At 34.6% G+C, this 238,333-nt stretch overlaps 1 protein-coding gene across 1 annotated transcript; it reads left to right on the forward strand.

Moving 5' to 3' along the window:
* The first annotated feature begins 10,683 nt into the window (after positions 1-10,683).
* On the forward strand, positions 10,684-231,652 carry LOC142233848 (uncharacterized). The gene is made up of 4 exons (XM_075304915.1): positions 10,684-12,110; positions 190,387-190,689; positions 229,848-230,278; positions 230,342-231,652. Exons 1-4 carry the CDS (start codon positions 11,226-11,228, stop codon positions 231,264-231,266), a joined length of 2,544 nt encoding a protein of 847 aa, XP_075161030.1. The 5' UTR covers positions 10,684-11,225; the 3' UTR covers positions 231,267-231,652.
* Positions 231,653-238,333: the final 6,681 nt, after the last annotated feature.

Consider the following 238,333-nt stretch of genomic DNA (forward strand, 5'->3'; position numbering starts at 1 on the left):
ATAAAAATTATTTATTTGGGAAAATATCACACAATTTTTTAATTCACATTCAAAACTCTGAATTCGGATCACACCGTAAGAAGTGATGCAAATTTATTGCAACGGCTGTTGAAACGGTGGACATTCGTTCTATGACGAGTTCCTATTACATTCATCGCTTCTCCGCCAATTTGCACCACTTCCGGACCCAAAAAGAACATTTTCACTTCTTTTTTGGCGACGCTTTTTTGCAGCATTATTAAGATATGAATTTATGAAAGAATAGTTTTAATACCAATTACTATTTTTTAATTAAGATGACTAAACCAGACTAAACAATATAATAAAGGAGCTTTACAGCCTGTTTCTGTATGTCGATCGACTAAAATGGAAACAAACAGCTGAATTTATAACCAAAAAACAGCTGTTTCTATGCATTTCAGTCGATCGATTGAACTCGTTCGACATACAGAAACATGCTGTTAGTTATTCAACTAAAGTTCAATCACAGCTCTATTTCATAAATATCAGACTTCAAACATTGTCATCGGCAACTGCTACCACAACCCAAGTAATTCGATTGTGCATGAAAGTCTTTAGCGGAACTTTGTGCGGTTGTATATACTTTATTTTTATAAAAATGTAAAATCGTAAATAGGTTTTCAAATTCTGGGGGGGCTAAATTTTTTCTGGGGGGGCTAAATTTTTTCTGGGGGGTCTAAGCCCCCTTCCCAGAGGCCTTCCTACGCTTATGCTCAGGATGGAAATTAAAGTGACCATAACTTTCGAAACTTAGTTTTGCCTTCGAAGTTCGAACTGCCCGGCAATACTACCAACAATGGACTGGAATTTAACTCATACATAAAATATCTTTTAAGCAGTATTTTAAAAGAAATTTATGCAACCTTCTTGTAATCTTTTAAATTAATCTAATTTAATTATATAATTCTGTTTAATTACAAGATACAGCCACTACTGCATACTACACTTCCTTCTAATAACTTAACCACAGTCACAATTTTGCTGAAGACGATATTCAGTCAGTCTTGTTAAACCAAAATGTTGAAGTATATGTTTTACTAAATATTCATGTAAAGCCCCAACCAGCTAGATTTTGTTTGTACTCTAGTCCGGGGAATTCAGTAATCCGGATACAGGTCTGTGTGGATTAGGGTGGTTGTACTGTATAGAGAGAGATCTGATAGTGAGTTGATAGATTCAGAGTATGAGTAGATTTGTGCATTAACCCTGGAAAGTTATCCTTATTTTTTGTACACTAACGTCATCCTTCGTCATTTTGACTACAGCCTATTTTAAAACGCTATAATTTACATCATGAGCAAAAATGATAATGACAAATTGAATAAGAAAATAAATTGAGTTTATTTTCTTATTCAATTTGTTTTAATTAGTATAAAACAAAAATTCATAGAATGGTTGAATTAGTACACCTAGAGAAAAGTGTCTTCGAAACTAAAGGAAAAAATGTTCATCAATTTAGTTTAGCCATTTTATTTCCATTCAGTTAAATTTTTGTGTGAAATAATAAAATTTACTTGTTTCAGTAAAAAAAAATCCTAAACTGAAAGCAGTTAGGAATAGTTCATTAACTAGAATAAGGCATGACATTTTACTAATACTGTTTTCTTCGCTGGGTATAAGAATTTACTACTGAAAAAGAAAAATTTATTCACTAATAACAAAGCAAAGTTTTTGCTTCCACCGTATTTTTTCCCTTCAGAAAACAGTATTTTATCAAAACACGAAATTCCTTTTTTTCCATTTTTTTCACAATAACAAAAGGTGCTTCACAAAAGACGCTCTATCTCACAAACTAATTGACTTACAGACGTCAAATTTTGACACGAATCATTTGAAGGTTGGTACTATATAAAAATAATATGCATTTAATACTAGCGACGCCATCTATGTGTCAGACCGGGGACTTATCAGCCAACCTGTTATATTTACCAGAAATTTCTTCAGTAAGCCACTAGTATAAGTACAGATCGACTTAGAACCGCGGTTGACTCGTTCTAGAATTTTATGTGCTTAATACAATAAAAAAAAGCTCGCTTGCCGTAAAAAGTATTTGTGTTTTTTGGTGTATGAATCCTGCAAATTTTATGGAAACTTTTATAATATTATGTTTTCACTAAATCGGCACGATACTTACCTTAAGGTTGGTTTTAAGTTCGAGTTTAGCCGCTAAAATCGCTAAAGTGAAAACTAAATCAGTAAAAAAGGCATAAATTTATACATATTTGTTGCAAATTTTATTATAACTTGTTGGGGAATAGCTCAAAGCAAGTTTTCACAAAGTTTGTAGTCCTTAAAGTGGATTACTTAAGAAAAGTAATCGTGAAAAAATTGCGATTTTAGCGGCTAAACTCGAACTTAATACCTACCTTTAAGCCAAATTCTAGTTTACACTTGGTAACGCGAAAAATTTTATTCAATTTATTGCGGACTATTAGAAAGTGCATTTTAGTGACGCTGTTCCCCGCTTTGCAAAATTTTGTAGCGTCATACCATCGAAATTGTCAATGTTACTATTACTATTTACTTGTTGCAACAACTATCTTACGTGCGTCTTTTAGTATACTCCATTTTTGGTTGTACTAGCCATTTGTTGATTTCCATGCTATAGGTATCGGCATTGGTTATTGTAACCAATTGAATGGTTATGAGAATTCCTATTTGATTTTGTGAACTTTTTTACAGTTCTTGTAACAAAACAATAGGTTACTGTTATTATCTCCTTATTGGAATGATCGTGCAACCAACCATTTCTCTGGGTGTAGGTATTCAGTCCATTATGATACCACACGTGATTAACTTCTTGAATGCTGCCCGATTCTCTCTTTACCTTAATGACAAGGGATTTCCTTTTTATAGTACTTCCCTAGTGTGCGGCTTTAGTTGCATGCATGTGACTAAATTTGCACACTTTGGATATTTTAAACAAGTTGCATGGCGTCAAAAAGGTTCCAAAATACGACTAAAGTCGCACAGCGGTAACACTGAATGTGATGCCCAAATCACAGGGCGCTTCATATAATTTATTTAACAGAATTGAAGCAACTGAAAGTATGTTTTTGATTATCTTTTTATAATTCCTATCACTTCACACAGGGTGTTACGTTATATACAATGCAACTCCTAAATATATGCTTTATGATTAGTAAATAAATATTCCCAATATGTAAAAAACACAAGGTGTTTGAATAAACTCCGTGCCAGCTTTTACAACTTTATGGTATTTATAGTGGCATTGTTGTTTTAAATGTATAATTCAGATTATTTTAATTACTACGTAGTGATATATACTAGGTCTGTTTGCGCACTTGTCTAAAAAAACAGCGTAAAAATGGATTGTACAAGTACCAGAAATTGGCCTTCTGGTGCCAATTAAGCATGAACTAATTTACAGCTCTTTTAAACGACTTCTAGTAAAAATTTGTGATAATTATTAAAAAATATTGGATACTCGAACGGAGCTACTCTTGATAAATAGAACACGGATCACACTTGTATACGGGGTGACTGACACGAAGGTTTCCATAGCCATTCTTTTTATAAAGTGCATTGACAGAAATGTGTGGATGTAGTCTGAATGTCAGAATCTACCCAATAAACACAGGATGAGCATTTTTCAAATGCAACAACTTTTCAGTTTGAGGGTAAATGTAATTTTCAACATAAATTCAACTTGACTTGAAACAGCTCATCTTCAAATTGTTTGCGAATTACTTCCAAATGTTGACGAAATCTTTGAAAAGGTGTTGAAGATAATATGAGAAAACTTTGGCAAAACACTACCCTAAAATGCAACGAAAAAACCATGTGGTTTTTAATACTTCTTTGTGCAACGAAGTTCGTGGTCAATTAGAAGAAATAAAAAATTGGAAAATTTTAGACAAATAACGGAATTTACTCCAAATAGTTTCTAATAATAGGTAAGTGAAAATAAAAACTGAAATAAAATTTTAAGGAAGTCACTAAATGTATATCTCTTTGCCGAACACTAAAATTATGGATTCTGCTTTGGACAATTAACTGAAACTGCTATAATATAATAATTGGTAAATCAATATGAAAAAATAAATCAACATTTTAGAGAAGTCACTAAATTTAAATCTTTTTGCAGAAAACTAAAATCTTTGGATGCTACATTCTTGCAAACATTAAGAAGCTGACCGATGAAAAATGAGTGGCTTATCGAAAAGAAAAAGTTTCCAGAGAGTTTCCAAAGTGCAACCAATTAAAATTGTTAAAAACTTGATATTGATATTATTCCATATCATTAACTTCTGGATGAAATTATACAAATTTCATAGAATTCTGTTTTTGACTTTCAATTAGAAGTGGGTATATCATTTATACAAATTTTGGTTGAAAAGTATTTGCAACAATGTTAATTTTTAATTTGACTCGCATCGAAAATTGTTTGAGAAATTATTGAGTATCGATATATTTCAATTTGAGGATAACACTTGAGAAATTATTGCTAATGTGTTGAATTTTACTGTTGAGGGTAATGTCTGTTTTTTGTTGAGAACGCGATTTTCTCAACAATTTCTCAACTTGAATATTACCCTAATACTTTGAAAAAATGTTTGAAAAATTGTTGAAATTTAGCATTTTCCAAATGTTTGTGTTTATTGGGTATTCTTTTTTGCTCGATCTCACTTGGTCGAAAAGAATCTGTCGGAATTTTTTGCAGATGTTTTCGCATAATGTTTTTTTTTAATATATTTCCATATCTGCTCTCTAAAATGACAACACTGGAAAAGTCTATTGGATTGGTGGCATCTGACGAAATTGACAGCCACGAAAGGAAGGGGTGGAACATAATTTTGTAACCATTCTTGGTTTTTTAAAGTGGTCATCTTCGAAACTAACAACGAATACACCGGTAGCTACTCGCACTCTTGATCTTCTCAACTTTCTGTAGCATTAACTTCCCACCGGAAAAAGAACACATTGGGAGCCAGCACGAATGGATGCAAATGCATTTCATGAACCCACCCTGTTTTCAATAAGACGAACAACAAATGTTTACAAACACACAAACACGCACTCGTACATAAAACCGTGAGAAATGTATGTTTTGGTTGCGGGTCATATTCTGTTAAGAACTTATATGGTGGAAATGAGAAAAACGACACTCTCGCTCATGTAAATATGTTCAACAAAAAAATTATCAATTAAAATCTAAATTCGCCCATAAAAAGTGCGAAACTAGTTTGAACAATTTTTTACAAAAACATAAATAAACAAGTATATACAGCAGTAAGTTCGGCCGGGCCGAATCTTAAATACCCACCACCACTTCCACTTCCCGTAGATAAATTTAAAGATTTCACCTATGAGGACTATATCAGATTCTGGATTTATAAGAACCATTTTTGTTTGAGTTTTAGAGGAATCATTAACATCTCTTGTAAGTGTGCAAGAAAATTATAAAATAACGTCTTGATTTGAAAACTTAAATCTGTCGATTTTCACCCGAGAAGTAAAATCTGGAAATTTTACCTTGAGTTTCAAGCAATTTTCATGATAAGTGCGCCTTCTATACCCTCAAGAAGTGAAGTCGGTCTATACGGCGGCATTACCAAATGGACCGATAAAAACATAATCCGATACACGTTTTTGTGAGCCTAAAATACCAGAATCTTTACAATTTCAGGCAAATCGGATAAAAACTACGGTTTCTAGAAACCCAAGGAGTTAAATCGGGAGATCGTTCTTATGGGGGCTATACTAAAATATGGACCGATACTCACCGTTTTCGGAACACCTCTTTATGGCCCGAAAATACCTCTAGATTTCCAATTTCAGGCAAATTGGATAAAAACTTCGGATTCTAGAAGCCCAAGAAGTAGAGGTGTGCGCGTGAATGAAATTTCACTCACACTCACGCACATTCACGGAGTCAAATATTTATTCACGCACGCTCACGCACGATAAATGTCGTATCCACTCACACTCACGCACATTCACGAGATGAAAAGCAGTACTCACGCACGAACTACTTTCACAGACTCATGCTCACGCACGATTCATGACAATTCCAGTGACTCACGACAAATTCACAAGACTCACGACATTTTCCAACCGGGAATGAGCAAAGGTAACAAAATTTATAAATAAAATATAGTTCGACAGCTAAATCAAATTCATTTAACATAAGTAAGAATTAAATCTTTATTTTTTAAGAATTAAATCTTTATTTTTATCGTGAGCGTGATTTTGCAGAAATTGTATTCACGCACATTCACGAACCGATTTTATTACTCACGCACGACATATTTATTTCAGTCCCACTCACGCACATTCACGAGAGTTGGTTCTGATTTTATTCACGACTCACGTGATTCACGCGTGAATCACGCGTGTCACGACAATTTCGTGTCACGCGCACACCTCTACCAAGAAGTAAAATCGGGATATCGGTCTATATGGGGGCTATACCAAAACATGGACCGATACTCACCATTTGTGGCACACCTCTTTATGGTCCTAAAATATCTATAAATTTCCAATTTCAGGCAAATTGTATATAAACTACGGATTCTATAAAACCAAGATGTAAAATCGGGAGATCGGTCTCTATGGGGGCTATACCAAAACATGGAACGATACGGACCATTTTCGGCACACCTTTTGATGGTCCTCAAGTACCTCTAGATTTTCATTTTCAAGCAAATTGGATAAAAACTACGGTTTCTATAAGGCCAAGACCCGAAATCGGGAGGTCGGTTTATATGGGGACCTTACCAAAACTTGGACCGATGCTCACCATTTTTGGCACACCTCTTTACGGTTCTAAAGTACATCTCGATTTACAATTTCAGGTAAATTGGATAAAAACTGCGGTTTCTATAAGCCCAACAATAAAATTGGGAGATCGGTCTATATGGGGGCTATAACAAAACATGGACCGATACTCACAATTTTTGGTACACCTCTTCATGGTCATAAAATACCTCTAGATTTCAAATTTCAGGCAAATTGGATAAAAACTACGATTTCTATAAGCCCCAAATCGGGAGGTCAGTTTATATGGGGGCTATATCAAAACCTGGACCGATATAGCCCATCTTCGAACTTGACTTGCCTGCAGACAAAAGACGAGTTTGTGCAAAATTTCAACACGATTGCTTCATTATTAAAGACTGTAGCGTGATTACAACAGACAGACAGACAGACGGTCATGGTTATATCGTCGTAGAATTTCTCCCTGATCAAGAATATATATACTTTATATAGTAGGAAATCGATATTTCGATGTGTTACAAACAGAATGACAAACTTATTATACCCTCATCACCGTTCTATGCACCCTCAAAAAAAATCGCTTCTTTAACATATGTTCCAAACATATTTTGCAGGAAGCACATATATTATTGCATACTGCCGAAACATTAATATGTTTGTTTTATGTGAACATATTATATGTTTGGAAGCATTTTGAGCCAAAAATATTATATGCTTGGAAGAATTTTTCCCAAACACGATTGTGCTCATTCCCTAACATTCTCGTAATTTTCACTTCCACGAAATTTTTTAGTTATTGGCACCTTTTTCTGTAATACAAATAATGTTGAAGAAATTATTCACTTTTATAAATTTTTTAAATTTTACCTTTCGCCTGCACGGAGAATCGAACCGAGGACCATACAGTTTGTAAGCCAACACACTATCCACTGGGCTACGAAGCTGTTATAGTCACCAGTAGATAATTATCGTTTTAAGTTACATTTATATAGCATAGTTTGCAGCGCCCACGAGCCCATGCAAACATAACATTATTTACCAGAAACATACATTTGTTTGCCACGTGGAGCAGTGGTTAGCATGTCTGCCTTGCATACAAAGGGTCGTGGGTTCAATCCCTGCTCCGACCGAACATTTTTTTTTTTAATTAAAACATTTATATTTATACTATATTAAATTTTTTTAAATGAAACTTCGAAATGTGTGTTTTTAAAGATTTATAGTCAGTAACAGTGCTTGATATAAACGAAATTGACTGATTTTTGGATAAAATATTATTTTTTATTGCAAAAATAACAACTTAAAAAAAAAACTGTTTTTGTACAAAACTTTAAAATTTGGAAGGAAATCAAAAACTAACAAAAGAAGAACGTGGAGTCGAGTATAAACATACATACATAATTATATAATATAAACATAAATTTATTTAGGAGTGAACATTTTTTTACTAGCATTTAACACCATCGCTCTAAAATTCCTTTTATTTTTCTTTAATAATTCATTTTAAAGAAAATAAACTTTTTAAATTGTTTTAGCTGTAAAACTCGAACTTAATGCCCGCTTTTATATTTGATGGTGTCCGTCAACTCCTCGTGGACTAATTTTTAATAAAGAGGAACTAAAGTTTGTTTTTTACATTTTACTGTGTAATTTTTCACTATTTCCTCCTTATTTCATTTTACTGTCCCAACTCTAAAAAGAGTATAGTGCCCTTTCGTTATTTTTATGAAGATCCCTGATTTATTTTAACGAAAAATTGTGCCCATAATGCCAAAATGATAAACAAAACACATGTTCACACATGCATAAAATGCTGCTCTCAAGGCGAAAACATATGCAGTTTGTTTTTCAAATGTCTATTCTCTTGGTTCCGAATGTCTATTCTCTTTATTCAAATTAAATAATATTTAGACTTAAGCATATCAAATTTTTAGCCTTATCATAAAACAGTTTTCCGAAACAACATACAAGCGGTTTCACAGAAATTGTTCTTTTTTCATTCTCTCGCTTTGTTGTGTTGATATCTTTCGTCAACCCTCCCGGTTTCCATCTCTATTTCTTTCTCTATACTCTCTTTTTGTCGCTCTCTGAATAAAATATCACAACATGTATATGTTTACTCGAAATTTGTTAATTTATATATGTTTACATTCACACATATTATTTTTATGAAACATTCATGCCCCAAACATAATATATTCTAACATATTAACATAGATGTCCCAAACATTTAGTGTTAGTTTAGGAACATTACATGTTCGCACTTAAATATATTGTGGTTTAAAATCGTGCCCGAAACACATTTTGTTTATATCGGAACATATGAAAAACATATTTTTCTAACAGTGTGGTGGTGGGTATAATAATGTAAACAAAATGTATACACCCAGACTGTCATCCACAATCGAATTACTTGTGTGTGGTAACACTTGCCGATGTCAACACCGAAAAAAATTGAGTGTCTTCACATGAAAGAAAATTTTGTTTGAACAACTTCTCAGCAAAAAAAGCATCACCAAAAAAGTAATGAAAATGTTCTTTTTGGATCCGGAAGTGGTGCAAAATTGACGCAGAAGCGATGAATTTAACATGGGCTAATCATAGGACGGAAGTCTTCCATTTCAACAGCCGTTGCACTGAATTTGCATCACTTCTTTAGGTGTGATCCGAATTTAATGTTTTGGATGTGAATTAAGAAATTTTGTGATATTTTGAAAAATAAATAATTTTTTTATGAGTTTTAATGCATTCTTACGCTTGTGTGGAACGTTTGGCATCAAATATTTTCAAAAATGCGCAATTTTCTCAGATTGGATTTAGCATTTTTTTCGACAAAACTTAAATGATTTGTACCATTTTATGAATTCTTACTCTGTTTTTAACCTATTTGAAACAAAAAAAGTTAAAATTACCCATTAAAAGTATGAAAAAACCAAGTTATAAAAAATTTAATTAAAAGAACTTCCTGGGTAGTTAAAATAAAGAACATCATTGGGAGTGTATCTTCTGGAAGTGCCTTTAAAGTTGTGCCTTTGGAAGAACTTCCAATTTTTTTTGCTGGGTGGCTAATGAAAGTTTTCATAGTCTTTAGTGTAGATCTGGCAGGGTGAGAGATGATTTAATTTGGTCTTATATGCTAATTTTCTAAGGAAATTACATACGAGAATTATTCCGTTCAAATTGAACCATTTTTCACCACCACTGTGCATCATCTTCCCATATAGCTACAATTCCTTCATCTTATCTTTGGTTTGTTACTGCTTTTTGAGCCTTGACTATAAAAATGGTCCGATATAGGCCATTTGCAATAACATCGGACCTATATCACTAATAACTACTTATGCCAAGTTTCAAGTGGATAGTTTGATTCGTTCGGATGTTGGTTTGATTTCTACAGACGGACATCGCTAGATCTACTCAGAAATTCACCACGACCCAGAATGTATAAACTTTATGGGGTCAGAGACTGTAAACTAATTAATTTTCATGATCTAAAATCAGCTACAGAAGTTTTCGTAGACTTTTCTATGAGGGTATATGAATTGATCCTAATCAAATTACCAAGAATGTATCCATACCTGTTGATTACATTGCACATTCTGTTAGACACTCGAATTCCCTCCAAAACAAGGTGGTGAGTGAGTAGTTGATCAAAACAACAAAACATTTTCTCACGCTCTTTCCCATATATTATGGCTATCTGTTTTGGAGGTATAACAGAGAGATGGATCTTATTGGAAGTGGAGCCAGAGAGAGAGTACTGTTGTTAAGCTTTGGGTGAATATCTGCGGTTCTCTTGTTTGTTTGAGTTTATTGAGAGTTTATGGGGGGGTTTTCATAACAACAAACAAACAAAACAACTGTTGCCAAAGAACTTTATGCTGTTGGTACTGTTGCTATAATTTTCCAGTGTTTAGTTAGGAAAAAGCGTGCGTTTGGTATAGACGTATTTGAGAGAGAGTGAGAGAGGGTAATGCTTTTAACAGACGCGTCGGTAAAGAAACAACTGGTGATACAATAAAAAAGAAAGGCAAAAATTAAATAAAACCAAAATACTTAAATGTATGTTAAAAAAAAAAAAACAAAATCTGTCATATTATTGAGATTATCCCCTAAACAACAAAAATTTAGAAAAGTGTTTACAAAATAAAAATAAAATTGATATAAAATGCAAAACCTTAAACATAACGCCTAAAGCAAAGCAGTGTCAAATCAGAAAAAATTAGAGATTTTCATATTTGGAAATTAAGAAATCATAAAATATCCCCATATTAGAGTGTGAAACAAATATGCAAAAAATTTCTTGAATTATAGCCGACTTAAGAAACGTGTGTGGAATTGCAAAAAAAAAGGAAAAAAAAAACATAATAAAGAAAAATTGTCATAATTGTGTGTATTTATCTATTGATAACAAATAAATAATTTACCATATTGCTATTGACGACAACAAAGCTGCCACCATCATGGATTCTATGGATGTGACATCGCCAGCTAATGCCTCACCGCCGGATTTTGATTTTAATTTGCCATGTCGCTTTTTCAAAAGTTCATTTGCTCGATCACTTTCACTGAACAGTGGCAGTATGGCGGGCACGAGTAGCAATCAATGCAAATCATTGGATTATGATAGAAGCGGCAGCAGCAGCAGCAACAACAACAACAAACAAAACAATTCCTTGTTCAAGAATGAAAACAACAGCAGTGATGATATGCTAAACACAATCAAAACTACTGGCGGTATTTTAAAATGTGATGGGCATCAACCACCACCTCCTGTTCCCCAGAAACCTGGTGCATCGGCAGCATCTCCAAACGGAACTCTAACTTTTTCCACATCTACTAAGAGTGCCAAGAATGAGGCCACCAATGAACCGGTTGATGACCAACAAAATCAAGATCATATGGCCAAAAAAGATGGTCGTATTAAAGATAAGCCTCCAGCCTTGCCGGCTAGGAAGCCAACAACTTTAAGTATCCATTCACCGACTTCTATGGGTTCAATACAACAACAACAGCAACAACAAAAAATGCAAGCCTCGTTGACACATTTACGCCAACAAGCCTTCAATCAGGCTTTAAGTCAATCGGCTAATGCTAATACTGCAGTAATGCCGGTGAATGCTGTCGCTGCTGCTGCTGTTGCGGCCGGCTCTAAAGCTTCCAATCAACAGCAATTTAATCAAAATATCGTAAATCATCAGCCAGTCACCGCCTCCAGAAGTGGCAATAGTAACAGCAATGATAGCATCTCCAGCAGCAGCAGCGCTGGCAGTAATAACAACAATCCAAAGTTCAGAAGGAATGATATCGTCTGGCCGAATCAATCAACCAAACAAAATGTGGAACAGGTTAGTTATGCTTTTACTCAAAACGGGGCCTACGCCTTAGAGTTTTCTTTCATTTCTCCATTTCTATCGTAATCACCATTCCATATTCTTTCTTGGTTATTTCTCAAATCTTGTTTTCAATTTTTTTTTTTTGTGAATGCACTTTCATGTGCTTGTTTTCTGTTTTCCAACTCGACGCACTAGCAACGTAGATGAATTCAAATTCCAGAGGAAGTGCATGAAATGTATTGATTTCCATAACTTGTTTGCTAAGGGAAAATTATTAACAGAACGAAATCTATTTTTATTTGATAATGGATACGAAGATCCAAATGAAAAAAGAAATCAACGGCCAGAATTGTAGGTGTGTTATAAAATATCTTCGTTGGCCTAACTAAAAAAAAAAGACAAAAAAATCGGATTTATTTTTTCACTTACAAATCTATTAAGAAATCCACTTTCTAACTAAACATCAACAATTTGATAAAAAAAAATATATATTATAATTTTCCTCGACTTCAATCTACAAATGTGTGGTATTTTATCACAGTTGTATACCCTTCACCACTACTGCGTTACAGGGTATAATACGTCTGTGCAAAGACCTAAGAACGCTAAGAAAGGCCAGTCTGAGATCCATCGTTTAGTATACCGATCGTCTTAGAATTGAATTTTGAGTCGATTTATCAATGTCCTTCTGTCTGTCTGTCTGTTCATTTATTTTTGTGTTCAAAGTACAGTTCTCTGTTTAAAACCGATCCCCCTCAAATTTGGCACAGAGTCTTACATCGATACCTATTGAAACAATCGGTTCAGGTTTAGATATAGCTGCCATATACAGTGAAACATCTCAAACTTGGACACTCTGAAGCCCGGACACCTCCCAAAAGTGGACAGTTGCCTCTGGACGTTTGCTATACGAATAAGTTTCATGTCAATCGAAGAAGTTTAGTTTTTTCGCCGTACTTTAAAAAAATTCGGGCAAAGAAGAGGTTCATATCTCTGACTAAATATTGCAAAATAATGTTGCCGATCTTGGTCTAGACGCCATCTTCACCCTTTTCTGAAAATTTCAAGCGAATCGAAGAATTTTGGTCCATTTTTTTTTTCAAAAAGGCAGGCGAACGCGGATTGTATTTTTCAGTTAATCCAAAATCCGGGTTAAGCATTGATTAACCGGTTTTCTGTAATTAAATGACATTTCTATCTATTTGGCCATTTGTTTTCTCCGAAATTCGAAGTTTGTGTAGAGATGTATTGAAGAAGTCCATACAGCTGACTATTTACAACAAGTTGTCAGAAATTAGTTCTCTTTATACGATGATGATGAAGAAGTCAATGCACTCATGACTGAATCCGACATCCAGCTTTAGTGGGCCAGGATCTTCAGTGTAGAATGCCATAAAACATATACAAAATCTCATTTGTAAATGGTCCATATCGGTCCTTAATTATATATAGCCCCCATATAAACCGATCCCCCGATTTGGCTTGCGGAGCCTCTAAGAGAAGCAAATTTCATCCGATCCGGCTGAAATTTGGTACATGTGTTAGAATATGGTCTCTAACAGCCATGCAAAAATTGGTCCATATCAGTCCATAATTATATATAGCCCCCACACAGAAAAAAAATTCACGAACATTTTTCCAATTAAAATCTTAATTGAGTTTTAAAAAATATTCAATTAAAAATTTAATTGAATCAACAATTTTTTTAATTGAAATAAAAATCAATCACACAAATTAACAGTATCAATTAATTTTTTAATTGGAACAATTAATTTTTTAATTGACTGTCAATTAATTTTTTAATTGATACTATAATTTCTGTGATTGAAGACATTTCAATTAAAAAATTAATTGGATCAATTAATTTCGTGATTGAATCAGAAATTTTTTTTGTGTGCATATAAACCTATCACCAGATTTGACCTCCAGAGCCTCTTGGAAGACCAAAATTCGATTTGGCTTGCGGAGCCTCTAAGAGAAGCAAATTTCATCCGATCCGGCTGAAATTTGGTACATGGTGTTAGTATATGGTCTCTAACAACCATGCAAAAATTTGTCCATATCGATCCATAATTATATATAGCCCCCATATAAACATATCACCAGATATGATCTCCAGAGCCTCTTGGAAGACCAAAATTCATCTGATTCAGTTGAAATTTGGTACGTGATGTTAATATATGGCCTCAAACATCCATTAAAAAATTGGTCGATATCGGTCCATAATTATATATAGGCCCCATATAAACCGATCCCCAGATTTGACCTCCGGAGCACCTTGGAAGAGCAAAATTCTTCCCATTCGGTTGAAATTTGGTACGTGATGTTAGTATAGGGTATCCAACAACCATGGTTCCTATCAGTCCATAATAATATATAGCTCCCATATAAACCGATCTCCAGATTTGACCTCCGGTGCCATGTGGTGGAGCAAAATTCATCCGATCTGGTTGAAATTTGGTACCTGGTGGTAGTATATGATATTTAACAACCATGTGAGTTGAAATTTGTGGATGGCAGTCTTTCGTATAAGTTTCTACGCAGTCCATGGTGGAGGGTACATAAGATTCGGCCTGGCCGAACTTACGGCCGTATATACTTGTTAAATGTTCATTTCATTTTTTTCAGTTTTACAACAAAATAAGTGTTTAAAAATCATTTTCACTGATATTTTCCGTTGTAACCAGTTTTTGGCAAATTAAAAAACCGAGAACCGGTTTTCAAAAAATTTGGATTATCGGATAAACCGAAAACCACCTTTTCAATAACCAAATTGGTTATTTAGACATCCTACATGCCCCGGATGTTGAGCACGAAGTCTTAAATGCCACGACATTTCGTGAACGGAATTTGAAGGAAGTTAGTAAACTTTCTTCAAAATTGATGCTCACAAGTCAGGTTCTCGGAAAACTTCATTTCTTTGTGCGTGATTACGGGTTTTTACTTCGTGTGTGTGGTAGAGCGTGAATTCCCACCACCCATATCGTGCGTGAATAAGATTTTCCTTGGCGATTGTGCATGGGCTTGAATGAATTTTCCCACACGAGCCCACGTCTAATTGAACCATCCATATGGGACAGATATAATATGTTTGTCATTCCCTTTGAAGTGAATCGAAATATAATCATCTTTTTCATCCTTTGAAGTTCATATTTCCTTTGCCATAATTATGATAAAAAAAAACATTTTCTCATCAATTACTCTGGAAAAACCAGCGGATACCTTCAATTTTATTATTCACTTAGTTTTTCCAACTATTTTTCCTCATTCCAGTCTTCTATTGTCTTAAAAGCTTTGCAATTTCCTCGCCAAATGGTATTTTCTACTGACCTCTTTTTCTTCATCAATGGCCTTTATGAGTGCACTTTTCTGTTCATAATTGGATTCGACCTGTCTTACCTTGTGTGAAATCAGTTAATGGAAAGGACAGACGAATGCTGGTTACTTTTGTACGCGTAATGTTGTATAACCATGTTTGTCAACTAGCCTTACTTACTACCTCCCTCCTTGCAAATGTCCGTATACGAGTATATCTTTAATGGAGATGGATATTTGTAGCAATTGTTGAATTTCCTTTTTAACTGAATTTTTAATTCGCTTATATTTTTAAATGTGTGTTGTTTCTTTTGCTCCACTGATAAATATCGATTGATGTTCTTTTTTGAATTATCAGTGCTAAGTATTTCATATGACCTTGACCGCTTGTAGCACGTACAACAACATGGTTTTTATATTCTGCTGAGAAAAAACAAAACTACAATGGCCACCTTCATTTCAAGTGAAACCCATTCATGGCAAATGATCATGGAAAATGATCTTGAGAAAGTAGCAATCATACTAAGAGTAGTTAAAGTTAAGGTCATAGAATTATGGAGGACGTACAAAAAAAAAACAACAACTAAAATAGGAATTTGTACATACATTTGTATAGATTTTATAAATATGTGAATTTTTACATAGGTACCCCTTTACGTTCAGGGTGGCTGATATGTATTACAACCATGTGCAGACTGTTACCATTTCTAAAGGTTGAGTTACATACCATGCCTTGATCGAAGGGTTGATTTTTTCAGTTTGAAACACTCTAACCAAATTGTTGTCATCGAAGAGAAAATTCAACTCTTTAATCAACGGATGCATTAAGGCATGGCATGTAACTCAACCTTAAAATACTCGTCTGACATATTTGTTCAAGTGAAGCTTACAAAAGCATTTTGATCTATTGTATTCAGAAATAAAGTTATTTGAGATGAAATTCAATCGTTCTAATGTGATTGCTTTATATTTGGCTGGAAAACCAGAAATATATCAAGTAAATTTTAAAATGAAAAAGTTATCGTGTGATATGGAGGGCAATATAGTTTCCTTAACTAATAATGGGTCTTCATCGTGGAAAATAAGGAGTCAGTCTGTGGTCATTCGCGTCCATAAAAGATGAAATACTACTCCCAAAGAGCAAACCAGAGCCCGCCGAAAACTGTTGACCGAAGCGTACGCTAGTCTTATGATGGCAGAAATGAAGCAGAACAAGTCCGTAACGACGACAAATATTACTGTTGCCAAAATGGACCTGTAAAAAAAATAAACCTGTATTGTCCGAAAAGAATCAAAAGACGCGAATGAAGTTTGCAAGAGAGCATAAAAATTGGACGACAGATGACTGGAACGTTTGATGAATCAAAATTTTACCGTATCCAATAGGACGGTAAACAATATTGCTGGCGTCGTCCTGGTGATACCATTCAACGCAACCATGTTAAGCAAACTGTGAAGCATGGTGGTGGAAGCATCATGGTTTGGGGCTTGGTGGCACATTGGGCCATTCCAGAAAATTGATGGTATAATGAAGAAGGAATACTACCTTGCCATTTTTCAGACTCATCTTCCCGAGTTTGTTGACAAGAGTGCCTATCCTGAAGATGAAATCGTATTTCAACAAGATGGTGACCCGAAGCATAATGCAAAAATAGTGGAAAAATGGCTTAGTGAGAAAAATTTCGAGTGATGAAGTGGCCAGCGCAAAGCCTCGACTTCAACCCGATTGAGAATTTATGGTCAATCTTGGGAAGACGGCTGGGATTGTACAAATCAGCTCTATCAAAATTAGAGGACATGTGGGAAAGAGTACAGCTTGAGTGGCAGAATATACCAGATGAAATTATACAGGAATTGGTTGAAAGTACACACAAAAAAATTCTGATTCAATCACGAAATTAATTGATCCAATTAATTTTTCAATTGAAATGTCTTCAGTCACAGAATTGAATATTTTTTTAAAACTCAATTAAAATTTTTTCGTGAAATTTTTTTCTGTGTATGCCCAAACGTATAAAAATGGTATTAAAAAATAAAGGGTTATGGACCAAGTACTAGAAAATGTACCAACTGACACCGGTATAGAAAAGTGCAAAATTGAGTACATGCGAGTTTTTGTTTGTTATGTTTATTTATCTCTCTGAATTCTTTACTTTTTGTTTTGAGTTTTTTTGTTTTATTTACAATTGAAGAAGCAATAAAGGAAAAATAAACTTATTTTAAGTTTCTTTATTGCCGCTTTTTTATTCGTTTAAAATTAATTATGTACTCATTTCCGCACGCCACTGTATGTATGCCAAATTTGGTTCAGATTTAGATATAGCTCCCATATTTGGTCAGACTTAGATTCATATGACCAGGGCGACAAAAGTCTCACTTTGAAAATTTTAAAATGTTTCCCAAAGAGTAGAATTAACATTTTGGCAATGTGTGCCCAATTTGGCCAAAATTCAAATTGTAACCCCCATACACGGACGAATACCACTGTTTCTCATATGTTTCGATGTGTTCACGTGTTCACGGACAGACGGACATGGCTATATCGACTCAGGAGTAGAGGTGTGCACGTGAGTAATATTTTACGACGGAAAAATCTTACTCAAGCACACTCACTCACGATATTGTTTGGTAGGACTCACGCACACTCACGAAAAGAAAATTTGTACTCACGCACACTCACGAACGAAATGTCGTGACTCACGAAAAATGTCGTGACTCACGAATAATTTTATGACTAATTTACTTTAGCGACGTGTTTGAAAACATGAGCATGATTAAAATCGAGAGCGTTATTAAACTCTTAACATCCCAAGCGGGCATGGTTTTTTTCGTGAGCGTGTTTTTCCGAAATTCGTTACTCACGCACACTCACGAAAAAAATTATTTTCGTGACTCACGCTCACGCACGACTTTTGATTTGTTAATCACGCATACTCACGTTGTGCGTGAATAACAATCGGCGTTGCCATCAGCGAGACTCACGACGCACGCGTGAGTCACGAAATTTTTCGTGATTCACGACAATTTCGTGTCACGTGCACACCTCTACTCAGGAGCCCACCCTGAGCATTTTTGCCAAAGACACCATGTGTCTATCTCGTCTCCTTCTGGGTGTTGCAAACATATGCACTAACTTATAATGCACAGTGTGGCGCAGGGTATAATAAAAATATTTTTGAAAAACAAACTATTCTCTTTCATTGATAGGCTAAGAAGTTTCCGAGCCGCTCTCGTACATATGTATCGCCCGATAAATCAGAAATGCACTTTTGCCAAGTTGCTCCGCCCCAGGGTATTAGCCGGTTTAAATTTTAAATCTAGACAATTTGTACAAGTGTAACAATTTTTGGGTCGGTTCAGATTAAAATATATATGGAAATATAAACCTTTTATATATATCACCAAACACATTTCAAGGATTTGAGATACTCTCCACGAAACAAGCTATCGACCTGAAATTTGGCACAAGTAGTTGCTCTTGATTTAGGTCGGATGGTATTGCAATGAACTGCGGCGTACGAAAATTGAACTAAATTAGACTTCACATTTTTAAAATTCCACAAAGCGTTATTAAAACCAGGAAAATTTAGTAACCAGGTGTACTTTTTAACTACAGTTTACGAAACTACACCCTCTTGTAGAAGAAAAAAAAATGAACTAAAAGTAAAGAACAAAATCATTGGCGCCATGATGTTGGTACATGACCTCTAACAACGACGCAAGAATTGGTCCATATAGGTTCATAACTACACTCAAAAAAAAAGTTGAAATCTCTATTTCACTAAAGCCAATTTAACTTTATTTTAGTTTATGGAATTATTATGTTTGGAGAAAGCTGCCTTTACTCTAATAATTTTTTGCGTACGTTAGTTAAATTCAATAAAAAACGGGAAAAAATTATACATAAATTAAGCATAAGGATTTACTAAATTCGTATTTCTCACAACATAGTTCATTATTTCTTTAAATTTGTAAATTTTACTAGAAATGCGTTCATCATGAACTTCATATGCCACTAAAGACATTCTTGCAATTTTTAACTCCAATTTTTTTTTTCGTTCAAACTACAAAATTTTCTTTAACATGAGAAAAAACTTAATTATGTCTAATAAATTTTCTTGAATTTGTCGCAAAATATTTACTTATTTTTGTGATATCGGCGCGATGTCAGTGTTTGTAATACTGTTTAGTTAAAATTTTCTAAAAATATTAAAAATTTTCTAAAATTATCCACGAGTTTTCTTCCTGATGGTTTCACTGTTTTTTTTCAGTGTATATATAGACCCCATATAAACCGATTCCCAGATTTAATTTCCTGTGCCTTTTGCGGATGCAAATTTCATCCTATCCGATTGAAATTTGGCCTCTATATAAACCGATCAAGAACGTAATTGGCTTATATAGGTAATTAATCTGCCTCTACACCGAAAAAAATATTTACGTGATATCAAAGATTACGCAACCTAAATTTTAGGATGCACAATTTACAAAATATTAAGAGCTAATTTCATTAAAATAATGTAATTTTAATTAAAATAAAATTTATAATCTTCAACATTTTTTATTAAATTTAGGACAAAAGTTTTGGAAATTTGCGTCCCTCCGTTAAAGTCTAAGGCAAATTTTCCTTAAAGTAAAGTAACACATTTTTGATTATTTTATAATTTTGAGGAATTAGCATCTTTGGTTAAAATGTTTTTTTTAATTAACAAAACATTTTTTATTTTGAAAGATCCGTTATAATTTGATTTGTTTACTTGCATTTTTTTACATGAATAGCTTTAAGGCTAAAGTTAATAATATACCGCGAAAAGAGAATGACAATTTGATAAATGAGAACTGTATCCTAATTTTAATTTTATTGGTACTAGATTCAAAGCCAGATAGGTCACAAAAAATGCCTTTATTTTAAAACAAGTATATAAAGCAGTAAATTCGGCCGGGCCGAATTTTAAATACCCACCACCATGGATCAAATATGATAGTTTACTTTGAAAACTCTTCGTCGTAGTGGGTTACTTGATAATATATAGAATTGTAGGGGGTTTGATGACAAATCTTCTCCCAAGCAAGTCAGTTCCCGAAGACAAACTTTAAAGATTCTACCTATGAAGACCAGATCAGATTCTGGATTTATGAGAAACAATTTTGTTTGAGTTTTAGAGAAATTATAAACATATCGTGTATATGATGAAATTACGCCTTGATTTAAAATCTTAAATATGTAGATTTTTTCCGCCATTATTTAAATACGATGAGTAAAATCTGGAAATTTTACTTTCAGTTTGAAGCAATTTTCATGATCAGTGCGCATGCTATACCCTGAAAGAAGTGTTTTCTTTTTTGAGAAACGTAATTTTAGACAAGCAAAGTTTTCTTTTGACACAAATTTTAGAGACAATGAATAAACGAAAATACTTTATAAGAAAAGGATATTTCGTTTGTCTAAAATTTCATTATAGATTACTAATTTCCAGCAAATCGGATAAAAACTACGGATTCTAGAAGCCCAAGAAATAAAGCCGGGAGATCGGTGTATATCGGGGCTACACAAAACATGGACGGATAGGCACCATTTGCTACTCACATATTTGTGATCTTAAAATACCTTCAGATTTTCAATTTCAAACAAATCGGCTAGAAAATATAGTCTCTAGATGCCCAAGAAGTAAAAATCGATAGATCAGTCTATATGGGGGCTATACCAAAAAATGGGCACCATTTTCGGCACACCTTTTTATGGTCCCAAAAGAACTCTAGATTTTCAATTTCAGGAAAATCGGATAAAATATATAGTTTCTAGAAGCCCAAGAAGCAAAATCGGGAGATCAGTCTCTATGGGGGCTATATCAAAACATGGACCGATGAGCACCATTTTCGGCACACCTTTTTATGGTCCTCAAATACCTCTAGATTTCCAATTTCAGGCAAATCGGATGGTAAATATAGTTTCTAGAATCCCTAGAAGCAAAATCGGGATATCGGTCTATATGGGGGCTATACCAAAACATGGACCGATGGGCACCATTTTCGGCACACCTATCGTAATTAGTATCAAAATCCTTAAGGGAAGTTCAACATCTTTGAATCCAAGTAAACTTTGTTTTGAATGTACATGAACTAAGACAACCCAAGAAATTCTTTGGTAGAACTTTCTACACTGAAGAAACAGTGAACCCACCAGGAAGAAAACTTTCGGTTAATTTTAGAAAATTTTGAATATTTTTAGAAAATTTTAACTAAAGAGTATTACAAACGTTGGCATCACGCCGATGTCATAAAAACAAGTAAATATTTTTCAACAAATTCAAGAAAATTTATAAGCCATAATTAAGTTTTTTCACTTGTTAAAGAAAATTTTGTAGTTTGAAGGAAAAACTTGGAGTTCAAAATTGCAAGAATGTCTTTAGTGACATACGAAGTACATGATGGACGCGTTTCTGGTAAAATTTACAAATTTAAAGAAATTCTGAACTATTTTGTGGTAGACACGAATTTAGTTCATCTTTATGCTTCATTTGAGTATAGTTTTTTCCTCGGTTTTAGTTAATTTAACTTACGTGCACAAAAAATTATTAGAGTAAAGGAAACTTTCTCCAAACATAACAATTCCATGAACTAAAATAAAGTTAAATAGGCTTTAGTGAAATAGAGAGTTCACTTTTTTTTGAGTGTAGGCAAGCCATAGTGGAGGGTACATACGATTGGACCTGGACGTATATACTTGTTTTTAAAATATAATTTGTCTTTTGTTATATGTTCACCGTGTAAAATTGGGAAAATATACCAATTTTGCTCTTGAAATATGATTATGATAACTATTGGATTCTACGTCCTAAATGCGTATATATACAAATTCGATTATATACCACTGAACATTGTTGAACTCGTTCAAAAACGCTAATAACATACTTCAGGTATTTTTGATTTATTTGTGCTTTGCAATTCATTTCTTATATTAAATTCATTTACCAACAGAGAAAGCCTTTTTCAGATGAAATTTTTTTCACATGACTTCTACCAAATTGTTTCAAATCGTAATAATTTTTTTTTGTGGCATTTTGCGACCTTTTTCCAGTATTCAGTTACTCGTTGACCACATATATTTTGTTTTTATTTACCACGCATCAGCTTTTAGTTTGATTTGAACGAGGTGCTGAAATGTTTGGACGACCAGGTTTTGAGGAAAATCTGAAGAAAACAGAGAGTGAGAAATAAAAAGAAAATTTTGAAATGGGTGTTATTAAGTGGATATTTTTATAAATTTTTATTTGCACAAATTACCCGCATGACGTTGATGATATTTGCTTTTATATCATTCGTCGTTTCCATGGTTATTACCTGGCCATTTGCTTTAGCGCAATGAATAGATGGACAGATGGTTGGATATTTAGCAACACTTAGTCTAGCAAGGAAATTGAAATGCCTAACATTGAGCAAAATAATGATCATAAAAACATATTTCAAAAAAATCTGCCTTGCAAGCTTATGCTACGTTTCTATCATCGGCTATGTTCAAGTTTAAGTACTCATTAAAGTCTACTTTAAAACACTTGTGGCCGTTTTATTACCTACCATTTCAAAATCGCTTCGGGCTGCCTTTAACAATGAAATGTAGCTTTGATTTACTCTTTTGATGTTTAAGTTGTCTTCGGCCGTAATAAGAATTTGGTGCAAATCTAACTTCAGTTCTTCAGTCGAGATTAGTTGCATTTATTTCATGAAAATATGACAAACCATGTCAAGTCCTAACGATAGACGAAACATATTTCTTCCATACACTCAAAAAAATTTACTTTGATCCAAAGATGTTTACCTTCTCTTAAGCATTTTGGTATTGATTCCGACGCAAAGATGCGGCTTCTTTAATACATTAATAGATTTTTAGCGACCAATCAGGTTTTAAATTTAGGATATAGAAAATTAAAATTAGGATACAGATCTAATTTATTTTCATTCTCTTTTCGCGGTATATTAGCAAATCTATTCACGTACAAACAAATGCCGTAAGTTCGGCCAGGCCGAATCTTATGTACCCTCCACCATGGATTGCGTAGAAACTTCTACGAAAGACTGTCATCCACGATCGAATTAATTGGGTTGTGGTACGTTAAAACTTCTTAACATCGTTTTCTAAATTGTGAGTTAGTTCATACGTGGTATATATTAGACAAAAAAGGTATGTATAGGTAAGTCTACAAATAATTACGAATCGATATGGACTTTTGCACGGTACGTAGAGAGCCAGAATTGAAATATGGGGGTCGCTTATATGGAGGCTATATACAATTATGAACTTTTTTTTGTGTGATTGGGGATCGATTTATATGAGGGCTATATATAACTATAGACCGCTATGGACCTCGTTAGACATGGTTGTTAACGGCCATATACTAGCACAATGTACCAAATTTCAACTGACTCGGATGAATTTTGTTCCTCCAAGTGGCTCCAAAACCAAATCTCGGGATCGGTTTATATGGGGGCTATATATGATTATGGACTGATATGGACCACTCTTGGCATAGTTGTTAAATATCATATTCTACCACCACGTACCAAATTTAAACCAGATCCGATGAATTTTGCTTCTCCGAAAGGCACCGAGGGTCAAATCTGGGGATCGGTTTGTATGGGGGCTATATATAATTATGGACTGATATGAACCAATTCCTGCATGGTTGTTGGATACCATATACTAACATCACGTACCAAATTTCAAAGGAATCGGATGAATTTTGGTCTTCCAAGAGGCTCCGGAGTTCAAATATGGTGATCGGTTTATATGGGGGCTATATATAATTAAGGACCGATTTCGACCAATTTTTGCATGGGTGTTTGAGGCCATATATTAACACCACGTACCAAATTTCAACTGAATCAGATGAATTTTGGTCTTCCAAGAGGCTCCGGAAGTCAAATCTGGTGATCGTTTTATATGGGGGCTATATATAATTATGGACCGATGTGGACTAATTTTTGCACGGTCATTAGAGACCATATACTAACACCATGTACCAAATTTCAGCCGGTTCGGATGAAATTTGCTTCTCTTAGAGGCTCGGCAAGCCAAATCGGGGGATCGGTTTATATGGGGGCTATATATAATTATAGACCGATGTGGACCAATTTTTGCATGGTTGTTAGAGACCATATACTAACACCATGTACCAAATTTCAGCCGGATTGGATGAAATTTGCTTCTCTTAGAGGATCGGCAAGCCAAATTTGGGGGTCCGTTTATATGGGGGCTATACGTAAAAGTGGACCGATATGGCCCATTTGCAACACCATCTGACCAACATCAATAACAACTACTTGTGCCAAGTTTCAAGACGATAGCTTGTTTCGTTCGGAAGTTGGCGTGATTTCAACAGACGGACGGACGGACGGACATGCTCAGATCGACTCAGAATTTCACCACGACCCAGAATATATATACTTTATGGGGTCTTAGAGGAATATTTCGATGTGTTACAAAATGAATGACAAAGTTAATATACCCCCATCTTATGGTGGAGGGTATAAAAAGGTTTCCTTAATTCCGAAAAAAAAAACTTTTAACCAAACATGCTAAATCCTCAAAACAATTCTTAGCCTATATTTGAAGCGTTTTTATTTGTGTCTTAAATTTAATAAAAAAAAATTTTTGCAGCAAAGATTATAAACTATATTTTAATTAAAATTTCATTATTTTAAAGAAATTTGTCCTTAATATTTTGTAAATTACGCTTCCTAAAATTTAGTTTGCGTAACCTTTAATATCACGTAAATATTTTTTTTAAAGTAGCTGGCTACGTGATCGCTAACAATGTTCACTCTACCGATTTTGGTAAGGAAAGACTAAGACTACACTCAAAGAAAAAATACTCTGGTGCTGAAGAGAATTTAGACATATGAAATTCTTTAGTAATTGGAATACGTAAATTTCGATTATTGAAAAATCGACTTCTAACGATGCGACTTTCGACGTAAGTTCGGCAATGCCGAATCTTATGTACCCTCCACCATGGATTGCGCACAGAAAAAAAGTATGTTGTAAAATTGATGCTAAAATGAACTAATATTTATTGCAAAAAATTTATTTTGTTTTAGCTTATAAAGGGTGATTAGTTAAGAGCTTGATAACTTTTTTTTAAAAAAAAACGCATAAAATTTGCAAAATCTCATCGGTTCTTTATTTGAAACGTTAGATTGGTCCATGACATTTACTTTTTGAAGATAATTTCATTTAAATGTTGACCGCGGCTGCGTCTTAGGTGGTCCATTCGGAAAGTCCAATTTTGGGCAACTTGTTCGAGCATTTCGGCCGGAATAGCCCGAATTTCTTCGGAAATGTTGTCTTCCAAAGCTGGAATAGTTGCTGGCTTATTTCTGTAGACTTTAGACTTGACGTAGCCCCACAAAAAATAGTCTAAAGGCGTCAAATCGCATGATCTTGGTGGCCAACTTACCGGTCCATTTCTTGAGATGAATTGTTCTCCGAAGTTTTCCCTCAAAATGGCCATAGAATCGCGAGCTGTGTGGCATGTAGCGCCATCTTGTTGAAACCACATGTCAACCAAGTTCAGTTCTTCCATTTTTGGCAACAAAAAGTTTGTTAGCATCGAACGATAGCGATCGCCATTCACCGTAACGTTGCGTCCAACAGCATCTTTGAAAAAATACGGTCCAATGATTCCACCAGCGTACAAACCACACCAAACAGTGCATTTTTCGGGATGCATGGGCAGTTCTTGAACGGCTTCTGGTTGCTCTTCACTCCAAATGCGGCAATTTTGCTTATTTACGTAGCCATTCAACCAGAAATGAGCCTCATCGCTGAACAAAATTTGTCGATAAAAAAGCGGATTTTCTGCCAACTTTTCTTGGGCCCATTCACTGAAAATTCGACGTTGTGGCTCGTTAGTAAGTCTATTCATGATGAAATGTCAAAGCATACTGAGCATCTTTCTCTTTGACACCATGTCTGAAATCCCACGTGATCTGTCAAATACTAATGCATGAAAATCCTAACCTCAAAAGAATCACCCTTTATTTAAAATTTTGTAAACAATTTTCCCCAGCCCAAACGATTTTTTCTTTATTCCAAGTATGTCTCAAAAAATGTATGAACTAAATGGCAGTTAAATTTCAATGGCATACAAATTAGTTCAATTCTAACTAAAACAGAAGAAGTTTATCGTACACTTCTCAAAAATAGTAAAAATGAACTACAGCGTGGTTAAAATGGGAATGATCTGGTGCCTAAGATTTTTTCTTTATTTTTAGTTCATGTTTTCTTTTCGAGAAAGATGAATTTCAAATTTGACTTGCATACCCTCTAAGGGAAGCAATTTCATCCGATCCGGCTGAAATTTGGTACATGGTGTCAGCATATGATCTCTAACAACCATGCAAAAATTGGTCCACATCGGTCCATAATTATATATAGCCCCCATATAAACCGATCCCCAGATTTGGCTTGTGGAGACTCTAAGAGAAGCAAATTTCACCAGATTCGGCTGAAATTTGGTACATGGTGTTACTATATGGTCTCTAACAACCATGCAAAAATTGGTCCACATCGGTTCATAATTATATATAGCCCCCATATAAACCGATCCCCCAATGTGGCTTGCGGAGCCTCTAAGAGAAGCAAATTTCATCCGATCCGGTTGAAATTTGGTAAATGGTGTGAGTATATGGTTTCTAACAACCATGCAAAAATTGGTCCACATCGGTCCATAATTATATATAGCCCCCATATAAACCGATCCCCCGATTTGCCTTGTGGAGACTCTAAGAGAAGCAAATTTCATCCGATCTGGCTGAAATTTGGTACATGGTGTTACTATATGGTCTCTAACAACCATGTAAAAATTGGTCCACATCGGTCCATAATTATATATAGCCCCCATATAAACCGATCGCCAGATTTGACCTCCGGAGCATCTTGGAAGACCAAAATTCTTCTGATTCAGTTGAAATTTGGTACGTGGTGTTAGTATATGGTCTCAAATACCCATCCAAAAATTGGTCGAAATCGGTCCATAATTATATATAGCCCCCATATAAACCGATCCCCAGATTTGACCTCCGGTGCCTTTTGGAGAAGCTAAATTCATCCGATATGGTTGAAATTTGGTACGTGGTGGTAGTATATGATATTTAATAACCATGCCAAAAGTGGTCCATATCAGTCCATAATCATATATAGCCCCCATATAAACCGATCCCGAGATTTGGTTGTGGAGCCTCTTGGAGGAGCAAATTTCATCCGAGTGAGTTGAAATTTGGTACATTGTGCTAGTATATGGCCGTTAACAACCATGACTAACTAGGTCCATATCGGTCTATATTTATATGTTATATAGCCCTCAGATAAATCGATCCCCAATCACACAAAAATTGGTCCATATCAAGTTCATAATTGTATATAGCCCCCATATAAGCGACCCCCATATTTCAATTCTGGCTCTCTACGTACCGTGCAAAAAGTGCATATCGATTCGTAATTATTTGTAGACTTAACTATACATATCTTTTTTGTCTAATATATACCACGTATGGACTAACTCACAATTTAGAAAACGATGTTAAGAAGTTTTAAGATACCACAACCCAAGTAATTCGATTGTGAATGACAGTCTTTCGTAGAAGTTTCTACGCAGTCCATGGTGGAGGGCAGGGATCCGGAGCGGAGCGGAGCGTGGAGCGGAGCGGAGCAAGCCCTTTTTTTGCCGGAGCGGGAGCGGAGCGGGAGCGGCATTTCTATAATCCGGAGCGGAGCGGGAGCGGAGCGGTTTCCAAATGAAAAACCGCTCCGCTCCGAATAAAATATTACTTGAATGAAATGTGTAACTTTGAAATTACACTGTGTAGGTAATTTCAAATTTAGCTAGTACTTAGCGTAGTGTGAGTAAACGTTTAAAATGTACGATATGTATTTTTGTACGTACGTACATTGGGGAAAACACAACGTGTTTTTTAGTAATTGTTTTCAAAAACGGCAAATGTCAATATATATATCTAGTATGTGTTGTAAAAGTAACAACAGTACTTTCGATCAATTTCATCCCGTATTACTACAAAGATGTTTGTAATGAACGTCAAATAAATGCAATTAAACGATCTTATTTATATTTAATTTTTTAGTTTTCTACACTGAAAAAAATATTGTCGTGAAGTCAAAGATTCCATGTCCTTAGAATAAGAATGCAAATTTTGCTTAACATGGAAGACGCATTTCTCTAAAATAAAGTTTTTTTTCTTGTCCAAAAGGCAATAAACTTTTGAATGAAGTTGTAATGTCCTTATAATTAAGGGATTTTACTTAAAAATGTGTATCATAACATGAAAGATAAAATTTTTGAGGTAAGGTCAACGTGACTTTAATAATTAAGAAAAGTTCTTTAAAATTAATGAAATTGTCTTTAAATTTGTTTCCTTTTTGCATCTTGCCTACAAAGCAAAAAATCGTTAAAAAATAAGACATGTTTTTCAACACTTTATTTTAAAGACGCTTTTTACTTGAAACATAGCATAATTTCTACTGGAAGTCGAGTCTTAATATGAAAAAAATAACTCGTTAACTCGTTTTTAAAGGATTTTGATAACAACTGACGAAAAAAATCTAAAAAAATTAAAAATTAACATTTGCTTCCTAGAAGCAAGTACATAACCCCCAAATTTAAAAGAGAATTACGTCTTTAAAATATCCTTACTTGTATTCTCCGCTTCTTTGGCTCGGAATTAATACCCAAACTGTTAAAGTAAAGACAAAATCTTTGGAACCGGGCATGCTTTTTTTCATTCACATTTGCTTTACTATTGTACTATATCCTAGCATTCTCTTATTTCTGATATTAGTTCTCGAAAATTTAATTAAAATTATGGATAGTTTCAATTTTGGTTGAAAAATGTGCGCATATACATTTATTATACAATAAAGGGGAAAAAAGCGAAATTAGGTAACACTAGATCTGAGTAAGAATATTCGTAGGTATACCACGGACTGATGTCGATGGAGGTTGTTGCAAACATAAACATACACACACACATTACAAATATAACAAAACCTCTTCTCTACGTCTGTTGCAAAACAAAAAAAAAACTTTCGGAGAGTAGTTACTTATACTCTGTGTATAGACTTTCAATTCCAATCAGCGTTGCCGTTTTGGTCCGATCGGACCAAAATTGGTCCAAAAGGTTTCTAATTTTTAAATTTAGTCCGATGGTCAGACCAAACAGAATTTGGTCCATTTTGGTCCATTTTCATAAATTTGGTTTCTATCACATATTAAATAGTAGATGGTGCACCGCAAAGAATATTGTCGGGAGGCCAAATATTTCACATGCTTAAAATACGAATACGAATTTTGCTTAGAATAGAATACGTATTTCTCTGAAAAAAAGTTTTTCCTTGTCTAAAAGTTTCTAAACTTTTCAATGAAGTCTGTTTGTCCTTATAGCTAAGTGATTCGACATAAAAATGTGTATCCTAACATGAATGCAAATTTCGTTTTAATGAAGTCAAAATGGATTTAATATTTCTGAAAAAATCTTCAAAATTAATAAAATATTTCAACACATTGTTTTAAAGTCATTATACCCTAAACCACATAGTGGTTAGGGTATAATAAGTTTGATCTGCCAAAAAATGTGCCTACAAGAAATATTGATTTTAGACCCCATAAAATATATACCGATCGACTCAGAATCACCTCCTGAGTCGATCTAGCGCTTGGCGTCCGTCCGTCCATCCGTCCGTCTGTCCATGTATTTGTTGTTCACAGGATTTCGGTCGCAATTATTAACCGATTTTGATGAAATTTGGTACAGGGAGTTTTTTTTGGGCACAAGGACGAACGTTATTGAATTTGGAAGAAATCGGATCAAATTTAGATATATGTATTGCCCGATTTCGACAAATGGGGTCACGTTGCACTTTTTTTACTAACCGATCGTCGTCAAATTTAGCACAAAATAATCTTCTGTATCACCCTTTAAGTCTGAAAATTTCATCGAAATCGGTTCAGATTTAGATATAGGTCCCATATATATGTATCGCCCGATTTTGCCAAATTAGGTCATAAAACCCTTATTTATCAACCGATCTTACTCAAAGTTGGCGAAAGGTAATCTTCTATAGCACTAACTATATGTGCAAAAAATCATCGAAATCGGTTCAGATTTAGCTATAGCTCCCATATATGTACCGCCCGATTTTTCTAAATAAAATAAAACTTAATTGAACAAATAATACAATGTTTGTACTATAATTTTCTCGAAGAGGAGCGGAGCGATTTTTTTTTCTCGGAGCGGAGCGAGGAGCGGAGCGGTTTTTTTTTCTCCGGAGCGGGAGCGGAGCGGAGCGAAAAAAATGGACCGCTCCGGATCCCTGGTGGAGGGTACATAAGATTCGGCCTGACCGAACTTACGGCCGTATATACTTGTTTAATAATGGACTCAATATTAGTGGCATACTAACTCTGTAGGTTCAGAATCAACTATAGTTCCTAATATCGGACATTTCTGTTCAGATTGTGATAAAACTCCCATGTACCCCTTATTGTTCTTAAATATGGAAATGCGGTTTTCCCCAAACCTATACCATTGATACCCCACAAACAATGTGGTCTGAATTGTGACAAGACCAGTGGAATACACAAATTATGTATTCCGAAAATATGTGGGTAAATGTTTGCCTAGGTATGAACTGCAAAGGAATGGAGTTTACAACATACCCTACTTAAGCGTCTACACGGACGAAAAAGACTGTGTTTCATATGTTTGGGTGTAAAAATTATATGTTTGGAACTAAAATTTTTTAACACAATATTTTTAAGTACAAGAATATAATATTCATAAACTAGCATAACATGTTTGGGACATATATGTTAATATGTTAGAGCATATTTTGTTTGTGACATAAAATGTTTGTAGATATAATATGCTTGGATGCAAACACATATTAATTTACAAATAGCCTATAAACATATATGTGTTTACATAGAGAGTATGCTGCAAGTAAAAAAATGAAAGTAACCAATTGACGCCTTAAACATATGTATATACACAAAGAAACTTTCATTAAAGTTATTTTCTCCCAGTGTATGCCTAAGGTGAAACATAATATGTTTGAACAATACAAACAATATTTTGTTTGGACAAATCCTGAAAATAAATATGCTTGACGCAAAATGTGTTTGGGGTGTATGTTACAGAAGCGATTTTTTGAGGGTGTACATAAAAAATTTTTATAAATTCCAACTCGATGTTTTTCTTCTTAAAAATAGATTTTTTTCGTCTTCATCCTTTTGAGTGTATGAATTATTTGAACGAAGTTGAAAGAACCTTTTATTGTTGGAACAAAAACACACTTATTTTGTCAAAAATTTCGTTTGAGCGAAATAAATATGACTTTGCAAATGGATTTGAAAATTTATCTATGTCATATTTCAAAACAGGCCGTAACTATTTGGAGTTCCTATTATAAAACAATTCTAACAATATTGTTGAATGGTATTCAACTTCATAATTTTATGGCTACTATTGTGGTCCATAGTAAATTGTGGACATAAATTCCATTTGTCTTGTACACTCGATTTAATTGTTTTTGATATGCGGTGGCAGTAGCCATTGCAAATACTTGCTGATACTGTCATTGCCATGGCCATTAAAATAAAGATAGCAATGAAGACGAGATATCAGAGCAGACCAGAGTCTAACGATGTGTCTGCACAATAAAGTTACTAAATTTAACGACTCTCCTGACATTACGATTTAAATGGCATGGTTTACACTCAAAAAAAAAAAAGTGAACACCTTATTTCACTAAAGCCAATTTAACATTATTTTAGAATTATTATGTTTGGAGAAAGTTTCCTTTACTCTAATATATTTTTGCATACGTTAGTTAAACGAACTAAAAAACGGGAAATAATTAAACACAAATTAAGCATAAATATTTAATAAATTCGTATTTCCCACAAAATAGTTTATTGTATATTTAAATTTGTAAATTTTGCTTCAAATGCGTCCATCATGAACTTCGTATGTCACTAAAGACATTCTTGCAATTTTGAACTCCAATTTTTTCCTTTAAACTACAAAATATTCTTCAATAAGTAAAAAAAAAATTAATTATGTCTGATAAATTTTCTTGAATTTGTCGAAAAATATTTACTTATTTTTGTTATTTCGGCGTGATGCCTGCGTTTATAATACTATTTAGTTAAAATTTTCTAAAAATATTTAAAATTTTCTAAATTTAACCAAAAGTTTTCTTCACTGTTTTTTCAGTGTAGTGACAACATATTTTTCTGAATTTGAAAACGTTTTAAGACGAAAAGTGTTTGGAACAATGTAAACTCTTTTTTTCTGGTTAATCTTTGGTAAAATGGAAATTTTTGACACATATATCTGGAGTCACACACAGAAAAAAAAGTAGCTCGTAGTTTATGACAAATGTTGAACTCCAATGTAGTTAATTGCATTTCTAACCAGTTAGTTCAAATTTCAAGCATTTTATTACAATTTCATAATAATTCTTATTTTTAACTCTTTGCAGTTCGACTCCTTAAATTTAGTTAAACATTTTACTTAAAGTAGTGGTGTACTATGATATAGTTTGAAATTACAATGATTTGGTCAGCTTTTCGTGCCAGTCACGAAATTTTTACTTAAACATATTACAAAAGTTTTCCATAACAGTCAGTTCAATTTTGTAAAAATTAATGACTGGAGAGGTAGTAAAAATGACCATGATTTGGGCCGTAAGACAGCTTCGCTGTCAATAAGTTCAGTGTTTTACTATGGTGCACGAAATTTCTACCAATTTTAAAGAAATGTTTTACGGTTAAGTAAAATTATTAATTCTAATTACATTTTTACCTCAAGCGAGCTCATTGTTTATTACTGCACACGAGATTTTCACCAATTTTAAGGAAACTTTTATACGGGTATGTTAACTTGTTAGTATAGAAAATTGCTTCGTTCTTAATACATTTTTCAACGAATATAGTTAATTTTTATACCCTCCACCATAGGATGGGGGGTATATTAACTTTTGTCATTCCGTTTGTAACACATCGAAATATTGCTCTAAGACCCAATAAAGTGTATATATTCTGGGTCGTGTTTAATTTCTGAGTGGATCTAAGCATGTCCGTCCGTCTGTTGAAAACACGAACTTCCGAACGAAACAAGATATATACTTGAAACTTGGCACAAGTAGTTGTTATTGATGTAGGTCAGACGGTATTGAAAATGGGCCATATCGGACCACTTTTACGTATAGCCCCCATATAAACCGACGCTCAGATTGGGCTTGCGGAGGCTCTTGGAGATGTAAATTTTATCCAATCCGGCTGAAATTTGGTACATGGCGCTAGTATATGGTCTTTAACAAATATACAAAAATTGGACCACATCGGTTCATAATTATATATAGCCCATATATAGCCATAATGTCAAAATGATAAACAAAACACATGTCCACACATACATAAAATGCTGCTCTCAAGGCGAAAACATATGCTGTTTGTTTTTCAAATGTCTATTCTCTTGGTTCCAAATTATTCAAATTAAATAATATTTAATATCAAATTTTTGGCCTTATCATAAAACAGTTTTCCGAAATAACATACAAGCGATTTCACAGAAATTGTTCTCTTTTGATTCTTTCGCTGTGTTATGTTGATATCTTTCGTCAACTCTCCTGGTTTCCATCTCTATTTCTTTCTCTATACTCTCTCTGTCGCTTTGAATAAAATATCACAACATATGTATGTTTAGTCGAAATTTGTAAATATATATAAGTTTGCATTCACACATATGGTTTTTATGAAACATTCATGCCCCAAACATAATATATTCTAACATATTAACATATGTGTCCCAAACATTTAGTGTTAGTTTAGAAACATTACATGTTTGCACTTATATATATTGTGTTTAAAAGTTGTGCCCGAAACACATTTTGTTTATATCGGAACATATGAAAAACATATTTTTCTAACAGTATGGATGACAGTCTTTAGTACAAGTTTCTATGCAATCCATGGTGGATGGTACATAAGATTCGGCCTGGCCGAACTTACGGCCAAGACTCACTTAGACTGTTCAATTCATGGTGCCATAAAATATCAAGAGTCTAATATCTGCACCCTCAAAAAAAAATCGCTTCTGTAACATATGCCCCAAACACATTTTGCTTCAAGCAGATATATTTTCAGGATTGGTCCAAAGAAAATATTGTTTGTATTGTTCAAATATATTATGTTTCACCTTAGGGCATACACTGGTAGAAAAAAAATTTAATGAATTTTTCTTTGTGTATATATATTTTTAAGGCGTCAATTGGTTACTTCCATTATTTTACCTGCAGCATACTCTCTAGGTCTCTCTTTCTAAACACTTATATGTTTATAGGCTATTTCTAAATTAATATATATTTGCATCCAAGCATTTTATGTCCCAAACATAATATGTTATGCCATATATGTCCCAAACATGTTATGCTATTTTATGAACATTATATGCCTGCACTCAAGAATATTGTGTTAAAAAATTTCAGTTCCAAACATATAATTTTTACACCCAAACATATGAAAAACAGTATTTTTCGTCCATATGTAGGCGAGTAAAGAAAACTACTTAAAATTTGGAAAATTTCTAGTTGAAGTGCTCATCACTTAAGGCCAGCGTTACCGTTGGAAATTTTGAAAAAGTCGTAAAAAAGTACAAATTTGGAAAACAATTTGTTGATGTTTTAAACTTTCCACCCAAGAACCTAAATGCAATAAAATGAATGCTATTGTAAGCTATTATTCTTCGGCGAGGTCGATCCTCCAGCCAGCTTAGTTACTTGTATCCAATTAATCCTGATTAAAACGATTGAGTTTTTTTATTTTATGTTTTTACGGTCCCCTCCATCTCTGTTGTGTTGATATGTGGTTAGGAATTTTTGAACTGCCGCCGCCACATTCATTCGACAAATTAGAGATATGCTTTATTATTGACATAGCAATGTTGTTTTTTTTTTTTTGCATTAACAGCCATTTGGTATTTCACTATACATTTTCCATTTCTATCCATGACAAACAGCTCCAGTGTTGTCATTTCTTTGGCATTGAGGGTAGCTTTGGGTTTACCTGTCTGCACTGCATATCTACCTAACTGGTACTGGAAATAGTTTGGAAACTAGTTCTCTGGATCAACTAAAATCGCTTGAAGCACACAACTTACAAGTGGTTTGTTGGCAAACTATTAATTTGCAATGTTTTAAATATTTCTGGAAATTAGAGGGATATGAACAATTTCCTCATTTGGAAAATGCATTTAGACAATTAACAATTATTTTCATTCTCAATGAAATTTCAAAAAAAAAAAGACAAACTTAATACAATTTAATTTAATTTATTTATTTGTTTTTTAGCCAATCGTCCGGGCCTAATCTTCCCACCATCATGTAACATATCAAATGTAATAGCTTCGCTTGAAAATTTAAAGTTCATAAGAACTATTTTTGTTTGAGTGTTAGAGGAATCTTAAACATCTTGTCAAAGTGAGAAAGAAAATTATGAAATAACCCCTTAATTTGAATTCTCAATTCTATGTATGAGTACGAGAAGTAATGAGCATTTTAAAACTTTTGGCCTGAGAATTCAGTCAAATGTTAAAAAAGTTTTTACTTTTTTCTTTGACACATAATAGTTGTGTTCCTTTACGTACTACTAATTAGTTACATTTTTACTAGTTTGTACTACGCTCAAAAAAAGATTACTTGGTTGCAAAGATTTTGACCTACCCTTAAGGATTTTGGTATTGATTCCGAGCCAAAGATGCGGCGGCTTTAAAATAAAGACATTTTTCAGCGACCTATCTGGCTTTAAATCTAGGACCAATAAAATTAAAATCTAGGACCAATAAAATTAAAAAAAAATTTCTTAATTCCAAAAAAAAAACTTTAAAACAAAGACGCTAAATCATCAAAATAAGTCTTAGCCTATATTTGAAGCATTTTTATCTTAAATCTAAAGTTTCAATATTTCTTATTTTAATTAAAGGACAATTTCTTTAAATCAAAAATGTGTTTCTTTACTTTAAGGAAAATTAGCCTTAGTTCAAAGACATGCGACTTTAACGGAGGGACGCAAATTTACAAAATTTGTGCTAAGTTTATAATCTTCATTTTAATTAAAATTTCATTATTTTAAAGAAATTTGTCCTTAATATTTTGTAAATTTCGCATCCTAAAATTTAGGTTGCGTAATCTTTAATATCACGTAAATATTTTTTTTAGTGTAGAAATCGTTCCTCAACCCCAAAAAATTGTGAAAGTAGTAAACAATTTTAAGAGAACAATGTCAAAATGCATGTCTCTTTTAAATTTTTTTATACCCTCCACCATCCCAGCAAAATAAGTGTCGCCAAAAAAGTAGTGAAAATGTTCTTTTTGGATCCGGAAGTGGTGCAAAATTGGCGCAGAAGCGATGAATTTAACATGGGCTTGTCATAGGACGGAAGTTCTCCATTTCAACAGCCGTTGCACGGAATTTGCATCACTTTTTTAGGTGTGATCCGAATGCAATGTTTTGGATATGAATCAAAAAATTCTGCGATATTTTGTAAAATAAATATTTTTTATAATTTTTAATGGATTCTAACGATTGTCGGAAAGGTTTAACCTCAAATATTTTCAAAACATCACAATTTTTTCGGATTAGATTTAGCATTTTTTTTCGATAAAATTTAAAAGATTTGTACCATTTTATAAATTCTTACTCTGTTTTTAATCTATTTAAAACAAAAAAAAGTTAAAATTACCCATAAAAAGTAAGAAAAAACCAAGTTATAAAAAATTGAATTAAAAGAACTTCATGGGTAGTTAAAATAAAGAACATCATTGGGAGTGCATCTTCTAGAAGTGCTTTTAAAGTTGTGCCTTTGGAAGAACTTCAAATTTTTTTTGCTGGGATAGGATGGGGGTATATTAACTTTGTCATTCCGTTTGTAACACATCGAAATATTGCTCTAAGACCCCTTATATATATATTTTGGGTCGTGGTGAAATTTTGAGTCGATCTAAGCATGTCCGTCCGTCTGTTGAAATCACGCTAACTTCCGAACGAAACAAGCTATCGACTTGAATCTTGGCACAAGTAGTTGTTATTGATGTAGGTCGGATGGTATTGCACATGGGCCATATCGGATCACTTTTACGTATAGCCCCCAATATAAACGGACCCCCAGATTTGGCTTGTGGAGCTTCAAAAAGAAGCAAATTTCATCCGATCTGGCTGAAATTTGGTACATGGTGTTGGTATATGGTCTTTAATGACCATGCAAAAATTGGTTCACATAGGTCCATAATTATATATAGCCCCCATATAAATCGATCCCCATATTTGGCTTGCGGAGCCTCAAAGAGAAGCAAATTTCATCCGATCCGGCTGAAATTTGGTACATGGTGTTGGTATATGGTCTCTAACAACCATGCAAAAATTGGTTTACATCGGTCCATAATTATATGTACCCCCCATATAAACCGTTCTCCAGATTTGACCTCCGGAGCCTCTTGGAGGAGCAAAATTCATCCGATCCGGTTCAAATTTGGAACGTGGTGTTAGTATATGGCCGCTAACAACCATACCAAAATTGGTCCATATCGGTCTATAGTTATATATAGCCGATTTCCAATCACACAAAAAGTGGTCCATATCGGTTCATAATCACGGTTGCCACTCGAGCCAAAAATAATCTACCAAAATTTTATTTCTATAGAAAATGTTGTCAAAATGTTGTTTCTATAGAAAATTTTGTCAAAATTTTATTTCTGTAGAAAATTTTGTTAACATTTTATTCGGTTCATAATCATGGTTGTTACTCGAGCCAAAAAAATCTACCAAATTTCTACCATTTATATAGAAAATTTTGTCAAAATTTTATTTCTAAATAAAAATTTGTCAAAATTTTATTTTTATAGAAAATTTTGTTAAAATTTTATTTCTGTAGAAAATTTTGTCAAATTTTTATTTCTAAAGAAAATTTTGTCAAAATTTTATTTCTATAAAAATTTTTTTGAAAATTTTATTTCTATAGAAAATTTTATTAATATTTTATTTCTATAGAAAATTTTGTCAAAATTTTATGTCTATAGAAAATTTTGTCAAACTGAATTATATACGTATTTGATCGATCTTTTTTGATTTAATATATACCACCTATGGACTTACATACAATTTAGAAGACGGTGTTAGTAGGTTTTAAGATACCTTGCCATCGGCAAGCGTTACCGCAACTAAAGTAATTCGATTGTGGATGGCAGTGTTTCTACGCAATCCATGGTGGAGGGTACATAAGCTTCGGCCTGGCCGAACTTACGGCCGTATATACTTGTTTTTACTTCAAGTTACTCGACAAATTCTTTCGAGTAAAAGTAGTAGATACTCGTGTATCATGACAAAAATAATTATTTCTTTATAAATTTTACAAACCACAGCAGTTCCAAATCGGTTTTTTTTTAAAATAATTCTGTAATTTTTGAATGGATATCAACATAATTTTTTCTTTGTGTCAAAGCTGAAATGTTTTCCTCTATGTTACAGGTTTGTAGGTACCTAGTGGGTTCACGGGCTGGTTTAAAGACGTTGGACATCTCGGATGTATGAAATTTTGTTTTACTTGCCAAACGAGTAACCAGTCTTCATGATTTTTGCTTTGCTGGAAGGACTTATAAACCTCCATAAAGAGATTCCGTGTGTGTGCTAATATATCTAACATAAATTCTCCCTTATTAAAGAAGTAGTAACTTTCCCTTGTTGGTGCAAGCTAAAAGGGTAAAACAGAATTCGACGCATTTCCAATTTAAGGGATATATTGTTTACATACCCAAAAAGTTGTCCCTAATAGGAGAGATCACTGTTCTACAGTGTGGCACAGAGTATAAAAAAGCCGATATCTATAAAAACTACTAATAATTTGATTTTGTGAACCTACGACTCACATTTTAGTCAAATCGAATAAATGTGGAGGCTTCTATGCGTTCAAGAATAGGTTTATGTAAGGCTATATCAAAATCTGGATCGACAGGATTCAGGATTTCGAAAGGTATCCAAAATTCTGGGTAATGGAATGAAAATTTCAGACTGGCAAAAAATGTTAGAGCTTTTGGTACAACCAGTATAATCTTTTAGAAAACATTGAATATTCTTCATTATAAGAAGTTTCATCGCATTTACAGTCATTGATCGATTGAAGAACTCAATGAATTTAAATGTTCTTAAATATAAATTTTGTTACCAAAAAAATATAAAGTGTTTTAAAATTTTGGTTTGGCCGGAGTAGGAGACGGGCAAAATTTTTACGACTCCGACTCCAGCAAAATCTTCAGAATTCGACTCCACAGGCCTCTTAAAAAGCATCGAAACTAATTTCCTTTGAGAAATAAATTAATCAAAAATATTTCAGGTGATGGATGGAACAAGAAGATGGGTCCATAGACGGCAAGGTTAACGAATCTAAATTATAAATTATAAAAATCTTTTTAGTTTGAGTTTTGGAGAAATCTTGCAATTCTCTTCTTTTGAAATCTGAATTTTGTGGAATTTTGTGCCATAACTGGAATCAGCACTAGTTTTCGACAATTTGGATGGTAAGTGCCCCTTCTTTCTCCCCAAGAATTTAATGGGGAGACCGATATCTACCAATCCAATATCTTTAAATACCTCTAGATTTCCAATTTTAGGCAAATCCGATAAAAATTGTGGTGTTTAGATGGCAAAGAATCGCGAGAAGATCAGTCTATTCTTCAATGTACGTTTTCAGTGTTATTAACATATGGTTATTTTGATTTTAGCTTAAAACCATACATTGACTAAACTACAAGAGTAGCTTAACCCACAGAGGAAAAGTATGATTGTCGAATTTATTTGGGCAAAGCCCTGTAGACTGCAAGATGTTTGCATGAACAGCCGTTTCAGCAAAACTATCAACCAATTATCAAAATAAATTCGGATAATTCACTAAACCCAAAGTGAATTACACTTGAACTTCCCGTAAAAAAGTCGGCTTTGCCTAAACAAATTTACAAACACATCTCTTTACCTTTGCCAAAGTCAAATCATCGATTTGAGTGCAGTTGGCTGAGTTTCCCAGCAAAAAAATGTGGAAGCACAACTTTAGAAGCACTTCCAAAAATGTCCTCCCAAAGAGGTCTTTATTTTAAGTGCACAGGAAGTTCATTGGAGTCAATTTTTGTATAACTCGCTTTTTTCATATTTTTAATAGGAAATTTAAAATGTTATTTTTCAAATAGGTTAACAACAGATTAAGAATTAATAAAATAGTGCAAATTATTTAAATTTTACCGCAAAAATTTTAAATCCTTTCTAGAAAAATTGCGAATTTTTGAATATTATATTTCATGTTAGCCTGATACCGAAACAGGCAATTGACGTCCAAATGCATTATATCTAATTATACAATTATTTTTCGAGCTTTATGGACAGATATAGATTAAGGAACATGGTCAATAGAGCCATTGAAAAGAAAACGCCAGATACAAATCTATACACGCCTGGACTGTACATGTTTCGGTTCGGGCGAATGAACCTTTCCACAGCCTTTAGTATAGATCTGGCTGGGAGAGATGACTCAATTTTGGGCCCTTTATGCTAACTCCTTATGGAGAAAACATTTTGGAAATTTCCTCTTACAAATTGAATCATCTTTTCTCCCACTGTACATCATCTTTTCATATAACTTACAAGCTCCTTAATCTAATTTTTATTTCGTTTTGTTACATAGTAATGCAACAACACGAAATTTATTTTTAGAAAGCTAATTTGTTAGAATTCACCTAAGTGGTGAACAGTCGAACAATGCTTATTGTTTCTACATTATTGTTTCTTCAATATATTTCATGTCAATCGTTCCAGACAAGGTTTTTAATGCATTAAAAATCATAAAAAAAATTTAAAAATTATTTATTTGTCAAAATATCACAAAATTTTAAAAATTATAAAAATCATAAAAAATTTTAAAAATTATTTATTTGTCAAAATATCACAAAATTTTTAAAATTATTTATTTGTCAAAATATCAAAAAATTTCTTAATTCACATCCATAACACTGGATTCGCACCGCACCTTAAGAAGTGATGCAAATTCAGTGCAAAGGCTGTTGAAATGGTGGACATCCGTCCTATGACAAGCCCATGTTAAATTCATCGCTTCTGCGTCAATTTTGCACCACTTCCGGATCCAAAAAGAACACTTTCAATACTTTTTTGGCGATGCTTTTTTTGCTGGCTTGTTTTGAGCGTGCTTCCTCTATGTTCATTCGTTTTGTTTGTTATTGTTGGTTTGTTCTTCAATCATTATTGTTGTTTTGATTTCAGCTTGAAACCACGCATTGACTAACTGCCTGTTCATGAAACACAAAATCGACGAATCGTTCGTCTAGATTGAAACAAAAATAACTTTTGATATATTTGCTAGAAAATCCTGATATTTGTCATGAACTCATTATTTATGATTTACTATCGAACAATGAAACAATAGGGACTCTACAGACTACAGACTCTGATTTTCGAGATATCAATATGGGATTTTTGACGATTCGCTCGTTTCGAGGCAAACGAAAATTCCACGAACAGGCAGTAAACTACAAGAGTAGCTCAACCAACAGAAGCACGCTCAAAACAAACCCAGCCAACTGCACTCAATTCGATGATTTGACTTTGACAAAGGAAAAGAGATATGTTTGTAAATTTGTTTTTTATTTAATTGTAATTAAATTCAACTAAATTCTATGTAATCTCATTATCTGCTATATTTCGTAATTTTTTTCCGTATATATTAACTGCAAAATTTCCCCTAACTTGTTTAGGTCACGAAGCATTGGTTAAAAGTTGAAAAGTTAACTAGAGTGAAATCTAGATGAACTAGTCTTGTTGGAATGAGCAATAATGCAGAGAGAACTCCACCATCATATATACGATGACTACTGTGAGGTTGTTGGTCATTATTTAGTTTTCTTTCTGACCAGAAAATGCCGAATATATAATAAATTTAATTATTCCAACTTTTTTTTTGGTATCATTTTTATTAGAGCATTTTACAAACAATTTTACTGTCTGAATGAATGGTGGTGTGAAATCGTTAGTTTCGCATAATTGTCATAAAAGTAGCTAGTAGGTTTATGCGTGAGGTTCGTATGTGGATGGTGAGTGCATGCGGCTGGAATGAATGATGATGGCCTGTGGCTTTTTAACCGGAAACGTGATTTGTGTTCCGGTTTAGTTTTCGTTTGTCTTTTTATTTGTTTTTTTGTTTTTTTTGGGGGTTTTCGTCTAAGTCTTTTTTTTGTACCCACCACCATAGGATGATGATGGGGGTATAGTAAGTTTGCTACTCCGTTTGTATAACATCGACATATCAATTTCCGACTATATATAAAATATACAGTGTGACTGTTATGTATTGCAGCCTATTTCAGGTTGCTATAATTTCTAAACCGCTCGACTGACAGCTGACAGATTTATTCCAGGGATGGAAAATGCAGTACTATAGTACTTTTTCCAATACTTTTTTCACCCTGGTCAGTACGGTAGTACCCCAGCGAATGATTTAGTACCTTTTGTGCAATGCAGTTTTGAATCAATTTCACTTTTCATGGTACAATAATTTTGACAAAATATTTTAATATTTTGAGAAAGTCTTTAACAAATTTATTTACTAAAGGCTGCTTGCAGTACACTGAACCTACATCTTAACAAATTTGCCAAAACAGAAAAGTTCATGTGGGAACAAAGTCACCATTTTGTAACAGCCAGAGTCAAAATCACGATTTCCTTGAATTTCATGAATAGTTTAGGGTGGAGATGTATGTGATTCTATGTTACTCTTCTACACGAAAATTTTTAGGAAAGAAGTTCTAGATCACGTACTAGAACAATGGGGATCGTCACAATACTACGGTAATCTTTCTAAGCGAATTTATAATAAAATTAAATTTTCTATTTATTTTTACATGTCAAAACTTGTGACCAGTGGTAACATTGAATTGCAGTCTTAAGGAGGTAGAATATTTCAAGATTAGAACAGAAAATGGTACGCAATTTTATTCAAAAGGAAACTCTTGAAATATTATTACAATGGTATTTTCACTGAAAGTATGAAAGTATGGATAAATCCTTGAATGAATAGAAAATATAAAGTCAAACAAATTAATTCCTCTTTTAATTCAATTATTTTATATAGATGGGTATTAAGTTCGAGTTTAGCCGCTAAAATCGTCATTTTTTCATGATTACTTTTCTTTAATAATCCATTTTAAGGAATACAAACTTTGTGAAAATTTGCTTTGGGCTTTTCCCCATCAAGTTATAAAAAAAATTTGTAACAAATATGTATAATATTATGCCTTTTTCTTACTGATTTAGTTTTCACTTTAGCGATTTTAGCGGCTAATCTCGAACTTAGTACCCACCTTATGAGAGAAAAAAGATAAATATATTTTTCTTGATTTTAAAGTGTTAAACCAATAAAAGCATAATGGCGTTAGTAAGTTTTGAAGAATGCCAGCTTCATTAGAAATGAATTAAACGAACTCATGTTCGTAGTATGCTTTTGTTGAATAAAAACCGAAATTTAATGAAAATTAGTTTTTCATTGAAAAAAAAAAATACCTTTTTTGTACTTTCTCAATCATTTCATTTTCCATCCCTGATTTCTTCCAGCGACAGTTCATTTTATTATTTTCAAGCTTTCAAACGCATTTTTATCTATTCCATTCCAAAATGAACTTTTTCGTTATGGAAATTCGAGTGTGTTATTATGATAGCTTGACATTTGGCTGGAAAACTACATGTGGCTATCGTTAAAGCTCCTCCGGTTATATATATGTACAAATCTTTAATTTTTCTCATACCATCGTTCCTCATCGTGGTACTGGTAGTTTTGCCAAAGTGTCATCTCAAGACGGCATTGTACTGGGAGAGTGTACAGCAACTTTCGTGCAGCTTGTGATGATTTTGTCGGCCGTTTGAAGACCATTAAAAAGGTAGCCAATTCGAACAAATCTAAACTGAGTCTAAAATATGATTTTTATACCCTCCACCATAGGATGGGGGGTATATTAACTTTGTCATTCCGTTTGTAACACATCGAAATATTACTCTCAGACCCCATAAAGTATATATATTCTGGGTCGTGGTGAAATTCTGAGTCGATCTGAGCATGTCCGTCCGTCCGTCCGTCTGTTGAAATCACGCTAACTTCCGAACGAAACAAGCTATCGACTTGAAACTTGGCACAAGGTCGGATGGTATTGCAAATGGGCCATATCGGTCCACTTTTACGTATAGCCCCCATATAAACGGACCCCCAAATTTGGCTTGCGAGGCCTCTAAGAGAAACAAATTTCATCCGATCCGGCTGAAATTTGGTACATGGTGTTAGTACATGGTCTCTAACAACTATGCAAAAATTGGTTCACATCGGTCCATAATTATACATAGCCCCCATATAAACCGATCCCCCTATTTGGCTTGCGGAGCCTCTAAGAGAAGCAAATTTCATCCGATCCGGCTGAAATTTGGTACATGGTGTTAGTATATGGTCTCTAACAACTATGCAAAAATTGGTTCACATCGGTCCATAATTATATATAGCCCCCATATAAAACGATCCCCCGATTTGGCTTGCAGAGCCTCTAAGAGAAACAAATTTAATCCGATCCGGCTGAAATTTGGTACGTGATGTTAGTATATGGTCTCTAATGACCATGCAAAAATTGGTCCACATCGGTCCATAATTATATATAGCCCCCATATAAACCGATCACCAGATTTGACCTCCGGAGCCTCTTGGAAGAGCAAAATTCTTCCCATTCGGTTGAAATTTGGTACGTGATGTTAGTATATGGTATCCAACAACCATGCAGGAATTGGTTCCTATCAGTCCATAATTATATTTAGCTTCCACATAAACCGATCGCCAAATTTGCCCTCCGGTGCCTTTTGGAGAAGCAAAATTTATCCAATCCGGTTGAAATTTGGTACGTGGTGGTAGTATATGATATTTAGCAACCATGCCAAAAGTGGTCCATATCAGTCCATAATCATTATAAATATAGACCGATCCCGAGATTTGGTTTTGGAGCCTCTTGGAGAAGCAAATTTCATCCGAGTGAGTTGAAATTTCTGGATGACAGTCTTTCGTAGAAGTGTCTATGCAATCCATGGTGGAGAGTACATAAGATTCGGCCTGGCCGAACTTACGGCCGTATATACTTGTTTTTTTTTTTTCTGAATTTTCTGACTAATTGCATCATCCCTCATATATTAATCCCTTCCACCTTGGTTATTTCCTTCTAAGCATAATACAAACAATCTAGAAGAAATTTTCCGCTTTAATAAGTTTTCCAAATTTTACCTTTCGTCCAGACGGAGAATCGAACCGCGGACCATGCAGTTTTTACGCCACCACACTATCCACTGGGCCATGTAGCTCTTATTATCATCCCAGACAATTATTGCTAAAACCATAACGCACAAGCAACGCATCCAGTCGATGTAAAGAAACTTTATATAAAAGAAACAAGTTCAAAAGTTTTCCCAAGCTTTCACAACGAAGTTTGACATTACATAGTACATTTTTGCAGTACTTGAGGTAAACGAAATGCACTGTGATTTTCAAATAAAAAGTTTTGTCTTTTTATTGCAAAACTAAAAATTTTAAAACAAAAAAGTTTTTGGTGATTTTATTTTTTTTTTTGATTTTGAAATTAAACAAGTAAGAAAAGTCTAAAGTCGGGCGGGGCCGACTATATTATACCCTGCATCACTTTGTAGATGGACATTCTCGATAGCATATCCAATGTGTTGGGTGGTATATATGTTATAAAGGTTTATGTTCCCATACACATATATATTTAAATCTGACCAGATCTGGACAAAATTTGTCAGAGTTCTACAACATTTATAGACTTTAAATTTAAGTCGGCTAATGACCAGGGGTGGAACACAATGTTAGTAAAAAACAAGTAAGTAAAGTCTAAAGTCGGGCGGGGCCGACTATATTATACCCTTACCATCATGTAGACCAACATTTGTGTTACCATCTCAACTACTTCAAATTTGCTGGAAGGGCTATATAAAGGTTTGCATTTCCAGATAAAAATACTTATAATAGAGGTGTGCACGTGACACGAAATTGTCGTGACTCACGAAAATTTTCGTGATTCGTGCGTGAGTCGTGAGTCACGCTCATGACAACAGCGTGAGAGTGCGTGAGCGTGATTAACAAACCAAAATGTCGTGCGTGAGCGTGATTCACGGCAATAATATCTTCGTAAGTGTGCGTGAGTAACGAATTACACTCACGAAAATATTTCTGCTCACCAACATAAAATGTTTAAGAGTTAAATTCAATTACAATTCTAGTGACACCTGGGATGTTAAGAGTTTAATAACAGTCTCGATTTTAATAATGCTCATGTTTTCAGACACTTCGGTAAGGTACATTAATCATAAAATTATTCGTGAGTCACGATATTTTTCGTGAGTCACGATATTTTTCGTGAGTCACGGTATTTTTCCTGAGTCACAACGTTTTCGTGCGTGAGTGTGCGTGAGTACAAATTTTCTTTTCGTGAGTGTGCGTGAGCGTGAGTCCTATCAAAAAATATCGTGCGTGAGTATGATTTTTCAGTCGTGAGTGTGCGTGAGCGTGAGTAAACTATTACTCACGTGCACACCTCTAACATATAATGGAGACAATTTTTTGTGATATATTATTTGGTGAAGTCGGGCGACTTGGAGCCTTATTTAAAACTCAACCGTTCTGTGGAAATTCTGGCACTACAGTGTGTAGGATATGATTAAGATATGGGGAAATTATCACAGAATTTTGTGTAAAGAGTGTGAATTTTGGTCATATTTGTATAAAGCGGAAAAACGAATATATGGAGGCTTTATCTAAATCTGAACCAAATTAGATCAAACTTGACACACTTAAATATCATATTAAAAATACTCTCAGTGGAAGCTATCCAGTCAATTCGAGGAAAATCCCATTGAAAATGGGTCTAAAATATGAAACAGTCTACCATATTTCCCCAACTCTGGTGTACGTATATATAGGAGCTATATATGAACTGAACCGATTTTGACTAAATTTGACGTATATATATATATATATATATATATATATATATATATATATATATATATATATATATATATATATATATATATATATATATATATATATATATATATATATATATATATATATATATATATATATATATATATATATATATATATAAGGGTGATTTGTTAAGAGCTTGATAACTTTTTAAAAAAAAAAAACGCATAAAATTTGCAAAATCTCATCGGTTCTTTATTTGAAACGTTAGATTGGTCCATGACATTTACTTTTTGAAGATAATTTCATTTAAATGTTGACCGCGGCTGCGTCTTAGGTGGTCCATTCGGAAAGTCCAATTTTGGGCAACTTTTTCGAGCATTTCGGCCGGAATAGCCCGAATTTCTTCGGAAATGTTGTCTTCCAAAGCTGGAATAGTTGCTGGCTTATTTCTGTAGACTTTAGACTTGACGTAGCCCCACAAAAAATAGTCTAAAGGCGTCAAATCGCATGATCTTGGTGGCCAACTTACCGGTCCATTTCTTGAGATGAATTGTTCTCCGAAGTTTTCCCTCAAAATGGCCATAGAATCGCGAGCTGTGTGGCATGTAGCGCCATCTTGTTGAAACCACATGTCAACCAAGTTCAGTTCTTCCATTTTTGGCAACAAAAAGTTTGTTAGCATCGAACGATAGCGATCGCCATTCACCGTAACGTTGCGTCCAACAGCATCTTTGAAAAAATACGGTCCAATGATTCCACCAGCGTACAAACCACACCAAACAGTGCATTTTTCGGGATGCATGGGCAGTTCTTGAACGGCTTCTGGTTGCTCTTCACTCCAAATGCGGCAATTTTGCTTATTTACGTAGCCATTCAACCAGAAATGAGCCTCATCGCTGAACAAAATTTGTCGATAAAAAAGCGGATTTTCTGCCAACTTTTCTAGGGCCCATTCACTGAAAATTCGACGTTGTGGCAGATCGTAAGTCTATTCATGATGAAATGTCAAAGCATACTGAGCATCTTTCTCTTTGACACCATGTCTGAAATCCCACGTGATCTGTCAAATACTAATGCATGAAAATCCTAACCTCAAAAGAATCACCCTTTATATATATATATATATATATACATATATATATATATATATATATATATATATATATATATATATATATATATATATATATATATATATATATATATATATATATACCGATACTATTAAACGTACTACATGTGCAAAATTTGAAGTAAGACAGGGCAAAACTCTGGCTTTTGAGGCCATATAAGCCCAAATCGGACGAAATATATATATATGGGAGCTATATCTAAATCTGAACCGATTGTAACCAAATTTGGCACACATAACGACACCATCAAAGGTACCTCTCGTGCAAAATTCGAAGCAAGTCAGGGCAAAACTCTGACTTTTGAGGCCATGAAAGTGCAAATCGGACGAAAGTTATATATGGGAGCTATATCGAAATCTGAACCGATTTCAATCAAATTTACTAAGCATTGGTAGAATGTCAATTCTACTCTCTGTGCAAAATTTCACGAAAATCGGTAGTAAACTTTGGCCTCTGTTGCCATATGAGTTTAAATCGGACGAAAGATATATATGGGAGCTATATCTAAATCTGAACCGATTTGGCTGATATTTTGCAAATTTTTCGAGACTCATAAAATATTTGGATGGAAGTACATTGGAAGTACATGGGTTGATAAACACGCTAATTATGACCAGATCGACCATATGCCAAATTTGAGGACCATCGGACTTAAATGTATTTTGCTCACAAAAATACATGAACAGACAGACGGACGGACAGACAGACGGACATCGCTAAATCGACTCAGAATTTAATTCTAAGACGATCGGTATACTAAAGGATGGGTCTCAGACTTTTCCTTCTTGGCGTTACATAGAAATGCACAAACTTATTATACCCTGTACCACAGTAGTGGTGAAGGGTATAAATATGGGAAACATTTGAATCTGAACCAATTTGGAGGCAACTTCGCAAAACTGTATCGATATCGATCGATAGATAAATATTAGGAATAAGGGAAAATTTGAATCACTTTTACAAGTTTTCGACTAGCGACTTAGTTTTCGACTTGCCCAAGTCGGAAAAACATATATATGGAGGCTATATCGAAATCTGAACCGCTTTCAACCAAATTTGACATGCATACCTAGTATTTTAATGCCATTCCCTGTGCAAAATTTCACGTAAATTGGACTACAACACTTGACTATAGTACTAATTGTTCTCCTTGTGCAAAACTTCAAGCAAATTAGGGTAAAACTCTTGCTTATGGAGCCATATAAGTCCATATCGGGCGAAAGATATATATGGGAGCTATATCTAAATCTGAACCGATTTTAATCAAAATCAATAGGGTTCTATTCTGACCCAAAACAGAAACTTGTGCCAAGTTTGAAGTCGATTGGACTAAAACTTCCACCTAGACTTTGATCACAAAAATGTGTTCACAGACAGACGGACGGAAGGATGGACGAACGGACGGACATGGCTAGATCGACTCAGGGGCCAACCTTGAGCATTATTGCCAAAGGCACCATGTGTCTATCTCGTCTCCTTCTGGGTGTTGCAAACATATGCACTAACTTATAATACCCTGTTCCACAGTGTGGCGCAGGGTATAAAAAGCTGTAACAACAGAACAAAGTTTGCGATACCCGTTTTCCAAACGTTTTTGTTTCTTCACGTGTAGCTTTTTAACTAGGTTTAATTCGGTAGTGAAAAGGTTAAGAAATAATCTTTGGAACCAGGTATGTTGTTTTCGAGTGTATAAATTGATCCCTCGAAGGATGGCATTTTGTGTAATTGGTAGTCAATATTTTTACCCGATTTCCATAAAATTTGGAATTTTTGTTTTCAAAATAGATGTGCTGAAGGCAATTGATATCAATCCAACTTTTCCTGTGATGTCAACAACCAAGATATAAATATTGATGTCAACTTCATGTAGTTTTTTATGAAGGTCGGTTTTCTTCCGTACCTTTTGATAATAGCGGTGTCATACTGACTTGCCCTGGATTTCCCTCTTCACTATGACATTCTGCTTGAAAATTGCGGAAAATATGAAATTAATTTTTACCCTTCCGCTTACTTTCGATGATACGTTTAAAGTAATATGCTAGAGCAACTCTTTAGTCTGGGACTGGATGTAGTTTATCCACATGTGCCGTAGCACACACTGGTTGGTGTAAGAGTATCATCTCGGGTGACAACTGCACTCCGGTGTATGCTATCATCATGCAACCTGCATTAAAGCGAGACGAACAGCGACCAGGACTGTATATTTGATTTAATTAAAAAATCACTCCACTTGTAATTAGTCATTAATTATGTGAAGCCATAAATTGTGGAAATCAGATCCCAATGGTGAGGAAAAACAAAGCTGTTGGTTTCAATTTGCTAGTTTGCAGCAAATGTAATTGCTTGCTTGGTTTGGCCAATAAATAATTTGATAATTGGAATTTTTATTAATTCCAATAATGATGCTGGTTGTTAACAATTTGTTGGAAGGTCATTAAAATTTTTATCTGTTTTTTGCCTTCTTTTTTTTGGTTCATGGTATCGTATAAATAGCTTCCTGATCTCTCCGGAAAAAAATGAACATACGAAGTGCCAATGTGGGGGAGAAATGTTAATGAGACTTAATTAAACAAAGTATATACGGCCGATATAAATCCGTATATGAGCATTCGTTTCAGCGCCATCTTTACGAGAGTTTGTCTTTATATATTTCGGGATTAAAGAACAACAACAAATATTAATCATGGAAAATGGCTTCATTTTTTTTCAAAATATTCCTCATTAAGCTCTATACATTTTTGCATATGTTTGAACCAGTAGTCAAAGCACTTGTGCCACTCTCCAAAACATCCGGAACGGTGCCTATTCAGGTGTCGAATAGTCGACGGGATCATACGTGTAAATTCGCGATTCATCATCTCTCACGATGTCATTGGCATGTTTCGAACAGGGTTGATAAAGTTGACACTTTTTGTACATTTTTTGATACCATTTGAGTATATAAAGTACAGTTTACAGAATTACAACATTATTTCAGGAAGGACCATCATTTCATGACAATTTGTATGGCATGCTAACAATTTTATCCTGGCGGCTTTCTTTCATAAGCAACAGGGAAAAGGCCTTACCCAAAATGAAAAAAGTACTAGTTGGCCTAGAAAAGTACTTATTCAGTAAAATTTCAGATTGTATTTTAGGAGCGTTTCTTTCAACCAATCGACATGAGCACTTTTTTTTAGCGATATGCGACAAATTGCGTGGAATCCATTGTGAAAAAAATTTTGGCGGTCAAATGTTCATGTAATATTGAATGTTTGCTGGTCCCACTAATGCCTAAGGTTGTTTCAATCTCACGATAGGTCACATGCCGATCTTGCAATATTACTTGGCACACATCATCAATGGGTTCCGGAACAACAACTGATTTTGAACGACCTTTGCGAACATCGTTTTGGAGTGAACTACGACCTCGTATGAATACAGCCATACCATCGATAAAAACTGGTCCTTGAAAGAGCTTCATCGACAAAAATTTAACTAAGTTCATCGATATACTGTTGTTGAGTTAATCCAAGTCGAAAGTTTTAAAAAATAATCGCACGAAAATGTTTACGATTTAATACAATTTTTTGAGCAAAATTAATCTTTTGATTTGCTGTAAATAACGTTGTGAGTTCGTATGACCTTAATCATATCAAGCTTTACTATAAAGCTGTCACTTGGCAGAACTTGATTTTCCCAATTCCGAAATATAAAAGGCAACCCTTGTAGGTGAAAAAAAAAATTATTTTCGAACACAAAAAAAGCAATATAATCCAAACGAGAAGAGATAGAAAAGTAAAATTTTAACCAAAGATACACTGAAATGAAAGTATTTGATTGGTTTGCCAAATATCTTCTGAATCCCAGTAATGCAGCACATACGAATCAGAGAGAAATGTGATCAAATTGAAAGAGATGGGTATCCAGATTTATATGTGTAAAATAATCCCCTGTCTGATATACAAACGGATGTTGCAAAATGTGTTTGGGATTTCTAATTATGGCCTCCAAAAAAGTGGAAACATTGATCATCGAGAGAAATGTGACCGCTGTGGTCAAATGCAAAAAGAGTGGTATACAGATTTATATGTGACAAACAGATTTGTTAACACGGTTGCAACTCGTGACAGAAATAATCTACCAAAATTTGAAAAAAAAAGTTACCGCAAATCTACCAAATTCAAAAACAATCTTTGAAGTTGTCGATCCTATTTTTGTGGTTATTTTAAATATTTTTTTTTTTGTCAAAATGTTATTTCTTTCGAAAATTTTGTCAAAATTTTATTTCTATAGAAAATTTTGTCAAATTTTAGTTCTTTTAACAAATTTTGTCAAATTTTATTTCTAAGAACATTTTGTCGAAATTGTATTTCTAAGAATTTTTTTGTGAAAATTTTATTTTTATAAAAATGTTTTCAAAATTCTATTGCTGTAGAAGATTTTTTCATAATTTTATTTTTTTTATTTCTACGGAATTTAATTTTGTCAAAACATTATTTTTATTTAAAATTTTGTCAAAATTTTATTTCTAGTTGTTGTTTTTGATTTCAGCTTAAAACCATGCATTGACTAAACTACAAGTGTAGCTTAAGCAACAGAGGAAAAGAATGTTTGTCAAATATATTTGGGCAAAGCCCTATAGACTGCAAGATGGTTGGATGTACAGCTGTTTCGGAATTACCACATTCCTCATCAGCATCCTCTACTTGCAGCAAAACTATCAACCAATTATCAGAATAAATTCAGGCAGTCCACTAAACCCAAAAGTGAACCACACTTGAACTTTTCGAAAAAAGGTTTACACGATAGCCGGCTTATGCCGAAATAAATTCGTACAAACATGTCTCTTTTCCTTTGCCACCGTCAAATCATCCATTTGAGTGCAGCTTTCTTTTCCTCTGTTGGTTAAGCTACACTTGTAGTGTAGTCAATGCGTGGTTTAAAGCTGAAATCAAAAACAACAACAATGAAATTCAAAAATTTTAATAGAAGAACAACAATGTTGGGAAAACGTGTACCTCAAACGTTTTCCCATTTGATTATTTCTTTACGTATAATACTCTTCTACATAAGACCTCACTTTCCCTTCACCACAGTCTATTAGGCGTCCTTTAGTATAAGGTGTATATTAAGTTCGAATTTAGCCGCATAAATCGAAAAAAAAATTGTAAAAGCAGAATAGAAGCACAGTGAAACCTCTCAAACTTGGACATTCTGAAATCCGGACACCTCCCCAACATGGACAGTTGTCTGGGGACGTTTGGGAGCCACCGTGGTGCAATGGTTAGCATGCCCGCCTTGCATACACAAGGTCGTGGGTTCGATTCCTGCTTCGACCGAACACCAAAAAGTTTTTCAGCGGTGGATTATCCCACCTCAGTAATGCTGGTGACATTTCTGAGGGTCTCAAAACTTCTCTAAGTGGTTTCACTGCAATTTGGAACGCCGTTCGGACTCGGCTATAAAAAGGAGTTTCCTTGTCATAGAGCTTAACATGGAATCGGGCAGCACTCAGTGATAAGAGAGAAGTTCACCAATGTGGTATCACAATGGACTGAATAGTCTAAGTGAGCCTGATACATCGGGCTGCCACCTAACCTAACCTAACCTAACCTGGGGACATTTGCTATATTAACACATTAACATTAACCTCTCATATATGGACACCTCTCAAAGGTGGACAAAATTTAGGCGACCGCGGATGTCCACCTTTCAGAGGTTTCACTCTATATCTTTTTTGGCAAATTTTTTTATAACTTGATGGGAAATGATCCAAAGCTCATTTTCTTTAAAATGATATAGTAAAGGAAAGTAGTCGTTTGAGAAGTTTGAAAACTTCCTCTCGAATACAGTATTTGTTAAATTTCTGTTAATGCATTTATATTAATTTTTTTGCAATTCAATTGACACTTCAGCAAATTCCCAAAACCTCCCATCTATCAATCATCACGGGACAAATGTGTGTTTGGGAAGATGGAGTTAGGAGCATTCCTAAAACTCGTCCAATTGAATCCTCCATTAAAGGAATGACCATCACTCCAAAATGAAGTTGTAAAATAGCAATTCAAATACTGGAATTGTTGTCATTCATTGCTGTTTGGCTAGTTGTCTGTCCATCCGTCCGTCTGCCCGCATGTCTAGTTCAATGTTGTTGTCGTTTTGAAATAGTTGTGACATTTTTTGTTCAAATGGCCATCCAATACAATGTTGGTTGTTACACTACCCATTGTGGTTGTAATCTTAGGCCATTTTGAGAGCTACTTCCATAGATCCAAACTAATTGTCCATGGCAGGCATATTGAAAATAAAGCGAAACCTATTAGTGGTCATGCGGTTGCTACTTCAACATGGACAGGTTTTTTATGTCAAACTTGTCAGAGTTGTCAAAATATGGTCATATTTATTTGTGATTTATGTGTATACATCTCTCTAAATATGTCCACCCAGGGGAGTTTGGTGTGAAATTCATAGAAAATTTCGATTTTATTATGTTTTTTATGTTTTCGCTAAAATCAAAAGTGTAACTGGAGTATTTAGCGGTTTTGAAATGCCATTCAATAAAATTGTAGCGAAATCAATTCAAAGAAAATGTTACTAAATTATTGACATTTCAATAAAATTTTTCGGAAAAATTAAATACTAGCCGAACAAAAACTGAGAGACTATTTGTTAAAAATATCTGATGTTTAGGAATAACCATATCATTTACAGAATATTTCGAAGGAAAAGATAATAAAAAAATCCAAAGGATTTGATCCGCTCCCGCTCCGGAGAAAAAAATCGCTCCGCTCTCGCTATTATAGCACACACATGGTATCACAATGGACTGAATAGTCTAAGTGAGCCTGAATCTTAATCGGGCTGTCATTTTAACCTAACCTAACATATAGCACACACTGCATAAAATAAATATATGTACAAAAATTGTTTCATTTCTCTTTTGGACGAAAATAACGGTACTTAAATTTTTCTTTTTAACGATGTTTATCACCCTCTATGCTATGATTATCATAAGCGATTTTGTCCCTAGACACCAATTCGATGTACCGTTATATGAAATTGCACGCTCACAAAAAATCGCTTCTGTAACATATACTCCCAAACATATTTTGCTTCAAGCATATACATTTTTGGGTATTGCCCAAACATTTATATGTTTGATCTCTTTCAATATATAATATGTTTGAAAGCATATTGGTCTAAACAATATATGTTTGGGTAGTCTAAGTTCCAAACATTTTGTATTTTTGCATCCAAATTCAATAATGTTGTCTTCCAAAAAACAATATGTTATTATGTGAACATATAATATGTTTGGAAGCATTTTGCACCCAAAAATATTATATGCTTAAAAAAATTCTCCCAAACAATATTGTGCTCAAAATTTTATTTATTTATTTATATATTTACAATCATAATGAATTATGAAAATAAACAGGTAACATAGGTTTTCGACCTGAATGCTCAAAATTTTGTTTCTGCCCAATTGTATATTCCCCCACATCTTTCTCACTTCCACGAGATTTTTTAGTTCTTAGCACCTTTTTCTGTAATACAAACATTGTAGAAGAAATTATTCAATTGTATGATTTTTTTTTATTTTAATTTTACCTTTTGCCGGACGGGGATTCGAACAGCGGACCACACAGTTTGTAAGGATCAAAGAAGTAGCTGATCAATTGCCCAAGGGAAAATAAAATGTTAATTTTGTAATAACAAGCAACAACCACCAACTTAATTCAATATCGCTCCCTGTTAAATAGCGCTCCAAGCTACTAAACACATATATGTTTATAGGCTTTTTCTAAATTAATATATGTTTGCATCCAAGCATATTATATTTACAAACATTTTATGTCCCAAACATAATATGTTCTAACATATTAACATATATGTCCCAAACATGTTATGCTAGTTTATGAACATTATATGCTTGCACTCAAAAATATTGTGTTTAAAAATTTGTGATCCAAACATATAATGTTTATAGCCAAACATATGAAAAACAGTCTTTTTCATCCGTGTGGTAATGAAAGTTAGAAGTTCAATAACAAATAGTTATATGTGCATTGTACATCATTTACATTTTTATACCCTCCACCATAGGATGGGGGGTATATTAACTTTGTCATTCCGTTTGTAACACATCGAAATATTGCTCTAAGACCCCATAAAGTATATATATTCTGGGTCGTGGTGAAATTCTGAGTCGATCTGAGCATGTCCGTCCGTCCGTCCGTCTGTTGAAATCACGCTAACTTCCGAACGAAACAAGCTATCGACTTGAAACTTGGTACAAGTAGTTGTTATTGATGTAGGTCGGATGGTATTGCAAATGGGCCATATCGGTCTACTTTTACGTATAGCCCCCATATAAACGGACCCCCAAATTTGGCTTGCGAGGCCTCTAAGAGAAGCAAATTTCATCCGATCCAGCTGAAATTTGGTACATGGTGTTAGTATATGGTCTCTAACAACCATGCAAAAATTGGTCTACATCGGTCCATAATTATATATAGCCCCCATATAAACCGATCCCCCGATTTGGCTTGCGAGGCCTCTAAGAGAAGCAAATTTCATCCGATCCGGCTGAAATTTGGTATATGGTGTTAGTATATGGTCTCTAACAACCATGCAGAAATTGGTCCACATCGGTCCATAATTATATATAGCCCCCATATAAACCGATCCCCGATTTGGCTTGCGAGGCCTCTAAGAGAAGCAAATTTCATCCGATCCGGCTGAAATTTGGTACATGGTGTTAGTATATGATCTCTAACAACCATGCAAAAATTGGTTCACATCGGTCCATAATTATATATAGCCCCCATATAAACCGATCCCCCGATTTGGCTTGCGAGGCCTCTAAGAGAAGCAAATTTCATCCGATCCGGCTGAAATTTGGTACATGGTGTTAGTATATGGTCTCTAACAACCATGCAAAAGTTGGTCCACATCGGTCCATAATTATATATAGCCCCCATATAAACCGATCACCAGATTTGACCTCCGGAGCCTCTTGGAAGACCAAAATTCATCTGATTCAGTTGAAATTTGGTACGTGGTGTTAATATATGGCCTCAAACTGCCATGCAAAAATTGGTCGAAATCGGTCCATAGTTATATATAGCCTCCATATAAACCGATCCCCAGATTTGACCTCCGGAGACCCTTGGGAGAGCAAAATTCATCCGATTCGGTTGAAATTTGGTACGTGATGTTAGTATATGGTATCCAACAACCATGCAGGAATTGGTTCATATCAGTCCATAATTATATATAGCACCCATATAAACCGATCCCCAGAGTTGACCTCCGGTGCCTTTTGGAGAAGCAAAATTCATCCGATCTGGTTGAAATGTTGTACTTGGTTAGTATATTATATTTAACAACCATGCCAAAAGTGGTCCATATCAGTCCATAATCATATATAGCCCCCATATAAACCGATCCCGAGATTTGGTTTTGGAGCCTCTTGGAGGGGCAAATTTCGTCCGAGTCAGTTGAAATTTAGTACATTGTGCTAGTATATGGCCGTTAACAACCATGCCTAACTAGGTCCATATCGGTCTATAGTTATATATAGCCTTCAGATAAATCGATCCCCAATCACACAAAAATTGGTCCATATCAATATTTGTATATAACCCCCATATAAGCGACCCCGATATTTCAATTCTAGCTCCCTACGTACCGTGCAAAAGTCCATATCGATTCGTAATTATTTGTAGACTTACCTATACATACTTTTTTTTGCCTAATGTATACCACGTATGGACTAACACACAATTTAGAAACGATTTAAGATATCACAACCCAAGTAATTCGATTGTGGCTGACAGTCTTTCGTAGAAGTTTCTACGCAATCCATGGTGGAGGGTACATAAGATTCGGCCTGGCCGAACTTACGGCCGTTTATACTTGTTTTTCGCTGAAGAGTGCACAGGTTCATTACAGCTTCGTTGTGAATAATAAATATAGATTGTGGGTGAGTTACATTTATGTTCTTTTTATGTATTCAGAAGAAATTTTGTGAAAATTTTTAATCTTTAATGAAAAATGCCTCGAGGAAGAGAACTTTCAGAGGAAGAACTCGGAAAAATTATCGGAATGGACCTAGTTGGCAAAAAAATTGGGGAAATTACATTGACACCGCAATACGATTAGCAATTTTTTAAAAAATCCCACAAACTATGATTGTGCTAAACGCAGCGGGCGCATTCCAACCGTTGACCAAAGGACAAGAGCCAATAGAAATATGGATCTGAATGTGACTAGACAACGAATTCAGCAAATTATCAAGCACCCACCCCCGTGGGTGCTATAAATGCATCCACGGGAGTGGATCTCTTATGGTATGGGCAGCTTTTGGAGCACGAGGAAAATCTTAAATATGTTTTGTCCCCACTAAAATGAACGCAGAGATATATGTCGATTATGGGAGGACAATTTAATAGATTTTGCAGATGAGTTATATGGTGAAGTTTGGACTTTCCAAGGCTCCGATCCATGTTGCATGCCTCACAAAAAACTTGTTTAAGTCTCGTGACATACCTTTACTGGACTGGCCAGCGCTAAGTCCCGATCTAAATCATATAGCAGATCTCTAGGGCATATTATCTGCTAAGGTATTTGCGTAGTCCAAGCAATATAACAGGTTGGCTGATAAGTCCCCGGTCTAACAAAGAAAAACACATTTTTTGTCAAAATTCGTTTTTATTATTCAACATAGTTCCCTTCAAGAGCGATACAACGATTATAACGACCTTCCAATTTTTTGATACCATTTTGGTAGTACTCCTTCGGTTTTGCCTCAAAGTAGGCCTCAGTTTCGGCGATCACCTCTTCATTGCAGCCAAATTTTTTCCCTGCGAGCATCCTTTTGAGGTCTGAGAACAAGAAAAAGTCGCTGGGGGCCAGATCTGGAGAACACGGTGGGTGGGGAAGCAATTCGAAGCCCAATTCATGAATTTTTGCCATCGTTCTCAATGACTTGTGGCACGGTGCGTTGTCTTGGTGGAAAAACACTTTTTTCTTCTTCATATGGGGCCGTTTTGCTGCGATTTCGACCTTCAAACGCTCCAATAACGCCATATAATTGTCACTGTTGATGATTTTTCCCTTCTCAAGATAATCGATAAAAATTATACCATGCTCATCCCAAAAAACAGAGGCCATTACTTTGCCAGCGGACTTTTGAGTCTTTCCACGCTTCGGAGACGGTTCAACGGTCGCTGTCCACTCAGCCGACTGTCGATTGGACTCAGGAGTGTAGTGATGGAGCCATGTTTCAGCCATTGTCACATATCGACGGAAATACTCGGGTGTATTACGAGTTAACAGCTGCAAACACCGCTCAGAATCATCAACACGTTGTTGTTTTTGGTCAAATGTGAGCTCGCGCGGCACCCATTTTGCACAGAGCTTCCGCATATCCAAATATTGATGAATGATATGATCAACACGTTCCTTTGATATCTTTAAGGCCTCTGCTATCTCGATCAACTTCATTTTACGGTCATTCAAAATCATTTTGTGGATTTTTTTGATGTTTCCGTCGGTAACCACCTCTTTCGGGCGTCCACTGCGTTCACCGTCCTCCGTGCTCATTTCACCACGCTTGAATTTTGCGTACCAATCAATTATTGTTTATTTCCCTGGGGCAGAATCCGGAAACTCATTATCAAGCCAAGTTTTTGCTTCCACCGTATTTTTCCCCTTCAGAAAACAGTATTCTATCAAAACACGAAATTCCTTTTTTCCCATTTTTTTCACAATAACAAAAGTTGCTTCACAAAAGACGCTCTATCTCACAAACTAATTGACTTACAGACGTCAAATTTTGACACGAATCATTTGAAGGTTGGTACTATATAAAAATAATATGCATTTAATACTAGCGACGCCATCTATGTGTCAGGCCGGGGACTTATCAGCCTACCTGTTACAACACCCAAAGAACTGAAGTCTGCAATTACCACTTAGAGAAGCTCTGAAACCCTCAGAAATGTCACCAGCATTACTGAGGTGAAATAATCCACCGCTGAAAAACTTTTTGGTGTTCGTCGAAGCAGGTATCGAACCCACGACCTTGTGTATGCAAGGCGGGCATGTTAGCCATTGCACCACGGTGGCTGCCGTGGTGGTATATTGTATTAGTTAATCAAACTAACTATTTGACATATAGCGAAAATATAATTTTGCACATATAAATATTTTCTATGACTAAAAATTTAAGTATGTATTTTCTGTCAAAGCAAACGTTAAGTACAGATTTAGTTTATGTATTTTCGTAACGTACAAATGTGAAAATAAAATAATAAAAAAATGTTTTCAATAAAAGTCCTTTATAAGACTAGAACATAAATTTACACGTTGCACGTATACTTTTTTACGGGGGTATATATTTAAGAGCAGAAAAATTCCGCTCTACACTCACTTGTGTAGCTAGAACACTGAGAATTACACATGCCAGTTCATACAGAGGGTGTGCTCGACGTTCATCCCAAAATTGCAGAACAGTGCTCTGTGCCGTAATGCGAGCATGATAAAAGAACTCATTTATTTTATCTTTACAGCCTTTTTCTGTATGTCGAACGAGCTCTATCGATCGACTGAAATGCATACAAACAGCTGATTTTTATACCCTAAACCACATAGTGGTCAGGGTATAATACGTTTGATCGGCCAAAAAATGTGTCTACCAGAAATATTGATTTTAGACCCCATAAAATATATACCGATCGACTCAGAATCACCTCCTGAGTCGATCTAGCGCTTGGTGTCCGTCCGTCCGTCTGTCCATGTATTTGTTGTTCACAGGATTCCGGTCGCAATTATTAACCGATTTGGATGAAATTTGAAATTTGGATGAAATTTTGGGCACAAGGACGAACGCTATTGAATTTGGAAGAAATCGGATTAAATTTAGATATAGCTCCCATATATATGTATCGCCCGATTTCGACAAATGGAGTCACGTTGCGCTTTTTACAAACCGATCGTCATCAAATTTTTCACATAGTAAACTTTTTCATCACCCTTTAAGTCTGCAAAATTTCATCGAAATCGGTTCAGATGTATGTATCGCCCGATTTTCCCAAATTTGGCCATAAAAACCTTATTTATTAAGCGATCTTACTCAAACTTCGCTTACTCTAATCTTTTATGGTACTGACAATATGTGCCAAAAATAATCGAAGTCGGTTCAGATTTAGATATAGATCCCATATATATGTATCGCCCGATTTTGCCAAATTTGGCCGTAAAACCCTTATTTATCAACCGATAGTACTCAAAGTTGGCTAAATATAATCTTCTTTACCTCTAACTGTATGTGCGCAATTTCATCGAAATCGGTTCATATTTAGATATAGCTCCCATATATATGTATCGCCCGATTTTGAAAAATTTGCCCCTAATAACCTTATTTTTGACCATAGGGGCCTCATTTATTAAATGATCGTACTCAAATTGTACACAAAGTTACCTTCTGTGGTATCAATCATACGTGCAAAATATTATACAAATTGGTTCAGATTTAGATATAGGTCCCATATATATGCATCGCTCGATTTTGTCATATTTGGCCATAATACTCTTATTTATTAACCTATGTTCTTCAAATTTTGATGTACTAGCTGATCGTATTTTGACTTACATGTAGCTCTTACTACATGTCCTATTTGCAGAAATTTGGATTTATTACCCACAACTAATTGACCGATTTCCTCTTTTTTAATAATGGACTCAATATTAGTGGCATACTAACTCTTTTGGTGCAAAATAAACTAAAGGGTGATACGGTCAAAATTTGGTCAATATAAACTTGACGTATTTCTTTCAATTTTGCATTTAAAAAACCTGAACACCCCTCATTTTGAAGGTGTGTGTGTTGAATGTTGCTCCTATTTTGATTTTGGAATTCACTCTTCAGTTGTCAAAATGCCGTCCAAGCAAGAAGAGCAGCGTATCAAAATTTTGCTCGCGCATCGCGAAAATCCGAGCTACTCGCACGCAAAGCTGGCAAAATCGCTAAAAGTTGCCAAATCAACCTTTACAAATGTAATTAAAGTGTTTGGGGAACGTTTGTCGACAGCCAGGAAGTCTGGATCGGGGGGAAATCGAAAACCGGAAGCCGCTGAGACGACAAAGAGAGTTGCCGGTAGTTTCAAGCGAAACCCTAACCTCTCTCTCCGAGATGCCGCAAATAAACTGGGTGTATCGTCTACAACCGTGCATCGAGCCAAAAAACGAGCCGGACTATCGACTTACAGAAGGTAGTGACTCCAAATCGCGATGATAAACAAAATACGACAGCCAAAGCGCGATCCCGGAGGCTGTACACGACGATGCTGACGAAGTTTGACTACGTGGTAATGGACGACGAAACCTACGTCAAAGCCGACTACAAGCAGCTTCCGGGACAGGAGTTTTATACGGCAAAAGGAAGGGGAAAGGTAGCAGATATTTTCAAGCACATAAAACTGTCAAAGTTCGCAAAGAAATATCTGGTTTGGCAAGCCATCTGTACCTGTGGCTTGAAAAGCAGCATTTTCATAGCTTCCGGGACTGTCAACCAAGAAATTTACGTGTAAGAGTGTTTGAATAAACGTCTGCTGCCTTTCCTGAAGAAACACGGTTGTTCCGTACTGTTTTGGACGGATTTGGCATCTTGCCATTACGGTAAAAAGGCCATGGAGTGGTACGTCGCCAACAACGTGCAGGTGGTTCCCAAGGCAAGAACCCTCCCAACACGCCAGAGCTCCGCCCAATTGAGAAATACTGGACTATTGTCAAGCGGAACCTAAAGAAGACCAAAAAACTGCTAAGGACGAGCAGCAGTTCAAGGCAAACTGGCTTTCTGCGGCGAAGAAGGTGGACAAGGTGGCTGTACAAAATCTGATGGCAGGTGTCAAGCGTGAGGCCCGGCAATTCGGATTTGGAAAAGCGAAAGTCTAACTGAATATTTTTCCTGAATTGTATACTAATTGAACTTGAAAAAGAAATTTAGTTTGATTTTTTAAATAAACGATTTCACCGATTTACACGCGTTTTACCTTGACCAAATTTTGACCGTATCACCCTTTATAGCTCCTAATATTAGACATTTCTGCTCAGTTTGTGACAAGACACCCTTAAACATGTACCCCCTTTATGTTCTCCAAAACCTATACCAATGATACCCCAAAAATATTAGACATTTCTGCTCAGTTTGTGACAAGACACCCATAAACATGTACCCCCTTTATGTTCTCCAAAACCTATACCAATGATACCCCAAAAATGCTTATGTTTACTAATTCAGTAGGGGTGGTTTAGGGTATGATGTAGTCGGCCCCGCCCGACTTTCTACTTTACTCACTTGTTAGTTATAAATTCTGCTGTTTGTGTCCATTTCAGTCGATCGATAGAGCTCGTTCGACATACAGAAACAGGCTGTTAATGTAATCTTCTCTTACGAAATTATCCACCACACTCAAATCGCGATCCTAGAAGCATAACGTTGATGATCATTATATAAATTCTTCAATAATTACACCCAGAGAAGGAATATGATCACCTCAAACATGTTTTAAGAGCAAAATGTTATTTTTGTGTGGTGACCATGTAACATGGTTTTCGCAACCATGTTATTTTCTCGGAAATCATGTATTTGATTTCGCAAGCAGGTAATATTTGACGAGAAAATAATATTTTAGTGACAAACATGTTACATGGTCACCATACAAAAATAACATTTTGCCCTTGAAGCATGTTTGAGGTGATCATATTCCTTCTCTGCGTGTAGAAAAAAATATCTTAAAATTTTATTAGCTTATACACGCAAAGAAAAAAAAAACGTTTGGAAAACGTGTACCGAAAACGTTTTTCTTTTGTTAGAGTTTTTTGAATTGCTTCGAAAATTTTAAACTTTTATCGCCAAAAAAATTCGTTTGTTACAAAATTTTTATTTTTTCAATAAAAAAAGTTATTTTTGAAACAACAACACAGTCCATTTCGTTTATATCAAACACTCTTCTTTTCTGAATTTAGGTCTTTAATAAGACACATTTTACAGTTCAAAATTTAATATACTACAATGTAATGTTGAACAGCTTTTCGAAATCTTCCGAACATATCTGGAATATATGTTAAAAAAAAAAAAAAAAAAAACAAAAAAAAAACTTTGGTCGAAGCAGGGATCGAACCCACGACCCTTGGCATGCAAGTCGGACGTAGCAATCACTGCTCCACGGTGCCAAACTAAATGTTTGTTTCTGTTAAATAAACTTTGTTTATTCGGTTCGTGGGCGCCGCAAGCTATGCTATATAAATATAACTTATATGGATATTTATCTATTGATGACCATAACAGGTACATAGCTCAGTGGGTAGTGTTTTGGCTTACAAAGTGCATGGTCCGCGGTTCGATTCTCCGTCCAGGCGAAAGGTAAAAAAAATTTTAAAATTTATAAAATCGTATAATTTCTTCTACATTGTTGGTATTACAGGAAAAGGTGTTAAGAACTGAAAAACTTCGTGGATGTGAGAAAGATGTGAGGGAAAATGCAATTAGCAAGAAAACAATTTTTTTTGAGTTTGTCTTTATGAAATTGTTTTTACATCCTGGAAAAGAATAAACGTTTATCACAAAAAGTATATACTTTTCTTCCAAATACACTTCCTTACAGCGAAAAGCAAATGAGAAACGAACTTTGTTTGTCTAAAATTTCGTTTGGGAGGAAAGAATTATTTTTTTGCGTGTATATTATATATATTTTATATATTATATATATTTTTTAAAATTTTATTAGCTTCTATATTATATATATTTTATATATTACATATATTTTTCGGAGCGGTTTTTCATTTGGAAACTGCTCCCGCTCCGCTCCGGGTTTTAAAAATGCCTCTCCCGATCCGGTATTATAATGATGTTGCAGTGTACAAGTTTCATATCATCCCAACGCAGTTCCTATCATTTTTAATTATTCCTCTCCAATGCGCCATGTCATACCAATTGAGGAGGTTTAATTTATAGTATAAAATAGTCGTCTCTGTCCGACCTTAGCAATTCTCCGTTTGTTTCAATTGAATAACGAAACGATAAATATTTTATTCAAGTATCCAATTTCGTGGAGCTATAATTACATGACGTGCATTACGACCTTCATAACTCCATCCAAATGTAATGATAGTTTAGTAAACTCACAATTTCGTAGTCGTTCTTAAATTCTAAACCAAACTGATCTCATTTAAAATATCAAAATACTGTACAGGGGTATTGTGGATGTTTGTAACCACAGGTTGATGTTACCACGAAAACCACATCGCAATATTAACAACAAAGCCCATGAAAAACAATTGCTTTTCACAAAATTCATGAGATTCAGTAGCTAAGTAGATTTGGTTTTGGGTGTTAAACATTTGAAAATCAAAATTTTAATGGCAAATTCACAACGAACTCATTGCCTTCTTTGTGATGGCTGATATGTGATCATAAATCCGACACAATCTTGAAAACAAACGCAATCAAGACGAAAGGTCAACGTAATTGTATTCAAATTATTTTTATCTTGATTTACTTTTAATATCTTCTTGTGACGATTTCTTGTTACATCTTGGTTTGTCACTACAGCACCTCTGCTAGCCGTAGGATTTTTCGTATAAACTCCAATGTTGGTGATTTTGTTGGTGATAATGCCATTTTTATACCCTCCACCATAGGATGGGGGTATATTAACTTTGTCATTCCGTTTGTAACACATCAAAATATTGCTCTAAGACCCCATAAAGTATATATATTCTGGGTCGTGGTGAAATTCTGAGTCGATCTGAGCATGTCCGTCCGTCCGTCTGTTGAAATCACGCTAACTTTCGAACGAAACAAGATATCGACTTGAAACTTGGCACAAGTTGTTATTGATGTGGGTCGAATGGTATTACAAATGGGCCATTTCGGACCAATTTTACGTATATATAGTATATGGTCTTTAACAAACATGCTAAAATTGGTCCACATCGGACCATAATTAAATATAGCCCCCATATAAACCGATCCCCAGATTTGGCTTGCGGAGCCTCTAAGAGAAGCAAATTTCATCCGATCCGGCTGATATTTGGTACATGATGTTAGTATATGGTCTTTAATAAACATGCAAAAATTGGTCCACATCGGACCATAATCAAATATAGCCCCCATATAAACCGATCCCCAGATTTGGCTTGCGGAGCCTCTAAGAGAAGCAAATTTCATCCGATCCGGCTGATATTTGGTACATGGTGTTAGTATATGGTCTGTAACAAGCATGCAAACTTTGGTCCACATCGGTCCATAATTATATGTAGCCCCCATATAGACCGATCCCAGATTTGACCTCCGGAGCCTCTTGGAAGAGCAAAATTCACCCGATCCGGTTGAAATTTGGTACGTGGTGTTATTATATGGTCTCTAATAACCATGCAAAAATTGGTCCATATCGGTTTTAATTATATATAACCCCCATTTAAACCGATCCCCAGATTTGACCTCCGGAGCTATTGGAGGATCAAAATTCATCCGACCCGGTTGAAATTTGGTACGTAGTAAAATTTGGTACATTGCGCTAGTATATGGCCGCTAACAACCATGCCAAAATTGGTCCATATCGTTCTATAGTTATATATAACCGATCCCCAAAAATAATCGACCAAAATTTTATTTCTATAGAAAAATTTTTCAAATTTTATTGCTATAGAAAATTTTGTCAAATTTTATTGCTATAGAAAATTTGGTCAAAATTTTATTTCTATAGAAAATTTTGTCAAAATTTTATTTCAATAGAAAATTTTGTCAAAATTTTATTTCTATAGAAAATTTTGTCAAACTGAGTTATTTACGTATTTAATCGGCCTTTGTTTGTTCAATATATACCCCGTATGGACTAACTTACAATTGAGAACGCGGTGTTAAAAAGTTTTAAGATACCTTGCCATCGGCAAGTGTTACCGCATCCCAAGTAATTCTATTGTGGATAACAGTCTTTAGTACAAGTTTCTATGCAATCCATGGTGGAGGGTACATAAGATTCGGTCTGGCCGAACTTACGGCCGTATATACTTGTTACTTCTCCATAGGAGAGAGGGTACCCTAACTTTGTCGTTCCGTTTGTAACACGTCCAAAATATTGGTATGAGACCCACAATGAATAACCAACCTAACTTACGAACGAAACAAGACTAAAAGATGGCCCAACTAATGAGCTATATCGGACAACGGACCCCATATTTGACTACTGGAGGAGCTATTTGGTACATGATGTCAATATATGATAACCATGCAAAAATTGCCCTGATTAGCATCGATAGTATGGTCCATATAATTTAATATTTGAAGATTATTTCATGTAAATGTTGACTGCGACTGCGTTCAAATTGTCTTCGTCAAATGTGGGCATAATATTTCCAAAATTTCGGCCAGTACCTCACAAATAAATGTTCACGAATAAAAATTCAATGTTCAATTTTCTTCCAAAGCGTCAATAGACATGAGCTTTAACATAACCTCCATAAAAATGGTCTAAATACGTTAAATCGCACGATCTGGGCGGCGATCTTACGATAGCGCCCTCTATTCACATTTACGTTACGATTGACATCATAAAGAAGTACGGTCCAATGGTGACACTAGCTCATAAACCGCACCATATTCTGGCTTTTTCTGGCTGATATGCACTCCAAAATCTACAATTCTGATTATTTAGCCCATTGAGCCAAAAATGGGCTTCGCTCGTCCAGTATTGCCAAAAATATAATAGCTAAAAAATCACCCTTTATAAACGATAGTGACTCTGTGGTATATTGACCCATTTCCGACGTCTTAAGATGACCGACACATTGGTATTTTGTAGTACCAACATTACTCTCCACAATGCCCCAAGCGCAAAAGACCAACGGATTGAAATTCGAAGATTTTGGTGACCACTGTGTGGCCGAAATGAAGGGAGGAGCCTCCTTTTTAAATCATTTTTGGTTGACGCGTCCTGAAAGCGATGGTGCTGAGTCATGTTGGAATTCTCTGCGGCCGGAATCGTTATCTGCTCAGGGCTTCAATACTGTACCATATGAATACGAGCGGGGAGCGACCATCCACCGTTAAGGTGGTCCATACCATTACCATCGGCGCTTAAGTTTGGTGACCAATCGAAGGTGTACATTTGCAGTTGACCTCTTTGACAAGTAAACCCGGTCATTTTGTTTGATCACAAACTGCTCTATTTGGAATGGTTTCTCATAGGGGAAAACCAAATTCGGCAACTGTCTACTTTTGTGCAAGCGAAGTAATTCCTTGATTCATTCCAGTCTAACTTTTTTGTGCATCGGGGAGCTTAATTACGGGATTTTTCGCCAATTATCATTATAGCCGTCAACACACAAGCAACGCATAGATTTAAGGTAGAAATCAAAAGCTCGAATAGTCTGCCGCAAACAGAAAAAAATCAACCCTTCCATCAACGCACGGATTGACGCATGGTGTGTAATTCAACCTTTAAGCAGTTCTATTTATAGACCACATTATGGGCACTCACATGCCGATGTAAAAGAACTTTATGTAAAGAAAACAAACCTTTCTTACAAACCAAGTACGGAAATAATGTAATTTTACATATATTCCAAGGATGTTCGGTATTATATACAAATATATAAAATGTTTACTATGAAACGTCAAAATGTGAATTATTAAAGATATAAAGTCGGAAAAGAACATTGATTAATATAAACGAAATTGTGGAACAATTTTTTTTTTTAGTTTTTATACCCTCCACCATAGGATCGGGGTATATTAACTTTGTCATTCCGTTTGTAACACATCGAAATATTGCTCTAAGACCCCATAAAGTATATATATTCTGGGTCGTGGTGAAATTCTGAGTCGATCTGAGCATGTCCGTCCGTCCGTCTGTTGAAATCAAGCTAACTTCCGAACGAAACAAGCTATCGACTTGAAACTTGGCACAAGTAGTTGTTATTGAAGTAGGTCGGATGGTATTGCAAATGGGCCATATCGGTCCACTTTTACGCATAGCCCCCATATAAACGGACCCCCAAATGTGGCTTGCGATTGCTCTAAGAGAAGCAAATTTCATCCGATCCGGCTGAAATTTGGTACATGGTGTTAGTATATGGTATCTAACAACCATTCGAAAATTGGTCCATAAAGGTCTACTTTTTCGTATAGCCCCCATATAAACGGACCCCCAAATTTGGCTTGCGATCGCTCTAAGAGAAGCAAATTTCATCCGATCCGGCTGAAATTTGGTACATGGTGTTAGTATATGGTCTCTAACAACCATAAATAAATCGATTCCCAGATTTGTCCTCCGGAGCCTCTTGGAGGAGCAAAATTCATCCGATACGATTGAAATTTGGAACATGGTGTTAGAATGTGGTCTCTAACAAACACGCAAGAATTGGTCCATATCGGTCCATAATTATATATAGCCCCCATATAAACCATTCCCCAGATTTGATCTCCGGAGCCTCTTGGAGGAGCAAAATTCATCCGATCCGGTTGAAATTTGCAACGTGGTGTTAGTATAAGGCCGCTAATATCCGTGCCAAAATTGGTCCATATCGGTCTATAGTTATCCCCAATCACACAAAAATTGGTCCATATCGGTTCATATTCATGGTTGCCACTCGAGTTAAAAATAATCTACCAAAATTTTAGTTTTATGGAATACATTGTCAAAATGTTATTTCTATAGAAAATTTTGTCAAAATTTTATTTCTATAGAAAATTTTGTCAAAATTTTATTTCCATAGAAAATTTTGTAAAAATTTTATTTCTATAGAAAAATTTGTCAACATTTTATTTCTACAGAAAATGTTGTCAAAATTTTATTTCTATAGAAATTTGTTTCCAAATTTTATTTCTATAGAAATTTGTTTCCAAATTTTATTTCTATAGACAATTTTTTCCAAATTTTACTTCTATAGAAAATGTTGTAAAAATTTTATTTCTATAGAAACTTTAAACTTAATTATATACGTATGTAATCGGCCTTTTTTACTTTAATATATACTACGTATGGACTACCTTGTAATTTAGAAGACGGTGTTAGGAAGTTTTAAGATACCTTGTCATCGGCAAGTGTTACCGCAACCCAAGTAATTCGATTGTGGATGACTGTCTTCAGTAGAAGTTTCTACGCAATCCATGGTGGAGGGTACATAAGCTTCGGCCTGGCCGAACTTACGGCCGTATATACTTGTTTTTTTTTTTTTTGCATGTATGGTGAGGTGGTATTGCAAAGAATATGATAAGAAAGCAATAAGAAAGTCGTAGATACGTAGACTAATGAAAAAAGGTAATTACTAGTTGTTCATGCACTTAAAAAAAAGTTCACTTGGATCCAAAGATTTTGACCTTGCCTTAAGGATTTTGGTATTGATTCCGAGCCAATGATGCGGCTTCTTTAGAATAAGGAAATTTTTTAGCGACCTACACGCAGAGAAGAAACATGATTGTCACAATCATATTCGAAGAGCAAAATAATATGATAGGAGCTATTTTTGCGGCAACCATGTTGGCTCAGTGAACATGGTTCTAAGAAAAATAAAATTGTCCTCATCTAAAATGTTATTATATTGATAAAAAGAATTTTGTTTCCATTAAAAGACGATGGTCACGATCTAAAATGTTATGGTATTCGTCAAAAATGTTTTTTTTTTTAGTTAAAAGAACATGATCACAACCTAAAATGTTTTGATCTTTATGAAAAAACCTTTTTCGTCGTCGAAAAAAGGACGCCACTTAAAAAAGAAAACACAAAATTAACATTATTTATTTGTTTTTATTTATTTAAAAAAGGAATTCATTGTTTATTTGTATTTACTATGTCGTGCAAGCAAACATACCATATTTTTACACACTCTATATTGGTTCAATTCCAATAATAAGTAATCATTCCATATTTACTTCGTGCCCATCAAATGTACAAACTCAGACATCATGTAACTGTAAATAAAAATAAATGATAACATATAGCAAAATGCAGAACAAAAAACAGGTACATTTCATTACACTTTCCTTTTTTGTGTTCACATAAAACCACGTGCCACTTCTGAATAAATAAATTAACACAAAACTCAGTAAATCCGTATTTTCCGTCCATTCCAAGAAACAATCAACACACGACTGACGCGCAAATCGTGTGTACCTGCTCAATGATTTTATGAAATTATTTTCGCTGCAAAAAAGTTAAAAAATTAAATGGTCACGAAAAAAATGTACATGGTCTTTATGACCATGTAATAGTTCTAGACATGTCTATACGTAACCTAACAAAATACTTTTTTCCCTGAAAAAAAAGTAAAAAAATTGGATGGTCAGGTACAGGGTTTTCCCAACCATTTAATGGTCTCAAATTCTATCATTTAAATAATAGAACATGTTTGTGGCATTTGAGAACCATTTAAATGCTTATTGCCAGCATAATTTTTTCTCTGCTCGAAAATTATTTTTACAAAAACAAAATATATGGTTTTCGCGACAATTGCATACTCTAGATAAGCATTAAATGGGTGCGGCAACCATGCCCAAACATGTTTTTTCTGTGCGTGTATCTGGCTTTAAATCTAGAACCAATAAAATTAAAATTAGGATACAGATCTCATCAAATGTTCATTCCTTTTCGCGGTTTATTAATAAAGGTACTCACGTACAAACAAATGCCAGTTTAAAAATCCACATTATAACGGATACTTCAAAGTAAAAAATGTTTTTTTAATTCCAAAAACAAAAAAAACTTTAAACCAAAGATGCTAAATCCTCAATGTAAGTCTTATCCTATATTTGAAGCGTTTTTATCTTAAATCTAAAGTTTCAATATTTCAGTTAATTTAAGGACAATTTCTTTAAATCAAAAATATGTATCTTTACTTTAAGGAAAATTAGCCTTAGTTCAAGGACCATGGACTTTAACGCAGGGACGCAAATTTACAAAATTTGTGTCCTAAAATTAATAAAAAAAATTTTTGAAGCAAAGATTATAAACATTATTTTAATTAAAATTTCATTATTTTAAAGAAAATTGTCCTTAACATTTTGTAAATTTCGCATCCTAAAATTTAGGTTGCGTAATCTTTAATATCACGTAAATATTTTTTTCAATGTGGGTTGTCAAAAAATTACATAAAAATGCATCTTAGTATGCATCAATACGGTCACTATGTGTGGTATCAATATGTAAACAAAACCTGAGAAACACATCAAAACTATGGTGAAGGTTTGGGGCGTCTTTGTATATTCTCTGCGTACTTCATCGGTCATCAAAGGGTTAAAATATCTATTACTGGAAGATTTTCAATATTCAATTCAATTTATTTGTTTGTATTATGACATTGCGCTGAGTATTATGGAACGAATTCATTAATTTATTAGCAGCTAAGTGATAGCAATGAATGAACTGAAACCTAAAAACATCAACCAACTACTGAATACATCTGAAATATGATACGTATTACTTTTCATCGTTCATGGACCACAAATTATAAATAATCCATAATCTTAAACGAATATGAATAAACCCTAGCATGATAGTATACCAATATTATTGTGGTTAAAATATTATAAGGCACATAAATACACATTTTATTAACACTTAAAGAGACCTTTAGATATTTTCTACTCATTACAGTAAGCATCATTAAAAATCAGAAAAAAACATCTATTTCCAAAACTGTTTTTTTTTCATCGGGAAATAATTTAGTTAAAAGAGGAATTAAGTTGTTCGTCTTTCCTGATTATGAAATAAGATAATTTCCTGAAAATCATATTAATTTATCGATTGGTTTCAATTATGCATTTTTTTAATGAACTTTTGATTTTTCCGTACTTCCATAAATATTTCAAAAATATTTCGGTATGGCAAAAAAGAATCATTGAAAGATTATTGTCAAAAGCTTCCTAACAAAAAAACAGGTAAGGAAAGTCTAAAGTCTGGCGGGGTGACTATATAATACCCTGCACCACTTTGTAGATCTACATTTTCGATAACATATCAAATCCGCCAAATGTGTTGGGTGCTATATATAAAATGTATGTTCCCATATACATATATTTAAATATGACTCGATCTGGACAAAATTTGTTAGACTTCTGTAGACTTTAAGTCGGCTAATGCCCTGGGCTGGAACAAAATGTTACTAAACAAGTATATAAAGCAGTAAGTTCGGCCGGGCCGAATCTTAAATACCCACTACCATGGATAAAATATACTAGTTTCCTTTGATTCTGGATTTATAAGAACCATTTTTGTTTGAGTTTTAGAGGAATCATTAACATCTCCTGTAAGTGTACAAGAAAATTATAAAATAATAACATATTTTATATGAATTTTTATATGTTTTTTTTTCTGCCACATTTACTAAAACAAACGCCGTTTTTTAACCTTTTTAAGCCGCCAACATCAAAACTACTTACCCGATTTGAAAATTTTCTGAGAATGAGTTGTAGACGGCTTAATTTTCTTTAATTTGAGTAGGTCAAAGAAGACGAAAGATATGCTAAAAATTGTAAGTGTACCTCCAAAAATTTAAACAAAAGTTCAAAAATTTGTATCTCGAAAACCAATCGACAGAAAAATTTTTAAAACTCATTTTCGTGTTTAGTAGGTCAAAATCAATGAGCAAAATTATGTTAGAACCAGAATATTTACAATTTCAGGCAAATCAGATAAAAACTACGGTTTCTAGAAACCCAAGGAGTTAAATCGGTAGATCGTTCTTATGGGGGCTATACTAAAATATGGTCCGATACTCACCGTTTTCGGCACACCTCTTTATGACCCGAAAATACCTCTAGATTTCCAATTTCAGACAAATAGGATAAAAACTTCGGATTCTAGAAGCCCAAGAAGTAAAATCGGGAAATCGGTCTATATGGGGGCTATACCAAAATATGGACCGATACTCACAAATTTCGGCATACCTCTTTATGGTCCTAAAATAATTCTAGATTTCCAATTTCAGACAAATTGGATAAAAACTACGGTTTCTATAAGTCCAAGACCCCAAATCGGGAGGTCGTTTTATATGGGGACCATACAAAAACATGGACCGATACTCACAATTTTTGGCACACGTATTTGTGGTCCTACAATACCACTAGATTTCTAATTTCAGGTAAATTGAATAAAAACTGTGGTTTCTATAAGCCCAAGAAGTAAAATCGGGAAATCGGTCTATATGGGGCCTATACCAAAATATGGACCGATACTCACAATTTTTGGCACACGTATTTGTGGTCCTACAATACCTCTAGATTTCCAATTTCAGGCAAATTTGGTAAAAATTAACATACGGGTATTTTGGCTAATTTTGCCAATAATTTTTCCAAAATTATTTTCGCTGCAAAAAATTAAAAGGTCACGAAAATAATGTAAATGGTCTTTATGGCCATGTAAAGGTTCTAGACATGTCTATACTTAACCTATAAAAATACTTTTTTCCCTGTAAAAAAGTCAAAAAATTGAATGGTCAGGTACATGATTTAATGGTCTCAAATTCTATCATTTAAATGATAGAACATGTTTGTGGTATTTGAGAACCATTCAAATGCTTATTGCCACCATACATTTTTCTCCGCTCGAAAACTATTTTTACAAAGACAAAATACATGGTTTTTCGCGGCAATTACATGCTCTAGATAAGCATTAAATGAATGCGGCAACCATGTCCAAACATGGTTTTTCTGTGCTTGCAGGAAATTGGTGCAAGGCTGGTACAAATGCTCGGGAGATCGGTTTATATGGGGGCTATATTAAAACATGGTCCGATAATCACCATTTTCGGCACACATCTTTATTTTCCTAGAATACCTCTAGATTTCCAATTTCAGGCAAATTTGGTAAAAACTAACATACAGGTATTTTGGCTAATTTTGCCAATAATTTTTCCAAAATCTGAATAGATTTCAACCAAATTTGGCATGCATAACTACAATGTTAATTCTACTCCCTGTGCAAAATCTCACTTAAATCGGATTACAAATTTGACCTCTGGGGTCATATGAGTGTAAATCTGACGAGGTATATGTAAATCCGAACCCTGTACAAAATTTAAAGCATATCAGGGTAAAACTCTGGCTTCTGGGGCCATATAAGTGTATATCGAGTGAATGAGCTATATATAAATCTGCACCGATCAACGAAATTTGGCATGCATAGCTACAATGTTAATTCTACTCCCTGTGCAAAATTTCACTTAAATCGGATGGGGTCATATGAGTGTATATCGGACGAAAGATATATATGGGAGCTATATCTAAATCTGAACCGATTTCAACCAACATTGGCATGTATAGCGAGAACATTAATTCTACTCCCTGTCCTAAATTTAAAGCAAAGCAGGGCAAAACTATGGCTTCTGGGGCCATATAAGTCCATATCGGGAGAAAGATATATATGACAGCTATATCTAAATCTGAACCGATTTCAAAGAAATTTGGCATGCATTGCTATAATATTAATTATACTCCCTGTGCAAAATTTCTCTTAAAACGGATTGGAAATTTGACCTCTGGGGTTATATGAGTGTAAATCGGACCAAAGATATATATGGGAGCTATATCTAGCTATATCTAAATCTGAACCGATTTCAACCAACATTGGCATTTATAGCGAGGACATTAATTCTACTGCCTGTCCAAAATTTAAAGCAAATACACCATATGTCTACCTTGTCTCCTTCTGGGTGTTGCAAACATATGCACTAACTTACAATAGCCTGTTCCACAGTGTGGCGGAGGGTATAAAAAAATAATAGAGCTTCCAAACAAGTAGTTTTGATCCCCAATTTGTGATCCGATATATTCATCATCTCCAATAAATATTACATGGGCTTCACAGCAAAAAACGTCGCCAAAAAAAGCGAAGAACATTTTTTTGGATGCGGAAGTTGTTCAAAATTGGCAAAATTTTTGATCGCAAATTCCACGTCTATCGAGAAATGGATCGGTATACGTTTCAAATATGTTTTTTTTTTTTTAATTTCCATCAATTAAATTTATTTGGAAAACTGAGTAAAACAAAGGATTTTTATATAGCACCTCCAAAGAACTTCTTGTGAAGTGAAAATAAAGTTCATCCCTAGAAGAGCATTTTTCGATGTACATTAAAAGTAATGACATAGGAAGACAATCCCCTGCGGTGGGTTATTTACATCGGATTGACCCGATGGGCCCTGCTCATCTGCCAGAGGCTGCCACATCAGTGAACGTGTTGTTTCGTGCGACTTTTTGTGTTTGAAGGAGCAGCATCCCGGGGAGCCTTCTCCGTTTGCTTTTGGCCCGAGCCGGGATGGAGAAAAAACCCCGGACCATGGTATTGTACAGTCTTCCGAAACCAGATTCACCACTGTTTGGTTTCGGTGAGGTGTAACCGGCGTTTGGAAGGGGTGCATTTCCGGTACTGCTCCGGCTTAACATCGCTGAGGGAGTATAGACAGATCGACTACGTGGCAGGATGCTGCGCCAACGTTAGTAGCTTATGCGTTCCCTCAACATCATCCGCACAACAATATTCTCCGCCGCAACATCTAACAACCAATATTGTTGTGCCAGTTCCGGAAAGTGCATCATTTTTGCAATTTAATTGTAACGTGCTCTGAAGAAAGACTAGTGAGATTGTAGACTTTATGAATCGGAAGAGAATCAGCGTTGCGGCGATCCAAGAGACGAAGCTGAATGACACCTATAGCTTGCGCTATTGTGATGAATACAATGTGCTACGTAAGAATGGCACAAGAAGTGAAGGTGGTGGCCTGGCTTTCATATTACACCGTTCCGTGCAGTATAGACCTATCTCGCTTGTGCCAGGCACTAGTGACTCGTAAATGGAATGTATGGGAGTAGCAGTCTGGGGCTGCCTATACAGAACTATACAACGTGTATATACAGGCAGTTAGTAGCTGTTCTCGAGGTTATAGCCCAAATATTGAGTTGCTGTTTTGTGGACATAACCTTTTAAGGCCGGACGTTTATCAACCAAATGGAAGCCAACTGGGAAGGAAGGAGAGCCATTCGTCGTCAACAACCATCCACAGCGATGGGCCCCGACAGTATCTCTATGCTAATGCTGAAGCATCTATTCTCAGCTGAGTACTTGAAAATAAACTATGACTTCTAGATTCTTAGGACTGCATTTAAATATTAAGACTGTTCACAAGTTTTATCTTATGATAAAATCAGATTGTGTTTATGAATTCATCAACTCTTGACTTTTTAATTAAATCTTTTTTAAGTTTTCATTTTGCTTCCAAAGTTCTCTAGATTGTATTCCCATTGTCCCAGTATGTGATCGATACCCCACAGGAAATTGGTGCAAGGCTGGCACAAATGCTCCAGTTTTCCCAATTTTCAAATTTTAGTATGATTTTATAATTTGTAGATTATCTTTATATTAAAATTTTGTTGGATCTACATATTTACTGAAGTAAGGTACTAAATTACTCGCGATGGTACTACGATACTGACCAGGATGAAAAAAGTATTGAAAACAAGTACAATAGAACTGCATTGTCCCATCCCTGATTCCCACTTATTGTATTCGATTTCTCATCCATATTGATTTTTTCAATCGAATAAATCCTAAATTTTTTCAAGTGCATCTTTCGATTTTTCTTTTTGCAATGACATTTGAACTGCATTTCCATCAATGACCTTTAGCGTGTGTCGCATTATGTAATGGAAAACATTGTCATGCCTTCATGGTTGGCTGTGCTGTACATTAGTCTTTTGTTTCGGTATCCATTTGAGGTGGACGGACAACTATGGATTATCTTTATTCATGATAGAAAGCTGTGAAAGAGCAGCAGCAGCAGCTGATATCAGATGACTGGGCACAAGAAAAGCAATCACCCACGCAAAAATAGGCTCATTAACATTTGCGACAATCATGATGAGATGACGATGGTGACAGTGAATTTTCACATTCCTATATCATTTTATTGTTAACATTTTAATAGCCATAATTTTTATTAAAACAATATACATATAAATAATTGGCGAATTTTATATCCATTCATCCCATGCTGTTGGTGTATGAAAATTTTTGTGGTTTCTCTTAGTTGGATTGGCGGGTATAGTGAGTGCATTGTGTCCATCAAAAAATGTAATGAAGCACTTCATAATCAATAGGTTTTTTTCTATGAAAAGTATAGTTTTAACAGTTTCTGCTCTCGTGGAAATTTTCAGTGACATGCCATATATCATAAGTGATTTAATTCGGGTTAATTAAAAATTTTGATTTGAGTTTGATCTAGAAGCCCAAGAAGTCTAATAGGGAGATCGGTATGTATGGTAGGGCCTATACCAGAACCTACACAGCATATTCGGCTCGCATATTTTGGGATCTAAAATACCTCTAGATTTCCAATTTCAGCCAAATTCGATGTTAATTGCAGCTTTTAGAAGTCCAAACAGTCAGAACTTCAGCCAAATCAGATAGAAATTGCGGTTTCTAGAAGCCCAAGAAGTCTAATCGGAAAATCGGTCTATATGGGGGCTATACGAAAATACGGATCGATACACTTATTTGTGGATCTAAAATACTTTAACCAATTTAAGCCAAATTCGGTTTACAGAATCCCAAAATTCAAAAGCGGAGATCTGTCTATATGGGGGCTTTATCAAAATTTGGACCAATATAAACCAAATTCGACGTCTGTCTTTGTTGACCTAAAATATCTAGAAATTTAGTTTTTTTACACACTCCATACAGCGCACCTATTTATGGTTCTAAACAACTTCTAGATTTCCAATATCAACCAAATTCGATGAAAATTGCTGTTTCTAGAAGCCAAAGAAATTGGTGTGTCCAGACACCCAAGAAGTCAAATCGGGAGATCGGTCTATATGGGGCTATACCAAAAGCAAAAAAGCAATATCTCTAGATTTCGAATTTCAGGCAAATCTGCTAAAATTGCGGTTTCTAGACGCCGAAAAAGTCTATTCGGAGTATCGGTCCCATCATTGAACTTTAACTAAAAAAAAACAAAAACAAATCTGTGCTTAATTTCATCACGAATATGTCATTATTGAAGGCTGTAGCGTGATTACAACAGACAGGCAGACGGACATGGTTATATCGCCTTAGAATTTCTCCCTGATCATATATGCGTTATTGTCGGAAATCTATATTTCGATGTTACAAACTAAATTAACTTATTATTCCCCCAAATGGGTCATAACGGACCCCATATAAAACGATCCCAGATTTGTCTTCCGAAGCTTCTAAGAGGAGTAAAGTTTATCCGCTCCGGTTGAAATTTGGTATGTGAAGTAAGTGTGATTTGGTATGTGATGCCCTCTAACAACCGTGCAAATTTGTTCAAATCCGCCCAATATATAGCCCCACATAAATCGCTCTCCGGATTTGGCTCTTGGAAACGCAAATTTCATCCGATTTCGTACAGTTTCGTACATGTTGTATGCCCTCTAATAACCATACAAAAATTGGTCCCTAATTATATGTAGTCCGCATATCCGCAAAATAATCAACTATATAAACCGATCAAGAATTATAGTGGCAGGTACAGGTACAGGTACTCTAATCTTCCTTTTTATACCCTCCACCATAGGATGGAATATGGATATTAACTTTGTCATTCCGTTTGTAACACATCGAAATATTGCTCTAAGACCCCATAAAGTATATATATTCTGGGTCGTGGTGAAATTCCGAGTCGATCTGAGCATGTCCGTCCGTCCGTCTGTTGAAATCACGCTAACTTCCGAACGAAACAAGCCAGTAGTTGTTATTGATGTAGGTCGGATGGTATTGCAAATGGGCCATATCGGTCCACTTTTACGTATAGCCCCCAAATAAACGGACCCCCAAATTTGGCTTGCGAGGCCTCTAAGAGAAGCAAATTTCATCCGATGCGGCTGAAATTTGGTACATGGTGTTAGCATATGGTATCTAACCACCATGCAAAAATTGGTCCACATCGGTCAATAATTATATATAGCCCCCATATAAACCGATCCCCCGATTTGGCTTGCGTGGCCTCTAAGAGAAGCAAATTTCATCCGATCTGGCTGAAATTTGGTACATGGCGTTAGTCTCTAACAACCATGCAAAAATTGGTCCACATCGGTCCATAATTATATATAGCCCCCATATAAACCGATCCCCCGATTTGGCTTGCGAGGCCTCTAAGAGAAGCAAATTTCATCCGATCCGGCTGAAATTTTGTACATAGTGTTAGTATATGGTCTCTAACAACCATGCAAATTTCATCCGATCTGGCTGAAATTTGGTACATGGCGTTAGTCTCTAACAACCATGCAAAAATTGGTCCACATCGGTCCATAATTATATATAGCCCCCATATAAACCGATCCCCCGATTTGGCTTGCCAGGCCTCTAAGAGAAGCAAATTTCATCCGATCCGGCTGAAATTTTGTACATGGTGTTAGTATATGGTCTCTAACAACCATGCAAAAATTGGTCCACATCGGTCCATATTATATATAGCCCCCATATAAACCGATCACCAGATTTGACCTTCGGAACCTCTTGGAAGACCAAAATTCATCTGATTCAGTTGAAATTTGGTACGTGGTGTTAATATATGGCCTCAAACTCCCATGCAAAAATTGGTCGGTACCGGTCCATAATTATATATAGACCCCATATAAACCGATCGCCAGATTTGACCTCCAGAGCCCCTTGGAAGAGCAAAATTCTTCCCATTCGGCTGAAATTTGGTACGTGATGTTAGTATATGGTATCCAACAACCATGCAGGAATTGGTTCCTATCAGCCCATAATTATATATAGCTCACATATAAACGGATCCCTAGATTTGACCTCCGGTGCCTTTTGGAGAAGCAAAATTCATCCGATCTGCTTGAAATTTGGTACGTGCACGTACCATGATATTTAACATTCATGCCAAAAGTGGTCCAAATCAGTCCATAATCATATATAGCCCCATATAAACCGATCACGAGATTTGGTTTTGGAGCCTCTTGGAGGAACAAATTTCATCCGAGTGAGTTAAATTTGGTACATTGTGCTAGTATATGGTCGTTAACAACCATGCCTAACTAGGTCCATATCGGTCTATAGTTATATATATCCCTCAGATAAATCGATTTCCAATCACACAAAAATTGGTCCATATCAAGTTCATAATTGTATATAGCCCCCATATAAGCGACCCCCATATTTCAATTCTGGCTCTCTAAGTACCGTGCAAAAAGTCAATATCGATTCGTAATTATTTGTAGACTTAACTATACATAACTTTTTTGTCTAATATATACCACGTATGGACTAACTCACAATTTAGAAAACGATGTTAAGAAGTTTTAAGATACCACAACCCAATTAATTCGATTGTGGATGACAGTCTTTCGTAGAAGTTTCTACGCAATCCATGGTGGAGGGTACATAAGATTCGGCCTGGCCGAACGTACGGCCGTATATTCTTGTTTTATTTAACGAGAACTCCTTATGGACTAAGTTATAATTTAGTAGACCATTTAGGAAGGCTTAAGATACCTTGAAATCCATAATGAAGGGTACATAAGATTCGGACTGGCCGAGAAAGTACCTATTAAAAAAAGCATCTCCAAAAAAGTAGTGAAAATGTTCTTTTTTGATCCGGAAGTAGTGCCAAATTGGCGCAAAGGCGATGAATTTAACACGGGCTTGTCATAGGACGGATGTCCACCATTTCAATGGTCGTTGCACTTAATTTGAATCACTTTTTACTTTGTGATTCAAATTCAGATGTTAATTAAAAAATGTTGTCATATTGTACAAATAAATAATTTTTATGATTTTTACTGCATTCTAACGCTTGTCCGAAACGTTTGAATTAAAATTCGCAATATTTCTTCAATATTTCTTCGACAAAATTTCAATAATTTGTACCATTTTATTAAAGCTTACTCTGTTTTTAACCTTTTTGCAACAAAAAAAAAAATTAAATTTACCCATTAAAAATAAGAAAAAAGCGAATTGTAAATAATTGAATTAAAAGAACTGAAATAAAGAACACCTTTGGGAGTACATCTTTTGGAGGTGCTTTTAAAGTTGTGCCTTTGGAAGAACTTCCAAATTTTTTTTGCTGGGTACATTCAAACATATAATTTAATTCCCAAATATGTTATATTCTAAAACGTAAAGGACATTATAATCTGTGCCACATTTTCTGTGAAATGTAGTAAACGAAACAATATCTCCACAACTTAAAATTGAAATATTGGACATGCATTAACACAATACTTCATGGTTGATTTGTTGCATATGCGATAGTGCTACTTAACCATATGTACCACATCTTTTTGTCGGTTGCATTGGCGGCGTATTAAATTCTAAAATCGTGCTATATATGAAAATGGATTTGGAATTCGTTATTACTAATAAGTCATGGGTAATAGACACCATATGGTCAAAAAATATTGAGTTAAATTTAACAGTAGCCAAAAGATGGGTATTGCTATATCGTATAGCGGATTTTGAATTTAAAATTATTTGTAATGATGAAAATAGAAACTCCAAAAATATTAATTTAGTTAGAGAGAGTGGGCATTTCCTTCTAACTTACAGGAGGAAGTCAGTTAATACGATATTCTCTATAAATAGATTTATCCATCAAAAAATATTTACTTATTTAATTAAAAACTTTGCTTATTTGGTCTTAGTGTTTTTTGTTGAATCACACTTTTACCAGAATTTCATTGTGTTAATCTTAATTTTATGGTGCTGAATATTTCATAACTTGATTTTAGAACCAACGAGCTCATCAGGAACAAAAGTGCTTTGCAGTCAGTCAACCAAACAAAGCAACTTCAATTTAATGATATACTTTTCAGTGTTTGGTTTTTTCATGAAAAACGAAAACTAGTATTTACTGAAATGCAACAAGTGAATTCTCCTACAACCAATGCAGTGAGAGAAAAGTATATAAAAAGCCAAGAGCTAGAAATTCGTTGTGAGGACATTTTTGGAATGAACCAATAACGATTTTGATGGAGAATTTTTATCAGAAAATCTACAGAAAAGTCGTTTCTGTGAAATGCCCTAAAATAATTGTATTTGCCGTAGGAGAAATTTGTACAAATCACCACTAATGGACCTATACTTTATTGATATTAAAATCTTATTGAATCTTACCATTAACTGAAATACAATTATAAGAATAATCTACAGTTCAACATATTAGAAACAATTTTCCTCTCTTGTGCGATTCGGATGCTCAACATGAGACAGGTTCGTAAGAGTTTGTCCCACTGGGTCATGAAGAACTATATATAGGGTAATCCTACCAAGTTGTCCCGGAACATGTCAATGACAAACCCACGTTGCAGCGACCGTTCCCTTCCACACGTTTTGACCAGAACTGGGACAGATCCATATACACTAGGGACTGGTGTCATAACGGTCCGGACAGCTAAACTTTTCAAACACTTTTATGTTTTTATACCCTGCGCCACACTGTGGAACAGGGTATTATAAGTTAGTGCATATGTTTGTAACACCCAGAAGGAGACGAGATAGACACATGGTGTATTTGGCAATAATGCTCAGGGTGGGTCCCTGAGTCGATATAACCATGTCCGTCCGTCCGTCTGTCTGTGAACACATTTTTGTGATCAAAGTCTAGGTCGCAATTTAAGTCCAATCGCCTTCAAATTTGGCACATGTTCCTAATTTGGGTCAGAATATAACTCTATTGATTTTGGAAGAAATCGGTTCAGATTTAGATATAGCTCCCATATATATCTTTCGCCCGATATAGACTAATATGGACCCAGCAGCCAGAGTTTTATACCGATTTGCTTGAAATTGTACAAACATAACACTTAGTCGTATAGTCAAGTGTGCAAAATTTGATTGAAATCGGTTCAGATTTAGATATAGCTCCCATATATATATTTCGCCCGATATGGACTAATATGGTCCTCAAAGCCAGAGTTTTGGCCCGATTTGGTTGAAATTGTGCACAAGGAGTAGATTTAGCATTGTAGCTGTGCGTGCCAAATTTGGTTGAAATCGATTCAGATTTAGATATAGCCCCACATATATATTTCGCCCGATATGGACTTATATGGCCCAAGAAGCCAGAGTTTTACCCTAATTTGCTTAAAATTTTGCACTAGGAGTATAATTGGTAATGTAGTCAAGTGTGCCAAATTTTATTGAAATCGGTTCAGATTTAGATATAGCTCCCATACATATCTATCGCCCGATATGGACTAATACGGTCCCAGAAGCCAGAGTTTTAGCACAATTTGGTTGAAATTTTGCACTAGGAGTACAACTAGTAGTGTTGTCAAGTGTGCCAAATTTTATTGAAATCGGTTCAGATTTAGATATAGCTCCGATATATATCTTTCGCCTGATATGGACTAATACGGTCCCAGAAGCCAGAGTTTTACCCCAATTTGGTTGAAATTTTGCACTAGGAGTACAATTAGTAGTTTAGTCAAGTGTGCCAAATTTTATTTAAATCGGTTCAGATTTAGATATAGCTCCAATATATAGCTTTCGGCCGATTTACACTCAAATTTTTTTTACTAACATTGTGTTCCACCCTTGTGCATTAGCCGACTTAAATTTTGATTTTGTAGAAGTCTATCAAATTCTCTCCAGATCAACTGATATTTAAATGTATGTATTTGGGACAAACATTTATATATAGCCCCCAACATATTTGACGGATGTGATATGGTATCGAAAATTTAGATCTACAAAGTGGTGCAGGGTATAATATAGTCGGCCCCGCACGACTTTAGACTTTCCTTACTTGTTTATCAAGTATTTTTTTTTAAAGGGTGATACGTTCAAAATTTGGTCAATATAAACTTGACGTATTTCTTTCAATTTTGCATTTAAAAAACCTGAACACCCCTCATTTTGAAGGTGTGTGTGTGTAGAATGTTGCTCCTATTTTGATTTTGGAATTCACTCTTCAGTTGTCAAAATGCCGTCCAAGCAAGAAGAGCAGTGTATCAAAATTTCGCACGCAAAGCTGGCAAAATCGCTAAAAGTTGCCAAATCAACCGTTACAAATGTAATTAAAGTGTTTGGGGAACGTTTGTCGACAGCCAGGAAGTCTGGATCGGGGGGAAATCGAAAACCGGAAGCCGCTGAGACGACAGAGAGAGTTGCCGGTAGATTCAAGCGAAACCCTAACCTCTCTCTCCGAGATGCCGCAAATAAGCTGGGTGTATCGTCTACAACCGTGCATCGAGCCGAACTATCGACTTACAAGAAGGTAGTGACTCCAAATCGCGATGATAAACAAAATACGACGGCCAAAGCGCGATCCCGGAGGCTGTACACGACGATGCTGACGAAGTTTGACTGCGTACTGTACTGGTCGACGAAACCTACCTGTACTGGACGACGAAACCTACGTCAAAGCCGACTACAAGCAGCTTCCGGGACAGGAGTTTTATACGGCAAAAGGAAGGGGAAAGGTAGTAAGTAAATATTTATTTTCAAGCACATAAAACTGTCAAAGTTCGCAAAGAAATACCTGGTTTGGCAAGCCATCTGTACCTGTGGCTTGAAAAGCAGATTTTCATAGCTTTCGGGACTGTCAACCAAGAAATTTACGTGAAAGAGTGTTTGAATAAACGTCTGCTGCCTTTCCTGAAGAAACATGGTTGTTCCGTACTGTTTTGGCCGGATTTGGCATCTTGCCATTACGGTAAAAAGGCCATGGAGTGGTACGCCGCCAACAACGTACTGGTGGTTCCCAAGGACAAGAACCCTCCCAACACGCCAGAGCTCCGCCCAATTGAGAAATACTGGGCTATTGTCAAGCGGAACCTAAAGAAGACCAAAAAACTGCTAAGGACGAGCAGCAGTTCAAGGCAAACTGGCTTTCTGCGGCGAAGAAGTTGGACAAGGTGGCTGTACAAAATCTGATGGCAGGTGTCAAGCGTGAGGCCCGGCAATTCGGATTTGGAAAAGCGAAAGCCTAACTGAATATTTTCCTGAATTTTATACTAATTGAACTTGAAAAAGAAATTTAATTTGATTTTTTAAATAAACGATTTCACCGATTTACACACGTTTTCCCTTGACCAAATTTTGACCGTATCATCCTTTAAGAATTTGTTTCTTTATATTGTACTTATTTTCGGTAAAGTTTTTTTGTATAAATAATAATCGTATTTAATCTTTCTCTTTAAACGATCCAATATCATATGCGACATTTGCAAAAGATCTTCATCGGATGTGGAAAAATAGGTAGAGAAGCCAAAGATGCGCTTAAAATGGAATTAGTGGAATTTGGAACTCACGCACTTACCTCTATGTATTTCCAACTACTCAAATGCCGATCTATTAAAGAATGAGTGGATAAATTTTTAATAACAAAATATTCTTGGTACATGGACCTTGTAAAGACAAATTTGATCTATACATGCGCCAACAAAACTTCTTTTCTCCCAAACGAAATTTTTGCAAACATCCATCGTTCATCATTTGCTTTTCGCTATAAGGAAGTTTTTTTATACCCTCCACCATAGGATGGGCGGTATATTAACTTTGTCATTCCGTTTGTAACACATCGAAATATTGCTCTCAGACCCCATAAAATATATATATTCTGGGTCGTGGTGAAATTCTGAGTTGATCTAAGCATGCTCGTTCGTCCGTCCGTCCGACTGTTGAAATCACGCAAACTTCCGTATGAAACAAGCTATAGACTTGAAACTTGGCACAGGTAGTTGTTATTAATGTAGGTCGGATGGTATTGCAAGTGGGCCATATCGGATCACTTTTACGTATAGCCCCCATATAAACGGACCCCCAGATTTGGCTTACGGACCCTCTAAGAGAAGCATATTTCATCCAATATCGCTGAAATTTGGTACATGGTATTGGTATATGGTATCTAATAACCATGCAAAAATTGGTCCACATCGGTTCATAATTATATATAGCCCCCATATAAACCGATCCCCAGATTTGGCTTGCGGAGCCTCAAAGAGAAGCAAATTTCATCCGATCCGGTTGAAATTTGGCACATGTTGTTGGTATATGGTCATTAACACCCATGCAAAAATTGGTCCACATCGGACCATAATTATATACAGCCCCCATATAAACCGATCCCCAGATTTGGCTTGCGGAGCCTCAAAGAGCAGCAAATTTCATCCGATCCGGCTGAAATTTGGTACTTGATGTTCGTATATGGTCTCTAACAACCATGCAAAAATTGGTCCACATCGGTCCATAATTACATATAGCCCCCATATAAACCGAACCCCAGCTTTGGCTTGCGAAGCCTCAAAGAGAAGCAAATTTCATCCGATCTGGCTGAAATTTGGTACTTTATGTTGGTATATGGTCTCTAACAATAAAAATATTGTCTAAACATAATCTCTATAGAAAATTTTGTTAAAAATTTATTTGTATAGAAATTTTTGTCAAAATTGTATTTCTATAGAATTTTTTTTCAGAATTTTATTTCTGTAGAAAATTTTGTCAAAATATTATTTCTATAGAGAATTTATGAAGCACCTCTTACTTAGAGAGGAATATTTTGCAAAATCTTCAAAAACATCAAGAATTCTACCAATCTACCAAACAGAGTGTGAAGCTGTGCACATCAGAATAAATCCTTGAAAACGGTTTTGATGAAATCAACCGAAATATTCGAAATAAAATTTAAATAAAAACATCAATTTTATGTTTTTTAATCGACCTATAGCCGAAACTATGATAAGTATTGCCTAAAAATAAAATAAAAAGGTCAACGATAATCAATCATAAATAACATTTTATTTCTTTGGAAAATTTTTGCATGATTTTATTTCTATAAAAAATTTTCTCAAAATTTTATTTCTAAAGAAAATTAATTGAATCAATCCATATTCTGCCCAAAGAATATCTGTTTCATTCACAACTGTGTGTTCACAATCTTTTCCCATTTTAAAGTTTAGTACTTTGGAAAATTGCAATTTTTATTATGAAAGACATTATGTTCAGATTTCGCTTGCTTTTATAGTGTTTACTATGGTTTTATTTTATTACAACAGTTCTCTATATATAGCGATGCCTAGCTTGTAGTTATAGAAAAAATATGCTTATTTTTATTTATTTAATATGTTGCTTGCGGATCGTCTGGGAGGAGCAAAATTTATCCGATCCGGTTGAAATTTGGTACGTGATGCTAGTATATGGCTTTTACCAACCATGCAAAAATTAGTTCATATCGGCCCATAATTATATATAGCCCCTATATAAACCGATCCCCAGATTTGACCTCCGGAGGCTCTTGGAGGGGCAAATTTTATCCGATTCTGTTGAAATTTGGTATGGTGTGCTAGTATGTTATATGGCGGTTAACAACCATGGCAAAATTGTTCCATATCGGTCTATAGTTATATATAGCCCCCAGATAAACCGATCCCCAATCACATAAATGGGGGCTATATACATAATTGTATATAGTCCCCATATAAAACAACCCCCATATTTCATTACTGGCTCTCTAATTACCGCACAAAAGTTCATATCGGTTTGTAATGGTCAATTGTCCGTCTTTTACGATTTACTGGGATCATGTTTTTCGGTGTGTGTTCCGATGGTGCGGAGGGGTATAGTATTATCAGGGCCACCTTGGTTCACAAAGGATTTACGGCGCCTTAGAAATTGTAGGAATAGACTATTTAGGAAATACAAGAATTGTGCTTCTACTTTGAATTATGTTAGGTATGTAGATGCGAGGTACCGATTTAATCAGATGAATAATAGGTGTTATGCTGATTACTTGCAGCGAATGAGATATGATTTGAAGGCGAATCCTAGGGGGTTTTACAATTTTGTGAATTCTAAGCGTGGGACTGTAGGTTTTCCCGTCTTTATGAGGTTCAATGATGTTGAGGCTTCTGATTCTCGGACTATTTCGGATTTATTCGCGGATTTCTTTCAGGGAACATATGTTGATTCCCCAGCTGCTATGTTGGAATATCCCTTTTATATTCAGTCATACGATATTGTCTCTTCTATCAGACTTTCCTATGATGAAGTTCTCAAAGGTTTGAAGTCGTTGAAATCTAATTACTCTCCTGGACCTGATGGTGTGCCCTCTGCGGTGTTGAGGCATTGCGCATGTGCGTTATATATTCCTCTGACTGACCTCTTCAATTATTCTCTGGCTAGTGGTCATTTTCCTTCTGTTTGGAAGGAGAGTTTTATTGTCCCTCTTCATAAGAATGGTAGTAGATTCGACGTTCGGAACTACAGGTGCATAGCGAAGTTGAGTGCGATACCGAAGCTGTTTGAGAAACTGGTAACTGATAGGCTTGTTCGGCAACTTCAGTCAGTGGTCTCGGTTAGTCAACATGGTTTTACGAGGAATAGATCGACAGTGACTAATCTGTTGGAGTTCTCGACTCATGTGTTTAGGAACTTTTCTCTCGGGTGCCAAACGGATGTCATATTTACGGATTTCAGCAAGGCGTTTGACACGGTTAATCATTGGATCCTTACGTATAAACTTGACTTGATTGGCTTTCCGCCGGGGTTTTTGAGTTGGATATCTTCATATCTTTCTGGAAGGTCACAAAGGGTTTTATTTAGGGGTTGTGAGTCGAAGCGGATATATGTTAAATCTGGTGTTCCGCAGGGAAGTCATCTCGGTCCCATTCTTTTAGCTTTGTATTTGAATGATCTGCCACATGTTATTCGATTTTCAAGGATACTGATGTATGCTGACGATGTGAAACTTTTTGCATCTGTCTCTTCAGATATAGATTCTGCTGGGTTGCAAGGGGACTTTGATAGGTTGATTAATTGGTGCGTTGTGAATTGTATGACTCTTAATAGGGGGAAGTGTAAGAGTATGACTTTTTCGAGAAGGTGTGCTTTGTCTACTGATTATCATATCGATGACTATTATCTGGAGAAGGTATCTTGTTTTAAGGATTTGGGGGTATGGTTGGACACTAAATTGAATTTTAACTGCCACATTGATAGCTGTGTTGGGAAGGCTATGTCTGTTTTAGGTTTTATAAAGCGTTGGTCGAAGGAGTTTGATGACCCTTACCTAGGTAAGCGGTTATATACGTCTCTTGTGCGTCCGATTCTTGAATATGGTTCTATTATTTGGTCTCCTTTTTACAATTGTCATATTGATAGGATCGAGTCAGTGCAAAGGAATTTTCTGTTGTTTGCTTTACGAGGATTAGGATGGTGTGACGTGACGGAGTTACCTCCATACGTGAATAGATTGAGGCTGATAGATTTGCCAACCCTTGAGAGAAGACGGCGCATGCTGGATATTTTATTTATTGTGAAGTTGGTTAATGGTATGATTGACTCAGATTTCTTGATTGGACACCTGAACTTTGTTGTACCAAGTCGACCAATGAGACATTTTTTGCCCTTGAGACTACCATTATTCAAGTACAACTACGAGGCCAATAGCCCATTGAATCGTCTTATAATTGAGTTTAACCATTCTTTTAATTTATTTTCACTCACTGATTCCATATCTTGTATAAAACGCGCTATCCTTATGGATTAGTTTTGTGCTCTAATGGGTTGTCAACTATAACTATATCGTATTTCGTATTTTATTGTTCCTGTCTGTTCCTGCAATAACTCCCTATTATGCTCCTGTCCATTAACGTAATTTCCTGTATTCGTTCCTGCTATCCTTATTCATGCTATCACCGTGTTCCTGATTCCTGCTATCACCATGTTCCTGCAATAACTCCCGTTCAAGCGATATTATTCTCTCCGATTTTATTTTCCATTTCCTTATACTGCTGTGTTCCTGATTCTTCCTGGTTCCTGACTTGTAATTGCCTAAATTTCTTCCTTTCAACATACCTACTATGCTCCTACTATGCTTTGGCGTCATTTCCTGTATCCGTTCCTGCTGTCCTTATTCCTGCTATCACCATGTTCCTGATTCATCCTAGTTCCTGATTCTCTTAGTTCCTGACCCATAATTCGTCTAATACAAAACCCATTCTATCCCTGGTATCCCAGTTTTTCCGCAATGAATTTACTCCAGCTTTACACTATATTCCCAATTCTTGTTGTAAAATTGTTCCTTATCTTATCTTTTTTTCTCTCTTCTTTTTTCTCTTGTTTTTTTTGTTGTTTGTATCCAATTCTTAGTCCCAATCCTGCCTATAAATCTTGTATTGTCCCTACAATTTCTAAAATAGATTATATAGATATATTTTATTTTATTTTATTTTATTTTTAATGTATTATAAGCGTCATATGTAGTAAGCGTCATATGTACGTACTTTTAACGAAACTTTCTTTAAATTTCATGACTTTTGTGAAGAATTTGTTACGATTTAATGAATATTTTACGAAACATTCTGCGTTAAAATTTCTTCATAACAAATACGAAACATTTTCTTTGAAACAACGAAGAAGTTTCATTGAAGTTGTAAAATTGCCGTTCGTGATATAAAATTGTCTTTGATAATGTGCTTCAGTGTACTCCTGTATTCAATTTGTTAACGCCTGTCTATGTTACTTCTCATTTGGGTGACAGCATGCTATGAATAAAATTGAAGCAATGCTGGTGACATTTCTGAGTGTTTCAAAGCTTCTCTAAGTGATTTCACTGCAATGTGGAACGCCGTTCCGACTCGGCTATAAAAAGGAAGTCCCTTAACATGGAATCGGGCAGCACTCAGTGATAAGAGAGAAGTTCACCAATGTGGTATCACAATGGACTGAATAGTCTAAGTGAGCCTGATACATCGGGCTGCCTCCTCACCTAATCTAACTTAGCTGACATTCAAAATTGTTATAATTTTTTTCCTATTCAAGTAGGAATGCTGAAGCTTCAACAAGATTCTAATATAAGTTCTTATATTTTCAAATGCTTACGTCATTTTAGATGTAAAAGATCCATTTGAATGACAAATAAAAAAATGTTGCTATATTTTTGATGTGTACTTATGCTGTTATATATAAGCGGAATCGTTGTCGTTTTACAAACATGTATGTGTATTATCTCATGTATTCACAAAGGGTTCTATATATCTATGTACACAGGTAATCAACAGACCATTACATTTAATACCATTATAACGAAAAGAGCCTCCAATGTAAACTACGGTACCCTAAAGAGATAGATGGAGAAAAAACTCAACTCAGCTCAACTCACATGAAACTGTAACAAACTATTCCAGTAGAGAGACAATACAATTTGCACACAACCAACAAAACCATTAACAAAATAAAACAATACAATCGAAATAAAATAAAACACCATGTTTAGTTTGACGCAAACTTTAGTATGAGGGAAAACTCTAAAAATTCAACTTGCATTCGTATGACGTTCGTAATCAACACGTTCCCCTTCAATGACAACCCTCTTTGACTGAGAGCAATGGAAGTATAAAAGAACGCTTGATAAATTCAGCATGTTGCACATGCCTTCAGTTTTGAGTGTTGTTTTGTGGGAATAAGTGTTGCCAACTAATGAGAAGCATAAATAGCAAGATCAAAACAAAATTTATGGCAAAAATAGCTAAATGTTTAAACGAATAGCCAGAAACAATAGCCAATTGAAATTTACTTAATTTTCGAATTAAATTTTACTATTTTAAACAATTAGTAAGAAAGTCTTCATTGTTGGAATTTTTAGTTTAAATTTTTTGTCGGTATAATTTAACACTTTTCAGCAGAGAGGGTCTGTTGAAAACTAAGACCTATTTGACATACATTTTCGATATATTTTACTATATGTCAAAACGTCGAATAATTTCTGATTTAACTAAGTATTTTTGAAGATAAATACTAAGTTTTTTTATAAAATCATTTTTTTTGTTAATTTTCCAATAATTTATAGATCCCCAATAACGTTGTCTTTGTAAAAGTCCATTTCAAAATTGTTCGGACTTGACTATAAAAAAGAGGAGACCTCTTGTCAGTGCGCTGAAATTAGAATCGGGCAGTACTCATTGATAAGAAAGAAGTTTATTGTAGTATCACAAAGGACTGAGTTGTCTAAGTTAGCTTAACCCTTAAATGCGCACTGTATCTTTTAAGAAAATCTTACGTGTTAAAATGGTGACAGAATTCTACGAAATCAAGTTTGTTGCATTTAAAACATCATCGCATTTTCAAATAATATGTTTTCCGCAAAATCTATAGTACTTCTGTGTAAAATGAAACCAAAATTGAAAGAAAATAGAAATGAAATTTTTCCCAAAAATTAAAAAACCTACAAATTACGGAATAATTAATTTTTACCAGAAATAAAAGGAATGTTGGTAAAAATTGTATGTAGAGTATAAATATCTCTATGCTCTATAACAATCAATTCATATATACACACATGGAAAAGATTGGTTGCAATTCGATCATTACAGTATCAAAATAGTTCGTTCACCGCTTTGTATGTATAACATATTGGATATACTAATTGTGATACAGTTCGTACAACTGTTAAATTTTTGTATGTCCTAATGAAAGTCTACCCAATTATGGGTTGACATATTTTGTAATTTTTGTGAGAACATAATTTTTTATTGCTGTAATAATAGGGGGTCGCTACTACTTCACTGTAGTAGTAGCGACAACTAATCTAAGAGAAGCGATTGGTTGCAAGTACTATTCGGGGTAGTTGCCCGGACCGAATAACAACAGATTTGTTCTCTAGGTGCACCGATCTTCTAATTCTACTTCTTGACCCAGGGAAATTCGAATTTTGATTTGAATTGTGGATTACGTTTAAAGCACCATATAAGCACTATGTTGTTTTAGGTTACCTATAGTGCCAGCCCAAATTTGTTGTGTCAACCATGTTTTTGCCAACCGAATTATTGGGTCCCATCTACTATCGGAATTTAAACCTACATAAATTGTTGAAGGAACCAACTGTTGTCTGTGACAACTATATATAAAATTGTTTTGATAACTATAAGTTGGGCACATAAACAGTCAACTTGGCAATCACAACCAAAAAGATTTCATTCGTTTGTTAAAATAACTATTTTTGTCTGACAACCAAAGCCTGTGAAATTAAAGAAATCATCTGTTGAATTCTTTTTAGTTTTTATTTAATTATATATTTTATTATTTAAATGAAAACTAAATAGAATACAACAGATGGTTACACATTTTCCTGGTTGTGAATACCTTGAACTTTGGTAAACTTGATTTGGGAAAACTTGTTCGGGCTGTGAAATCTGCATTTGTGCTCCGACTCCTTTTCTAAATTTTGGAAGAAAAAAGAAAAGACACAATTTTATAATTTTTGTTTTAACGTCCAATTTGACTGGGATTTACCTGCGGAGTTGGTTAATGTAAAATCTTGAAATTGAGAATTGCCAAGAAAATATTCACTTGTATGCTTATTGGGCACTTTGATATTATTAAGAACCGTTGCTTCAAATATCAAACAAAGTTATTCATCCACTTCAATTATATTGCATATAAAACCAATTTGTTCATAAATAAAATATTCAGAAATTTCCAATAGACCAAATGCTGCACTTTTTTTAATGTGTCCGCCTTACATTAGATTGGAGTTGCAAAGTATCCAAAAGACCACACAGAAAAAACCAAAATATTTCCATTTAAAATTTTTATTAAATTTTCGAAAATATTCAATTAAAAATTTAATTGATTCAACAATTTTGTTAGTTAAAACAAAAATCGATCACAAAAAATATTATCAATTAATTTTTAATTGGATCAATTAATTTTTTAATTGACTTTGGTGATTGATACTACCATTTCTACGATTCAAGAAATTTCAATTAAAAATTAATTGCATCAATTAATTTCGTAGTTGAATTCACAAATTATTTTTTCTGTTCAACAAATTGCATGCAAATTAAGGAAAAAGGCAACGATCATTTGGTGTTTAACTTACCACTTGAGAATGCAAACACGTTTAATTATGTAAGGGTGGCCTATGGCTTTGACGATGCAACATTGATTATAGAAATACCGAAAATTGGATTGTCATTGAATAAATAAGGGAAATATGTATGTTGCAACCAGTTATCCCTGGTTGAATAATATGTATTCCAGTAATGTCCACAAACATGAAGTTGGCCACCATTATCTTCCATAATATGAAGTTAGTCATTTGCATTTGATTACATCTAAATAATAGGCTTCTTCCACAATGGGATGATAAATAACCAATGCACTGACCGGAACAACGACTCAATAGAATTCCGTGAGTTATTTCGAGCGCATCGGAATAAGTGAGTAATAAAACGTCAGCGCATGTTATGTTGTTACACTAGCAATTCATAAAGGTAGTATATTTATGGAAAGGTGTGAGGGTTTACAAACTCATTTTTGAATATAAATCAAGTGAATACGACAACAAATTTGGTCGCTGTGGATCGCATACAAGAGATTCCCCTTAATGCTATTACTTTGCATTGCATTACTTACTTGTGGTCCCATATTGAGTTTCGAAAGTGGTAGTTATATCGAATCATCTCTACTCCAACTGTGTATCATCAGTTGGAGTAGAGATGATTCGATTTGCAAGAGGATAATTCCTATGTTGTTCCTCCTCCAAATAGTTATCAATCCCAGACGTATCTATACTAAAGACTATGGAAAAATTCATTCCCCCGAACGGAAACATGTATAGTCAGGCGTGTATAGATTTTTATCTGTCGTTTTCATTTTAATGAATTAATTGATCAAATTCCTTAATCTTCTTTGTCCATGAAGCTCGAATAATGATTAATTATAAATAAAATCATGCATTTGGACATTTATCGCTTGTTTTGATATCAGGCTAACATGAAAAGGAAGTATATTTTTATTGTAGATCGATAATTGTAATTTGTGTTGAAAAGGGAACGTGACAATTTTATGCTTAAAATTCATTAAATAGTCCAAAGTTGACACGTCGATTTTTTAATAATTGCAAAAATTGAAAAACGATTTTTTCGAAATTTGGAAAGCTTACTTTTTAAATTTTGAAAAAAAAATTGAAAAGGATACAATAGTCGAAATTGACTTCACGTCTAATCGATTTTTTTTTTTCAAATAGAGTAAAATAGTCGACGTCGACTTTTCGGTTCTTCAAATTCGACTAATAATTCGACTTTTGATACTTTTTAAAATCGATATAGATTATAACCAAATTTGACCAGTTGACTGTTTACGAAATAGTCGTAAAGTTGACGTTTGGTGAACAGGGAATCTGATTTAAATATTTAAATGATAACTCTGACTTCTGACCGAACACCAAAAAGATTTTTCGGGGATGGATAACCCTGGCGACAAAGCTTCTCCAAATTTCACCGAAATATTAAAACCTGCTCGGACTCGGCAATAAAAATGAGGTTCCTTGTCATTAGATAAACTCAGAATCGGGCAGCACTCATTGATGAGAGAGATGTTCAGCAACTGTAGTACCACACACCCTCAAAAAAATCGCTTCTGTAACATACACTCCCAAACACATTCTGCTTCAAACATATATATTTTCAGGATTGGTCCTAACAAAATATTGTTTTTATTGTTCAACCATAATATGTTTCACCTTAGGTTAGGTTAGGTTAAAGTGGCAGCCCGATTAAGATTCAGGCTCACTTAGACTATTCAGTCCATTGTGATACCACATTAACTAAAATTACCTATTACATATGGGCACTTCTAGTTTTAACCGCTGAACCTTCTTGATTATTTTTCTTTGTTGAACCAACCAGATTGTTCCAAAAACATTAACAAACTGCTTAAGTTAACGTTTTCCAGATCCGCCAGTAATCTGAAGCTATATGCTCATAAAAGTTGCTTGCGCTTTACACAAAATGCAGGACACTCACACAAGAGGTGTTTAATTGATTCATTTTCCTCCGCATCATGACAGCTCATACAATAGTCATTATACTTCGCGCCAATAGTTTTTGCAAAATCGCCTATCAGGCAGCGACCCGTTATAGCAGATATCAGGAATGATATCTGACGTCTCGAGAACATTAGCATATCTAGTGTGCGGTTTAAGTTGAAATGGGGCCATATTTGCTTGGTGTCGTTACAACCCTTGCAATTCTCCCATCGAACATTTGCCATCATAACAGCCTTCTCACGCAGCATGAGCTTGCAGGTAGCTAGGGGCATACCAACAAATTCTAGTTCCCCTGGAATATGTAAGGTAGTCCCTAGCCTTGCCAACTCATCCGCTTCGCAGTTCCCCGGTATGTTCCTATGGCCAGGCACCCATATTAGGTGAATATGTTTCACCTTAGGCATACACTGGCAGAAACAGCTTTTAATGAAATGTTCTTTGTATATATATATATTTTTAAGACGCCAATTGGTTCCCTACGGGAAATTTGTGCAAGTTGCCACTGACGGACCTATCACAGAACTGGAACCTGTGCTCCAGTTAGTTGCAATTTTTAAATAGTTGTAATTTATCTATTTCCGTACTCGCTTGATATTAAAATTTTAGATTCATTAAGATTTTAATGTCAAGCATTTTCACATTTAGTGAAATAAAATTATCGGAATAACCTGATAATTTTATTTTATTCGGGTTCGTTTCGGATTCGATTGGAATGCCCAAATTGAAACAGATTTCTAAGAGTTTGTCCGATACTGGTTCCTGAGAAACTATCTATGGGGTGTTCCTGCTAAATTGTTCCAGGACGTCGTTGTCGTCGTTTGGGATGCGTCCTAAAATGTAAATTTATCCCGTCAATGACAAACCCATGTTATAGTGACTGGTCCCTTCCATACGTTTTGACCAGAACTGGGACTGGTACATACACACCAGGGACTAGTCCTGTACCTGTGCTGGGGTTGATCCATTTCCCGTAGGGTTACTTTCATTGTTTTGCTTGCAGCGTTCTCTCTCGGTCTCTCTTCCTAAACAAATATATGTTTATAGGCAATTTCTAAATTAATATATGTTTGAATTCACACATATTATATTTAAAAAATGTTATGTCCCAAACATAATATGTGCTAACATATATGTCGCAAACATTTTATGCTTGTACCTAAAAATAATGCTAACAAGTTCGGCCGGGCCGAATCTTAAATACCCACCACCATGAACCAAATATTAGGGTTTCCTTTGAAATTTCAGGAGGGCTTGAGGACACTTCCCGAAGATAAAGTTAAAGATTTAACCTATGAGGACTAGATCAGATTCTGGATTTATAAGAACCATTTTTGTTTGAGTTTTAGAGGAATCATTAACATCTCTTGTAAGTGTGCAAGAAAATTATAAAATAACGTCTTGATTTGAAATCTTAAATCTGTAGAAGTAAAATCTGGAAATTTTACATTGAGTTTCAAGCAATTTTCATGATCAGTGCGCCTTCTACACCCTCAAGAAGTGAAGTCGGTCTATATGGAGGCATTACCAAATGGACCGATAAAAACTTAATCCGATACACGTTTTTGTGAGACTAAAATACCAGAATATTTACAATTTCAGGCAAATCGGATAAAAACTACGGTTTCTAGAAACCCAAGGAGTTAAATCGGGAGATCGTTCTTATGTGGGCTATACTAAAATATGGACCGATACTCACCGTTTTCGGAACACCTCTTTATGGCCCGAAAATACCTCTAGATTTCCAATTTCAGGCAAATAGGATAAAAACTTCGGATTCTAGAAGCCCAAGAAGTAAAATGGGGAAATCGGTCTATATGGGGGCTGTACCAAAATATGGACTGATACTCACCATTTTCGGCACACCTCTTTATGGTCCTAAAATACCTCTAGATTTCCAATTTCAGAAAAATTGGATAAAAACTACGGTTTCTATAAGCCCAAGACCCCAAATCGGGAGGTCGTTTTATATGGGGACCATACCAAAAAATGGACCGATACTCACAATTTTTGGCACACGTATTTGTTGTCCTACAATACCTCTAGATTTCCAATTTCAGGTAAATTGAATAAAAACTGCGGTTTCTATAAGCCCAAGAAGAAAATCGGGGGATCGGTCTATATGGGGGCTATACCAAAACATGGACCGATAGTCACCATTTTTGGCACACCTCTTTATGGTCATAAAATACCACTAGATTTCAAATTTCAGGCAAATTGGATAAAAACTACGATTTCTATAAGCCCAAGACCCCAAATCGGGAGGTCGGTTTATATGGGGACTATATCAAAACCTGGACCGATATAGCCCATCTTCGAACTTGACCTGCTTGCAGACAAAAGACGAATTTATGCAAAATTTCAGCACGATTGCTTCATTATTGAAGACTGTAGCGTGATTACAACAGACAGACAGACGGACATCGTTATATCGTCTTAGAATTTCTCCCTGATCAAGAATATATATACTTTATATAGTCGGAAATCGATATTTCGATGTGTTACAAACGGAATGACAAACTTATTATACCCCCGTCACCATTCTATGGTGGTGGGTATAAAAATAAAAGTAATGTGTAAAATTTTGAGTTGCAAACATATAATGTTTACAACGAAACATATGAAAAACAGACTTTTTAGTCCGTATAGTGGACTGAATAGTGTATGTGAGCCTAAAATAAGGGGCTACCATACCTAACCTAACCATGTGTAGACAATATCGTTTATAATAATTTAAATTCTCCGATTTAACCACAGCTCAAAACATTTAAATTATCGGAAAGTCCATTTTCCAAATTTTCAAAAAGTGGAATACTCGAAAAGCCGACTTTTCCAAAGGCCGAGAAGTTAACTTTCTAAAGGTCAACATGTTGAATTTTTAAAATTTGGAATAATTCGAAAACTCGAAGTCGACTTTAGGTATAATTGTCCGACCTTCCGATCGTCTGCACATATCTTGTTGTTAGCAACAGAAATGTATCAATTTGTATTCCATCTTCACGAAATTTAGTTAAAGGACAACTTTTATTGCAGTTCAAAATAAAAAATTGATTAATAAAACCCATATACCCACGGCTCTTAAACCAAAATTGTTATGTTGTATAACCTTTGCCTCTGTTTTTTTCTTGTTTTGCATATTTTTATATGCGAATTGAATAATATCTAAACTTGAACATATCACATGTTTCGGAGAGTCTCAAAATAAATGCACAAGCACAGCTATTCACAACAAAATAGATCTCACAACCATTTGCTCTCACTTAATTCACCCACTGTGTCATGTTAGTGTTTTTCGTAAACTCTCTTAGTCTTCATCTTTATTTCTTTCTATATACTCTCTTTTCTCTGATCTCACAAGTGATTTCTAAACGAATATACTCGTACATACACGCTCACAAAAAATCGCTTCTGTAACATATACTCCCAAACATATTTTGCTTCAAGCATATACATTTTTGGGTATTGCCCAAACATTTATATGTTTGATCTCTACCAATATATAATATGTTTGAAAGCATATTGGTCTAAACAATATATGTTTGGGTAGTCTAAGTTCCAAACATTTTGTATTTTTGCATCCAAATTCAATAATGTTGTCTTCCAAAAAACAATATGTTATTATGTGAACATATAATATGTTTGGAAGCATTTTGCACCCAAAAATATTGTATGCTTAAAAAAAATTCTCCCAAACAATATTGTGCTCAAATTTTTATTTATTTATTTATATATTTACAATCATAATGAATTATGAAAATAAACAGGTAATATAGGTGCTAACAACATAGGTTTTCGACCTGAATGCTCAAAATTTTGTTTCTGCCCAATTGTATATTCCCCCACATCTTTCTCACTTCCACGAGATTTTTTAGTTCTTAGCACCTTTTTCTGTAATACAAACATTGTAGGAGAAATTATTCAATTTTATAATTTTTTTTATTTTAATTTTACCTTTTGCCGGACGGGGATTCGAACAGCGGACCACACAGTTTGCAAGGATCAAAGAAGTAGCTGATCAATTGCCCAAGGAAAAATAAAATGTTAATTTTTTAATAACAAGCAACAACCACCAACTTAATTCAATATCGCTCCCTGTTAAATAGCGCTCCAAGCTACTAAACACATATATGTTTATAGGCTATTTCTAAATTAATATATGTTTGCATCCAAGCATATTATATTTACAAACATTTTATGTCTCAAACATAATATGTTCTAACATATTAACATATATGTCCCAAACATGTTATGCTAGTTTATGAACATTATATGCTTGCACTCAAAAATATTGTGTTTAAAAATTTGTGTTCCAAACATATAATGTTTATATCCAAACATATGAAAAACAGTCTTTTTCATCCGTGTATGTTCACATCCACTTATGTTCTATTTATAAGCATTTAATGGTCCAAACGTAATATGATCAACCATAGTATATTAATTTATAAATCTTAAAACTATTATCATTAATCATTATTATTTTATATTTTCAGGTAATAATTGTAACTACTATATGTTAGTTTGAGTTAAGGTAAGGTAATTATTTGTACAGCATGGTTTTCCCACATAACGTTTATAATGATGCCCTTATTGATATTGAGGAATGCACATGATGCGAACAAAATATATATCACTTATATAGAATCTCTTTATTGTGATTCTACCAAATTAAGTGGATAATGACCCATTGTGAAATTTAAGCAAGACTAAACTTTGAATGTTGGTCAAATAGTCACGCTCTCCTTCTCTCAAGCGTTATACCAACCTCTACTCAAAAGAGCGAAGATGGAGAAATCGTAATTTTACAAAATGTATCATATTTACGGTAAATATGACAATTTTTGTAACATTTTGTTTAAATGAACGTTTGAACTTTTCGAAGAAGTATGAACAACTTTTACGATGCCAGTTTTATTTTCATGTCCGCATATGTTAATGATGATCTCGTTTCTTACCTGAGCGTTATTATGTTGATTTAACTTTGATCATTCGTGCCTGACAAAACAATTACCTCGAAGCAGTTCTAATTTTGAAGAAACTTTTTGTCCACACATTAGAAATGTTTTAGTTGTATGTTCACACCGAACTTATGTTCTCCAATTTTAAGGTTCCCTTATATTGTTCTTAGTTTAGTGCTATGTTGCGAGCACAATGTAAAAATGTAGTCATTCACAGGTGTCACAAATAAAATGATTTTCTGAAGTGAAGCGAATAAATATAAAAATGGAAAACAATCCTTTGGTCATATTTGTGATACTACAAATGTGTATCTAAATTTAGAAACACTAAATCCATCATCTAACATAGTGACCTACTTTAAATAAGGTGGTGCAACCATCCAAATCAGTTTTATTAGCTGAATGTGTTTAAATAATTTCATTGTCGCAGTGTACTTGAGGTGATCATGGGGATCAACCGCTAAATTGTTTTTCAGCGCTGTTTGTGATGCTGTTGATATCTAAGCAGTTTGAACTTCTTTTAATAGAGGGTCACCATGATCATCATCAATTGATTTTTTTGTTAAAAACAAGTGAGTAAAGAGAAGGTCATACGGGACCGACTATAACATACCCATAACCACCCCTACTGTAATAGTTATCGTAAATAAGCTGGGGAGATAAACCTAAATCTCATACGATGTGGTTGATGCTTCGCACTTCTATATATGCCCATATTTAGGAAAATTAAGCGGTACGTATTTATGGGAGTTTTATCTAAATCTAAACCGATATGCTTTATATTTTTCATTTTTGAAGATGGTTAATAAATAAGGATAGTATGGCCAAATTTCGGAATATCGAGTGATAAACTATATCTAAATCAGAACCGAAGTGAATGATTTTTTGCAGGTATAGTTAATACTATAGAAGATTATATTCTGCTAATTTGGAGTAAGATCGGTTAATAAATAAGGGTTTTATCAGAACGATTTCGATATATTGCATACTTTAAGGGTAATATAAAAAATACTATGCTTTAATTTTGAAGACAATTGGTTGGTAAATAAGCTCAATACGACTCCATTTGTTGAAATCGGGCTTTACATATATATTGCGCCTATATATAAATTTGATCCAAATTCAATATCTTTCATCCATATTTCAAAAAATATCCTGTACGAAATTTCATAAAAACGGTTAATAATTGCAACCGGGATACGAAAAATACATAGATAGACGGACGGACACCAAGGGCTAGATCGAATCAGGAGGTGATTCTGAGTCAATCGGTATATAGTGTATTATGGGGTCTAAAATCAATATTTCCGGTAGGCACACTTTTTTGCAGATCAAAGGTCTTAACCCAAGGCTTCCCAACCCAATATCAGATTCTGGATTTATAAGAACACTTTTTAGTTTGAGTTTTAGAGGAATCATTAACATCTCTTGTAAGTGTGCAAGAAAATGATGAAATAACGCCTTGATTTAAAATCTAAAATCTGTATATTTTAACCCCCATTATTTAAATGATTACGAGAAGTAAAATCTGAAAATTTTACCTTCAAGAAACCCAAGGAGTAAAATCTGGAGATCGGTTTATATGGGGGCTATATCAAAAGATGGACCGATACTCACCGTCTTCGGCAAATTGGATACAAATTACGGTTTCTAGAAGCCCAAGAAGTAAAATCGGGAGATCGGTCTATATGGTGGCTATACCAAAACATGGACCGATACTCACCTCTACCTTTCCAATTTCAGTCAAATTGGATAAAAAATACGGTTTCTATAAGCCCAAGACCTGGACCGATATAGCCCATCTTCGAACTTGACCTGCCTGCGGACAAAAGACTAGTTTGTGCAAAATTTCAGCACGATTGCTTCATTATTGAAGACTGTAGCGTGATTACAATAGACAGACAGACGGACACAGTGGTGATATCACAGTGGTGTATTTCTCTCTTATCACTGAGTGCTGCCCGATTCCATGTTAAGCTCAATGACAAGGGACTATAGGTGTGCACGTGAGTAATATTTTACTCACGCACACTCACGACGGAAAAATCTTACGCACGATATTGTTTGGTAGGACTCACGCACACTCACGAAAAGAAAATTTGTACTCACGCACGAAAATGTCGTGACTCACGAAAAATACCGTGACTCACGAAAAATATCGTGACTCACGAACAATTTTTTGAGTAATTTACACTAGCGACGTGTCCGAAAACATGAGCATTATTAAAATCGAGAGCGTTATTACACTCTTAACATCCCAGGTGTCACTATAATTGTAAATGAATTTAAGTCTTAAGCGTTTTATGTTGGTGAGCGGGATTATTTTCGTGAGCGTAAATCTTTACTCACGCACACTCACGAAGATACTATTTTCGTGACTCACGCTCACGCACTACATTTTGGTTTGTTAATCACGCACACTCACGCCGTTGCCATGAGAGTGACTCACGACAATTTCGTGTCACGTGCACACGTCTACAAGGGACCTCCTTTTTATAGCCAAGTCCGAACTGCGTTCCACATTGCAGTGAAACCACTTAGGGAAGCCACCACTGAAAAACTTTTCGGTGTTTGGTCGAAGCAGGAATCGAACCCACGACCTTGTGTATGCAAGGCGGGCATTCTAACCATTGCACCACGGTGGCTCCCGGACATGGTTATATCGTCTTAGAATTTCTCACTGATCACGAATATATATTTTTTATATAGTCGGAAATCGATATTTCGATGTGTTACAAAAGGAATGACAAACTTATTATTATACACCGTCACCATTCTATGGTAATGAGTATTAGATGTGTGCGCGTGACACGAAACAGTCGTGAATAAAATCTGAAGCAATTCTCGTGAATGTGCGTGAATGGGACTAAAATAAATATGTCGTGCGTGAGCGTGAGTCGTGAGTGACTTGAATTATCGTGAATCGTGCGAGTCTGTAAAAGTAGTTCGTGCGTGAGCGTGCGTGAGTACTGCTTTTCATTTCGTGAATGTGAGTAGCTACGACACTTATCGTGCGTGAATAAATATTTGACTTCGTGAATGTGCGTGAGTGAAATTTAACTCACGCGCACACCTCTAGTGGGTATAATAACAATGTTAATGAATAAAAAAAAATAAAAGAGGGATATTTGGCAATTATTCTGTTCATTAGTTAGTTTTTCTTAATATTTCAGTTTTAAATATTAAGGCAAGACAAATATTTTGACCTTTGTCCATATACAAAACAATTTATTGACAGTTTATCGAATGAATTTCTATGGTAAAACTAGGTTTTAAGTTGTTTTGTATTTGGGGGTTTATGTGTAAAAGTGAAGAAAATTGTATAAACATTTTTAAAATGTGTGAAGACAAAAGTGGATAATAGTTCTGATATTTTAGCACGAAATTTAGCCCTTGCATTCTTGTTATTTTAACAAATTGTGTTGTTTTAACTGTGTGAGGCTCACACAGTGTTTTTTTCTAGACATGTTTATTCCATCTTATTTTTAGCGTCAAGGTTCATTCCCAAATATTTTGCGGAATTTGCAAATGTTATCAAATTACCGTTCAAATACAATGGCGTATGTGAAATCCGTTTATTAGTAAATGTCATATGAATGGACTTGCTTTTATTTAAGTTCATCCTCCATTTATCAATCCAGCATTGAATGTGGGATAGAGCATTGCTAAGCTTTGAAGTGGCTTCAGTTTCACTATATGCAGTGGCAAGCACTGCAGTATCGTCGGCAAACGTAGCAATAGTTGCCCCCAGGTTATTTGGAATATCTCTGGTATAGAGAAGGTACAATATTGGTCCCAGGACACTTCCCTGTGGGACTCCAGCCTGAATCGGCTGTAGTTTAGAATAAGAATCTTCTATTTTTACTCTGAAATGTTTATTTGTAATGTATGACTCTAAAATTTCCTATAGTTCTGTTGGAAGATCGTTGTACAGTTTTGTTAAGAGACCTTGATGCCAAACTTTATCAAAGGCTTGACTTATATCTAAAAAAAACCGCGGAGCAGACCTGCTTGTTTTCCATCGATTTTTCTGCTACATCGATAACTCGATGAACTTGTTGGATAGTCGAATGTTGGTTTCTAATTTTTTGTGATTGATTTTCATTTAAAAAATTTGTTGAATCAATTAAATTTTTAATTGAATATTTTTTAAAATTAATTGTGAAATTAATTGTAAAAATTTTCGTGAAATTTTTTTGTTATACCCAAAGATGGGAATTTATTTTTATTTTTATACCCTCCACCATAGGATGGGGGGTATATTAACTTTGTCATTCCGTTTGTAACACGTCGAAATATTGCTCTAAGACCCCATAAAGTATATATATTCTGGGTCGTGGTGAAATTCTGAGTCGATCTGAGCATGTCCGTCCGTCCGTCCGTCTGTTGAAATCACGCTAACTTCCGAACGAAACAAGCTATCGACTTGAAACTTGGCACAAGTAGTTGTTATTGAAGTAGGTCGGATGGTATTGCAAATGGGTCATATCGGTCCACTTTTACGTATAGCCCCCATATAAACGGACCCCCAAATTTGGCTTGCGAGGCCTCTAAGAGAAGCAAATTTCATCCGAACCGGCTGAAATTTGGTACATGGTGTTAGCATATGGTCTCTAACAACCATGCAAAAATTGGTCCACATCGGTCCGTAATTATATATAGCCCCTATATAAACCGATCCCCCGATTTGGCTTGCGAGGCCTCTAAGAGAAGCAAATTTCATCCGATCCGGCTGAAATTTGGTACATGGTGTTAGTATATGGTCTCTAACAACCATGCAAAAATTGGTCCACATCGGTCCATAATCATCTGATTCAGTTGAAATTTGGTAAGTGGTGTTACTATATGGCCTCAAACTCCCATGCAAAAATTGGTCGGTACCGGTCCATAATTATATATAGGCCCCATATAAACCGATCCCCAGATTTGACCTCCAGAGCCCCTTGGAAGAACAAAATTCTTCCCATTCGGTTGAAATTTTGTACGTGATGTTAGTATATGGTATCCAACAACCATGCAGGAATTGGTTCCTATCATCCCATTATTATATATAGCTCACATATTAACCGATCCCCAGATTTGACCTCCGGTGCCTTTTGGAGAAGCAAAATTCATCCGATCTGCTTGAAATTTGGTACGTGGTGATCGTATATGATATTTAACATCATGCCAAAAGTGGTCCATATCAGTCCATAATCATATATAGCCCCATATAAACCGATCCCGAGATTTGGTTTTGGAGCCTCTTGGAGGAACAAATTTCATCCGAGTGAGTTTAAATTTGGTACATTGTGCTAGTATATGGTCGTTAACAACCATGCCTAACTATGTCCATATCGGTCTATAGTTATATATATCCCTCAGATAAATCGATTTCCAATCACACAAAAATTGGTCCATATCAAGTTCATAATTGTATATAGCCCCCATATAAGCGACCCCCATATTTCAATTCTGGCTCTCTACGTACCGTGCAAAAAGTCCATATCGATTCGTAATTATTTGTAGACTTAACTATACATAACTTTTTTGTCTAATATATACCGCGTATGGACTAACTCACAATTTAGAAAACGATGTTAAGAAGTTTTAAGATACCACAACCCAATTAATTCGATTGTGGATGACAGTCTTTCGTAGAAGTTTCTACGCAATCCATGGTGGAGGGTACATAAGATTCGGCCTGGCCGATCTTACGGCCGTATATACTTGTTCTACTGTTAAAAAGTTGTAAACGTCGATAATAGCATTAACCTCTATAAAACGTAGTAAATGTCAAAAATACATTAAAAAATATCACCTAAATTTTTTCAATTAAAAATTTAATTGTTTCAACAATTTTTTTAATTGAAATTTATTGTTTCAATTAATTTTTTAATTTGGGATTGATACTATCATTTCTACGATTGAAGACATTTCAATTAAAAATTAATTAATTAATTAATAATCAATTAATTTTGTGATTGAAGACAAACAACATTTTTTTCTTTGCACTTACATGATCCTTAGATTCGATTCGCTTTCATAATTTTTGACACTGTGAAAATTGTTGTGGTGTCAGATTAGGCCACGTCGATTAAGATTTATATAGAACCCGGATTTTCATGCGGTTATGTGAAATTTCACATTTGTAAGTAACCCTGTCATTGAACCTATCATAGAATTGGGCAGCACTCAGTGAGTGAAACGAGAGAAGTTCACCACTGTGGAATTACCAGAGATGGTCTGTCATAAACTGTCCACATACATTTACGACATATTTTACCATACATCGTAAACCTATGTTCTTAGTTTTGGACAATATATGAATTTGTACACTATACATATATTAAAACCATTGGTTAGCATCGTGGGTTCACTCCCAGTTTCGACCGAATACCAAAATATTCCCTCTCAGTAATGCTGGTTTCGGAAAATGAAAATCAATATACTATATTTCAGTTTCGTCATTCAGATATAGAAAATTGAATTTCCGCATGATCTCCCTCTTACCACTGAATATTCTAACCAAATGCTAGAATATATAAATATACCAAAAAAATCTGATTTCCCCTATTACTAGGGCACTCTTCGTATTTCAATTTCATCGGGAGATTATTAAGTATTATGTTGATATCATAGCATTTGATTTGGTTAATGATAATGTTATAGCTCTTTTACCATGTCTCTGTTTCTTTGGAAATTATTTAAAGTGGCTGTTTTCCTTAAAAAGGCATAAACACTTAAATGAGTCTTTGTTTGTTGCGACCACAAACAATTTTCTTCAAACGAACGGTTGGTTAAACGGATGAGACGTATCCCACCTCCATACAAAACAATTTGAAATGCTAATAGGTTTATTAACTCTTTCCGAGATGTAGAGGAAACGAAATGAATGAATATCAGTACTGCAGCACATTTTGAAGTTCTGTTTCTTCTTTGTGTTATTTTGTTAATCATAAAACCAAGCCATTTATTTTGGAAGACATATCATGACTAAAAATGTTATAATGGAATACAATGGTAGATGAAAATATGCACATGCGGGAATAGTTGCTCTGACAGTTGCTTTCAATGTCTATTTTTGATCTACATTTCAGGCAATTTTACGGCTTATAATTTCCATATATCATTTCGCCAATGTAAATTATTCAGTTTGTTCTTTATGGCTATTGTTGTTGTTTTTTGGGTTGTCATGGCAACATTTATATTTTCAAATTGGATTAAATTGTTATGACTCCATTTATTTTGTCCACATTCATAGAGGCATTATTATCTTGTGGAACAGTAGAATATTTTGTAAATTATAGAACAAACTTTAAATCAAAATGTTAACAACAGTGTGGCAGATATGTATTGAAACCAGCATAAGGTTGTTATCATTTTTAAACTACTCGTCTGACAGCTGAGAGATTTATTCCAATGACAAGTCATTTTATTGTTCGCAAGCTTACAATAACATTTTGATCTATTGCATTCAGAAAGAAAAGTTATTATAAGGCGCCGTTCATACTATCAGTTTTCTTTTATCGATTACACATTTATCAATTATGCACTTATCGTACTATTCGTACGGATAAACTGATAATGTGAACGGCGCAAAATGTAATTCAAGCGCGACATTGTGATTGTGGCTATACACGCAGAGAAGGAATACGATCACCTCAAACATGTTTCAAGAGCAAAATGTTATTTTTGGACGGTGAACATGGAACATTTTTGCCCCAAAAATGTCATTTTCTCGATAAACATATACATGCTTGCCGAAATCAGATACATAATTGCCGAGAAAATATTATGATTGCGACGGTGAACATGGAACATTTTTGCCCCAAAAATGTCATTTTCCCGATAAACATATACATGCTTGCCGAAATCAGATACATAATTGCCGAGAAAATAACATGATTGCGACAAGAATGTTATATGTTCACCGTCTAAAAATAACATTTTGCTCTTGAAACATGTTTGAGGTGATCATATTCCTTCTCTGGGTGTAGTCAGAGCCCTCCAGAGCACGGTTTCCACAGTAGAATTCTACTAAAAATGGTAGATTTTTTATACCCACCACCATAGGATGGGGGGTATATTAACTTTGTCATTCCGTTCGTAACACATCGAAATATTGCTCTAAGACCCCATAAAGTATATATATTCTGGGTCGTGGTGAAATTCTGAGTCGATCTGAGCATGTCCGTCCGTCCGTCCGTCCGTCCGTCCGTCCGTCCGTCCGTCCGTCTGTTGAAATCACGCTAACTTCCGAACGAAACAAGCTATCGACTTGAAACTTGGCACAAGTAGTTGTTATTGATGTAGGTTGGATGGTATTGCAAATGGGCCATATCGGTCCACTTTTACGTATAGCCCCCATATAAACGGACCCCAAAATTTGGCTTGCGAGGCCTCTAAGAGAAGCAAATTTCATCCGATCCGGCTGAAGTTTGGTACATGGTGTTAGTATATGGTCTCTAACAACCATGCAAAAATTGGTCCACATCGGTCCATAATTATATATAGTCCCCATATAAACCGATCCCCCGATTTGGCTTGCGAGGCCCCTAAGAGAAGCAAATTTCATCTGATCCGGCTGAAATTTGTTACATGGTGTCAGTATATGGTCTCTAACAACCATGCAAAAATTGGTCCACATGGGTCCATAATTATATATAGCCCCCATATAAACCGATCCCCCGATTTGGCTTTCGAGGCCGCTAAGAGAAGCAACTTTCATCCGATCCGGCTGAAATTTTGTACGTGATGTTAGTATATGGTCTATAACAACCATGCAAAAATTGGTCCACATCGGTTCATAATTATACATAGCCCCCATATAAACCGATCACCAGATTTGACCTCCGGAACCTCTTGGAAGACCAAAATTCATCTGATTCAGTTGAAATTTGGTACGTGGTGTTAATATATGGCCTCAAACTCCCATGCAAAAATTGGTCAATATCGGTCCATAATTATATATAGGCCCCATATAAACCGATCCCCAGATTTGACCTCCGGTGCCTTTTGGAGAAGCAAAATTCATCCGATCTGCTTGAAATTTGGTACGTGGTGGTAGTATATGATATTTAACAACCATGCCAAAAGTGGTCCGTATCAGTCCATAATCGTACAAAGCCCCATATAAACCGATCCCGAGATTTGGTTTTGGAACCTCTTGGAGGAGCAAATTTCATCCGAGTGAGTTGAAATTTGGTACATTGTACTAGTATATGGTCGTTAACAACCATGCCTAACTAGGTCCATATCGGTCTATAGTTATATATGGCCCTCAGATAAATCGATCCCCAATCACACAAAAATTGGTCCATATCAAGTTCATAATTGTATATAGCCCCCATATAAGCGACCCCCATATTTCAATTCTGGCTCTCTACGTACAAAAAGTCCATATCGATTCGTAATTATTTGTAGACTTAACTATACATAACTTTTTTGTCTAATATATACCATGTATGGACTAAATCACAGTCTTTCGTAGAAGTTTCTACGCAATCCATGGTGGTGGGTACATAAGATTCGGCCTGGCCGAACTAGCGGCCGTATGTACTTGTTTACAATTTGGAAGAATTCTTGACGTTTTGGTAGGTTTTGCAAAATGTACCTCTACAACTAAGAGGAACATCAATTTTCTATAGAAATAAAATTTTGACCAATTTTTCTACAGAAATAAAATTTTGCGAAAATTTTCTATAGAAATAAAATTTTGCCAAAATTTTCTATAGAAATAAAATGTTGACAAAATTTTCGATAGAATATATAAAATAAAAATTTGGCACAAGAAATAAAATGTTGGCAAAATTTTCTATAATTTCGTGTAAAATATTGAAAATATTTAAAATTCGACACATTTTCAATTCATGAGATATTTATACACCAAAAAATTGTCGCTTATAGGAGGGATCAGAATACATAATATTGCAAATACTGAAATAAATTTCCGAAATAAAATAATAAAAAATGTTGACCAAAAATTTCAAAAAAAAAAGTTTTTGTTAAATTTGGTGGATTTTTGATAAAATTATCATCACATTTTGTTAGATTTTTTTTTTGGCACAAGTAGAATAACAGCCTGTTTCTGTATGTCGAACGAGTTCTATCGATCGACTGAAATGGAGACAAACAGCTGAATTTATAATCAAAAATCAGCTGTTTCTGTGCATTTTAGTCGATCGATAGAGGTTGTTCGACATACAGAAACAGGCTGTAAATAATTTGTTTCTCGTAACATTGCTCGTTACAGTGATACTGGCAGTGTTGTATCGTGTCCAAAAATTGGATGAAAAAAAAAACGGTAACAACACCCGATATTACCCTTCATTTCCCGAAGCCAGCTTTGATCAAAATCCATATCTCAGTGGTAGACAACTTGCTCGTGAGCTGAATATATCTAGAAAACGAATGGAAAAGCTCACCGATGTGCAAAAAAGTTAGACTAGAAAGAGCAAGGGAGTTGCTACGCTTGCATGAAAGTAGCAAGTTACCGAATTTGAAAACCCATTCCAAGTTGAGCATTTTGTGAACAAACAAAATGATCGGGTTAAGTTGGCCAAGAGATCAGCTGCAAATTTTTACCTTCAATTTGGCACCAGAACGTAAGCGCCACAGATAGTGATGTTGTTGTTGTAACAGTTTTTAATTTAGTTTCATCCATTTTGTCCTTTGCTTAGGTAGTTCAATTAGTAGCCAGATCAAGGAACTCTGCGACAAGGATGGGGTGTCTCCAGAGTGATCTGGTGGTGAGACGGGTAGGCTTAGCTGGGCAAGCGAAAAGGTGACGAGTGTCATGTGGCCCTTGATTAGAGATGGGACACACGTCAGCTACGTTGCTATCAATTACTGATAAGTAGGAATTGAGGCGGCTGCACTTGCCTGATCTTAGCTGGGCCTTGGGAGGTCTCTATCCTCCAGTGCTATGGGCGGTGGTCGGACTCCGAGAACAGGATTAACCTTGTAGCTTTTCAGCGCTTCAGCTTCAGTATCTTTATGAATCCTGTTCAGACCTGTCTGGTATGCTGTCTGATCTAGAGGCTCTCTTTTATAACGCTGGATCTCGCGCTTTAGAAGGCGAAGATCAACCCTTGCATTCCTGGGTGGAGGTTGTCTATCCACAAGATGGTGATTTGGATGACTGCTTCGATAGCAACCCAAGAGGTACTGCTTTGACAACATGTAATTGTGTCGACGCACTGCGATGATCATGGTCTCCACATAAAGGTGATCCAGGGATGTACTGCGAAGACATCCTGTTGCGGTTCTAAGGGCGGCCTTCTGACAGGTCTGTATGTTATTATCAGATTAGGTTAAGTATAGTGGCAGCCCGACATTTAAATGAAATTTAAGTTCTTCCCAAGTGTGTTATGTCCTGTTATGATGCCTCTCCAATCCTCTCCATGCGTCGCCAAGAGAAATCCAGAATTTCTACTACTCTTCTTGTTCCATATCAATTTGGTATGCTCGCAGGCCGCAGAGGAAGCCTATTGTCCTTTCCATATCAATGTATTTGACATTCACTCTGTCCCCCCCGACTTTAGTTGGACGACCTTAAGACTGCAATACGGCTATAGACGTTCATTGAGCAATTTTCGCATTCTTCGCCAGCAGCAAAACTATCAATCCTACATATTTTCGCATAATTTGCATCAGATTTTCTAAACTCTCAGCCTTACTTCAATTAGACTTCTTGACTGAAGTAATGGCAAGGTCTTTATTCCAAACCTCCCATATTCTCACATATTTTGCATCACATTTTCTAAAGTCTCGTTTTTCCTTTACCTATAATCTCGTTTGGAAGGAAAGATTTTTTTTTCAATGTAGAAGTGTTCAATAGAAAAATGGTCTCAAGACAGTAATAGGGTTAGCTCTACTTGCAGCGAAGCTATGAACCTCCCAAATGCTAACTTATTTGGGATCACATTTTCTAAAGTCTAGTTCTCACTTTGGAAAAAATATTTTTTGCGTTTACAAATGTACTGTAGAAAAAGGGCCTCAAACTACAATATGATTAGATGGATCGCTTCGAAACTTCCACATTTTTCATCAGCATATTCTATATGCAGCAAAATTATCAACCTCCCATATTCTCACATATTTTACATCGCATTTCCTCGGTCTCACTTAAATTAGACTTCTTGACTGAAGTGATGGCATTAAAGAACCACAAAAGTGCCAAGTTCTTTATACCTTATAATTAATATGAAAATATGCAAAGAATAAAAGCTAAAAATCTCTTTACGCTCATGAACTTTGTATAATGTTCTATTCAGTAGTCTTCGTAAAAACTGCAATTAAAATTCTTCTTAGGCATTTTTACAATGGCTAAGAATGGCATTCAAACTTCACTTACATCATGGCCGGTTGGATGAGTAAGTGAGTGGCTGGTCGGTCGAGATTAAATGGTGATTTTCACGAATTATTCGTGTAATCAAAAAAGGCTTACATATGCATGTTGCAGTTAATCCCAGATTTAACCTTAACCCCAAACTTAAGAGCCATAATGGCTACGATGGAAATCTTTCGCCGGAAAAATACATACATGAATAAAACGCCAATTTTAGTTTAACAACCAAAGTAAAGTGAATTAAAATTTAATAACAGCATTTTGTAAAACTTTAAAGTAAATGTCGATTTGTGTTATTTGTTTTACACAAAAAATGCGAATAATCAGACAAAGTGTGTACTTGGTACGGAATTTTAAATAAACACTGCTAAAGATCTTCAAATAACAGACAATTATCTGTATTTAGCACAGAACGGTTCAAGGAAACAATTCAAGATTTCGGCACGTCATTACTTTTCACAAACAGAATATGTAGCATTTGTTGGATGGTGGTACGTTCATTTGTTTGTTTATTTATTTTTCAATACCTGGTCGAAGATCTCACTAAAATTGGCCATAATGAAATTGAATGAATTATTGTAACTAAACAATACTGGCCTACAAACAAAAAAATGAAAGCTTTATAAATCGTGCGAAATGATATTGTTCGGAATAATAAAATCTCTTGTACTGGTAGTAAATAAATTACTCTGACTATTCTAAACAAATCAATTACAATCGTTTCATTGGGTAAACAATGAAAGCAATGAAAAGTAGTTTGCCAAAATAGAAGATATGATTCCATTTTTTTTTTTTTGCCAAAGGCTTGATATTACTATGAGGTAATTATATATTACACTTGAAGAAACAGTTTTGCCATGGTCTCAGCGATTATTTTTGTTTTGAAAATATTATTATTAACCCTTTCACTACCGAAATAAACCTAATGTTAGAAAGCTTAATTTTTCTTTTGTTTTTACTAGTACCAACAGCATGTAAAACAAAAATTGTCATTTTGAGATCCTACCTCAATTACTTCACGAGCTATATGAGCTTGTTCTGAAAACTTGATTCTTGAATTGTGACCAAATGGCCCTACGAAAAGAAGCGCCATTTGGCCTATAATATCTTTCAAAGTGTGAGAAAAAACACAAAAAAGAACCCGAAATAGTATCAGCTATAGTTTTTGTATAAATGTCCATTTACTAGAAACATACAGTAGAAAAATTGTCTCAAATTTTCATATTTTTCGTTTATTGTTAAAGAAGTCTATAAAAATGTATTTTAGTTCTCACCAATATGGAAAATATTTATAGCTTATTTAGATTAAAGCCTCTACTTTAAAATAACATCGAAAAATAAATCTAAACTAAGTGGGAAAATAGAATTTGGTGTCTTTTTCGAATGTCCTTCTAAGTGGACATCGGTAGTGAAAGGGTTAATTAATATAGTACGATCGTATGTGCCATTAGGGATATTCAGTTCCATCCGAATATTATATTGAACATATGACCATCAAACAAGTATATACGGCCGTAAGTTCGGCCAGGCCGAATCTTATGTACCCTCCACCATGGATTGCATAGAAACTTCTACTAAAGACTGTCATCCACAATCGAATTACTTGCCGAAGGCAAGGTATCTAAAAATTTCTTAACACCGTCTTCTCAATTGCAAGTAACTCTATACGGGGGTTGTTAGCGGCCATATACTAGCGCAATATACCAAATTTCACCACGTACCAAATTTCAACCGGATCGGATGAATTTTGCTCCTCCAAGAGCTCCGGAGGTCAAACCTGGGGACCGGTTTTAATGGGGATTATATAATTAAGACGGGTATGGACCAATTCCTGCATGGTTGTTAGAGACCGTATACTAACACCACGTACCAAATTTCAACCGAATCGGATGAATTTTGCTCATCCATGAGGCTTCGCAAGCCATATCGGGGATCGGTTTTTATGGGGGCTATATATAATTATGGACCGATGTGGACCAATTTTCGCATGGTTATTTGAGACCATATACTTACACCATGTACCAAATTTCAGACGGATCGGATGAATTTTGCTCCTCCAAGAGGCTCCGCAAACCAAATCTGAGCGTCGGTTTATATGGAGGCTATACGTAAAAGTCCGATATGGCCCATTTGCAATAACATCCGACCTACATCCATATCAACTACTTGTCCAAAGTTTCAAGTCGATAGCTTGTTTCGTTTGGAAGTTAGCGTGATTTCAACAGACGGACGGACATGCTTAGATCGACTCAGAATTTCACCACGACCCAGAATATATATACTTTATGGGGTCTTAGAACGATATTTCGATGTGCTACAAACGGAATGACAAAGTTAATATACCCCCATCCTATGGTGGAGGATAGAAAAATGATTTTAAGTATCATTGGGTTAATTAAGACTTAGTAGAGAATTATATATAAAATAATTTAATTTGCTACAGTATAAACAACTGCTCTTCTGTCCTAATTTTTTAAATACACAACAGTCTAACGTTGGGGAGCCGACTATATAATACCTTGTGCCACTTGGTAGATCTATTGTTGTTATTGTCATCAACACACAATTGTCCCTACAACGCACAGGCAACGCATACAGTCAAACTGTTTTATATATAAACCAGATTGTTGGGCACACACAAGCCGACTTAAAGAAACTTTTGTTTGAAGAAACCAAACCACTTTAGTTGATCCCCTTGTTTCTAACGAAGTATCAAATGCATCTTTTGGAAACAGAAATAATGTAATTTTATATATATTCCAAAAATGTTCACAAGATTTTGAAAGGAAATCTGGTATTGCATAGTACATTAATAAATTTTTACTACGTGAACATAAAATATGTTTTATTTAAGACATGACATAGAATCGGGCAGCACTCAGTGATAAGAGAGAAGTTCACCATTGTGATATAACAATGAACTGAATAGTCTAAGGAAGCCTGAAATATCGGGCTGCCATTATACCTAACCTAACCTAACATCCTATGTAAACTAATGTTACAGGCTAGGTAGGTATTGTGGCAACCCGTTAGTTTATGTTCACTTAGACAGTCAATTGTGATACCACGAGTGGCGAACCTCTCTCTAATAAATGTGTGCTGCCTGAGTAGTTTCCCACCGAAACCACTTAGAGAAGCTTAAAAACACTCGGAAATGTCACCAGCATTACTGAGGGGGATTAATCCACCGTTGAAAAACTTTTTGTTTGGTAGAAACTGGGATTGAACCCATTACCTTTGTATGCAAGGCGGACATGCTAACCATACCCATACTAATGGCAATACTCAAGCGCCTTCTATCCAGTGAGTGTTGAGCGGAGACTCCTGGGTATCAGACAAGATAGTCATAATGACAGGAACTCTATGTCTCACAGAAAAAAATTTCGCGAAAATTTTTCCAATTAAAATTTTAATTGGGCTTTAAAAAATATTCAATTAGACATTTATTTGATTCAAAAAATTTTTAAATTGAAACAAATAGAATCACAAAAATTAATAGTAACAATTAATTTTTTAATTGGATCAATTAATTTTTAATTGACTCTCAATTAATTTTTTTAATTGATACTATCATTTCTGTGATTGAAAACATTTCAATTAAAAAATTAATTGGATCAATTAATGTCGTGATTGAATCACAAAAATTAATAGTATCAATTATTTTTTTAATTGGATCGATTAATTTTTTTAATTCACTCTCAATTAATTTTTTAATTGATACTATCATTTCTGTGATTGAAAACCTTTCAATTAAAAATTAATTGGATCAATTAATTTCGTGATTGAATCAGAAAAACTTTTTTGTGTGCCCTAACTAATTCCCTCATTTGTTTCCAGTCTCTCTCTTTCCAAGCTGGGCCAAGTCCAGAATCACATCTTCACCGATGTGGTTAACACTTTGCCTAGTACACAGAAAAAAATTTCACGAAAAAATTTCCAATTAAAATTTTAATTGAATTTTAAAAAATATTCAATTAAAAATTAAATTGAATCAACAAATGTTTTAATTGAAACAAACACCAATCACAAAAATTAATAGTATCAATTAATTGTTTAATTGGATCAATTGATTTTTTAATTGACCTTCAATTAATTTTTTAATTGATACTATAATTTCTGTGATTGAAGACATTTCAATTAAAAAATTAATTGGATCAATTAATTTCTTGATTGAATCAATTTTTTTTTTGTGTTAAGGCGGGCAGTGACAAAGGTAGTGTTCCACAGTCTCATCATCCAGAAACCACGCCCCACATGCACTATCCTCAGTTATTTCTATTCAGCATAGATGAGCCCTTAATTCGTTATTCCCACGGTCCTCCTGACTATCGTACTACTCTCCTTGAGTAATTCTCCATTTTTTTTCTTATGTGGGTCTCCCCATAGTAGTTTCGTCACCCTTCCGACCATTGCATTGGTCCACATCGCTTTATATGTCCCCCGTCCCCAAACCTTCCGATTCGGCTTTACTCTTACGATGCAGATCCTACCGTATTCCGAGTATTCGTTGATCATGCTCTTTCATCCAATACGGTTCGCGATCGCCTTCATTGCACTCCGACAAACTGTGATAATTTTCACGTGTTATTCCTGAGCCATTTAACACATTCCGTTATGGCACGCACTCTTGCCTGCATGATTGTGCTGTGGTCCCGTAATCGGAATAGAGGGACTGAGTCCTCCATATATACGCCCGGTCGCGTCATCCTACACATCTTCGAGCAATCCGTCTAACAGTTATTCCCTCTGGTACACGGACGAAAAAGACCATTTTTCATATGTTTGGATGTAAAACTTATATGTTTCGAAATCAAATATTTAGCATATTATTAAGTGCAAGAATATAATGCTCATAAACTAGCATAACGTGTTTGCGACATATATGCTAATATGTTAGGACATAAATGGTGATACGGTCAAAATTTGGTCAATATAAACTTGACGTATTTCTTTCAATTTTGCATTTAAAAAACCTGAACACCCCTCATTTTGAAGGTGTGTGTGTGTGTAGAATGTTGCTCCTATTTTGATTTTGGAATTCACTCTTCAGTTGTCAAAATGCCTTCTAAGCAAGAAGAGCAGCGTATCAAAATTTTGCTCGCGCATCGCGAAAATCCGAGCTACTCGCACGCAAAGCTGGCAAAATCGCTAAAAGTTGCCAAATCAACCGTTACAAAAGTAATTAAAGTGTTTGGGGACAGCCAGGAAGTCTGGATCGGGGGGAAATCGAAAACCGGAAGCCGCTGAGACGACAAAGAGAGTTGCCGATAGTTTCAAGCGAAACCCTAACCTCTCTCTCCGAGATGCCGCAAATAAGCTGGGTGTATCGTCTACAACCGTGCATCGAGCCAAAAAACGAACCGGACTATCGACTTACAAGAAGGTAGTGACTCCAAATCGCGATGATAAACAAAATACGACGGCCAAAGCGCGATCCCGGAGGCTGTACCTGTACCTGTGGCTGGAAAAGCAGCATTTTCATACTTTCCAGGACTGTCAACCAAGAAATTTACGTGAAAGAGTGTTTGAATAAACGTCTGCTGCCTTTCCTGAAGAAACACGGTTGTTCCGTACTGTTTTGGCCGGATTTGGCATCTTGCCATTACGGTAAAAAGGCCATGGAGTGGTACGCCGCCAACAACGTGCAGGTGGTTCCCAAGGACAAGAACCCTCCCAACACGCAAGAGCTCCGCCCAATTGAGAAATACTGGGCTATTGTCAAGCGGAACCTAAAGAATACCAAAAAAAACTGCTAAGGACGAGCGGCAGTTCAGGGCAAACTGGCTTTCTGCGGCGAAGAAGGTGGACAAGGTGGCTGTACAAAATCTGATGGCAGGTGTCAAGCGTGAGGCCCGGCAATTCGGATTTGGAACAGCGAAAGCCTAACTGAATACTTTTCCTGAATTTTATACTAATTGAACTTGAAAAAGAAATTTAATTTGATTTTTTAAATAAACGATTTCACCGATTTACACGCGTTTTCCCTTGACCAAATTTTGACCGTATCACCCTTTATTATGTTTGATACATAACATGTTTTTAAATATAATATGTGTGGATGCAAACATATATTAATTTAGAAATTGCCTATAAACATATATGTGTTTAGAAAAAGAGACCGAGAGGGTATGCTGCAAGTAAAAACATGGAAGTTACCAATTGGCGCTTAAAAATATATACACACAAAGAAAATTTCCTTAAAAGTTTTTTTCTACCAATGTATGCCTAAGATTAAACATAATATGTTTGAACAATACGAACAAAATTTTGTTTGCACCAACGCTACAAAAATATATATGCTTGAAGCAGAATGTGTTTGGGAGTATATGTTACAGAAGCGATTTATTGAGGATGTATCTGTTCTAACTTCCCATTCTCTCAGGCCAATTTTACTGGCGTCAGAATGTCTCACTCGGCAGTCATGGCCACCTCAGGTATACGATCACGGGTTGTTGCCGCGTCCTTCATTTCACCCACCGTCGCCCCTATTATCCTTTGATGGGTAGTCTTGTTTTCATCTCTTCTCCCAACATTTTCAATCTCATCGTAGCCATGGCGCTTTTGGCCTGAACCACTATACGTCTTAAGTCCAGTATCGTCTCCAAGGCTCTGCTTATACCAAGACAACATGTCCGTTGGACCCTTTGTACAATTTCTATGTTGCACTTCTTCTTCATTGATGCCCACCAGACTATCGACGCTCTCATATATCCAGTGCGTCACCTATGGATTCAGACACCATGCTCTTCTGCACAGTGCGAAGCATCTATAGGCTTTGCCAACTGCATGGTCTATAACAGCAGCCATTATCAAGGTGTTATATAACCAATATTCCAACGGTGGTTAAAGAGATCAAAGGGAAATGTCCAGGTGAACTTGTCTTTGTCCCTTATCAAAAATCTGCCTTTGTATCCTCATCACTTTAAAATTGTACTGCGTTCTACCTCATAATACCACAGGCCTGATCTCGGTGCTGTCCAAATCGCACCTCATACTATTTACGTCCATATACGCTATAACAAAATGCAAATTATTTAGGAATGACAAAAAATAGAATCATGTGAACTATGAAAAATATTTTCACTATAAAGAAGAATAAACCTATTAAGAAACGTCACATTTAGTTGGCACACTCATTTGTCCAATCATCATTTTCTATTTCAATAGATCGTCTTCATTTCATCCCAAACACTCACACTTAATGTGTCTGTCCTATGGTGGTGGTGGTCGAAACAATGAGGATGGTGATAGAGTTTGTGCCTTCTTCCAACACTTCTTGCCAATTGCGGTTTCTTGGTCCACATATGCCAAACATTATCCATTCTCACACACAGTTGGCTTTTCTTATCCAATAAAATATTCTTCTAAAAATATGGACGTGGAAATTCGAAAATGAAAACATGCAAACACACAGAAATAAAACAAACGTTGAAAACCGATGATTTTTTTCATTTCATTTCATTTTCTTGTTTTTAGTTTATTAAAGCACTCATAAATATACGGATACGGGAATAAGAACCGAAGGTATCAATTGAGGCCCAAACTGTAAAAGGCCTTAGGTAAAGTTTGTAGAATTTTTTGTTGCGTACACTTTCCAAGAATTTCTATTTAGTAAGTTAACACTATGCATGATATTTCGATCTCAGTAAAAATTTCAAGTGTTCATACTGACAGAAAATTAGGTTTTGTTCATTTGCATATTTAACAGCTGTTTATAGTTTACAAACAGAAAATGTATACATTGGAGCATTTTTTTAGTTTATGCTTGTCCGAATTATAAATACTCACCACCATGGCTGATTTTTAGTTGATCGCACCAATTTTTAGCTCTATGTGTACGTAAATAAGCAGAATTGTCGATTTTGGAGTGAAGATAAGTCAGATCATTGCAAATTGCTGCATGTCTCACTTTGGTGCTTTTTATAGGCTGTTGGCATCAATGGACGGTACTTCTTCAAATATGATACGAATCGTAACATAACTGATAATAGCTACCTTGAGATGATAACCATTTTCTTTTGGCAAATTTCAAGAGCTTGACTCGCTTGATATGTGGCTTATAAAAAAGTGTGGCACATGCCACACAGCCAGTGCTGCCAATAAAATTTCACGAAAAATCGTCACTTTTTTCCGAAAAAATCATCATAATCGTCTCTTTTATTTTAAAAATCGCCAAAAAAAATCTCTAATTTAAATAATATTAAAACAAACTAAATTTTTGCTTAAAAACAAAAGTGTTAATTTCATATAAAGAACAGAAAATTAATATACATAACTATGCATTGCATCAACAAAAGCATAATGAACCCAGTTTTGTATAAAAATAACATAAAAAAATACATTTTTATGATTAGATTTAAGTTTTTATTTAAAAATAAAAATAAAGATCTTTAATATTTACGTCTATAATCGGGCAACGATCTTCCACAATTTGATGAAACACTCTTATTGATTGACTCTCAAATTAAGAGGTACTATTTTTTATAGAAAAAAAATTTTAACAAAATCTTCTATAGAAATAAAATGTTGTCTATAGAAATTAAATTTTGCAAGAATTTACTATAAAAAAATTGCCAAATATGTTCTATTGAAATCAAGTTTTACAAGAATGTTCTAAAGAAATAAAAATGTGCAAACATTTTCTACAGATATAAAGTTTTGAGAAAGTTTTCTATAGAAATAAAATTTTGATAAAATTTTCTATGAAAATAAAATTTTGACAAAATTTTCAATGAATTTAATTTTCTATGAAAATAAAATTTTGACAAAATTTTCTATATAATTAAAATTTTGACAAAATTTTCTATGAAAATAAAATTTTGATAACATTTCTATGAAAATAAATTTTTGATAAATTTTTCTATAGAAATAATTTTTTTTGACAAAATTTCCTATAGAAATGAGATTTTGACAAAATTTCCTATAGAAATGAAATTTTGACAAAATTTCCTATAGAAATGAAATTTTGACAAAATTTCCTATAGAAATGAAATTTTGACAAAATTTCCTATAGAAATAAAATTTTAACAAAAAAATTCTATAAAAATAAAATTTTGACAAAATTTTCTGTAGAATAAAAATTTTGTCAAAATTTTCTATAGAAATAAAATTTTGACGAAATTTTCTATAGAAATAAAATTTTGAAAACTTTTCCGTAGAAATAAAATGTTAACAAAATTGTCTGTAAATTCAATATAAAACATTCTTATGAATAAAACAAAATTTTTTATATACTAACCACAAAAACATCAAAATATTTTTTTTATTCTGATAGATTTTTGGTAAAATTTTCTTCAAAATTTGGTGGTAGATTATTTTTGGCACGAGTGGCAACTCTTTTTGCCTGGCTCTATACGTGTAAAACAACTTTTATTCAAAATTGTTGAACGGAGCTAATATCGTAATTTTTGGAGCAAAAATCGGAAAATCGGCATTTGCTATTTTTTGAGTAAAAAATCGTCAAAATGCCGATAAATCGGCAAAATTGACAGCCCTGCACACTGCACGCGTAACAATGTAGTGATTATGAGGCGAGTTCGGTGAACATTTTTTCACGTTCGGAACCGGTCCATTAGCGGCCTATTTAGATCGTGTGATTTTAACGCTTTTAGAGTATTTTAGAGTACTATGTTAAAACTTACGTCTATGCAGACAAGCCCGCTTCAATTGACACCATGGAAGACAACAACATTGTAGCATTTATTCGTGAGATACCGGCCGAAATGTGTGTCAAAAGTGGAGAAATGGTCCATCCTATTTGAGGCACTGTCACGTGCAACATTTGCATAAAATAATCTTAATAATTATATGGACCGTGCTATCGATTCAAATTAAAATTTCATAAATTTTTGTGAACTTTATGTTTTGTTTTTTAATTATCCTATAGATCAGCGTTGCCACAACGAAATTTTATTTTGGACTAAATTTTTTCCAAAATCGAACCAAAATTCACTCCAGCGGAACAAATTTCCAATTTCGAAGAAAAATGCCTTAAAACGTATTTTATTGTTGTACCAGATAACTGTCCACATTTGAGAGGTGTCCGGTTTTCGGAGTGTGCAAGTGCTTTGAAGGAAAAATCTAACATAGTATCCACCTATAAGCGTTGAAGAAATATTCGAATAAAAATTTCGCGTTATAGGTCTTGGGTCAGGTTATAAATCTTTTCGGACCATTTTAACCCTATAATCGAATGTGTGTAAGAAGTGATATAGGTAGATTGAACTATATAAGAATATGGACCGATTGACAAATTATGGGTGGAAAACAACACTACAAAAAATCGGATGAAAATTCCGAAATCTATTATTCTCTAATGAAGTAAAATCGGTCTTCACTGATCTATACCAATATAAACCAAATGAGTGTCTGTTGTGGTCTCAAAATACCTTTAAGGTAAACTTTTAGTAATATTGAATTTCCTCTTTTGATGTTAGCTAAAATTGATTCGACCTTTTCAAAAAGTCTACTTTTCCAAATTTTAGGAAAATTGAAACGTTTTGATTCCGAAGTCAACGGCTAGATCATGTTAGTCCTTTCTGGTTTACTTTATTATACCCTAAACCACATAGTGGTCAGGGTATAATAAGTTTGATCTGCCAAAAAAATGTGCCCACCAGAAATATTGATTTTAGACCCCATAAAATATATACCGATCGACTCAGAATCACCTCCTGAGTCGATCTAGCGCTTGGTGTCCGTCCGTCTGTCCATGTATTTGTTGTTCACAGAATTCCGGCCGCAATTTAACCGATTTTGATGACATTTGGTACAGGGTGTTTTTTTGGCACAAGGACGAATACAATTGAATTTGGAAGAAATCGGATTAAATTTAGATATAGCTCCCATATATATGTATCGCCCGATTTCGACAAATGGGGTCACGTTGCACTTTTTTACTAACCGATCAATGTCAAATTTAGCACAAAGTTATCTTCTGCATCACCCTTTAAGTCTGCAAAATTTCATCGAAATCGGTTCAGATTTAGCTATATATATATATATATATATATATATATATATATATATATATATATATATATATATATATATATATATATATATATATATATATATATATATATATATATATATATATATATATATATATATATATATATATATATATATATATATATATATATATATATATATATATATATATATATATAGAGCCCGATTTTGAAAAATTTTCCCCCTTATAAGCTTATTTTTGACTTATTTTGATTTCCTGTAATATCAACCAAACCTGCAAAGTTGAATCCAAATCGGTTCAGATATAGCTCCCATATATATGTATCGCCCGATTTTCAAAAATGTACCCCTTAAAACTTTATTTCTGATCATAATACCCCTATTTAGTAACCAATCTTTCTTAAATTTAGCCCACGGTAACCTTCTGTTGTGTCAACCAAACTTGGAAAATTTCATCCATATCGGTTCAGATTTAGATATAGCTCCAATATATATGCATCGCTCGATTTTCCCACATTTGGCCATATTATTCTTATTAAAAATTCAAATTTTGAAATATTACCCGATCGTAGTTAGACTTGTATGTAACTCTTACAGAAATACATTTCCCAAGTTTCACAAATTTGGATTTATTACCCACACTACTTGAGCGATTTCCTCTTTTTCAATAATGGACTCAATATTAGTGGCATACTAACTCTGTAGGTTCAGAATCAACTATAGCTCCTAATATCAGAAATTTCTTTTCAGATTGTGATAAAACTCCCATAACCACGTACCTCTTAATGTTCTTAAATATGGAAATGCGGTTTATCTCCCAAACCTATACCATTGATACCCCACAAACAATCCCAGCCACAGGCTTCCAAAGACACAACTTTAAAAGCACTTCCAGAAGATGCACTCCCAATGATGTTCTTTATTTTAACTACCCAGGAAGTTCTTTTAATTCAATTTTTTATAACTTGGTTTTTTCATATTTTAAATGGGTAATTTTAACTTTTTTGTTCCAAATATGTTAAAAAAACAGAGTAAGAATTCATCAAATGGTACAAATCATTTAAATTTTGTCGAAAAATTGCTGAATCCAATCTGAAAAAATTGTGAATTTTTGAGAATATTTCAGATCAATCGTTTCCGACAAGCGTTAGAATCCATTAGAAATTATAAAAATTATTTATTTGACAAAATATCATAGATTTTTTTAATTTACGTCCAAAACATTGAATTCGGATCACACCTAAAGAAGTGATGCAAATTCAGTGCAACGACTGTTGAAATGAAGGACTTCCGTCCTATGACAAGCCCATGTTAAATTCATCGCTTCTGCGTCAATTTTGCACCACTTCCCGATCCAAAAAGAACATTTTCCTTACTTTTTTGGCGGCGCTTTTTCATAGGGTATCATAGTCGGTCCCGCCCGACTTTCTACTTTACTCACTTGTTTTTTTAATAAAATCACTATGGACAACAATAAATTAGTTTTTTTAGGTTTTTTTTTCGAATTTAGCAATTTGGTCCGCTGGAGGGAATTTTGGTGCGATTTTGAAAAAAAGTTGGTCCGAAATAAAATTTTGTTGTCGCAACGCTGGTCCCATATGATCACGTCAATCATGTTTCTATTTTGCTTAAGCTACTCATCCACCTTTGACTACTCCTACCAAGCTTTAAGAAAATTGTATGAAAACTATTCGACTCAAAGGTATCTCCTCAGCGATATTTATTTTAAATTCCCAAATTTGGAATATTGCATAGAAATTATAAAAAATAAATTAAATTTTTTACAGGAATCTTAGTTTTTGAAATAATTGTCTTATTTACTCTCTAAAAATTAAAAACATATACACCCTACTTTTTCAAAACAAAAAAATCGGATTTCTTAACTTAAACCCGTTCTAGGTCTATTTTAATATATTCCCTTATGTTGTTGTCGTACAATAACAATAAAGAAAACAATAACAAAAATTCCAATAATTTGTTGGCTTAGATAAAGAGACAAAAACATTTTAAGATTTATTGTTGTTATGCATTTTTTTCTGTTTTTCTTATTGTTATTGCTGTTGGCGTCGCCACTGTGTTGAGTGGATAATGTTGGGCTGTGCTAGGGAATGCACAGTGGTTATATAAGAGCAGCGAATTTTTGGTGTACCCTCAAAATCTAAAAATTTTGATCTTTCCTGCTTCTTTAAATATAAAGACAGATTTTAGGGTATTATTCAGCTCTAAATCTAAGTCCTATTAAATTAAATTTAGGATATTGATCTCATTTAACGAATTTTCATTATTTTTTGCGATACGCTAACAAACCCATTCACGCATAAATAAACGCCACACAGTGGTTCAAATAGCGTTTTTACGAAATAATTCTGCATCTTTTGATCGGTTAGATTTTTTTTCTTTGTGTGAAAGCTGAAATGTTTTCCTCTATGTTTTCAAGTTTGTGGGTCCCTTATGGGTTCACGGGCTGACCAAACAAATGTTTTTCGCTGTAAAGATGTTTGTTTGGAAGTATATACACTTTTTGTGATAAACATTGATTTCTTTTCTTTTGAGTGTATTTTGAGACCAATAAATCTTTGTGTCCACAACAAAATTCACATCTACGATCACTGTGGTACGACGGCCAATGATTTACTTTCCTTGTTATGGAATGCTTTCTCTCCACTTGATGATGATGATGATGATGATGGCCCCCATCATGAACATTTCTACATGAGGTGCAATACGATGCGGTTGGATTTGTTTTCCGGCCTACATAATTTTTCGATTGTTAACCGAATGAATTGTTGGGAATTTTTCACTGCGTTTATTTCAAATGGATTCCATCTTTCTTTCTGTACTGAAAAACGATGTGAGTGAACTGACTTATTTTTATTTCATTCATCCATTTTCGATATTATTTTGCTGTTGGTGTTGCTGATGTTGATGGAGCAAAATGCTTCACAATATCGATGATTTTTGTTAAATAACAAAAAATTGAACAAAAATGTACAACATTCGCACATCCACCCACTTGAAGTGCTGTAACAGTATGATGGTTCAGAGGAAAAAAAAAACATTGATCCATGTTAAAATACAATTGAATTATTCGATGCCCCGGGTATATCAATCATTGTAATGTGTTATTGTTTTGACAGCTCAATTTGACATTTGTAACAATCAGCTGTAGCATAGACAACTTCACACATGTTGCAACATCTCTGGTACAAGCCATCATTTTTCTCGTGCAATATTTGAATGTTGTACACAATGTGACAGTTGAATTCGAAGGAATAGTTGCTTCATTATCAATTGACAAACATTGGAAACAATGTCGTATAAATATTTCTGTATATTATTATGCATAGGTTTAAGTCACAAAAGCCAATCTACGTCTCTCATGCGAAAGAAGACTCCACCACATTCATTCAGCAGAAAGTCCATGTGGAAAATATGTTCAGCATTTTAAATTAAGTTTTTGTTTAAAATAATAACTTTTCCTAAACTAGAATAAAGTATAAAATTTTACTATAACTGATTTCTTCTTGGTGAATGAGAATGTACAGCCTATAAAGAAGTTTTCTTGTACTGATACTAAAGTCGAAAAACTTGCAAAATATCAAGGCAAATCGGTTCAGATTTAGATATAGAGATGGTAACACAAATGTTGGAATACATAGTGGTGAAGAGTATAATATAGTCGGCCCCGCCCGACTTTAGACTTTACTTACTTGTTTATGAATGTCTATGCTACTTATCTTTTGGGCGATAGCGAGCTATAAATAAAAGTGAAGCAATAAAACTAAAAATTATTCAAATGCTTAAGATGTAAAGTAGTGATGACATTTTACAAGTGTGAAAAATGCACTTTCGTCTATATATTTTTTTTAAGTTTTAAGCTGAAATCAAAAAAAAACAACAACAGTTCGAACATTTGTTAAAAATAATACGAAGGTTTTTCATAAAAAGTACGAAACATTTTCATAAAAAGAACAAAATTGTTTCATAAAAAGTACTAAAATTTCATAAAAACTACGAAAGTTTTTCATAAAAAGTACGAACATTTTTCATAAAAACTACGAAAGTTTTTCATAAAAAGTACGAAACATTTTCATAAAAAGAACGAATTGATTCATAAAAAGTACGATTTTTTTTTCTTACAAACTACGAACAATTTGGAAGAACTTTTTTTCGTAAAAAGTACGAAATATTTCGTACTTTTAACGAAGAAAGTTCTTTCGGTGTAGCCTTCTTTGTCAAATATCTCTACTTTTGCTACGCAAAAATGGTATTCGTAATTTATGAACATAAAATCTCTGTGCTTATTATAGTATGTATATACTTTATTTTCAGTGTATTACCATAAAAAATTGTCGCGTCTAATATTATCACTTTTATAGGTTTGCTTCAACACGTTCGTCTTCTCTGTCAGAATACGGGTCAATTATTGTCGTTGACATTAAATGCGTGAACGTTTCCTCTCAGTTCACACCGCATAACGATCCACATCCACATAATATTGATGCATGTATTTCGATTCCAAAACAAGAGCGAAAACATATTTGTTTTGACTTGTTTGGCCCCAACTTTGAAGATTTATTCCATATTCCACATATCTGTGTTTATTTCTTACATTGGTTTTTCTTTCCTTTCGTATTCCATTCATGTGGAAATCCCATGCAATTTTTTGAACTGATGTGAATAGCATGCATTCCATGTACCACGAAGCTACACCACAAGACAGGCATAACCTAGAAAGACAACACATATTTATTTGAAAATTCTGTAACAAACAAGATGGCCTGACGGAATTTGTAGTATCATCGATCAAGGATTGCTTAAAAGTAATGTATCTGAAGACTCAACTGCAGGTTATAGACTCTAGTAAAATCTTCAGACTCCGACTCCAGAACACTGACTCCACAGCCCTGCATTGGACAACATAATAATTATTTAATTTTAAAATAAATTGAATTGTAAAAATCTAATGCATATTTTATATTTGTTATTTATTTTTCAGGTGAGGATTTTATTCTTTTTTTTTTAAGAAAGTACTGGTAGAGGATATTACAAAAGTGTGAGTATAAAAATATATTAGGCAAAACCCAATAAGGACATTTCATTGTTTCAAAATTTCGGTCCGGAACTAGAAAAACCTATTCCATAGGAGTTAATTCAATTTCAATGGTAAGGCGAATTTTACAAATTTTTATCAACGTTATTATACCCTCCACCATAGGATGGGGGGTATATTAACTTTGTCATTCCGTTTGTAACACATCGAAATATTGCTCTAAGACCCCATAAAGTATATATATTCTGGGTCGTAGTGAAATTCTGAGTCGATCTGAGCATGTCCGTCCGTCCGTCCGTCCGTCTGTTGAAATCACGCTAACTTCCGAACGAAACAAGCTATCAACTTGAAACTAGGCACAAGTAGTTGTTATTGATGTAGGTCGGATGGTATTGCAAATGGGCCATATCGGTCCATAATTACCTATAGCCCCCATATAAACCGATCCCCCGATTTGGCTTGCGAAGCTTCTAAGAGAACCAAATTTCATCCGATCCGGCTGAAATTTGGTATATTGTGTTAGTATATGGTCTCTAACAACCATGCAAAAATTGGTCCACATCGGTCTATAATTATATAGAGCCCCCATATAAACCGATCCCCCGATTTGGCTTGCGGAGCCTCTAAGAGAAGCAAATTTCATCCGATCCGGCTGAAATTTGGTACATGTTCTCTAATGGTATATGTTCTCTAACTTTTATTGAAAATCGTAGTTTTTACCACATGGCGCTTAAAAAATAAACTGTTGAACTTGATATATCTATATATTTTGATAGGGTGAAAATAGGGCGCACGTTTCGCTGTCTCATATGGGGCTATCTATATACACCCATGTTAATATTCGCGTTGATGTGTGCCCGGTTTCAGGGTGGGCCAAGCATAAAGGGTGATACGGTCAAAATTTGGTCAATATAAACTTGACGTATTTCTTTCAATTTTGCATTTAAAAAACCTGAACACCCCTCATTTTGAAGGTGTGTGTGTGTAGAATGTTGCTCCTATTTTGATTTTGGAATTCACTCTTCAGTTGTCAAAATGCCGTCCAAGCAAGAAGAGCAGCATATCAAAAGTTTGCTCGCGCATCGCGAAAATCCGAGGTACTCGCACGTAAAGCTGGCAAAATCGTTAAAAGTTGCCAAAACAACCGTTACAAATGTAATTAAAGTGTTTGGGGAACGTTTGTCGACAGCCAGGAAGTCTGAATCGGGGGGAAATCGAAAACCGGAAGTCGCTGAGACGACAAAGAGAGTTGCCGGACCTCTCTCTCCAAGATGCCGCAAATAAGCTGGGTGTATCGTCTACAACCGTGCATCGAGCCAAAAAACGAGACGGACTATCGACTTACAAGAAGGTAGTGACTTCAAATCGCGATGATAAACAAAATACGACGGCCAAAGCGCGATCCCGGAGGCTGTACACGACGATGCTGATGAAGTTTGACTGCGTGGTAATGGACGACGAAACCTACGTCAAAGCCGACTACAAGCAGCTTCCGGGACAGGAGTTTTATACGGCAAAAAGAAGGGGAAAGGTAGAAGATATATTCAAGCACATAAAACTGTCAAAGTTCGCAAAGAAATATCTGGTTTGGCAAGCCATCTGTACCTGTGGCTTGAAAAGCAGCATTTTCATAGCTTCCGGGACTGTCAACGAAGAAATTTACGTGAAAGAGTGTTTGAATAAACGTCTGCTGCCTTTCCAGAAGAAACATGGTTGTTCCGTACTGTTTTGGCCGGATTTGGCATCTTGCCATTACGGTAAAAAGGCCATGGAGTGGTACGGTTCCCAAGGACAAGAACCCTCCCAACACGCCAGAGGTTCCTTGTCATTGAGCTAAATATATAATCGAGTAGATCTCATTAATACGAGAGAATTTCACCACCTGTGATATCACAGTAGACTGAGTAGCTCTTTAGACTATTCAGTCCAAATAGCGATCCAACGGAAAATTGGTGCATACTGCCACTAACATACCTACCACAGGACTAGTAACAGTGCTCCAGTTTGTGGCAATTTTTTTTAAATTTTCATATAATAATTGATTTCTACACTCAAAAAAAGTTTATTTGGATCCAAAGATTTTGACCTTCCTTTAAGGATTTTGGTATTGATTCCGAGCCAAAGATGCGGGTTCTTTAAAATAAGGAAATTTTTTGCGACCTATCTGGTCTTAAATCTAGGATCTATATAATTTAAATTAGGATACAGATCACATTTATCGATGTTTCATTCTATTTTTCCGGTATATTAATAAAGCTATTCACGTACAAACAAATACCAAAATCCAAATTATGGTGGATATTTCGAAGTAAAAAATATTTTGTTAATTCCAAAAAAACTTTAAACCAAAGATGCTAAATCCTCAAAATAAGTCTTAGCCTATATTTGAAGCATTTTTATCTTAAATCTAAAGATTCAATATATCAGTTAATTTAAGGACGATTTCTTTAAATCAAAAATGTGTTTCTTTACTTTAAGGAAAATTAGCCTTAGTTCAAAGACATGCGACTTACAAGGAGGGACGGAAATTTACAAAATTTGTGTCCTAAATTTAATGAAAAAAATTTTTTGAAGCAAAGATTATAAACTTTATTTTAATTAAAATTTCATTATTTTAAAGAAATGTGTCCTTAATAGTGTGTAAATTGAGGTTGCGTAATCTTTAAGGTCACGTAAATATTTTTTTTCAGTGTATACTCTCTTGATTTTAAAATCTTATTAGATCAACATATTCCAAAATGTTTCCTTTTTGATGCGATTGGAAATAGGGTTTGAAAAATGGATCCTAAGAGTTTGTCACAGACTGGTTCATGAGAACCTGTATAGTCATATTAAGTTTTCCCAGGTCATGTCCTTTAAAATGAGTTCAATGAGTAAATTTACCTCGTCAATGACAAACCTGTGTTATAGTGGTCGTTCCCTTATGGTCTTGCTCCATTCACACAGCTGCCCTGTACCGATTCTAGAGTAGATCGATTTCCCGTAGCGGAGCTGCCACTCTATCTATCCTACCTACCTATCTAACATATAAGACATAATTCTCTTTTAATATTGAGTTTTACATACTTGATTCTAGGAAACAAATTTTAATTTTTTCACCTTTTTTCTTTATGTGCTATCAATGTCCATTAAACCGTATTAACGACAATCTAAATGTCCAAATTCAGACCCGACTTCAAGTAGAAATGAAAAAATATTTTTAAAATTAATTGTTCAAAAAAATCTCCTCATTTTGACGCCTTGTGTCTCGACTACAAAACAAAAAGTCGAGACACAAAAAGTCAACAAATTTAAAGACGAATTCATTAATTTTGAAGAATTTTTAAAGCCAAGTTGACCAAGTTGTCAAATAAAATTGTTTATATAAAGTTACCTAGTTTAAAGTCAAATCACTTAACTATAACGACAAAACCACTTCATGGAATATTTTATCGACTTTTGGACAAGAAAAAAAACTTATATAAGAGAAATGCGTCTTCTATGCTAAGCTAAATTCTCATTCGTATTTTAAGGACATGAAATCTTTGGCCTCACGACAAATTTTTTTCACGTTTGATTATTGGCGAGTATAAGAGCTATGTGACCTAGTGGATAGACAAAATCTTTGCTTCCAAGTAAACTGTTTTTTCTGTGTAGCTACGCCCATGCTTAATGGTGTAATCTAATTGAGTGTAAATCTAACTATTAACGTGTTCCTTCTAAAATTTTCCTTGAGTTATCTTTCCTTGGACCGCTATGATGACTTTACTTGTTGGTATACAGTGATTGACACTTGCTTAATACGCGACAATAATCTTAAATAAGGCAATATAGCGATTACGTTTTCAATGGAATCGTTAAGATTCCATGTGGCCATAACTAAAATATTTCACATATTTTTTTGATGCACCGATTCAAACAAAGGTTGCAGGTTTGCTAGCGAGTAGACCACAAAAAAAAAAAGAAACAATAAATTCAACACATGCCACATACCACTAACTACAGCTAGCTGGGATTGCTGGATAGCTGACTGACTTTGCCCATTACGGTAAACCCACAATTTGCGTATCCAAAGAAAATCCTCCTCGATTGTTAACTAGGCAAAAACTGGGTTGTAGCTAAATGGTAACAGCACATGTTTCACTGGACACACAAAAACGCCAGTGCATAAAAGTCCAAAGTCTAATTGTTTGATTGTATGCAAATGAGAAAGGCATCCCACAATAGTGGTCTGCTACTGAGTCCACGAGTTTATACCGACAGAGAGAAGTGCAGAAGTTGAGGGGTTTTGCCAATCCATTTCCATTGCTACATTGTATCATGAGAATAATAATACGATGATGACGATGATGACGAAAGTGATCTGCTTCTCATCACTTACATTGTTGAAATGCTATATGGTCATTCCAATGAGTTTTGGTCCATGATATCCACTAGCAATTGTGATGGAAGGATGATCTACATATGGACTTGTTGCGGGTGATGACAATAATGGGGTATTGTCAGATATTTTATGTACCGCAAAATGGCCTCACATCCTAAAAACAACAAAATATTCATTAGATGCTATTTTCTTATCTTATATGATGAGTAGGAACTACAATACACTAAAAAATAACATCTATGAAATAACCTGCTTTTAGGACTAAAAGTCGATTCAATGGGCCATATCGGTCCACTTTTACGTATAGCCCCCATATAAACGGACCCTCAGATTTGGCTTGCGGAGCCTCTAAGAGAAGCAAATTTTGGTACATGGTGTTGGTATATGGTCTTTAACAACCATGCAAAAATTGGTCCACATCGGTCCATAATTATATATAGCCCCCATATAAACCGATCCCCAGATTTGGCTTGCGGAGCCTCAAAGAGAAGCAAATTTCATCCGATCCGGCTGAAATTTGGTACATGGTGTTGGTATATGGTCTCTAACAACCATGCTAAAATTGGTCCACATCGGTCCATAATTATATATAGCCCCCATATAAACCGATCCCCAGATTTGGCTTGCGGAGCCTCAAAGAGAAACAAATTTCATCCGATCCGGCTGAAATTTGGTACATGATGTTGGTATATGGTCTCTAATAACCATGCAAAAATTGGTCCACATCGGTTCATAATTATATATAACCCCCATATAAACCGATCCCCAGATTTGGCTTGCGGAGCCTCTAAGAGAAGCAAATGTCATCCGATCCGGCTGAAATTTGGTACATGATGTTGGTCTATGGTCTCTAATAACCATGCAAGAATTGCTCCACATCGGTTCATAATTATATATAGCCCCCATATAAACCGATCCTCAGATTTGGCTTGCGGAGCCTCTAAGAGAAGCAAATTTCATCCGATCCGGTTGAAATTTGGAACATGGTGTTAGTACGAGCATATGGTCTCTAACAACCGTGCGAGAATTGGTCCATATCGGTCCATAACTATATATAGCCCACATATAAACCGTTCTCCAGATTTTAACTCTGGAGCCTCTTGGAAGAGCAAAATTCTTCCGATTCAGTTCAAATATGGAACGTGGTGTTAGTATATGACCGCTAACAACCATACCAAAATTAGTCCATATCGGTCTATAGTTATATAACCAATCCCTAATCACACAAAAATTGGTCCATATCGGTTCATAATCACGGTTGCCACTCGAGCCAAAAAAAATCTACCAAAATTTTATTTCTATAGAAAATTTTGTCAACATTTTATTTCTATAGAAAATTTTGTTAAAATTTTATTTTCATAGAAAATTTTGTTAAAATTTCATTTCTATAGAAAATTTTGTCAAAACTTTATTTCTATAGAAAATTTTGTTAAAATTTTATTTCTATAGAAAATTTTGTTAAAATTTTGTTTCTATAGAAAATTTTGTCAAAATTTTATTTCTATAGAAAATTTTGTCAAACTGAATTATATACGTAATTAATTGGTCTTTTTTATTTAATATATACCACCTATGAACTTACTTACAATTTAGAAGACGGTGTTAGGAGGTTTTAAGATACCTTGCCATCGGCAAGCGTTACCGCAACTCAAGTAATTCGATTGTGGATTGCAGTGTTTAGAAGAAGTTTCTACGCAATCTATGGTGGAGGGTACATAAGCTTCGACCTGGCCGAACTTACGGAAGCTATTACATATTTCGTAAGACTGTGGGGGTTTCCAAATATACTTACAGACTACTTCTGCAGAAATCCACAAGTTTACATCATTTTTCTTTGATTTTCAAAAATTTTGTATACAAAATCAATTTTATAAACTTTATAGCAAAGAATTTCTTCATTAAAGTTAAAAGAAAAAAACGTCTTAACATTTATCTTGAAGATACTACATCCTTGTTCCAAAGTTTTTCTGAACATAATATTACTTTGTATACCGAAGATTTTGCACCGATTTTTGCAAATCACGATTAACATACACAACCGCCAGACAGCCATCGTGGGCCCTGGGTTCAATCCGAGTTTCGACCAAACACCAAAAAGTTTATACGCGGTGGAATATCCCCTCTCAGTAATGCTGGTGACATTTCTGAGTGTAAGAAAACTTCTCTAAATGGTTTCACTGTAATGTTAAACGCCGTTCGAACACAGCTATAAAAAGGAGGTGCCTTATCACTGATTCATAAAAGTCCATATTATGGCCCGGCCGAACATGTCCTCTTATATACTTGTTCCTACTACAATGATTTCGTGAATACCCTACTTATAGCATTGCGATAAATTTGCATTCAACAATCTTGTCTATCTACCTAATCTTAACCCCACCTTATTTCAACTTTCGCTTAAATGTTTTTCATTGTCAAAAATTCTTGCCAATAGCGACAGAACAATACGGTGTCCGTAGTCTGTTAGTGGTTGGGAAAAAGTCGCTCCTAACTGCTATGCAGTCTTTTTGTACTATGTATGAGTACAAGAAGAATGCATTAAGAAATAGAGATTGCTTTTATTTCCATCACCTTTGTTTGTGGAAATTATCTTTTTTAACTTTGTATAACAGTTATGGAAACAATGGCTATAGAAATGCATTTAATTTTCTTTGGATGAAATCTGTCTGTTGATAAACAGAATGAATAGCTAGAAAATGGACAACATAAAATCAACTAAAAATCTAAACTTAAGACAATGAAATGTAATGGGAACGTAAGAAAATGACTTTAAGTACAAAGGAGAGAACATACATAAAACTTGACGTCTGATATTTTCACACAGTGATTAGGAAAAAGGTTTTACTTATATGAAACATTGATAATCTAACATCGAACCGCGGTTAGAAGCTCTATTGATTTGATTTTTATTTTCACCAAAGATTTAATATTTGAATACCAAGATTGTTCAAAAAATCCTTTTCTGACTTTCTTTCTGTCTTGCTGATTAGTTTGTAGTTAAGGTATACTGAACAAAACACTCTTCCGATAGGAAATTTTTGTACACTAAATTTACACAAATTATATACAAAATTCTTCAAAATAAAGTAATTTTAATTAAAATAAAATTTATAAATTTAGTAAGGAATTTAATTAACGGAGCCATTGATAATAAAAAATAAATCTATACATACCTACAAAGGGGAACTGATATGTAGTTTAGGTGGCAGCCCGATGTATCAGGCTCACTTAGACTATTCATTGTGATACCACATTGGTGAACTTCTCTCTTATCACTGAGTGCTGCCCGATTCCATATTAAGCTCAATGACAAGGGGCCTCCTTTTTATAGCCGAGTCCGAACGGCGTTCCACATTGTGAAACAACTTAGAGAAGCTTTGAAACCCTCAGAAATGTCACCAGCATAACTGAGGTGGGATAATTCACCGCTGAAAAAATTATTTTGTAAACTAGTGTAATTGCGACCGGAATCCTGCGAACAACAAATACATGAACAGACGGACGGACACCAAGGGCTAGATCGACTCAGGAAGCGATTTTGAGTCGATCGGAATATATTTCATGGGGTCTAAAATCAATATCCATTTTTTGAGAGTTATTATACACTGACCACTATGTGGTTTAGGTTATAATTAATTGATACAATTTACTTTTTAATCAAATTAAAAAATGAAGTCAAAATTGGAAATAATTGAAAATATTTACGTTTTCAATTAAAATATTAATTATCGCAAGATTTCGTTGGGAATTAATTAGTTTCATACTATTCACTGGTTCATTACATTTTGACTCAAATCTAAAGAAAACTCCAGATATAATTATAATCCGAAAAATCATAAGAAAGTATAAACTAAAATTACAAGAAAATTATTTCATCTTAAATAATTATAAATAAACTAGCCCGCTTCGCTGCGCCTCCCGAAGCATATTTTCTTAACTTAGTCAACTTTCAAGCAAATAATTTAAACAAAAGTCGTATAAAGGGGTGGTCCACCTCCGCGACCAAATATCGAAAAATAAAGTAGCGGGTCTTTGTCTAGACATCACCCCAAACCTTCCTTGGAAATTTCACCCAAATCGAAGAACTTTGGCCCAATTTTGAAAAAGTCGGACAAGTGGGATGTCCCCCTTTTTCCGTCTTTTCCGTTGAAACCTTTCTTGAATTTTCTTTGCTATAATCCTCACAGAGCCCGACCCATTTCCAACGAGTGCAAAACCGTGAATATCGGTTCGTGCGTTCTGGAGTTGCATCAGAGATGGCCTTGTATATAAAAACAGAGTTTTCCGTTTACAATTTTCTTGAATTTTCTTTGCTATAAGCCTTACGGAGCCCGAGACTTTTCCAACGAATGCAAAACTGTGGAAATCGGTTCGTGCGTTCTGGAGTTAAAGCGTCATGAAGGAAACCCCGACTTATTTGTATATATTAAATTAGATTAGATAAACAACAAATAATTAATTGCATCAATTAAAAAAATTTTTGGTTCAATTAAAAATTTAATTGCGCTTGCGGAATAAATCGATTATTTTTTTAATCAAATATATTTTTTATTCCTAATTAATTTTAAGATTGATACTATCATTTTCGTGATCAAGGAAGTTTCAATTAAAAAATTAATAGGATCAATTAATTTCGTGATTAGAGCAGCCGAAAAACATTTTTTCTGTGTATATATCTGGTTGGGAGTTAGGTTAGATTAGCTATAGTGGCAGCCCGTACTATGCGGACCAATTTGGTGTTGAACTGAAGGAAATTCCCTACGGAGACTACGATGAAAACTAAACATTTGTTCAAAGACGATATAAGCATTCCGTTTGTTCGTCTGGCCGTCTGGCCGTCTGTCTGTCTGTCTGTCTGTCTGTTGTAATTACGCTACAGTCTTCAATAATGGAACTATCGTCTTGAAATTTAGTACACAATCATATTTTGTCTGCACGCAGGCCAAGTTCAAAGATGGGCTATATCGGTCCAGGTTTTGATATAGCTCCTATATAAACCGATTCCCCGATTTGAGGTCATGCGCTCATAGAATCCGTAGTTTTTATCCAATTTGCCTGAAATTGGAAATCTGGAGGTGTTCTAGGACCATAAAGAGGTATGGAGAAAATATTGTGTATCGGTACAGTTTTTGACAGTTTTTGATGAGTGTAAGAGTGGCCCAGTGGATAGTGTGTTTAGTTAGAAAACTGATCGTACGCGGTTCGATTCTCCGTCCGGACAAAAGGTAAAATTTTATAAAATGATAAAAAATAAAATCTAATAAATGATTCTAAAGGATTTGTACTATAGAAGAGTAAGTGGTTTGTACTAAATATGATATGACATGTAGAAATGGGGATCCTCCCCCTTGATGTCTCCTTGCTCCAAGTCACCAGGTGGTCTAGGAAATCCGGAACATTAATTTTTTCGTTTTCAAAAAGTGTATAATTTAGTTAATTTTTTACTTCTGAACAGTTAAATTTGAACTTGACAAAAGTCAAATTACTAACCTTTAGGAAAATGTTGAACTTACTATGGGTACATGCTTCCTTAGCGACATACGAAGTTCAATATTAACACTGGTTAGTTCAAAATAACTCGCTAATGGGTTCACTCTTCTCTGAGTGTGATTTAGTTTTTATCGGTCCACTTGGTACGGCCTCCATATAGACCGATTTCAAATCTTGAGGGTACAGAAGATGCACTGATCATGAAAATTGCTTTAAACTGGATGTAAAATTTCCAGATTTTACTTCTCGTAATCGTTTAAATAATTGGGGTAAAAATCTACAGATTTTAGATTTCAAATCAAGGCGTTATTTCAAGAAAATCTTGCATACTTACAAGAGATGTTTATGATTCCTCTAAAACTCAAACAAAAAATGGTTCTTATTAATACACAATCTCATCTAGTCTTCATAGGTAAAATCTTTACATTTATCTTCGGGAAGCGTACTGGTTGAACTGAACTGCTTCAGAAAATATATGTCATCAAACCCCCCTGAAATGTTCAAAGGAAACTATTATATTTGAGTCATGGTGGTGGGTATTTAAGATTCGGCCCGGCCGAACTTACTGCTGTATAACTTGTTTTTGTAAAGTAAGTTCTTAGCTGACAAGACTTGTATAAAATATTAAAAATATTTTGATATTTAAAGGAAATATTTAAGTGATTTCGTTATGTACTTCTCTATTGGCTATCCATCAAATAGAGGGTTCTAACAAAGTGGTTTTCCATTAAGAGCCACCATACCCACCACGACCAACCTAACCTTCGATAATTTCAAAACCAATAATAGAACATATTACATAAAATCACAATAGCAACAACACCAACAACGAAACACTAAAGCAATTGCAACATAAAGCAACGATAATAACAACAACAGCACTTGTATTGTAAGTTTACTTTAGAACGGAAATGCATTGGAACGGATGCCCAAACCCACGGCCACTTTGTCTGCCCGAATACCTGTTGAGTAACAAATGGTCACATATGCATCACACACACACACACACATACATATTGCCAGATATGAATGTGCATTAACATTTTCCTTTTGAACAATGGTCAATAGAAACAAATCATAGGTGCACTCCCATGGTGTTCGCACGCATGAATGAATGAATGGATGGATGGACGTACAGAGAACGACAGATATGTGGTTGGACAGACAGACAGACGGAAGTGTATTGAACTTGTAAATGGCATTTTATTGACCATTCATGATTAATGATGGGGACAAGTTAATTTTTCATGGCAATGCACTGAAGGTCTTGTGGGCGGTGGACGGTGAGAAGAAGACTTCTTCAATAGAAAATATATTTCCACCGTATATACACAATATAATGCTTATTTGGAGGGCATCACCAAATACTTTTTTTCAACAGGTTGGTATACTCTGGATCACAGTCCGATTGAAACCCAATTTCGTTCCCTGAGTATGCATATTGCTAAACAAATCGGGTAAATTGTTCTTTGTAATGCGTAGATAATCTTCCATTTTCATCATACCATCGATTTTCCCCAATAAACTGACATGCCACCAAGTGAAACAGGCCATACCATCACACTAATAATACTACTTGCCATACACGGACGAAAAAGACTGTTTTTCATATGTTTCGGAATACCTATTTTATGTTTGGAACTCAAAGTTTTGGCACATTATTTTTAAGTGCAAGCATATAATGTTCATAAACTAATATAACATGTTTAGAACATACACCATCTCAAAGAATTGTCCGTACACCAAACTGTTAAAGCTACATTTCATCGTATCTCAGAAACTAGGTAATTTTATTTTATTCGATCTTTTTTGGTATCAAATAGAAAATATTTATTCAAGCTTGATCTTTAAAATACAATTTAGTTAAATGAATCCGCCATATAGTTTCTGAAATACAATGAAATATAGCTTTAACAATTTGGTGTACGGACAATTCTTTGAGATAGTGTATATGTTAATTAGTTAGAACATATTATGTTTGGAACATTACATTTTTTGGGAGTCACCGTGGTGCAATGGTTAGCATACCCGCCTTGCATACACAAGGTCGTGGATTCGATTCCTGTTTCGACCGAACACCAAAAAGTTTTTCAGCGGTGGATTATCCCACCTCAGTAATGCTGGTGACATTTCTGAGGGTTTCAAAGCTTCTCTAAGTGGTTTCACTGCAATGTGGAACGTCGTTCGGATTCGGCTATAAAAAGGAGGTACCTTGTCATTGAGCTTAACTTGGAATTGGGCAGCACTCAGTGATAAGAATGAAGTTCAACAATGTGGTATCACAATGGACTGAATAGTCTAAGTGAGCCTGATACATCGGCCTGCCACCTAACCTAACCTAACATTACATTTTCTTAAATATAATTTCTCTGGATGCAAACATATCTTAATTTGGAAATTCCGTATAAACATATATATGTTTAGAAAAGTCAGAGAGTGCTAGTGAAAATAGAGAATAGAAGTGTACATGTGACACGAACCGGATCAACCGGATCGGATGAAATTTACTTCTCTTAGAGGCTCCGCAAGCCAAATCTGGGGATCGTTTTATATGGGGGCTATATATAATTATGAACTCAGTAATGCTGGTGACATTTCTGAGAGTTTCAAAGCTTCTCTAAGTAGTTTCACTGCAATGTGGAACGCCGTTCGGACTCGGCTATAAAAAGGAGGTCCCTTGTCATTGAGCTTAACATGGAATCGGGCAGCACTCAGTGATAAGAGAGAAGTTCACCAATATGGTATCAGAATGGACTGAATAGTCTAAGGGAGCCTGATACATCGGGCAGCCACCTAACCTAACCTAGAGACTATATACCAACACCATGTACCAAATTTCAGCCGGATCGGATGACATTTGTTTCTCTTTGAGGCTCTGCAAACCAAATATGGGAATCGGTTTATATGGAGGCTATATATAATTGTGGACCGATGTGGAACAATTTTTGCGTGGTTGTTAGAGACCATATACCAATACCATGTACCAAATTTCAGCCGGATCGGATGAAATATGATTCTCTTAGAGGCTCCGCAAGGCAAATCGTTCGGAAGTTAGCGTGATTTCAACAGACGGACGGACATGCTTAGATCGACTCAGAATTTCACCACGACCCAGAATATATAAGGGGTCTTAGAGAAATATTTCGATGTGTTACAAACGGAATGACAAAGTTAATAAACTACCCTTAGAGGTGTGCGCGTGACACGAATTTCTCGTGACACGCGTGAATGTGCGTGAATGGGACTAAAATAAATATGTCGTGCGTAAGCGTGCGTGAGAAATAAAATCGGTTCGTGAATGTGCGTGAATAAAATTTCTGCAAAATCACGCTCACGAATAAAATCAAGATTTAATTCATACTCGTATGTTAACTGAAATTAATTTAGGTCTCGAACTATATTCTATTTTTGAATTTTGTAACCTTTGCTGATTTCCGTTTGGTAAAAGTCGTGAGTCTCGTGAATTTGTCGTGAATCACGTGAATTGTCGTGAATCGTGCGTGAGAGTGAGTCTTTAAAAGTAGTTAGTGCGTGAGTACTGGTTTTCATTTCGTAAATGTGCGTGAGTGGGATTGGCTACCACACGTATCGTGCGTGAATAAACATTTTGCTTCGTGAATGTGCGTGAGTGTGAGTGAAATTTCAGTCACTCGCACACCTCTACTCCGACACCTCTACTCCCCATCCTACCCCTCAAATATGACGATATATTAATACAATAGACTTTGCTTACTTATTTCTCGGCAGTTCCTTTCCAAATTCATGCTATTAAAAAGTGATCGTCTATTGTTTTACTATTGCATTCTTAATATTTTCAATAAGCTCTATTTCTTGCATTCATTATTTAAGTTTGTCCATTAATTCAAGTGTCGACACCTTTATGTGAATGGTTCATTGTACACTGAATCGAATGTACTGGAGCAGTACAGACCATTATTTGTCTATTATGTAATAGTAAAACCGGTCCCTTTTGGAAATAACAAATCACTATCCTTAAAAATAACACTACTGCTTCCCATGCCAACAAGTGCTGTTAAAAGCAACAAATTGGAAATTCTTAATGTTGCACCCATTGGCAATAGAGTTTGCAGCAACTATGTTGCTATCTTAGCGGGTAAAATGAACGCGTATTGTTTCTTGAAGGTTTCATATGCATGTGAGTGGAATTTTAAAGCTTTTTTTAATATCTATATTTAGGATATATAAAAAAAGTCTACATTGAAAAAAAAACTATTGTCTTAAGCCAAACGATTTCGTGGCTTACGAATGTCGTATGCTGATAAAAAAGATTTTTTTTTTCATCTGTTTGTTAAGCTACACATGTAGTTTATGCAACACTGAAAAAAATATTGTCGTGAGGTCAAAGATTTCATGTCTTTAAAATACGAATGCAAATTTTTCTTAGCATAGAAGACGCATTTCTCTAATATAAAGTGTTTTTCCTTGTCCAAAAGTCCATCAACTTTTCAATGAAGTCGTATTGTCCTTATAATTAAGTGATTTCACTTAAAAATGGGTATCACAACATGAAAGAAACAAGTATATAAAGTAGTAAGTTCGGCCGGGTCGAATCTTAAATACCCACCACCATGAATCAAATATAATAATTTCCTTTGAAAATTTCAGGGGGGTTTGATGACCAATATTTTCCCAAGAAGATCAGTTCCACCAGTACGCTTCCCACAGATGAATGTAAAGATTTTACCTATGAAGACTACATCAGATTTTTAATTTATAAGAACCATTTTTTGTTTGAGTTTTAGAGGAATCATAAACATCTCTTGTAGTGTGCAAGAAAATGATGAAATAACGCCTTGATTTGAAATCTATAATCTGTGGATTTTCATCCCAATTATTTAAATGGCTAAAAGAAGTCAAATCGGGAAATTTTGCATTCAGTTTCAAACAATTTTCATGATCAGTGCGCCTTCTATAACCTCAACAAGTGAAATAGGTCTATATGGAGGTCTTACCAAATGGACCGATATAACTAAATCATATACACTTTGTTATGGGTCTAAAATGCCAGTATATTTTGAATTTGTGGCAAATCGGATAAAAACTACAATTTCTAGAAACTATATCAAAACATAAAAAGATACACACAGTATTCACCACATTTAATTGTAGTTGTAGAATCTAGACCCCAAATCGGCCGCTTTATACGGGGGCTATATCAAAACCTGTACCGATAGATTTCCAATTTCAGGTAAATTGAATAGAAACTACGGATTCTAGAAGCCCAAGAAGTAAATCTGGAGATCGGTCTATATGGGGGCTATATCAAAACATGGACCGGTACTCATCATTTTCGACACACGTCTTTATAGTCCTAGAATACCTCTAGATTTCAGTCTATATGGGGGCTATATCAAAACATGGATACAACCCATTTTCGGCACACCTCTTTATGGTCCTAGAATACCTATAGATTTCCAATTTAAGGCAAATCGGATAGAAAATACACTTTCTAAACTCCCAAGAAGCAAAATCGGGAAATTGGTCCATATGGGTGCTATACCAAAACATGGACCGATAGGCACCATTTTCGGTACACTTTTTGATGGTCCTAAAATACTTCTAGATTTCCAATTTCAGGCAAATTGGATAAAAACTACAGTTTTTATAAGCCCAAGACACCAAATCGGGAGGTCGGTTTATATGACTATATCAAAACTTGGACCCATATAGCCCATCTTCGAACTTGACCTGCCAGCAAACAAAAGACGAATTTGTGCCAAATTTCAGGACGATAGCGCCATTATTGAAGGCTGTAGCGTGATTACAACAGTCAGACAGACGGACATACTTATATCGTCTTAGAATTGGAATGTATATACTTTATATAGTCGGAAATCGATATTTCGATGTGTTACAAACGGAATGACAAACTTATTATACCCCCGTCACCATTCTATGGTGGTGGGTATAAAAATGTTTGGGCTAAGGTCAACTTGACTGTAATAATTCAAAAAAAATCTTTAAATTTAATGAAATTGTCTTCAAATTTGTTGTCTTTTTGTATCTTGACTACAAAGCAAAAAATCGTTCAAATATAGGACATGTTTTTCGAAGTCATTTTTTACTTGAAACATACCATAATTTCTACTGGAAGTCGAGTCTTAATTTGGAAAATAAAGTTGTCGCTAACTCGTTTTTAAAGGTCTTTGATAGCATATGAAGAAAAAAACTGAAAATTTAAAATTTGCTTCCCAGAAGCAAATACACAAACCCCAAATTTAAAAGAGAATTGTGTCTTAAAGGTATCCTTACTTGTATTCTCCGCTTCTTTGGCTCTGAATCAATACCAAAATTTTTTAAAGCAAAGACAAAATCTTTGGAACCGGACATGCTTTTTTTCAGTGAATGCATGGTTTTAAGCTGAAATCAAAAACAACAATAATGATTGAAGAGTAAACCAACAATAACGAACAAAATCAATATCCTTTACACCCTCACAAAAAATCGCTTCTGTAACATATACTCCCAAACATATTTTGCTTCAAGCATATACATTTTTGGGTATTGCCCACACATTTATATGTTTGATCTCTACCAATATATAATATGTTTGAAAGCATATTTGTCTAAACAATATATGTTTGGGTAGTCTAAGTTCCAAACATTTTGTATTTTTGCATCCAAATTAAATAATGTTGTCTTCCAAAAAACAATATGTTATTATGTGACGATATAATATGTTTGGAAGCATTTTGCACCCAAAAATATTATATGCTTAAAAAAAATTCTCCCAAACAATATTGTGCTCAAAATTTTATTTATTTATTTATATATTTACAATAACAATGAATTATGAAAATAAACAGGTAATATAGGTGCTAACAACATAGGTTTTCGACCTGAATGCTCAAAATTTTGTTTCTGCCCAATTGTATATTCCCCGACATCTTTCTCACTTCCACGAGATTTTTTAGTTCTTAGCACCATTTTCTGTAATACAAACATTGTAGAAGAAATTATTCAATTTTATGATTTTTTTATTTTAATTTTACCTTTTGCCGGACGGGGATTCGAACAGCGCACCACACAGTTTGTAAGGATCAAAGAAGTAGCTGATCAATTGCCCAAGGAAAAATAAAATGTTAATTTTGTAATAACAAGCAACAACCACCAACTTAATTCAATGTCGCTCCCTGTTAAATAGCGCTCCAAGCTACTAAACACATATATGTTTATAGGCTATTTCTAAATTAATATATGTTTGCATCCAAGCATATTATATTTACAAACATTTTATGTCCCAAACATAATATGTTCTAACATATAAACATATATGTCCCAAACATGTTATGCTAGTTTATGAACATTATATGCTTGCACTCAAAAATATTGTGTTTAAAAATTTGTGTTCCAAACATATAATGTTTATAGCCAAACATATGAAAACAGTCTTTTTCATCCGTGTAGGTACTAATTTTTTTCTAAATTAAATCAAAGATATTGTACATTCGTTGCAACTCTTGACATACCTCTGGGTTTATTTGCTCTTAAAGGTAACTCTTTATAACAAAGAAGAAGTGTAGTGGATTACACTCTGTCGAAACCGCTTTTCGAAAAAAGCGGCTCTGTTGCAAACAGCCCCCGGCTAATAAAAGTTATGTAGATTTCTATACCCTTGGCTCCAAAGTGGATAGGCAAGTGAGGTTTGGAGTATATTCACTTAAATCGTAGTGCTTTCTGGCTGAAATATTAGCTATAAAAGAGGTGGCAAATTGGCTGATAAGTAATATTCCATCAAATGTTGGCTTAAATATATACTCAGACAGTCAGCCTGCAATAAAATCCTTGGACAACCATAGACTGTCGCAAATCTCTCAACGAGATGGCTGAGCACTACAATATGGGTACCTGGCCACAGGAACATACCAGCGATCTGCAAAACGGATGAGTTATCAAGGTTACATATTCCAGGGGAACTAGCATCTCATACTGCGTGGCTGTTATGATGGCGAGTATTCGACGGTAGAATTGAAAGGGTGGCGACGACACCAAGGAAAGTATATTTTCTTTGGGTGTAGCATAGAACCTTTTCATAATGATAATAAAAAGCAATACAATGTAAGAGATTTCTTTAAAGATTTTAACTCAAAAATACTTTTTACTTGAAACATGACTTAATTTATATTTGAATCAAGTTTAAATTTATAATTTTAAGTTGCGGTCAATACGTTTGAAAGATTTTGATTCCACACAAGGACAAAATATGGAAAAATTCATAAATTAAAATTTGTTTATCAGTATCAAGTACGCAGAACCTAAATTTAAAAGTGAAGTAAATGTATCCTTAGGATAGGTTATGTTATAGAAGATGTAAACAATCCGTAGAAAAGGAATAAGTTTCCATTTAGACCCTATTAGTTCATTGTGATTCCTCATAGTTGTTTCTCTCCTCTTCATCATCTATCTTCCTCCATCAGGATTGATCGCATCTTGTTCGCTTTTCTCAGCGCGTTTCAAACGAGCTTTCTGTCTATCCATCCAGAAGCCTTGATGAAGGCAATTATAGCCTTCAGATTACAGTCCCGTACATCGGTAATATCCTGAAAGCAAAAGAAGCTCAGTATCCCTGTTTATTCAAAACTATAATCTCGGACACTGGCTGGACACTGATAGGAGCCTCCAGGTCCAGACACCATCTACAAAAATATATTGTCATGAGGCCAAAGATTTCTTGTCCGTAATATACGAATGCGTATTTTTCATAGAAAATGCATTTCTCTGATATAAAGCTTTTTTCTTACTCAAAAGTCGATAAACATTTCAGTGAAGTCGTTTTATCCTTATAGCTAAGTGACTTGACTTAAAAAAAAATGAGCAATTTATTGGATTTAATAATTCTTAAAAAATTAAATTAATGAAATTGTTTTTAAATTTGTTGACTTTTTGTATATATGAGACATCTTTCAATACTTTATTTCAAATTCGATTCTGAATTTGGAAATTTAATTTATCGCCAACTTGTTTTAAAAAGGCTGATGTTTAAAAGGGATGAGAAAAAAGTAGGAAAAATAAATAAATTCAAATTTCTTTCCTAGTATCATGTACGCAAATTTTAAATTTTAAGGGGAATTGTGTCTTAAAAATATCCTTACTTCAATTCTATGCTTCTTTGGCTAAGAATCAATATCAAGATCATTAGCGTAAAGGCAAAATCTTTGGAACAAAGCAAGCTTTTTTCAGTGCGAATAAAATCAGTCCTTAAGTCAATCATTGCCAAATATGTTATGTCCTGTAATGATGCCTATTAGTGGCCTCAAATCCTTTCTATGTGTCACCATCAGAAATCCGGAGTTCCTACTACTGTTGCCGTGCATATCAATTTCGTTTTCTCGCAACCCGCAGAGGAAGCCCAATGTCCTTTCGATTGACACTTAATCGATCTCATATTCTTCATAATCATATCGTAATTATGATAATCAACCTTGTTGACAGACAGACAACCGAACACTTATCTGATGAAGCTGTGAAAAGAATTTAGTGCAAATATTCTTAGGATTTTAGGACACACCTACACGCAGTGAAGGAATATGATTACCTCAAATATGTTTCAAAAGCAAACTGTTATTTTTGGACGGGGAACGTGGGGCAAAAATGACATTTTCTCGACAACCATATACATGCTTGCCGAAATTAGATACATACAGCCAGTTTCTGTATGTCGAACGAACTCTATCGATCGACATAGCGAAACAGGCTGTTAATTTCCGAACACTTATCTCATGAAGCCGTGAAAAGAATTTAGTGCAAATATTCTTAGTATTTTAGGACACACCTACACGCAGTGAAGGAATATGATTACCTCAAATATGTTTCAAAAGCAAACTGTTATTTTTGGACGGGGAACGTGGGGCAAAAATGACATTTTCTCGACAACCATATACATGCTTGCCGAAATTAGATACATACAGCCAGTTTCTGTATGTCGAACGAACTCTATCGATCGACATAGCGAAACAGGCTGTTAATTTCCGAACACTTATCTCATGAAGCCGTGAAAAGAATTTAGTGCAAATATTCTTCGGATTTTAGGACACACCTACACGCAGTGAAGGAATATGATTACCTCAAATATGTTTCAAAAGCAAACTGTTATTTTTGGACGGGGAACGTGGGGCAAAAATGACATTTTCTCGACAACCATATACATGCTTGCCGAAATTAGATCCATACAGCCAGTTTCTGTATGTCGAACGAACTCTATCGATCGACATAGCGAAACAGGCTGTTAATTTCTGAAAAAAATATCATGGCTGCGACAAACATGTTATATGAACTTCGTTCAAAAATAACATTTTCTTGGAACATGTTTGGGGTGATCATATTCCTTCTCTGGGTGTAATATGTGTGCTTTCGGAGCATAAATGTAAACTTTGAATTTCTTGTATTATACTAAATTTCGAAAATTCTATAAAATCAGTTTTTTTGTTCTTCGGAACACCGTATTATCCATTTGCGCGCGCATATGTGCAAATTATCGTGGAAGTGCGTACACACGTGTGCGCACTATTCTTTTCATTTCAATTGACTTAGGATGGATGACTGACTACTTGAATGGACAATTAGGAATCCAAGCGTGTTTAGCCCCCAAGCGATTACGGTTAGGTGCCCGTCAAACGCCAGTCAACAGTTATGTCTGTACATAGAGTCGATTGAATTGGCTGTTTCTCGCTCCTCCTTGTGTGCCTCCTTTCGCTTTGTCTGTGCACTTTGGTGTGTCACATAAAAGAATGAACGAACACCTAAGGCATGTGAAACGAAGATAATATTCAGGTTCCCATTATTCTTACTGGTGCTTTCTGCTTCAGTTCTTATAGCACAATGATTTTTATATTCGCAAAAATTAGGTTTAACTCGGTTTGGCGTTCTTAAGAACCTTTCAGGTGGGTCATTGACATGACTCGATGATGATGTTTGAATTTTGGCAAAATCATTCATATCATATGTAATGACTGGGTGAGTGTACTGAACTGCGTATGTTTTGATGAAATTCGTTACATGACTTTCTCAGGCAAATGGAGCATATGCCTAGGTCTGAGTGGATTGTCGATTACATGATATTTTTCGATTAAAATAATAATGGATCGACTTCAAATATGGTATACGAGTAAGGTAATATTTTACCCAAAATTGCAGTCACAGATAATATTCATTTAAGTTTTGAATTGATCTTAATAAGATTCTTGTACAGTTGTAGATTAGAATAGTTTATACACCCAAAGAAAAACTACTTTCCACCGGAACGAAATTTTAGACAAACGAAATTTATGTTTCTTATAAAGTACTTTTTTAAAAGCAAATTAACCCGAATGTAACCCTTAAATGTGCACTGTATCCTTTAAGATATAACCAGAAAAAAATATAATGTTGACCGAATTCTATGAAAAGAAGTTTGTTGTATTTAATAGATCATGGCGCTATTTCTAAAAGTATGTTGTTCTTCTGAGTAATCTGCAATAAAAATAAAAATCAAATTTTGATCAAAAAACTACAAATTGAAAGTTAAATAATATTTACCAGAGATGAAAGTAATGTCGATAAAAAAGGTGTGTGTGTGTGTGTTTATTTGTAAATAAAAACATAGGGCGTTTTCGTTTTCTCAAAAAATATGTTGCCTTGGTGTTACACTACTTTTTCCCTCATTGTATTTTCGCCCCAATTATAGTGTCATTTCAAAGTTATTGCTAATTCATAATATCGTGAGGGATACAGGACCCTTCAAATTTTGCAATCAATTTTGAGAAAAGATCCTTTCGAGAATCCAATAATGTTTGATAATTATCACAAATTTTTACTGGAAGTCGTTCGTTTACGCCATATACATTATAATACATAGATAATCCACTATTCTCTGTAAATAAATGTGTCAGTTCCAAAAATTAATTTTCTGATATTTCGTTGTGATTTTTTCGTAAAGAGTCAGTCCCAAACATTAATTTTCGTGCATTTGCTTTTGTGTTGTTCGTAAAGAGCAATGCTGCTCAAAATTAAATTTCGCATTTTCGCGGTTTTGGTCACAATGTTTTGTTCAAATATGAACTATATATAATTATGGACTGATATGAACTAATTCATGCATGGTTGTTGGATACCATATACTAACATCACGTACCAAATTTCAATCGAATCGGATAAATTTTGCTCTTCCAAGGACCGATTTCGACCAATTTTTGCATGGGTGTTTGAGGCCATATATTGTCACCACGTACCAAATATCAACTTATTGACCGATGTGGACCAATTTTTGCATAGTTGTTAAAGACCATATACTAACAACATGTACCAAATTTCAACCGGATCGGCGGAAATTTTCTTCTCTTAGAGGCTCCGAAAGCCAAATCGAGGGATCGGTTTATATGGGGGCTATATATAATTATGGACCGATGTGGACCAATTTTTGCATGGTTCTTAGAGACCATATACTAACACTATGTACCAAATTTCAGCCGGAGCGGATGAAATTTGCTTCTCTTAGAGGGTCTGCAAGCCAAATTTGGGGATCCGTTTATATGGGGCTATACGTAAAAGTGGACCGATATGGCCCATTTGCAATACCATCCAACCTACATCAATAACAACTACTTGTGCCAAGTTTGAAGTCGATAGCTTGTTTCGTTCGGAAGTTAGCGTGATTTCAACAGACGGACGGATGGACATGCTCAGATCGACTCAGAATTTCACCACGAACCAGAATATATACTTTATGGGGTCTTAGAGCAATATTTCGATGTGTTACAAACGGAATGACAAAGTTAATATACCCCCATCCTATGGTGGAGGGTATAAAAACACACATAATTTTTTGAAAAAAATGTGGTATGCAGATGTTCTTTATTTGCCATTTTGCATATTATTTTGGATATTTTTTTTTTTGCATATTTTTTTGGAGGAATCGGTGACCTTGTACATTTAAGGGTTGATATAAGTGATTCAACGTTTGTCACCCATAGAAAAACTCAAAACGATCCGTTCATGAAAGTGAATCAACACACATGTGTTGTCAAACTGAGAACATGGGGTCAATCTGACAACGTTAAAATGACACCATGCGTTGTCAAAACAACAAGCAGAGTTCATGATCTGAAAACGTAATCGTTACGAATTTATAAACAAAATTCAAAAAAGATTTCCGCCACGATGACTCGAACCTGTGTCGTCTGCACCATACGCGTTAACAGTCGCCTTAGCACATTGCACCTCCGGCGGTGTTGCCATAATGTCTAACATCAAACAACGTCTAACGATTATTTTAAGAATTTTCATGGCCAAAGAAAAACGAATGCCGTTCATGAAATCGTGAACGCCCGTGGACGAAATCGTGAACATTCCGTTTTGATTTTATGTCAACGTTTCCGTTTCATTTTGTCACCGTCCGTTCACGATTACGAAACGCAATTTTTATACCCTGCGCCACACTGTGGAACAGGGTATTATAAGTTAGTGCATATGTTTGCAACACCCAGAAGGAGACGAGATAGACAGACACATGGTGGACTCCTGAGTCGATATAACCATGTCCGTCTGCCCGTGAACACATTTTTGTAATCAAAGTCTAGGTCGCAGTTTTAGTCCAATCGACTTCAAATTTGGCACAAGTATGTGTTTTGGCTTAGAATAGAACCCTATTGATTTTGGAAGAAATCGGTTCAGATTTAGATATAGCACCCATATATATATATTTCGCCCGATATGGACTTATATGGCCCCAGAAGCCAGAGTTTTGTTTTAATTTAGTTAAAATTTTGAACAAGAAGAACAATTAGTGCTATAGTCAAGTGTGCCAAATTTTATTGAAATCGGTTCAGATTTAGATATAGCTCCCATATATATTGTTCGCCCGATTTACACTCATATGACCACAGTGGCCAATCTTTTACTCCGATTTAATTGAAATTTTGCACTGGGAGTAGAATTAGCATTGTAGCTATGCGTGCCGAATTTGGTTGAAATCGGTTCAGATTTAGATATAGCTCCCATATATATGTTTTTCTGATATCGACAAAAATGGTCAAAATACCAACATTTTCCTTGTAAAATCGCCACTGCTTAGTTGAAAAGTTGTAAAAATTACTCTTATTTTCCTAAACTTCTAATACATATATATCGAGCGATAAATCATAAATAAACTTTTGCGAAGTTTCCTTAAAATTGCTTCAGATTTAAATGTTTCCCATATTTATACCCTGAGCCACACTGTGGAACAGGGTATTATAAGTTAGTTTTTTACTAACAATGCACACTAGTGCATTAGCCGACTTAAATTTTGAGTCTATAGATTTTGTAGAAGTTTATCAAATTCTGTCCAGATCGAGTGATATTTAAATGTATGTATTTGGGACAAACCTTTATATATAGCCCCCAACACATTTGACGGATGTGATATGGAATCGAAAATTTAGATCTACAAAGTGGTGGAGGGTATAATATAGTCGGCCCGCCCGACTTTAGACTTTCCTCACTTGTTTTCTATTAGTAAATGTTTTTCTAAAAAATTATTTTGTTTGATGTTACATCGTTTTTATTTTGTTTTTTTCGGCATATTTTTTTTATAAATATATTTTTTCCATAAAAATCAACAAAAAATTAAAAATTCTCGTAATTTGCAAAACCTTCTGAAAAGAAATTCTATGGATGTGGAAAAGTCAAACGGCACAGGTTCAAATTCCCCGGGGATGATTTTTTATCATTCTTTTTACCTTTTTATTGATTTTCTATTCTTTTTTGCGAAATTTAATTGTCCAAAACTTAAAATTTCACTTAAAACGGCTTAAATCCGTATTTTATAAGGCTTGGCCAAAAGGACTGTATTGGAAGTGGAAAAAATCGATAGGAGAACCCGGGATGCGCTTTAGAAAAATGTTTGTGGAACAACTTCCAATAGTTTTTCTGGGTCCTTATTGCCACTTAATAGAGGGTTTCGTCAAGGATCAATTATTGGTCCTCTTCTATACTCCATTTATTCCAATGATTTGCCTGATCAAGTGAAATCTTCTAATATTCAAATGCATGCTGATGACCTTCAATTATATTCATCATGTCACCTGGATTCTATAGAAAACTGTGTGTCAAATAGCAATCAAAATCATTCTAGAATTCAATTTCCAATTTCAGGCAAATCGGATAAAAACTGCGGTGTCCCGATGCTCAATACAACAAATAGGGGACTCCCCTATTTGTATGGCGACTATATCAAAATCTGGACCGATATAGCCCATCTTCGAACTTCGAATCTACCTGCAGGCAAAAGACGAGTGTTTGCAAAATTTCAGCACGATAGCTTCATTATTGAAGCTAGCGTCATTACAACAGACAGACGGACATCGGCATATCGTCTAAGAATTTCTCTCTGATCAAAAATTAAGCACTTTATGTGCTCGGAAACTGATATTTCGATGTGTTAGAAACAGATTGAAAAACTTATACTCCCATCACCATTCTATGGTGGTGGGTAAAAAATCTTTGCGGAAAATACAAATTCAAAATTGTTATAACTAACAATTATAATTTTTTTTACAAACATGACCAATATGTTTTAGAAATAAGTGCCAACAACCATTACAACTACCATTGAAATACTTGATAATACCAACATGAATATAGTATGTCATTGAAATTGATGTTGGTTTTTGATAAAATTATTTTAGTAAGACGTAATTTTATACATGATTGATTTTTCAATTGAAATCTTGTTTCAATTTCATTGTCTGAATTCCTTCTCTTCTATCTGTACGACCGTCTCACAAAAGTCTCGACAACAATGACACACATTTTTTTGGTGGATCAGTGAATAGAAAATTGAGGTTAATACCTTTTATGGACATAAATAATATGACATCAAAGTAGCAAAAAAACAAAATTCACCGAAAACATGACAAATAAAACCTCAGTAATACTAGTACTAAACCAATGCAAGGAAAAGGGGTAGTTGAGCCAAGTATTTGTGTTTATAGCCGGTATTTGGCCACAATAATTTGAATTCTAATTTCCCAAAGTCATTGAATTAAAGTGAGTATTTGTGATCGATATACATTTGTTAAAATATTTACATGAGAAAGATAAAATTTAATGTCGCAGTGCAAAATTCAACCTTTTCGACATTCTTCTAAAATATGACGAAGAGTTGATTATTTTTAATGTCGGCTTTTTATGTTGGCCAAACTCGGTTTTTAATTATGCCAACATCATCTTAGAATAATAAAGCAAAAACACCAATTACCAAGTACAAGTACTTCATCCTCGGCAAACACTCAATATCGCTTTTACAGGAGCTTGTAATTGGAGGAAATGGATTTCGGCGAAGGCATACTTGAATATGAAAAACAAGTATATACGGCCGTAAGATCGGCCAGGCCGAATCTTATGTACTCTCCACCATGGATTGCATAGGAACTAGTACTAAAGACTGTCATCCACAATCGAATTAATTGGGTTACGGTAACACTTGCCGATGGCAAGGTATCTTAAAACTTCTTAACACCGCCTTCTCAATTGTAAGTTAGTCCATATGGGGTATATATTAAACAAAACAAGTATATAAAGAAGTGAGTTCGGCCGGGCCGAATCTTAAATACCCACCACCATGAATCAAATATTATAGTTTCCTGTAAAAATTTCAGGGGGATTTGATGACAAGCAGATCAGTTCAACCAGTACACTTCCCGAAAATAAATTCAAAGATTTTACCTATGAAGACTAGATCAGATTCTGGATTTATAAGAACCATATTTGTTTGAGTTTTAGAGGAATCATAAACATCGTGTGTAAGTGTGCAAGAAAACGATGAAATAACGCCTTGATTTAAAATCTAACATCTGTAGATTTTTACCCCCATTATTTAAATGATTACCAGAAGTAAAATCTGGAAACTATGATTCAGTTTCAAGCAATGGACCGATATTCACCATTTTCGGCACACCTCTTTATGTTCCTAAAATACTTTAAGATTTAAAATTTCATGCAAATTTGAAAAAAACTATGGTTTCTAAAAGCCCAAGAAGTAAAATCGGGAGATCGGTCTATTTGGGAGATGAACTAAAACATGGACCATTTTCGGCTCTCATATTTAAGGTCCTAAAATACCTCTAAATTTCTCATTTCAGGCAAATTAGATAAAAACTACGGATTCTAGAAGCCTAAAAAATAAAATCATTTCTTGCCCACCTATTTATATTCCTAAAAGCCTCCAGATTTTCGATTTCAGGCAAAGTGGACAACAATTACGGTTTCTAGAAGCCCAAAAAGTAATATCGGGAGATTGGTCTATCTGATGACTATATCAAAACCTGGACCTATACTCACCATTTTTAGCACACCTCTTTATGGTCCTAAAATATCTCTAGATTTCAAATTTCAACCAAATTGGATAATAACTACGGATTCTAGAAGCCCAAGAATAAAATCTGGAGATCGGTCTATATGGGGGCTATATAAAAACATGGTCCGATACTCATCATTTTCAGAAGACCTCTTTAGGGTTTTAAAATACCTCTTGATTTCTAATTTCAGGCGAATTGGATGGAAACTATCGATTCTAGAAGCCCTAGAAATATAATCGGGAGATCGGTCTATATGGGGGCTATACCAAAACATGGACTGATACTCACCATTTTTGGCACACCTCTTTGTGGTCATAAAATACCTATAGATTTCCAATTTCAGGCAAATTGGATAGAAACTAAGGTTTTTATAAGCCCAAGACCCCAAATCGGGAGGTCGGTTTATATGGGGACTATATCAAAACTTGGACCGATATAGCCCATCTTCAAACTTGACCTGCCTGCAGACAAAAGACGAGTTTGTGCGAAATTTCAGCACTATTGCTTTATTATTGAAGACTGTAGCGTGATTACAACAGACAGACAGACAGACGAACAGACGGACATGGCTATATCGTCTTAGAATTTCTCCCCGATCAAGAATATATATACTTTATATAGTCGGAAATCGATATTTCGATGTGTTACAAACGGAATGACAAACTTATTATACCCCCGTCACCATTCTATGGTGGTGGGTATAAAAAAGGCCTATTAAATACGTATATAATTTAGTTTGACAAAATTTTCTATAGAAATAAAATTTTGACAAAATTTTCTATACAAATAAAATCTTGACAAAATTTTGTATAGTAATACAATTTGACAAAATTTTCTATAGTAATAAAATTTTGACAAAATTTTCTATAGAAATAACATTTTGGGAGATTATTTTGCTCTTCCAAGGCGCTCCGGAGGTCAAATCTTGGGATCGGTTTATATGGGGGCTACATATAATTATGGACCGATATGGACCAATTCCTGCATGATTGTTAGAGACCATATATTAACAACGCGTACCAAATTTCAACCGAATCGGATGAATTTTGCTCCTCCATGAGGCTTCTGAGGTCAAATCTGGGGCTCGGTTCATATGTGGGCTATATATTATTATAGACCGATGTGGACCAATTTTTGCATGGTTGTTAAATACCATATACTAACACCATGTACCAAATTTCAGCCGGATCGGATGAAATTTGCTTCTCTTTGAGGCTCCGCAAGGCAAATCTGGGGCTCGGTTTATATGGGGGCTATATATAATTATGGACCGATGTGGACCAATTTTTGCATGGTTGTTAGAGACCATATACTACCACCATGTACCAAATTTCGGATGATTTTTGCTCCTCCAAGAAGCTCCGCAAGTCGGTTTATATGGGGGCTATACGTAAAAGTGGTCCGATATGGCAATACAACCTACATCAATAACAACTACTTGTGCCAAGTTTCAAGTCGATAGCTTGTTTCGTTCGGAAGTTAGCGTGATTTCAACAGACGGACGGACATGCTTAGATCGACTCAGAACCTCACCACGACCCAGAATATATACTGTATGAGGTCTTAGAGCAATATTTCGATGTGTTACAAACGGAATGACAAAGTTAATGTACCCCACTTCCTATGGTGGAGGGTATAATAACTACTTAGCATACATGGTTTTTAGAAATGAGATTTAAAAAATTTAAATCTCATTTTTAAAAACCATTAAATTTAAGTTGTGATTTTCATACCCTCCATCATATGATGGGCTAGGATATCGGTTCACATTAACCCTTCTGATCGTGATGAGGTCCCAGTGGACCTTTTTGACCTTTTTTTATTCACACATAACTTTATCTTTTATATGAATTGCAGTGTGATCGTTTAGGACTTCTTCTATTAAAGTATTTAAGTTGGAAATGTTAAATTTTTATCTGATTGAATCATTAAATCCGGTTTTATTGGTATTTGTTTAGTGCGTTTCTGTGTGATCCAATGGATGGTTTTAGTACAGTTTTAAAAGCAGTGTAAAGAAATTGCGATTTTTTTTAAACAATTAGTAACACTACCATTCTTTCTGAAAATACCGTTATTTAGAAGAATTTGTAATTTTTGAAGATTCCATTGGTTTCTTTGCTTGGTGTACATAATTTTATTCCCTGTTCCTGCACATCGAACGAAAGCTTTCTTTCGTATTCCAAACGAAAGAAAATTGATTTTGGCTCCTCTATGTCGAAAAGTAAGTGACTTGATAGTTTGTTGTCGAGTAATAAACGAACATATAACATACAATATGTGTCAAGAAAAAAGTAAAAACATTGTAAACATTTTAATCAATCAATTCATTCGAATTCGAGTGACTGCCTTTCTTTCGGATGGGTTTTCATTCGATATACAGGAACAGGGCATATGTCTTCCGTGCAAAACTGTTAGGTTAGGTTAGGTGGCAGCCCGATGTATCAGGCTCACTTAGACTATTCAGTCCATTGTGATAACACATTGGTGAACTTCTCTCTTATCACTGAGTGCTGTCCGATTCCATGTTAAGCTCAATGACAAGGGACCTCCTTTTTATAGCCGAGTCCGAACGGCGGTCGAGCAGGAATCGAACCCACGACCTTGTGTATGCAAGGCGGGCATGCTAACCATTGCACCACGGTACAAAACTGTTATTTGAACTTCATAGAAATCGTCATCGATCGAAGTTTTTATTTATTTATTTATTTATTGTTTATTTTAATCATACAGTAAATGTATGATAAAAAAAGGGAAAAGTAGCATTGATAAAGTAGCATTGATGATAAAAAAGGGAAAGGTAGCACAATATTCCATCTACAGTAAATAATCGAAAAATATAGTAGAGACAACCTCTCTTCCATTCTTTTTTATTGTGGGTCCCACGAGAACTCATTACGTAGATATCGCTTCCGGTGTTATCACGCATCGGAGGGTTAAGACAGAGCTTTCCAATTCTATTTACTTTGCAGACATGACATTTTCACAATGTTAAAAATGAATTTAAGTAAAGCAATTTTCATTAAAGCTTCTTTAACACGAAAGTTGCTTCACTTGCACCAGTTTCCGAATTTGGATGTCTCCGATGAGAAGCCATTCCAAATTGAGCAGATTGTGAACAAACAAAATGATCGAATTTACTTGCCAAAGTCGATTGGCCATCAGTACTCAAGCGCCACCGATGATTATGATGTGGGCCTCAGTAACGGCCAATGGTCGCTCCTAAAGACAGTATTGAAGTCCTGGCCAGCCAAAAATTTCGGCCGATGTCCATAAACATTCGAACAGAACTCCACCATCGTACTCAGCACGCGTAAACAAAGAATAGCTTAAAAAGGAGGTTCCTCACTTCATTTCTACCGCACAATGGCCACCAAAATATCCTGATCTCAATCCGTTGAACTTTTGCGCCCTGGGCATTTTGGAGAGTTAATTTGGCACTCAAAAATACCAAAATGTGGCGGCCATCTCGAGACGGGGTCTTCACCGGAAATAGACCAAAATACCCCTGAACCGATTTCAACCAAATTTGGCACGAATAGTGAGTATGATATTACTACTTCCTGTGCGAGGTTTCCCGTAAATCGGAGTAAAACATTGGCCTCTGTGATCATCTTGAAACATATGTTAGTTTGGATACCCAATCTGTGATCCGGAAGTAGTGCAAACTTGGTTCATCTCCAGTGAATTTTACATGGGCTTGTCATAGGATGGAAGTACTCGGTTTTTGCATCCTTTACATTTCTTTAGAAGTTGTGCCTTAAAATTCCATGTGAAGAAACTTAAAAATCGAAAAAATTTCTACAAATTTCACATTTTATTTTTATCAATATTTTCTATTGCACTTATATGTTTTATTGTTATCTAAATTACTCAATTTGAAAAATTGAGTAATTTATTTAGTTCGTTTCGAACAGGTGCTGAACCTGCCCAGCGAAAACTAGGTAACCACAACTCATTACAATTTGCATTACCAGGAGTAAAGCTGTCATTACACATTGCATTACATTGCGTGATTTATAATAACTAACTTGTAATGACAATAATAAATACTTCTTGATAATTTTCGAATTGTTATTCTCAATAAAATAAATGATGGTATCATTAGGTATAATTATTCAAATAATTGAGCATTTACTTAAAAAACTCAAAAAGTTAATGAATATTCTTCACGAATATTTCATAATAAATGTGTTTTAAATTAATGACATTTTAAATAAATGCTTTATTTTACCTCATTCCCATTACACTTTCCAAATCGACTTTAACTAGATTTCAACTGCCATTTGCCTTATAAAAAAGGGAGTCAAAATCCATCTTTAGTAGTTTTCGAACCTAATGTGGTCTATTAAGTTTACTATAACGTATAACACGAATCAAACTCCCATAAACAACCCACTTTTATTTCTATTTTAAGTGTGAAATTAATTTGCGTGTAATCTTATTTAGATGATTTGTTACATTTTTGCAATATTCGTTTCTATTCAAGTAGTGTTCATATTACAGCATTACTCGCCATATTTTGATCCATTGTAATCGGCTAGAGAAGTCAATATATTCGAGATTTGCAATCTTTGGTATATCTACGAATAAGTGATTACATATTAGGTGATTATATGCTTTAAAAGCACTACTTATTTCATGACCGAAGATATGTTAGGTTAGGTTAGGTGGCAGCCCGATGTATCAGGCTCACTTAGACTATTCAGTCCATTGTGATACCACATTGGTGAACTTCTCTCTTATCACTGAGTGGTGACCGATTCTATGTTAAGCTCAATGACAAGGGATCTCCTTTTTATAGCCAAGTCCGAACGGCGTTCCACATTGCAGTGAAACTACTTAGAGAAGCTTTGTAACCCTCAGAAATGTCACCAGCAGAAATGTCACCAGGCTTACCTACAAGCTTACCGGGTAATGAGAGTTTTTGCTGGGTGGGTTTGTTGGCACCATAACAGAACGCCTTAACACACTCAGTCACAAACGCCATTTAGCATGAAGCACCAATTAAAATTTTTGTGATATGATCGTAATACACACCAAGTCATAACATTTTAGCTACTTCTCGAGATGTTTATTGTTATTATGAAAAAAAAAATTAGGAACGCAGGTTCAAATCTCACCAGCGGTGATAAAGAAAGTTATTCTTTATCAAATATTTTTCTAAAAAATTATATTGTTTTATGTTAAAAATTGTTTTGATTTTGTTATTTTTCTATAAATATATTGTTTTCCATTTAAACTCAACAGAAAATTTAAATTTTTCTTAAACTGCAAAATCTTCTCAAAAGAACTTCTATGGTAGCGAAAAAAATCAAAGGACACTTGTTCAAATTCACACGGAGGAAAATTTTTGATTTTATTTTCAGTGTATGAGTGTAAATTTTTTGCTATGCATGTCTGATTGTCACAGAAAAAAACTGCATATTATTCAAAAATCTATGCTCCACCAAGTGGAACCAATAATGATTCACTGATGAAAGGGAAGATGATTACAATGAAATTTTTGTAAATAGAAACTATGCTGATGATGATCATCATCATAATGGTAATGATGACGTTGATAACATCCGTCAGTTACGCGACACTAATATTAGTAGCGTTTAATTATTTCACTCAATTCAAGTTCCATTGTCAAATACAAAGTGTATTTTAAATGAATACTTCTATTTAATGTGACATTAAAGCGGCAAAATTAGTTGGTATTATTAAATGTAAATGTTTAAATGCTCTTAATAGATACTCTCGAGTTAAATAAAACTTTTTTACATACGTACATATACGGGGAAATGATTAAATTTGTGTATGCGTGTTTCAATCACGAAATTAATTATCGGAATGCATTTTTAAATGGATCTGTTTCATCCGGGAATATGATACACATTCAACAATGTCAAATCAAATATTTCTTCATACATTTCGTTGAAAAAATAATTCTAAACACATATTATTACAATTTTACTACGAGATTTCTGGGACAAGAAGATGTAGGAAGTGCCCAGCAAAAAAAATTGGAAGTTGCTCTAAAGGCACAACTTTAAAAGCACTTCCAAAAATGTTCTCCCAAAGATGTTATTTATTTTTTCGTATTTTTATACCCTCCACCATAGGATGGGGGTATATTAACTTTGTCATTCCGTTGGTAACACATCGAAATATTGCTCTAAGACCCCATAAAGTATATATATTCTGGGTCGTGGTGAAATTCTGAGTCGATCTGAGCATGTCCGTCCGTCCGTCTGTTGAAATCACGCTAACTTTCGAACGAAACAAGCTATCGACTTGAAACTTGGCACAAGTAGTTTTTATCGATGTAGGTCGGATGGTATTGCAAATGGGCCATATCGGTCCACTTTTACGTATAGCCCCCATATAAACGGACCCCCATATTTGGCTTGCGGGGACTCTAAGAGAAGCAAATTTCATCCGATTTGGCTGAAATTTGGTACATGGTGTCAGCATATGATCTCTAACAACCATGCAAAAATTGGTCCATATCGGTCCATAATTATGTATAGCCCCCATATAAACCGATCCCCCGATTTGGCTTGTGGAGCCTCTAAGAGAAGCAAATTTCATCAGACCAGGATGAAATTTGGTACATGGTGTAAGTATATGGTCTCTAACAACTATGCAAAAATTGGTCCACATCGGTCAATAATTATATATAGCCCCCATATAAACCGATACCCCGATTTGGCTTGCGGAGCCTCTACGAGAAGCAAATCCGATTCATCCGATTTGGCTGAAATTTGGTACATGGTGACAGCATATGATCTCTAACAACCATGCAAAAAATGGTCCACATCGGTCCATAATTATATATAACCCCCATATAAACCGATCACCAGATTTGAACTCCGGAGCCTCTTGGAAGACCAAAATTCATCTGGTTCAGTTGAAATTTGGTACGTGGTGTTAATATATGGCCTCAAACACCCTTGCAAAAGTTGGTCCACATCGGTCCATAATTATATATAGCCCCCATATAAACCGATCCCCAGATTTGACCTCCGGAGCCCCTTGGAAGAGCAAAGTTCATCCGAATGGGTTGAAATTTTGTACGTGATGTTAGTATATGATATCCAACAACCATGCCGGAATTGGTTCATATCAGTCCATAATCATATGTAGCCCCCCATATATACCTATCCCCAGATTTGACCTCCGGTGCCTTTTGGAGAAGCAAAATTCATCCGATCTGGTTGAAATTTGGTACGTGGTGGTAGTATGTGATATTTAACAACCATGCCAAAAGTGGTCCATATCAGTTCATAATCATATATAGCCCCCATATAAACCGATCCCGAGATTTGCTCTTGGAGGAGCAAATTTCATCCGAGTCTGTTGAAATTTGGTACATTGTGCTAGTATAGGTCGATTAGACTAAAACTGCGACCTAGACTTTGATTACAAAAATGTGTTCACGAACAGACGTGAACACAGGACTCAGGAGTCCACCATGAGCATTTTTGTCAAAGACACCATGTGTCTATCTCGTCTCCTTCTGGGTGTTGCAAACATATGCACTAACTTATAATACCCTGTTCCACAGTGTGGCGCATTGTATAAATATTAATTGAACCTATAACTTCAGTCTATTAATTTTTAGTAGGGAAACGGGGGGAGTTGTGTCGCTTGCACGAAAGTGGCCAGTTACCAAATTTTGTTTTCTCCCATGAGAAGCCATTCCAAATTCAGCAGTTTGTAAACAAACTCGTGACAATCGAAATATTTGCAAACATTTCGTTTCTTTTTCAACTTTCTATTTTATTACTCTATCTTGAAATGTAGCATTAATAGAAAATAGCCATCATACGTGACCTCTAGCAATTATAAGAACTTGATCTACCTACACTGAAAAAAATATTGTCGTGAGGTCAAAGATTTCATGTGTTTAAAATACGAATGCAAATTTTGCTTAGCATAGAGGACACATTTCTCTAATATAAAGTTTTTTTCCTTCTCCAAAAATCGATAAACTTTTCAATGAAGTCGTATTGTCCTTATAATTAAGTGGTTTCACTTAAAAATTGGTATCATAACATGAAACAAAAAATGTTTGGGCTAAAGTCAACTTGACTTTAATAATTCAGAAAAATTTTTTAAATCTAATGAAATTGTCTTTAAATTTGTTGTCGTTTTGCATCTTGACTACAAAGCAAAAAATCATTCACAAATAGGACATGTTTTTCAACACTTTATATTAAAGACGTTTTTTACTTGAAACATAGCATAATTTCTACTGGAAGTCGAGTCTTAATTTGGAAAATAAAGTTGTCGTTAACTCGTTTTTAAAGGACTTTGATAGCATATGAAGAAAAAATGCCGAAAAAGCGAAAAATTAAAATTTGCTTCCTAGAAGCAAGTACGCAAAACCCAAATTTAAAAGAGAATTGTGTCTTAAAAGTATTCTTACTTGTATTCTCCGCTTTAAACACTGGTCTATTAATAGTATTGCGTGCCTGTGTTAATTACAATATTAACTACATCCCAGCAAAAACCAGGTAACCACATCTCATTACAATTTATATTACCAGGAATAAAGTTGTCATTACACTTTGCATTACATTGCGGTGAGTTATAATGACTAACTTAAAATGACAATAATAAATACTTCCCGGTAATTTTTGATTTGATTTTGATTTGAATTACTCGTAGCAGAAATGATGGTATTATTAGGTATAATTAATCACATCTTTGGACATTTACTTAAAAAACTCAAAAAGAATATGTGATGTAGTTCTGAAGATTTATCCTTTTTAGAATATTCTTCACAAGTATTTCATAATAATATTGTTTTGAATTAATGGCATTGCCATATTATGTTTTAAATAAATGTTCTATTAGGTATATTATAACGTAATTCACGAATCCAACTCCCATAAATAATCCACATTTATTTCTATTTTAAGGCCGGTAATATGTTAGGTGTTCGAGTTGATGATGAAAATCAACATATTTCTGTTAAATCTTGATGAAAAAGAAACTGTGCACAGATTGAGTTAAATTATTTGCTTTGAATCGAACTATTTGAAAAGAGTAACAGTGAAAATTTCAACGCAAAAACCGAACATAGTACCATTATTTAAGTGTGAAATTAATTTTCATTTAATCTTATTTAGATGAATATGCTACATTTTTCGTTTATTTCTATAATATTCGTTTCTATCCAAGTAGTGTTCATATTAAAGCATTACTCGCCATATTTTGATCCATTATAATCGAGAGAGAAGTCAATAATTTCGAGACAATAAGTGGCTATTTTTTCAAGTTTTTGTATACCTTGTGAGGTCCCTCACGGTCCCTCACTTTAGTTTTTTCAGAAAAACCTATTCCCTTTTCTATAAAAATTAGATCCATCGTTTCAATTGTACTAATGAAAGCTACCTAACAATTTTGTTGTAATTGGCCGAGACATGTTCGTTCCAGCAAGAACACACCCAAGCCCTGAGCAAGTAGCATCCGTCAGGAAAGGATATGGTATGATTTGGTGGTCGTTACAATCTACGAATAAGTGATTACACGCAAAAAAATAATTCTTTCCTCCCAAAAGAAATTTTAGACAAACAAAGTTCGTTTCTCATTTGCTTTTCACTGTAAGGAAGTGTATTTGGAAGAAAAGTATATACTTTTTGTGATAAACGTTTATTCTTTTCCAGGATGTAAAAACAATTTCATAAAGACTAGCTCAAAAAAAACATTATTTTCTTGCTAATTGCATTGTCCCTCACATCTTCCTCACATCCACGAGGATTTTTAGTTCTTAACACCTTTTCCTGTAATACCAACAATGTAGAAGAAATTATACGATTTTATAAATTTTTAAAATTTTTTTTACCTTTCGCCTGGACGGAGAATCGAACCGCGGACCATGCACATTGTAAGCCAACACACTAACCACTGAGCTATGTACCTGTTAAGGTCATCAATAGATAAATATCCATATAAGTTATATTTATATAGCATAGCTTGCGGCGCCCACGAACCGAATAAACAAAGTTTATTTAACAGAAACAAACATTTAGTTTGGCACCGTGGAGCAGTGGTAGCTACGTCCGACTCTCATGCCAAGGGTCGTGGGTTCGATCCCTGCTTCGGCCAAAGTTTTTTTTTGCTTTTGTTTTTTTGTACATATATTCCAGATATATTCGGAAGATTCCGAAAAAATGATCAACATTACATTGTAGTATATTAAATTTTAAACTGTAAAATGTGTCTTATTAAGGACCTAAAGTCAGAAAAGAACAGTGTTTGATATAAACGAAATGGACTGTGTTGTTATTTCAAAAATAACTTTTTTTATTGAAAAAAATAAAAATTTTGTAACAAACGAATTTTTTTGGTGATAAAAGTTTAAAATTTTCGAGGCAATTCAAAAAACTCTAACAAAAGAAAAACGTTTTCGGTACACGTTTTCCAAACGTTTTTTTTCTTTGCGTGTACATATTAGGTGATTATTTCATGGCCGAAGATATGCCTGGGGTGATGTACTTTCCTCCCACGACATGCGTATGTAAATGTAATCCGTAGCGATGCCAATTAATAAGTGATTATTATTTTTTAAGTACACCCTAAAAAATCGCTTTTCTAACATATGTTCCAAACATATTTTGCAGGAAGCACATATATTGTTGGATAATGCCGAAACATTAGTAAACATTAGAACAATTTGCTTGGAAAAATTTTCCCCAAAGAAGATTGTGCTCATTTCCTCACATAATTTTCACTTCCACGAAATTGGCACCTTGGCACCTTTTTCTGTAATACAAATAATGTTAAACAAATTATTCAATTTTATAAATTTTACCTTTCGCTTGGACGGAGAATCGAACCGAGGACCACACAGTTTGTAAGCCAACACACTATCCACAGGGCTACGTAACATAGCTGTTATAGACACCAGTAGACAAATGTCGTTATAACTTACATTTATATAGCATAGTTTGCAGCGCCCACAAGCCCATGCAAACATAACATTATTTAACAGAAACATACAGTTGTTGGCCATGTGGAGCAGTGGCTAGCATGTCTGCCTTGCATGCAAAGGGTCGTGGGTTCAATTCCTGCTCCGACCGAACACCATTTTTTTTTTTAATTTACACATTTATATTTATACTATATTAAATTTTTATAATGAAACTTCGAAATGTGGGTTATTAAAGATTTACAGTCAGAAGCAGTGCTTGATATAAACGAAATGGACTGAGCTTTTGGATAAAATATTATTTTTTATTGCAAAAATAACAATTTTGTAACAAAAATTGGTTTTTGGTATAAAAGTTTGAAATTTTGGAAGGAATTCAAAAGCTCTAACAAAAGAAGAACGTGGAGTCGAGTATAAACATACATAAATATTTTTATAATATACACATACATTTATTTAGCATTTAACACCATTTAAAACTTATCGTGTTTTATACTTAATTTCATTTTTACCTTTAAGGCCGGTATTAAGTTCGCATTATCGCTCTAAAATTACCCTGTTTTGCCTTTTACTATTCTTTAATAATTCATTTTAAAGAAAATAAACTTTTTCAATTGCTTTAGCTGCAAAACTCGAACTTAATGTCCGCTTTTATATTTACGATGTCCGTCAACTCCTCTTGGACTACTTATTAATAAAGAGGAACTAAACTTTGTTTTTATACATTTTACTGTTTAATTTTGCATTATTTCTTCCTTTTTTCATTTTACTGCCCCAATTCTAAAAAGAGTATAGTGGCCTTTCGTTATTTTTATGAAGATCCTTTTGTAATTTTTGTATATTTTCCACCGTTTTTTAATTTCCTTTGACTGAATATTTTGACTTACTTGTCGTACGTTCCGATGTCTTTTAACGAACCGAGAAAAAAATTGTGCCCATAATGTCAAAATGATAAACAAAACACATGTCCACACATACATAAAATGCTGTTCTCTAGTCGAAAACAAATGCTGTTTTTTTTTTTAAATGTCTATTCTCTTGATTCCGAATGTCTATTCTCTTTACACCGTATACTCATTCTAATATTCAAATTAAATAATATTTAGACTTAAGCATATCAAGTTTTTGGCCTTATCATAAAACAGTTTTCCGAAACAAAATACAAGCGATTTCACAGAAATTGCTCTCTTTTCATTCTCTCGCTGTGTTATGTTGATATCTTTCGTCAACCCTCCCTCTGTCGCTCTCTGAATAAAATATCATAACATATGTTATATATGTTTACTCGAAATTTGTAAATTTATATATGTAATGTTTACATTCACACATATTATTTTTATGAAACATTCATGCCCCAAACATAATATATTCTAACATATTAACATATGTGTCCCAAACATTTAGTGTTAGTTTAGGAACATTACATGTTTGTTCTTAAATATATTGTGTTTAAAAATTGTGCCCGAAACACATTTTGTTTATATCGGAACATATGAAACACATATTTTTCTAACAGTGTAGGATTACCGGGTAATGAGCGTTTTTGCTGGGATAGCCCAGTGGATAGTGTGTTGACTTACAAAACGGATTGTCCGTGGTTCGGTTTTCCGTCCGGGCAACTATAAAATTAAAACAAAATTATAAAATATAATATTTGTTCTATATTCTTTGTATTACAGAAGGTAATTTGTGAGAAGTTAGTTATCAATTAGTAAGAAATTAGAAAAAATTGAGCTAATCGTTATCAAATTTTTTTATTTCCTATAAAAGATGTTAACGTTTATCACAAAAGTTACAATGTTCTTCGATCTAAGATTTCGTTTGGGAGGAAAGATTTTTTTGCGTGTACCTATAGACAAGTAATGAGACACACTTATATATATTTTTTTTTTTCAAATATTTACTCTCTGTTCATGACCTTATGGTGTAACAAATACAACTTTAATTAGTTTTGTTTATTTATTTAACAGAATTGTTTTACATTTAATTCATTTAAGCTGACATTGTCGTTTTCATTCAACATCTGTGATTTTGTGATTTGTCATTCTGGATTTAATTGGCAGCATAGATGAAGATACGGTGCGGCAGAGAAGATGGTAATGATATGAAGGCAGCACAATGCGGATGTATTTAAAAGGGCGAACTATACTTTTGGCCATTATCCAATAAGATTGTGACCAGGTGATTACCAAAATATTGCACCACTGCTTCATCATTGATTTTTCCATTCATTCATTCAGTCTAGTCCAATTCAATCTCGGCTATTAAACAATAATGATTATTCGCCTTGTGCTCCATTACACGATTATCATTCAAATCGAATTGAATAACAAAACCGATCATTTGACAATAGCCTAAAAATAAAGCAATATCAGTCCAATATGACAATGATAAAGCATTACGATAATTAATCAAGCGCTAATATTAATTATTTTTTTTATCATCTATGCACAGTTTGCTTTGGTATTTGTATATCTTTTATGAATGGCAATTACAATGGTGGAAAACCAAAAAAATATTTTGACATTTGAATTTGAATTAAATTTTATGTTACGATAATCTATTGTCCCGATTTTATTGTCTTTAGACTTAGTAGAAGATTTAACGGAATGTTAATGCCTGTAGTGAAATGAAGTAATAATTTTATTTAAATATTAGACAAAAAATTTCCACTTTGTGCCGCTTTTTTTAAATTAGTGTGCCAAATTTTATGGCTTGTGACACTTTTTGTGCCACTTTCTGGAAATTCTTAACGGTAACGCTGTTTGGAAGGTTATCCAAGTATATACTGCCGTAAGTTCGGCCAGGCCGAATCTTATGTACCCTCCACCATGGATTGAGTAGAAACTTCTACTAAAGGCTGTCATCTTGGGTTGTTGTAATACTTCCCGATGGCAAGGTATCTTAAAACTCCTTAACATCGTCTTCTAAATTAGAAATCCATTCGGGGTATATATTAGGCAATATAGCCAGATTAAAAGCCTATATAATTCTGTTCTTGACCGGCATGGAATTTTGCGCGGTAAAAAGGGACAGAAGTGAAATATGGGGGTCGGTTTATACAGGGGCTATATACAATTATGGGATAAGGGGATCGGTTTATCTGTATGCTATATATAACTATGAACCCATACGGACCTCTTTTGGCATGGTTGTTGGCATGACCATATATATACAACGTACCAAATTTCAGCCAAATCGGATGAAATTTGCGCCTCCAAAAGCCTCCCGAGGACAAATCTGGGGATTGGTTTTTATGGGGCCTATATATAATTATAGTCCGATATGGACCATCTTTTTATTGGTTGTTAGAGACCACATACCAATATAACGTACAAAATTTTAACTAAATCGGACGAAATATGCTCCTCCAATAGGCTCCGTAGGTCAAATCTGGGGATCAGTTTATATGGGGGCTTTAGATAATTATGGACCTATACGGCCCAATTTTAGCATGAATGGTAGAGACCATAGACTAACACCACCTACCAAATTTTAAACGGATCGGATGAAATTTTCTCCTCCAAGAGGCTCCGAAGGTCAAATCTGGAAATCGGTTTATATGGGGGCTATATATAAATATAGACCGATATGAATAAAGTTTTGCATGGTTGTTAAAGGTCAAACACTACGTACCTTTCAGCCAGATCTGATGAAATTTGCTCCTCGTAGAGCGTCCGCAAGCCAAATCTGGGGGTCGGTGTATATGGGGGCTACACGTAAACCTGGCTCGATATGGCCCATTTTCAATACCGACCTACATATATAACAACTACTTGTGCCAAGTTTCAAGTCGATAGTTTGTTTTGTTCGGCAGTTAGCGTGATTTCCACAGACATAGCTAGATCGAATCAGAATTTCACCATGACACAGAATTATATAATTTATGGGGTCTTAGACCAATATTTCGATGTGTTACGAACAGAATGACAAATTTAATATACCTATGGTGGAGGGTATAATAAAATTGTATTGAATTTTACTGAATTTAAGACATGTAATTTAGTTCAATTTATTTTAGTTTACTTTTAGTCTTAAGAATGGCATGCCACACATATATGCAATGGATGATAGTACTTATTTTCTCCCCTTATTCATATAATCATCCTGTAATCCATCAAGGCCACATCGATTTCCTTTCTTCGTCTTGAGCTCATTATGTATTCCAAATATCTCCCAATGTAAACTTTTTGTGTATTCAATACAAACTGCTGTTCTTCTCGAACTTCCTCTAGCAACGTGATGTTGTATTGTTATACCCTCCGCCATAGAATGGGGATACACTAACTCTGCCATTCGGTTTGTAACTCATCGCAATATTGGTCTCACCCTCCGTGAAGTACTATATTATCTGTTGATCATCACACAAGCTTTCGATTTTGATTTTTAAAATTTTTGGAATACATGTACAATATACGTTTTAGTTTTCGGTCGAAGCAGGGATTGAGCCCACGACCAAGGCGGGCATGCTAACCATTGTTCAACGGTAGCCAGCTAAAAGTATGTTTCTGTTAAAAATTTTTTTTTTTCATCAGCTCGTGGAACTGCGCACACAGTTCCATCCATGGTGGAGGGTACATACGATTCGGCCTAACCTAACGTTTAGGTTTTTATTGTTACAAACTATTGTGGATGTTGTAACGAAGTACCATTGCATCCTATTGGCAATTCTACTTTGTGGCATGCACCAGTTATTTTGTTGCCTCAACGAAATTATACAAGAAAAAAGTTGCAAATAAACATTCGATTTAATACGAAAGAAGAGTTCCAATTCAATTATTTAATGGGCATTACATTGATTTGCAGTTACTTTACCATTAAAAAATTAATTGATTTGTTGTCAATTAAAGAATATTTGTACATACACAGAAAAAATCGACTTCAAATAGAAATTATGCTGGGATTCAAGTAAAAACAAGTATATACAGCCATAAGTTTGGCCAGGCCGAAGCTTATGTACCCTCAACCATGGATTGTAGAAACTTCTACTGAAGACTGTCATCCACAATCGAATTACTTGCGGTGCGGTAGCACTTGCCGATGGCAAGGCATCATAAAACATCCTAACACCGTCTTCTAAATTGCAAGGTAGTCCATACGTATATTAAACTAAACAAGTATATACGTCCGTAAGTTCGGCCAGGCCGAAGCTTATGTACCCTCCACCATGGACTGCGTAGAAACTTCTACTGAAGACTGTCATCCACAATCGAATTACTTGGGTTGCGGTAACACTTGCCGATGGCAAGGTATCTCAAAACTTCCTAACACCCATAAGCGTAGGAAGGCAGACCCCCCCAGAAAAAATTTAGCCCCCCCAGAATTTGAAAACCTATTTACGTTTTTACATTTTTATAAAAATTAAACAAGTATATACAACCGCACAAAGTTCCGCTAAAGACTTTCATGCACAATCGAATTACTTGGGTTGTGGTAGCAGTTGCCGATGGCAATGTTTGAAGTCTGATATTTATGAAATAGAGCTGTGACTGAACTTATGGTTTAGTTGAATAACTAACAGCCTCTTTCTGTATGTCGAACGAGTTCAATCGATCGACTGAAATGCATACACTGTTAGAAAAATATGTTTTTCATATGTTCCGATATAAACAAAATGTGTTTCGGGCACAATTTTCAAATACAATATATTTAAGTGCAAACATGTAATGTTCCTAAACTAACACTAAATGTTTGGGACATCTATGTTAATATGTTAGAATATATTATGTTTGGGGCATGAATGTTTCATAAAATCATATGTGTGAATGCAAACATATATAAATTTACAAATTTCGACTAAACATACATATGTTGTGATATTTTATTCAAAGCGACAGAGAGAGTATAGAGAAAGAAATAGAAATGGAAACCGGGAGAGTTGACGAAAGATATCAACATAACACATATATAAATTTACAAATTTCGACTAAACATACATATGTTGTGATATTTTATTCAAAGCGAAAGAGAGAGTATAGAGAAAGAAATAGAGATGGAAACCGGGAGAGTTGACAAAAGATATCAACATAACACAGCCAAAGAATCAAAAGAGAACAATGTCTGTGAAACGGCTTGTATGTTGTTTCGGAAAACTGTTTTATGATAAGGCCAAAAATTTGATATACTTAAGTCTAAATATTATTTAATTTGAATAAAGAGAATAGACATTCGGAACCAAGAGAATAGACATTTGAAAAACAAACATCATATGTTTTCGCCTTGAGAGCAGCATTTTATGTATGTGTGGACATGTGTTTTGTTTATCATTTTGGCTTATGGGCACAATTTTTTTCTTGGTTCGTTAAAAGAAATCAGGGGGTCTTCATAAAAATAACGAAAGGGCACTATACTCTTTTTATAGTTGGGACATTAAAAGGAAATAAGGAGGAAATAGTGAAAAATTACACAGTAAAATATATAAAAACAAAGTTTAGTTCCTCTTTATTAATAAGTAGTCCACGAGGAGTTGACGGACATAAAAGCGGGCATTAAGTTCGAGTTTTGCAGCTAAAACAATTTAAAAAGTTTATTTTCTTTAAAATGAGTTATTAAAGAAAAATAAAATGCATTTTAGAGCGATGGTGTTAAATGCTAGTAAAAAAGTGTTCACGCCTACGTAAATTTATGTTTATATTATAAAATTATTTATGTATACTAGAGTTTTTGAATTCCTTCCAAATTTTAAAGTTTTGTACCAAAAACAGTTTTTTGTTACAAAATTGTTATTTTTGCAATAAAAAATAATATTTTATCCAAAAATCAGTCAAGTTCGTTTATATCAAGCACTGTTACTGACAATACGTGGGCGCTTCAAACTATGCTATATAAATGTAACTTATAACGATAATTATCTACTGGTGACTATAACAGCTACGTAGCCCAGTGGATAGTGTGTTGGCTTACAAACTGTATGGTCCTCGGTTCGATTCTCCGTGCAGGCGAAAGGTAAAATTTAAAAAATTTATAAAAGTGAATAATTTCTTCAACATTATTTGTATTACAGAAAAAGGTGCCAAGAACTGAAATATTTCGAGGAAGTGAAAATTACGAGTATGTTAGGGAATGAGCACAATCGTCTTTGCAAAAAATTCTTCCAAGCATATAATATTTTTGGGCTCAAAATGTTTCCAAACATATAATATGTTAACATTAAACAAACATATTAATGTTTCGGCAGTATCCAATAATATATGTGCTTCCTGCAAAATATGTTTGGAACATATGTTAAAGAAGCGATTTTTTTTGAGAATGTAGAAACAGCTGTTTTTTTGTTATAAATTCAGCTGTTTGTTTCCATTTTAGTCGATCCACAGAGCTCATTCGACATACATAAACAGGCTGTAAAGCTCCTTTATTATATTGTATAGTCTGGTTTAGTAATCTTAATTAAAAAATAGTAATTGGTATTAAAACTATTCTTTCATAAATTAATATCTTAATAATGCTGCAAAAAAGCGTCGCCAAAAAAAAAGTGAAAATGTTCTTTTTGGGCCCGGAAGTGGTGCAAAATTGGCGGAGAAGCGATGAATGTAATAGGAACTCATCATAGAACGAATGTCCACCGTTTCAACAGCCGTTGCAATAAATTTGCATCACTTCTTACGGTGTGATCCATATCGTTGTGTGATATTTTCCCAAATAAATAATTTACATTTATTCGTTTTCTATTTGATTTTTGGTCGAACTTTTGTTAGAATTATATAAATATTTATAAAGACCTCGAGAAACATTAATTTATAATAATCTTTATATTTTTTATGATTTTTATTGCATTCTAACGCTTGTTTGAATATTTTCAAAAATTATCGATTTTTCTATAATGGATTTAGCATTTTTGTGGCAAAATTTGAACAATTTTTACCATTTTATTTATTCTTACACTTTTTTAAACTATTTGAAAAAAGAAAACAAAAATTACCCGTTAAAATATGAAAAAACTGAAGTAAAAAACTTCCTGTGTAGTTACTATAATTAACTTCTTTGTGAGGACATTTTTGGAAGTGCTTTTAAAGTTGTGCCTTTAAAACTAATCCCAATTTTTTTGCTGGGAAAAGTGTGGAACTACTTTTAGTTGCTTTATTATATATTATTTTGATGTCTATTTTTGTATTCTTTTTTATGAAATAAAACAATAATTGAACCTATAAGTTCAGTCTATAAATTTTTAGGCCCCCCTACCTAAATAAATAAAATTTTGTCAACATTTTCTATAGAAGTAAAATTTGGAAAAAATTCTATAAAAATAAAATTTGGAAAAAATTTTTATAGAAATAAAATTTTTCCAAAATTTTCTATAGAAATAAAATTTTAACAAAATTTTCTATAGATATAAAATTTTGACAAAATTTTCTATAGAAATAAAATTTTGACAAAATTTTCTATAGAAATAACATTTTGACAATGTTTTCTATAAAAATAAAATTTTGGTAGATTATTTTTGGCTCGAGTGGCAACCATGGTTATGAACCGATATGGACCAATTTTTGTGTGATTGGGGATCGGCTATATATAACTATAGACCGATATGGACCAATTTTGGCATGGTTATTAGCGGCCTTATACTAACACCACGTTGCAAATTTCAACCGGATCGGATGAATTTTGCTCCTCCATGAGGCTCCGGAGGACAAATCTGGGGATCGATTTATATGGGGGCTATATATAACTATGGACCGATATGGACCAATTCCTGCATGGTTGTTGGATACCATATACTAACACCACGTACCAAATTTAAACCGGATCGGATGAATTTTGCTCCTCTAAGAGGCTTCGGAAGTCAAATCTTGGGATCGGCTTATAAGGGGGCTATATATAATTATGGACCGATATGGTCCAATTTTGTCATGGTTGTTAGATACAATATACTAACACCACGTACCAAATTTCAATCGGATCGGATGACTTTTGCTCCTCTAAGAGGCTCCGGAGGTCAAATCTGGGGATCAGTTTATATGGGGGCTATATATAATTACGGGCCGATGTGGACCAATTTTTGCATGGTCATTAGAGAACATATACTAACACCATGTTCCAAATTTTAGCCGGATCGGTTGAAATTTGCTTCTCTTAGAGGCTCCGCAAACCAAATCGGGGGATCGGTTTATATGGGGGCTATATGTAATAATAATGTATAATTACGGGCCGATGTGGACCAATTTTTGCATGGTCATTAGAGAACATATGGTAACACCATGTACCAAACTTCAGCCGGATCGGATGAAATTTGCTTTGCACAGTGGCTCACAGCAAGTATATCTCGAAGGTGTAAAACGATTATAGGTAATGGTACTAAAAATACGTATTTTTTTAATATCATGTGGTAGTGGGAGATAGTATGTACGGGCGAAATATATTTGGAACCGTTACAATATATATATATATATATATATATATATATATATATATATATATATATATATATATATATATATATATATATATATATATATATATATATATATACACAGTCTCACACAAGTTTACATACGATTAAAGAATTTGTATATTATTTAAATAATAAAATATTATAAACTATGCATATATATGCTTTAATTTTTGTAAAATAATTTGAAAAACAAAGTATTTGGTAATTTTTAACAAAAAATTTTTAGTGTGGTTTATAAACAACAACAAGAAATATGTTTAGTTAGAAGGTTAAAAACTCGGGGGTATGTAAACTTGTGTAAGACTGTGTATATATATATATATATATATATATATATATATATATATATATATATATATATATATATATATATATATATATATATATATATATATATATATATATATATATATATATATATATATATATATATATATATATATATATATATATATATATATACTTTATGGGGTCTTAGAGCAATATTTCGATGTTTTACAAACGGAATGACAAAGTTAATATACCCCCCATCCTATGGTGGAGGGTATAAAAAGCCCTTAAAATAAAGTATTGAAAAACATCTACTATTTTTTAACATTTTTTTACTTTATAGTAAAGATACAAAATGTCAGAAAACTCATAGACTCCATTCCATTATTTTATAAAAATTTTCAGAATTATTAAGTCAAAGTTGGCCTTAGTCAAACGGAATTTTCCCTCAAGTTAAGATACCCATTTTCAAGATAAATCACTTAACGATAAGGACAAAACGACTTTAATGAAAAGTTTATCGACTTTTGGAAAAGGAAAAAACTTCATATCAGAGAAATGTGTATTCTATGCTAAGCGAAATTCGCATTCTCATATTTAGGACATGAAATCTTTGGCCTCACGATCATGTTTTCCGTGTATGATATTTATATGTCTCTGGCTACATTGCTGGCTGTTGTTACAAACAAATTAGTCATTGATTGCAATCGATAATTTATAGAAAGACGACACTAATAGAAACGATACCAAATTGACAAAAAAATGCAAACTCTTTAGCTACCACAGCAGTATCTGTCGTAAGGTGCCCTCTCTTAGGATTTCAAGAAATGGTACGTTATGTTAACTTAAATCTTAGGGAGATATGTAAAATAAAATAAATTATTGCAACGTGCAACTTGCATATATTACACAGTGGATTCGGTTAGATAAAAGGGAGACATTGGATTAAAAGTAAAAGTGGAATGTAGACTATATCATTTACATAAAAAAAATATTTTAAAAGGCATACATTTTCTAAAGACATAAGGTGAACATGAGTGTGTCAAATAATCTAGCCTAACAGCAACTCAAAAATGTTCAAAAGTCGGAAAGTAGTTTTTCCAAATTTAGAAAAAAAAACGAAAACTCAACTTTTTAAATTTAAAAATGTACCTTTTTCCTAAGATTCGACAATCAATCTTTTCCAAATTTAAAAAAGTCGAAAACTCACACACACACACACATCGATATATCGGTAATTCTGTTTTTACATCACTCCGATTAATAAATTTAACCAGAAGGTACACCACCACCCAGCAAAAAAAGAGCTTCCAAAAAAAGTAGATTGGACCCCCAATTTGTTATCCGGAAGTAGTGCAAACTTGGATCATCTCCAATGAATTTTACATGGGCTTGGATCCTTTGCATTGCTTTAGAAGAAATTAAAAAAACTAAATTTTTTTCAGTTTCACTTTTTATTTTTATCTTTTTTGTTAAACTTTTATTTTCTTATTATCTAATTTTTACAAATTGAAAAACTTCTTCGCTTTCACCGGCGGTTGAACCTGGGACTGTTGGACCCATAACAAAACGCCTTAGCACACTCAGCCACAAACGCCATTGAACACGATGCATCAAAACGTCTATTCAAATGTAACATGAACCTAATATGACACGAGATGTTCTTTATTATTATGAGCGAAAAAATAAAGAACGCTGGTTCAAAGTCAGCAGCGGATTTTTTTATTAAGCATTTTTCTAAAAAAAAATATTTTTTTATTATACCCTCCACCATAGGTATATTAACTTTGTCATTCCGTTTGTAACACATCGAAATATTGTTCTAAGACCCCATAAAGTATATATTCTGGGTCGTGATGAAATTCTGAGTCGATCTAGGCATCTCCGTCCGTCTGTTGAAATTACGCTAACTTCCGAACGAAACAAGCTATTGACTTGAAACTTGGAACAAGTAGTTGTTATTGATGTAGGTCGGATGGTATTGCAAATGGGCCATATCGGTCCACTTTTACGTATAGCCCCCATATAAACCGATCCCCAGATTTGGCTTGCGGAGCCTCAAAGAGAAGTAAATTTCATCCGATACGGCTGAAATTTTGTACATGGTGTTGGTATATGGTCTCTGACAACCACGCAAAAATTGGTCCACATCGGTCAAAAAATATATATAGCCCCCATATAAACCGATCCCCATATTTGGTTTACGGAGCCTGAAAGAGAAGCAAATTTCATCCGATCCGGATTAAATTTGGTGCATGATGTTGGTATATGGTCTCTGACAACCATGCAAAAATTAGTCCACATCGGTTCATAATTATATATAGCCCCCATATAAACCGATCCCCAGATTTGGCTTGCGGAGCCTCTAATAGAAGCAAATTTCATCCGATCCGGTTGAAATTTGGAACATGGTGTTAGTATAGGGTCTCTAACCACCGTGCCAGAATTGGTCCATATAGGTCCATAATTATATTTAGCCCCCATATAAACCGATCCCCAGATTTGGCTTGCGGAGCTTCTAAGAGAAGCAAATTTCATCCGATACGGTGGAAATTCGGAACATGGTGTTAGTACATGGTCTCTAACATCCGATCCGGTTCAAATTTGGAACGTGGTGTTAGTATATGGCCGCCATATACTAACATACCAAAATTGGTCCACATCGGTCTATAGTTATATATAGCCTATCCCACAAAAATTGTTCCATATGGGTTTATAATCATGGTTACCACTCGAGCCAAAAATAATCTACCAAAATTTTATTTCTATAGAAAATTTTGTTAAAATTTAATTTCTATAGAAAATTTTGTCAAACTGAAATATATACGTATTTAATCGGTCTTTTTTAATTCAATATATACCACGTATGAACTTACGAGTACTTACAATTTAGAAGACGGTGTTAGGAGGTTTTAAGATACCTTGGCATCGGCAAGCATTACCGCAACCCAAGTAATTCGATTGTGGATGGGGGTGTTTAGAAGAAGTTTCTACGCAATCCATGGTGGAGGGTACATAAGCTTCGTTTTTATTTTGTTTGTTTTTTTGATTTTTTTTTGGCATATATTTTTGTATAAATATATTTTTTCCATTAAAAATCAACAAAAAATTAAAATTTATCGTAATTTGCGAAACTTCCATGGAAGTGAAAACGTCACATGGCTCAGGTTCAAATCCCAAAAGAATTGCATCGGAAGTGAAAACAAATCGATAGGCGATCCCGGAAAGCGCTTTAAATGAAATGTTTGTGGACTTGTCCAAAAGGACTGCATCGGAAGTGGAAAAAACTTGATGGGGGATTCCGGGATGCGCTTTAAAAGAAATTTTATGGAACAACTTCCATTTTTTTTTTGCTGCAGTTAATAAATTTGTTTTATGGGATCAGCTGTTTTATCATTTTTCAGTTTTCACATCGCCAAAATTAAAAATTAAAATATTTCTGCACAAGAACTGCGATCAAATATCTTTATTGTTAGTAGAATATTTGGACAGGGTTATAGCCTTTCAAGAGATGGATCCTATCTTATGGATTTTTAATACAAAATTCAATCGCTAGATACAAACCAAATATGTATAGTGTGGCATAAACTTTATGTTACTATCATTTCTAAACTGCTCCACTGATTTTTGACATTCCATTTTATTGTTTACAAGCTTAAGAAAGTATTTGATGTATTGCAACCAGAAATAAAGTTACTCGTGATAATATTCAAGCGTGATACACTATCACTATTTCTTTATATTTGGCTGCAAAACCACAAGTGGCTATTGTTAGAGTCCTCCAGCATTAAAATGTGATTTTTTTTTTGTTTTTGTTGTTTTTTGTACCATTGCTCGTTACCGTGTAAATGACACTGCCAATGTATCGCTTTCAAAAAGTGGAAATCCACGCCAGGGCCGGAGAGTTGCTTCGCATGCTCGAAAGTAGACAGTTATTTTTAATTTTAATTTAATTGCAAATCAATCAGTGAACAAATAAAATGATCGCGTTCTGCATGCCAAAGAGGTCAACAGAAACTTTACACCTTCGAGTGGCTAACAGAATACAGGCGCCTCTGATAGTAATGGTGTGGTCTGCCATAATGCCCGATGGTCAAAATGTTAAACAGTCAAATCTCCGGATCTCAATCAGTTGGACTTTTGCACCTAGTGTATTTTGTTCCGCTAATTTCAAGACGGTGTTTCTCCGGGAATATCTCATAGTCGGATGGCCGTTTGAAAGCAATAATTGGTGCCCTAGGTGCCAATTCGAGCAAATCTAAACTGATTCTAAGATTTGATATTATTGTCGACATTTTTTGCTTTTGACAAACATGTCACATGTTCACCGTCCAAAAATAACACTGTGCTCTTGAAACAGGTTTGAGGTGATCATATTCCTTCTCTGGATGTATATACTTGTTATCTCTATTTTTACTGAAAAATATTGTCATGCGGCCAAAGATTTCATGTCCTTAAACTACGAATGCGTCTTAGTATAGAAGACGCATTTCCCTGATACAAAGTTTTTTTTCCTTGTTCAAAAGTCGATAAAGTTTTCAATGAAGTCGTTTTGTCATTATATGGTAAATTTGATGTCTTTTTGCATCTTGGCTACAAAGCTAAAAAGCTTTTAACGGCCATTTTCATGTAGCACCGTTAGGCTTTAACTGCCAGTTAACAGAAAGTAAATTCCAAATATCTTCTCTCCGGTTAACTTTAACTGAAAAATTTTCGGCAGTTAAGTTCCTAACTGTCATATGAAATATATACGCAAGATGGCAGCTATGCCCATAATACGGTTTAAAAGTTCGTTAGTTAACGGAGCACTAACAGAGCTTCATGAAAATGGGCGTAAAAATAGGAGGTGTTTTTCAACACTTTATATTAAAGCCGTTTTTCACTTCAAACATTCCATAATTATACCCTAACTGTGATCTGCCAAAAAATGTGCCTACCAGAAATATTGATTTTAGACGCAATAAAATATATATCGATCGACTCAGAATCACCTCCTGAGTCGATCTAGCGCAGAGATGGTCTTTCGTAAACTGTAAAGTATTTGACATACATTTACGACGTATTTTACCATACGTCAAAAACGTCGTAAACCTTCTGAAAATACCTAGTTTTTGACAATATAAGAATTTGTACAGTACACTTGTTTTAGAACCGTGTATTTCATACTTTTTTTTACTTTTTGTATTTCCGAATGCCTTTTCATTATAAAAAATTCCCTTAAATTAAAAATGCTAACCTTCGTAAAATATTTAGTTTTTTGCAATATAAGTATTTTTGTACAGCATACGTTTTTTAGAATCATTTATGTTTTACTTTATTCGAGAATGCCTTTCCTTATAAACAAGTAGTGAAGATAAGTGTACTACTGCCAGCTGGATTTCACATTGCCGTATTAAAAGAGGAGTTATTAATTAATTTAAATCAACGCGGTTGGCATGTCCACAAGTTGTACGTAAATCCTACTTTTACTACAACAATTTTCACAGTTTCAGAAAACGCGTTGCATTCAAACGTTTAAGCCTGCAAATTGCTTTTGAATAAAAATTTCAAAATATTATTATAAAAAAAATCTAAAATACTTCAATATGACGTTTCCATAACTTAGGATATTAAAAAGCAGTCTTTGAAATCAAATCTAAGGATCCTGTATGTGTTTTTGACATTTACTACGTTTTTTACGTTTTATACAGGTATATGACGTTTTTGACGTTTACAACTTTTTGACAGTAGAAATTTTAAAAAATTGCTATTCGGACCATCTCTGATCTAGCGCTTGGTGTCCGTCCGTCTGTCATGTATTTGTTGTTCGCAGGATTCCATACAAAGTTTTTTTGGGCACAAGGGTGAACGCTATGGAATTTGGAAGAAATCGGATCAAATTTAGATATAGCTCCCATATATATGTATCGCCCGATTTCGACAAATGGGGTCACGTTGCGCTTTATTACTCACCGATCGTCGTCAAATTTGGCACAAAGTAATTACCACTCTTCAGTCTGCAAAATTTTATCGAAATCGGTTCAGATTTAGATATAGCTCTTAAGGGTGATACGGTAAAAATTTGGTCAAGGGAAAACGCGTGTAAATCGGTGAAATCGTTTATTTAAAAAATCAAATTAAATTTCTTTTTCAAGTTCAATTAGTATAAAATTCAGGGAAAATATTCAGTTAGGCTTTCGCTTTTCCAAATCCGAATTGCCGGGCCTCACGCTTGACACCTGCCATCAGATTTTGTACAGCCACCTTGTCCACCTTCTTCGCCGCAGAAAGCCAGTTTGCCTTGAACTGTTGCTCGTCCTTAGCAGTTTTTTGGTCTTCTTTAGGTTCCGCTTGACAATAGCCCAGTATTTCTCAATTGGGCGGAGCTCTGGCGTGTTGGGAGGGTTCTTGTCCTTGGGAACCACCTGCACGTTGTTGGCGGCGTACCACTCCATGGCCTTTTTACCGTAATGGCAAGATGCCAAATCCGGCCAAAACAGTACGGAACAACCGTGTTTCTTCAGGAAAGGCAGCAGACGTTTATTCAAACACTCTTTCACGTAAATTTCTTGGTTGACAGTCCCGGAAGCTATGAAAATGCTGCTTTTCAAGCCACAGGTACAGATGGCTTGCCAAACCAGATATTTCTTTGCGAACTTTGACAGTTTTATGTGCTTGAAAATATCTGCTACCTTTCCCCTTCCTTTTGCCGTATAAAACTCCTGTCCCGGAAGCTGCTTGTAGTCGGCTTTGACGTAGGTTTCGTCGTCCATTACCACGCAGTCAAACTTCATCAGCATCGTCGTGTACAGCCTCCGGGATCGCGCTTTGGCCGTCGTATTTTGTTTACCATCGCGATTTTGAGTCACTACCTTCTTGTAAGTCGATAGTCCGGCTCGTTTTTGGCTCGATGCACGGTTGTAGACGATACACCCAGCTTATTTGCGGCATCTCGGAGAGAGAGGTTAGGGTTTCGCTTGAAACTACCGGCAACTCTCTTTGTCGTCTCAGCGGCTTCCGGTTTTCGATTTCCCCCCGATCCAGACTTCCTGGCTGTCGACAAACGTTCCCCAAACACTTTAATTACATTTGTAACGGTTGATTTGGCAACTTTGAGTGATTTTGCCAGCTTTGCGTGCGAGTAGCTCGGATTTTCGCGATGCGCGAGCAAAATTTTGATACGCTGCTCTTCTTGCTTGGACGGCATTTTGACAACTGAAGAGTGAATTCCGAAATCAAAATAGGAGCAACATACTACACACACACCTTCAAAATGAGGGGTGTTCAGGTTTTTTTTTTTTTTTAATGCAAAATTGAAAGAAATACGTCAAGTTTATATTAACCAAATTTTGACCGTATCACCCTTTATGTATCGTCCGATTTTCCCCAAATTGGCCAGAAAACCCTTATTTATCAACCGATCTTACTCAAACTTGGCCAACTTTAGTCTTTTGTAATACTTGCAATATGTGCAAAAAATCATCGAGATCGGTTCAGATTTAGCTATAGCTCCCATATATATGTATCGCCCGATTTTTCCAAATTTGGCCATAAAACACTTATTTATCAACCGTTCTTACTAAAATTTAGCACATGGTAATCTTCTGTGTTATTAACCAAACCCACAATATCTTCCAAATCGGTTCACATTTAGATATATATGAAGCGCCCGACTTTCAAAAATTTGACCCTAACAACTTTATTTTTGACCATAGTGGCCTCAAATTCAGCAAATGGTAATCTACTGTAATATAAACTAAACCTGCAAAATATCATCCAAATGGGTTCAGATTTAGATATAGTTCCCATATATTTGTATCTCCCGTTTTTCAAAAATTTACCCCTAATGACTTTATTTATGACCATTATTTATTAACTAATCTTACTGAATGTTTTGCTTCATTTGTGTATATTTTTTTTCCAGCCTTTTAGTTCATTTAACTAACGTACGCAAAAAATCATTAGAGTAATGAAAACTTTCTCCAAACATAAAAATTGCTTGAACTAAAATAAACTTAAATTGGTTTTAATGAAATAGAGGGTTCACTTTTTTGAGTGTAGAGCTCCCATAAACATGTGCCATTAATTTTCATAAATATGGAACTACGCTTTAATTCCCGAACCTATACCAATAATGCCCTACAAATGCTTATGTATTCTACATCACTAGGGGTGGTTTAGGGTATGATATATTCGGCCCCGATCGACTTTCTACTTTACTTAATTGTTTTTACTTGTAGTTGAGTCTGAATTTGAAAATCTAATAAGTTGTCGTTAACACATTTTTAATGGACTTTGATAGCTCACGAAGAAAACAGCTGAAAAAACGAATAAATAAAAACTTGTTTCCTGGAATCAAGTAAGCAAAACTAAGTTTTAAAAGTGAGTTGTGTCTTCAATTTGTCCTTACTTCAATTATCCGCTCCTTTGACTCAAATTTAATACCAAAATCATTAGTGTAAAGACCAACCGTACATGCTTTTTATCAGTGTATTTATTGAGTAGGTTTCATTGAATTACAGTCTTCAATCGTCCAACAATTTCACATTTTGTTGCATTTTGTTTGGACCATAATAAGAAGGATTATGGTGAAACTCACAAATATTTTGTGATTGTGATTGTGATTAAGCTCGCCACCAATAGCAATCAAACTTTTCCGCTTGAAAATTCATTTCAGATAAACTCAAACGCAACTGCTTTTGGAGGCTTTTAAACACTATATAGCAGAATGAGCGAGGTAATTCTTCGTGTCACATATCCTTTAATTTTATTTAATATTATTTAAATAATTTAAATTTAATTTAATTTTAGTCACTACGTTTTGGTGTTGTCCAGTTTGATATGCCCGCGACCCTCAATGATGGTATACAAATATCAAAATACAAAACTAATGTCAAAATAAATGCAATTACTCTCAATGGTAAATAAAGCTGTTGTGATGAAATATCTTCATGGACTTATTACGTCCATGAATTTAATACCATCCTAAATAGTCGTATTGCCAAAACTCCAAATAAGCAAATTGCCACAAAATTCGAGTTAATGAACTGTGACAAAATCTCACAAATTCCTCCTAAATACAATTTGATTAATTGTCTTCATATTATTTAGGTATTAAGGGTTTTGTTTGATATGTGTTATGTACCATAATTTTTTTATTAAAAATTTCATACCCAATTATTTCTTTGTGTTATCTTGCAAATATATTTTTTCCGGGTTAGACAAAAGAAATGGGCATGACTTGATATTTATGATATTTTAATGTTATTGGCCATCAAACGATTAGGGGCAAATGTGTTGTAATCAATGAAAATGTTTGGGAGATAACGATTTCGTATAGAAAGGAAAATTAAAATTATGACAATGCTACATCTTTATTATGTGGTTGTCAAGCCTGTACTTTTTTACCAAAAAAATCTTAAAGAAGTTACACAGCAAAAACTAAATGTTGATTGAAGTTCGAAATCAATGAAAATAACACTAGTTTACACTGAAAATGTACATTTGATGAGAGGTGAATTTCCTTATGTATTTTGATCTGCTAAATTCGAAAATGAAGGTTAAATTTTGCATTATTATAATCGGACATTTCTAGCTCGAGATATAGGATTTGTTTAGTGAAAAAAGGCCGAAAAAATTAAAAATAATGGTATATCTCAAAAACTCTTCCTTAAAAAAATTTAACCTTTGTTTTCAGATTTAGTAGATCAAAATATATAAGAAAAGTCACCTCTCATAAAATGTACATGAAACAAAACTAAATCAATGTAAAAATTAATTGGTAAATTAAAGTTTTTAATCAAATTAACAATTAAAGTCAATTTAGAAAACACCAAAAAAAGTTAACCCACCATGAAAGAAAGTTTAGGTTTATATCAGAAAATTGTAACTACAACATTTTAGTAATTGCAACATGAATAATAAGTTCATACTTTTTATAAATTGAAAAAAAATTATAAAAATATTTTTTTTTTCTGTTCAATAAAATTTCATATTATGAAAAACAAGTATATACAGCAGTAAGTTCGACCGGGCCGAATCTTAAATACCCACCACCATGAACCAAATATTAAGGTTTCCTTTGAAATTTCAGGAGGGCTTGAGGACTTGAGGACACTTCCCGAAGATAAATATAAAGATTTCACCTATGAGGACTATATCAGATTCTGGATTTATAAGAACCATTTTTGTTTAAGTCTTAGAGGAATCATTAACATCTCTTGTAAGTGTACAAGAAAATTATAAAATAATTTGATTTGAAATCTTAAATCTGTAGAAGTAAAATCTGGAAATTTTACATAGAGTTTCAAGCAATTTTCATTATCAGTGTGCCTTCTACACCCTCAAGAAGTGAACTCGGTCTATATGGAGGCATTACCAAATGGACCGATAAAAACTTAATCCGATACACGTTTTTGTGAGCCTAAAATACCAGAATATTTACAATTTCAGGCAAATCGGATAAAAACTACGGTTTCTAGAAACCCAAGGAGTTAAATCGGGAGATCGTTCTTATGGGGGCTATACTTAAATATGGACCGATACTCACCGTTTTCGGCACACCTCTTTATGACCCGAAAATACCTCTAGATTTCCAATTTCAGGCAAATAGGATAAAAACTTCGGATTCTAGAAGCCCAAGAAGTAAAACCGGGAAATCGGTCTATATGGGGGCTATACCAAAATATGGACCGATACTCACCGTTTTCGGCACACCTCTTTATGGTCCTAAAATACCTCTAGATTTCCAATTTCAGACAAATTGGATAAAAACTACGCTTTCTATAAGCCCAAGACCCCAAATCGGGAGGTCGTTTTATATGGGGACCAACCAAAACATGGACCGATACCCACAATTTTTGACACACGTATTTATGGACCTACAATACCTCTAGATTTCCAATTTCAGGTAAATTGAATAAAAATTGCGGTTTCTATAAGCCCAAGAAGTAAAATCGGGAGATCGGTCTATATGGGGGCTATACCAAAACATGGACCGATACTCACCATTTTCGGCACACCTCTTTATGGTCGTAAAATACCTCTAGATTTAAAATTTCAGGCAAATTGTATAAAAGCTACGATTTCTATAAGCCCAAGACCCCAAATCGGGAGGTCGGTTTATATGGGGACTATATCAAAACCTGGACCGATATAGCCCATCTTCGAATTTGACCTGCCTGCAGACAAAAGACGAGTTTTTGCAAAATTTCAGCACGATTGCTTCATTATTGAAGACTGTAGCGTGATTACAACAGACAGACAGACAGACAGACAGACAGACGGACATCGTTATATCGTCTTAGAATTTCTCCCTGATCAAGAATATATATACTTTATATAGTCGGAAATCGATATTTCGATGTGTTACAAACGGAATGACAAACTTATTATACCCCCGTCACCATTCTATGGTGGTGGGTATAAAAATGGAAATAAAAATTGTTAAAATGTCTTTAGCGCGCTATATGAAGTTCTAGACAGACACAATTTAAGTACATTTCAGCAAACATTGCCAATTTTAGGAAAATGTGAATATTTTCATATTTAGTAAATTTGTGTACTTCATTTGTATAAAACTGTTTTCCCCATTTTTGTTAAAGTCATTAAAGTAAGCAAAAAATAATTAAAATAAGAAAATCTTAAAATAAGAAAATTTTCTCACATTTGGTAAAATTTAACTAAAATTAACAAAATTTCATGAACTAAAATAAAGTTCAATAATCACATTGTCTTTTTTCTGGGTTGCCAAATTTACAAGTGTATTTAATATAAAGGAAAAATCTGCTAAATGTTTATAGCTTTTCATTAATACTTGTATTCTCTTTTATTTTGCTTTGCAGGATTTTAATTTCTACGATACGGATAATGATGATGATATTCATTTTCAATATCATGATACAATGAAATTAGCAAACCCCAGTGATTCTATGACAACAGCGTCCAATCAGTCGCAACGACAACCACCATCACACTTGGCAATACCCACAATAATTACTACCAACCTAACAAATAATCAATTTCAACAGCAACATCAACATCAACATCAAAAGAATCCCTATGATATTGTACAAGACAATACCACAAATGTGGAAGCTATTATACTACAAAATCAAGTGGACACATTACATTGGCAATTGAAACAGGTAATTAATAGGAAATCAAGATTGATTACAACAACTAACTCTGAAATCAACCAGCAATTCATTATGCCACAATATAATTTTTTTTCAACAGCAAAGTGATTGCGGTTACAAGGCATTAAATAAAAGATTTAAGAGACAAATCTTACAAGAAGTCACTCGTGAGAAACGAAAGACTTAAGACACAAACATTAATTACTTCTCTTGTGGTAGGCCCTAGCCTCAAGGAGGTAATGGTGTTAGAATAATTCCAGTTTCCATGAATTATTTTTTATTTCTTTTTGTGTCACAGCTCCATGTTTGATACATTCGTTATTTTCATTCAGTTGTTTTCTTTCCTATATTCCATGAAGACGGATATAATTAGTAAAGCAGTCAATACCAACACTTTATTTTTAAAATATTTTATAAATACGTATATATGTATATGTGGGACATTCCACGTTAGGAAAAAATGAGTTTAATTTAATAAAAGTACGGTGGTTCGAATAGGTTCTGGATCGAAACATTTTCAGCTAGGACAAACTTAAAAAATCCCATAATTTATTGGAGTCATAAAAAATCAAAGGAAACTTAATATATTTCACATAATAGTCAATTGTTTTAAATGTCCGCATATTCAAAGATTTCATTTCCTTAAACTACACAGAAAAAAATGAATATTTGAATCAAATACAAAAATTGTGATTTCAATTATTTTTGTATTTGATTTTCAACTTATTACAAAAATCATGAATCCAATTAACAAAATTGTAAAGTCGTCGTAAAATTAATTTCAAATAAGTGCATATTTGTACTGAGTAGAAAAGTAATTGGAATTTGTCAAGACATTTAAATGATACTGTAATCAATCCAAATACATTAGTTTTTCAAATATACGGTATTTTTAATGACAGTCGTAATTAAACTGAGTACAATGTTTATTCAACTTTGTAGCCGTGATCAATTACCAATTAAGTCGAAAAGAGAATTTTACAGAATCTCCCAACCACACATATCTACATATCTGAGTTTATGGAGACTCGAAAAAAGAGGGATTTGCACCACTTGGTCCAATACTCATTTGACATGATTTATTTAATCGCCTCCGCTATATTCTCTGTAATACAAAATATTTAGAAATAATCGAATTTATATAAGATTTACCTTTTGTTCAGACGACCACGAACCATACACTCAGCCACATAATTCTGATAGCCATCAAATATTTTTTTGTCGTTAATTAAAATTGTTCCCTCATTTACGAGGGACTGAAAAAATATTTGGGCATTAGCGAGAGTGAAGAACAAAAGCTGTTTGTGAATGTGCGCGAGTAAAATTTCTTCAAAATCACGATCACAAAAAAAAAAAAATAAGATAAAATTAACCTTCACGGAAAAATTAACACTCAGGATAAAATTCGCATGTTCGTGGGCAAAAATATTACTTCGTGAGTTTGCATGATTGAAATTTCGCTCACGCACATATCTCTAATTTATGTAAACGTGGTTTAGAATAAATATACTTACCTACAGCAACACTGCAAATGGTTTTTAATATATCTTATAGAAGGAGCGTGAAGAATATTTGTGAGCGTACTTGCGATTTGGAGATCCGTGCTCTTTAAAGACCAATATGACAATAACATTAGATTCTGTTTATGTGAGTATACTTATTATACCCTCCACCATAGGATGGGGTATATTAACTTTGTCATTCCGTTTGTAACACATCGAAATATTGCTCTAAGACCCCATAAAGTATATATGTTCTGGGTCGTGGTGAAATTCTGAGTCGATCTGAGCATGTCCGTCCGTCCGTCCGTCTGTTGAAATCACGCTAACTTCCGAACGAAACAAGCTATCGACTTGAAACTTGGCACAAGTAGTTGTTATTGATGTAGGTCGGATGGTATTGCAAATGGGCCGTATCGGTCCACTTTTACGTATAGCCCCCATATAAACGGACCCTCAAATTTAGCTTGCGATTGCTCTAAGAGAAGCAAATTTAATCCGATCCGGCTGAAATTTGGTACATGATGTTAGTATATGGTCTCTAACAACCATGCAAACATTGGTCTACATCGGTCCATAATTATATATAGCCCCCATATAAACCGATCCCCCGATTTGGCTTTCGGAGCCTCTAAGAGAAATAAATTTCATCCGATCCGGCTGAAATTTGGTACATTGTGTTGGTATATGGTCTCTAACAACTATGCAAAAATTGGTCCACATCGCTCCTTAATTATATATAGCCCCCATATAAACCGATCCCCAGATTTGGCTTGCGAAGCCTCTAAGAGAAGCAAATTTCATCCGATCCGGCTGAAATTTGGTACATGATGTTAGTATATGGTCTCTAACAACCATGCAAAAATTGGTCCACATAGGTCCATAATTATATATAGCCCCCATATAAACCGATCACCAAATTTGGCTTGCGGAGCCTCTAAGAGAAGCAAATTTCATCCGATCCGGCTGAAATTTGGTACATGGTGTTAGTATGGTCTCTAACAACCATGCAAAATTTGGTCCACATCGGTCCATAATTATATACAGCCTCCATATAAACCGATCCCCACATTTGACCTCCGGAGCCTCGTGGAAGAGCAAAACTCGACCGATTCGGTTGAAATTTGGTATGTGGTGTTAGCATATAGTCTCTAACAACCATGCAAACATTGGTCTACATCGGTCCATAATTATATATAGCCCCCATATAAACCGATCCGCCGATTAGGCTTTCAGAGCCTCTAAAAGAAACAAAGTTTATCCGATCCGGCTGAAATTTGGTACATGATGTTAGTATATGGTCTCTAACAACCATGCAAACATTGGTCTACATCGGTCCATAATTATATATAGCCCCCATATAAACCGATCCGCCGATTAGGCTTTCAGAGCCTCTAAAAGAAACAAAGTTTATCCGATCCGGCTGAAATTTGGTACATGATGTTAGTATATGGTCTCTAACAACCATGCAAACATTGGTCTACATCGGTCCATAATTATATATAGCCCCCATATAAACCGATCCCCCGATTTGGCTTTCGGAGCCTCTAAGAGAAATAAATTTCATCCGATCCGGCTGAAATTTGGTACATTGTGTTGGTATATGGTCTCTAACAACTATGCAAAAATTGGTCCACATCGCTCCTTAATTATATATAGCCCCCATATAAACCGATCCCCAGATTTGGCTTGCGAAGCCTCTAAGAGAAGCAAATTTCATCCGATCCGGCTGAAATTTGGTACATGATGTTAGTATATGGTCTCTAACAACCATGCAAAAATTGGTCCACATAGGTCCATAATTATATATAGCCCCCATATAAACCGATCACCAAATTTGGCTTGCGGAGCCTCTAAGAGAAGCAAATTTCATCCGATCCGGCTGAAATTTGGTACATGGTGTTAGTATGGTCTCTAACAACCATGCAAAATTTGGTCCACATCGGTCCATAATTATATACAGCCTCCATATAAACCGATCCCCACATTTGACCTCCGGAGCCTCGTGGAAGAGCAAAACTCGACCGATTCGGTTGAAATTTGGTATGTGGTGTTAGCATATAGTCTCTAACAACCATGCAAAAATGTATTCATATCGGTCCATAATTATATATGTAGCCCAAATATAAACCGATCAACAGATTTGACCTCCGGAGCCCCTTGGAAGAGCAAAATTCATCCGATTCGTTTGAAATTTGGTACGTGTATTTAGTACATGATATTTAACAACCACGCCAAAAGTGGTCCATATCAGTCCATAACCATATATAGCCCCCATATAAACCGATCCCGAGATTTGGTTTTGGAGCCACTTGGAGGAGCAAAAAATTTGGTACATTGTGCTAGTATATGGCCGTTAACAACCATGCCTAACTAGGTCCATATCGGTATATAGTTATATATAGCCCTCAGATAAATAGATCCCAATCACACAAAAATTGGTCTATATCAAGTTCATAATTGTATATAGCCCACATATAAGCGGCCCCATATTTCAATTGTGGCTCTCTACGTACCGTGCAAAAGTCCATATCGATTCGTAATTATTTGTAGACTTACCTATACATACCTTTTTTGTCTAATATATACCACATATGGACTAACTCACAATTTAGAAAACGATGCTAAGAAGTTTTAAGATACCACAACCCAATTAATTCGATTGTGGATGACAGTCTTTCGTAGAAGTTTCTACGCAATCCATGGTGGAGGGTACATAAGATTCGGCCTGGCCGAACTTACTGCCGTATATACTTGTTCAAATCTCTTTTCTCTTGGTTCCGAATGAATTTTCTCTCCGAATACTCATTTTAATATTTTTACTTAAGCATATACAATTTTTGGCGAAGTCTTATATCACAACATATATATGTTTACTCCAAATTTGTAACTTTATACTTGTTTATATTCACACATAGTATTTTTTCAATCTTCAATGAAATTTTCTTTGCGTATATATATTTTTAAGGCGTCAATTGGTTACTTTCATTATTTTACTTCCAGCATACACTGTATGTCTCTCTTTCTAAACACATATATGTTTATAGTTTATTTCTAAATTAATATATGTTTGCATCCAAGCATATTATATTTACGAACATTTTATGTCCCAAACATAATATGTTCTAACATATTAACATTTATGTCCCAAACATGTTATGCTAGTTTATGAACATTATATGCTTGCACTTACAAATATTGTGTTTAAAAATTTGAGTTCCAAACATACAATTTTTACACCCAAACATATGAAAAACATTCTTTTTCGTCCGTGCAGTCATTGTATTTCATTTTGGCCCACAATCATGCTACTACAACAAATGGAACGATACCCACTTCAAGAACCAATTAAAATGATTGAAATTCAATACACTGAAAAAAAATATTGTCGTGAGGTCAATGATTTCATGTCTTTAAAATACGAATGCAAATTTTGCTTAGCATAGAAGATGCATTTCTCTAATATAAAGTGTTTTCTATGGTCAAAAGTAGATAAACTTTTCGATGAAGTCGTGTTGTCCTTATAATTAAGTGATTTGACTTGAAAATGGGTATCATAACATGAAAGAAAACACTTTTGGACTAAGGTCGACTTGACTTTAATAATTCAGAAAAATTCTTTAAATTTAATAAAATTGTCTTTAAATTTGTTGTATTTTTGCATCTTGACTACAAAGCGAAAAATCGTTCAAATATAGGACATTTTTTTCAACACTTTATTTTAAAGACGTATTTTACTTGAAACATAGCATCATTTCTACTGGAAGTCGAGTCTTAATTTGGAAAATAAAGTTGTCGTTAACTCCTTTTTAAAGGATTTTGATAGCATGTGAAGATAATTAGGTAATTGCAATATATCGGTTCCTAATTATACATAGTCTCCACACTAAAAAAAATATTGTCGTGAGGTCAAAGATTTCATGTCTTTAAAATACGAATGCAAATTTTGCTTAGCATACACGGATGAAAAAGACTGTTTTTCATATGTTTGGCTATAAACATTATATGTTTGGAACACAAATTTTTAAACACAATATTTTTGAGTGCAAGCATATAATGTTCATAAACTAGCATAACATGTTTGGGACATATATGTTAATATGTTAGAACATATTATGTTTGGGACATAAAATGTTTGTAAATATAATATGCTTGGATGCAAACATATATTAATTTAGAAATAGCCTATAAACATATATGTGTTTAGTAGCTTGGAGCGCTATTTAACAGGGAGCGATATTGAATTAAGTTGGTGGTTGTTGCTTGTTATTACAAAATTAACATTTTATTTTTCCTTGGGCAATTGATCAGCTACTTCTTTGATCCTTACAAACTGTGTGGTCCGCTGTTCGAATCTCCGTCCGGCAAAAGGTAAAATTAAAATAAAAAAAAATCATACAATTGAATAATTTCTTCTACAATGTTTGTATTACAGAAAAAGGTGTTAAGAACTAAAAAATCTCGTGGAAGTGAGAAAGATGTGGGGAATATACAATTGGGCAGAAACAAAATTTTGAGCATTCAGGTCGAAAACCTATGTTGTTAGCACCTATATTACCTGTTTATTTTTATAATTCATTATGATTGTAAATATATAAATAAATAAATAAAATTTTGAGCACAATATTGTTTGGGAGAATTTTTTTTAAGCATATAATATTTTTGGGTGCAAAATGCTTCCAAACATATTATATGTTCACATAATAACATATTGTTTTTTTGGAAGACAACATTATTGAATTTGGATGCAAAAATACAAAATGTTTGGAACTTAGACTACCCAAACATATATTGTTTAGACCAATATGCTTTCAAACATATTACATATTGGAAGAGATCAAACATATAAATGTTTGGGCAATAGCCAAAAATGTATATGCTTGAAGCAAAATATGTTTGGGAGTATATGTTACAGAAGCGATTTTTTGCGAGCGTGTAGAAGACGCATTTCTCTAGTATAAAGTTTTTTTCCTTGACCAAAGGTCGATAAACCTTTCAATGAAGTCGTATTGTCCTTATAATTAAGTGATTTGATTTAAAAATGGATATCATAACATGAAAGAAAAAATGTTTGGGCTAAGGTCAACTTGACTTTAATAATTTAGAAAAAATCTTTAAATTTAATGAAATTGTCTTTAAATTTGTTATCTTTGTGCATCTTGACTACAAAGCACAAAATCGTTCAAATATATGACATGTTTTTCAACGCTTTATTTTAAAGACGTTTTGTACTTGAAACACAGCATAATTTCTACTAGAAGTCGAGTCTTAATTTGGAAAATAAAGTCGTCGTTAACTTGTTTTTAAAGGACTTTGATAGCATATGAAGAAAAAAAGTTTAAAAAGCGAAAAATTTAAATTTGCTTCGTAGAAGCAAATACACAAAACCCGATTTTAAAAGAGAATTGTGTCTTAAAAGTATCCTTACTTGTATTCTCCGCTTCTTTGGCTCGGAATCAATACCAAATTTTTTAAAGTAAAGACAAAATCTTTGGAACCGGGTATGCTTTTTTTTCAGTGCATATAAACCGATTTCTAGATTTTACTCCTTGAGCCTCCTGGAGGAGCAAATTCAGTCCAACTTTTGTTTGTTGATTTTCCATGGAATGTATCATATATATGTTTATACCTATCGTGTTTGTTGCTACCATGATTTTCGTTGCTGTGAGTTCTTTTATATTTTTTTCTGTTCTATGAAATTCAATTAATATGCTCTCATATCATGTGCTGCATACTTTTCTCACGACTAATCTGATGTTAATTATGGTTCTGTATCTTTTTTGTTCGAAGTACTTTGGCTAGCGTTTTTTTTCCTTCTTCTAATGTTCATGTGATATAGGTTTCTTTTGATTTCGTCATTATCATACCTTGACGTTGTAATTATTTTATTTTCTAGGTCTACTGATCTCTGTGCCTTTCTCTGACATTGTTATTTACGCAGAACATGTAGATATTTCAATTTTTTCCATTGTCTATGATTCGTGATTGGCTGATATTATCCGAAAAGTAGGCAAGTGTACTTGATTTTTATTTTAATTAAGTGAGAATATTAAAACCCTCAGAATTTTCAATGCCAATATATGATTTTGTAATTATTGTGGGTTTTGACTTAATTATAGAGAAAATCAGGCCAAATCTCAGGTAATGGGGAAAATTATTTGTTTTGCAGGAAGTATTTGTATTGTTTTTATATTGTCTATAGCTTAGATCTAAGATTAAACTACAAAAAATATGTTATTATTTTTATGACAAAGCTAAATAAGTAGTACTTCCGCTGAAAAATCAATTGTTTCTCATTCATGTATAAATATACCAAGAGGTATACTGCTCACTCTGGTAAACCAACTCGACTTCTACATCAGCTTATAGACCATATATCATGGATTTAACCGATTTCCTTGCCCGACCTTTTTTTTAAGAAAATTGAAAAAAACTAGATTTATTTGAAAGTTACAGAGGATGTTGGAAGAGGTTGTGGAATTAATATAGGGTATCTCCACCTTGTTCCACATTTTTAAACATGACAAAAATTCGATATGTAGGTACTTAATTGTTTGATATTTACAGGAGGAGAGCCCCTTCCTATCAGACTATTAAAGTAAACAACTTAAATTTACATAAAAGTGCCAGGCAATGCGGTGCTTCATCTTCATCTTTCCCGTATCCGATATTTTTTTATATTTTGTTTTTAAAGAATCTTTAAATGTTTAAGATTTTCTCATATTTATTTGACATCAAACATAAAGTGTTTTTATGCAGTTCAAAAAGATTCCTAATTTTCCCTGAGGAGATGGACATCTCCACTTGACCAACCACGCACTGACAAAAATATTGTCGTGAGGTCAAAGATTTCATGTTTTTAAAATACGAATGCAAATTTTGCTTAGCATAGAAGACGCATTTCCCTAATATAAAGTTTTTTTTTTGCCTGGTACAAAAGTCGATAAACTTTTCAATGAAGTCGTATTGCCCTTATAATTAAGTGATTTCACTTAAAAATGGGTATCATAACAAGAAAGAAAAACTGTTTGGGCTAAGGTCAACTTGACTTTAATAATTCTTTAAATTTAATGAAATAGTCTTTAAATTTGTTGTCTTTTTGCATCTTGACTACAAAGCAAAAAATCGTTCAAATATAGGACATGTTTTTCAAAACTTTATTTTAAAGAAGTATTTTACTTGAAACATAGCATAATTTCTACTGGAAGTCTAGTCTTAATTTAGAAAATAAAGTTGTCGTTAACTCGTTTTTAAAGGACTTTGATAGCATATGAAGAAAAAAATCTGAGAAAGCGAAAAATTAAAATTTGCTTCCTAGAAGCAAGTACACAAACCTCAAATTTAAAAAAGAATTGTGTCTTAAAAGTATCCCTACTTGTATTCTCCGCTTCTTTGGCTCGGAATCAATACCAAATTTTTTAAAGTAAAGACAAAATCTTTGGAATCGGGCATGCTTTTTTCCAGTGCGCTTGAAATTCACGGGAAAGAGTAATCCAACGATTTGAATACAGTTCATAATTAAAAAGAAAGCGATGTAAAGGATGGTCCCCATCCTCTCGTCTAGTTTTCCTTAAGAATATTAACAAGACCTATTCATTTAAAACCTGCACTGAAAGAAATGTTGAACGTCTATGCAACGTAAATTTAAAGATACGCATGTGAAGCAAATCAATAGGAAACTATGGTCTCAGTGGCTATATACCCTGAAAGAAGAGTTTCCTTTTCTGAGGAACGAAATTTCAGACAACCGAAATAAATCTTCTTTAAAAGCTAATAAAGAAAATACTTCAAAACACTTCATTTGTCTAAAAATTCGTTCCAGGTGTAAGTACAAATCGGACAAATTATGACAAAAATCCGTGATAAATATATATCTAAACCGTTTTTCCAAAATCAATTGGAATTGTCTTTGAGTCGAAGACAGACCCTATTGAGGATGGGTCGGAGGATCGGATTTTAATTGCCAGCTGTACTTTGCACACAAAAATACATGAACAGACAGATAGACGGACATCGCTAAATCGACTTAGCAGTTAATTTTAAAACGATAGATATACTACACGATAATTCTCAGACTGTTCCTTCTTGGCGTTACGTACAAATGCTCGAATTTTTTATACCCTATATCATAACATTTCATGGTGATAGCTTAATGTCCATGTATCGATTTAGCTCTTCTTCTAGAAAGCATAGCATAATCTCGATCAATAGAAGTTCAAGTCATACTGTTTATTAATCGATTGAAGAATGCAATTTGCGTAAATATTTGTTTAGTTGCACAAATATGGAGTTTTTTTAATTTTGGTCTAGTCGGAGTTATATTACGCGAATTTTAGGGGCATATTGCTTTAGATTACTGACGGACTTGGAAATGTTTTTGGAACAACTAGTGATAAAGTTTTTGGAACAACTAGTCATGTCATTCATTCAGAATGAGATTAATATTTTAATGACATGAAATCTTTGTTGTTAGTTTTTTCAGAATAGTTTATTGGCCCTTCAAGAATAATTTTAATTAAAAAAGAAAACTTCAATTGTCCAGATAAAATAAAAAATACTTTTTAAATGTTGTCTTCATAGCTTTGAACTTAAAGTTAAACCAGATTTTTTTTTAAATCTTCAATCTAAATAATTATTTTATTTTATGATCTTGCAGTGTATTGGAGTTTTATGCATTACACTAACTAATTGATCGGCCTCTTCATTAACGACATAATGAATTATTGTTGTAGACTATTACACCTCTCCTTTGTTTCCAACATACAATTACCTAATATTTTCTTAATAATAATGGACGAATGTACCTCTTTCAAAAGTTTATGTTGAAAACTTATTGTTTGAACGCTTAACATAAGAGGACATAGGGCATAATCAAAATTCAAAATTTCTAACAATTGAATGAAGTATGACGTCATGTCCATTAAAATGACATCAAGAACCAAAATTAAAATTCATATGACCCTTCATTAGTAATAAATACAAAGTGGTCACCATCATTAAAGGTGTCGCAATACTCTTGATAAATTACACGTCGTTACCTTTGGTTAAGTCAACATTCTAACTTTCAAAAGTGGGTTAAAGTTTTACTGCGATTGGCGATTGCTAAAGTTCTTATTTATATATAAATATAAATAGAGTTCTTATTCGTTTACGCGGTAATTTTCATAAGCCACGTGCCCAATAACATGGACTACCATGTTCTGTAATTTGATATAATATGTAATTCGTTAATATGCTTGTTGGTTTATATACCAAGGTAAGTTATACAGAATTAGGTTAACATACAATGAAGTTGGAAACTAAGAAATAACTCTTTGTGGCCTTCATTTTTTATACCCTCCACCATAGGATGGGGGGTATATTAATTTTGTCATTCCGTTTGTAACACATCGAAATATTGCTCTAAGACCCCATAAAGTATATATATTATTGGTCGTGCTGAAATTCTGAGTCGATCTAAGCATGTCCGTCTATTGAAATCACGCTAACTTCCGAACGAAACAAGCTATTGAAACTTGGCACAAGTAGTTGTTATTGATGTAGGTCGGATGGTATTGAAAATGGGCCATATCGACCCACTTTTACCCATATAAATAGACCCTCAGATTTGGCTTGCGGGGCCTCTAAGAGAAGCATATTTCGTCCGATCCGGCTGAAATTTGGTATATGGTCTCTAACAACCACACTCTTAGAAAAATATGTTTTTCATATGTTCCGATATAAACAAAATGTGTTTCGGGCACAATTTTGAAACACAATATATTTAAGTGCAAACATGTAATGTTCCTAAACTAACACTAAATGTTTGGGACATCTATGTTAATATGTTAGAATATATTATGTTTGGGGCATGAATGTTTCATAAAAATCATATGTGTGAATGCAAACATATATAAATTTACAAATTTCGACTAAACATACATATGTTGTGATATTTTATTCAAAGCGACAGAGAGAGAGAGAGTATAGAGAAAGAAATAGAGATGGAAACCGGGAGAGTTGACAGAAGATATCAACATAACACAGCGAAAGAATAAAAAGAGAACTATTTCTGTGAAACCGCTTGCATGTTGCTTCGGAAAACTGTTTTATGATAAGGCCAAAAATTTGATATTCTTAAGTCTAAATATTATTCAATTTGAATAAAGAGAATGGACATTCGGAACCAAGAGAATACACATTTGAAAAACAAACAGCATATGTTTTCGCCTTGAGAGCAGCATTTTATGTATGTGTGGACATGTGTTTTGTTTATCATTGTGGCATTATGGGCACAATTTTTTTCTTGGTTCGTTAAAAGAATTCAGGGGTCTTCATAAAAATAACGAAAGGGCACTATAATATTTTTAGAGTTGGGACAGTAAAATGAAATAAGGTGGAAATAGTGAAAAATTACACAGTAAAATGTATAAAAACAAAGTTTAGTTCCTCTTTATTAATAAGTAGTCCACGAGGAGTTGACGGACACCTTCAAATATAAAAGCGGGCATTAAGTTCGAGTTTTGCAGCTAAAACAATTTAAAAAGAAAAATAAAAGGCATTTTAGAGCAATGGTGTTAACCCTTTCACTGCCGATGTCCACTTAGAAGGACATTCGAAAAAGACACCAAATTATATTTTCCCACTTAGTTTCGATTTATTTCTCGATGTTATTTTAAAGTAGAGGTTTTAATCTAAATAAGCTATAAATATTTTCCATATTGGTGAGCACTAAAATATATTTTTATAACCTTTTTTTTTAACAAAAAACGAAAAATACGAAAATTTGAGACTATTTTTCTTTTGTATGTTTCTAGTAAGTGGACATTTATACAAAAACTATAGCTGATACTTTTACGGTTTCTTTTTTGTATTTTTTCTCACTCTGTGAAAGATATTATTGGCCAAATAGGGCTTATTTTCGTAAGGCCATTTGGTCAAAATTCAAGAATCAAGTTTTCAGAAAAAGCTCATATAGCTCTTGAAGTAATTGAGGTAGGTTCTCAAAATGACAATTTTTGTTTTACATGCTGTTAGTACAATTAAAAACAGAAGAAAAATTAAAGTTTTTAATATTAGGTTTATTTCGGTAGTGAAAGGGTTAAATGCTAGTAAAAAAACTGTTCACGCCTAAATAAATTTATATTTATATTATAAAATTATTTATGTATTTTTATACTCGACTCCACGTTCTTCTTTTGTTAGAGTTTTTGAATTCCTTCCAAATTTTAAAGTTTTGTACCAAAAACAGTTTTTATACCCTCCATCATAGGATGGGGGTATATTAACTTTGTCATTCCGTTTGTAACACATCGAAATATTGCTCTAAGACCCCATAAAGTATATATATTCTGGGTCGTGGTGAAATTCTGAGTCGATCTAAGCATGTCCGTCCGTCCGTCCGTCCGTCCGTCCGTCTGTTGAAATCACGCTAACTTCCGAACGAAACAAGCTATCGACTTGAAACTTGGCACAAGTCGTTGTTATCAATGTAGGTCGGATGGTATTGAAAATGGGCCATATCGGTCCACTTTTACGTATAGCCCCCATATAAAGGGACCCTCAGATTTGGCTTGTGGAGCCTCTAACAGAAGCATATTTCATCCGATCCGGCTCAAATTTGGTACATGGTGTTGGTATATGGTCTCTAACAACCATGCAAAAATTGGTCCACATCGGTCCATAATTATATATAGCCCCCATATAAACCGATCCCCAGATTTGGCTTACGGAGCCTCAAAGAGAAGAAAATTTCATCCGATCCGGCTGAAATTTGGTACCTGATGTTAGTATATGGTCTCTAACAACCATGCAAAAATTGGTCCATATCGGTCCTTAATTATATATAGCCCCCATATAAACCGATCCCCAGATTTGACTTGTGGAGCCTCTAAGAGAAGCATATTTCATCCGATCCGGCTGAAATTTGGTACATGATGTTGGTATATGGTCTCTAACAATCGTGCAAAAATTGGTCCACATCGGTCCACAATTATATATAGCCCCCATATAAACCGATCCCCAGATTTGGCTTGCGGAGCCTCAAAGAGAAGCAAATTTCATCCGATCCGGCTGAAATTCGGTACATGATGTTGGTATATGGTCTCTAAAAACCATGCAAAAATTGGTCCACATCGGTCCATAATTATATATAGACCCCATATAAACCGATCTCCAGATTTGGCTTGCGAAGCCTCAAAGAGAAGCAAATTGCATCCGATCCAGCTGAAATTTGGTACATGGTGTTGGTATATGGTCTCTAACAACCGTGCCAAAAATTGGTCCACATCGGTCCATAATTATATATAGCGCCCATATAAACCGATCCCCAGATTTAGATCCCGGAGCCTCAAAGAGAAGCAATTTTCATCCGATCCGCCTGAAATTTGGTACATGATATTGGTATATGGTCTCTAACAACCATGCAAAAATTGGTCCACATCGGTTCATAATTATATATAGCCCCCATATAAACCGATCCCCAGATTTGGCTTGCGAAGTCTCCAATGGAAGCAAATTTCATCCAATCCGGTTGTAATTTGGAACATGGTGTTAGTATATGATCTTTAACAAGCGTGCCAGAATTGGTCAATATCGGACCATAATTATATATAGCCCCCATATAAAACGTTCTCCAGATTTGACCTCCGGAGCCTCTTGGAGGAGCAAAATTCATCCGATCCGGTTCAAATTAGGAACGTGGTGTTAATATATGGTCGCTAACAACCATACCAAAATTGGTCCAATCACACAAAAATTGGTCCATATCGATTCATAATCATGGTTGCCACTAGAGCCAAAAATAGTCTACCAAAATTTTATTTCTAGAGAAAATTTTGTTAAAATTTTATTCGGTTCATAATAAAATTTTCATCATTGTCAAAATTTTATTTCTATTGAAAATTTTGTTCAAATTTTATTCGGTTCATAATCATGGTTGCCACTTGAGCCAAAAATAATCTACCAAGATTTTATTTCTATAGAAAATTTTGTCAAAAGTTTATTTCTATAGAAAATTTTGTGAAAATTTTATTTCTATAGAAAATTTTGTTAAAATTTTATTTCTGTAGAAAATTTTCTCAAAAATTTTATGTCTACTTTGTCAAACTGAATTATATACGTATTGGATCGATCTATTTTGATTTAATATATACCACGTATGGACTTACATACAATTTAGAAGATGGTGTTAGGAGGTTTTAGGATACCTTGCCATCGGCAAGCGTTACCGCAACTTAAGTAATTCGATTGTGGATGACAGTGTTTAGAAGATGTTTCTACGCAATCCATGATGGAGGGTACATAAGCTTCGGCCTGGCCGAACTTACGGCCGTATATACTTGTTTGTTATAAAATTGTTATTTTTGCAATAAAAAAATATTTTATCCAAAAATCAGTCAATTTCGTTTATATCAAGCACTGTTACTGACTATAAATCTTTAATAACCCACATTTCGAAGATTCATTATAAAAATTTAATATAGTATAAATATAAATGTGTAAATTTAAAAAAAAAAAAGTGTTCGGTCGGAGCAGGGATTGAACCCACGACCATTTGCATGCAAGGCAGACATGCTAACCACTGCTCCACGTAGCAAACAAATGTATGTTTCTGTTAAATAATGTTATGTTTGCATGGACTCGTGGGCGCTGCAAACTATGCTATATAAATGTAACTTATAACGATATTTATCTACTTGTGACCATAACAGCTACGTAGCCCAGTGGATAGTGTGTTGGCTTACAAACTGTATGGTCCTCGGTTCGATTCTCCGTGCAGGCGAAAGGTAAAATTTAAAAAAATTATAAAACTGAATAATTTCTTCAACATTATTTGTATTACAGAAAAAGGTGCCAAAAACAAATATATTTCGTGGAAGTGAAAATAACGAGTATGTTAGGGAATGAGCACAATCTTCTTTGGGAAAAATTCTTCGAAGCATATAATATTGTTGGGCTCAAAATGCTTCCAAACATATAATATGTTCACATAAAACAAACATATTAATGTTTCGGCAGTATCCAATAATATATGTGCTTCCTGCAAAATATGTTTGGAATATATGTAACAGAAGCGATTTTTTTGAGGGTGCACGCAAAAATTGGTCCACATCGGTCCATAATTATATATAGCCCCCATATAAACCGATTCCCAGATTTGGCTTGCGGAGCCTCAACGAGAAGCAAATTTCATTCGATCCTACAAAAATTGGTGCACATCGGTCCATAATTATATATAGCCCCCATATAAACCGATCCCCAGATTTGGCTTGCGGAGCCTCAAAGAGAAGCAAATTTCATCCGATCCGGTTAAAATTTGGTACATGGTGTTGGTATATGGTCTCTAACAACCATGCAAAAATTGGTCCACATCGGTCCATAATTATATATAGCCCCATATAAACCGATCTCCAGATTTGGCTTGCGGAGGCTCAAAGAGAAACCAATTTCATCCAATCCGGTTGAAATTTGGTGCATGATGTTGGTATATGGTCTCTAACAAATGTGCTAAAATTGGTCCACATCGGTCCATAATTATTTATAGCCTCCATATAAACCGTTCTCCAGATTTGACCTCCGGAGCCTCTTGGAAGAGCAAAATTCATCCGATCATGTTCAAACTTGGAACGTGGTGTTAGTATATGTCCGCTAACAATCATTCCAAATTGGTCCATATCGGTCTATAGTTAGGTTAGGTTAAGTTTCAGATTCACTTAGACTATTCAGTCCATTGTTATATATAGCCGATCCCCAATCACACAAAAATTGGTCCATATCGGTTCATAATCATGGTTGCCACTCGAGCCAAAAATAAGCTACCAAAATTTTATTTCTATAGAAAATTTTGTCAAAATTTTATTTCTATAGAAAATTTTGTTAAAATTTTATTTCTATAGAAAATTTTGTTAAAATTTCATTTCTATAGACAATTTTGTCAAATTTTTTTTTTCTATAAAAATTTTTGTAAAAATTTTATTTCTATAAAAAAGTTTGTCAAAATTGTATTTCTATAGAAAATTTTGTCAAACTGAATTATATACGTATTTAATCGGTTTTTTTTAATTTAATATATACCACGTATGGACTTACTTATAATTTAGGAGGTTTTAAGATACCTTACCATCGGCAAGCGTTATCGCAACCCAAGTAATTCGATTGTGGATGGCAGTGTTTAGAAGAAGTTTCTACGCAATCCATGGTGGAGGGAACATAAGCTTCGGCCTGGCCAAACTTACGGCCGTATATACTTGTTGTCAATTACACTTTCTTTTTTGTGTTCGCATAAAACCACGTGAATAAATAAATTAACACAAAACACAGTAATTCCGTATTCTCCGTCCATTCCAAGAAACAATCAACACACCACTGACGCGCAAAATGAAAATCGTGTGTACCTGCTCAATGTTTTTATAAAATTCTTTTCACTGCAGAGAAAATTAAAAAATTAAATGGTCACGAAAACAATGTACATGGTCTTTATGACCATGTACAATTTTTACGAAAGGGTACTATACACTTTTTAAGTTTGGGACAGTAAAATGAAATAAGGGGTAAACAGTGAAAATTTAACAGTAAAATGTATAAGAACAAAATCTAGTTAATAAGGAGTCCAAGAGGAGTTGACGGACATTTTCAAAAATAAAAGCGGGCATTAAGTTGGTGTTTTGCCGCTAAAATTATTTTTATAAAAAATTATAAAGCTGTGCAATTGGATAGAGATTTATAATTTCATAAAACTAAAAATGCTTCAAACCCAGCAAAAAGACTGCTGAATTTTCAGCAGATTTGTAAGGGAAGTCAAAGTCAGTCAACGCTTACCTCTTCGAAGAAAGAAAGAATTGGAATCAAAAGTTTGTTTTAGTAGTAGTACATTGAATTTTAACTGGCTGGAGTAGTCAGTGTTGCCAATTTGGTGCTTTTAGCAAAAAATTTCGTGCTTTTTGATTTCTAAAAAGCACCAAATTGCCTTTTTGGTGCCTTTTCAAAAAAAGCACCAACTTGGTGCTTTCTGGCATTTTCATTTAGTGCTTTTGGTGCTTTTTTTATTTTGAACAGTATTAAGTAATTGATACAAAAATTTTGATTAGACTTTCAAGAGCTGAAGAAACTCAAATTTATTGCCAAATATAGAATTTGATTGTTATGAAGTTGGTATTGATTATTTTTTAATTAATATTGTTATTTAGGGTATTCTGTAGGAAAGTCGAACGATGAGTGCCGAATTTTTGAATTTGGTAAAGATGTCATTAAAAACGTTTGTATTAAATTCACAAAAGCACGCACAACTGAAATAAGCAATAGACTCCTTCCAAATATTAATATTTTGAAAGTTGAAAAACATTACTGATCAAAATGAATTGGACGAAAGCATTAAAAATGATCAAAGTGTTTACTTGAATAGCGGTTCATAATGGTGAGTACTAAGTTTGAGTTTTGCCGCTAAAGTGAAAACTATATCAGTAAAAAAGGCATAAAATTATGCATATTTGGTGCAAATTTTATTATACCTTGATGGGGTATAGCCAAAAGCAAATTTTCACAAAGTTTGTATTCCTTAAAATGAATTATGAAAGAAAAGTAATTGTGAAAAAATGACTATTTTAGGAGCTAAACACGATCTTACCTTAACTTCATAAAATTCAATTCACAAAAGTTGTATAATACATCTTCCGAAGTTTTTTTTTTTTTTTTTTTTTAGTAGAGCCTTTAATTTTCGATTTTTGTGGTGGAAGATGGTATGTTAGAATTTATAATATATTTTTGGTGCTTTTTGCCCATGGGGAGTTGGCAACACTGGGAGTAGTCTTTGTGATGGGAACTGGTATGTTAGAATTTATAATATATGTTTGGCCAAGCGCATAGCCAAAAATAAATGCACTCCCACATTTATCCACAACAAAAAATGTCTCTCAATGAGAGCAACGACAATTTGCTCTCTTCTTACTCTCACACTCTATGTCTTGATAGTGTATTTCTTCTTTCTCTCTTCTTTCTGTATTATGTCTCTCTCTCTCTGATCAATATCTTTGAACATGTATAGTTTTACACGCAATTTCTAAAAATTTCGTTTGATGACCCCAAAAGTGATATGTTCAAACATATTAACATATGTGTCGTAACCCTTTTTTAACTAATAACATATCTACAATAAAAAATTATAAATGTAGCCCCAAACAAATATATATTTTGCACCTGAACATCCTATGCTATAAAAGAGTCAGCGTTTATCACAAAAATTCTATACTTGTCTTCCATACAAACTTCGGTACAGCGAAACGCATATGGTGAACGATATTTATTTATCTAAACATTACTTTTGTAGTAAAAACAAGTATATACGGCCGTAAGTTCGGCCAGGCCGAAGCTTATGTACCCTCCACCATGGATTGCGTAGAAACTTCTACTGAAGCCGATGGCAAGCTATCTTAAAACTTCCTAACACCATAATATATACCACATAGTCCATACGTGGTATATATTAAACTAAAAAAGGCCGATTAAATACGTATATAATTAAGTTTAAAGTTTCTATAGAAGTAACATTTTGCCAAAATTTTCTATAGAAATAAAATTTGAAAAAAATTTCTATAGAAATAAAATTTTGACAAAATTTTCTATAGAAATAAAATTTTGTCAAAATTTTCTATAGAAATAAAATTTTGTCAAAATTTTGTATAGAAATAACATTTTGACAATGTTTTCTATAAAAATAAAATTTTGGTAGATTTTTTTTGGCTCGATGATTATGAACCGATATGGACCAATTTTTGTGTGATTGGGGATCGGCTATATATAACTATAGACCGATATGGACCAATTTTGGCATGGTTATTAGCGGCCTTATACTAACACCACGTTGCAAATTTCAACCGGATCGGATGAGTTTTGCTCCTCCAAGAGGCTCCGGAGATCAAATCTGGGGAACGGTTTATATGGGGGCTATATATAATTATGGACCGATATGGACCAATTCTTGCGTGTTTGTTAGAGACCACATTCTAACACCAGTTACAAATTTCAACCGGATCGGATGAATTTTGCTCCTCCAAGAGGCTCCGGAGGACAAATCTCGATTTATATGGGGGCTATATATAATTATGGACCGATATGGACCAATTCTTCCATGGTTGTTAGAGACCATATACTAACACCACGTACCAAATTTCAACCGGATCGGATGAATTTTGCTCCTCCAAGAGGCTCCGGAGGTCAAATCTGGAGAACGTTTTATATGGGGGCTATATATAATTATGGATCGATATGGACCAATTTTTGCATGGTTGTTAAAGATCATATACTAACACCATGTTCCAAATTACAACCGGATTGGATGAAATTTGCTTCTCTTGGAGACTTCGCAAGCCAAATCTGGGGATCGGCTTATATGGGGGCTATATATAATTATGGGTCGATGTGGACCAATTTTTGCATGGTCATTAGAGAACATTACCAACACCATGTACCAAATTTCAGCCGGATCGGATGAAATTTGCTTCTCTTATAGCAATCGCAAGCCAAATTTGGGGGCCCGTTTATATGGGGGCTATACGTAAAAGTGGACCGATATGGACCAATTTTTGCATGGTTGTGTGAGACCATATACTAACACCATGTACCAAATTTCAGCCGGATCGGATGAAATTTGCTTCTTTTAGAGCAATTGCAAGCCAAATTTGGGGGTCCGTTTATATGGGGGCTATACGTAAAAGTGGACCGATATGGACCAATTTTTGCAAGGTTGTGTGAGACCATATACTAACACCATGTACCAAATTTCAGCCTGATCGGATGAAATTTGCTTCTTTTAGAGCAATTGCAAGCCAAATTTGGGGGTCCGTTTATATGGGGGCTATACGTAAAAGTGGACCGATATGGCCCATTTTCAATACCATCCGACCTACATCAATAACAACTACTGGTGCCAAGTTTCAAGTCGATAGCTTGTTTCGTTCGGAAGTTAGCGTGATTTCAACAGACGGACGGACGGACGGACATGCTCAGATCGACTCAGAATTTCACCACGACCCAGAATATATATACTTCGTGGGGTCTTAGAGCAATATTTCGATGTGTTACAAACGGAATGACAAAGTTAATATACCCCCATCCTACACTGAAAAAAATCATACTCGGTTCCAAAGATTTTCTCTTTACTTTAAAAAATTTGGTATTGATTCCGAGCCAAAGAAGCGGAGAATACAAGTAAGGATACTTTTAAGACACAATTCTCTTTTAAATTTAGGTTTTGTGTACTTGCTTCTAGGAAGCAAATTTTAATTTTTCGCTTTCTCAGATTTTTTTCTTCATATGCTATCAAAGTCCTTTAAAAACGAGTTAACGGCAACTTTATTTTCCAAATTAGGACTCGACTTCCAGTAGAAATTATGCTACGTTTGAAGTAAAAAACTTCTTTAAAATAAAGTTTTGAAAAACATGTCCTATATTTGAACGATTTTTTGCTTTGTAGTCAAGATGCAAAAAGACAACAAATTTAAAGACAATTTCATTAAATTTAAAGAATTTTTCTGAATAATTAAAGTCAAGTTGACCTTAGCCTATAAATTTTTTCTTTCATGTTAAGATACCCATTTTTAAGTCAAATCACTTAATTATAAGGACAATACGACTTCATTGAAAAGTTTATCGACTTTTGGACAACGAAAATAACTTTATTTTAGAGAAATGCGTCTTGTATGCTAAGCAAAATTTGTATTCGTATTTTAAAGACATGAAATCTTTGACCTCACGACAATATTTTTTTCAGTGTATGGTGGAGGGTATAAAAATTATTTTGAGTGTATGAAACTGGGCTAAACCCCCATACAGCACTGAATAATTCTTTTTCCTAAAATGTTCATTTTTGTCTCCATGGTCAATATAGAAAGTACTCCCATTAATTATCTCCATTCCCTTGATTTCCAGATTAGGTTTAAGAACTCCTACCACTTTACCTTGGCTCTTTCCAATGATAGATGCTATTCATCAGATAGACAGATTTCCTTTAATGTACAATTTGCAAGATAACACCAAATGATTAAGAGCTATTTTATTTGTACTTAGTACGTCCGGGTTCTCCATCCCCCTAATCTCACCATGGAGCTTTCCCAACTTGTTTGATGGCCAAAAATGCGGCAGCCGAATCAAAGATTAAACCAGAAAATCGTTATTGCCAAATACAAGTACCCCTGAGTTATGTAATCTCAAGACAAATTTAAGTAACGCTTTAACTTCATCAACCAACCGCATTGCTCCATGGAAAAGCGTGCAGGGGGAGAATGGTTTGCTGGCAGCCAAGTTGGCCTAAAGTCGATGTAGTAGACGTTCCTAAACGCCATCCCAATAAAACATTTGGCATTTTCCGTGCCGAAACTGTCTTGCTTCCATATCCATCTATCGATCCAAACGGCATTGAGTGCCATGCAGCAGCACTACCACCAAGACCACCATAATGGGGGATTATTTAACAAACGTTTAAAGATGGGGAAAAAGTCACTGAGCGAAGTAGTGGAAATGTCTTAAACATTGGACTGCACACGGTGGGTTATTCGGCCAATTGGTCTTTGGTGGTGATGGTGGTATATGAGGGCCATATTGTTTGCCAACTGACTACCGGCTTTGAGTTTTTTTCTGCTTAACTATGAGTAGTATGGAAATATATACACGAAAAAAAAATACAATGGAAAAATGTCGACGTACGTTCAAGTATCAATAATGCAAGTGGCCACATTATTGAATAAAGTCCTTTATGACGAATGCAATTTTTCGGAAGGCCACTGTCTGAGAAAATTTTCTATAGAAATGAAATTTTGAGAAAATTTTCTAAAGAAATAAAATTTTGAAAAAATTATCTATAGAAAAAAAGTGTCGAAAAAGTACTATAGAAATAAAATTTTGAGAAAATGTTCTATAGAAATATAATTTTTAGAAAATAAAATAAATAACAGAAATGAAATTTTGACAAAAGTTTCTATAGAAGTAAATTTTGGAAAAAATATTCTAAAATTTTTTATATTAAAATTTCGACAAAATATTCTATAGAAGTAAACATTTTGGCAACAATTTCTATAGAAATATTGACAAAAGTACGAGTACAAACGTTGGTTCGCGAATAAATCTATAACTCTATCGCTCATTGTCGCTCTCATTGAATATTGTCCTCCAATTGGCATCCCAAATGCTCAAGCGGAATTCTCTATATGACCCTGCAAATTATGGCTGCAAATTATGCTCTTCAAACGACTGCACGAAAATTACTCTGCATTATCTTGGCCCATTACAGACAAAGCACCATCTTAAGGTGATCGATACATTGGTATTCTTTAGCGCCAACCTTATTCTCCAGCAAAAAACTTGCTGAATTTTCAGCAGCTTTGTAAAGGAAGAAAAGTCAAGCAGCACTTACCCTTCACAGAAAAAAATATCACCAAAATATTTCCAATTAAAAAGTTAATTGAAGTTGAATATTTTTTCAATTAATAAATTAATTGATACAATTAACTTTTTAATCAAGATAGAACATAAAGTTAATTAAGTCAATGATTGAAAATTTTAAAATTTTTAATTAAAACATTAATTGATACAATTAACTTTTTAATCAAATTCGGAAGACTAAGTCAGTTAAAAAAAGTGATGAACATTTCTTAATCCAAATAAAAACTCTAAACCAATTCAGAAAGTAATTGAAAATAGTTACCTTTTTAAATAAAAAATTAATTGGGGTTTGCATTCAAAATCAATTAAATTTTTAATTGAATCAATTAAAAAATTAATTGAAAATTGCTAATGACATCAATTAATATTTTAATCAAGAATTTTTTCTATGCCCAATTAAAACTGTGATTGATACTATCATTTTCGTGATTGAAGACATTTCAATTAAAAAATTAATTGGATCAATTAATTTCGTGATTGAATCAGAAAAATTTTTTTTGTGTGTTGCAAGGAATTCATCGATAAATTTATAAAAAAAAGTCCCACTTAAATGCGCTTCTTCTATGTATGAATTTCAACGCTTTCAGAAGCACAAAATATGGATCTGGAGAGCATGAAATCGTAACTTGTCACATGTTCATAAGAAGTCGTTATATAATACAAAAACAACTCTTCATTACAGGAGTGCAACCTTGCAAGCGAGAGACGAAGCACCCGTCTACCCTGGTGCAACTCAGCTGCGCTAATTTCAGCACCACCATTATTCACATATTTTAAGTACCTCCTAGTCTTATAGATGTAGAATGAAGCGCTGTATTCTGCACTAAAAATGTTGTGAGGAAAAGTAGTGCCTACAGTAAGGACACTATAATTTTACTGCTTCCAAATTTACAATTATTTTTTGCTGGGTCTGCAAAATGCCCCAGGCGCAAAAGTCTAACGTACTGAGATCCATTCTTATTTGACGTGTGATGAGTGCGACGGTGCTGAGTACTGTGGGAATGGCCATGGGCCGCCGCCGAAATGTTTATATGTCCAGGGCTTCAATACTGGTTTTAGGATATTTTTCCAATTATACTGGGTATTTATGGTCGATAAAAACGAGCAGGGAGGGACCATCGGCCATAACGGCGGCTCACACCATTATCGTCGGCGGCGATTGAGTTCTGGCGGCAATGTTAGCTGTAAATTTTAAGCTGACCTCTTTGGCAAGTAAAGCCGATCACTTTATTTGTTCACAAACTTCTCGGTAACTTACCACTTTCGAGCAAGCAAAGGATCTCCTTGGCTCTTTCCAGTCTAACTTTTTTGTACATCGGTGAACTCTTACACTATTTGGAACTTCAATGGTTTTAGTCCAAGCCCATTGCTCGCGATATGTTTCCTACCACCGCTGCTTGGATTTCGATCAAGTCTGGCATAATTTTCCGGATAATTTCTGATATTGTTAATGTTTTTGTCCACTTTTTGGACGCGATGCAACACTACCAGTACCACGGTAGGTTAGGTAGAGTGGCAGCCCGATATTTCAGGATAATTCACTTGGACTATTCAGACCATTCCAAAGCAATTAACAGGTTGGCTGATAAGTCCCCGGTCTGACACATAGATGGCGTCGCTATTATTAAATGCATATTATTTTTATATAGTACCAACCTTCAAGTGATTCGTGTCAAAATTTGACGTCTGTAAGTCAATTAGTTTGTGAGATAGAGCGTCTTTTGTGAAGCAACTTTTGTTATTGTGAAAAAAATGACAAAAAGGAATTTCGTGTTTTGATAAAATACTGTTTTCTGAAGGGAAAAATACGGTGGAAGCACAAAACTTGGCTTGATCATGAGTTTCCGGACTCTGCCCCAGGGAAATCAACAATAATTGATTGGTTTGCAAAATTCAAGCGTGGTGAAATGAGCACGGAGGACGGTGAACGCAGTGGACGCGCGAAAGAGGTGGTTACCGACGAAAACATCAAAAATACCCACAAAATGATTTTGAATGATCGTAAAATGAAGTTGATCGAGATAACAGAGGCCTTAAAGATATCAAAGGAACGTGTTGGTCATATCATTCATCAATGATTGGATATGCGGAAGCTCTGTGCAAAATGGCTGGCGCGCGAGCTCACATTTCACCAAAAACAACAACGTGTTGATGATTCTGAGCGGTGTTTGCAGCTGTTAACTCGTAATACACCCGAGTTTTTCCGTCGATATGTGACAATGGATGAAACATGGCTCCATCACTACACTCCTGAGTCCAATCGACAGTCGGCTGAGTGGACAGCGACCGGTGAACCGTCTCCGAAGCGTGGAAAGACTCAAAAGTCCGCTGGCAAAGTAATGGCCTCTGTTTTTTGGGATGCGCATCGAATAATTTTTATAGATTATCTTGAGAAGGGAAAAACCATCAACAGTGACTTTTATAAGGCTTTATTGGAGCGTTTGAAGGTCGAAATCGCGGCAATACGGCCCCATATGAAGAAGAAAAAAGTGTTGTTCCACCAAGACAACGCACCGTGCCACAAGTCATTGAGAACGATGGCAAAAATTCATGAATTGGGCTTCCAATTGCTTCCCCACCCACCGTATTCTCCAGATCTGGCCCCCAGCGACTTTTTCTTGTTCTCAGACCTCAAAAGGATGCTCGCACGGAAAAAAATTTGGCTGCAATGAAGAGGTGATCGCCGAAACTGAGGCCTATTTTGAAGCAAATCCGAAGGAGTACTACCAAAACGGTATCAAAAAATTGGAAGGTCGCTATAATCGTTGTATCGCTCTTGAAGGGAACTATGTTGAATAATAAAAACGAATTTTGACCAAAAAATGTGTTTTTCTTTGTTAGACAGGGGACTTATCAGCCAACCTGTTAAATGAATTCTATTACGAATAACTTCATTTCTGAATGCATCAAATCGAAATGCTTTTGTAAGCCTATAAACAATAAAATCAACTGTCACTGGAATAAATCTGTCAACTGTAAGTTGATTGTCCCTAACATCTTATAATTTCAATAATGGTCAATAATGTGTAAATTTGGTGTAGTCAGAAAACGATATTTCCCGATGAGAAGGGAGCCCAATAACAAATTTAAATCTTTATCTTTGTCGTAAATAAATTCCTATTTATTGCAATCTTCTTCCTCTTCCTCATTTCCATATGCTTGAAAGATATAGGTAATTTAATTAGTATACAACTAAATTCTACAAAGCCTTATCGAAAATGCCATACACACACGCAAAAATTTATTTTTTCCTCTCAAACGAAATTTAGTCCTAAAAACATCGTTTCCAGTTGCTTTTCGCTGCAAAGAAGTTTGCTTGGAAGTATATACTTTAGACTTTTTGTGATAAATGATGTGATTATTTTACAGAATGTGAAAACAATTGCTTGGCTAATCGTGTTTTCTGTAATACAAATAATGTAGAAGCAAATATTCGATTATATAAATTTTTCAAATTATACTTTTCGTCCAGACGGAAAATCGAACTGCAATCATACAACATACTATCGCTATAATTATCAACGTACAAGCAACATATATAGTCAAGCAGTTCTAGTTATATACCAAATTTTTGGGGACACACAAGCGGCTTTAAATAAACCTTATTTAATGCAAACAAACCACTTTAGTTCACCCCTTCACAGAAACATATCACGAACATATTTCCAATTAATAAGTTGATTTCAGTTGATTTTTTTTTAATTAAAGTAGGATTATTTTGAATTGAATTAATTAATTTTTTTCTAAGCACACAAAAAATAAGACTAAATTTTGGACCAACATAGTTTCTTCTTGGTGTTAATCTGATAGAGATGAGTTTTGGTATGCATTTATAAAATTGCTTTTATGACGAACGTGAACTTGTTTTGTCTATTAATAATTTGTTTCGGAGAAAAGAATTGTTTTTTGTTTTTTTTTTTTTTGTAAGTGTATGACCAAGACCATGTGCTCAAGTTATTAAAGTACTGATGGCAACAGCACAGTTTCAGATTAACAATCTTTTGGCAAACTTCGTGTAAAAAGAAAATCTCTCACAAAATGTATGAAAATAAATGTAATGTTTAAATAATTGTCATTGTCACTGTAGCAAACTTTGTTAGACTTATGGTACCATAAGAGGGTGGATACGCTTGATTGCAGTCGGGGGTTGGATTTAGTATTATGGTCAGTAAACGATATGACTTTGTATTACTGGAATCTTTTTTTTGTCACTCGCTCGTATCAGTTGTGGTAGTTAAAATTGCAGTTTTTCTTGGCAATAATGTCTAGATTTTTATAGTAATTTAGTATATGTAGCCAAATTAATATGCCACTGGCCACATAGCTCTGAAATAATAATTTATAATAATTAATAATTTATTTGTGCCTATATTGGAACGACGTAGTATTTATTCTGTAGTGTCCTTCACTTTTTAATGACACCTACACGGATGAAAAAGACTGTTTTTCATATGTTTGGCTATAAACATTATATGTTAGGAACACAAATTTTTAAACACAATATTTTTGAGTGCAAGCATATAATGTTCATAAACTAGCATAACATGTTTGGGACATATATCTTAATATGTTAGAACATATTATGTTTGGGACATAAAATGTTTGTAAATATAATATGCTTGGATGCAAACATATATTAATTTAGAAATAGCCTATAAACATATATGTGTTTAGTAGCTTGGAGCGCTATTTAACAGGGAGCGATATTGAATTAAGTTGGTGGTTGTTGCTTGTTATTACAAAATTAACATTTTATTTTTCCTTGGGCAATTGATCAGCTACTTCTTTGATCCTTACAAACTGTGTGGTCCGCTGTTCGAATCCCCGTCCGGCAAAAGGTAAAATTAAAAAAATCATACAATTGAATAATTTCTTCTACAATGTTTGTATTACAGAAAAAGGTGCTAAGAACTAAAAATATGTGGGGGAATATACAATTGGGCAGAAACAAAATTTTGAGCATTCAGGTCGAAAACCTATGTTGTTAGCAGCTATATTACCTGTTTATTTTCATAATTCATTGTGATTGTAAATATATAAATAAATAAATAAAATTTTGAGCACAATATTGTTTGGGAGATTTTTTTTAGGGTGCAAAATGCTCCCAAACATATTATATGTTCACATAATAACATATTTTTTTTTGGAAGACAACATTATTGAATTTGGATGCAAAAATGCAAAATGTTTGGAACTTAGACTACCCAAACATATATTGTTTAGACCAATATGCTTTCAAACATATTATATATTGGAAGAGATCAAACATATAAATGTTTGGACAATACCCAAAAATGTATATGCTTGAAGCAAAATATGTTTGGGAGTATATGTTACAGAAGCGATTTTTTGTAAGGGTGTACACGGTTGAAAAAAGACTGTTTTTCATATGTTTGGCTATAAACATTATATGTTTGGAACACAAATTTTTAAACACAATATTTTTGAGTGCAAGCATATAATGTTCATAAACTAGCATAACATGTTTGGGACATATATGTTAATATGTTAGAACATATTATGTTTGGGACATAAAATGTTTGTAAATATAATATGCTTGAATGCAAACATATATTAATTTAGAAATAGCCTATAAACATATATGTGTTTAGTAGCTTGGAGCGCTATTTAACAGGGAGCGATATTGAATTAAGTTGGTGGTTGTTGCTTGTTATTACAAAATTAACATTGTATTTTTCCTTGGGCAATTGATCAGCTACTTCTTTGATCCTTACAAACTGTGTGGTCCGCTGCTCGAATCCCCGTTCGGCAAAAGGTAAAATTAAAATTAAAAAAAAAAATCATAAAATTGGATAATTTCTTCTACAATGTTTGTATTATAGAAAAAGGTGCTAAGAACTAAAAAATCTCGTGGAAGTGAGAAAGATGTCGGGGAATATACAATTGGGCAGAAACAAAATTTTGAGCATTCAGGTCGAAAACCTATGTTGTTAGCACCTATATTACCTGTTTATTTTCATAATTCATTATGATTGTAAATATATAAATAAATAAAATTTTGAGCACAATATTGTTTGGGAGAATTTTTTTAAGCATATAATATTTTTGGGTGCAAAATGCTTCCAAACATATTATATGGTCACATAATAACATATTGTTTTTTGGAAGACAACATTATTGAATTTGGATGCAAAAATACAAAATGTTTGGAACTTAGACGACCCAAACATATATTGTTTAGACCAATATGCTTTCAAACATATTATATATTGGTAGAGATCAAACATATAAATGTTTGGGCAATACCCAAAAATGTATATGCTTGAAGCAAAATATGTTTGGGAGTATATGTTACAGAAGCGATTTTTTGTGAGGGTGTAGGATGTTAAGAGTTTAATAATGCTCTCGATTTTAATCGTGCTCATGATTTCAGACATGTCCCTCAGGTAAATTACTCATAAAATTATTCATGAGTCACGATATTTTTCGTGAGTCACGGTATTTTTCGTGAGTCACGACATTTTCGTGCGTGAGGGTGCGTGAGCGTGAGACCTACCAAACAATATCGTGTGCGTGAGTAAGATATTTCCGTCGTGAGTGTGCGTGATCGTGAGTGAAATATTACTCACGTCACACCTCTATACTACAGTTTGTATAGCACTGTACAGTGTGGATGATATGTGTTGGAACCAACTTCAGGTTGCTATCATTTCTTACCCCGTTCCTCTGACAGCTGTCAGATTTATTCCAATGACAATTCGTTTTATTGTATACAAGCTTACATATGCACTTGATTTTGCATTTAGAAAAATAAATTTATTTGTCATGGAATTCAAGAGTGACATTATGATTGATTTATATTTGGTTTGAAAACCGAAGGTGGCTATCGTTAGGGCCCTCAAACATTTAAATGTGTATAAATCGCTTGTTTCTCGTACCATGATACTGGTAGTGTGTATGACCTCCAAAATATGGTAACAGAAATGATCCGACAAGTGAAGGCCAGATTTGATCGAAATCCATGCCGCAGTAGTAGAAAACTTGTTGGTGAGATCTGCATTTCGCAAGAACGGATGCAACACATATTGAATCAAGTATATACGGCCGTAAGTTCGGCCAGGCCAAAGTTTATATACCCTCCGCCATGGATTGCGTAGAAACTTCTACTGAAGACTGTCATCCACAATCGAATTACTTGGGTTGCGGTAACACTTGCCGATGGCAAGGTATCTTAAAACTTCCTAACACCGTAATATATACCACATAGTCCATACGTGGTATATATTAAACTAAAAAAGGCCGACTAAATACGTATATAATTAAGTTTAAAGTTTCTATAGAAGTAAAATTTGGAACAAAATTTTCTATAGAAATAACATTTGGAACAAAATTTTCTATAGAAATAATTTTTTTTTTAGATTATTTTTGGCTCGAGTGGCAACCATGATTATGAACCGATATGGACCAATTTTTGTGTGATTGGGGATAACTATAGACCGATATGGACCAATTTTTGCATGGTTATTAGCGGCCTTATACTAACACCACGTTGCAAATTTCAACCGGATCGGATGAATTTTGCTCCTCCAAGAGGCTGTGGAGATCAAATCTGGGGAACGGTTTGTATGGGGGCTATATATAATTATGGACCGATATGGGCCAATTCTTGCGTGTTTGTTAGAGACCATATTCTAACACCATGTTCCAAATTTCAACCGGATCGGATGAATTTTGCTCCTCCAAGAGGCTCCGGAGGACAGATCTGGGGATCGAATTAATTTGGGCCTATATATAATTATGGACCGATATGGACTAATTCTTGCATGGTTGTTAGAGACCATATACTAACACCACGTAACAAATTTCAACCGAATCGGATGAATTTTGCTCATCCATGAGGGTTCGAAGTTCAAATCTGGGGATCGGTTTATATGGGGCTATATATAACTATGGACCGATGTGCACCAATTTTTACATGGTTGGTAGAGACCATATACCAAAACCATGTACCAAATTTTAGCCGGATCGGATGAAATTTGCTTCTCTTTGAGGCTCCACAAGCCAAATCTGGGGATCGGTTTATATGGGGGCTATATATAATTATGGACCGACGTGGACCAATTTTTGCATGGTTGTTAGAGACCATATACTAACACCATGTACCAAATTTCAGCCGGATCGGATGAAATTTTCTTCTCTTTGAGGCTCCGCAAAATAAATCTGGGGGTCCGTTTATATGGGGGCTATACATAAAAGTTGACCGATATGGCCCATTTGCAATACCATACGACCCACATCAGTAACAACTACTTGTGCCAAGGTTGAGGTCGATAGCTTGTTTCGTTCGGAAGTTAGCGTGATTTCAACAAACGGGCGGGCGGACATGCTTAGATCGACTCAGAATTTCACCACGACCCAGAATATATATATATACTTTATGGGGTCTTAGAGCAATATTTCGATGTTTTACAAACGGAATGACAAAGTTAATATACCCCTCATCCTATGGTGGAGGGTATAAAAATGACCTTGGGCTGAAGCCATTGAAGTTCCGAAAAGCGCAAGAGCTCACTGATACACAAAAATGGGACACTGGAAAAATTTACTTCCAGAGATGTTCTTCGTTTTTGCGAAACTTGCCAATTATCGAATTTGGGTTTCTCCGATAAGAAGCCATTCCAAATTGAAAAGTTTGTACAGAAACAAAAATATGTTATCGGGTTTACTTGTCATCGAGGTCAGCTGAAAATGTACACCTTCGATTGGTTACCAGAACTCAAGCGCCGCCGATGCAAATAGCGTTGGCTGCCGCAACTGCCGATGACCCTCGCCAAATAACTGGATGTCAATCCGATGGACTTTGGGTTATTTTGAAGAAAAAGTTTGGCACTAAAAAATCCCAAGTTGTCTATCATCTCAAGACGGCGCTTCACCGGGAATGGGCCAAAATACCGCAGAGCCACTTTCGTGCAGCATGTGATGCTTTGTTGGCCGTTATAAAACCATAATTCGTGCCCAGGTAACCAATTCGAACAAATCTGAACTGATTCCAAAATTTGATTCTATTTCCGACATGTTTTGCTCTTGAACAATAAAATTAAAATTAAAATGTATATGTATATTAGATTGCTTTACTTTATTGCATTACATATTAGACACACTGTACAATGCTGAACATCCTTTTCAAATCTTGCGAAAACTTTTGGAATTTATATGAAATTAAATTATTTCCACTTCCAAAAGTTGTGTGTTGGCACGTTGTTTGTAAGAAAGGAAAGGATCCTTACGTCTTAAAATTTTGACCGAATTCTATAATTAAAGTTTGATGCATTTAAAACATCATAACGCTATTTCAAAAAATGTGTTTTCCGGAAAGTTCGTAGTACTTCTGAGTAATCTGCATTCAAAATTGAAACTCAAATTTTGACAAAAAATTCAAAAAACTACAAATTAAAAGGTAAATAATATTTACCAGAGATTAAAGTAATTTTGGTAAAAACGATTGTGTAATGTAAAAATATGTCTATTTCCTACTAAAATCAAATTGTTTATTTGTAATTAAAAACTTAGTTTAATGCGCACTGTTTTGTTTACGATACTTTTTTTTAAATGTGGTATGCAAATGTTTTTTATACCATTTTTCATATTATATATGTTTTTCGGAGGAATCGGTAATTTTGTGCATTTAAGGGTTAAATCGCACAACAATCTAGTATATTAATAGAACTGCTTGATTGTATTGGTTGATATGAGCTACATGGCCCAGTGGATATTGTGTTGGCTTACAAACTGTCTTGTTCTCGGTTCGATTCTCCCTGCGGACGAAAGGTAAAATTAGAAAAAAAGAAAATCGAATAATTTCTTCTACATTGAAATTCAAAGTAGAAAAATACGAAAAAGCAACATTTTTTCCACCATATAATGGGGGTATATTAACTTTGCCATTCCGTTTGTAACACAACGAAATATTGCTCTAAGAACCCATAAACCCATATTCTGGGTCGTGGTGAAATTCTGAGTCGATCTAAGCATGTCCGTCCGTCCGTCCGTCCGTCCGTCCGTCCGTCCGTCCGTCTTTTGAAATCACGCTAACTTCCAAACGAAACAAGCTATCGACTTGAAACTTTGCACAAGTAGTTGTTATTGATGTAGGTCGGATGGTATTGCAAATGGGCCATATGGGTCCACTTTTACGTATAGCCCCCATATAAACGGACCCCCAAATTTGGCTTGCTGAGCCTCAAAGAGAAGCAAATTTTATCCGATCCGGCTGAAATTTGGCACATGGTGTTGGTATATGGTCTCTAACAACCATGCAAAAATTGGTCCACATCGGTCTATAATTATATATAGCCCCCATATAAGCCGTTCTCCAGATTTGACCTCCGGAGCCTCTTGGAGGAGCAAAATTCATCCGATCCGGCTGAAATTTGGTACATGGTGTTGGTATATGGTCTCTAACCACCATGCAAAAATTGGTCCACATCGGTCCATAATTAAATATAGCCCCCATATAAACCGATCCCCAAATTGGAATTGGTCCATATCGGTCCATAATTATATATAGCCCCCATATAAACCGTTCTCCAGATGTGACCTCCGGAGCCTCTTGGAGGAGCAAAATTCATCCGATCCGGTTCAAATTTGGACGCTAACAACCATACCAAAATTGGTCCAAATATGGTCCATTGTCAAAATTTTATTTCTATAGAAAATTTTGTTAAAATTTTATTTCTATAGAAAATTTTGTCAAAATTTTATTTCTATAGAAAATTTTGTCAAACTGAATTATATACGCATTTAATCGGTCTTTTTTAATTTAATATATACCACGTATGGACTTACTTATAATTTTGAAGACGGTGTTAGGAGGTTTTAAGATACCTTGCCATCGGCAAGCGTTACCGCAACCCAAGTAATTCGATTGTGGATGACAGTGTTTAGAAGAAATTTCTACGCATTCCATGGTGGAGGGTACATAAGCTTCGGCCTAGCCGAACTTACGGCCGTATATACTTGTTGATTATTAAATTGTTTTCATATCCTGTAAAATGTCAACGTTTATCCCAAAATATTTATAATTTTCTTCAAAATGAACTTCCTTACACACCCTCAAAAAAAAATCGCTTCTGTAACATATTCCCCAAACACATTTTGCTTCAAGCATATATATTTTCAAGATTTGTCCAAACAAAATATTGTTTGTTTTGTTCAAACATATTATTTTTTACCTTAGGCATACACTGGTAGAAAAAAATTTTAATGAAATTTTCCTTGTGTTTATATGGTTTTAAGGCGCCAATTGGTTACTTCCATTATTTTACTTGTAGCATACTCTCTAGGTCTCTCTTTCTAAACATAATCTTAAATATAAATATATGTTTGCATCCAAACGAAAAGTTATAATTATGTTATTACCCCCATTTTCAGGAAGCTCCTTTAGTGCTACGTTAGCTAACGAACTTTTAAACCGTACTATGGACATGTCTGTCATCTTGTCTATATATTCCATATGCCAGTTAGGAACTTAACTGCTAAAAATTTTTCAGTTAAAGTTAATCGGAGAGAAGATATTTCGATTTTACTTTCGTTAACTGGGAGTTAAAGTCTAACGGAGATACATGAAAATGGCCGTTAGTGTATATTTTTAGGGGTTGTTTTTTTTTTTAATTTTTCCACTTTCTACTGTAATTTTTCTGCAAAATAGGTTTATTTTATGGCTCCTGTCTGCAATTAAATGGATTGCAGAAAAACTATGCTGTTTACATTTTTCGATCAGAAATTCCAAAAAGATTTCTCACGTGTGAGTCAGAACAACTAACTTTTTGAGAGGTGTGAAGAACGTGTGCTGTGCGGTGAGACTCAGAACAGGCATGATTAATTTTAATTTATATGTCAGTAAGTACTTTTTTCATGAAAAGAAGTCAAAAATGTATTTGGGATTTTTTGAAGAATCTTAATTAAACTTGGGGATTTTTGGGGACGAAAGCATCTGAATTTGGGGAGAAGAGCCAGAAAAATACTGTCCATACTTATGTCTGCGTTTGTAAAACTGTTTAGTTAAAAGTTTCAACCAAAAGTTTTCTTCCTGATGGGTTCACTGTTTGTTTCAGTGTAGAGAATTTTATTGTCCATAAGAACTTCATCGGAAGTGAGAAGAATGGATAGAGGATCCCGAGTTGCATTTAAAAAGAATTGTTTGTGTAACAACTTCCAATTGCTTTCTAGTTGGGATATTAGGCTTCATCCGACTTGACTCACGTTTCTCACGTTTGTTTTGTGAAATGTATGCAAAACCGTCATCCGATTCATTATTTTAACTGACACTAAATCTTTGCCATGGGTTTGTGTGTATCTTTTTTATGTTAGCTCAAATTCACAAACATAAATTCGGTTTCCCAAATAAAGTGAGTCATTACTTTTGTTTTAATTTAAATTTCTAATTGCAACCAATTTCATTTTCCCATATAAAAAAGCATTCCAGCCTAAAGGGGTTGTTGGTGATGCTTTTTTGCTTTTTTCTTCCAACTATTGCTGATCGCTATATGCATGAGTAGGCTGCTGCATGCTGGGACCGTATTTCAACTCTGTGACTACATCATCTTCTCACTTGCAAATGCGGCTTCTACCACCAGACAAATGTTATCTAAATTGAATGTCTTACAGTCATACAACTAAGCGTTGTTGCGATCGACGACAAACCGTAATCGTCATAATCTCCTGAAACAAAAGTGAAAGCCACCTGTGTTATAGTTTTCGCATTTACCAAGGTAAAATGTGAGTTTTCTATTTGATAGGTTTTCCTTCGGCATGTTTTCATACCAACGGTTGCAACAGGCGTGCTTATCAGAAAGACTCTTGATTAGCATCTACATATAACATAAATTACACTATGCAGCAGAAAACGTCATCCATATATTCTAAAACTAATTACAGCCCTATCCATGGATTAGGTTTCGCATACCTTGGTATTTGTTTGTTTTCTTCCCTCCACACAGACGAAAAATACTGGGTTTCATATGTTTCGGTGTAAAAATTATCACCCTTATTCCTGAAGTCGCCCTCGCCGTCGCTTTTTGTCGCTTTACGTCAGTCGCCACTAATTGGTATTCCGTTCGTCGATATATTCTGCTATCGAAGAAAATCGGTATTCCTGGTGTCGCTTTTTGACGCCAACATCGTCGCTTTTTATCACCTTTAAATTTACCACACGGATGAAAAAGACTGTTTTTCATATGTTTGGCTATAAACATTATATGTTTGGAACACAAATTTTTAAACACAATATTTTTGAGTGCAAGCATATAATGTTCATAAACTAGCATAACATGTTTGGGACATATATGTTAATATGTTAGAACATATTATGTTTGGGACATAAAATGTTTTTAAATATAATATGCTTGGATGCAAACATATATTAATTTAGAAATAGCCTATAAACATATATGTGTTTAGTAGCGTGGAGCGCTATTTAACAGGGAGCGATATTGAATTAAGTTGGTGGTTGTTGCTTGTTATTACAAAATTAACATTTTATTTTTCCTTGGGCAATTGATCAGCTACTTCTGTGATCCTTACAAACTGTGTGGTCCGCTGTTCGAATCCCCGTCCGGCAAAAGGTAAAATTAAAATAAAAAAAATCATAAAATTGAATAATTTCTTCTACAATGTTTGTATTACAGAAAAAGGTGCTAAGAACTAAAAAATCTCGTGGAAGTGAGAAAGATGTCGGGGAATATACAATTGGGCAGAAACAAAATTTTGAGCATTCAGGTCGAAAACCTATGTTGTTAGCACCTATATTACCTGTTTATTTCCATAATTCATTATGATTGTAAATATATAAATAAATAAATAAAATTTTGAGCACAATATTGTTTGGGAGAATTTTTTTTTAAGCATATAATATTTTTGGGTGCAAAATGCTTCCAAACATATTATATGGTCACATAATAACATACTGTTTTTTTGGAAGACAACATTATTGAATTTGGATGCAAAAATACAAACATATATTGTTTAGACCAATATGCTTTCAAACATATTATATATTGGTAGAGATCAAACATATAAATGTTTGGGCAATACCCAAAAATGTATATGCTTGAAGCAAAATATGTTTGGGAGTATATGTTACAGAAGCGATTTTTTGTGAGAGTGCAGCGACGAGTTTAGTGTTTAATTTTTGAAGAAGTTTTTTAGACTTTATTAATCGAACAATTTAAAAATAAATGTAAAAAATGGAAATTGGTAAGAGGTAAAGTGACTAATCTTCAACAGTTACAAAAAAATGGGAAAAAAATCAGTATATAACATATAGCAGTTATGGTCATCACATTCAAATCATAGAAAAGCACACTGTACAATTAAAGTAAACGTGTTGATTTTCAATTCCATTTATTTTTAATAGCAATCCTTCAAGGCCAATGTATTTTATTTAGCACTAAACTTAGGTAACAATTGTGTCGAACTTTGAATGATCCTTGGACACATAATGTCAACGTCGTTCCAATTGTATATGCCGGATGTTGTTATTGTCCTAATGTAGATATCTAAATCATTTCCCGAGTCAAATTTATCATTTATTTTGATTTTCCAAGTCAACATTGGATTACAAACAAACAGCATTTTAAACGCAAATAATTAAAATTCAGTTTTGCACATCAGCTGATTGTTTTCTTTCACGATGATCCTTGTGCCATTGATCTCAGCGTCGTCGTCGTTGTAGTTTTGGAAGCTTTAACTCTCCTCGAATATATATCCACATTTTTTCTGCGTCAAATTAAATATTTTTTCTAGATTTTCCGACTTAGAATTGCGTCAGAAATAAAAATATTTTAAACCGAAAAAATTAAAATTCTTTTTTTGCACATCAGTTGATTGTTTTCTAGTGATATCGGCCTTTTATTACCGAGTATTGTAATTGATACGAAATAATCGTCGTCGTCGCCACTTCGCAGGAATACCAAATGAATGACGAGACGACTTAAAAGCGACGGCGAGAGCGAGGGCGACTTCAGGAATAAGGGTGTATATGTTTGGAATTCAAATTTTTGGTACATTATTATCCACACAAAGAAAATTTCATTAAAATTTTTTTCTACCACTGTATGCCCTAAGGTGAAACATAATATGTTTGAACAATACAAACAATATTTGATTTGGACCAATCCTAAAACTATATACGCTTGAAGCAAAATGTGTTTGGGGTATATGTTACATAAGCGACTTTTTGAGGGTGTACTTAGTTTTTCCGGTTTGGAAAATTAGAAAACGCGTGTTTACTGTTTAAATGTTACGATATGAATGAGATAGGAGTTGGTGAGGACTGTGGTGGTTGTTCTGTTGATGTCGATGAGTTGAATAATAAATTTATAGATGTACCCAGGGGAACGACTGATCACAATTTCTACAGCTTTCGCTCTTCGCCTACTTCCGGACCTATAGATAACGAATTTTGTTGACCAGACTGAAGTAGTAACATGTTTTACGATAGGTTAGGTTATGTGGCAGCCCGATGTATCACGCTCACTTAGACTATTCAGTCCATTGTGATACCACATTGGTGAACTTCTCTCGTATCACTGAGTGCTGCCCGATTCCATGTTAAGCTCAATGACAAGGTCCTCCTTTTTATAGCCGAGTCCGAACGGTGTTCCACATTGCAGTGAAACCATTTAGAGAAGCTTTGAAAACCTCAGAAGTGTCACCAGCATTACTGAGGTGGGATAATCCACCGCTGAAAAACTTTTTGGTGTTCGGTCGAAGCAGGAATCGAACCCACGACCTTGTGTATGCAAGATGGGCATGCTAACCATTGCACCACGGTGTTTTGCGTTGATACGGTCGAATGCTGGGGATTATGACGAGAAAGACCCAAGATTTGTAAGAATTATTCTGCCTTATATACTGCCATATATCACACATCTCTTCAATGAAATAGTCACCACTAGTACTTTCCTCCTACATGGAAACTTGCTAAGATTATACCACTGCCCAAAAGTTCGAAAGAGTTTCGTCCGATTGCAATTCTTTCTTATCTTTCAAATGTGTTTGAGAAGATACTGTAGCGCCAGATGTTCACATATTTTAATGAATATTCCCTGCTATACTTGACGGGTTTCAAAGATTTTGTCTTTGGTATTGATTCCGATCTTTGGCTCCAGGACAATATTTTTTTCAGTGTACCTTTAGATTAAATTAAACGATGGAATGTATTTTGCCCTCTGTATTCAAATATATCACAGAATCCTCAATATAATTGCTATTTTATTTTTCATTTAATTTTTCCAGGTGGAAACCAATTGTGATATGTATCGAGCCGTTATGGAAGAGGTAGCTCGATTTCTTGAACGCTATCAGAAGCAGAGACAACTTCAACAACAACAACAGCAGCAGCAACACCAAAAAGAAGAACAAAAACTGGCAGGCCAAAAGTTCAATAATATCGAACAGATATCACGTTCAAAAAGTCTATATCAAGTAAATGAATCTGGAGGTTCTGTAGAAAAATCCTCACTATTGGTTGATAATTCTTCTGGATCTACTTCATCATCCTATTTACGCGTTCGTAGTAGCACAAATCTTATAGACCTGAAACAATGTGGAGACAATGTTGCCAATAAATTGACAAATGCTAAGGGACGCCATAGTAAAGATGATCATAATTTTGACATGGGTCTAACACCATCGCAATCCTATAGTGCTTTCAAAGATTTTACCTGGTCAGTAAGAAAGGAATTTCTTTAAAAAGACAATGGTTTCTATGAATTTTCTTTCTTTTTCAGGAGACGCTCTCCCAAAAAATCCACCGACTCACGCTCACTGAATGGGCGAGAAGATGTCGATGAAAAATTAAATCAAGAAGCTTTCCGTCTTTTGCGTACCATACAGAATTTATTGAATACATCGCAGCAACAGTCAAATATAACCCATCAAAGTGTTCTATATCAACGTCATTCTATGGCGGCAAGTGGCAGCCGGATTTCCAAAGCCCTATCAACATGCTCAGTAGCCACTTTGCCAGGAGTGCCCATGCACAATTCAACAATTCTCACCAATAATTGTGGGGCATCTACAACATCGACGGATTCTTCAATAAGCTCACCTACAATTGCTGTCACGCCAAATACTCTTGCCCCTGCTGATATGCTCTTTTTACGTTCTACAAATATACGTGATTCGCGTTTATCTCTGCGAAGCTCAACCGATAGCTCAGTACATTCCGCGTCATCGAGCACTTCAACGGCCTCTTCGAAAGTGGAAACTGATGACGAGCCAATAACACAATTTCACTCGCAGCCCAATGTTTTGGGTCAACATAAGCCATCATCACATAATCATCATCACCATATAGCCGGTTCTAGTACAGAGGATGAGAGTGGTTTCAGCTCGATAAGTTCTTTTCCCGATGTTGGAGTTCCATTCAACTCAACTTTTCTCTCTGCGAAGGATAAGGATCGTACAACCAAGGGAAATGGGCCGACATCACAAAAGGCCTTCGATAATGACAAGGAACCATTATTACTGACGCCGGAAGGTCGTAATTCAACCTTGAAAGCCAATGTGGTTGGTATACCCTTAAATTCAATACAGGATATGTCACATCGTTGGGATTCACCCTCAAAGACGTATCACAATGCCAGCAGTAAATTTCAAAAATTTTCAGCTTTAGCGAATACGGAAGATACCAATACCGTTTTATGGGTCTAATTTAATCTCATTTTTTTAATTCGTTTTGTTTCTAATCGCAATTCGCAAATATTTGATTCTCTTGCAGAATTTCATTTTCGAATGTATATCGTAGTTTTTATGTAACCGTTTTTCTTTTTGTTTAGATTTGTGCCTATCTTGTGTATTTCTAAATATTTATATTTATTATCAATCGCATTTGTGTAAGAGCGATTTTTTGTATAAAATAATTATTTTCCTTTTTTTGTAAAAAAGAAAAGAAGCATTTACTAGATTTTTTAATGAAAAAAAAATCGTTGATAATCATTTATTTTAGGTTTCATTCATTGTATGTATAATCTATTTTTATTTTTTTTTTTCTCAAATTGAAACGAAAAATATTAAATTTAGATTTATTAAATGTTAAATATATTGATGTTTTATTACTCCTTTTTTTCTTTTTTAAAAATTACCGATTTTGGGATGAGAAGAACTCATATACTACTTGACCAAAATGACCAATAAAAGCTTTAAAAAAGCTTGGTGTTCTATAAGAAACAAGCAAAAAACTTGGGAGAAGTATATAAAAAAGGTATTACGACAGTTCAGAATGTAGGTGCCTTTTCCGAAAAAATTGGTCACAATTTGGTATTTTTTTTAAACAAATTGTCGAATCTACAACTTTTAATCTAAATCACATAGGTAAAATACATAGATAGAATTTCGTAGGGAATGCAGTTAAAAAAATACAACAAGGATACGCCCAAACACGGACCTTCTAGGTCAAAATACCGAACCTCAAAAAATAAATTTTGGGCCCCATATCTCTCCAACTATAAAATATATGTTATTCGCACCCACCCAGAAAAAAGTGCCTTCGGAACTAAAGGAAAAAATTTTCATCAATTTAGTTTAGCCATTTTATTTCCATTAAGTTAAATTCTTGTTTAAAATAATAAAATTTACTTGCTTCAGTAAAAAAGATCCTAAACTGAAAGCAGTTAGGAATAGTTCATTAACTAGAATAAGGCATGGAATTTTACTAATACTGTTTTCTTCGCTGGGTATAAGAATTTACTACTGAACAAGAAAATTTTATTCACAAAGCATTCGTAAAAATAAACAAAATCTGGGGCCAAATCACCGCATTCGTCATCGAGTTCTGCTTCGTATAGAGAAACATTTCGATCGTATTAAATTTTTGGATCACCGCATTCGATCGTCATTTATTTTGTGTACTACTTTTTTTACATTGCTGTAAACATATGGCAATAAGAAATTGAAAGAGAGTAGAATTTCAAAATAATGTTTTGTTATGAAATTATGTTATTTCTGAGATATTTATATTGTTTTTGTATGTTAAAATATATGTGTAAAAATATATTATGAATCCAAGTGTTTTTTTTTTCCTCGTTTTCGGATTCAGACGATGAGTACAAAGTGGCATTAATAAGGAAAAATATTCGTGACAAAAGCAGTCCTTTAGCATTGCCTGAAGTAGAGTAAGAGTAAATTGTGTTTTTAACATCCATAGATTTAAAAGGCGTTTTCATATGTCAAAAGAAGCTTTTAAATATGTTTCTTGAAAAAATAAGTTTTTTTGAAGCGGCTACTGAGCATTCCTTTCTTTGATCCGATTCCCTAAATGCAAGTAATATTATATTTTTTTTTTTGTATTTTGCCAAAATGGAATAATAATTACATTTTCACCAACTTTTTTCTTTTTGTTTACCTTTTTTCTGCTCAAAAATCACTAAATACTTCGTTTTCGATAGCATGCTACCTATCGTGTTAAACTTCGAGTAGAAACAATTCGATAACGACTGCGGTGATCCGCGTAAACTACATTACGATGACGAAGTACTCGATTTCGACTGCGGTGATTTGGCCCCTGAACTAAAACTAAGTTTCCTCAAATTTAGTAAAATTTCTTATAAAATGATAATTCTGACTTCCTTTATATACGCATAACACTTGGCATAGAAAAATATTTTAGTTCCTTCGTACTAAGAAGTATTAAATCTTTTTAAAACTTAAGGAGACACACTTGTTAGAATATAGGAAATTTTCCTATATTTCTTTTATCTACCTGTAATCGATACCTGTCATCGATGTAATTTTTATACCCTCCACCATAGGATGGGGGGTATATTAACTTTGTCATTACGTTTGTAACACATCGAAATATTGCTCTAAGGCCCCATAATTATTATGTTAGGTCGGATGGTATTGAAAATGGGCCATATCGGTCCACTTTTACGTATAGCTCCCATATAAATGGATCCTCAGATTTGGCTTGCGGTGCCTCTAAGAGAAGCATAAATAGTTCATCCGATCCGGCTGAAATTTGGTATATGGTGTTGGTATATGGTCTCTAACAACCACGCAAAAATTGGTCCACATCCGTCCATAATTATATATAGCCCCCATATAAACCGATTCCCAGATTTGGCTTGCGGCGCCTCAACGAGAAGCACATTTCATCCGATCCTGCAGAAATTGGTCCACATCGGTCCATAATTATATATAGCCCCCATATAAACCGATCCCCAGATTTGGCTTGCGGAACCTGAAAGAGAAGCAAATTTCATCCGATCCGGCAGAAATTTGGTATCTGGTTTTAGTATATGGTCTCTAACAACCATGCAAAAATTGGTCCACATAGGTCCATAATTATATATAGCCCCCATATAAACCGATCCCCAGATTTGGCTTGCGGAGCCTCAAAGAGAAGCAAATTTCATCCGGTTTATATGGGGGCTATAATTATATATAGTAATTCGATTGTGGATGGCAGTGTTTAGAAGAAGTTTCTATGCAATCCATGGTAGAGGGTACATAAGCTTCGGCCTGCCCGAACTTACGGCCATATATGCTTCTTTTAGTTGGAATCACGCACCCAAAAAAAGGGGCTCTAATACCAACTGAACTTTATTTTAGTTCATGAAGATTACTTGATTTTAGTTAAAGTGAACTAAAAATAAGAAAAAAAGTTGTATACAAATATAGGACACAACTTTACTAAAAAATAAAATAGTTCATATTTTCCTAAAATGGCAGAAGTTTGCTTAAACTGAGTTCATTAATCTCTCAAATGAGTAAGTTTTACTAAAATTGTACCTGTCTCGAACTTCGTACAGCACTAAAGACATTTTAACAATTTTTAAATCCAATTTTTCTTTCAACATATGAAATTTTCTTAAACAATTAATTATTTTTAAAAAATTTTCTTCAATTTGACAAAAAATATTAACTTATTTGTAACATGTTGCAATTAGAAAACTATTTTAGTTAAAATTTTCTAAAATAAACTTACATTTTCTTCCACGGTGGGTTCACTTTTTTTTGGGTGCGTTGTTATGGTATACGGAGGGATTGTTAAAAATAATATAGTAAATTAATATAATAAATAACAAAATATATAAAATATTTGTTATTTTAAATTAGTGAGAAAAAATCATGTTCGTGATAGGTTAGGTTAGGTTAGGTTAGGTTAGGTTAGGTTATGTGGCAGCCCGATATCAGGCTCACTTAGACTATTCAGTCCATTGTGATACCACAGTGGTGAACTTCTCTCTTATCACTGAGTGCTGCCCGATTCCATGTTAAGCTCAATGACAAGGGACCTCCTTTTTATAGCCGAGTCCGAACGGCGCTCCACATTCCAGTGAAACCACTTTGAGAAGCTTTGAAACCCTCAGAAATGTCACCAGCATTACTGAGGTGGGATAATCCACCGCTGAAAAACTTTTTGGTGTTCGGTCGTAGCAGGAATCGAACCCACGACCTTGTGTATGCAAGGCGGGCATGCTAACCATTGCACCACGGTGGCTCCGTGATGGTGTATAAAGAAAGAAAACGTCAACAAAATAACAACCCCTTCATTCGTCTTCATTTTGGAATCATCAATTAACAGGTAACATTCAGTGACGCTAACCTTTTGGGAAAAAATTGGTTTATGATTTTTTATATTTGTAGGTATTGAAATGGTGAAAGGAGGACAAATAGTTACGCATCAATTTATTAAAAGTGAAAGGTACAAGAAGAAGAAAAAATGCGTTTTACAGTGCGTACATGGAAATTGGAAATAGTGGAATAATAAATTAATATTTGAAGGCCAGTCGATGCTGTTGATTCTTAATAAATATATTTAATATATTAATAAAACGTGTATTTTATTGAAGAAAAATTGCCTATATAAATAAATAAAATTGTATTTAAAAACGAAGATAAGCAGTTCTAAGTTTGAAGTAAAAAGGTTTACCACAAATACACGGATGAAAAAGACTGTTTTTCATATGTTTGGCTATAAACATTATATGTTTGGAACACAAATTTTTAAACACAATATTTTTGAGTGCAAGCATATAATGTTCATAAACTAGCATAACATGTTTGGGACATATATGTTAATATGTTAGAACATATTATGTTTGGGACATAAAATGTTTGTAAATATAATATGCTTGGATGCAAACATATATTAATTTAGAAATAGCCTATAAACATATATGTGTTTAGTAGCTTGGAGCGCTATTTAACAGGGAGCGATATAGAATTAAGTTGGTGGTTGTTGCTTGTTATTACAAAATTAACATTTTATTTTTCCTTGGGCAATTGATCAGCTACTTCTTTGATCCTTACAAACTGTGTGGTCCGCTGTTCGAATCCCCGTCCGGCAAAAGGTAAAATTAAAATAAAAAAAATCATAAAATTGAATAATTTCTTCTACAATGTTTGTATTACAGAAAAAGGTGCTAAGAACTAAAAAATCTCGTGGAAGTGAGAAAGATGTCGGGGAATATACAATTGGGCAAAAACAAAATTTTGAGCATTCAGGTCGAAAACCTATGTTGTTAGCACCTATATTACCTGTTTATTTTCATAATTCATTATGATTGTAAATATATAAATAAATAAATAAAATTTTGAGCACAATATTGTTTGGGAGAATTTTTTTAAGCATATAATATTTTTGGGTGCAAAATGCTTCCAAATATATTATATGGTCACATAATAACATATTGTTTTTTGGAAGACAACATTATTGAATTTGGATGCAAAAATACAAAATGTTTGGAACTTAGACTACCCAAACATATATTGTTTAGACCAATATGCTTTCAAACATATTATATATTGGAAGAGATCAAACATATAAATGTTTGGGCAATACCCAAAAATGTATATGCTTGAAGCAAAATATGTTTGGGAGTATATGTTACAGAAGCGATTTTTTGTGAGCGTTAGGTAAGATTTGTCCCAATGAATGAAAAAAGTTCAATAAAATCATTCCATATATGAATTTAATTCAGTTAAATTTTTTCATTCTGTAGTATAAGGGTACATAAATATAGGAAAAAATTATCGATATGGGTTCAGCTAAAACAAAAATTTCTACACCCGAGGTGACCAATTTTCAACACCTACAGGCCAGCCTGGGTTCACGGGACTCAAAAGCTTGCAAACTTAGAGGAAAACACTTCAGCCGTAAAGAAGTCACATCGCGAGAGCTTTCTATATTGGGACTATTTCAAAACATGGACTCATTTATACCGAACTTGGCATAGCTGTATAGGAACCTAAAATGCCTCTATATTTAAAATTTTAAACAAATCTTGTAACCATTTCTGGTTTCCAAGAAGTCAAATCTGGCGATCGGTCTATATATATATATATGGGGCTATATCAAAACAGGCAATGTTCCCATGAAAAAATCCTATATACTAGAGGTGTGCGCGTGAGTGAAATTTCATTCATACGCACATTCGGGAAGCAAAATCTTTATTCACGCACGGTATGTGTGGTTGCCACTCACATTCACGAAATGAAAAGCAGTACTCACGCACAAACTATTTTTAAAAACGCTCACGCACGATTCACGACAATTCACGTGCCTTGCGGAAAATTCAACAGACTCACTATATTTTCCAACCGCGAATGTGCAAAGTAACAAAATTCAAAAATAAAATATAGTTCGACAGCTAAATTAACATACGAATAAAACTTAAATCTTGATTTTTTTCATGATTTAGCAGAAATTTTATTCACGCACATTCACGAACCGACTTTATTTCTCACTCACGCTTACGCACGACATATTTGTTTTAGTCCCATTCACGCACATTCACGAGAGGTGCTTTGGATTTTGTTCACGACTCACGTGATTCACGAGTGACACAACAATTTCGTGTCACACGCATACCTCTACTATATACTTTCCCGGAATTTTACCATATTTTCGCTCCCGTTAATGATAAGGAATTCCCGAGAATTTTTCATCACATTCGTTTCACCCCAAAATTTTTGGCTGTTCTTGGTTTCTTGTGAAACAAAATTTTTCGAATTCGCATGGCGAAAATATAAGATCTTCAGTTCTTCTTGTTTTATTGGTGTCATAAACTTGGCATTTTTTAATACAAAACGCCTGCTTGTTTGAGCGTTTTTGTTTTTTTATACCCTCCACCATAGGATGGGGGGTATAACATATTAACTTTGTTATTCCGTTTGTAACACATCGAAATATTGCTCTACGACCCCATAAAGTATATATATATATATACTGGGTCGTGGTGAAATTCTGAGTCGATCTAAGCATGTCCGTCCGTCCGTCTGTTGAAATCACGCTAAACCGACGATCAGATTTGGCTTGTGGAGCCTCTTGGAGGAGCAAAATGCATCCGATCCGGTTGAAATTTGGTACATGGTGTTAGTATATGGTCTCTAACAACCATGCAAAAATTGGTCCACATCGGTACATAATTATATATAGCCCCATATAAACCGATCCCCAGATTTGGCTGGCGAAGCCTCTAAGAGAAGCACATTTCATGCGATCCGGCTGAAATTTGGTACATGGTCTTAGTATATGGTCTCTAACAACCATATAACAATTGGTCCACATCGGTCCATAATTATATTTAGCCCCCATATAAACAGGTCCCCAGATTTGGCTTGCGGAGCCTCTAAGAGAAGCAAATTTCATCCGATCCGGCTGAAATTTGATATATGGTGTAAGTATATGGTCTCTAACAACCATGCAAAAATTGGTCCACATCGGTCAATAATTATATATAGCCCCCATATAAACCGATCCCCATATTTGAACT

The sequence above is a fragment of the Haematobia irritans genome, chromosome 4, assembly GCF_050003625.1.
Source record: "Haematobia irritans isolate KBUSLIRL chromosome 4, ASM5000362v1, whole genome shotgun sequence".
NCBI classification, from domain to species: Eukaryota; Metazoa; Arthropoda; class Insecta; order Diptera; family Muscidae; genus Haematobia; species Haematobia irritans.

Coding starts and splice junctions, on each gene's coding strand:
- LOC142233848 (XM_075304915.1), top strand. CDS start 11,226: ATGGATTCTATGGATGTGACATCGCCAGCTAATGCCTCACCGCCGGAT. Junction 12,111..190,386: donor CCAAACAAAATGTGGAACAG/GTTAGTTATGCT, acceptor TTTGCTTTGCAG/GATTTTAATTTCTACGATAC. Junction 190,690..229,847: donor TACATTGGCAATTGAAACAG/GTAATTAATAGG, acceptor TAATTTTTCCAG/GTGGAAACCAATTGTGATAT.